The sequence below is a fragment of the Schistocerca piceifrons genome, chromosome 5 (assembly GCF_021461385.2).
Source record: "Schistocerca piceifrons isolate TAMUIC-IGC-003096 chromosome 5, iqSchPice1.1, whole genome shotgun sequence".
Lineage (NCBI taxonomy): Eukaryota > Metazoa > Arthropoda > Insecta > Orthoptera > Acrididae > Schistocerca > Schistocerca piceifrons.
In genome coordinates, this window is record NC_060142.1 from 186424811 (window position 1) to 186713168 (window position 288358).

The 288358-nt window shown below is 41.4% G+C and overlaps 3 protein-coding genes across 3 annotated transcripts; 1 reads left to right on the forward strand and 2 right to left on the reverse strand.

Moving 5' to 3' along the window:
• Positions 1-97698: 97698 nt before the first annotated feature.
• On the reverse strand, positions 97699-168052 carry LOC124798869 (chondroitin proteoglycan-2-like). The gene is made up of 4 exons (XM_047262402.1): positions 167860-168052; positions 151001-151080; positions 148604-149623; positions 97699-98757 (listed from the first exon to the last, which is right to left on the reverse strand). Exons 1-4 carry the CDS (start codon positions 168050-168052, stop codon positions 97699-97701), a joined length of 2352 nt encoding a protein of 783 aa, XP_047118358.1.
• Positions 168053-168110: 58 nt separating this feature from the next.
• LOC124798870 (chondroitin proteoglycan-2-like) lies at positions 168111-209447 on the reverse strand. The gene is made up of 3 exons (XM_047262403.1): positions 209403-209447; positions 206950-207945; positions 168111-168278 (listed from the first exon to the last, which is right to left on the reverse strand). Exons 1-3 carry the CDS (start codon positions 209445-209447, stop codon positions 168111-168113), a joined length of 1209 nt encoding a protein of 402 aa, XP_047118359.1.
• Positions 209448-229025: 19578 nt separating this feature from the next.
• On the forward strand, positions 229026-232571 carry LOC124798871 (chondroitin proteoglycan 2-like). The gene is made up of 3 exons (XM_047262404.1): positions 229026-229032; positions 230080-230159; positions 231537-232571. The coding sequence occupies exons 1-3, from the start codon at positions 229026-229028 to the stop codon at positions 232569-232571; spliced, it is 1122 nt and encodes a 373-aa protein (XP_047118360.1).
• The last annotated feature ends 55787 nt before the right edge of the window (positions 232572-288358 follow it).

Sequence of the window (288358 nt, forward strand, 5' to 3'; positions counted from 1 at the left end):
GTTGAATAGACAGCCTTGAGAATTGTACTATTTATCGAGTAATCGAATTCCAACGGATTTCTTTTGGAACTCATGTGGATCACCTCACACTTTTCGTTATTTAGCGTCAACTGCCACCTGCCACACCATACAGCAAAAACCACGGGAGGAGTTTGTGTTTTTCTGCTAGTTACAGGGTGGCGTTGTCGTAAGCGACGGACGCCGTTCCACGTTATACCGACTGGGGTCTGTTGATTATGGATACATCGATATGAGCATTACTTTTTCCCGTAGAACTATAAGAATTTCTGTCGTTAGTATGGTAGGACTAAAGGAGAATAACTTCGGAGTAAGGTCCCTCGGTGTAGCAAAGCAACTTAAGTCACTAAATCCTCCAGTGCAGACTGTATACCAGTTAGGCTCCTTTCGGAATATGGTGATGAACTATCTCTATATTTAACAACCATAAACAACTGCTCGCTCGAGGAAAGATTCGTATCTAAGCACTGGAAAGTAGCACAGGTCACACTAATAGAGAAGAAGACAATATAAGAAAATATGATGAATTATGGAGCCATATTACTAGCATCAGTTTACAGAAACTATCTGGGAAAAATAGTGTTTTCGGACTGCATGAAACACCTAGAAGAAAACGATCAGTTGTTACATAGTAAGCATGGATTCAGAAAGTATTGTTCTTGTGGTACTCGACTGGCCCTTTATTCAGAAAAAGTAGTGGGAACTGTTGAGGGGAGATCTCAAGTTGATTCCGTATTTCCAGGCTTCCAGAAGGCTATTGATATCGTTGCTCATAAGTGGCTTCTATTCTAATTAGGTGCTTATGGACTATAATATCAGTTATGGGATAGAAATCGTGATTTTCTTCCAGAAAGGACAGAGTTAGTACTATGTAAAGCCATCGACTGAAGCAGAAGTGATATGTAGTGCTCCCGACAGAAGTTTTCTAGGCCATCTGCCGCTTCTAATCTGCCTATGCGATTTGGGAGACCGTTCAAGCAACACCCTTAGATTAGTTGCAGACAATGCCACCCCTCTAGGAAAGCCTTCAGAAGATCAAAATCAATTATGAATTGATTTAGTCAAGGTATTTGTGTGGAGCAAAGTGGCAGTTCAAACTGTAAAATTTCGTTTACACTGTAAGAAATTGACAGGTTATGATTTCAACTTAATACCTAGGGAATAACGTTACAAACAACTTAAATAGGATTCATCACATATTAATCGCTGTGGGAAAAGCAATGTGGGTCAGGCAGCAGCAGCCAGCTGAGACAGTTGCAGACACTGCAACAGGGAAGTAACCAATATTGTAACTTTTACAAGTTGCTAACCAGGAATGAATTTTATAATATCATCTGTGTGCTTTAATAGTTTAGTTTCTCGAGCTTCTGCATGTTAATTTAATATCTAATAGCCACAGTTCTCGCGTTTTCGTTTGCATTGGAGAGTAAACCGATTTTGTGTCACAGTACAAGTTCCTATACAGGGGCGAATTATTTACTTTCACCTGAGTGCCTCGCTAGTTCGGTTTTTGAACCTCTGCGTATTAATCTAATTTATTAGACACTTGCTGCGTTTTCGTAGGGGTCAGCAATAGAGTTCCGCAGCACGTGCCAATAGTCCATTTACTTGGGTAGTTTAGTTAGTATGTGATTGTTATGTGTAGATGTGAGCTGAGTTGGTGACACTTCACTCTCAGCTCCAGGCAGTGATGGCTTCGGTTACACAGCTTCAGGCTGCTGTGAATGGGCACCACTGTTATGGGCCAGCCATGCGGATCCAAGTCCTCCGGTCAGTCCTCACCAGTGGCCAGCCCAGTTACTGCTCACACTGAGGTTGACCCCTCACCCATGGTCGAGTGAGACGTCGCCCCGGGGCGTAGGACGCCGCGAAAGACTTCCCAAGTTGCCGTACCTAAGACCTCTCCAGCTAGTCAGACAAACAAGTTTCAGGTGCTGTCTGTGGTTGACACTGTGGCAGAGCCAGTTGCAGTCGCCTGTCCTGTTTCAGAGGAAACCTCCCACAGAGGGTGTGATTACTGATAGTTGGGAGCTCCAACGTCAGGCACATTATGGGGCCCCTTAGGGATATGGCTGCCAAGAAGAGTATGAAGCCAATGTGCACTCCATGTGCCTACCAGGTGGAGTCATTCCAGATGTGGAACGTGTCCTCCCGAATTCCATGAAAAGCACAGCGTGCAGCCAACTGCAGGTAGTGACTCAGGTCAGTACCAATGATGTGTGTCACTTTGGATCAGAAGAGCATGAAAAGCACAGGGTGCAGCCAACTGCAGGTAGTGACTCAGGTCAGTACCAATGATGTGTGTCACTTTTGATCAGAAGAGATTCTCTCTGGTTTCGAGCGGCTAACAGAAGTGGTAAGGGCTTCCAGTCTTGCTTGCGAGATGAAAGTAGAGCTGACCATTTGCAGCACAGTCAACAGAACCGGTTGCAGACCTCTGGTACAGAGGCGAGTGGAGGGTCTGAATCAGAGGCTCAGACGGTTCTGCGACCGTGTAGGCTGCAGATTCCTTGACTTGCACCAAAAGGTGGTTGGGTTTCGGGTTCCGCTGAATGGGTCAGGAGTCCGCTACACACAGGGAGCGGCTACACGGGTAGCGTAGACTGAGCGGTTTTTTAGGTTAGAAGGTCTCGGGAAAATACAAAAAGGGCTTCAATCAGGTAAGGGTGCAGGCCAAACACAGGAAGAACGTAGATAGAGGAACCATCGGTGTATCAGCTGTCAATTGTCGCAGCTGTGTAGTAAAAGTACAAGAGCTCCAAGCGCTAGCAGAAAGCACTGATTTTCAAATCTTTATAGGCACTGAAAGCATACTACAGCCGGAGGTAAGCGCAGCCGAAATTTTTTGCGAAGAGCCTACGGTGTTCCGAAAGGATAGGCTAAACATGGTTGGCGGTAACGTGTTTGTTGCTGTTAGTAGTTGATCTTGTCATGAAATTGAAGTAGATAGTTATTATCAGTTAGTATGGGCAGATGTCATTGTTGGCAACGGGAATAAAATAATAATTTGATCCTTTTATCCCAATCCAGGTGATACGATAGCTGGAAGGTTCAAAGAACAGTTGGGTTTGATTTCAAACACGTATCCGACTCATACAATTATAGTTGGTGGTCACTATAATCGTATTTACCCTCGATATGTTGGCGAAAATACATATTTAATTCCGGAGGTACGCATAAAACATCATCCGAAATTGTGCTAAACGCATTCTCTGATAATTATTTCGAGCAGTTAGTTCATGCGCCCACGTGAATAGTAAACGGTTGTGGAAACACACTCGACCTTTAGCAACAAATAATCCTGAGTTAATAGCGAGTATCAAAACCGATACTGAGATTAGTGAACACAGGGTAGTCGTAGCGCGATCGAATATTTTATCCCCCGAACCCTCCAAAAATAAACGAGAAATGTACCTATTGAAAAAAGCAGATAAAAATTCGCTTGACGCCTCCTGAGAGACAATCTCCTCTCCTTCCAAATTAAAAATATAAGAGTAGACCAGATGCGTCTTGATCACAAAGAAGTAGTACCGGCAGCAATTGAGAGATTTATACCAAATAAATTAACAAACGACGGAGCTGATCCTCCTTGACACATAAAACGGATCAGTACACTGTTGCAGAAAGAACGAAACAAACATGCTAAATTTAAAAAGACGCAAAATCCCCCAGAGTTAGCGATTTTTTACAGAAGCTCGGTATTTACGGCGGAATTCAATGCGAGATTCTTATAATAGTTTCCACAACGAAACTTCGTCCCGAAACCTGGCAGAAAATACAGAGAGATTCTAAGCGTATGTAAAGTATGATAGCGGCAAGACACAATCAATGCCTTCTCAGCGCGATAGCAATGGACATACCGTTGAAGATAGTACTGTCAAGGCAGAGTTGGTAAGCACAGCCTTCCGAAATGCCTTCACAAAAGAAAACTAAGTAAATATTCCAGAATTAGAATCGAATACAGCTGCCAACATGAGCAACGTAGAAGTAAATATCCTCGGAGTAGTGAAGCAAGTTAATCACTTAAGAGGACAGATGAACTCAGATGTTAAGCCCCATACTGCTCAGAGCCATTTGAACCAAAAGCATGTCTTCTGGTCCAGACTGTATACCAATTAGGTTCCTTTCAGTGTATGCTGACGCAATAGCTCAATGAATAACAATCGTATACAACCGTTCGCACGACGAAAGATCCTTACCCAAAAGCTGGAAAGTAGCACAGGTGACACCAACGCTCAAGAAAGTTAGTAGGAATAATCAACTAAAGTAAAGGCCCGTATCATTAACATCGTTATTCAGCAGGATTTTGGAACATATATTGTGTTCGAATATTATGAATTACCTCGAAGAAAGCGATCTATTGACACACGGTCAGCATGGATATAGAAAACATCATTCTGTAAAACAAAACGAGCTCTTTACTCCCATGAAGTGTTGAGTACTACTGACAAGGGATTTCAAATAGATTCCGTATTTCTGGCTTTCCGAGAGGCTTTTGACACTGTACCACACAAGCGGCTTGTAGTGAAATTGCGTGCTTATGGAATAGTGTCTCAGTTATGTGACTGGATTCGTGATTTCCTCACAGTTCGTGGTAAACGACGGGATGTCATCGAGTAAAACAGAAGTGATTTCTGGAGCTCCCTAGGGTAGTGTTATAGCCTATTTGCTGTATCTTATCTTTATAAATTAGTTAGAAGACAATATGAGCAGCCCTCTTAGGTTCTTTAGAGATGACGCTGTCGTTTATCGACTAATGAAGTCATCAGAAGATCAAAACAAATTGCAAAACGATTTAGAAAAGATATCTTTATGGTGCGAAAAGTGGCAATTGACCCTAAATGACGAAAAGTGTGAGGAGGTCATCCACATGAGTGCCAAAAGGAATCCGATAAACTTGGGTTACACGATAAATCAGTCAACTCTGAAGGCCGTAAATTCAACTAAATACCTGGGAATTTCAATTACGAACAACCTAAAGTGGAAGGAACACGTAGAAAATGTTATGGGGGAGGCTAACTAAAGACTGTGTTTTATTGCCAGAACACTTAAAAAATGTAAAGGTCTACTAAGAAGACTACCTATACTACGCTGGTCTGTCCGCTTTTAGAAAATGCTGCGCGACGTGGAATCCGTACCAGATAGGATTGACGGAGTGCATCGAAAAAGTTCAAAGAAGGGTAGCACGTTTTGTATTATCGGGAAATACGGGAGAGAGTGTCACTGGAATGATACAGGATTTGGGGTGGGCATCATTAAAACAAAGACTTTTTCGTTGCGGAGGAATCATCTCACGAAATTTCAATCACCAACTTTCTCCTCCAAATCCGAAAATATTTTACTGACGCCGACCTGCTTAGTGAGAAAGGATCACCGTCATAAAATAAGGGAAATCAGAGTTCATACGGAAAGATATAGGTGTTCGTTCGTTCTATCCGCGCACTATAAGAGATTGGAATAATAGAGAATTGTGAAGGTGGTTCGATAAACGCTCTACCATGCAGATTTACAGAGTATCCATGTAGATGTAGATGTAGAACCAAACACTGCATTTTATTGGCAGATCGCTTAGAGAATGTGACAAATCCTCTAAAGGGACTGCGTCCTCTGCTGGAATATTGCTTCATGTTATGGGAGTCAGATAGGGAAAGGGATTATTATGCTGATCCTAAGTACATAAGGAAACTGTAGCTCCAGTATGCATTAGATTATTTAATATTTCTCTTAAGTAACACAACAGCAGTAATAACTCCGCAGGTTATTTACGTACTTCATGGCGCCCACTCTCAGACAGGGTCCAAAAGTCACTGTATTTTTAAAGGGTCAACACGCCTAAGCAACCTTTTGTGAACAGGCGAGAAAAGGGGGCCGTAAACTGTTTTCGCTTGGTTTCAGATGAAAGAAAATGTTTACACAAAGTCGGGATGCGCCCCTGCGAAAATCTAACAAGAGGGTGAGAAACTGTTTACTTTGTGGATGATTACAATTTGTCAACTATTGCTTTTCACAGAGACCTATCTAAACAGCACGTAAAATGGGATGTAAGGGGTTATTCATCGAGCTCCTGCAACTGTGTATCTTATTTTGGACGGCTATTCTCATCTTATCTGTACCACGTTGGTCTAAGAAGGGTAATACGAAACGAGTCAGTCATTCTGTTGACAGACTGTAACTGGCCGACTTGTTTCAATAGCATTGATGGCGGCCATCGGAAAGTTCAAAGAAAGACAGCTCATTTTATACTGTCACAAATAGAGGAGAGAGCGTTACGGATATCATAAGCGAGTTGGGATGGCAATAATTAAAACATAGGCGTTTTACGTTGCGTCGAGATCTTTCCACGAAATATCAGACACCATCTTTCTCCCCAGAAGGCGAAAATATTTTGTTGAGTCCCTCCCATATGGGGAGAATTGACCATTGTAATAAACTAAGAGATATCAGTTCTCAGGAAAAGCTTTCGGTGTTCATAATTCCCATGTGCTATTTGAGAGCGGGAAGGTTTTGAAACAGTCTTGAAGTATTTTTGTGAGCCCTCTGCCAAGCATTTAATTGTGAATTGCCGAGTAGTGATTTGTTAGTAGATGGGTATGACCGGCTTTTCGCTCTTCAAAATCCAGCTATTACATTCGGAATAATTACAATATTTAGAACCTAGGATTTATGTGTCTACTACCTTAGTGCTCTGTTATGCGGAAGTTCGTGGGGTTGTATGGAACTCTCACTTCACGATGATGAGGAACAAATAGTCTACTCATATAACCGGAGTACTAGAGAAAAGTTTATTTGGGTAGTTGTGACTGGACTGACGCCCTACCTGGAGGACATGCGGCAGGATGATACACCAGTTAAGCGCAGAAACGATTTCTGCTCTTATTTCTGCCAGAGTCTTGAAACACAGCACAACCTCAAGCCTTTTATTTTTAAAACAGAAAACTGAAGTATAAAGACTGTTTAATAAAGTTTGATTCGTAAAACAAGAAAGTGAAGTATAAAGACTGTTTAATAAAAATGTTGCGGTCATGGATTTTGAATCAAGATATATACTTACATTGCGAAATCATCTCATCAACAGCAGCAAGGAGGATTTCTTAAAAGAATTCCATCATAAATACTTTCGTATAATTACATTTACGTTGTCGTGTTCGAATGCCATCCATCAAGTTTCCGATCGCTGGTGCAAGAACTTTTTTTCAGATTGAAGAGATTCTTTCGATATCGCTGGACATTTTGCAGCATTGGGACATCTTAAATCCACTCTGGTCGTCGGAACTTCTGTGTAGAAACCAGCTTTATGTTGACACCAGACAAACAAATCGAGTGGCATGAAATCAAGCGATCGTGAAGCCCTGCCGATAACGCCTTCGCGTCGTGTCCAGCGACCAAAGGAAAACTAGGTGAGCGCTCTCCTAGACGCAGATGCGTAGTTTATCGGATAACGATTGTGCTCATATCACATACATATATTCACGAGATACTTTAAGAGATCTGGTAACGCTTCGGTAAGAAACTGAAAACATCTCTTACCGTTGACATTTCTTCAGTTAAGTGGGAACTAAGGACATAGTCTTCTATAATCTTGCAGCAAACGCTCAGATTCCACTGCCTCAGACGTATAGCCTGCTTCAGCTGCCAAATAATGCATATTCTTTTACATTACTTCAGTCTCCCATGATTTGTTAAGGTAGCTTCTTCAGTGAAGAGAATTCTTTGGAGAAAGGAAATGTTCTCCTGATGTTGCATCAGAAGCGAGCGATACAGTTTCATATGTGTCTTCCGGAAACCCTCTGGTTAATCTGCTGGGTATGTGACGCATATATAATACGGGTGGAAGTTGTTTGTGCTCAGACTGCAACAACTCTGCACCAACTTATTCCAAATGCACTCGCAGTTTCTCTAAAGCTAACAAGTTGTTTTGAAGCAAAAGCTATCAGAATACCAACTGCTTTCGCTCCGCTCTTTGCGTACTTTCTCCTTACCGTGTGAGTAGTGTTAGGTTGCCCTTTCATAATACTTTATTACACATTCTCTTCACTGTCATTCTTGTTGGACGTCGGTATATCGAGATAACTTCGTGCGTACAGTTCAGCTATTCTCTTCAAGTTCCATCTGCTTTCACAGTAACGAAGTGGCACATGCAGTTTCTATTCGTTTTTTTAAATACAACCATTTTTTTTCAAGCTAACCACTAATCGGCAAACGTGAATAAGAGAGATAGGCGGAAAGCTACGTTTCCTCTACGCCTCTTTTACGTAGGCCTGATTTCATCTTCGAAACAGATAATTGCTAAGTCATAAATATTGTAATTACTCCGAAACTAGTAATCGGAGTGTGAAGAGTAGAACACCGTTGAATTTGTGACTTTTGGAACTGCGATACGAGCAACATAAATTGCTGTATTTCTAATTGTAAAAAACGGAGATGGCACCGACATCTTTACAACTAATACTTTTACGAAAGGAGACTATTAGTCTTTTAGTGACGACTTTTCTCATTGATATGGGTGGAAACTAAATTACAGTATCAGGTAATGTTTGAGGTGAACATCCTGATGCGCTCTGTAGACTGCTGCCCGTCTGATCTGCCTTGCGAAACAAATTTCTGTTCACAGAGATGTAGCTAACGAAAGAATCATCGTAGGGCTATACAGCAGCGTCTGTTATCTAGGATGTGAGCATCTAAGTGAGGCAGATTTAGTAAACTAGGTGTGTTCGGTAGTGAAGGAAATTCATTGTCAAGAACAGCGTACCATAGAAATGTGTTGATCTGTTCAAATAGAGTATGCAGCATTTCCTGTTTTTTTTTACTTTAACTACATTTTCACTGTCTGGAAAATGAGAAGAGCCGTTACGAACAATGTAAATCAAAAACCGGTAAACCAAATAACTGGGCAATTGTTTCCCGAGAGAGAACTGAAAGTCGGTGATATGAAATACAGAGTGTTTAAACTAAAATTTTGTTAAATAATTTGTCAGTTGCCGTTGAGTAATACGGGAGTATTGCAGTGGAATTTCAGGTATGACATATAGCAGTTTCTGGTAACAAACGTGTGTATTTTGTATTATCAACATTTATAGAATATCCGCGCAGTATCTGATGCGCATTAACCAGGGAAATCGGGAGTTTTCTGTAAATACTGTTGCGAATGAGGGTGTAAAACATTCGTTAGCTTTAATGGTATTAGCTCAAAATATTTTCACGCCGTTAGTTTAGAGCGTTAACGCAACACTAAATAATTTAAACCTGTTTCATTCAATAGTCGTTAGTTTCTTTTGTACCTGTTAATTTTTTATCTATGCCTTTCGAGCTGCGGGAGTTTTCCATCAATTTATCCATATATCTAATTCAAGAGCGTATCTGAGGACTGATGTATCTCCAAGAAATGCAACTTTCCACAAAACACAGAATTTAAGTAATGTATTGAGTTACCCCCACGCAAGATAACGGATGTTAAGGAGGGCCGTCCGCTTACCATCGCATTTTAGGGTTCTGTATCTGAGTCGGTGAAATTGAGTGTCTTATAGGATCATTGACGAATGAAATTAAGGAGCTCCTCAATGTGTACAATACAAGGATTGTAGTTGAATATATCAAATTGGGGTTGCATTCAAAAAATATAGATACAATCAATCAATCTTACACTGAATAAGAACCTAATTTTCTACCTATTTTCCCTGATTGTTGATTTATCTTTCTCAGAGTTTTTTCTGTTTTAAATTAAAAATCCCAGGCGGAGAATTGAAAAATCAAAAAAACATAATTTTTAAAAACACATCCCAGGAAGGTGAAAGTCTTCTAAAAAAAAGAAAAAAAACACTGAAATACTGCCCTTTCACTTAAAATCAGAAGGACCTGAACTGGCCGGCCGGGGTGGCTGAAAGGTTCTAGGAGCTGCAGTCTGGAACCGTGCTGCTACTACGGTCGCAGGTTCGAATCCTGCCTCGGGCATGGATGTGTGTGATGTCCTTAGGTTAGTTAGGTTTAAGTAGTTCTAAGTTCTAGGGGACTGATGACCTCAGAAGTTAAGTCCCATAATGATCAGAGCCATTTGAACCATTTCTTTGACCTGAACTGGTTGGGTGGTACTGTCAGAGAGAGAGAGAGCTTATGTGTGGGTGAAAAGGTAAGGATCTGTTAGACAGGTAGAAAAACTATAGAGACGGTAGGCACAGTAGGAGTTCCGGTGGATAGTGGGAAATGCAGTCGGTGGGAAGGTCAGATGGTGAGTAACAGTACATTGTATGGATAGGGTTCTGGTTGCAAGAGGAAAGGTATAGGACCGGCCGGAGTGGCCTAGCGGCTCTAGGCGCTACAGTCTAGAAACGCGCGACCGCTACGGTCGCAGGTTCGAATCCTGTCTCGGGCATGGATGTGTATGATGTCCTTAGGTTAGTTAGGTTTATGTAGTTCTAAGTTCTAGGGACTGATGACCTTAGAAGTTCCATAGTGCTCAGAGCCATTTGAAAGGGATAGGAGTGAATGGAGGGGGAAAAGGAGAGAGGAGTCTTGATGTGGAGTGGGATAGATGCGGAAGAGTTTAATTTTTCGAGGGAGGGATAATTATCGGGGCGGATTTCATTGTCTTTGAGAGGTAGTGGGTTGAAGCTGCGTAGGGATAGGATATGGAGAGTGCACAGATGCAGGGACGGAGGAATATGTTGGTGAAGGAGCGGCAGCATAACAGAGATGATGATCAAAGGGGAGACAATGGGGTTACTGGAATTTAGTTTGCGAAGGTGTTCGATGTGGATGAGGATGGCTTGGAATTTGATGAGATGGTAGAGGATCCATGTGGGGGAAGGTAAACGGATGTGGATTCCGAGACAGAAGGCATGGAGTTCAAGGATTTGGAGGGGCTTACAGAACGTCGGTGAAGCAAAGACCCATGCAACATTTAAATAGCAGAAAACGGGTCGGATCTGTGTTTTTAGGCGTGAAGCATTAAATAGGGTACAATCTGCAGGTCCAGCCTGTTAGTAGTTCCAGTTGTTTTAGTCTATTGCGGGCTTTCTGTTTGGATAGAACGATTGTGAACGATAAGATAGAGGTCATAGAGGCGGAAGGTGGGAATTGTTCATCCTATAGTTATTGTATCGGTATTGGAGGGGGCAATCTTGAGGAGCCATTGGTTATTCCAAAAGATAAAATGACAGAGGTGGATTTGGAAGATCGTTGGGATATCTGGAGCACAGACCAGAGAACAAGGAAAACGATGTCATTAGCATAATGAAAGTGATGGGCCGGTCACTGTGGACAAGCGGTTCTAGGCGCTTCAGTCCGGAACTTCGCTGCTGCTACGGTCGCAGGTTCGAATCCTGCCTCGGGCATAGCTGTGTGTGATGTCCTTAGATTAGTTAGGTTTAAGTAGTTCTAAATTCCAGGGGACTGATAACCGCAGATATTAAGTCCTCTAGTGCTAAGAGCCATTCGAACCATTTTTGAAGATACAGATGAAAGCATTAGCTTTACCAAAATAGAAGCAAAAGTCAATACCAACCACAGGTCAGCAAGTTTAAATTCCTACCAGTTCTGCAGATAACGAAGAGACTACAGATTTATTTGTTATGGGAGACTGGAATTCGGTAGTAGGACAAGGAAGAGAAGCAAAAGTGGTGGCGGAAGATGGCCGGAAGTGAAATGCAGAAGAATGAAACATGTATGACTAAGGGAAAGACAGATACTGCCTGTTAAAGAAACCTTTAGAAAAAGAGTGGAAAACATAAAAATATAAAGAGCTTAAGCAACAAACCAGTGCTAACCTAGGACCAGAGGGCTGAAGACAGAAGGAATATGTAGAAGAGCTATAGAAAGGAGCAACCTTGAAGAAAATTTTGTAGAAAGAGAAGAAGTAGGGGGAGGAGAAACGAAAGATAATACACTAGGAAAAGGATTTGACAGAACATCCGAAGACTTAAAATTCATCATTTTGATTTGCAGCTCCTTGTGTTTACCGTGTTTTTCAGTTAAAATTGTAGGATATAAGGTCCACCGGCTATGCAAAACTTCTGATTAATACTCCATAGATTAAACAAAACACCCATGAACAAACAGAACTCTACACAGGAACTAAGCACGGTAAAACAAATATCAGTAGAAATGGTTATGATACCCATATGATAGACAAGTTAAATCAAAAAATATGTAAAAAGTGGAAAAACTAAAATACCACACACACACAAATCCTCACTCAACACAGAACAACACAAAACACAAACAATGACCACACACAAGACACAGCAGAGGAACAACACACACGCAAAACGAAATAGCTCATACTTACCTACAATAACAAGATTGTTCACTGAATAGGCAACATATTAAAGAAACAGGAACTCCAAATAGGATGTAGTACAGAGAGCACAACACAGAAAAAAATCAAAACACAAGAGAGACCCACAGATAAATTTAACAGATCAGGAATATATGAACTCACATGCAGCACTTGCCTGTCAGAGTATGTAGGACGAACATGCAGAAACTTCAGTACCAGATATTCATAACGTCTCAGTGCTTTAAAAAGCAACAGCTCCCATAGCACATTTGCTGACCACCTTATAGCCCACAATGACCACCACCCCCAAACTACAATAGAAACAGACTTAAGAATACTAAAACCAAGTCACAGCCAATACAGCAAACTGACCCTTTGAGGAAAACTTCCACATACAGAAGGAAATGTCCGGCCGCGGTGGTCTTGCGGTTCTAGGCGCTCAGTCCGGAACTGCGCGACTGCTACGGTCACAGGTTCGAATCCTGCCTTGGGCATGGATGTGTGTGATGTCTTTAGGTTAGTTAGGTTTAAGTAGTTCTAAGTTTTAGGGGACTGATGACCACAGATGTTAAGTCCTAGTGCTCAGAGCCATTTGAACCATTTTGAACAGAATGCAATAGCAGAAGGAAAACAAGTGATAAATGAATACACTACACTCTGCAGGGGCACACTATTTAACACATTAGCGGAACTTTACCAAAAAGACAATACAAATAGATAAAGTCTATCTACACACACAGACACACACACACACACACACACACACACACACACACAGACGGACACACACATGTACACACACACACACACACACACGAAAAATGGATACGCTGCACTCTGCAAAGACTCACCATTTTACATGTAAAAGAAACGCAATGTAAAAGACAAAACAGACAGCTAAGAAGCGTACAGAAAACACACAAAGTTAAAATGTAAACAAAATTAAGATTTGGCGCCGAACTCCCTGGTAAACAAATGAACACTGGCTGGGCTGGGGCACACATCAACCACAATGACACTGTGATTTGGTGAAGTGCAAAGTACTTTGACCACCTTATCTGTAAAAATACTTGTTACATTTTCGTGTGCATCACAACATCTAACCATGATGACATTTCCTGGCAGATTAAAACTGTGTGCCGGACCGAGACTCGAACTCGGGACCTTTGTCTATCGCGGGCAAGTGCTCTACCAACTGAGCTACCCAAGCACGTCTCACGCCCCTTCCTCACAGCTTTCTCCTACTTTCCAAACGTTACAGAAGCTTCTGTAACGTTTGGAAAGTAGAAGACGAGGTACTGGCAGAAGTGAAGCTGTGAGGACGGGGCGTGAGTCGTGCTTGGGTAGCTCAGTTGATAGAGCACTTGCCCGCGAAAGGCAAAGGTCCTGAGTTCAAGTCTCGGTCTGGCACACAGTTTTAATCTGCCAGTAAGTTTCATATCAGCGCACACACCGCTGCAGAGTGAAAATCTCATTCATCTAACCATGATGTTGAGAATAAAATAGCTTGCCACGTAAGTAAAAACGAATACAGGCGTGAAATATCGCGACAAACTAAATTACGTTTAGATGATACGTTAACACTCAACAAAATTTCTCATCAAGATCGTCTGGTTGCAGATGACAAGCTACCTGTAATAAATAATACACAAGTCGTCCCGAAAAATTATGCATTAACAAAATTAACAAAACGAAACGAATTATTGTTTGAACAAAATATCCACATAATTTTGTAATCATTTAGTAAAAATATTCACATTACTGATTAAATAAAACGGAAACCCGCTGATGATGGCACAGGAGTGTTGAAACATATTTGGGAACTTGGAAAAAACCGTGTTTTGCATAACTAATGGATCTTACATCCTATGAAGACTTAAGTTTCCTCCTGGGGTAGATGACATTCCTCCACAATTATTATCGTTTGGAGAATAAACCGCGACAAAAAAATTCCAAACGATATGCAAACTGTATGAGACGGGTGGAATAAGTTTGGACTTGCAGATTTTGGGAAGAATGTAATGATTGCATTTGCAAAGGGCTCCAGCAATTGTGTTTCTTTCCAGTCCATCAGTTTAGTAAGCAATAGTTACAAAGTAATGGCATGAATTAGTTACAAAAGAATGAAAAATGTTGTAGAACCAAATCTGTGGGAAAATCTGTTTGGTTCTGGAGAAGTGTTGAGGCGTTACTGGGCCTACGACTTATTTAGAAGGTAGACTGAAGAAAAGTATAGCACATTCAGGCTAAGAGAAACTTTTTGAAAGTTTGACTTCTGTTTGAAATTCTGATGGTACTAGCAATGAAATTCTGGGCGAAAGGTTATCTAAAGCTCATACAGGGACCTTACACCAATTTTTCAACAGTTAAAGGATTTTAGAGGGAAGGTATAGTTGAGAAGAGAGTGAGGCAAGATTGTAGCTCAGCCCCAATGTCTGAAAATTGAGCAAGCAGTAGAGGAAACCGAAGATAAATTTGGATAAGTAATCATGTTCAGGCAGAAGAAATAAAGAAAAAAAGCTTTCCAGTTTTCTGCCAACACTGAAATTCTCCCAAAGACAGCAAAGGATCTGATAGGTCTACTGAATGGAAAGAAAAGTGTATTGAAAAGTGACTTAACATGTACATGAATAAAAATGAAACGAGGTTAATGGAGAGAGTCAAAGGACGAGGCTGATGTATTATACATGAAAATCGGACACTAAAAGTCGTAGATAAGTTTCTACGTGAGCAATAAAATAACTGATGAGGTCTAAAGTAGAGAGGATAGATAATCGTCATGGACAATATCAAGGAAATCATTTCTGGAAAAGTGATTTTTTTTAAAAATCTAATATATATTTAAACCTCAAGAACCATTTTCTTAAGATATTTTTCGGCAGTGTAGCCTCTCACGGAAATAACATGTGATCGGTAACCAATTCAGGTAAAAAGAGAACAGAAGCTTTCGAAATACGTTTCTACAGAAGAATGCTGAAAACTAGGTGGATAGATCTAATAAATTGGAAGGAAAAACATAGGTACAAGGAAGGTAAAAGCGAAGAAACCATGAATAACAGAAGAAATGGTTCAACTGATAGATGAAAGAGGGAAGTACAAAAAATGATCAGCGATATTCAGGAATGCAGAAATACAAATCACTTATTAACGAAATAAGTAGGAAGTGCCACAGAACTAAGTCAAATAGCTGTATGGAAAATGTGAGGAAATCGGAAATGAAAGACTGACTAAGTTATAGAGAAAACGAAACAGCATTTAATGAAAGTAAAAGCAAGGGTGGTAATATTAAGACTGCAATTATAATTCCACTGTTATGTAGGGGAGAAAGCTTGTAAGGTGTCAAAAAAGTAACACACCTTACATTGAATTCCTGAAACAATTCTAGGTAACTCGATATGTCACACGACATTGTTACATGAAAATGTACGAATTTTATTGATAGGCAACTCGAAGCGAATAAACAAACCAATATTTCGTGAATATAAACCACTAACACTCACGCTAGTAACTGCACGCAAGTAATTTCCCCGATCCTGAGCTACAAGACGCATTTCTGAGGGAAAGGAGAATTTTACGATGGCACGCTGTCTCGTGGGGCTGAAACGCTCGCCACTGAACACCTAGTGGATACAAAGAGACGACGCAGCAACTGCGTAGGCTGCCGGCAAATGCGGCCCTTGTCCCTGCTTTTAACAATGACGTTCGGAAAGCTTTTCTATAGGAACATGGCTGGAGACCGCAGATAAACGTCCGGAGAAACCCTACTCAAAACATTGGTCACTCACTGTAGACATTTGCGTTAAAACTCGCATGAAAGAAAAAGCTGTTTACCTCAGTATTACATAGCAGAAGTTAAACTCTGCCTTAAGAAAGAAAACCTACAAAAGGCTACAAAAACTCTATTGGGTGGAGATATAAGAAGTACGAATGCTCTGATTGGTCAGAAAGAAAAAACGTGGCCATCAGCCTTGATACAGGGAACTTGCAGACAGAGTAATTGGCTTCTTCTCTTGCAGAGAATCGTCGAGTGTTTGAGCAAAGCAACCCGTGCCGTGCTGAGACGACTGCGAGAGTCATCATGTGAATACTCGTTCACAGGCTCATCTTAACTCGTAAAGAGTTAAACTGCAAAGTCTTCTAGTATGGAGAATCGCACCAAGCACTGACAGTTAATGCTTGTGAGTGATTTGAGGGCATCGCAACGTACGTACTTTTCTAGCCAAATAGCTTGTGCCATGCCAATTAAGTTAGCTAGGGAACAACTAAGAGTCTCGACCTCACCAAACGCGTAGGAGATGTATCAGGTTGGTGTTTAACAGTCCAGAAATATTTGGAATAGATTCTCAGATTCACAGCCCGTGCTGACAGCCACCACTGCCACTGCTGACGCAAGGTAATGACACGTTTTCACGGCATGTCAGCAAGTGATATTCAATTGACACTCAGAACTGCGGTCGCCTCCGTCTCTCCTAATTTTCATACATTCAACCATGACCTGCAGCTAGACGTATTCATGATTGTTAAGCTTAATTGAAGCAGAAACACGAGATGCCCAGTCCAACGAAAAGATCAACCACTGTAGAGTTATGAATTGTTTTAATTGTGTACTTATTTTTGATTACACTTTAATGAACATCATTCAAATTTGGTTACTTTCTTTGTCCATATTAGTGCAATTGATACCTCTGTCCCGAATTGTATTCATTTGGTTGTATATTTAGCGATCCCCCGACGTGATCATCAACAGTCTTACCATTAAAGAACTTTATAAGAGTTAGGAATTTTCCTTGACAGTTATGAACACCCAGTATCAATATTTTATCATCCTGTACGTAATTTTGCTAACATCGCTATGTATGAAATAATACTTAGAAAGAAAAAAATAAACCTTAATAACTAAAATCTAAAATTTTCATTTTTTGCTAACATATAGTTATGCCTCAACCTGTATTCTAACTTCTGTTAGCGATAAGGTTTCCTTTCCACGGACTATAGTGGAACCGGTCTCAGAGATCATTGTGTTATTGCATCACTCTCCATACTGCTGCACCCTTCTGAACTCTGCATGCGTGAGATGGTATCTTCCTACCTTGAAAGCTGTAGGTTCAACATAAAATTCGTAAAACATTCACAGAGCATCCTTGCGCAACTGTGGTAGGAAGATAGATCAAAACCAGTCTCACACGAGTTAGAAACTGACAGGTTGAAAGAGCACACTGCAGGCATGAGTGTATGGGAAGATCTATCTCATACCGTGATAGAAGAGGAGATAAGAGTCGATATAGATGAGATAGGGAATTCAATATTAGAATCAAAATTTGAAAGAGCTTTGGAAGATTTAAGATCAAATAAGGCAAGAGACATAGATAACATACCATCAATTTCTAAAATCATTGGGGGAAGTGGCAACAAAACTAATATTCACAGTGGTGTGTAGAATACGTGAGTCTAGAGATACACCAAGGAGAAACATCATCCATAAAGTTTAGGAAATTGCGAGAGCTGACAAGTGCGGGAATCATCGCACAATCTGTTTAACAGCTCATGCATCCAGGTTGCTGACAAGAATAATATGCAGAAGACTGGAGAAGAAAACTGAGGCTCTGTTACATGATTATCACGTTAGGAATGGTAAAGGCACTAGACAGGCAGTTCGTATGTTGCGGTTGATAATAGATGCAAGACCTGTTGATAGGATTGGTAGGCCTGTAAAAAGTGTTCGACAATGTAAAATTGTCCAAGATGTTCGAAATTCTGAGACAGACTGATTAAGCTGTAGGAAAAGGTAGGTAATAGACAATATGCAGAACAGCCAAGCGGCAACAAGAAGAGTGAATGACCAAGAACGAAGTACTCGGATTAAAAACAGTGTATGGCAGGGTTGTAATCTTTCGTCAGTTCTGTTCAGTCTTCGAAGAAGCAATGACGGAAATAGGAGAAGGGTTCAAGAGTGGAATTAAAATTCAGGGTGAACGGATGTCAATGGTACGATTCGCTGCTGACATTGCTATCCTCAGTGACAGTGAAGAAGAATTACAGGATATGCTGAATGGAATGAACAATCTAATGAATAGAGAATATATACTGTGAGTATATCGAAGTATGATTAACGTAATAGGAAGTATGAGAAATAAGAACTGTGAGAAATTTGATATCAAGGCGATCACGAAATAGAGGAAGCTTCGGAATCTTGCTGCCTGGGCAGCAAAATAACACGATGGACGGAGCAAGGATGCCATCAGGAGCGGACTAGCACTGGAAAAAGAGCATTCCTGGCCAAAGAAGTTTACTAGTATCAAACATTGGCTTTAATTTGAGGAAGAAGTTACTGAGAATGTACTTTTAGAGCACAGCATTGTATTGAGTGAAACATGGACTGTAAAAAAAACCAGTAAAGAAGAGGGTCGAAGCATTTGAGATAGGGTGCTACGGAAAAATGTTGACAATTAGGTAGACTGATAAGGAATGAGGAGGTTTTCTGCAGGATCGACCAAGAAAGCGATATGTGGAAATTGCTGACAAGAAGAAGGGGTAGGGCGCTACGACATGTGTTGAGACATCACGGAATAACTTCCATGGTATTAGATGGAGCTCTAGAAGGTAGAAACTCTAGAGAGAGATAGAGATTGGAATACTTCGAGCAAATAACTGAGAACGTAGGTTACAGGTGCTGCTCTGAGACGAAGCGGTTGGCACAGGAGAGGAATTTGTGGCGGACCACACCAAACCACTGAGTAGACTGACGGCTCAAAGCAAAAGAAAAAAAGACCTAATAACGAATGAAACAAAAACAACCGAATTTGGGAGAAATGAAATTTCTGACTAAATGAAGGGATCAGTTGGCAGGACACATCCTGAGCCAACAAAGAGTTGCCAATTTGGTAATGTGTAAAAGACAATTTGGTAATGTGTAAAAGACAAGGGGTAAAGTTTTCGAGGGTGGCCAAAACTTGAGCACAGTAATTACATTCATATGTATATGTATTGCAGTAGTTATGCACAGAAGGACGGCACAAGATAGACTATGTGGAAAACTACGTCAAATCAGAATGAGATTTCACTCTGCAGCGGAGTGTGCGCTGATATGAAACTTACTGGCAGATTAAAACCGTGTGCCGGACCGAGACTCGAACTCGGGACCCTTGCCTTTCGCGGGCAGGTGCTTTACCAACTGACCTACCCAAGCACGACTCACGCCCCGTCCTCACAGCTTTACTTCCGCCAGTACCTCGCTTCCTACCTTCCAAACTTTACAGAAGCTGGCGGATGTAAAGCTGTGAGGACGGGGCGTGAGTCGCGGTTGGGTAGCTCAGTTGGTAGAGCACCTGCCCGCGAAAGGCAAAGGTCCTGAGTTCGAGTCTCGGTCCAGCACACAGTTTTAATCTGCCAGGAAGTTTAATACGTCAGACCAGTCTTCCAACTGAAGATTACAACAGACCAAAGTAGGGGATGCTGTGGACACTATTTCAGTCTGCCAATGGAATTTTTGAAGTTTATTCTCAACTTGCTGTCAAATTAAATTTGAACTAATACAGAAAAAATGAGAAAACTCCACAGATGCTACCTTTCAAATGCCGTTTTCTTGGTGATCAAGTGCAGGTGCATTTGAAACGGCAGAAATGGACATACTTAGAATTTATCTGGTGCCGCAGGTGTCCCTCCGGCCCAGTAGCTGGGTGGTCAGCCTAGATGATTGCCATGTGTAGAACATAGTTGCCAATCCCGGTACTGAGAAAGGATTTTTCCTTGGTGAGAGGACTGGTATGAGGATCATTGAGCCTTGTGATGCCAACTGAGGAGCGTCTTCACCGAATAGTAGTTGCTCCACGGTCTGGAGAGTCTGCAAAACGTCCAGAAGAGAGGTGTTCTTACCAGATGGCCCTCCATACCACACCCACTGACTCCGCAAGGCTGAGGATGATACAGCAGCCGGCAGACATCCCTTGGGCCTTCACAGACCGGACGAGGAGCTCGTAGGTGCCCTTGACCTCCGTGGCGAAGCATGCTCACATGTATCCATAGCTTACCTAAATATTCGGTTTGTTGATCCATTGTCCGCTCGGCACGTGTGAGTCGGCCGCTGACCTCTTATAACACAAACAGAAGGGTTCGCCGCGCTGTGCGCTTCAGTAGTGGTGATGGAAGTCTGGACCCTTCCCACCTGAATCTCATACCAAATTGTTCATCCTGCTGCGTCTTACCGCCTATCCTATTACATTCTTACGTTGAATGTCCTCTTTCTCCTGTGAAGCTTGCTGTGTCCTCCGTTTCGCGAATTTGCACGAATTAGAGGTCCTCATAAGGGCCAAGCTCCTCCTGCCCCCAAGGGACATCGATTGTACGCAGAAAGCCAGCAATCTTAAGCAGACTACAATGATGAGCTAAGACATTATGACCACTGCCCAAAGGTACACTGAATTCTGCCTGGCTAAGCTGTGGCCGAGTGACACCGTTATGGAAACTATGTGAAAGGGGCAGATACGAATGGGGATTCATATGAGGACGATAAGGGCGTAAACGAGGAAATCCCTTGTCATAAGATGATTTGAGAAACGGCAAATTATTATGGGTGGCGCCTGGGAACGTGCATCTCGGAAACAACATAGTTGATAGTCTTTCCAGACACTACCGTCGTGAGCATCTATGGAGAATGGTGGAGTGACGGCGAAACTACGTGTAAGTCACAAGGCGCAGGACGTCTACGGTTGAAGTTCTCTAAGCCCATAGATACAGCAATAAGGAGTAGCTCAGTAGGCAGTACTGTTGAAGAGGAATGGACATCTCTAAAAATGGCAATCACAAAAGCTGCAAAGGAAAACATAGGTACAAAGAAGGTAACTGTGAAGAAACCATGAGTAAGAGAAGTACTTCAGTTAATTCATGAAAGAAGAAAGTACAAAAATGTTCAAGGAAATTCGGGAATACAGAAGTACAAGCTGCTGAAGAATGAACGTGCAGGGAAGCTAAGACGAAATGGCTGCATGAAGAAAGGGAAGAAATCCAAAAAGGAAATGGTTGTCGCAAGACTGACTCAGCGTACAGGGCAGTCAAAATAACTTTCGATGAAATTAAAAGCATGGGTGGTAGCATTAAGAGTGCAAGTGGAATTCCACTGTTAAATTCAGATGAAAGAACGGATAGGGGGAAAAGAGTATATTGAAGTCCTCTGTGTATGGGAAGAATCGTCTGATGTGTTAGAATAAGAAACATGAGTTGATTTAGAAGAGATAGGTGATCCAGTATTAGAATCAAAATTTAAGAGAGCTTCGGAGAACTTAAGATCAAATAAGGCAGAAGAGATATGTAACTTTTCGTCAGAATTTCTAAGACCGTTGGGGAAAGTGGCATCAAAACGACTATTCACTTTCCTGTGTAGAACTTATGAATCTGGCTACATACGATCTGACTTTCGGGAAAATGTTATCTAAATAATTCCGAATACTGCAAGAGGTAACAAGTGTGAGAATTAACGCACAATCACCTAAACAGCTCACGCATCCAAGTTGCTGACAAAATTGACATACGGAAGAATGTAAAAGAAAATTGAGGATGTGTTAAATGACTATCAGTTTGGCTTGAGAAGAGGTAAAGGTGTCACAGAAGCAATTCTGACTTTGCGGCTGATAATGGAAGCAAGACTAAAGAAAAATCAAGACACGTTCATCGTGTCTGTCGACCTAGAAAAGGCGTTCGACAATCTAAAATGGTGCAAGACGTTCGAAGTTCTGAGAAAAGTAGGGGTAAGGTATCGATAGAGACGGGTAATATACAATATGTACAAGAATGGACTACCAAGAACGGAAAGCTCGGATCAAACAAGGGCGTAAGACAGGGATGTAGTCTTTTGCCCCTAATGTTAAATTTGTACATCGTAGAAGGATTGATGGAAATAAAACAAAGGTTCAGGAGTGGAACTAAAATCCAACGTGAAATGGTACCTGTGATATGATTCGCTGGTGACATTGCTGTCCCGACTGAAAGTGAAGAAGATTTATACGAGATTTGGAACTTAAATAGTGGCAACTATTTATTCACAACCGATACAAAACAGTTATATGTTTGCACGTGTTACTGTTCTTCAAAGCAGTCACTAGCGTTGTGTAGAACCCGTTGCCAGCGATGTGGAAGGTGTAGTATACCGTTAGCAGAGCCTGTTCTTTTGATGGTCCTTCTTTGAAGGACAGTAACAGGTGCAAACATGTAACTCTTTTGTATCGGTTGTGAATAAATATTTGCCGCTATTTAAGTTCCAACCCCGTATGATCTGCTGAATGGTATGAACAGTCTAATGAGTACAGAATATGGACTGAGAGTAAATCTAAGGAAGACCAAAGTAATTAGAAGTAGGAGATATGAGAACAGACATCAGGATTGATGGTCACGAAGTAGATTAAGTTAAGGAATTCTACTATCTAGGCGGCGAAATGACAAATGATGGGCGGAGCAAGGACGACATCAAAAGCAGACTAGCAATACCAAAAAAGGCATTCATGGCCAAGAGAAGCCAAGTCGTAGCAAACATAGGCCTTAATTTGAGGAAGAAATTTCTCATAATGTAGGTTTGGAGCACAGGATTGTATGGTAGTGAAACATGAACTGTTGAAAAACCGGAACAGAAGAGAATCAAACCATTTGAGATGTGGTGCTGCAGACGAATGTTGAAAAATCGGTGGACTGATATGGTAAGGAATGAGGAGGATCTGCGCCGAATCGGAGAGGAAAGGAATGTGGGAAACACTGTTCAAGGAGAAGGGAGAGGATGATAGGACATCTCTTAAGACATCAGGCAATGATTTCCATGGTCCTAGAGGGAGCTGTAGAGGGTAAAACCTGTGGAGGAAGATATAAACTGGAATACATCCAGGAAGTGATTGAGAACTTAGGTTGCAAGTGCTATTCTGTGATGATGAGGTTAACACATGAGAGGAATTCGTGGCGGGTCGCATCAAACCAGCCTGACGAATAAAAAAAAAGCGCAAAAATATAGAACACTAATAACAAGACAAACAACACCACATCTACCATTCCTCCAAAATGGTTCAAATGGCTCTGAGCACTATGGGACTAGAACTTAGAACTACTTAAACCTAACTAACCTAAGGACATCACACACATCCATGCCCGAGGCAGGATTCGAACCTGCGACCGTAGCGGTCACGCGGTTCCGGACTGTAGCGCCTAGAACCGCTTGGCCACTCCGGCCGGCCTACCATTCCTCCCTCCTGTTTTTTCATCGTCAGTCCTTCTGCCATTTTTTGTCTTGTTTAAATATTTTATCAGTTTTCTATCCTTCTAGTTCACATCAACATTTCGTGGCCGTCACGAACATTCATCAGTCAGCTCTGTCAAATACCCTTTCCTAATCACCGCAATGGATGTACAGTCGTGGACAAAACGAGCGAGACCCCTCGCCTTTTCGTTATGCTGATCCGCACAGCTTTAAAGTCTGCTACACAGCATAACAAGCAAGGCGACGAAATACTACCAACATACGAAGCACAGGCGTGAAATTGAAAAACTACCCGAACTTTGTCAGACTGTTTTCAGTCATGTCTAAGACTATATTAATGCTGATTAGTGTGTTAAACACAACACGTAATTATAAGATATAAATGAAAGAAGAAACGCTAATTAGTATAAACTGTACTAATAAAAATGAATTTCAGCTTATCGATATAACATAATTGTTTTAGTAAGACAAAGTACCCCAGATCGATACGAATTAGCAAAATATTATGCACATTCGGCCGCGAAACGGTCTGCGTCAATGTTCAGACAAGTCATACTGGATTACCGTTGCTGATCTACCATGAAAGTGTGAAAATTTAGCAATATGTGAAGATTCATAACGAAATTGAATTACTGACAGAAGCGGAAAAAGTAGACAGTAACAAGTATGAAATTCTACAAGAGTTTCATATTGACCTCCACATGGCGCCGGCACAGAATAAAGGTAGCAAAAAAACGTATTGGGGGCGCGAGAAATTCTTAAAATTGCTTAATTGACAGTCTATCTGCCTCTATCGAGATTAGAACTGAAAACAAACCAGACCGCCGTTGCAGTGGCAAACACCTTCCACTACGCTAGCAGACAGCCCAAGCAAACAGCCCTCTTTTATTACCCCAGACATGAATAAGCCGGCAATTTCTCAATGAAAATGGCAAAATGATCTACAGTTTCTGTTGCATGGAGCTTTCTAGACTCAAAAACATGAATTTTGTACCTTTATGTCACCGCTTATATGACAACCATTCGGGATGTTTATCGAAATACCAAATACTGTTATTAGCGAGTAAATTTAGTAGGATAATTCTTCACCACCTCAGGAAATAAACGGCGACATACCTGCCAAACGTATTCTACATTGCTTAGAATTCTCCATTAGACTCGCCAAAGTCAGGAAACATTCATTAAGCGAAGTGTTTCTTAAGCTATGGGAATGCTCGCACTTCTAAAACGCAGTGGCATTGATACTAGGATCTGAATTACCAAGTGTATAGGCAGATGGATTTTATTTGCTTTCCTGTAAACGTGATTTGTATCGAAAGCGTAGCTACGATTAATATGCTGATGTATCGACTGCAACTAGAACATTTCGAATAAAGTTACTGTCACAGCTAGTTTTGTTGTTAGGATTTAGTCACCTAAATCGTTAAAAATGGAACACTACTAGTCTCACTCTCTTGACTGTCTGTCTACCAAACCCTTAAAACACGGTTACCTAGAGTACGGATAGACATAATAAGCCGAAATGTATCGCACTTCCTGAGATATACGGTCCCTTGGTGGCTTTAAAAAGTGAGCTTCTATGTGAACGCAATCTAAAGATACGGCTGTTTATGTCAAGAAAATTTACGCAACGGTAATCCAGTATGACTGGTCTGAACGTTGACACAGACCGTTTCGCGACCGAATGCGCTTAATATTTTGCTAATTCGTAACGATCTGGGGTACTTTGTCTTACTAAAACAGTTATGTTATCTCGGTAAGCTGAAATTCATTTTTATTAGTACAGTTCATACTAATTAGCGTTTCTTTTTTCATTTTATAATTACGTGTTGCGTTTAACACGCTAATCAGCATTAATATAGTCTTAGACATAATCGAAAACAGTCTGACAAAGTTTGGATAGTTTTTCATTTCACGCCTGTGCTTCGTATGTTGGTAGCACTTCGTCGCCTTGCCTGTTATGCTGTGTAGCAGACTTTAAAGCTTTGCGGATCAGCATAACGAAAAGGCGAGGGAGCTAGCTCGTTGTGTCCACGACTGTACATACACACATTAATTTCTAGTATTCGTTATCCTACGGCTCTTAAAGATTCAGTACCATCTCATGATTTTTTTCTTTTTCCTTTCCAGTATACAAAGCGATCCTCCAGCATGTTTTTCTTCAATATTATTTCCAAAATTTTGAGTAGATAGATATACACAGCAGTGCAATGTGGCATATCGAACTAACTGTCCAACACTCTAAGGTATAGGCACTGAAACGGTTATAACTAAATGCTCTGGCGAAGTGACCTCGTCATTTTTCTGTTCATAATTTGGATAAGTCGACAAGGTGATTGGTCTGTACACGTAATGCTTTGGAAAATATAGAACATGAAAATGAATAAATCGTTTTCAGAAATCTTGTAATTTAGGGGTTAACACGAACATATGATTACTTTCTTTGTGTTTTGTATGTGGGTTCCATGTAAAGACAAATGATCGTCGAATGAGATTTGTATATGAAATATATAAGTTCTACGCTTCTAATGTCGGTGTCGTTCTGAATATACTCATTTGAGTGTTAGGCAGTATTATTGTAAAACCAAATTGATGTGTCGACAGAAGTGCCGACACAGTGTTATTTTGAGGGGGCCGATAGGCACGCTATCTAACGCAGACGGGCGTGAATTCTGGAACAGGATAACTATTGAATGGTAGCAAGAAAAGTACGTAGCTGCTTTATACTTAACTTTAATGACTCCTTGTGATACATCTCTCTTGACTATACAAATGCGACTCGTAAGATACATGCACTGTTACAATTGGCGCCTTGCTAGGTCGTAGCCATGGACTTAGCAGAAGGCTATTCTAACTGTCTCTCGGCAAATGAGAGGAAGGCTTCGATTCTAACTGTCTCTCGGCAAATGAGAGGAAGGCTTCGTCCGTATTGTCGCTAGCAATGTCGTCGTACAACTGGGCCGAGTGCTCGTTCGTATATCGAGACCTGCCTTGTGGTGGCGCTAGGTCTGCGATCACACAGTGGCGACACGCGGGTCCGACATGTACTAAATCGACCGCGGCCGATTTAAGCTACCACCTAGCAAGTGTGGTGTCTGGCGGTGACACCACACAAATTACCAACGTTTCGACTCACTTGCTGTCTCCTCAGATCGATTAACTGCCCTGAATGGGACCGGAGAATGTCGGCCGAGACGTTGGCTGTTTAGTTGCTTTAATATTTAACAATGACGCATCCTAATTATTTTACTCACAATGAGATTTTATATTCATTTGCCGATTAATATATTAAATATTCATGTAACTTGAAATTCTTAAGAACTTATTTGTCACTCCTTTGATTTTTATTCAAATCTCTGGATGTGTTGACTTAAGAATAACGGTCTGAAACGTACTGTGCTCGCTTTGATTATATTTAAAGCCGAGGTGGATTAAACTGCCTCCATAAAGTTTTTATTTAAATGAAATTTTCAGTTATCCAAATAAGTTCATGTTGCTAATGAGCTTCAAAACAAATGCGTTCTGAGATGGACGCTTCGAGGCAAACTGTAGGATGTAGAGTGGAAAAACGTTTGCATAGTACAAATTACATAATACCACAATATAAATGGATTCCACATTAAAAACACGTCTGGTTTAAAAAAGGCAAACAAAATAAATGCAATAATTACCGTGATGTAACATTAGTGGACACAGAATATAAGATTTACGCCGAGATAATAAGTCAACGTCTACAAATTACCTCCGAAAATCTGTTATCTGAAGAACAAAATGGTTCTAGAAAAGCGAGAACCTGTGCTGATAATTTTATCAGATTAAACAAGTTATAAACAAACAGATTTCAACAGGGGAACACAGATCGCATTTATAGACTTAGAGAAAGCCTTAGATCACATGGACAGGAAAATTTCAGGAAACATATTACACAAGAAAGGATATTTTCAGAAAATACTAAAGGTGATAGGAAGGCTACAGAGAGGTACAAAAATAAAGATTAACTATGCTGTATCAGAAGACAACTTCAAACCAAGTTGCCTGACAAGGTGTAGCTTATCACCAACTCTTCTTAACACGCATGTTGACTATATGACTGAGACATGGAAACAAGAAATTGGTCCATACTTAATATTATCACGTAACTTATTTTTTAAGGCAATGCTTTTTTCTAGGCGACGTTCCAGTTGTGCACCATAGCGAAACTTCGCTACAGAGAACCATGTATAAACTTAATCAGATTTCTAAGGAATATAATATGAAAATATCTATTCCAAAATCAAAAGTGATGGCTTCGAAAAGGAAAATATCAGGGAGGACTAAGGTCGTAATAGGAAACAAAACCAGTGAACAAGTTATCCGGCCGGTGTAGTCGAGCGGTTCTAGGCGCTACAGTCTGGAACCGCGCAACCGCTACGGTCGCAGATTCGAATCCTGCCTCGGGCATGGATGTAATGATGTCCTTAGGCTAGTTAGGTTTAAGTAGTTCTAAGTTCTAGGGGACTGATGACCTCAGATGTTAAGTCCCATAGTGCTCAGAGCCATTTGAACCAGTGAACAACTTAGTCATATCAGTCACCTGGGAGATATCATAAACACCAGAGTGGACTTGATATTGACGATAAATTGAAGAAATATCAAATGATACGAGGAACAACCAATGGAACATTAGAAATAAATTAAGGAAAGAAGCAAAAATAAAGTTTCATTAGGTAATGACCGCTCCCACATCGCTCTTTGAAAGTGAAACTTGGACGACTACTAAAAAGGAAAAAAGTATAATTCGAACAGGAGAAATGGAATTTCTAAGAGAACTGAAGGGATGTACAAGATTAGATAAATTAGGAAACGAATACATAAGAAAAATTTGGAAATTTGTGGTAAATTCTATGGGACCAAAATGCTGAAGTCATCGGTTCCTAGGCTTATACACTACATAAACTACATCTACATTTACATCTACATCCATACTTCGCAAGCCACCCGACGGTGTGTGGCGGAGGGTACCTCGAGTAACTCTATCTGTTCTCCGTTCTATTCCAGTCTCGTATTGTTAGTGGAAAGAAAGATTGTCGATATGCCTCTGTGTGGGCTCTAATCTTTCTGCTTTTACCCTCATGATCTCTTCGCGAGATATACGTATGAGGGAGTAATATACTGCTTGACTCCTCGGTAAAGGTATGTTCTCGAAACTCCAACAAAAGCCCGTACCGAGCTACTGAGCGTCTCTCTTGCAAAGTGTTCCACTGGAGTTTATCTATCATCTCCGTAACGCTTTCGCGATTACTAAATGATCATGTAACGAAGCGCGCTGCTCTCCGTTGGATCTTCTCCATCTCTTCTATCAACCCTATCTGGTACGGATCCCACACCGGTGAGCAGTATTCAAGCAGTGGGGAATCAAGTGTGCCGTAGCCTACTCTATTGTTTTCCGACTGCATTACCTTAGAATTCTTCCAATGAATCTCAGTCTGGCATCTGTTTTACCGACGATTAATTTCATATGGTCATTCCATTTTAAATCACTCCTAATGCCTACTCCCAGATAATTTATGGAATTAACTGCTTCCAGTTGCTGAGCAGTTGTATTGTTGCTAAATGGTAAAGGACCATTCTTTCTGTGTACTCGCAGCACATTACACTTGTCTACACTGAGATTCAATTGCCATTCCCAGCACCATGCGTCAGTTCATTGCAGATCTTCTGCATTTCAGTACAATTTTCCATTGTTACAACTTCTCGATTTAGTACAGCATCATCCGCAAAAAGCCTCAGTGAACTTCCGATGTTATCCACAAGGTCATTTATATATATTGTGAATAGCAAACTAACTTACGCTAATGACAACTCATACACCCATGCCCAATGGCGGACTCGAACCTCCGACGGGGGGAGCCGCGCCAACCGTGGCAAGGCGCTTCAGACCGCACGGCTAAACCGCGCGGCGAAGACGTAAGAGCAGAACTTGATATACTGGCTATAAACGAGAAGGTGAAGTCTAATCGACAAAGTTGCCTAGAACATCTACAAAGAATGTAGCCGCGCGGGGTACAATTGCGGTCTGAGGCGTCTTATCACGGTCCACGCGGCTCCCTTCGTCGGCGGTTCGAGTCCTCCCTCTGGCATGGGTGTGCATGTTGTCCATAGTGTAACTTAGTTTAAGCTATATTACGTAGTGTGTAAGCGTAGGGACCGATGACCTCAGCAGTTCGGTCCCATAAGACCTTACTACAAATTTCCATTTCTAGAATCTATGTCTTAAATTTCAGACCTTTAGGTACACGATCCGTAGGAAGACCAAGAAAAACATGGCTAGGTGACGGAAAAGGCATATCGCCTAAGCTATGATGATACAAGAAGAAGAAGAAGGTGTAATTCATATGCACCTATAGTGAGTAGCTGCATTAGATCTGTAGTAGGGGGAAGTTTTGTCTTGGTTTATCTTTCGGCGAACTTCCCCTTTAATTATTCCACTGAGGTAATATCTGTCGATACGTAATTTGAAAACAAAGTTACCTTGCGTTTACCCACGCCTGGATGAGATATCTTGCACAGAGGAAAAAACGGGCCTTAGTCTCTTATGAACTCGTTTGTTAAAATATGAAGTAGTGCTAGGTTTTCAGTTGTAAAACGAAATTTGGGAAGACAGTGCTACAGCAGGGAAGTAATGAACACTTGTTAGGACGGCGGTCCTCGACTAGGACGCGCCTGCGCCGACTGCTTCCCCCACTGGCAGCTAGGCAGGATGTTGTGGACGTGTACTCGAGCAGAATCACAGGCGTCGCCCCGTCCGCTTTACACAAGCAGAGGCGGCGCCGGCGTCGCTAAGGAGCGCCTCCCGGAGACAGCTAACAAGGCCGGCGCCGCCTAATAAATTCCGTAAACAATGGCTCTGCCGGCGACGTCATAACGCGCTGAATAATGGCGCGGCGCGCAGGAGGCGCGTGCAGGAAGCTATTCGTGTTTAATTAAGACTGTCCGCGCAGCAGTATTTTAAACAGATAGCGCGCGAATTAGCGCCGAATATCACGTAATACGCGGAACCGATTCATTTTGCGCCTTCCCCCCTCCGTCCCTAGGCGGTCTACAATTAGCCTCGGGCCCGTCCTTCCTTACTCCTGTATCTCTCGGGCCTTCACCGTCCGCCGTCTTAATAAAGGCGCGCCTAACGTTTCGTGGTCTGCTGCTAGAGGGTAATCATAATGCGGCCTCGCCACGAACAGTTACCGTATAATGGTGGTGTAAGAAGTGGGTCAGTATGAATTGGGGTTGCTGGCCCCTGCACAACAACAAGCAAACCCATAGTTACGACACAAGAAGATGTAACATATAGCATATGGCGATAATTTATTAACTTTTAATATGGGGTGTTTGAAGAAGATTTCAAGCACACATGAGAGCTTGGAAATATGGGACAAACCACTCCCCGTTTGCAGAACACCTAAGAGAACACAATCGCTGGCCAACCCCTAGAGAAGAATTCATGAAAATGATTATAATCAACATGGCATTGTTGACCGGGAGGCCCCATTCGGGGTAGTTCGGCCGCCGTACTGCGAGTCCTTTGTAGGTGACGACACATTCGCGGCTTGCGAGTCAATAATGATGAAAGACAAACAACACCCAGTCCCCTGCCGGGAATCGAACCCGGGCACCCTGCGTGGTAGGCGCTAACGCTGCCACTACGCTACCGAGGCGGACTATAATCAGCAATAAGAAACACACAGCAGGAAAATTATCGCACACCAAAAACCAAAGCAGAAAAGAAAACCCTGTTAAATGCTCAAGTAGACATGGCAAACAACAGAATGGTTCAAATGGCTCTGAGCACTATGGGACTTAACTTCAGAGGTCATCAGTCCCCTAGAACTTAGAACTTCTTAAATCTAACTAACCTAAGGACATCTCACACATCCATGCCCGAGGCAGGATTCGAACCTTCGACAGCAGCGGTCGCGCGGTTCCGGACTGTAGTAACTAGAACCGCTCAGCCACTCCGGCCGGCTGGCAAACAACACACTGTTTACATTAACAGATACAATAATAGAGCAACACTCCAACAGAGGATCATTATCCTAATAATATGACCCAACCCTTTTCTACACACTCTTCCATGTATCTCTCCACAAATCATTTAAACCAAAACGCAAGTCATATGAACACCAAAGGTTTAGATCTCCCTCTGATAACTATTACATTCACGTTCAACTTTCTATAAGTCACCCTCACTAACCAGTCCCCCCCCCCCCCCCCCCCCGCCAACACACACTCGTACTTATACACACAGACAAATATAAAGAGAACAGCGATTAGTTTTAGTTTTCAGCGTATACTTCGTTAGGGTGGCAACATGTAAGTAACAAATCAAATAGGAAGGAAGATAAAGTGAGGACACATTAGTTAAGACTTTAAATCACCGTTTTCGGCGAACTATTTGCAACTAGAGACAGAAGAATAATACTGCTACACAGAATTTAGCATAAAACATATGTAAATTGTTGGGAAAAAAGGTTCGTAATGTGAAAATGTGCTTATGTTTCGTAAGTGAAGTTATAGTGAGACCTTAATCAGGTGACCAGATGACAGCCAAAAACTCGACTAACAGTAAGAAAGCGCTTATTTACGTAAAAGACAAGACGTGAACTGTTTTGCAATCCAAAAATATCGAATATCAAAACAAAACTTAGCTATTCTAGATCCCACAGAAGATGACTTACAGTAAACGGAGAGCCGGCCTTTGGTGACCGAGCGGTTCTAGGCGCTTCAGTCCGGAAGCAGGTTCGAATCCTTCCTCGGACATGGATGTGTGTGATGTCCGTAGGTTAGTTAGGTTTAAGTAGTTCTAAGTTCTAGGGGACTGATGACCTCAGAAGTTAAGTGTCATAGTGCTCAGAGCCATTTCAACCATTTAGTAAACGGAGAAAGTGTGGAACAAATAAAATACATTGCAGGTTGGATAATGTGGATTTTATGGAAAAAAACTTCCTAAGATACATTCCGCTTCAGAGGACTATTATATCCATGATATATACCCACTAATTTTAAAAAGTCAACTTGACACCAATTGTGAGTGGCGGTTCATATGGCTAACGCTAGGGGTCTCCATGGCGCAACTAATTGGTCGCTCATTCATTAACCAGTGTGCATTGAGTCGATATGGCGATAACATAGAAGGAAAAGGAGTCGTACGTTCTCTGTTCAGTTACAAGAGGTGTGAGTTTCCTCGAAAGTACGACTCTTCCACACTTACAGCCCAAAGCATGCGATGATGGCAAAGGTAGCAGCAAGACATTCTTCATGTCAGGGGCTATCCACAGATCGCCACTGTGTGCTCGTTAACCGTAGAGCTTTCGATTGACCTTGGGAGATGCTAGTTCACATCCGTTGCAGAATACCACACTTGCATCCGGGACAACGCTGTGTAATTAATTCATATGGTGTACTATGCCCTAAGCGAAATGAATAAATAGCCCACGGAAGTCTTGTCATCATGCCACCCAAGTGTTAGCTATTCCTCATGTGTCTGGCGTGTTTTGCAGAGCTGAAACCATTTCGAACTACACCGAAATTAACTGCTACATACATTTTCCGATTTTAATAAACGACAACGTGTTTTGGGAATTCTTCCTGTGCGTGGAAATGGAGGGCAATTTTCTTTGATGTCTTTATTTTCAATGTTGAGGCTACATTCCATTTATATGGGAAAGTGGATCCCACAACATATTACTACGTGGAACATACTTCCAACGTACCATTCTCAAGCTCTGGGCAGCATTTTTTCTTTTTTCGCTAGACTCTTATTTTGTCATGTCTGTCTGTTAAGGCAGTACAAAGCAGATAATTAACAGTAACAAACCACTTTAAGATGAACTGTCAAAGAACTGATTCTTTGGTAGTTCATGTCAAAGACATGTGCCATTTTATAGCGCATTGTGACTCCAGAACGACAGAACTTTATGGCAGAACACAGGGCTTTTCCAAAATTCTATTCCCCAGAACCTGATGACTGTAAAGCAGATGTTCACCATAGATTACACCTTGCTCCTGGGAGAAAAATAAAATCTCCACAGGCCCCCCGTCCACCAGGCAACGCTGCGTATTCAAGTACTATGACTCACCTTTAACTCACCGCTGCCCACAAAGCAAACAGCCACTTCCAACGGTGTCGCCGCACCGTTAATGGTCAAAACGTCCTCTTCGATACTCCATGTGGACACAACTGTCGAAGCCAGTCGCTTCGGCATTAAAACGAGGTCGTCAGCAAAATGTAGCACATATGTCGCAGTACTGCAGTGGAGTTCAACCGTCCTCTCGCCGGCGCTCGTGCTCGAGGCTTTATCCTAGTGAAGCTCTGTGTTGCTCCCCCCTAGTGAGACGTCCGAACCGCATTTACCACGCAACGTGCCACTAGAAAGGCAATTATCGGTAATGGCTCTCACACAACTCAACCATATTCACACCCAATTTAATAATTACGATTGTCAACTCTATCGTGACCGTTTCCGTTGCCTTTGGGCTATGGTACTAATGTTCACTTGGGCCGACACTGTGAGATTCCCTGAGCAGTGACAATGGCTTTCCTGGCCTCAATTGTTCTGCCAATCATGGGCCTAGATTTTTAATATGCTCATATACGTTTCAGTTACTATCAACCAGCAGATAGCGAGGACATTGTCCACATGTGGGTGACACAATTCCACGTTGCCACACTGGAGGCTCCACATTATAAATACAAATATTCTCCGTCTGTCCGGACTGAAGGTCTTGGGCGGTATTGTAGCACTTATTAAAAACTGTAAACTTAAGTGCTGCCCATCTTTCCCTCTGTTGATTTTCAAAATTGGAAATTCTCGAAAACAACATAAATTTAGAAAATTTTAATGAGCCAATGTAACGTAGCAAGTTATTACGAGATAATATTCATTGCAGTATAGCACGCAGCCGTGCATCCTGGTGGCTTCAGAATTGTGTCTTCGCTACGACTCATAGCGCAGCTGACGCTAGTAGCCATGAGAACGATCTCAGGTAACATCTAGTAGGAAAGTAAATTCATAACCCATACGAATCTAAATAAACTATAGGAATAATCAACCGATTTTGTTCAAACTTGGTATACCAAATTTTGTTATTAAGAAAAGAATCCTGTCAAAATTTCAGATTTTTATCTCATATAGTTTTGGAGATAAAGAAAAGTACTTAAATGTCCGAAAACTGACACTTATGTTCCAAAACTCAGTAAGGAAGAATAGCAGTTTGTCTTTTATTATTATCTAAAGTAATAAAAAATGTTTCAGTATATAAAATCACTTAATTGGAATTATCTTTCCAAAACTTTAATTACAGCTTTGACAAATTGACTGATTTCAATATCAGACATGATACTGGCATAGTCTTTTGTGTAGTACGCCATAATTTCTTTAGTGGGGCAGAACTCTTACGTACGGAAAACTGGGAGACGCCCGAGGAGGATGACACTAGGCTATATTATTGTCAATTTTTCCTCAAAAATTTTAATTTGCAAGGTACACAATTCGTCATGTTCTTTCACTCCAAACTGAACAGTAGGCAGATGGCTTGCAGAGCAGAAACCTTGGTGCATCATAATACATAGAGCCAAAATATTTCTGATTCCTATATAATTTTCGATTCTCACTCTGTATCTGTCCAAACATATAAATTTATTTATAATTGAAAGCCAATCTTTAGGTTATAACAACATATATAAAATGTATGTAGGTTTAATCTTCTCAGTCTTCTCATTACCTTGAAAACATTCCATGTGATACGGTTATGTCCGTGTAAATAAACCACCCAGGATTGTCTCCAGCGACTATATCTAGATGAGTTAATGCAGTAAGACTGCAACACTGTTAACTTGTTAAAGAATAAAACAGGCAGGGCCCACGATGCTCTTCGCACTTTAAAAATATGGGATGGGATGTCATTCAGAAACTCCTCGAAATTGTTGGGCGAGTCTTTTCCCTTTTTTTTTTTTTTTTTTTTTTTTTTTTTTTTTTTTTAAGAAAAGGACCATGTCAGACTTATTTTCTGCTTCCTTCATATTTGCAATCTCAGTTCGCACTAACAATTCAAAGCATGTTCTTCGAACAACGGGCAGCGATTTACTTAATTTCGATGTACCGTAAGAGATCGTTAGAGAATAACTGCATAGCGTAAAAACAATAGTATCCAAAGTACGCGGTTTTTAATTTTTAAGTACCTTTGATTCGTTTAAATGAAAGGATTTTTTTCAGCAGCAAAGCAGAGAAGTTTCAGATTTCTGCCTCCCGTCGATCAAACTAGCAGCTGCGGACACAATTCTTTGCGCGGCGGGGCGAGTAAGCTTACCCAGACAGTCTGCAACAAATAATTGCGGCAATGGCACTGGACGCCGAATCAATGAGTACTAAGGTTTACTAGAGAAGTGCTGTCACAGGTTACCCATCTGCATCAGGCATGTTTCTTTCCGTTACGGTTTGTACTATTTGTGGCCTTCAGACACGAGTCACTCAGCCTACGATACATGGTATATTACAAATTAAAAGGCACATCGAATTACACCACACGCACACACACACGATCCCCATAGAAAATTTAGACTGGTTGTGCACCTGTTAATTAAATGATAACGTCCTCATATCATTGTCACAAGAAGTCACTCTAAACATTCATCAATTCAACTATATGATACTCATGATATCTGTTCTTGGAGTTTTACGCATAGCTTTACACAGTGGCATGTAAACGAATTTAGCGCTACACCGAACAAGTCGACTAGCCGCAGCTACTGAGGTACTCGTGTGAAGCCACGTCGGGTCGCTTGTGTGCTATACTTCTAAAATGTGGTTTGTACAGAGTCACACTGAAGGATTGGCAAGATAGGGCACTTCCTAGGATGCAGGCGCAAAAAAGAACCGAAAGAAAAGAAACAATGGTTTAATACGTAACAGAGAGAGAGAGTTTCCTGACTACTGCTGCCCCTTGTATTCCTCTCTCCTGACCATGAGTATCAACGTTCGTTGTTACCACAGTTTCATTCCGCCCATGTAGGAGCAAGCTGTGAGCAGCAAGGCGCGAGCACGGAGCAGCGCGAGCACGCTACCCCCACTACCGGACCAGAGCGGAGAGTGGGGAGAGTCACGTGGGGCACACAACGGCTGCCGCCAGTCAGTGTAAATCCGCGGCCACCCGTAGGGATATCACTCACGAATTATTACTGCGACAAATGAAACAAATAAAGGAGAATGTACACGTGCCACATAATTTTATTAGCTTAGTGTGTGCATCTACATTCGTATTAATTTGTGAACTGTTACACAATAAAAGGTGTCACTGAAGTGTGGGATTCTCGGTTATCTTGTACTTTTTGCCCTTTACAATTGCGTCTGTGTTCGAAGTAATGTTCTTGCGCATTGTAGGCGCAGCGAGCAGTTTAAATTTCGATCAGACAATGCGTTTCTCAGGCACGTCTTGTTACATTTCATTGCAGAGAACAGTTGTTCACAAACATACGTGGAACCGAACATTGATATTATTGTAGCCGCCAGTTTGTGCAAACGAGGAAATCTATCCAGAGGGAAGTGTCTGTAGAATTCCAAAATGTTTTTCTTGTTCTGAAATTTGTCTCTGTATTCTCTGTCACACTGCAGGTCAATAATTTCTAGTTGCAGCTCAGGACGAATCTCTTCAATATTCGCTGAATATGGAGAGGAGAACAGATCAAAATCACTGTCTAGTGCTATCAGATCTTGAAAGCGTTGATCAAATTCTTCCTTATAGGCAACTAAACTATGTGAATAACGTTCACAGTCTTTGTGAACATCTTGCATGGATGACAATTTAGGAAAATGAGCTAGATTTCCTGTTTCCAGCTGACTCACCCAAAGTGTTAATTTCATTTTAAAAGCTTGTATTCGATCTATGAAATGAGTAATTAGCAGATCTTCACCTTGTAGTGAAATGTTCAAAGCATTCAGATGGCTAGTTAAATCTGCTAAGCACGCGAGATCATAGTTCCATGAAGGCTCTTTCAATTCAGGAACACACATGTTATTTATTTCCATGAACATGTTTATCTCATATATTAGGGAAAAAAATCGATTTAATAATTCGCCACGACTAACTCAGCGGACCTCGCTGTAATAAGGCAGGCTACCATACTGGCTTTCTACATGCTCAAGAAAGCTTTTAAATTGCCTGTGTTGTGGCCCATGCGTCCTTATATAATTGGTTGTACGAACAACACCACTCATCACATTTTTTAGAGTGATACTCTTTGCACATAAGTTTTCCTGGTGGATCACACACTGAACGCCCCTTATTTTATTCGGCGCGGTCAGTTTTTGCATTTTCTCCTTCAACACCGCAACGAAACCTGATTTGTTCCCTGTCATCGCTGGTGCACCGTCTGTAGACACTGAAACTAAAGAATTCCACGACAATCCTATATTTTCAACACTTTCTTCAACACTACTTAAAATATCACCTCTGGTTGTAGTGTTCTTCATGGCTACTACATCGAGGAGCTCCTCCCTCACCTGAAGATCTCTATTAACACCTCTAATAAATATGGCAAGCTGCGCTGTTCCAGTGATATCAACACTTTCGTCCAGAACTAGACAATACGCCATAAAATCTTTACAGGTATTTGCAAGATGGCTATGGACGTCGTCTGCCATGTCCTTTATGCGACGCATAATGGTCATGTTAGATAATGGCACAATCCGAAACTGTTCAACTTGAGATGGACACATATGTTCCGCTGCAACTACGAAACATTCTTTTATTAAATCGCCATCAGTGAAGAGGCGCAGGGATTTTGCTAAAAGCAAAGCAATTTTGTAACTCGCTCTGAGAGCTGCCTCAGTTGATTTTTCTTCGTCGTCCAGATCTTCTTCGGATAGCTTCCTTTTAAGTTTAATAACTTCCTGTGCACGATCTGGTCCATCACATTTTCCACTTCCGTAGTCTTCCGCGTGGTACGACATATAATGTCGCTGCAAATTAAATTCCCTAAAAGAATTCAGCGTTTTGTGACATGCTAAACATTTTGCAGCACCATCTTTTTCTGTAAACAGATACAATTCCTCCCAGTGGGGGTTGAACTGCGAAAACATGGTTGGGGTTACACAACGGCGACTTGACATGATTCTTAACCAGCGAAGTGACTGTTAGAGCTGATCGTAGTCCTTTAAACGTTACACAGTCGGCGCGAATTCAATAGGCACGCTGCGGCCCTATTCAAACGTGCGCGCGCATTTCCCCTCCCTCCCTGCTCCGCGACCTTGCACCTGCTCGCGAGCACGGGCCTGAGCAGACGCGAGTACTCGCGCTCAAAACCAGCTAGTTGTTAAGCCCTGATGTAGGATCATAAAGAATCGACGACTGCAGAACACCTACATCTACATGGATACTCTGCAAATCACGCCTAAGTGCCTTGCACAGGGTTCACCGAACTACCTTCACAATAATTCTCTATTAGTCCAATCTCGAACAAATGGTTCAAATGGATCTGAGCACTATAGGACTTAACGTTTGAGGTCGTAAGTCCCCTAGAACTAAGAACTACTTAAACCGAACTAACCTAAGGACATCGCACACATCCATGCCCGAGGCAGGATTCGAACCAGTGACCGTAGCAGTCGCGCGGATCCACTCTGTAGCGCCTAGAACCGCTCGGCCACCCAGGCCGGCCCAATTTCGAACAGCACGCGGGAAAAACGAATAGCTTTATCTTTCCGTGCGAGCTCTGATTTTCCTTATTTTATTATGATGAACATTTCTCCCTGTGAAGGTCGGCGTCAACAAAATATCTTTGCATTCGGAGGAGAAAGCTGGTGATTGAAATTTCGTGAGAAGATTTCGCCTCAACGAAAAAGGCTATCTTAATTATGTCCACCCCAAATCCTGTATCATGTCAGTGACACACTGTCTCCTATTTCGCGATAATAGAAAACGTGCTGCTCTTCTTTGAAATTTTTCTATGTACTCTGTTAATCCTATTTGGTAAGGATCGCAGACCGCGCAGCAGTATCCAAAAAGAGGACAGACAAACGCAATAAATGTAGTCCCTTTCGTAGATCTCTTATATTTACTAAGGGCACTGTCAATATAACACAGTCTTTGGTTTTCCTTCCCCACAACATTATCTATGTATTCTTTCCAGTTTACGTTGTTCGTAATTGTAATTGGTTGGTTGATTTGGGGGTTAGGGAACCAAACTGCAAGGTCATCGGTTCCATAGAATTAGAGAAGGCTGGGGAAGGAAATCGGCCGTGCCCCTTTAAAGGAACCATTTGCCTGAAGCGATTTAAGGAAATCATGAAAACCAAAATCAGGATGACTGGACGCGGGTATGAACGGTCGTCCTCCCAAATGCGACTCTAGTGTGCTAACCATTGCGCCACCTATCTCGGTAACTGTAATTCCTTGGTACTTAGTTCAATTTACTTCCTTCTGGATTTGATTGATTTATCGTGTAAACGGAGATTCCTCTTAGCATTCTTTTTCTGTCACGTAATCAGACAAATCCTCTCCCTGACAGACGCCTTCAGCGTACTGTTCCCACCTATCAGCTCTCTCTGCTACATTTAATAGTGGAATTCCTGTTACGCCCTTATTTTTAATTGCAGGTCTGAGGTATGTAATCATTGCCTCTTCTTGTTGAGCTGTACAGTTTAAAGCTGCGTTCTCAATAATTTCCTCTCATATACAAACACGACGTCGTTAGTGATCTCTTTTATGTGACGTGAGCTTCGTCTACAGCATAACCATTATTATCTCTTTCAATATTGTGCTTATCGGAGCTAAAATATCGCGTAAACAGAAGTATGACATTCCACTGGTACTTGGTGGAATTGCTGAAGCATCTGGTGTAAGACCTCCTGAAGTATGCCTTGCTTATTTGCTAGGTATTTTGTTGTTATTCTAGCGCGAATTGATATTCAGGCACACGTTAGCGCATTGAAAGTCTGAAGTTTATTTTCTTAACACTGTGGCAAATCTGTGACTGATATAAATCTTCTATCAAATCTCACTTACGGTGTCTTTCGCTGTGCCTGCCTGACGTGCTCATAAGGACCAACGTTCCATAGTTTTCATAATTAATATGATATACATATCATTTTCTTCTATTTTTCTAGAAAATTTACCCAATTTCTAGTTGATATACTACAGTGATCCATGTATCTGCAATGTATTCATAGATATATCAAATATTAAGAGAGGCGATACGGTTTTCGCTACAGACGAAGGTCACACTATGTGAAACTATTAGCAACGACGTCATTTTGGTATATGACAGGAAATGACGGAGAATACAGCATTAAACAGTAAAGCTGAACGAGAAGAGATCAAGATTACATACCTCAAAGATACATTTTGTTTAGAATCATTGGAGTTTGGACGTAGTGGGCGAAGGCAGGCGAGTTTCTCACCCTCTACATTGGTCAATCCTTCGGCAGGGTAGTTCGTGCTACCAAAGTAACTTAATTAATCAGTGTAAATTCAAATCATTCAGAGATGACATTTTGAATTTTTAAACACGATTGTGCGTGACATAATACTCGAGAATCCAAAGCTCACCTGAAACACATCATACATTACTTTTCGACTGCTGTAGACTTAAATTTCTCTATCGTTGTAATCAAAATTTTCTTGTATTCAAAGTTATCAGTGACATAACGCAACAGCTCTTTCTACCAAATTCTATGTTTCTTAGGCGTCTTAGAAATACTAAATATTTTAGACTTACTTATTCACCAGATGTCCAGTGATCCTATTTTTCACTAATGGTTTCCTTTTCAGAAATGATGCCCAGCAGTATTACAAATGATTGGTAGTCAGAACTACCTCTTATTTACAGTGAGAGTATAGTATATCTATGTGGCTTGTGGTCCGCAGAATATAGAATTGTGACATTGCATCCAAGCACAACTATAGTTCGATCTTTGCAATCATTTCTGTACGAGACTCAGTGGGTTGTCATATAGATAGGAAATGAGGGTTTCTATGCTATCAACTACACACTTTAAACCACATATCAAGTTCTCCATCCATAAGACACATGTAGATTATTGTACATACAAGGAAAAGAAAACAGGAAATGAAAGCCATCGCAGCTATAAACGCAAACTGAAGCATTTTGTGAAGATAATTGCCGCGAACGAAGATTATACATTGCAGATGTGGAAGCAAGGCTTACAAATCACTTTTAATGCAGTACTTGGAAAGAGGTGGGTACGTCTGTGGAATTCCTAATATCAGCATTTTACCGTAAATACCACTGGAAAATAGCTGTATGTTTAAGTACTCACAGAATATGAAAGATTCAAGGATGTTTTCTATATTAAAGGATTCACGAAAAATATGTTTATAAACCTCCGTACCATTTGAATTTGCTTAAAAAGGATTGTTGCACTGTATCTAAGTGCTGTGGGCTGCATATTGTGAACGTAGCAACAGGAAAGGTGTTTGCAGAGCTTGAAATCGACAGAATAACTACATTTTCCAGGTATCCGACTGCTAAAGTCGTAATCTTAAAGTTCTACATATAAATTCCGAAAAAATGTCGAGAAATTAACAATGCACACACAAAAACATGTGGAACGCTTTAAAAATAGTGTAATGGAGGGAATAAAAGGCCAATTTAAAATCGATTAATGCTCTCAGTTAGAAAAATTGTATAGGTAATTGCTAAGAGATTGAAAGAGATAGTTTACATGAAAAAATATTTATTTTAGAATTCGAGAACACATCCTCTTTCTATTTATCGAACTTTTGGTTGGAAAAAGAATAAGAAGATGTGAATGTAGACTTAAATTATCAGTTAAGCGTAATGTTGGATACTAGTAAAACTATACTAACCACTAACAAAGCAAGAGTCGTTTTCTGTGTGTGTAATTCACAGAGAATTTTGTATAAGAATAAAGGTTAATCGTTACGCAGCCAAAAATCCTAAAAATCAGCAATTTCTGATAATCGACAAGCGTCTCTTCAATGATGATCATGAAATGTACTTATATTTGAAAGGGGATGGTTCAAAGCACGGTAGTCCTCGTTTGTGCCTATATGAAAAACTTTTGAAAAGTCAGATGATGAAACTTCGTTTATTTAACCCCTAGTGGGATCTAGAGCACTAAAATTCTATATTAGCCAATCAGTAAGGCCAGTTTTATTTTTTAGTGTTTTATTAAGTGTACCAATTGTTTTACTCGTTCGCCAAGTAAGGAAACAACTTTCAAAATTTTAAGAGTATCAGTAGACTACATAAAAGGGCTAAAGAACAAAGCACTTGTGTGGTAGACGCGGAAGCTGTGCATAATATAACTATCTAATTATTGAAACTGAGGCCTCCTGTGAAATTTGGAAGGTAGGAAAGAGGTACTGCAAAAGTGAAGCCGTGTGGGGGAATCATCACTTGTACCTGGATATCTCAGACTATTGAACAGTTACCCCAGAAAGACGAAGGTTCCTGGTTCAAGCCCCGGGCTCGCACGGAGTTTTAATCTGTATTGAATTTTGAAGTCAGAGGACACTCCTCCGCAGAGAGAAAGTTCATTCTGGCGACAGTGGTCTTGTAAGGTTCAAAGGTGAAACAGTTTTTTCAATCACTTTCTTCACAGATAGAGGTGAGGTACCATTAGCTTTCTTGAAGTAGTCACGTAACGCCAAAAACGTTTGTCTCAGCACGATTCATGAGACACAGTTGTGACCAAGAGAAATACCCCAGACATTTTAACCTGTTTTAGTTCTGACAATGCCAATTATCGCACAACTCTTAAAAAGCGCTACAAACAACAAAATTTACTAACTCTCGTGACTGTGAGAAATGTAAAACAAAATCACATTGCGCAGTGGACAGAGCAGAGCAACCAAATAAGTTATGACTAGGACTATGATTTGATTATGACTGAAAGTGAAGCATAGTGCCGTGTTGTCCTAGGGGAGAAGGTTGCGCAATGGTTGACGGTTACTGCGGCTGTATGTCTCTTTAGATTGGCTGAAGGCAAACCATACCTCCTGCGCACGAGACAGTTCCATTCGCAGCTGTCAACACTACAGTAATTTCGAACACGGTACAAATGGCAGCTAGTCGCATCAAATACAAAGAAAGCCTACTACTGTGTTCAGTCCGCAGATAATTTTGATACAGGTCTCCACTATTATCCTGTGCAAATTTCTGCATCTATGCATAGCTGCTACCTACAGTCATTTGAATATGCTTACTATATTTAAAACCGTTGTCTCCCTCTATAATTTTTACCAACCTCCCTGCTTCCAACCCGCTCTCCACACACACGCACACTTCATTCCATTCCCAAACTGAAGATACCTTGATGCCTCATGATTAGCCCTACTAACCGATCCCCTCTTTTAGTTAAGTAGTGGTACAAATTTCTTTTTCCTCAGTTATATGCAGCATCTCTTCAAGAGTTTTTCTATCTACTATACCCATTGTAACGGGACATCCTTCTCTAGTATTATTTTTCCTCAACAGTAGTTGTTGATACCAGTATTATTTTTCTAATTTTGACCGGGTCAGTATCATCTCAGTTGCTTTTCTGAACATCTACATCTACATGGATATTCTGCAAATCACATTTAAGTACCAGGCAGAGGGTTCATCGAACCACCTTTACAATTCTCTATTATTCCAATGTCGTATAGCACGTGGAAAAAACGAGCACCTATATATTTCCGCACGATCTTCATATAATTGTATCAGCAATAAGTTATATTTCAAGCTAAAATTTATGAAAAGTAATTACTTAATATAATATTTTAGTTTCGATCTTATAATGAATAGGAACTATTTCTGAACGTACAATTAAAATTATTTTTTAGAAACATTTGAAATTACGAATTATTTGCACACTTAAAATTTCTATTATTAATTACGCAATCCTGTTCTGTTTACTATGTTTATTTCTGCAATCATTTATGAAGCAGTAATCGAAAGTGATAATGTAACGAAAACTAGTAGGAATACATTTAGTAAGGAAAATTGTAAAACCTTTGGAATATTGTTGTTTCCACAGAGTGTGAGAGGCGTAAGCTAGCCTCTGACGTGATCGGACATATTTGTGTATAATAGATGCGAACTATGTAATTTCGTCTTTGTTAAGGAATTTCAACGAATAATCCTTCTCCAGCGTAAGTGTGGAATAGTGCCTTTCTATCAAATGGCGATGGGCCATCAATACATCCACAGGAGATTAGTTAAAAACGCCCCTTTTGCTGCCTCAGAGCGGAAATATTAGCTTATGACTATGGCCCACCAATGGTAGTCATATGAATTTTAACCAATACTATCACTTCTCCAGCAGGAACTCGTGAACATTCCCCTTTGTAAGAGAACGCGACACTCGTCTCCGACAGTGTTCTAGCAGTAGTGGACACCAGAAGATCCTGAGGAATATCCCAGCAGAGTAGTCGAAATGTCGATCATTTTAGAAGAAACATGAAGCGGCCTGATAACCCAGAAGATTTTAACTTCAGTGACAACGGTCACGAAAGGCTGCAGACTTAGATACTATCGTGATTGTCGCCCACCATTCGGCACTGTAACCATCTTTTCACTTCATGACTCCTTTGGTTGTCATTCGCAGCACCTTCATAGCACAGTGGTACGTTGACGATATCCTACACTCCGTTTTGTTGTCCTTCATGTCAACCCATCCTAGCAGCATAATGCGCGCCCGCATGCACGCTGCGAGAGTTTCTACCGGTTGTCCTCGCAGCATGCCAAATCTAGCGAAGTCACCAGATTTCTTCCAAACAGGCAACATTTGAAAGATTATGGTCAGAGCCGTATAACTGTCTTGGGATTTGGCACGGTATGCCTCAGCAGGACAAAAAATGGCTCTGAGCACTATGGGACTTAACTTCTGAGGTCATAAGTCCCCTAGAACTTTGAACTATTTAAACCTAACTAACCTAAGGACATCACACACATCAACGCCCGAGGCAGGATTCGAACCCGCGACCGTAGCGGTCACGCGGTTCCACAATGTAGCGCCTAGAACCGCTCGGCCACTCCGGCCGGCTCAGCAGGACATCCACCAAGTCTACTCATTAGTACCATGCCTAATAACTGCTTGCGTAAGAGCGAGGTGTTGAGCAATACATTATTGGCTTTCTCAGTTAGTGAAGCTCTATGTCTCGAATAAATCAATCAAATTATTTTTTTCTGAAATTGTAAACATTTATTTGTTGTTACACATGTATCACATCTAATGATTCCCTTCCCATTCGCGCCCGGGTTCCCGGGTTCTATTCCCGGCGGGGTCAGGGATTTTCTCTGCCTCGTGATGGTATTGTGTGATGTCCTTAGGTTAGTTAGGTTTAAGTTGTTCTAAGTTCTAGGAGACTGATGACCATAGTTGTTAAGTCCCATAGCCGGCCGGAGTGGCCGTGCGGTTGAAGGCGCTACAGTCCGGAACCGCGTGACCGCTACGGTCGCAGGTTCGAATCCTGCCTCGGGCATGGATGTGTGTGATGTCCTTAGGTTAGTTAGGTTTAAGTTGTTCTAAGTTCTAGGGGACTGATGACCATAGCAGCTAAGTCTCATAGTGCTCAGAGCCATTTGAACCATTTGTTAAGTCCCATAGTGCTCAGAGCCATTTTGAACCCTTCCCATTGGGATAATTCCTTAGTTATGCGTTTTTTTATTTCCTTTGTTTTTCATCCATTTTTTAGTGCCTGTCCACTCTCGGAAACCTTTCGGAATGGTGCATGTGCCATGTGAAGTTTATGTTTCAAACAAGCGTTCCTGTATTCAACTGACCGTTCCTCCTCAGACACCCTGTCCATATGCAGCCACCTTCTGCGGTGCCGTTATTCTCCTGAGTTTGTGAGTTTCGTGGAGTCGGCGCTGCGAGTGTCGAAGCGCGGTCAGGTCGGGTGAGGTGAGAGAGCGGCTGGCGCGCGCAGTGCTCGCTTCCATTTAGGCTGAGCTCCCGCAGCGGCGGCCGCGAGTGCTGCCGCCCTGGGACTAATGCCCCGCACTTTGCACGCCGGCACTTCCTACTTCCCGCCCCCCACCCCCGCCCCCTAACCCAGCTGCCACTCTCTGGTCCGCGCCACACCACCGCAGCTGCACTTCTTTTCACCGTCGGGCTTTGCCTGCGAAATAGCATCTCGGTAATTAAGAGCTCTTTGAGGCGGCAACGCGGCTCGCTGCGGCCCCGACCGCCGGCCGCCGTCCACGAGCTGTCCGCCCCTCTGCTGCGGCCGCGGGGCTCCCGCCTGTGGCGCGTGGTGGGATGCAAATGACTCACGCACTTTATTCCGCATCAGCACAAGCGCACATTCACACAGACGACTTTTCTCACTCGTGCTGTTGAGAAAAGCACGCTTGCGAGTAGATGACTCTTCTCTGGACGTAGCTCCTTACGCATTCCTTTCAGTCTCCTCATATACTTTTATAATTTCAGCCCATTATGTTGCTTGTTCTTGCTTGGCCAACATACTGGGCTGTTACGTAAGTTCGCAGGTTTTTCTACAAGTTTAATAAACCTAACAGATACACATAACAGAGCCGTTGTAAGTAATATACATTACTGGCCGTTAAAATTGCTACACCACGAAGGTGACGTCCTACAGACGCGAAATTTAACCGACAGGAAGAAGATGCTGTGATATGCAAATGATTAGCTTCTCAGAGCATTCACGCAAGGTTGGCACCGGTGGCGACACCTGCAACGTGCTGACATGAGGAAAGTTTCCAACCGATTTCTCATGCACAAACAGCAGTTGACCGGCGTTGCCTCGTGAAACGTTGTTGCGTTGCCCCGTGTAAGGAGGAGAAATGCGTACCGTCACGTTTCCGACTTTGATAAAGGTCGGATTGTAGCCTATCGCCATTGCGGTTTATCGTATCGCGACATTGCTGCCCGCGTTGCTCGAGATTCAATTAGCAGAATATGGAATCGGTGAGTTCAGGATGCCAATACGGATCCCGTGCTGGATCCCAACGGCCTCGTATCACTAGCAGTCGAGATGACAGGCATCTTATCTGCATGGCTGTAACGGATCGTGCAGCAACGTCTCGATCCCTGAGTCAACAGATGGGGACGTTTCCAAGACAACAACCATCTGCACCAACAGTGCGACGACGTTTGCAGCAGCTTGGACTAGCAGTTTGGAGACCATGGCTGCGGTTACCCTTGACGCTGCATCACAGACAGGAGCGCCTGCGATGGTGTACTCAACGACAAACCTGGGTGCACGAATGGCAAAACGTCATTTTTTCGGATGAATCCAGGTTCTGTTTACAGCATCATGATGGTCGCATCCGTGTTTGGCGACATCGCGGTGAACGCGCATTGGAAGCGTGTATTCGTCATCGCATATACTGGCCTATCACCCGGCGTGATGGTATGGGCTGCCATTGATTACATTTCTCGGTCACCTCTTGTTCGCATTGACGGCACTTTGAGCAGTGGACGTTACATTTCAGATGTGTTACGACCCGTGGCTCTACCTTTCATTCGATTCCTGCGAAACGCTACATTTGAGCAGGATAATGGACGAACGCATGTTGCAGCTCCTGTACGGGTCTTTCTGGATAAAGAAAATATTGAACTGCTGCCCTGGCCAGCACATTCTCCAGATCTCTCACCAATTGAAAAAGTCTGGTCAATGGTGGCCGAGCAATTGGCTCGTCAGAATAAGCCAGTCACTACTCTTGATGAACTGTGATATCGTGTTGAAGCTGCATGTGCAGCTGTACCTTTACACGGCAAGCTGTGTTTGACTCAATGCCCAGGCGGAGTAAGGCTGTTATTACGGCGAGAGGTGGTTCTTCTGCGTGCTGATTTCTCAGGATCTATGCATCCAAATTACATGAAAATGAAATCACATGTCAGTTCTAGTAAAACATATTTGTCCAATGAATATCCGTTTATCATCTGCATTTCTTCTTGGTGTAGCAATTTTAATGGCCAGTAGTGTATTCTCCTTCACCATTTACAACAGTCTGCCAACATTGACCTAACTTTACTATTCCGCGGCCGTGGATATCATGTGGGTTTGAGGCGAAGAACTCGTCGAGCCAAGTTGGGAGCACATTTTAATCCGGGAAGGAAGTTGCTTGAAGGTTGTCCGATAGTGAGAGGAAAAGGTCAAAATCTGAGGGCACGAGATCAGGGACATAAGATGGGTGTGGAACGACTTAGCAGCACTACTCCTGTATAGCGCTTTAAAACAGTCTAGCAGAATGCGGGCGGGAGTTATCGTGGAGTAACGTCACATCACGCAGTCTTCCCTGTCGTTGATGTTGGACTGCGTCTGCAAGAAACCTTGGTGGCAGACAATAAATGTCTGCATTGGCTGGCTACACTTCGAGAAAGCAATTCGTAATACAACAAACCTTCGCTGTTCCACCAGATGCGTAACATCATCTTTTGTGAACACCTGCAGATCTTTCTACGGGGAGTTACTGCCTTGTTTGGGCTCATCTACTCGTTTCTTCAGCAGAAAGAAACCATTTCTCGTCACGAGTAACGATACACGATAGGAATGGTTGGTGCTGCAACTGATGACGAGCAAGTAGAGATGCACGTATGGCAACCAGCTGATTTTCGTGATTTTTCCTTAGAGCATGCTGTGCCTCGATTTTTTAACCTTCCCCATTGCATGCAAATGTTGCACCATGGTTCGGCACACCTACCAGTTTTCGAGTACACAAGCGTGAATCACTGTGGATTAATACCTTCAAACGATCTTCATCAAATCCCGAAGGTATTCCTGAAGTTGGAGCGTCACTAATGTCAAAACGATCCTTCTTAAAACTGGGAAACTGTCTTCTTGCCGTGTTCCGTCCAATAGCATTATCCCCACACACGGCTGAAAAATGTTTCTCGTTGCCTCCGTTGCTGTCACTCTTCTACTGAAACAGAAGAATATGTCGGAAATTTTCCGATTTCTCCACTTGGTACTTCATTTCCTAGCCTCCACAGCTCGACTCACAACCTCCAAATGACAAAATCACAATATGCAAACTCATGTAGCAACAGTGACCTACAAATATAAAATGATAATCGATAAATAAACCCACAGCAACAGACACACCAAAATGCAAAACGAAAACGTTACGAGCTTACGCATCAACCTAATAGATTTGAAACCCTGCAAAGCATTCCAAAAACGCGTATTTTTACCACACGGTTAGGGAGAAAAGGGTCGATTCAACTTAGCTGTTCACCACAGACATTTCCTGAACCGTTTAAGACGTACTGATCTCTGCACACTTCCGAAATGCAATCGAAAGCGCGAATCAGACTCTTTGCCTGTGCTAAGCGGAGGTCTACCTTTCCGTCAGGTGGTACGCACGCATTGTAACGTGTCTAGTTACCGAAGTCCTGAATCAGCTCGACCAACAACAGCACGACGAACATCCAATGGCAGCGGCTGCCGGTTACGTGTGACGTGGACAAAAGCAACTTCCAAACTGTACAGCACTTTGAGCGATCGTCTGTACTGCCTGTCTGTCCGTTCTCATGTTCGAACTGCTGGAAGACGGCTGATGCTGGTTAGCTAAGGAAATTGCAGGCAAAGTGCAATTGCTGAACCATATAGGGCCTCGCAATGTGTGGACTATAGGAGAAACTAGTCCGGTTATCCCCTGTGCCCTAAGGGTCCTTGTGCTGTGTGCGGTTCTTCAGTTGATGTCAATTCTGCTGGGAGGAATTTTCCGTTAGCTACACTAGTCAAGTTTGTATGGCTTCATCTTTATTTCTGTCTGTTGCCTTTGTTCTATGTGGATAATTCACGAATATGGTGAGTTGTGCATATAATGTGTACTCAGCAGAAAGGCAAATTAAATTTTCCTGTCTTTATAGCAGTTGTGTGGGCGTTCTATTTCAAATTGTGTTTATATACTATTATAAGAATTTTTAAAAAGCAAGCTGTTTATATTTCTGAGGGTTCCTGTCCGATCGCGCTACAAATGTACTTTTTATTCGGATTCAGCTCGATTTGTAATTTTGCAGTATTAATTGGGATTGCTTGTGTGCGCAGCGAATATTATCGCTAGTCGGAGCCATCTGCACGTATTTGTTAAATTTATTTGCACATTCAACAGTGGATCATAGCCCGCTCTGAGCTGAAAGCCACACGAAAATTCATCTTAGTTTACCGGAATGCAACACCTGCCAATATAAATGTTTTTCTCCTTGTTTTAGTTAATATTGTCCTCGTTAATGAAGCTAAAATTGTTCCATTTCGAATTTTAAGGTTGTATTGCTTATTTGTTTGGATTTGAGGAATCTCAATAGTTGCTATCTTCAGTGAATTTGTACAGTTCTTAATTTGTACTGCTCATTTGTTTGCGTTCATTCAACTTCCTCCGAATTCCTAAGGACCTGTTAAAGAGAGGCATACGTAAATAAATATTTGTAACACCATTCTTAACTAAACAAGTTCTTTTAAGGGGAAGGCTTGGCACCTTACCACTCCCAGCTCCTCTCTAGCTGCAGCCTTTCATTAACTTTTAAAAAACCCTCACTAAATGGCGTATAGTCTCTTTATACGGGGCGTCCCTGGAAGAACGGTCAGTAGTCAAGGACATGACAGGGACAATCACTCGAAACAAGAAAATTCTAGTAAACCTGGGGTCTAAAAAGCATGCCCTAAGACCTATGAGCATTTCATTAGTCGAACAGATCTGTTACACTTTAGCGGGCTTCTAGCAAGATAAAATTGTGGCAACCATAGCCAGGATTTTCACACATTCTCATCCTTCTTTGATTTCCAAAATTGGTCTATTGTCGAAAACAACTAACAAATTTGTATATGACAAAATATTGTCCCATATTTAAAAAAGTTAAGTTTCCTTCTCTGAGTAGCTCACCTACTCTATCATTCATGAAAATTCTTTAAAAAACTAAGAAACGGTTGTTCCTAAAATATCATTTTTAATTAACCAAAACCATTGATTTACTTATGCAAAGCATATACATTCTCATCTTAATTCTATCAAAAACCCTTAACGAAACACACATTCCACCATAAACTACTTCTTACTACCAAATATCATTTATGATTTTCAGCACATAACTGTTCTTTAAATTTTCTGTAGTCTTGTTATTCAACAGTAAACATCGGCACTTGGGCCATTAAATCTCCTCATGAACACTCACTACACTTATTGATGTTCATATATTACAGGAACTAAACAGTATATGTTGTCAGAGTAGTGCTGTCCATCTTTGCACAACACACTTTGTATCTAATATCTGTGCAGTGCTGTCCACTTTTACCCAATAACATTCACATTTTTTTTCAAATAACATCGACGCAGTGCAGTCCCCTTTCACCTAATAACACATATTCTTTTTTTATTTATGCCAGCACTAGACGTCTTTATATGTTGTTTACTATCACATAATTCACAAATACTCTTAATTATATCAGAATATAAGTGTCCTTACATAAAGTTCATACACAGATGTTACATAGTTTTACAATATACACAATATTGCAGTGGACATAATACAATAATATTTACAAAGTCTTTGTTAATGCTAGGGTGACTACAGGGCTTTCATTAGAATTATCTCCTCGCGCGACTAGTGTTCCTAACCTTGACTCACCAGCCAGTGCACTCTCGCACCAACTGTCAACATTTTGTCGCTACGCATCAGGCGTGACTCATCCCAGTCAGTACTTACTCTCATTCAAGTAAATAACGGCGGTCGCCGCATCGCTGTCTTACGTCTACATGTTGAAAATGGAAGTGAGGTGAGAATAGCTCTCATTTTATGCTTCAAGTTTTATTTTCTCTTCATTCTATAACTCAACTAGGCATTGAAATAAGATTCATAGGTCTTTTCAGAGAACTTAAAATACCCTAGATCGTAATAACAGAGAAACATAGAGAAACTAATCCTGTTGCTTTCATTCGCTTGCAGCTTATTATGGACTTTGCTGCTGAAACATGTAGACACTATGAATATAACAAAAATTTCTCATGTGCTTTATGGATTTGTATCTCAGTACACATTGAAACGTCCCCTTAGAAAAATTAATGAATTACTGTGCTGATAAACCTCTTACATTACCTGATTTTTAAACGACTGAGCAAAACAGAACGTACTTAGACATTTCTCTCTTTACTTATTCTGAACTGACACACAATATTTTTTTTAGCGCAACGCAGTAATTCCTACAAAAGAATGGCACTGACTAACAATAACCTATACCTATCATGAATCACTTACCTCACAAAAATCTTCGTTACTCAAACTACTGCAATACAGCGAGCACCAATACTGCCAACTGAATAAAAGATTCTAAGTACTGAAGGCACTAACTACTGATAGGCATAGTTAGCAAATGAAAGATTTTGATAGAGAACAAACAATTTATTTACTTTAATAATGTTCAAAAGTCATCGTATATATATCAGTCCATGATATCCAATATTACAAATTTACTCTTTCTGATGGACACACGTCCAGATGGTCCGCTCTCAAAATTCCGCCATCTCTCTCCCCACATCCACCACTGCTGGCGGCTCACCTCCAACTGCGCAACGCTACGCGCTGTTCACATCCAACTGCCCAACACTACAATAGCGAATATTCCAACAATGCTAACCAACCACAGACTGCACACAGCACAGTCAGTGATTTTCATGCAGAGCGCTACATGTCGTTACCAACATAAAAACCTAAACAGCCTTCTTACAACATTATTGTCTGTGTCCTATGTGAGATTCATGTTTTGTGTTCATTAGCTGTGTGGGTAACATTTCTGCGTCATGATACAATTAATAATAATGCTTCGGCGGAAATATCTCACCTACTAATCCCTAAAAATGATGCCTACTGTAACGTCACCTATGACCTCTCTATTCCCTATCATCATATACGAGTGGTCGACTTCTGTGGTCGATCCAAAACTCTTTCATCATCATTTTAACTGTGTTTGGACTCATCCTAGCCTAAATATATATGCACTGCAGCGGAGACCTCTTCACTGCTAGCAGTCCCTGTTGACCATCTGACCATCTGCCAAATGTTGTTAATAAAGTTTAACCTAATCGTCTCAGTACCATTGCGTACTGTTTTCTCAAATTGTGTCTACTTACTTGGTTAGCGCTGTCCTCTTCGTCTGCAGCAGCAGCAAACTAGCTAAATAAAGAAATATAGAAGATTGTTTTCTCTGTATATATGCATATGTAATTTCTTTGTGTTTCATAAATTGTATAAAAAGTTTCTGTACGTAGTTTACAGGGTGTTCTGCTGCCTGTATGGATGATGATTTTAGGCTGGCCGCGGTGGCCGAGCGGTTCTAGGCGCTTCAATCGGAAACCGCGCGACTGTTATGGTCGCAGGTTCGAATCCTGCCTCGGGCATGGATGTGTGTAATGTCCTTAGGTTAGTTAGGTTTAAGTAGTTCTACGTTCCAGGGGATTGATAACCTAAGATGTTAAGTCCCATAGTGCTCAGAGCCATTTGAACCATTTTTTTTATGATGATTTTAGGACTTATATCCTAGGTTCTGTACTTGTTTTGCAAAGCTTATGCTGCATGTTATCTTTTGAATAGAGAAGAAGGATAGATGTCAGATTTTAGTTCAGAATGATGACGAGGGAAGCAAGTGTGAAAAGCAAGAAAGTAAACTGTTAGTTAACTCTGGTACCTTGTAGGCGTCAGGTAGGTAGCAATGGAAGTGCTATTGCCCACTGAGATTTCTCAACATGCTGTTACTGTATGAGTCACGGTTGATGCGGCGGTCTATACGCCATCTGTTTTTACGCTAGCCTTCCGGCACTTGTCTGTTGCTCGAAAGCAAGTTCAGCTGTTCCAATGTATACAGGAGGTTGTTAATCTCATCCTTGTTGACATTAATTAGTTTCACCTGTACAGACACTGGAAACTCCTTATAACCATCGCAACCACTGTTTTCAAAGCTCCTAGCTTCAAATGTTTCTGTTAATATACTGTTTTCTGTACTTCTGCACCAGTGTTGGTTTAAGAATACTCTAAAGAATTCTTGGTTTGTTTTACATGTGATACCAGCTCGGGTTTTCCACGATATTGCGTTCCCTTCGAAACGACTGGCTATAAATTTGATTTTCTGCTGTTCTGTCAGCCCTCAAACCGACGAATGTAAGCAACAAGATGTATACTACCTTTGCTAGAAAAGTTATAAAATTTGTAAGCATCGGCATTACTGACTAGTTCATTAATATGAACGACACCCTTACGTTTTTTCCGTCCAATCCACGTTTCGAGTCTCTGTTTTAATGCAACTCCACATCACCTATGTTTTCACTCATCTCACTTAGTTGAGGTATGTATTCTACCTTCTGTTATACGTCTCTCAAACGACCCCGAATCGTATTTCTATTACCATTACAAATAGACTCTATTCGTGATACTTTACGGCTAAGGACTACCTTTTTGTCTAGGTCTACGACCTGTTCGTCTTGCCTTTGATGGGTATCTTTGCAATTTTTGTTTATTTAACACGGATCATTACTTAATTTTATGACTTCAACCCTAAATGACAGTACAAAAGCATCTTGAACTTGCATGAGATAATTTTCGCTACTTCATCGTCAATCTTATGATTAATCTCTTGCTTACATTTAATTTTTTACTCCATTACTTACTCTCATCCTCAATCCGTTTTTTACAAGCTCCTATTCTAGTTTCATGAGAATCAACCCTGGCCTCTAAACGTTTAAACGTACGATTAATTTCTGCTATCTCCAGGTTTGTTGCTTTTGTTTTATCAGCAAGTAATTTTTGCCCATTCTTGAATTCATTTGAACCCTTTATTATTTATTTTTGCGCAGATACTAATTCCATTAACATTTCAACCGCGGTTTTATTGTTATCTTGTGTAGACAATGTATCAGCTGATGCTGCAACATGGCTTAACCTGTTTGTTCTGCATGTTGATTTATTAGTAATGATGGTGTCAGAGCCACACCTCCGACATCACCCTTCACCTTATTTAACGTACTATTAACATTCATTTCATCTACATCAGAATCCTCCTCTCTAATTTCACTATTGCTACTATCTCAAATTGCGTTTTCTTATATTGCTTCGGTTTCTACGTCAGATGATGCTGGTAAATAGCTATCATCCATTTGATTTTGTGCACTTTTCTTTTTACTTGTGTTATTAATTTCAGCTGGCATGGCCTGTAATTGGCTTACCTCTTCAGTTTCATTACTGAGGCTGCACTACCTCTCTGCTTCTAAGATTCTACAGCATTTCGCTTTCCCCCTACATTTTCTTATCAAGGGAAATATTACAAAACAATTTAAAAATATTCTAAAAAATCCTTTTGGTTGTTAATACTAGCTCCCCCTCGCTAGCTATAAAGTGATAAACGTACACGCTATCTTCTTCTCCGACGCAATGCTGCTGCTCACTGCATTGTTTTTGTCGTGTTGAGTGTCTTTCGTTGCCGTAGTCGACCACAGACGCCTATCCCTGCCGTTCGCCGCTCTCTCTGACGTTGCACTGCAGTTGGTGGAATCGACAGGTGTTGCTTCCAACTCATTCGCCTCGCCTGCTGTACGGTGCTCTGGCAACTGCTCCCTGAAGCGTTGTTACTCGTAGTGGGGAAATAAAACGTAATCCGTTTGGACCGCGCACACGCTTATAACTTTACATTTCGCTTCTTCACTTTCAGCTACTCGATGTGGATTAATTTGAGTCATTTATCGTTTCTTTTGCCCAACAGTTCAAAGGAACTTACAAAAGTTCAAACAGGAGTTCACACAGTGTTGCTTTTTATCTTTTTCAATATTCATACACTACTGATTCGGGTGGTTTATGATAATCACTACAGTTCTCTATTGGCATTGTGGTTTTCACATCTCACCCGGTTCACAGTTCTCGTTAATGGATAGTAGCCTCTTCCTTAAATACACGTTCCCCTCCTGGGATGCCATATATATGTATTGACGTGTGGGAGTCAGACCTGCAAGCTGGAGAGATCTTTAGAGATTGAGTAAGAGTCCCTAACCGTTCTTTCCACCAATTTGTCGCCTTCTAAAGTTGTGTCCCCAACACAGAATTCAGCTCGTCGGTCGTGGGATCTTCTCGAACAGAGGCTGCTATGCTGTCATCTCGAACTTGAACCGATATTTGTACTCTTTTTTGTGGGATGCCACTTGCCCAGGTTAGTCTCTGCATCTACAGAGGGCAAGATCTGTAGTACTGACCATGATGGTAGGCGACACCTCACATTGATGAATACTGTTTGTCTATATTTTAAAATATCACTTTTTACACTGTCGTCTACAACACTCGACATAGCTTTCTTAATAGTACGGCAAACTTTTCTGACAACTTCCGTATAGAGTACGACATGTCCGCCCGAAACAGAGATGCACGTTCGGCTCTGAAGGACACCCGGGACAGAGTGACTAGCGCAGCCGAAGTACTTCGTCTCCCAGGCATGCCAAAGCGACCCGAAGGTGTCCAAAACACTTCGGTTGTAATGTCATTACTCTTATGTTTCTCAAAACTAATGAAATTTAATAAACAAACGGTAGACTCGTACGGTAACCATGAGAGATCTTCATAATGAAAACTGAATTAAATACAATGAAAAGTATATAAATAATTAATAGGAGAAGTTAGATATTTTGGCACCTAACACTCGAATGTGCCGAACAATCAGAAGGAAGTTCAGTACAATTAGCAGACTCCCCACGGGACTGGTGCGTACTGTACCATCTGCTGTTTGTACCTCACTCCACTTTTGTACCACATGCTACCCAACTTGTATCAAGCTGCATCAAGGCGAGCTTCCAGCAAGATAAAATACTGGCGGCCACAGCCAGGAATATCAGACTGTGTGGATTAAACTTTTGTGCTTCGGATGATCCTTCCTGTAATATCCCTGGATGATGACCATTCTTCCAGGCAGATGATGTATTTTAATTACACGGATATCGCCATCAATTTTTCTTTTTCAAATGAATCTGTAATAATACCTGGTGCTAGTGTTGTAACGTTAAAAGAGGCAAATTCAATGGCTTTCCACGTCTCAGAATCAGATTAGTACTTTCGGAGAAATAACGGTATTTAGAGCTTTGAATGTATCTGTTTCGAACATGAAACCGACAGCTGGCGTGTACAAAAGATCGCGTAGTGTTGCGAAACAGTCGCATGAGGCTGATGAGGGGTTATAGCTAGATACAGCTAAGATTACTCACTTACAAAAAGTGGAATGCTGGGGAAAAGTTTGATTCAACACACACGAATCACACTTGGCTACTTGAGCTGAAACGACACGGTGACTGGAAGACAAAGAATATGGCATCTAAAGATATCATTTTGCTTGTGATGTTTGATCAACTTTCATCTTTTAATGTTTTCCACGTTTTACAACTCGCGGACACATTGCTAAAACATAATCTGTGCCCATTAGTCTGTGGCTAAAATGGAAGTCTGTTCAGTAGAGACGGGCAGTTTGCTTTCCTTTGATTAGCACTGTTTCATCCAATATAAGCTCAAACCGATCGAAACGTGGGACTTAGGGAAAGAGGGAAAAGGTGTGCACGGGGCCTAATCAGTTATCGTTGGTTGCACAGTAAACACATACACTTTATTTAAGGAAATAATTTTTTAAAAAACAATATTTTTTTAAAAAACAATTGACTGTAACACAAGCTACACTGACAGCTGAAGGCCTTATTAAGACAGAATTTAAAATTATTTATCGGATGAAGGCCACAAGCAATACTTCAGAGCAATTAGAGGCTGAAGGCCTGAATTACAAGTGAGGTAGAAAACTACACGTTGAAAATACCAAAATTATTTTTAAAACAATCATTAAAAATTTACTGTAACACAAGCTACGCTGACAGATGAATACCTTTCAACAAAATTTTTGTTGGCTGAAGGCCAGGAGCAATCCTTCAGAACAATTAGAGGCTGAAGGCCTGAATTACAACTGAGCAGAACAACAACACGTTGAAAATACCAAAATAATTTTTAAAACAATCATTAAAAATGTTGACTGTAACACAAGCCACACTGACAGCTGAAAGACTTATTAAGAAAGAATCCAATTTTTTTGTTGGCGGAAGGCCAGGAGCAATACTTCATAACAATTAACGGCTGAAGGCCTGAATTGCAAGTGAGGAAGATAATTACATGTTAAAAAATACCAAAATAATTTTAAAACAATCATTTAAATTGACTGTAACACAAGCTACACTGGCGGCTGAAGGCCTTATTAAGAAGAATTCAAATCATTTCTCGGCTGAAGGCCACAAGCAATAGGAATAAACAAATATTATTTTTAAACAATTGACACAATAAGACCAAATAAGGGAGTGATCCACATACAGTGCTCCAAGGATCGACCAGAGAAAAGTCCCAACAGCTGCGTAAGTGGTGAGACAGGCAGCCAAGGATTATGCTCACGTTACAGTATGGCAACTCAAACTAGGGACAGTTTAAACGCCTATCAATCCTCTTACCAAATCCATCTAATGTGTGATAACCAGCGCAACGATGGATTAATTCAAGCGAGGGCGAAGTGACAGACAGCACTACATCTTCAAAATCTGATGTTTAAAACATCGAAAGGCAGAAGGAACCACTACAACCAAGGTAGACAAAAGAAACCACAATCCACACCGCAGTCAAGGACGCTGTCAAACTACACGTCATGCCAGCCAACGTCGGCTAGGCGAGGAATTGTACATTGCCGCAAATATACGCTAACCTCCAGGGCAGGTAACTGGGATGTTAGCGGCCACTAGGCAGTAAAATACCGCTGGTTGCACTTCACCAATGATATCACAAATTTCAAAACTAATAACAGGCAACAGAAGAAGGCAAATGGATTCCGCCAACTCGACGTGATCCACTTGTTGCTGTTCGTCTCACGGTGACCCTACGAGCAGCAAACAGCGTGATCACAAATAGTGGAGCTTTCGCTACTGGATTAACGTTCACTCAACTCATTGTCCTAGGTACAGCGGACAACGAGGTTGTGGCCCTCGCAACTACAGCCCCTCGATGGGGCAATGCCTGCATGCCGCCAGCGGTCCCGGCATGTGCTGCTGCTGGACCTCTCTGCTGCTCTGTCCCAACTGAACTACTCACACACCCCAACCGGAAAAACACCTCACGTCCTTCCATAGATAGTACGGGTACTAGATATCGATAATCGCTGCAGCTGCCACTCGCGGACAGACAACGCTAGCAAACGTAGTGGCGCCAGTAAACAGAAGAAGAAAACGAGACGCCACTATCCCTATTCCGCGATGCCAACCTACCGACGGCACCAATGAATGCCACACACGTCTCAACAGTCTGAGCCATTAAGTTATGATTTACGTCCGAAGGCAGCAAAGGATCTAGTTGGAAAAAAAAGAATCTCATTTAGCGGTTGTTGCTTGTATCTGCGTATGCAGCTTTGTTTTTTTTTTTTTTTTTTTTTTTTTTCCTTTATTGAATTTCAATTCCCCCCGAAGGGGGCGGGCTGGCAGCAGCTTAGGACGCCGCTCTGCAGCCTACAGGTTTTCTGACAAAGAGCAGGAGAATAAATAATAATAAAAAACAGGCGATAAAATCGGGGACTCATTGAGTAACAAGGTGAAAAGAAAATGGGGAAATGAAAACAAACAACAGAGGGATGATGAAGCGAATAAAAATACATACGGAGCAGACAGGGGAAACAATAGACAATTAAAAAAAACACGGCGACAGTCTGGATTCTGTTCGCAAAGTATATAAAACGCACACCCAGCGACAGCATGGTTTCTGTTCGCAACACAACACTGAATAGTCACTAGAACACAGCACGAAAAAGTCGGCAAAGGTGACACCACAGTCGAGAGCAGGTGGGGGGAAACTGAACAGGAGATGGGAAAACAAAAAGGGGGGGAAAGGAGAGTAAAAGCGAAGGGGGGGGGGAACCGGGAAAGGAGCTGATGGAGGATGAGGACCCATAAGAGGGGTGGGGGGCAGACGCGACAGGGAGGGGGGTAGGCAGAGGAGGGGAATACAAAAGGACTGGGGGGAGAAGGGAGGTAGGGAGAGGTGTAGTGGGGAGGAAACAGGACGGAAGGGGGGGGAAGAGGGAGCCCAGGGAAAGGACAGAGGAAAGGAGGGGGAGGGAGGATCAGAGTTGATAGGAAGGATAAATGGAGGGAGAGAGGGCATCATCCGGGAGGGGGAGTTGACAGAAGCCACCTTGGGAAAGGAGATGGAGGGTGTAGAGATGGAGGGTAGGGGGGACACAACGGTGAAGACGGGGCAGGGGGCGAGGATGGGAGAGGAGAGGAGCAACCAGGGGGTGAGGGGGTTCAAGACGGCGGGAGGTGTAGAGGATGCGGATATGTTCGAGGAAGAGGAGCAGATGGGGGAAAGGAATGAGATCATAGAGGAGCCGCGTGGGGGACGGGAGGCGGATACGGAAGGCAAGGCGGAGTGCATGACGCTCAAGGATCTGGAGGGACTGATAGAATTTGGGGGGGGGGGCAGATATCCAGGCAGGACTGGCATAACAGAGGATGGGACGGATTAAGGATTTGTAGGTGTGGAGGATGGTAGAGGGGTCCGGCCAGAGAGGAGTTTGAGGAGGCGGAGGCGGTTGTGGGCTTTGGATTGGATGGATCGGAGATGAGGGGTCCAGGTGAGGTGACGGTCAATGGTGAGGCCAAGGTAGGTGAGGGTGGGGGTGAGACGGACAGGACGTGCGCAGACAGTAAGGGAGAAATCCAGGAGCCGGAAGGAGCGAGTGGTACGACCTACGATGATTGCCTGGGTCTTGGAAGGATTGAGTTTCAGGAGCCATTGGTTACACCATGCAGCAAAAAGGTCAAGGTGATTCTGGAGAAGGCGTTGGGACCGTTGGAGGGTAGGAGCGAGGGCGAGGAATGCGGTGTCATCAGCATATTGCAAGAGGTGCACTGGAGGGCGGGGGTTGGGGCATATCTGCTGTGTACAGGAGGTAGAGGAGAGGGGAGAGGTCAGAGCCCTGGGGCACACCGGCAGAGGGGTAGAAGGTGCGGGAATTGGCATGATGGATGGCAACGTAGGAGGGGCGGCGGGAGAGGAAGGAGGCCACCAGACGGATGTAGTTGATAGGAAGGGCGTAGGTTTGGAGTTTAAACAGGAGACCGGGATGCCAGACACGGTCGTAGGCCTTTTCAAGGTCAAGTGAGACAAAAATGGCGGAGCGACGGGAGTTAAGCTGGAGGGAGAGGAGATGAGTGAGGCGGAGGAGTTGGTCATCAGCAGAGAAGGAAGGTCGAAAGCCACATTGGGTGTTTGGGAGGAGGTGGTTTTGGTGGAGGTGGAGATGGATGCGCCGGGAAAGGATGGATTCCAAGAGCTTGCTGAACACCGACGTGAGACAGATAGGACGATAGGAAGAGGCATCAGATGGAGGCTTATTGGGTTTGGAGAACAGCAGGATACGGGAGGTTTTCCACAGGTCGGGATAGAAGCCAGTGGCAAGGATGACATTGTAGAGGGCGGCAAGGAGGGAAAGGAAGGAGGGAGGGCAGTGTTTGAGGTGGCGGTAGGTAACGCAGCCGTGGCCGGGAGCAGTGTTGCGTTTAGTGCGGAGTGTGAGGCTGATGTCCTGTGTAGTGATGGGAGTGTTAAGTGCAGATGGTGGGGTGTGGCTGTCAACCTGGGTGTGAATGGAATCCCGGTAGGCATCCCAGTTGGCACGGGAGTAATCATGGACAAGTTTAGGAGGGACGTCAGGGCGAGGAGCGTGGCGGGGATGGCGACCGTTAGAGATAGTGAGGAGGACAGGAGCATGGTCACTGCCAATGAGGTAAAGGACATCCGCGGTGATGCGCCCAAGGAGGTTGGGAGAGGCAAGGACTACATCAGGAGTGGTGTTGGATTCGGGCCGGGTGTGCTGGGGCAGGGGAACCAGGTCTCCCTGGAGAGTGGTGAGAAACTGATGCCACCGCCGGAGGTCGGCAGGATCGCGGCTGTGGATATTGAGGTCGGCGGCAATCACGTAGGTGGAGAAGGTGCGGTCAATGTGGGCCAGGAAATCATACGGGATGGGGGTGCGAGGGCGGACATAAATGGTGGCACAGGTGATGGTAAGGGCGGGGAAGAAGAGGCTGAGGGTGAGATGCTCGGCAGGATTGTTAAGGAGAGGTTGGGGCCGGACAGGGAGGTGCTTGAGGTGGCCTATAGCAACTCCGCCACGTGCCAGAGGGTACGGGTTATCGGTACGATGTAGGGTGTAAGGGGCAGTGGAGACGGAGATACGGGGCTGAAGGAAGGTTTCATTGAGGACGAAGGCATCCACGCGGTGCTGACGTAGGGTGTGGAGGAAGAGGAGTTTGTGGGTGGGCAGGGAGCGAATGTTGTGGTACAGGATACGGTACGGTTGTTGTACCATGGGAGTGGAGAGTTAGACGAGGGTGGTGAGGGGGGTGAAGGTGAAGTGGGCCTGGTTGTGGGAGTAAGTGGCATAGGTGGTAAGATGGAAGATGGAACGGGCAGCGAGGGCGATTTGGGAAAGAGTGTGGGAGCGCTGGAAGGGGTGGATATTTTGGAGCACAATGGTGGTGAAACGGATGATGTCCTCAGCAGTAGGGGGAGGGCGGAGCGAGTTGTTGGGGTGGATGGGGTCATCAACAGGACGGACAGGGACGGTGAGCTCAGGGGTGACTGGTGGAGGTTTCGCTTTACACTTCGAGGAGTAGGTAGGATGTGGTTCATTACAAGTGTTGCAGGAGGGGGGAGAGGTGAGGTTGAGGCAATGCTTGAGGAAGTGGGAGGCTTTGCAGTGGGGACAAGTAGGGGGGTTCTTGCAGGCTGAGGTAACGTGGTCATTGTAGGTGAGACAGCGTTGGCAGCGGTAGGATTGGACAGGGGAACGGGAGGGGTCCACCTTATGGCGCTGATTGTAGATGAGGGCTCCCTCGGTGAGGAGGCGGTCAATGGAGGTGGAGGATTCAGTGAATATCCGCATGAGAAAAGTCGGCCCGGCATCATTGAAGATGCGACGGGCCGAGCGGATTTCGATGTCGGGCCGGGAGTTGAGTTCCGCCAACACCTCAGCCTCCGTGATCACGGGGCTAAGCTTCGTGATCACAGCGGTGAAGGTCGGCGGACGTCGGGGAGGTTGAGGCTGACGGGGAGAGGACGGGGTGTGGTAGGGGGTGAGGGTTGCACGTTGGCCAAATTGGATACGAGGGATGCGGGAGAGGAGGTCGGTGTGGAAGGAAGCATTGGGGGATTTTATGAGGACCGAGTCCTTGCAAGGAATCAGTTGGGAGATGGGAGCATTGGGGCAGTATTTCCGGATGGCGAGAGTGAGGGAGCGGGCATCAAGGAATTGAGGGTCAGGATTGGAGAGGACAAAGGTGTGGGTGGCAGGCGTGGCGGGGGTGGGGGTCGGGGCCGCGTCCATGGGAGTGGGTGGGTCACGGGGATTGGGGGTTTTTTTGGAGGAGACTTCGGGGGAAGGGTCAGCATTCGGGCGCTTGGAAGGTTTCGTGGACACCACTGGGTGGGGAGGGGGCAGGGGGACGGGTTGCAGGGGGAGATGGCGGGGGGCAGGACCACCCTGAGCAGCGGAAGAAGCAGACGGTGGGGGCGTGGGTGTCACTGAGACTGTGGAATGTCGAGCAGAGATCCGTGCTGGCTTGGAGCCTGTCGGAGGCGGTGCGGGGAGCGGCGGAAAGTCAGTAGCTGTCGATGGGGCGACAGTGATAGGGGAAGCGGAGTTGGGGGTGGGTACAGCCGAAAGTGGCGCAGGGGTGGGGTGGACAGGGAGAGAAGGAAGGACGGGAAGTGGGGTGGAGGATGAGCTCCATGTGATGGTGGTTGGAGCAGCGGAGGGAGAGGTGAAAATGATAGTGGTAGTGGTGGTGGGTTGGGACATGGTGGCGGCGCGCGAGAAGGGCGGCGGCGGCGGCGACCAGACGGCGGCGGCGGCGACCAGACGGCGGCGGCGGTGACCAGGCGGCGGCGGCGGCGGCGGCGGCGGCGGCGGCGGCGGCAGGCGGCGAGCACCGGCAGGCGGCGACCAGGCGGCGGCGGCGACCAAACGGCGGCGGCGGTGAGGACCGGCAGGCGGCAACCAAACGACGGCGGCGGCGGCGACGGCGGCGACGGCGGCGGCGGCGGCGGCGGCGGCAGGCGGCGGCGGCGAGCACCGGCAGGCGGCGACCAGGCGGCGGCGGCGGCGAGCAGTACTGACGACGAGCAGACGGCAAGGCAAGGGTGGGGATCTTCCACGTCGAGGGTGCACCCTGAGAGTAGCCCAGGCAGTGAAACTCTTCGACGAAGAAGTGAGGGAATCCAACCCTCGAATGGCAGCTTTGTGCGCACACGTTACTTATTACGATGACTGATGTGCAAACTTGCCATGAGATTTGCTTCTTGTATTCTCTTGTTACGAGCTATAAGTTACGGTAAGGTAACTTATCGCTTAGCAGCACTGAAAGTACAGGGTGTGTCACAAAAAGAATCATCCGATTCTGAAAAAATTAATAACTATTATGTTACTTGAGATATGTGCATGAACAATGTACTGTTGGAAAGAGCAAACTCTCGAATCTTACATGATTCCCGATAGGTAGCAGCAGTGTGCTTTTCAGTTCTAGTAAAAATGGGAAAACAGAAAATGTTTTGTGCTCCACGTTTTACGCAATGTGGGTCAGTAATTACTGTTCAGCGTGAATGTCGTACAGTGTATGGTGTGGATCATCCTAACGCATAGAGAATTACACGATGGCATGAAAAACAGGTTGTTTGAGTAAAGTCGAGTCCCTGGGCCGTCCCTGTGTCTGACATAGATGTCGAATGCATGCGTCATAGTTTCACGAGTCCTCAGAAACCCCTTCGCCGTGCAGCTCGACAGCTCAACGTACCCCCGATGTCCGTCTGGCGTGTGTTGCGTCGACGTTTACACATGAAATCATACAAAATTCAGCTCTTCGTTAAGGTGACAAACGACAGCGTGCGGAGTTCTGTAATTTCGTTCTTTCCAAGATGGAGGATGAAAGTTTTCTTCCACGCTTCATGTTTTGGACGAGACAACATTCCATTTAGATGGAAAGGTGAACCGTCATAAGGTGAGAATATGTGGTATGTAACAACAACATCAGAGAGACTCTCCAAAACTTAATGCCTTTTGTGCAGTTTCACGGGAAGAGGTGTATGGTCTATTTTTCTTTGCCGAGAACACTGTTACAGGAAGCACATATCTCGATGTGCTTGAGAACTTTCTTTTCTCACTGTTGGAGAGTGATTCGAGCGTTTTCGTTTAGCAATAGGATAGGGCACCATCACACTGGCATCTGGATGTGCGGGAATTTTTAAATCAAAGGATTGCAGAACGATGGATCGGTCGCATTGGACCAAATGATTCAGCCTTCATTTCTGGCCTACAAGGTCACCGGACCTGACTGTATGCGATTATTTCTTGTGGCGGCTTATAAAAGACTGTTTACATGCCTCCGTTATCAACAACAATGAATAAATTGAGAAATCGTATTACAGCAGCCGTGGAAGCTGTACCTCAAGACATGCTCGCTGCAGTGTGGGAACAGTTTGAATACCGAATTGACATATGCCGTGCACTTTGCTATTATGATATGCGATACGACAGTTACGAAAGCATGAAAATGTATTAACAATGTGCGAGGCTTTTTTTTTTTTTTTTTTTTTTTTTTTAACCTAGTGTGAAAGTTTTGCGAAATCTGTGTGAAGCTTAGATGACTGACATTCAGTGAGTGCTATATCTCTTGCTCCTGGTTTATTGGACCAAACTACGCAGCTGCTTTTACACAACGCAGCTGCCTTTACAGAAAAATCGCCTACTTACTGCCAGATGCGTAGTCTGTAAAGGAAACGGCGATCTTCTTATCGTCTGACAGTAGGGACAGTGATACGTTCTAAGGCACAATATGGTTCTTACAAAGCAGAAAGAGATGATAATACTAAGTGCTCATTTTAAACCCAGGACATCAACACTAAGAATACTTTCACCCGCTCTGTCAACAGCTAATAAATAACTCTGAGCCCGTTTTCAAAACACAAGAACGTCGTAAGAAATTTTACAGTATGTTTCGACGTAAATTTGTTTTACGGCATAAAGTATTTTAAATCTCTGTAAATTAGGAGTAGTTAAACTAATAAAGATTCCAGTGAACACTGTTAATCCATATTCTGTCGAAGAGTGGTTGGTATTCATATATTTCGTCAGTTTTTATTTATTTCATTTACTATATTTGCCACATGATAGGTACCGAATAAAATTTCAATGAATCAGTTGAACCCAATTTCCAAGAACTAATACATCCAACGTTAATCATTAGATAGCAGTTGTAATGATTTGCGTGACTCTCATCCCAGACACGTTGAAGCACAATTGAAGTAAGTGCCTGCGCACAGCCGTCACGCTGTTATGAATTTACTTGCAGACCTCACCACTCACGCTACTGTAGTCGCACTGTGACTGACAAACTGCGTTATGCAGCAGTCAGCCAGTCCACTTGACGGGGGGCGGGGCAGCACTTTTGTGACCTTGAGTCCGCCCAATGACGTCAGAGTTTCCAGGAAGACCAGCCGTGATCTCTACTCGGCTGGGGCTGTCTGAAACGAGCAGTACGCTGCAGGTTTACTGCGCCCTTAAATACGTGGGGCCGACTGTGTGTAGCAGATATCACAAGAAACGAAATCGGAAATGTATGTTGTTCATTCGTTGGAGCGCACATTTTTGCCGTCAGCTGGGATCAATTATGAGTAGTAAAATTTTGGCTGAGTAAATAAAGTCCAGTTGCAATGTTTCGTGATCCTAGCGACAGTACAAAGGAGCTAATTTCGATTCCTCGAATTTGAAGATATTTAAATAATACAGATTGACACGAATTGTTTACAATATCTGAAGACGCTACTTCCACATTGCTGAAGTTCGAATTTTTTATTCTTCGAGCTGTGTAGCTAACGGAAACCAGAAATACTGCCTTTCCTGAAATTCATATAACGGCGCGATTTATCATGTCAGAGTGCTAGTCGAAACGGTCATCTGTCTATTGTTACTGGAAAGCCAGTACAGGCGTAGCTTGTTCGGACGTACAAAATATGAGACGGATTTGGACTCTGGAAGTCTACAGCTACTAATAGCATTACGCGATAATGTTTGTTGGCGCCGTTGAAGGCTACCATGGATTTTAGTAAGTGTTGCGGCAATGTTGTCTACCTTGGATTGAAACACTGGGATAGTGGGCCAGCTGTTCTGGATATTTTCTCACAAGACAGATCTTTTTCTCTTTTAGAAGGGAAATGTTTGGTTTATCTATACAGCAGAGCCGTCTCTGACTAAAACTATGTTGTGGCAGAAGCCATGCTGCTGTATAACAACTTGATCCTTCTCATTAAATATTTATCGGTGAAGGATAAAAGTGTACACAGTGCGCTTTGATTTGTGTAAGTAATTCATATGTTAAACGGGTACGTAAAACTAAAAGGAAAACAAGAAGGTATTAAGGAAAACGAGAATTCTCCGGGGAATAACGCCGATAAAATGTTACACACGAAGTAGATGTCATAAAGGAATTTGAGAACGTGTGCTTCCTTTTAAATGTGGATTTCTTTACCATTAACGCACGACCTTTTTCCGTCAGCAATATTAACCGTAGTAATCGGTACATTACACACAGATGTGCGTCTACTCCCACAATATTGCTGTAAATCACATTGCGGCATGTATTTGTGTCACAGCTGCTGAATCTGGTAGCCGGCACGGTAGCCCAGCGTGTTCGGTCAGAGGGCTGGATCTAAACGCCTCAGAGAGATTTAAAATCGGAACTCGTTATAAGATTCTGTTGGCTTCGTGGAAACACGTCAAAGACACAGGACTTTGACGGCAAGAAGAGAAGGGGGGAGCTAGTGGCAGCCCAGATGCGAACTCCGTTTGTCCGCACACTGCTGAGCGCTTTTAACTTGTCACCGTGATGTCGCGGTATTTACAAATCAAAAGACAGAGAGCGAGAAAACAATTTTGTTAACATTAACGTGGCCGCAGTCAAGTTCCTCAAGTTCCAGGATATAGCGTAATGGTGTGGAACGAGTTAGTTTTACGGGAGGACTGTGTAATCCCGGTCCGTGTTTTTACAGCTGGTCACATAATGGAAAACAATGTTTATTAAATTGACACAAGAAGCATATTCGCACTATAGAAACTAAAGTTTATCTCCTTGGAACAGAAACAGTTGCCCAGAAGAAATGTGATCGGCTTATTTTCAAATACACCACAATCAGATTCGGATAACTGCAAGACCTAGGTAAGTTACATCTGACTGAAATATGCTCTGTGCCATAGATTACACACACAAGATTACAGAAATGTACACGGCCCCAGGTCTGAGCATCATTAGAGTGCGCAGTCCTCCAATAATTCTGTAATCAGTTTGTAAACGTCGCACCATGCTGGCCGATTGTCACAATAGGTTCTTGGGAAACCCGCCAGTCGGTGGGTGGCCAGTGCGTCAGCTATGGATGTAGACCGACTGAACATTTACAATGCGTAGTAGGCAGTCGACTACACATTTTGCGTGCTGTATATGTGTGTGAACTGTAAAAAATAAGATGGCCCTGCTCATACCAAGACGTAACGGAATTTTGTCATTACTACTTGAGTCACTTTACTCGTCGGGCCTAATGGCTTTCCCAACAATTCTGTGCTCTTAGATATATGACGTTATTGTCAGTAGTGGAAACAGTAAGAAAGTAGGTACTGAACCGGTATTATGGCAGTCATGCTTATGTATTGAGGTTGAATGAAAGTAACAGCGCCAATAGCGTGTTCTCCATGGATTTGGCTTTTGGTGGTTTTCAGTATGCTTAAAGAGAACGAGAGGGAAGAAGAGAACAGTTCTAACCGGTTATCTCCAAGCATGTGCGGAGGAAACGGAGGAGAAGGAGAAATTTGATACATTGTATAATTACTTTAATTTGACGATAGAATGAATTAAACTGCAAGTGCTCTATTTAATTTCTCATTCGTCTCTAGTGAACCATTTGTTCAATTCGAAGTGACTTCAGGGTTTGCGAAAACTAAGCTGTGTAGCTTATCAGCGCCGTAATTCTTGCAGATTTTCATGCAAAGAAACAGGTCGCCTTTCAGTCATTTCTGAAAGGGCGCAGCGGAGAAGTTCGCCTGCCCCTCCATGATGCAAGAAAAGTAAGAGCTGAGCAGATTTATCCCGCCCCATTTGACACCGTCTGTGTGGAACACGGTGCCGCAGCACCGAACACTATAGAAATGAACCTGAGCAGCTGGTACTTTTTTGTAGTAAGGATGCTGAACTACATCGCAACATGACGTCCTTGGCTTTTCCAGAGGTGGAGTGGATCTGTCCCTGCCTGCTGACAATCAACGCTTCAAGTGGGAATCGAACCGATGCCTTGCACCTATCAAACTACAATTATTCTACTAGACCACTATATTCAACAATTAGCAGCCTCATGAATGTGTTGTTGTGGAAGATGAACTTTGCTTACAAATTAGACACGGTAAAGAAAATCCGACTCTCTGTTGACGGGTTAATTATCATCAAGATTCTGACACGGAAATTAAGTTAGTCTCTTACCAGTGGAATGTAAAGGTGCTTCTAGTTGCCATAGCCCCGATTCGAAGCCATTTTGAAATTTTCACTGTTTCAACAAATTTATTAGTCTGGTAAGCACCACCGCAAATTATGATGTTATCAGATAAGTCGATATTTACTGTCGTTACTGCTATTAAATATCTTCAGTCATTCCTGTTACACTTGTGTATGAAGGCTGTTGCCTCAGAACCAGTAATTTTTTAATTCTTTCAATGTCTAAGTCAATATTTGTCAAGTTAATATTGAGCATCTCCAATTATTCGTTGATTACATTAAAAGAACATTAATTGATTAAAACTTAACTTAATAACATTTCTTCATTTACTTGCGCTTAGCAGCTTGACATGTAAAATGCTAAAACTAGCGCTAAATGTCAGTTCAATAGCCAGACGATTTAATTTATTGGCTTAAACGTCATGGTCATTCTTTTCAAATGGCATGGCCGACGTCACCTACTTCAAGTGGTATGAGGGAGGAAATATTGCACAAGACCAACAGGTTTCGTCGAAATAATCTCAAATATTAGATTTTACGTGGTTCAATTGCGCATTTCCGCTGAATTAGTTCAAATTTAGAATCCACTGAACAGTTGCAAAACTCACATCCGACTCAGCGGCCTTACACTTGGTTGCCTATCAGATAATCTAAATCAGTCTAACACCATAATCAGTAATGTGCTGTGTCTCGCCGTAAAACACGCATTTGACTTATTCTGCTGCGGAAGTACACTGCAACAGCATTTTCGTTTGCGAACAGCGCATACAGTTTGCAATATTTAAGAGTTACGTGGTTTCCACCTCTGTATACAGGGTGTTACAAAAAGGTACGGCCAAACTTTCAGGAAACATTCCTCACACACAAATAAAGAAAAGATGTTATGGGGACATGTCTCCGGAAACGCTTAATTTCCATGTTAGAGCTCATTTTAGTTTCGTCAGTATGTACTGTACTTCCTCGATTCACCGCCAGTTGGCCCAATTGAAGGAAGGTAATGTAAACTTCGGTGTTTGTGTTGACATGCGACTCATTGCTCTACAGTACTAGCATCAAGCACATGAGTACGTAGCATCAACAGGTTAGTGTTCATCACGAACGTGGTTTTGCAGTCAGTGCAATGATTACAAATGCGGAGTTGGCAGATGCCCATTTGATGTATGGATTAGCACGGGGCAATAGCAGTGGCGCGGTACGTTTGTATCGAGACAGATTTCCAGAACGATGGTGTCCCGACAGGAAGACGTTCGAAGCAATTGATCGGCGTCTTAGGGAGCACGGAACATTCCAGCCTATGACTCGCGACTGGGGAAGACCTAGAACGACGAGGACATCTACAATGGACGAGGCAATTCTTCGTGCAGTTGACGATAACCCTAATGTCAGCGCCGGAGAAGTTGCTGCTGTACAAGGTAACGTTAACCACGTCACTGTATGGAGAGTACTACGGGATAACCGGATGTTTCCGTACCATGTACAGCGTGTGCAGGCACTATCAGCAGCTGATTTGCCTCCACGGGTACACTTCTGCGAATGGTTCATCCAACAATGTGTTAATCCTCATTTCAGTGCAAATGTTCTCTTTACGGATGAGGCTTCATTCCAACGTGATCAAATTGTAAATTTTCACAATCAACATGTGTGGGCTGACGAGAATCCGCACGCAATTGTGCAATCACGTCATCAACACAGGTTTTCTGTGAACGTTTGCGCAGGCATTGTCTGTGATGTCTTGATTGGGCCCCATGTTCTTCCACCTACGCTCAATGGAGCACGTTATCATGATTTCATACGAGATACTCTGCGTGTGCTGCTAGAACATGTGTCTTTACAAGTACGACACAACATGTGGTTCATGCACGATGGAGCTCCTGCACATTTCACTCGAAGTGTTCGTACGCTTCTCAACAACAGATTCGGTGACCGATGTATTGGTAGAGGCGGACCAATTCCATGGCCTCCACGCTCTCCTGACCTCAACCTTCTTGAGTTTCATTTATGGGGGCATTTGAAAGCTCTTGTCTACGCAACCCCGGTACCAAATGTAGAGAATCTTCGTGCTCGTATTGTGGACGGCTGTGATACAATACACCATTCTCCAGGGCTGCATCAGCACATCAGGGATTCCATGCGACGAAGGGTGGATGCATGTATCTTCGCTAACGGAGGGCAATTTGAACATTTATTGTAACAAAGTGTTTGAAGTCGCGCTGGTACGTTCTGTTGCTGTTTATTTCCATTCCATGATTAACGTGATATGTAGAGAAGTAATAAAATGAGCTCTAGCATGGAAAGTAAGCGTTTCCGGACACATGTCCACATAACATATTGTCTTTGTTTGTGTGTGAGGAATGTTTCCTGAAAGTTTGGCCGTACCTTTTTGTAACACACTGTATGTCTGACCTGACTTTGTCATGTATCAGTTCAGGCTCCAGGTAGTTCAACATGATACTGACACCAGCAGTTTGCTCGTACTGCCAACTTGACTTTATAATAACTGAGATAAAGTCATGTGACTTCCCAGCATAAATGATTTCATTTCACAATGCAGACGGAATTTAGTTTCCTTTAAAAACATTTTAAGCGACAACGCTCACAAATTTCCCGAATAAGAAAACTTAACTGCCCGTGTAGAAGAAGGTTTACAAAACAAAATACTCTCATTCTGGGCCATTTCGAACTTTTCGTCTGGTAGCACTGGGAAGTATAGTGCCCAAGAGTTTGTGTTCCTGCGGCTGTGAAAATCATTAGTTGAAAGCGAGTTTAATGCCTAAAACTACGATATCGCTAAAGAGACAGAACAATTATCAAGCAAAGGCTGATTTCCCCTCAGACGGAAGTGCATTTATAATACTGAATCTAGTGGAAACTGTCAACGCCTTCCTCCAGCGAGCTTTGAAAGCCATATACACAAACGTATATAATTCTATGAATACTTTGAACGCTAGAAATGACGACGTCGTTCTAAACTAATAAATAATTGTTAACAATGTACCCGAATTTGTAGAACTTACAGGATTCGATCCCTATAGCTACAGAATAAAAATTTCGTGCTTTACTCAACACGCTATCCCTCCACTTGTGTGCAGTGTTGATAACGACTTGTGTCTTGCAATATGTGTATTGGACTAAATACGCTGACATGCGGTCATTATTATGAAGTGTGATATTTAGAGACAAAATACGTTTTCACGATATTTGGAAAATGCTTAAGGGGAATTTAATTATAAAATTTTTTTCAGAGTATATAGTGGGGAATTAAGGTGTCATCAGAGGCGATTTAAGTGGTCTCCACCTCTTATAGCACTTCGTTTCCTCTTGTCTTGTCGATAGGTTGTTACTTATGATACGCCACAGCTTTAGGAATTTGATAAAGATCGCATTGTAGCGCCATATGAAGGTTGGTATTGTATGGGAGTCATTTCCGGTGCCCTAGGATACAACAAATCTGCGATTTATCTGTGGGTAAAGAGGATGCGGGTCGTCTTCGCACTGGATGTCCACGGACTACCAGAAGTAGCAAGACAATAGTATACTCCACTGCAGTGATGAAGACGCTTCCAGCATTAGCAAAGAAATTAGGGACATCCTTCAGCTAAGTGTGAGCTTGTTCACTGTAAGTCGTTGTCTCGAGAAGAAAGGAAAGTTTCGAAGAATGTCGGCTATTAGGAAATTTTGGAAGTGCAACATATGGCTGCCAGATTAAATTTCGCACTAGCTTAAAGGAGGAAAAGCTGTAATACTGGGAGAAAGCTATATTTACGACCAGCAAGGTGTCTTCTACTGCACCGAATAGTTCTGTCCATGTGTATCGTCGCAGTGGAGCGAGACACAACAACAAATATCTCCATCAGAGGCAAAGGTGTTGCCGAATTTCTCTCACAGCCCGGGGATGGATAGACCAAATGGTTGCTGCGTTTCCTCTTGTTAATAATAGTAAGGAAATAAGTGCCCAAGTGAATTTTTGGTTAGGTTTTGATTACGTGCCATACTTTCGTAATGAAACCGAGTTCGAGTGAATGTCTATAAAGCCGTCTTGCTTCACGTATTTCTTTTCCGTATCAGATGTTTGCTTCAACTCAGTTTTTCGCAGGCAGATTGTTTTTAAATAACACACAGCACATATTTGCTATGAGTCAGATATCAACATTGTAGGTTAAGAACTTACCTCTAAGTTGGATCCCGAGTTTCCTATTTCTTTCATTAATATATGTAAAATTAATTTTGGTTTCTTGAGAATTTGTCTAACCGAATGTTTTTTTCCACATTCCCCTCTATGGACCCTAGGTCACATAATAACCGTCTGCTACGAATTACGCTGTAGATCTCTTAAGAAAAAGCAGGAATGCAATTTCTTTCAGCTTACAAGTTAAGTTCGTTGTTGGAAGAGATCATGAGCGTCGGAGAAGAGCAAAGCAGAGTTTCCGTCAAACATGAGAGTGATTTCTAGTCGGACGTAAGGTCCTTACTCTTTTTAATGGAGCTCAAGGAATGCATAGCTTTACAGACTACTTTCCTTGTTTTGGTTCAGCGCTTTAGAAAATAATCTCACTGCATTTCATAGTATTCATTACAGTTCAGAGCAAAAGATGTCAGGCATATGAATCGTGAATTTGAGTTTCAATTGTATTATTCAGGCATTATCAGGATATAACAGTCATTCCTACATTTTGTACAACTACCAACTTCAGTACTGCCCCAAAATTTGACCCAGTCTTTTCTGTAGTATCTTTGTAAGAGAACAAGTGAGAATACCATGAATGCTGGATATAAAGAGTTATGAAACTTAATTCACGTACACTATAAATAGAGAAAAAAGTAACAAATCAGCAGTTTTCAGTTGTTAAGAATAAAGAATATGGGTTCGCCTTTAGCGAAAGTTCTACAGACGAGCCAAGGAGTGGACCCCTGATCAAAAATACTGGCCAGCTGAGACGAGTGTGTTGCGGTTACCGCGTGAAATCAACTTCGATGACGTGATCCCTAACAAAAACCAACTTTTCAGGAGTAGCCATTCATTACTGAGAAGCTGAGAGAATCAAGACTTGGACTGTGTCAGCACATCTTGTGCAGATTTCAAGTAACTAGAAATAGGAATAATAGTAAACAGAGATATTTCTCCTCCGTCAAGTGGCCAAAATTTTGATAAGGACGTCTGAATCGAGAAGATGTTAAGCGTTTATCAAGCTGTAACTTACATGTGTTCTCTGGTAATCACAACCTGTCCAGATAAGATACAGATATTCCAAGAGAGTGCTGTGAACTGTGTAAGCTACATATGTTACTCATATCAGAACGTGCTGACTTCCATACTGCCTTCACTGAAGGGGAAGAATGTACTGAAATTTTCTGGAAGTATGTCTGAGGCATTATGAACGAAATGCAGTCTCAGACACAAGTCAGGTATGAGTCGTGTCGATCGTTTGTCTCTTTAATAAAAGACTTTGCGGATCTGCAAGGAAGGAAGTAGTTGTGGGTAGGACAACAACATAATAAAAATTACACTGTGTTTCGTGATCAGATCCATTACGGAAAAAAGCATACATTTCTACCATATATAAAAAATGAGACCGGAGAGGGATTAGAGTGATACTTTCAGTATCTATACCATTCGGTAGAGTCCTGAAGAAGTGGATAGATGAACACGTGGAACCTGTACTGATGGTCTATTTGCTTTACGAATTTTAATAGAGCAAAGAATGCCTAGAAATCAGAATACCCGTTTGATATTCGTGGACCTACATAATGCCTAAGACATTACCCCATTAAACAAGTTCTCAGGCCGGCCGCGGTGGCCGAGCAGTTGTAGGCGCTTCAGTCCGGAACCGCGTGACTGCTACGGTCGCAGGTTCGGATCCTGCTACGGGCATGGATGTGTGTGATGTCCGTAGGGGACTGATGACCTCAGATGTTAAGTCCCATAGTGCTCAGAGCCATTTGGACCATTTTGAACAAGTTGTCACCGACCTTGTTGGAGAATGGTGTTGCAGGATTTACGTATTAGCTGCGAAGGAGCTATACACTGGATGTACCAGTCGTGTAAAGAAGGGTAAACAGGTGCCGTTGAGTTTGGAATCACAATAGGAATCCTTAAAGGATGTACTTTAGCTCTTGCACAGTTCAATGTCTGTTTAGTGGAAAGTTTACAGGAATTAAATCATAAATGCTGCGGCACTGAAGTTTTAGTTGTATACGAGGTCGTTCAATAAGCAATGCAAAACTTTTTTTTTCTGAAAGCAGTTTGGTTTTATTCAGGGTAACGATACACCATTTTATTCACCACTCTTTCAGATACGAAACTTAATTTTTCAGCTTAGTCTCCATTCAATCTGATGCCACCTTACTGAGAGTGCCCTGTACGTACGCAAAGTACTACTCTACTGGTTGATTTCAGTATCTTCCATATAATCCAGGTATTGGTTCCCGTGGAGTGCACCCTTCAGTCGGCCGAACAGATGGAAGTCGTAAGCGCGAGGTGCGGGCTGTAGAGTGAATCAGAAGAACAGTCCAATAAAGAATTGAGGGCTTAGGCGACGAACGCGGTGGAGTCGTTTCTTCATTTTACTTAAGGTAGTACAGTGCACTTCAAAGTTGATCGTTGCACGACGAGGGAGGACACCAAACAGAATACACCCTTCACAGGTCCTGAAGGCCGTCGCCACGGCTGAGTATGTAACTTCAAACTTTTTCTTCGGAGGAGACGTGGTGTGATACCACTCCACGGATTTCCGTTTTGTTTCGGGTTCGAAGTAATGAACCCATGTTTCATCACCTGTGTCGACGTTCGACGAAAAATTGTCTCGATCAGCCTCGTAATGTGCAAGCAAGTTCCGTACTGTCGTTGCTCTTTAGGTTGTCTGGTAGTCGGAGTGGAACCCAGCCAACACACACCTTTGATTATCCCAAATGGCGGGCGAGTGTGTCAGTACCAAAAGTGACTCCCAGTCGTGTAGCAAGACGTTTGATTCCGATCCATCGATCACTTAGAATGAGAGAGTCCACACGTCCCTACATTGTAGGACAAAGGGCTGTGTGCGGCCGGCCGGCACGCGTGAGATCGGGAAGATTTGCGCGTCCTTCTTGCGATGACGACAGAGCCCTTGTCCAACGACTCAGAAAGCCTTTGTTCACCGCCCAGCCTCCGTAAGCATGCTGCAAGTGTCTATGAATAACTGCGAAGCTCAGGTTTGCGGCAAAAGAAAATCAATGACAAGTCTCTGCTTGATTTTGTCCATTATAAATAGTTTTCTTGAAAGCCTGTGACTGTGAAAACAGTGGGTTTGTTCATAAATAAATTTCTGCTACGAGTCACTATTTAAGTTCTACAAGACGCCCTTCGGAATATGATTCCCATTTTCAAGTGTGTATTTCTTTGCAATATACCATTTTTTCGTAATGTTTTCGATGTGTAAGGTTCTGCTTTGCTTCGAAGACTTTAATGCAACATATAGAAAACGCGTAATTTTTAGTTAGTTTTCGATTTTATATGTAGTTGGAAGAACTTTTAATTACAGTTTTGTTACTGTCCATTTGTGCTTAGTGTATGTTAAACATCTCTCACAACTTTCAGTGCACAGTACACATCGAGAATAACCTACATAAATAAACAGTTAGAAAGATACTTTCAGAAGCAGTTTATCTTAACAATATGGATTTGCTTACATCTATTTTACAATGGTGTTTACGTCCATGTGATACTGCTTTTCTGTAAGTATATTTTCGAAGCATCTGAAGAAATTTACTGTAGTGGACTGGCCCGACAGCCAATCCACTATGACTGGTAGCCGAAAGGCACGCGTTTAAGCTCACGCAGGCTGGCGTGAGGTCTGGAACAGTTATAGGAGTTGAGTCTAATAAAAAAGGTACGTAGCTGGTAGAATACTTAACTTTAATCCATAATTGGTGTACATCGCTCTTGACTGTACTTGCTTCACAAGATAAATATCAAATGCTATGGCGCCTTGCTAGGTCGTAGCAAATGACGTAGCTGAAGGCTATACTAACTATCGTCTCGGCAAATGAGAGCGTAATTTGTCAGTGAACCATTGCTCGCAACGTCGGCTGTACAAGTGGGTCGAGTGCTAGGAAGTCTCTCTAGACCTGCCGTGTGGCGGCGCTCGGTCTGCAATCACTGACAGTGACGACACGCGGGTCCGACGTATACTACCGGACCGCGGCCGATTTAAAGGCTACCACCTAGCACGTGTGGTGTCTGGCGGTGACACCACATTTACCGATTCAATTTCACGTTTCTTTCAGCATTTTGTCTTCGTATTTTCTGTAATGTGTATATATCTCCCGTTCTTGTAACAAATCCATTTCGTTTCCCTTTATTTAGTCGGTGCAGTAACAGGACACCCATTTGGAAAAGTAGAGCAAACTATCAAAGTACTCCACCGACCAAACAAAGGGCGTGAAATGGATTTGTTAGAAGAACTAGAGATATATACACATCACAGGAAACAGGAAGACAAAATGCTAAACGAAAAACTTGAAAATTAATTTTCTTCAGATGTTTCGACAATGCGCTGAAAGTAGTAAGACTTAGAAATAGACATTACTGTTAAATGGTGTGATCAAATCCATACTGTAAAAATAAATATCTTCTGTACAGAAGCATATCTGTGGAGGACGTGTAAATATCTTTCTACACTGCATCTAGAAACATCTTTGTAAGTTTCTTAAAAGACATCATACTCGCCGTTGACTATATGAAATATTTATTATTACGATTGCAATTTCGGCCTTAGGGCTATTTTCAAGTAACACTGCAAAAGTTACCTTTTTATCTCGCTTTGCTGCTGTAGATGCCTAGAACCGCTCGGCCACACCGGCCGGCAATGGAACTTGTCTTATCATTTATTTAACATACGGCATACAGTGCCGGGAGTCTCCGGAGAGGTGCTCAGCTCACCTTCGATGCAGCTCTTTTCATTTAAGCAGAGGAGCTGCCTCTTTAAGGGAACTGCAGTCTGTCACGAAAGGTATTCGGAAAGAACTGTCTGTAGTCAGTAGTAACGGACCAATCCCGGCATTTGCCTTAACTGAAAATAAAAAAATCACAGAAAATCATTTTCAAGGTAGCCAGAAGATGGATTCAAAACACCTCGCCTCCTCAGACCAGGGATTGCTACCTCAGATGCTCAACACTCAGAGCTACCCGAAGTCGTTGGAGAATTTGGGAAAACTGGTTGTTGTACACTGTCCTAAAATAAAATAAAATGCATCACAATAAAAGATTGAATTCTGGAACTGCATCTTTTTCCTTTAATACTGAGTGTTTAGTCATTTGATTGTGCTTACTGGAACGTTATTTCTTTTTGAGCTACAAATTGCTTAACGTTTACTGTAAAGGAACTGGAAGGACTTTACCCATACAGTGACCATCTCATTTCAACATATTTATTTGCATCATAGATAAATCATTAAGAGAATTACAACCATAAATCACATAAATCAGATAATAATTTCTTTAAGAAACGCCACTCAGGCAAATTCTACAAACTACTTGTTATAAAACCACAAATCAATTTATCTCTTTGAAAACATTTAAAAACACGCCACTCAGGCAAATTTTACAAACTGCTTGTTATATGAAACCACAAGTGAGTTAATCTATTTTCAAACTTAAAAAAAAAAACGCCACTCGGGCCAAGTAAATCATTTAAAATAAACTTTACATCAAATAACCAGGCAATCAATAATTATTATATTATTATTTCTACATAGATTGAACCCCCCCCCCCCCCGAGCCAGATATTAGCAAACAACTTTACAAGGCTATAGACACTTTGATCAGTAATAACCCAATTATTTCCCTATCAAAATTGACATACGCCACTAAGGCTGATTTGTAAAGCAATTTTAAAAAACGGTTTCAATTAAGACAAATATTTAACACATTTAACCCGAACCCGGGCAACCTTGCAGAGCCACCACAAGCTTTAAAAAACTGCTGCTTGTACAATAACAGAGGCACGAGATTTTGAGGTCACGGCTTGGCCACCAACGGTGGAGGCGACTGAGTACTAATCTTCGAATTAAAATGTGGACTCCATTTGTACTTCCACCCCGTTCAGAACACCGAAATCTGAACCAAACAGCACACGCGAGCTCAGGCGAAGTCCACCTGCCGGTACGCCCTCTAGTAATTTGAAAGGGGAGGCTCTGCACTTCGGTGGCCCACTGCTTCCGATCTCTGAAACATAAATCAGAAGCGACAACAAGAAACCAAACAAACGTTCCTGCACCTTAATACTCATACTTACACAGAAAACAACTTCGATAAAGTTGACAATACTAAAACTAATTTAATTCCTTTAAACAGAACCACGTACAGTAATGATGCAAACGAAACTGATTCGTTACAAACCCAAGCATCACATGACATGGAGAACCTTATGTGGGCCTGTAACGTACCATACGGCAATCTTTAAGACACAGAATATAGATCGCTCTGTAAGGCTGCGTAGACGTAGCATTTTTTTTTTTTTTGCCACTTGCAAGCTGAAGTAAGAAGAATACTATTAAGGAGCGAAGCGAAATATCACATCACAGTCCTTGCAACACTTCGCTGCCCCAAGAGCAATCATCCTTATATTTCACTAATCGTTGGTAGGACTTGAACTACTTAACTTGATGCTAGCTGCTGGATCGATGTGACGAAGACGCCAGACGTTGCTTAGTCCGATAGTTAACAGCGTGTTCCTTCACGGAAGCGAGCACATGCATAGATTCACGCGGTTGCCAAGAAGCCACAGCGCCGGCCCGCTGTTACTGACGCAAAGTACGATCAAGCGCTTACTGCCCCCCGTACACAGACACAACGTGCTCGCTGTCGTCTATCCAACGCTGATACGCGCACTTCCGCGTGCCGTGCCCAACGTTGTTGTCCCCCTTCCACTAGGTACTACCCCAAATATCCTAAGCCGGCCCAGTCTCCAAAGACAAGCTTATGCCAGAGGGAATCGATAGTCCCTAAGTCAAAGATATCCCTGGCGCCAGACCCACCACGGCTCACTTACATTTTTGAAGATTTAATTGCTCATGGACTTGCTGGCTTCAGTTATTATAGTAATACGAGAGCGTAAACAGAGTTTGGCTGAAAGGGAGAGGGAGGGACGCAGGGCACAGTCGACTCGGTCGAATCCAAGCAGCCAACTGAAAAAATCTTTTAGAAGCGAACGAACCATAGAATGTGCTGTCAGCACATAACCCATCGGCTCTCCACAAACCCCTCTCCATCGTTTCGCCCCGTATTAGAACTGGTTTTCATAAATGAATGCCTCCCGGGGCAGCAGATTAGGCGATACTTTGCCGTTTGGGCTACTAATGGTATAATATTGAGCAATTTTAGTTTTTAGGGAAATGCCACCGTCACCGTTTGGGCCATATTTTTCATGATTGACGCAATTTATGAGCGACAGACAAATTTAAGTGTACTTTGTGTTGTTTAGAATGATAGTTACCGCTACGCTGCCATGCGAAACGCTGAAATATTGCAGCACCAAAGTTCTTCCAGCTTCCAATTAACGAACTCAGTGTTAAAATTAAACTGCTATAGATATGTAATTAGGCAATTATAGTAGTTCGTACATACTCTTCATTTGCCATGAAGCTAGAGGACGAATTAGAATCGGTTTTCCTCTTCTTTCTTGTTACAAACTTACCCATCATTAGAAACTATCACAATATCACATAGCACAAAAACAATAAATGACAGCACTTACATTAAATTCAACTGCATGTAAGATCTGAACTAATTAACAATATAAGTTAGCTCAAGAAAGGCTAACAATTGGTCTTGGCTAAAACATAGATGGGTGATAGCTGATAATGCTATTGGATATGTAGATATTTTAAATCTATCGTTGGCCTTGCTGACTACAGACAGAGCGTAACCAGTTTTCGTCGTGTTTCTGAAAACCTAAACATCCTTCAGTTTCACTACACAGCAGCTAGGTCGTGTGTAACTCTATTTAGATTATAGGGCGGGAGAAGGGGTAGTAAGTGTATAATCCCTAGCAGACTTTGGTGATAAACAGCAATTATTAACATATCCAACAAAATGTATATTCCTAGGAAATTGTCGCTCACAATTAGATTATCTCTGAAGCGAATCTGATGCTGCACTTTCATCTCCTCGTACCTGAATAATGTGTTAACGTAGTATCCCACACTTTGTGAGTCCCAACTCATTCTTAAATAAAGTTGCAGCTGTGAACTGTGGATCTGCAGCCCTCCATTTTACAAAATCATTGCCAGTTCTGTAATCTGACACGGTTGCTTTCTGGCCCTAGAGATAGTTCTGGATAAAGTGAGTGCTCGTGCAGACATACACGTAAGAGCTTGGTTCATGCTTTCAGGAGCTATAATGGATTGTACACTTATTTCAGTATCACCTTCCAGTCGTCACCTTCCAATCTCCGTGGTCCTAGGGCGACCTAAGCGAGATCTGTCGGGACCGCTTGTTCTTGCCGTGAATGATTCCCTGTTGCAGGTCGCTGGAATAGCCTGCTGCACATTTTAACAGATGAAATGAGGCGTCGAGGAGAATGTTGGTGTCGAATGAACTTGTCACTCTGCAGCGGAGTGTGCGCTGATGTGAAACTTCCTGGCAGATTAAAACTGTGTGCAGGACCGAGACTCGAACACTGAAACTTTGTCTTTCGCGGGCAAGTGCTCTACCAACTGAGCTACTCAAGCATGACTCACGGCCCGTCCTCCCAGCTTCACTTCCAACAGTACCTCGTCCCTACCTTCTAAATTTCACAGAAGCTCTCCTGCGAAACTTACAGAACTAGCACTCCTGAAAGAAAGGATATTGCGGAGCCACAGCCTGGGTGATGTTTTCAGAATGAAATTTTCACTTTGCAGCGGAGTGTGCTCCGGTATGAAACTTCCTGGCAGATTAAAACTGTAGGTACTGGGGAAAGTGAAGCTGTGAGAACGGGTCTTGGGTGGCTCAGATGGTAGAGCACTTGACTGCAAAGGTCCCGAGTTCGAGTCTCGGTCCGGCACACAGTTTTAATCTGCCAGGAAGTTTCAATGCTGGTGTACAAGACTACTGTCTATGGATCAACATCTTTGGCTAAATGTTAGCAGGGTACTTGTACCATGTCTGCCGTTTGCCGCAAGGAGTAATAGGACTCCTATTCAGTTCCCTGTTTACGTTATCCATACAAAACGGAATTCATAATTTTATTACTTCAGCAAATCCTCAGAACAATATATACGAAACAGCAGATGTAAGAGACATAACATGCTACATGCGGCCACACTGATACAGTTCACAGTTGCAGTACGTCAGCTAACAAAGCAGTTCGTATCCAACTCAGTTGCCTCCGAATTCGCTTCTTCGTCAGCTGACTTCATCTTCATACACCACCGTAATAATTAGCCACTGCTTACGAGCTTTTAGCAGACTGTTCGGTGACAAGTGTCAAGTTGTTGTCCAGTGACTGTTCTGAATAACAGTCAAATATGGAAGGCGTGCTAAATAATTTTTAGATTATCTTCAGTGTGTTAATCAACGTCTTGGACTTTCAATATGGAGCCATATACACAATGTAATGAAAAGTATACGGACACCTGGCTGAAAATTACTTACAAGTTCGTGGCGCCCTCCATCAGTAATGCTGGAATTCAATATGGTGTTGGCCCAACCTTAACCTTGATGACAGCTTCCACTCTCCAGGTGTACGTTCAGTCAGGTGCTGGATGGTTTTTTGCGGAATGGCAGCTATTTCTTCACGGAGTGCTGCACTGAGGAGAGGTATCGATGTCGGTAGGTGAGATCTGGCACGAAGTCGGCGTTCCAAAACATCCCAAAGGTTTTCTATAAGATTCAGGTCAGGACTCTGTGCAGACCAGGCCATAACATGGGTGTTATTGTCGTGTAATCACTCCGCCACAGGCCGTGCATTATGAACAGGTGCTCCATCATGTTGTGAGATGCAATCGCCATCCCCGATTTGCTCTTCAACAGTGGGAAGCGAGAAGGTGCTTAAAACATTAATGCAGACCGGTGTTGTGATAGTGCCAGCCAAAACAACAAGGGGTTCAAGCCCCTCCATGAAAAACCCGACGACACCATAAATCCACCGCCTCCGAATTTTACTGTTGGGACTACACAAGCTGGCAGACGACGTTCACCGGGCATTCGCCATACCCACACCCTGCCATCGGATCGCCACATTGTGTACCGTGATTCGTCGCTCCACACAACGTTTTTCCACTGTTCAATCCTCCAATGTTTACGCTCCTTACAACAAGCGAGGCGTCGTTTGGCGTTTGCCGGCGTGATGTTGGGCTTATGAGTAGCTGCTCGACCATGAAATCTCTTTTCTCGCCTCCCGCCTAACTGTCATAGTGAATTGCCCTCTCTGTTTATTGATTGGATAGCCACTGAATTGCTATTTATTTTTTTAATGGGATAGTAATAATTATTAAGAGGTGGCAGTTTTATTTAAGCACTGTTTTTACTCTTTCGATTGTTGCCAGTCAGCGATAGTGCAATGCCGTTCGCTTTGGAGAATACACATTTTATAAGAATTATTTGTTCCAGGAAACACTTTTGCGATCACGGTTGCGATTTAGACGGTATTCGCGTAATTGTACTGATTAAAAGTTATCGTTTCCGAAAGACGCGGGTTCGATTAAAGCTGTGTGCACTTTTGCGCGTATAATGAAAATATTCATAACACGTCGCGTAACAAAAAGAAACATGCGAATCACAACCGTGATCAAACGAAGAAAATATATGATAACATAAATGTTCTTCGCTGTTATTCAGGACAGGCTCAGATTAGACCTTGCAATTTTTAGTTATAGGAAATCACAAGACGTTACACTTTAGAGATATTTGTTTTGAATAACTTGTATTTACCTTCTCTCCCTCTCCTTTTTACAGCCTTTATACATTCACATCGATTAAGGAACTTTTCCTTCTCTACCGACCAGTACGAGAACAAAATTCAGACTCAACAAAACGTCTTACATCGAATTATTACATGTTTAACCCTTAACAATCATATATAGTTTCGTAGTACAAACAATGCTAATTTACTCCGTGCACAAGAAAGTCTTCGATACACTGAGCACAAAAATGAAAATAATAAAATTATAATTACATTTTCAATATCATGAATACTTCTTTAAATCGTGAAAATAAGGTTTGACATCGTCGTAATATTAATTTTCATCGTTGTATCACTACATTGCCGCCTTTGGATGTACAGTCACACTTGTTTGACTGGACATCCAAGCAGGCTTATTTTCCTTGTCTGTTCTGTCAAATTCACTGTGTTCTTTCACTTGGAAGCATGTGCTTTGTTTACTTTTAAGTCTCAGGGATTTTGAGTTACGCTCCCCCATTCGGGCAACGGCCAATGGGAAAACCCCCGGAAAAAACCACGGCGGAGCGAGCAAATCTTTCATACCCTCTTTTTTAATTTTCAACATTTGAATATTCACTTCGTATGACATTTAATAATGGTACAATTTCGTGATAGTGCTGCTGGTGACGACGGCTGGCGACTTGGTGTACTGCAACACCGATGTCTCGCCCCATCAGGTAAGTCTGCGATGGACTGCGATGACGTGGCAGGGTGCGGCAAGGGATGACGGATGATGTCGCTGCAGTATGCTGCCCTCACCGACACGTGTGCTCAGCATCCCAGCATACAGTCACATGACATTCAAACAGCAGTATCAGTTCCTTAAATTAACATCTAAATTACATCATATTTCACGCACTCTTTCTCTCAACATGAATAATGTGTGTTTTTTTGTGAGGTGTTCGACTGTTTGTGAGTTTCTTTATCATGATACAAGTCCATTCGTCCTTCCGACGTAACTGACTATTTGCAATTAAAGGTTGATGTAATTACGTTCCAACATTGATACAGTTCTGCAACGGGTTTAATGATATAGTCAGTAGCAGTTCCCAACACTGTTACGGCTCACCACTGTTGCTGACTGATCGATAAAAACACTTGCTCTTTAGTTCTAGTTTGCCTGGAATGTTACGTCCACGCATGTGGTCCCAATAACACTCTGAATACTTGGCATTACTAAACACTCGTAGCACAAAATTTGAAAACGAAATCATGGTAACACAACGCACTTATTGAGCGTCCACTTTTGTGTTAAATTCCACTCTTTCGCCAGTGAAATAAAGTTCGTACGCGCAGAGGATAATGTTCACAGGAAGCCTTTGTTCATAGGTCATCTGTGACATGTTCACTCCACCACGTAGTCACTTGATTACAGTTATCAAGTCTGAAAAAGTAAAGTCCTTGTGCTACCCATAAGAATGTCTTTACACAGTCTAGTTACATAATAATAAATAACTGAATGATTGTACATATCAAATGAAGTACATAATTGTAGTCATTTACAATATAAAAGCAAATCCTAAGTCATATATTTTCTCGAAAAGATGCTCCTGTTCTTACAAGGAATTGTGCAGTGATAAACACAAGTCTGTATATGTTTGTCTGTGTAATGATCTGTTCAGTCATGGAAAACATCTTGTTCGACCAGGTTTAGAGCTCATGCAAGTCCGAGCACTAACTTACGGTGGAAAATTTGTTAAATCTATACGTAACTCGCGTAAACTTTACATGTTGTAAGTGTATCCTGTACACAGTCTGAAAGAAAAAAAAAAGAACATAACCTGCTCACCCTAGTGAGTTCAAAATAGTTAACAATCAACAAAATGAAACGTTTATTTTCTATAGTCACTATATCCTACTGTTGTGTGAAATATGCAGTTCTGTTCACTGTTCGTAGTTTCACACGCGTAAGTTCCTGAAAGTTTACTAAATCTCAATAAGTTTGTATTATGTTTGATTAAGTGTCTTAGGGTGGTATCATCTTGAAGCAATTCCTCTTCTCCTAGCTGCATCTCGGCGTCCTCTTCTTCGTCGAACTGGAGCTGAAATTTTCTTACAACTAATGAGTATTCTGAGAGTCTAGGTCTCAATAATTCCCCATTCCAGCATTCGTCTAATTTCTTTTGTTACTGCTTCACTTTTCACCCTAGGTATTGAGTACGTTTGATGACAGTAAATTTCATGGGGAAACACTTGCATGTCGTACACGTAACCTTTAATTAGTCCAGGTTTTTCCAAAAATACTTTACGATAATTAGTAAGTGTGTCTAATAACTGCTTTTGTTGCAGACTGTCAAGACCAGAGGATTGTTGTACTTTTTCTACTATTTCAGAGAGATGGATATTCTCTTCGTCCTTCACGTCTTCCATGACCGGGAATGTACTGCAACTCAAACTATCTTGAAGCCGCCATAAATGTGCGCCAATCGGTTCTATCTTTAAAATCTGACAATATTTGCCATGCAACTCTTTGGTCTTTACCAAGTCTAACCTGACTCTCGTGTCACCGAAACACATGCTGCATTCACCCTTTGCGAGATCGATTATAGTTTCCGTCTCTCGCAAAATATCTAATCCGAGGAGACAGTTCATGGCTAAATTCTTTACAATAAGGAAGGTGCACTCTTTGGCTCCCATTCCAAAATTAATACAAATCCGTGTCTGTTCCCGAAGTAGTTGGGCTTTCTGACTAATGGCTCCTGTAACTCGACAATTAGTGACTGGAAAAACCGGAATCTTTCTAATCTTCCTTAAGTGAAGAAAGAACGATTCATTCAGCACAGAAACAGATGCTCCAGTATCAAAAATCACCGTTGTTTGAATACCATAAATATCACAAACTATAGCTGCTTGTACAATTTCCCGTTCAAACAAATTACACTTCTTCAGAAAATCTTGACATAATTCCTCTGCTATATCGACTCCGTCATTATATCTTAACATCTGCATAGTTGAACTACGTTGCTGAGCAACATCAACAGAATTATTCCTACACACTGCATCTATTGCGTCGTTCGACTCGATCGCTGCTGATTCTATGCGACACACATTGTCATTGTTACTACAGCTGGTTGTCTGCACGCTTGGTTGCTCGTTATTACTAACATCATTCATGCAAGTGCCCCCTAGACACCCTGCGACTGACACACGGGAGCAGAATGTCGTCGCATCTAGTTTGACTGACCGGTACCGGTTGATGGTTGCGGTTCACTTACCTCAATGATCTTGATATTTTGATTCGGTGGTTGCCATGGCTGCGCATTCATATGCTGCTGCATGTTATTTGACATATTTGTATTGTACGGGGTTGTACATGATTGTTGTTGTGATATTGCGGTGGCCTAGGCTGCTGCCGTTGCTGTTGTGCATAATTCTGTGTTGACCAGTTATGTGGTGGTTGCATGTTTTGCTGATTATTTGAAAAATTACCGTTATTGTAATTGGCGTTAGCTCTAAAATCTCGTTTTCGTTTCTTTGAAAAGTTTCCGTTATTGTTTTGTCCACTATTGTTCTGTGGATGATAATTGTGATTCGGTGCATTACCGTACTGTCCATTTGTTTCCATATTATGGTTCTGCCATCCTGAATAAGTCGGACTATTCCAATGATTTTGATTCCCATAGTAGGTGTTTCTATTACTATTGTTCTTGTGGTTTCGCCTGTTGCCATTACCATTACCATTATTCGACGAATTATTCCCATAATGGTGTCTGTCCTCTTCGATAACCAAATCTAAAGAGTCCAGTACAGATAGAAAATGTTCCACGTTGTCTTCAGGAATGTGAAACAATTTCTCCTTTAGATCACGCGGTAACTTCTCCTTTAATATTTTTAAAACATCACACTCAGGAATAGGTGTGGATAAATATTTCACTTTGTCCAGATACTTTTCGAAATATTTCTGCAAAGTATCACCTTTTCTATTAAATGGTTCAGGACTATAAACTTCTTTTCTTAATCGTTCTTGTACTCCACGCGACCAATACTTGTTTAGAAAAGCTTGTTCAAATTCATCGAAGGAGCTGCACTGTTCAGCTTTCTGTGTCGCGAACAACGCTGGCTCACCTTGAGTATGGGTAATGGTAAAGGCATTTTTCTCCCTTTCGTTCCAACTTCAGTCATTGGATGTCAGATCACTGACAAATCCATCAGCAACCCACTGAAAACTGTCCAAGTCGAATGTTGGTGACGTGATTGTGTTTTGGAAACGCATGGGAAGAGCCAAAGCAATAGTAAGACCTCACGTAGTGCCGAATAGACACAGTCAAAGTTTTGTCAAATGCGTTTGTAAAAATTCGTAGGAAATCAGCACGTTGACTCAGCGCAGGGAGTTAAAAAGAATGCAGTACAATGGTCAACCAGCTGCTCATAAACGACACAATACTTTAGTCAATACTAAGTGCGCTTGAGATGGTGTAAGGAGCGATAGTAGTGGATATCAAAACCTTCTTTGGTTTCAGTTCCTGAGGAAGAAAATGCTGCTATTTCTCAACAGAGATTCGAACACCTCGTTTAAAGCGTCCCAAAAAGTGTTGAAGCCGTCATAAAAGTGACTGGTGGACACACTCCTTACTAATGTTCACTAATAAATGCCCGGACACCTTAGATCAGACAATGTGTGTTACGTAGTTTTTGAAATATCTCTACCCGAAGTATTTTACAGTCATATCTCACGTCGGGAACGCTAAGTCTTCGTTCGAGACCACGTTTTATTTATTAAGGGCTTATCTTTACGCCTGCCAACTCTTCCTTGAACGTTTAACAATTACGTCACTACAGACGGTATCTCTGTCATTAATTCAAATGGCACTTATGTGCTGTAAACCTAGAATACGCCCAAACATAAACCTCACATCTCCACAGCATTACGTTGCTACCCTTATATCGAGCAGCACATTCTTCCTAAATTTTTTTGATTTACCATTCCTTGTCTCCGTGATCCGTTCACTCAACCTCTGATCTGCAGATATCAAACACACATTCATCCACAGATATAACACATAGTCATCATAAAAATCTAAACTAAACTCCGTTCGAACAAGCCATGAAGGCCCAAAGATACCTATCGGTCGCCGTGTCATCCTCAGCGGATACGGAGGGGCATGTGGCAGCACACCGCTCTCCCGTTCTTATATCAGTTTACGAGACCAGAGATGCTACTTCTCAATCAAGTAGCTCCTCAGTTTGCCTCACAAGGGATACTTCTGAACTGCCTTTCGCCACATTGTCCTCAAAAAGGTCAGTTCCTACTTCAAATAAAACAAGGCGATGACATCTCCTTATTGTAATGTGGCTAGCTTATCTGTGGAGGCGAAGAAGTTCCATCGTAATTTCTCTATAGGAATGTGATGCTGCAAACAGTGGTCTGGTGTGCCTAATACCTCCACTCCTTTCCTATCCAGATCACTTCCATGACTAAGAATGGGTTATATGGACATGTACACATAATCACTTTTACTAAAAGAATGGAAAAGAAAATTGTGGATCTGTTAGGTGACGGTCAGTTTGGCGTTAGGAAAGGTAGAGGCACCAGAGAGACAGTTCTGAAGATATGTCGATCAGCAGAGAGCCTCTGACAATGTCAAATGGTGCCACATGTTCGAAATTATGAGGGAAATAGGAATAAGCTAAACGAAAAGAGGGTTAACATACAATATGTACAAGAAGCAAGGGGAACAGTAACAGTTGAAGATCAAGAACCAAGCGCTTGGATTAAAAAGGAATGTAGTCTTCGCCACTGTTGTACAATCTACACATCGAAGAAACAGTGAGGAAAAATAAAAGAAAGGTTCAAGAGAGGAATTAAAAGACAAAGCTAAAGGATATCAGTAATAAGATTCGCTAATAACATTAATATCCTGTGAAAGTAAAGAAGAACTACAGCATTTGCTGAATGGAATGAATGGTGTAATGACTACACAATATGGATTAAAGACAAGTAGTGAGAAGTAACGGAAATGAGAACAGCGAGAAACTTGACATCAGAATTGGTGATCACGAAGTAGATAAAGTTAAGGAATTCTACTCCCTACACAGCAAAATAATAACGAACGGAGCAAGGAGGACATCAAAAGTATACTAGCACTGGCAAAAACGGCATCTGGGCAAGAAAAATATGTTAGTATCAACCACCGGCATTAATCTGAGGAAGATGTTTCTGGGAAGTTAGGAGCACAGCATTGTATTCTAGTGCAATATGGACTGTGGGAAAACTGAGCAGAAGAGAATCGAAGCATTTGAGGTGTGGTGTGGCTGAAGAATGTTGAAAGTTGGATCAGTTGCTAAGAAAAGGAATGAGGAGGTTCTCCGCAGAATTGGCGAGGAAAGTAATGTATCGAAAACACTGAAAAGAAGAAGTGACAGGATGATAGGACATCTGCTACGACATCCCGGAATAACTTCCCTGGTACCAGAGGGCTATCCAGCAAATAACTGAGGACGTAGGTTGCAATTGCTACTCTTGGATTAAGAGGTTGGCACAGGAGAGTATTTGTTGGCGGGCTGCATCAAACTAGTTAGAAGTCTGATGACTCAAAAATAAGAGAGAGAGAGAGAGAGAGAGAGCGAGAGACAGCAGGGAACTTTTAAATAATGTAGAAGGATTATACAGTGTCCGCCGGCCGAAGTGGCCGTGCGGTTAAAGGCGCTGCAGTCTGGAACCGCAAGACCGCTACGGTCGCAGGTTCGAATCCTGCCTCGGGCATGGATGTTTTGTGATGTCCTTAGGTTAATTAGGTTTAACTAGTTCTAAGTTCTAGGGGACTAATGACCTCAGCAGTTGAGTCCCATAGTGCTCAGAGCCATTTGAACCATTTTTTTTATACAGTGTCCTTATTGAAACACATGCGCTATGTTTACCTGAGTCGGAAAGAAGAATGTCTTTTTCTGTCGTGCTTAAAGAAGGACGATTACTGAGCAACTGTATTTTTCGGGTAAAATGTCGTAACAGCAGCGACCTATCCGAGCACCTTACATGTCGCATGGTGTGATTGATTGACGGAAATGCTGTCTCCATTTTGAGGGAACATGTTATCGAGGAGCCAAACCAGCAAGAGGATTCGACAATATGAGTTAGACTTGTGAATTAGAGTGTGTGTGGTACTTTCTAACCAGAAAGAACGGCCATTAGTCGTCTGAAACATACCCTTTTACGTACTGCTCAACTGTCGCCGAACTAACCAAGTCTAAAGGTTCCGAAATTTCATATACTCTACTATCAACTTGAGACATTACCACTGATATCCTCATAAGGCAATTTATCGTGTTTGTCGATAGTATTACCATAAACCAATTAGTTTCCTAGAAATCTGATATAACTTATACAAGCCTTCTTATTTATTTAGAGATACTAGAGGTCTTTCGGTATGACAGTACGGAAAAATCAGTTTCTGAGCACAATTCGTTACCTCGTGACAGTCTGTCTTCCGCCAGTAACTTGTGGAAGTAGTAAACCAGTACACACACTGTCGCTTTATTCGATTAAGAGGATCAATCGTCACACCATTCTTCCAGAAATAGTAGTCTAGATGACGTAAGGAACTGTGTCGCGAATTACAGCGCGTTGAATGCTCATCCACCATGATGGTCGTGTCCAGCTGTTGTTTGTCACTGTTTGCCCAGAGGTCGCCTGAAGCAGAGCGGTCTGATCGGCTGCGCTCTCACAGCTGCGAGGAGTCTTGGCTGAAGATAGTTTGTGAAGATCTACCAGGAAGGACAACATGGTTCAAAATGGTTCAAATGGCTCTGAGCACTATGGGACTTAACATCTATGGTCATCAGTCCCCTAGAACTTAGAACTACTTGAACCTAACTAACCTAAGGACAGCACACAACACCCAGCCATCACGAGCCAGAGAAAATCCCTGACCCCGCTGGGAATCGAACCCGGGAACCCGGGCGTGGGAAGCGAGAACGCTACCGCGCGACTACGAGATGCGGGCAAGGACAACACGAGAGTTACATAGAAGGCTGTCAACAGTACGGACAGAGCTGAAAGCTTACATAGCTCATGCTCAGGCTCTACAAGGCTTCAAACAGCAAGCTTTCGACAGATTCGGAAAAAAATGTTAGAGTAGTTGACGTGACGTGTAAAGTGGGTTAATGATGTCACATTCGTACCAAATTACACCACAATTCTGCCTAACGCTATCGTGAACTTGTCAGACGGTAGGGAGTTCGTGAAAGCTCTTCATACCCTCATTTCTATCCTCCGTTTGGTGCCTTTGCGGTGGAAGTCAGGACCGCGACGCACAACGTCGAAATAGTGCTGTTTTTTATGAGTGGCCTAGAAAAAGTTTTCATACAGAATGGAAACAACAAGGCCTCACGAGGTGGCATAAAGGGCACCAATGCAACGATCCCTTTCCCTGGGTCGGTGATTTCCACACATTTCGCGACCGTAAACGACAGTTCGAAGTGTGATGAGCAAAAGGACGACGTTCTTGACTTCTTTCGACATGGTTAACATCTCCGGGGAAACCCAACCTTTCTCGACGGCCATCATGGGGCTGCAACTCCACTGAATGTGATCTCACCCGTTCAGGGTACTGTGAGACCTCAGTATTCGATCTCGTGTGCTGGGTGAAGCCACTAGGGATCGGCCGAAACCATTCGACGAAATTTGGACGTTATTCGAAGCAGCAAAGTATCCTTGAAAACCTACAAAAATCTGCTAGGCGCATGCTGGTATTCCACTGGCCTTGGAGGTATTTCTAGTGTTTGCCTACCTGCACGCGCCTCGGGCTACTTCGCTGGTTTCTCTGTAAAGGCATGTTTTTAAAATTCTCATTAATTGTAGTCGGGTGCCGCTGAGAGTTTTGCCGAACTGGGAAGGGGTGGGAGATCTTAGAGGGACCCTTTGCGTTTTGTTCCTGCATGTGTCAATATCGCACCTCCACGCTTTACCCCTCCTTGTGATAACGCAACGGGAGTGCGTGAAAAAGGAGCACTGAAGAAGCATAAAGACCCTTCTTCGAATAGTTTAGAACGGTCGCTAGTGTTTCCATCGTACACACGATCACAAAAATTTCGGTAACACTGCACTCCAGAGGAGTGTGATCAAGTTCATTGGGGATGAAGTTCCACAGTATCCACAGAAAAGGGTTGAAACACCCGAGGGTGTCAGCAGTGTCAAAAGTTGCTCATTCCACAGCAAACTGTCGTTTTCGACCATGAAATGTGTGAGAATCAAGATCCTAAGGAAAGAAGTTGGTTCATTTACGCCCTTTATGTGGCCTACTGAGGCTTCCTCGTTTCGTTCTTGAGCGGTGGTTCGCCTGAAACCTTTTCCTCGGCAGTGCATAAGAAAAGCGTGTTGTTTCAACGGAGGACGTCGCGGTCGTTACCTCCGCAGCAGAGGCGACAAAAGAAGTGGTGAAATGTGGGTAGGAGGGGCTGTGTCGGCCTTCCCATTGCGTGACACGTCCACGGTGGAGCTGGGCTGAACTGTGGTGACATTTCGTGCCAATGTGACATCATTAATCCACTTGACAGGTCACATGAACTTCTGAGCTGTGATCACTTTTCCGCATGTGTCTGAAGCGTCGTCCAACTTGGGAGTGACGTCACAGGTCGCCACGCTTTTTCATCATTACAGAAGAAGATTGTAGGCACTTTCGAGCCGAATTTCAGGCTTATGCGTCGCAACTGACACAATTATTGGGTTTCCAAAAAATTATCATGTAATTCCGAAGTGTAGATTCTCTGAGTCGTTAGAAGGTTTTTAATTGTGGTGTCTGTGAGACAAATGGACCTGCTGGCAGACTTTGACGAGAGATCTGTAGTGCACTTACCTGGCTCTGGCCAAGCTGCCATCGGCGTGGAGGAAGGCGCGCTGCAGACGGCTAGGAGCATGTGCGCCTGGGACTGTCGCGGATGCAATAGGAGGTGCGTCTTTCTTTGGCAGCGGCCGACTCTGGGTGTAGGGCGCCGCAGAAGCAGCTGACGCTCAGATGACAACCAGAAAATGTCCGTTCTGCGTCTGGACGAGGTCATACGCTTGATTAGCTACCTCATATTATTCTTCTGGTCAATCAAATGGTTCAAATGGCTCTGAGCACTATGGGACTCAACTTCTGATGTCATTAGTCCCCTAGAACTTAGAACTAGTTAAACCTAACTAACCTAAGGGCATCACACACATCACTGCCCGAGGCAGGATTCGAACCTGCGACCGTAGTGGTCTCGCGGTTCTAGACTGCAGCGCCTAGAACCGCACGACCACTTCGGCCGGCTCTCTGGTCAAACATATTATTGTTCCACAGTCTTGTTAAATATTTTGTACTCACCACGATTCTTACGCAAGGAGAGGAACACCACACACAAACTTTATTGTAGCTGAAATTCCCTTTCTGGGAAAAGTGCATGTGCTGTGCTCTGTCGACTCTTCCCGCTCCCCACCCCCCTCCCTCGCTCCACCCTCTCACCAACCGGCGTCAAATTTCATTCCATATTGATAATGTGTGGCTCGGTCGGAAATAGGTGCCACACTTCTAAGTACAGAGGGCCACACAGATATTCTAAAAGGTATTCATAAGAAGCGTATCTTTACCTGAAAAAACTGCACTCTGAGAACCTCTTTGAATCGACAGCTTCTCCTATACTCCTTAGACAGACCGCTCGCAAAGTACCAAGAATATTTACTCTCCTGGCGTACAATGTGGACTACATGGATGCCTTGAAAGTCTGTTGCTTCTGGGTGGAAAGCTGCGGTGCGGCCGGACGCTTATCTTACTCCAGGCGGTGTCCAGACCTCCGAGTCGGCTAGGCATCTTCCTGACATCCATTGTGTACCGGTAGCGTTACGTCTAAAAGCGAATGTATAGTATGTTCCTTCATCAATCTCCCTTGTTCTTGGAAAGTTAAATTTGTTTCAAGAAACAGGAGTTTTACTGGAATGACATTGATTGTTAGCTATTAAGTTCACGTGTGTTTCCGCATGTTTTTATTATGCTCAACTACTCTGATGTGCTGGATTGTGTTATTAAGTTTAAAAAATTCGTAAATAATATAATCGATCAAATCAGAAAACGTGATGAACCGAGGTGACTGAAATGTTGATCATTTCTGCAGAACGTACTAACGTACGTGTCCTGTGAATATGAACGTCCCATCTGTAGTCGTTCAAGCTGTTCTGTTTTTTCTTAACAAGAGTGTACGGTAAAATATTTGTGGTGCAGCAATCGTTGTGAGTGGTAAGTGCCCGGGGTTGTAAGGGAGTAATTTTTTATGAAGTTTAACAATATTTATTAATGAGTATTTGTCCACCCTCCATCTTTTGAAAAGCTTTAACTCTGTTTTTGACGCATTCAGTGAGGTGCATTTGTGAAGAAAAACAGCAAGGGCGGAAACCACAGAAGGTTGAAAAGTTGGCTTCTTGGGTGTGGAGCGGCGTCGAATTTCGAACTCATCCCAATTGCGTCCGCCCCTTAAGATAGGACTCTGGGCACACCAGGCCGTTTCAGAAATGTTATTTCCTGCAGACTATTGCCTCTTGGAAGCGTTCCTCTAGCGTATGCTGTACACAATGCAGGGAAAAGTGTTCATATATTTACGCATTTAACGTCTTCTTAAGTGCAATAATGGGGCCATAATTTGGTTTTGAAAAACACCCCCATACCTTAACACCAACTAATCCGTACATCATTGTTCGAACGACACCAGGTATACGCCAAGTAAAAACCATTACATCCGATTTCAATAGAGTATAGCGTCCTTCACTATTCCAAATCACTCGTTTCGGCGCAACTCAGCATCAACAAACAAAAAGAATAAATTCATAAGATGATGTATAAGTGGAACAGAACCTGAGATTTTCGGTTATACGAGCACAGTAAGGTGGATGAGAGAGGTGAAATCCAGACTTATTTAAAAATATGGACAGGGGAAAGTAATTAGAGCCGAACTAAGTGTTTTCAGCATCACAACACACTCTAACATATCTGTTTTCTTTGACCAGTGTAAGTATTTAGGATACTGTCACACGAATCGCTCTGACGTATAAATTATTCCTAGCTATGATGTGTGTTGCAACGTCACTTGAAGAAAATCCCCGTACACACGGGCGGAACTTTGAATTACTCCAATAACTTAATTCGTTCATGTTGCAATATGCAGGAATATTTTAATACTTGCAATATCTCCGGCCGAGAATGACCGTATATTAAGGAAATGCCTTATTAAAACTGATTTCAGTTTCCTGTCGAATGGAAAAAACTGCACCTAGTAAAAGTCTTTTGAATTTATAAAATGAAGTAATACAATATTTTTAAAGGCAGTACAGAATAATCAGAACACTGATGTAAACGATTGTTTCCTAAAGTAAATGATCTTTCTCTCATTACAGGTTTCTTCGTAGTTTCAGTTTCTAGGATTAACGTGTAATACGCCCAACTGATGACATGTAATCATCTTACAGGTGTTATTATAACGGTGACAGTAGACACACAGTTTCCGGCATTTAATAAAAGACAAAACAGGGATATACGTAAGATGATATTTATTCTGACATCTCGACGCAACATTTTCATGGTTAAAATTATATAAAAAAGTAATAAATTAATATTATTATTACATGTAGTTTTCGATTAAAACTGGACAACACAGATAAATCAACAATCTCAAATATTCATGTAAACAAGCAAACGGAACAAATATTGCAGATCTAGCAGACATTTTCTTAATGCAGTCCTTGATAAACTTAGACAGAACAACCAGCATGTCCAGCGTAATCACACACCCTCAGCTCGGCGTTGTACTGTAAGCCAGCTGGGCACGGGATCAACCAGGCTACACCGTTCTCGTCGCACTTGTAGAAGCTGTTACAGTCACTGGGGTTAGGCAGCTGGGTGACGTCATTTGGATTCCATGCTGGACAGGTGGGAGCACCTCCGTCTGGTTGCTGTGGGCTTTCACCGTTACTAGAGTCAGCATTTCCGTTGTTCTGATCGCCATCAGAGGATTCGTCTCCAGATGGGTTACTTGGAGAAGCTGATGATGAGCAGCCAGCACTTTCAGGATAATCACAGACTCTCAGCTTGGCATTGTATTCAAGACCAGCTGGGCATGGTATGAGCCAAGCCACACCATTCTCGTCACACTTGTAGAAGGAGTTGCTATCACTGGGATTAGGAAGCTGGGTGACGTCCTCTGGATTCCATGCTGGACAACTGGGAGCATCTCCAGTTGGTGGTTGTGGATTTATGTCACTGCCTCCCTCTGAATTTCCGTCATCCTGCTCTCCCTCGGAAGGAGTATCATCAGAAGGGTTGCTTGGTGAGGACGACGTCGAGCAACCAGCATTTTCTGGGTAGTCACACACCCCTAGCTCTGCATTGTACTCTAGACCGGCTGGGCATGGTATAAGCCAGGCAACGCCGTTCTCGTCACACTTGTAGAAGCTGCTGCAGTCCTTCGGATTGGGAAGCTGAGTGACGTCCTGTGGATTCCATGGTGGGCAAGTGGGGACGTCGTCAGATGGTGGCGCAGGTGAAACTCCACTATCGTTGGAGCCACCACCAGTTTCACTGCCATCGCCTGATCCTCCACCAGTTCCATTGTCGTCATCAGCAGGAGGAGGCGAGGATGAGGAGCAGCCAGCTCGGTCTGGGAAGTCGCACACCCTCAGCTTTGGATTGAACTCGAGGTTTGCTGGGCATGGGATGACGGTTGCAACGCCTGATGGCTCGCACTGCAAGAAACTCCTGCAGTTGTTCGGGTTCGGGAAAGGGCCCGACGCTCCCTGGCATGTTGCACTCACCTGAAAGAAATTTGTTTTCAGCGCGCTCTGCTCATTAAGCAGATAGCAGTGCTTTTAATAATTCTTCTATTTCATTGTTAATTAGGTATGGAAACAGTTTATGTGCACACGGAACGACATTGTGTGTTGCTAAAAAGTAATTGCGAAATTTAATACATTGGATTTTCTTCCGTTTACGACCTATTGTTATTGGTATGCACCTCATATGTAAGCCTATACCTAGATCTTAGTTTTTGCCTGAGACTGAAGTAGTCACATAGAGGATATAATCTAGTGGCTCACATAAAATCTTGTAGTGAACTACCTGCTCGAATTGAGGCATGTCCAGTAGTAAGGCAAATGAATGATTTCCACTGCGTTATCGAGATCGAAGCGATAGATTTAGATAACACACAACTGTGATACTTTCCCGTTTCACGGACTCACCAGCATAGTTACTATGACTATGATTCTTAGTTTCGTATGTAACTGATTCAAAATATGTATAAGGCTTCTAATTTACGACCAAGGACAGGCAGACTAACTGTGTCTCTAACAAGAGACTAAATTTTGGTCTTTCTTTCAGTTAATGGCTGTATGTTTCATTAAAAATGTTGAACGTTTAGGACTCGAAAAGCTTTCCAGCAATGGAGGATGTATAAAGCTTGCGAGGTGGGTGGGGGGGGGGGGGGTGGAGGGGGGCATACGCAGAAACCGTGCTGTCGTTTTCCCAGTGCGGAAACGGAGTGATTTGCTTTATGTCCAGTAGTGTGTGGTCATAGACTAATGTCCAAGAGTGGAAGTATTACAGGAACGGTGAAAGGTGGCTACACTGTGCCACTGCGCCAGAGAGTGCGCCAAAGAGTACTATTAAGCCGCCTCCACAGTGCGTGTTTAGAGTTCGTAGCAGTCAGTGCTTGTTGTGACTTCGGAGAGGACAGTGCGTGTTGAGAACTCATAGAGTCAGTTTTGTCGAGAGCTCGTAGCAGTGTGTGCGTGGGCAGAGCTCGTGGTTGTTGTGAAGTTGGAGCAAGATGTTGTAGTAAAGAGTGTAGTTCCATGTCTTATGCAGTTATTTGATGGGAGAGATAGCAGATGTTATTGTAATGAGTGCATTTCGTCAATATATATGAAGGTAAAAATTACAATGTTTTTTTTTATTTATTGGTTGTGTATCTGAAATAATGTGTCACTACAGGTTCAGTCAACAAAGCATCTGGCTTGTGTTCTTGGATTAGAGTGTAATTGTGATTTTCTTGCGTAATTATAGTTTTTCTAAATTTTTTTTGTCACGCCAGTATAGTTGGTATTTAAAAATTCTTGTCTTGTTGGAAAAGAACCGTGCCAGATGTGGACGTTGAGTCACACTCCCACATACAGAACAGTTACATTTGTGCCAGGATTTGTAGATTTTATAGTTGCTGGGGACTTAATTAATTAACTGTGTTTACGGAAATTTTCTTACATTGTTTGTTGCAGTCAGATAGCGTAATAATTCTAGTCAGGGCCAACCGATTACGAGACTTGCGTAATCGGACAGACAGTTACTAAAACTAAACTATTTTCAATCAAATATAAATTTAATTAAGCCCCCATGCACGTGGCGACCGCTGCTTCGGATCGTCCCTTGGAATTTTTCTGATTGTGAAAATAGTAGACGGTAGTATTGTTGTAGTGATTTGTGGTATAGTAATTGTAGTCTATTTTGCATGTGTAGATTTGGTAATTGGCATTCTTCTAATGGTATTTTTCAGAATTTAATTTTTATTGCCTTGTATACGCGTTTGACAAATTAGTGCAATTATTTCAATTGTTCGATTGATCGTGTCTGAGGGAGACATTTCATGTGAATAGTATTGTTGGAGATAAAGAGTCATTGGGTGTAATTTTCGTACAGTGACGAATCTTTCGTATATTTTTTAAATGATTACGCGATCAATGAAAAAGGCAAAAATGATGAATAGTGAGAATAACGAAATTGTTGACATGGCGAACTCGCCAACACAGGAAAACAGTATGGTGGATAATGGAGTTGAAAACAATGTAATAAGTCGGGAAAATAGTCCAGAACCATTTCAAAATTTTTCTCAATCAGAAAATTTACAGAATATGAGATTAACGATAGAAGATTCTGAAATAGTATCGAACACAGATAGCTTTACAGCTATGACGAAGGAAACTGGTTTTGCGGGAAATGTTAGGCGCGAAAAGAATTGCGAACCGGCTACTATGGAGCAGTTGATGGGTGCAATATTAAATCTGGGATCACAAATGGGAACAATGGTAACACGAATGGAAACAATGGAAACAATTAAAACAGAGATGGGAACTTTGCGATCTGAAATTAAAACTGATATAGGAACAATTAAAACTGATATGGGAACAATGGAAACACGGTTTGGATCTGAATTAAAAACAGAGATTGGAACAATTAAAACAGAGATGGGAACTTTGGAAACACGGTTAGATTCAAGAATAGGGACATGTTTCAAAAATATGAAAGATGAATTAAAGAAAGAAATCAGGGAAGAAGTACAACCGATTCTGAATTCTCACAATAATAGATTAATTGCAGTAGAAATCAGACAAAGGGAACAGGATAGAGAACAGGAAGAAAGAGATCGCGTGATAGTACAGAATTTTTCAGAGTTAAATTTACAACGTGCAAAGGATAAGGAAGAAATATTTGAGAGAATCGAAGGATCCGTACCAAATGACAGATTAAATAACCTAACACAACAATATGAACAGCTAGCTACCAAATGTGACAATACTGAAACCCGAGTCGCGACACTTACGGAAGACGTAAATAAACAGAAAGAACAATTTGGTGACTTATCGGAAAGAGTGGAGGAAATTTCAGATAAACTGACAAATCTTAGTTTACATGGGGACAGAGATTCAGATGATACAGTTCCATTACCATTTGCAGAAACTGAAGAGTATCAGAACATAAATAAGCATGTTGAAAATCAGGGAAAATTTAATGAACGTGTGAAAAGGGAATTTGAGGCATTACGGAAGCAAGTCAAACAAATTGAAGGCGAAATAGTAGGAAAGGACAGTAGAAGGAACTTAGAATCACAGATAGCAGAGGGGTATGAAGAAAGTAATTTATTTCATTTACGGGATGCAGTAAGAGAGCGCGAGGCGCGTGAATTTAACAATAATCGACATTCGGACTGGGACAGACGCGGTAGGTCTTTGTCGCCACGAGGCGAGAACTTTGATTATAAACACTTTTTGACTGTCCGGAAATTTAAGATCTTCCGCAATTCTAAGGATGACATACATCCATGTTCATGGCTGGATCAATTTACGTACGCACTTCCGCCAAATTTACCACAAAGTCACAAACCTGAAATTATGTGCAGCTATTAAAGTCCTCAGGGGATTCACTACTCTAAGTGAATATGTGCCGTAGCGAGCATAGGGCCCCGAGCTGTAGTGGTGCTATTTCTCTTTTAGTTTTCTGTACCGCTACCTACTCTTTCACTATTCTTTGCATCTGTCAAAACGAACTCTTCGACTATCAATCTATCTAGACAGTAGATAAACAATAACCTGATATGACGATTTTACCCAAATGAGATTTCGAAAATTACTGTTTGGACTTATTAAAGTCCTCAGGGGATTCACTACTCTAAGTGAATATGTGCCGTAGCGAGCATAGGGCCCCGAGCTGTAGTGGTGCTATTTCTCTTTTAGTTTTCTGTACCGCTACCTACTCTTTCACTATTCTTTGCATCTGTCAAAACGAACTCTTCGACTATCAATCTATCTAGACAGTAGATAAACAATAACCTGATATGACGATTTTACCCAAATGAGATTTCGAAAATTACTGTTTGGACTTAATAAAGTCCTCAGGGGATTCACTACTCTAAGTGAATATGTGCCGTAGCGAGCATAGGGCCCCGAGCTGTAGTGGTGCTATTTCTCTTTTAGTTTTCTGGACCGCTGCCTACTCTTTTACTATTCTTTGCATCTGTCAAAACAACTCTTCGACTATCAATCTATCTAGTGAGTAAGTGAACAATAACCGGATATGACTGTTTTACCCAAAAGTGACTTTGGAAATTACCGATTGGACTTACTGTACCTATTGCAGCATTCATTGTAGTTTAAACGAAATTTTATCTGTTTATCTTCGTGACAACATTACTTCGTATGTTGACGACATTATTATTGCTAAACATTCTTGGAGTGAGCACAACAAAATTTTGGATTCATTGTTACGTATTTTTGCAAGAGTTGGCATCACAGTGAACTTAGAAAAATTTGAATTTGGTCGTTCTCAGGTGAAATTTCTCGGTCACATTATTTCTACAGAAGGTATTCTTCCTGATCCAGAGAAACTAGATGCTATTCAGTTCGCAATGACATTCTTTTTAAACGAAAATCGGTCGACAACTTTGTTTGGTTAGTTTGTATTCCTGATGAGTGGGTCAATAAATTGATTTGGTATACGCATTTCAGTTATGCACACTTTGGTCCCCGAAAATGCTTTCATAAATTACGAGAAAATTGTTACTTCAGTAATATGGAAAAACGTATTCGATCTGTTCTTGCCAAATGTAAATTATGTCAAATGGCTAAGCCTCCAACGATTTCTCACAGAGCACCGTTGTTTCCTGTCATTCCAGCGAAATTAAAGGAGATGGCTGCAGTTGATTTGTTTGGTCCAGTGGTTCGTTCTACTAATGGTTTTGCTTACATTTTCGTAGCAGTGGAATTGACGTCAAAATATGTGTGTTTTACACCTTTACGCAAAGCAACAGCTCGTTCAATATCTAACGCTTTCATCAAACATTTTCTTAAAGAAGTTGGTCATGTTGACAAGGTTATATCAGATAATGGATCACAGTTTCGTTCTAAAATTTGGCTTCGTACTCTACAGCGTAGTAAAATTAAACCAATTTTCATTTCCCTTTTTCACCCTCAATCTAACGCTTCAGAGAGATGGATGAAGGAAATCAATAAACTGTGTCGTCTTTATTGTCATCAGAATCACAGAACTTGGGATCAGTATCTTCACATTTTTCAAAATATTCTGAATGAACTCCCTAATGACTCAACTTCTTTACCGCCTCTATTGATATTAAAAAATAAAGTACCAACAAATCGCATTTCTGAAATCGTTCCTTTTCCGCCTTCACGGAAACTGCGGCATTCTGAAGTTGTCAACCTGGCTCTACGAAATATTGCATCTGCGGCTGCTAGAAGAGAGAAATCAGCGAAACGTCCTGGTCGTTTAAAAACTTTTTCAGTTGGTCAGAAGGTATTAATTAAGTCCCACGGTTTGTCTCATAAAGGAAAAGGCTTGTGTCGCAAATTTTTTTCTGCTTTATAACGGTCCATATAGGGTTCGCAAAATTATTCATGATAACACTATCGAAGTAGAAACTCTTAAATCTCGACGCTCTAAGGGAATACATCACATATCTAACGTAAAGATTTTTGTGGAATGACATACTTGTGAGAAACTAACAGCTAGATGTAAACATGCGGAGAGTACAAGGATACCGCGCTGTGTTTTGGCGGCGGCACATACTCAAAGCAACAGTGAAGTCTGCGCGCCGCACAAGGCAGTCGTTGACCGCGAACAATAGCTTCCTACGTCACGCGCCCACAGCTGATCGAGCGCTCAGTGCGAATGCACTGACAGCCGTAAACAAATACTCAGTCTAATTTCTCCGACTAAATTCAGTATAAAGCTATAGTGACTTGATGAATTCTGTTATTAACATTCAGTATTTTGCAGGATACGGTTGTATAAAGTATTTAAGACCTTCAGGTAAATTTTGTGCGTGTCCGACGTTAAGACGACTTGCTATCGAGATATTTTCAGGAAGAATGTAATTTCGAAGAAGAAAGTAATAAACTAAAAAAGGGTAACTATTAATTGAGTTTATTTTTCAGGTAACAAATTTCCACTTAGGTACGTACTTTAGACGTAATTTGCTGCTCGCGATTACGTGATTCATACTTTGTGCTAATTTTATGTTCTATGAATTTACGTGTGAAGCGACGCGCTTGCGCACAATTACTGATTTTGACAATTATTGATTAATGAACTGGGTTGTGACTTGTATATATTATGCATCGCTTGGCTGCACTGCTTTTTCACTGATGTCATATTTTTTTTTTTTAATTATGTGTCTGCTGTGCTTATTTATTTAAATTATAATTGTAACCTGATTTATTGTGCTGACTGTGGTTATGTATGTAGGTTATACTTTGTGATTTATCTGCTTGCGCCTTCATGTTTACTTATTAAGATGACATATGAACATTTATTTGCTTAGGCTGATATGATGCTAATGACTTGTTTATTACGTAAGATATATGTTTGCTGCTTTTTGTATGGATTACATATTTACACATTTCTGTTTTGTTGCCATAACTGCTCTTTAATTTGGTGTATAGCAATGCTGATGTACTGTGTATAAACATAGAGTTTAGGTTACACTGTGGTATTAATTATAGATTGTTCGCTTGGCAAAGCCTCGTTGTAAGAATTGTGCTGCATCCACTTGTTGACATTCTGTTCTCTACTGGATATTTAATCGCTATTGCTTGTTTTGCTTACGCTCAGTGCCTTATATTTTTAAGATAAGAAAATTAACTGCTATAATTCGACGAACGACATTAGTACAAGAGAGTCATAGAAGTCACATGAGCTGAGGTTTTATGAAAGCTGTATAAATTTATGCTAATAGGAAGGAAGCTAACGACATGACATACCAATACTAGGTTTAGACCATTAACAGTTATTACACTGCATTTTTCGTGAGCAATTGAAATAGGAAGTGACACTTGACACAAAAAATACTCCACATGTTTGCTTCTGCTATGATTCTTGAAGTGGTGTACACACTGTGAAATATTATGATCATTCACACTCCGTAATCGTACTTAATTACTGAGAGTTATTCAAACTAAGTCTGTTAGAGGTCAGGTATGCATTTCTTTTATTTAATAATGGACAAGGAACCAAAATGTATCTTATAATTTATAATGAGTAGAAAATTTGGGTCAGATGGATTACACAGAGGTTGTGTGTTGGCAATGTGTCTTCGGATTGTATGGGATGCTGAATTGAAGTTGCATTAGGATTTTATCTGTACTTGTTCGAGGAGACTGACGAGAGGAAAGAGTTGTTATGGAAGTGAAATGATATTGGTGCTGAGGTTTATATTTATCGATGTATTATTATAGGTATTGAGAGTATATGAAGTTGTTTGTGGACAAGAGGTAAGGTGATATTGGTGCTGAGGTTTACATTTATCGACGTATTATTGAGGTATTATTGAGATTATGTGATGCTGATAATTATTGGAGTTTTGGTGGATAAGAGGTAAAGTAAGTGAGGAGCATATTTTTTTTGTTGGTCTTATGGAACAAGAGGATGAAGAGAGCAGACTAAAACACTAAAATAGAAGGAAGATAGTCTATACACACACTTTGTTATATCACTAAGCAGTATATACTTTTTTTTGAAGAGAGGAAGTAATTGCATATCGTGGCTCACTGACAGTTGTTCAACAACAGTACATTTTGATCTGGCTTGGCAAACATTCGTCTTGACATGATGACTATGACGTTGACTTAACTATTAGTGACTGTTATACATTGCTGCCAGTACTACTTGATACACATGATGAACATTAAATTTTGACAGAATTGCATTTACACAGTTAACACTATTCAATTACACAGTAATACTTAATGTGGATGAGAGATGAGTGAGTGTGTTCTGTATGTTTTCCTTTACTAATCCTACCCACCTATCTCCTAAATATTATTTTATTTGTGTGTAGTGGCTTGCACTGACACCCATAAATATTATAGGTTTACTGGTATTTGTGTATTGTAATAGTTAATAGGACAATTATCTGATATCATTTGTGTGTTTGTTATGATTTGTATCTTACTGTAAAAGCATTTGTATGTGCATTCAAACTATTGTTCATGCCTGGACTGTCTGATTAGTGAAGATAAATATTCTGAACCGTTACCGGCACTTTTCAACATGATGTGTGACATTTGGTCATGTTTAATTTCTGCTGATGAACTGTGTGATCAGTGTTAGTGAATTTTGTGGAACTGCTTCTGCTGAGAAATGTGACTTTTTGGTGTCTGCACCTGCACTCAACATTGCTGGGTGCAACTGATGGACTGCTTCTACTGAAATGATGTCACTTGTTGGTGTCTGCACCTGCTCTCAACATTGCTGGGTGCAACTGATGAACTGCTTCTACTGAAATGATGTCACTTGCCGGTATCTGCACCTACTCAACATTGCTGGGTGCAACTGATGGACTGCTTCTACTGAAATGATATCACTTGTTGATGTCTGCACCTGCTCAACATTGCTGGGTACCACTGATGGACTGCTTCGACTGAAAAGATGTCCCCTGTTGCTGTGTGCACCTGATCAACATTACTGAGTGCCACTGTTAGAACTGTTTCTACTGAAATGATGTTACTTTTTGCTGTCTGCACCAACTCAACATTGCTGGGCGCAACTGATGAACTGTTTTTACTGAAATGAAGTCACTTGTTGCTGTCTGCACCTACTCAACATTGCTGGGTACCTCTGATGGACTGGTTCTACTGAACTAATGTGACTTGTTGCTGGGTGTACCTGCTAAACTTTACTGGGTGCAACTGATAGACTGCTTTTACTGAAAAGATGTTACCTGTTAGTATCTTTTTTTGTATAAACTAATCATTGAAAGCATTTTATGTGAACATTTGTATAAACTGATTTTTTGTATATTGTGTAAACTATTATGTAAAGTCACATGTATGAAAATAATTTGTATCGCCTTCTGTATTTCATATGTTAGGTTAGTAAAAGGTCAGTGCAAAGCCAAAATTTTTAACTAATTATGTGATATTTAGATATTAATATTATCTTTTATTTTTGTCTGTATTTTTGTGGACGAATTTGGTGGTATTTTCACCACCAATGCTGGCAAAAATACCATCAAATTCTGGCTTGTGGAGGAGGGGCATATGAAAGGTGGCTACACTGTGCCACTGCGCCAGAGAGTGCGCCAAAGAGTACTATTAAGCCGCCTCCACAGTGCGTGTTTAGAGTTCGTAGCAGTCAGTGCTTGTTGTGACTTCGGAGAGGACAGTGCGTGTTGAGAACTCATAGAGTCAGTTTTGTCGAGAGCTCGTAGCAGTGTGTGCGTGGGCAGAGCTCGTGGTTGTTGTGAAGTTGGAGCAAGATGTTGTAGTAAAGAGTGTAGTTCCATGTCTTATGCAGTTATTTGATGGGAGAGATAGCAGATGTTATTGTAATGAGTGCATTTCGTCAATATATATGAAGGTAAAAATTACAATGTTTTTTTTTATTTATTGGTTGTGTATCTGAAATAATGTGTCACTACAGGTTCAGTCAACAAAGCATCTGGCTTGTGTTCTTGGATTAGAGTGTAATTGTGATTTTCTTGCGTAATTATAGTTTTTCTAAATTTTTTGTGTCACGCCAGTATAGTTGGTATTTAAAAATTCTTGTCTTGTTGGAAAAGAACCGTGCCAGATGTGGACGTTGAGTCACACTCCCACATACAGAACAGTTACATTTGTGCCAGGATTTGTAGATTTTATAGTTGCTGGGGACTTAATTAATTAACTGTGTTTACGGAAATTTTCTTACATTGTTTGTTGCAGTCAGATAGCGTAATAATTCTAGTCAGGGCCAACCGATTACGAGACTTGCGTAATCGGACAGACAGTTACTAAAACTAAACTATTTTCAATCAAATATAAATTTAATGAAGCCCCCATGCAACGGGTAAGTTTGTAAACTGTTCCTTTGCCGTCATTGTTACAGTGCATGACAAAACGGCGCTATTCAAAACCGGCGCCGACGCAACAGGCGTAATCGACGGCTGTGGAAATGTGTACTAGCGAGAAGACGGGCGAGCGTTGAGCAACTTCCAACCCAGATGACCATAGGGCTAAGAACACTGTCTCCTCAGCGACCGTTCAGCGAACATTACTGCGTCTGGGGCTCCGCAGCAGGCTCCTAGTCCTTGCAACGACGCTGACTACTGTTCTTCGACGACGAAGAAATTTGAACGCCTGTACGGCAAGTGGATGTCCACTGAGTGGTGACATGTGACCTCAGGGGAATCACTTCTTAAGTTCAATCGGACAGATGGCAGTTCGATCGTCGTAAGTGTCTAATCCGGGGGAGAGAGCGCTATGGTCTTCGGATGTATTCGTCACATTCCCTGGCTGATCACCTCATTCAGGAAGACACGATGGATCAAAGTAAGCATGCATCCACCCTTGGAACCATTTCGTCTCCTACATGCAGCTTGGTTTTCCTCTGCACGATGTTATCTACCAGCAGTCCAGTGCAACGTGATACACTGCTCTTAGTGTACGTGAGTGACTCGAAGAGCACCAGATGAATTTGCCATACTCTTGGCTACCAAACTACCTGGATTTAAACCCTATTGAGATTCTGTGGGACCACATAGACCGGCTATTCACGCTGTGAATCCTCAACCTAGAAACCTTGCGTAGCTGGTCACGGCACTCGAGTCTGCAAGGCTCGGCATCCCTGTTGGTACTTTCCCAAACCTCATTGACTTTCTTCCTGTACGTCACCGAGCCGCCCGGTTTGCAAGAGGTTGTTCATTCAGGCTTTTGACAGGTAGTGACAGAGCTGTATATGTTAAACAATGAGTCTTACTAAGCGACGGTTGTTTTGGTTACTAGATGATATTCAGCTGCTAGAAAAGTAATCCTTACATAACTAATTCCACTATGTACCGTGAGTATTGCTGGTGAACACTTACCACAGTCACTTTGCGGATGGAAGCTCCACTGCCGCTTCCAATCAAAGTCGCCAGTACGGCAGTCACAAGGAGCGTCAGACCTGGAAGAATGGCAAAATTATCGTCGGTTCAGTGTAACGACATACCACAGTACTCGTTGTAAACTATCAATTTGCCCTCTTAGTAGATAGAAACAATTAATAGCGATCCTTGGGCTGTTCACAAGTTTCATTTACTCAAATAGAATAAGATTCATTCCAATTTTGCCACTTGTTGCTCTGAAACTTCATTCTATTATCGCTTTATAGAAAACTGAACAACTGACATCACTCATGGTGGGCCGGCCGAAGTGGCCGTGCGGTTAAAGGCGCTGCAGTCTGGAACCGCAAGACCGCTCCGGTCGCAGGTTCGAATCCTGCCTCGGGCATGGATGTTTGTGATGTCCTTAGGTTAGTTGGGTTTAACTAGTTCTAAGTTCTAGGGGACTAATGACCTCAGCAGTTGAGTCCCATAGTGCTCAGAGCCATTTGAACCATTTTGAACCATCACTCATGGTAAGAAAATTAATACGTAGTAGTATTGATCACAGAGTTTGAGATAGTGGTTTGACATTGTTGCAATTTGGGTACTAGTTGTTATCAACTGGATGTTAAAATATCAAAGGCCTATGCTGAAAAAGGAATTCACTCTAACTTCATGGTCTCAGGTGTAATGTCAGTTTGGATGTCTGTTGTAAAGAATAAAAGTCAAGTATTTTCTACGTAAGTGAGATTTTAGAAAGTACACTCTGCCACCAATCGATGATTTGTTTCAGGTCTGTAAAAATGTAAAATGTCTTCATACAAAAGTACCTCACTATGGAAGTCAAAAATGTCAGGTGCTGAAATATTTGGCCTTGGCTCAAGGGAAATATCAGATAATAGAGCACGTGAGAAGTAAAGTTAATTTTCGTAAAGGAATTCTTCCTTGTGACTGCACATCACATCAGAAGGTTAGCGTTTAGTGTCGGTGATGAAGTTAATAGAGCACATTATCGGGTACAACAACGATCAGGAGGGAAATAGACCTTGTTCGCTAAAAAGGAACTATCCTGACATTCCCATCAGATTTAGGGAAGCAAAAGGAAACAAATCATATCGGCCAGAGAGAGATTTGGATTTCACTTCTCCCATATGAGAGTCCAGTGTATCAACGACTGTGACAGAACTATGTGCGTGACGTAATCGAAGCTTGTCTTCTAGAAAAGAGATTCAAGTGAACGAAAGGTATACGTCCGTACGCAGTAAGAGCTGTAGCACTTACCTGTCATGTTCTTCGCCAGATGCTGCGCACACTTCATGCCCTAGACTTACATTAGTACCTCTTATATACCACATCGCTACTAACGTGTGCGAACGTCAATCAGAACAGTACGAGCCTCAGCAGTACCGATAAAAACAGGATGTGCTGCACGTCACAGTGCTCTCGAGCTGTACATGTCTTATCTGATACCGATAATCACTGTTTGACGACATTCGAACACCTGTAACTCGATTATCACTTGCTACGACCACTGTCAATTTTTATTTGTCGTTCATGGCTACTTAAGGAAGATATAACGTCCTTCCTTTCTTCAGTGGCTGGATAAATCTGCCAATAATTCGACATTGTACGATTCAGTACAGCAGGAGATATTTGGGGGCAAATGCTTTTGACATGGTTCATATGTTGAGGGTGTGCATAATGTGTAGTAAAATGTCTGTATAAAATTTTCAATTATCTAGAACAGTGGTAGTCAAACTGATCCCTAAAGCTCGTTACTGGGCATTAGAGTTTTCATGGTGGGTGGTAGCACGTACAGCTTCTAAAATTTTCAGGAGGTTTTGAGAAATTAGTATTTGGTAACTATTATTATTATTATTGTGTTTTTTAACTTGCTATAACTCTGCTATATAAATTTTTAAAGCAAAGTTACTTCCCTGCTTTATAAATCACCATTTCTTTGGAACTGCTGGGAGGCTAGAAAATTTTACTACTAACGGAGATATAAAAGTGGACGGTGGGTAAAAAAGGTTGACTGCGCATGATGTAGAACATAGTTATATTTGCTACAGTCAAAAAATATGAGTACTATCCATCATATATCATGAAGAAGATAGGGTCTCACTGATAGGTCAAACGCCTTCCTATGCGTCTGGTAACAGTACGAGTGAGGGCTTCGGACCCGGTGACTTCTCCGTATTTATCTTCCAAACCATTTGTTTCCTCTGACCCGAGGAACATAAAATTGTGGTGTTCTACAGTATTAATTTCTACGTTACTACGATTCTACCTTAACCGGTTTCGACTTACAAGGTGAACATCCTTCTTTAACGACAGTCAGTTAAAGTCTGTCGAAAACAGGTTAAAGAAATAAGTCAATAATGTACAACATTCACAGTTTCTGTGGTTTTCCTTGGTCGTTGTTCTACCAAGAAGAGACGTAAGGATCAGTTAAAATTAATGAAATACAATGACAAGACTACGACTATATCTTCTAAATGCCTGAAATTTCATATAACTAACATCATCATTTATAAAAATAATTGAGCAGACCGTGATTCTAAGTATGATTTCCTGCTTTTCGTCTGCGTCAACAAATTGACTCACTCCCAACCGTTGAATATCGTAGTCTTAGAGCCGTTTCTCTGCATCTCAGACTAATATATATATATATATATATATATATATATATATATATATATATATATATATATATGTTTTCTTTTACAAAAAGGTACGGCCAAACTTTCAGGAAACATTCCTCACACACAAAGAAAGAAAATATGTTATATGGAGATGTGTCTGGAAACGCTTACTTTCCATGTTAGAGCTCATTTTATTACTTCTCTTCAAATCACATTAATCATGGAATGGAAACACATAGCAACAGAACGTACCAGCGTGACTTCAAACACTCCGTTAGCGAGGATATATGCATCCACCCTCCGTCGCATGGCATCCCTGATGCGCTGATGCAGCCCTGGAGAATGGCGTATTGTATCACAGCCGTCCACAATACGAGCACGAAGAGTCTCTACATTTGGTACCGGTATTGCGTAGACAAGAGCTTTCAAATGCCCCCATAAATGAAAGTCAAGAGGGTTGAGGTCAGGAGAGCGTGGAGGCCATGGAATTGGTCCGCCTCTACCAATCCATCGGTCACCGAATCTGTTGTTGAGAAGCGTAGCGAACACTTCGACTGAAATGTGCAGGAGCTCCATCACGCATGAACCACATGTTGTGTCGTACTTGTAAAGGCACATGTTCTAGCAGCACAGGTAGAGTATCCCGTATGAAATCATGATAACGTGCTCCATTGAGCATAGGTGGAAGAACATGGGGCTCAATCAAGACATCACCAACAATGCCTGTCCAAACATTCACAGAAATGTCGCATGTCAACACAAGCACCGAAGTCAACATTACCTTCCTTCAATTGGGTCAACTGGCGGTGAATCGAGGAAGTACAGTACATACTGACGAAATTAAAATGAGCTCTAACATGGAAATTAAGCGTTTCCGGACACATGTCCACATAACATCATTTCTTTATTTGTGTGTGAGGAATGTTTCCTGAAAGTTCGGCCGTACCTTTTTGTAACACCCTGTATATATATATATATATATATATATGTGTGTGTGTGGGTGTGTGTGTGTGTGTGTGTGTGTGTGTGTGTGTGTGTGTGTGTGTGTGGGTCCGTGTGTGGCGGGTCACAAAAATTGTAATTACATCATTAATTGATACACGGTTAGCTATTTATAGATTAACACTGCTTTAGTTTTTAGAAGGATCAGGTAACGCATTTATATGGAGCAAAAGTGTTTGCGAGCATAATTGATAGATCTTTGGTGGGCTTACTTGAATTTCTCCTGTCCGGAAACTTTTTTTTTAGTATTTCAGGACTGTCTGCTTAGTCTGTGAAGCCCCATTTAATTAGATTTCTTTTGACTGTTTCTGTCCCGTTTCTGATACGATTCAGTGTTCTACGAATATTCCAGATTGATATATTGGAACCGGACATCTCTTGTGAGGCTACGTAATTCTCCGGGAGGTTGATTCAGATCAATACTACGATATCTCTTGCGGGATTGAAGTCTGTCAGCTCAGCATGAAGTGCCGAGTAGCGGCTGGCGCTCATCGAAAGTCTGTTCAAACTTTTCTCTATGCTCGTATACAGTTCTCGGGATTCCAAATCTGAGAACTCAGCCTCATCGAATAGCTTCCCAAGCATGTAGTCTGCGGTTAGTCTACGTGTGCCATTTAGACTTGAATTGATTTCTTCGGTATTTATGGACCATACTGTACGGGCATGCATATCCCGCTGTGTAAAAGCAAAGATGATTGCCCAGTTGTTCTTAATACAGGTGGTCTAATTCTCCATTTACTATTCGCTAATTTTCTCAAAATATTGTTCTTGGTGGCAACCTTTCGGTGGGTCTTCTCGCAATGATATATGCATGTCAGTGATCCGTCCAGCACGATACCCAGGTATGTTGTTTTGTCTATATATTCCAGTTTACTATCACTCCAGGAGACGCTCAGCTTTCTGTTTACTCCTTTTGAGCGGAGTTTAAAAGGACTGACTTGTTTTTTCAGGGAGATTTATTTGAGATAGTTCTCTTAGTGATGTTTAACGAGTTTTCCAGTTTTCCTTCTAATTCCCCAGAGCTCTTTTCCTGTGCAGTAATAGCCAGATCACAGATGTACAAGAAATGGGTAGTATGAGGTGATGTTGGTTACTTATTTGTTTACAGATAAAATAAAGGGAGGGTCACGATACTACAATGGTTAAGACCAATCTTTGGCCGACACTATCGACTTTTTCTGTATCCAGGGTTACATAAATCTGTTTTGTGACAGACATTTAGTTATTTTTGTGACCATCCTTAAATGTGTTTTAGCGGTTTTTCATGGATATTTGAAGGTTGATGGTATCATATGCAGAATTTACGGCTACCTGAGCTAGACTTTTAATTTTTTGTTTGTTTTCAAATTGTACCTCTATGTGATCTGTAAGGGGCTGGATATTAACCTTTTTCTATTAGTCTCCATTACCATGTTTAGATAGCATTCTTTTGTTTCTTAACGTTTAGACACTAACGTAAATTTAACATCTCGCATTTTACATGGGCGTCAAAGAGTAAGTAGAAATCGTCGACAGATAGAAGCTAGCTGTTACATACAAATAAAACTCTCCATCTTTTAAGTGGTTTACCGAAATCCAGTTCATTATTTTTTTTGTTTATGTAAATCAGAGATTTGTACTTCTAAATACCGTGTTTCACATTTCACATGAATTAGCATGTTAGTAACGTGTCACGAAAAGTTTTCGCGGATTGCGAATACGGTACCACCACAGCTGTACAATTCACTGGAACGAATGAAAATTTGTGCCAGACCGAGCCTCGAAGCCGGATTTCCCGCTTTAAAGGAGGGGTCGTCTTAACCACTTCGGATATCTCAGCAAGCTTAAGGGGCAGGCTCATACTTTGACAGTTCGATGTTACAGTACAAAAGCATGGCAACCGATGGAATGTACGATTTGTTCCGATCAGTGCTTTCTGAGGGCTTGGGTCGATGTGTCTCTAATTCGGGTGTACGTGGCACAATAATATCTTTCAGAATAAACTATATACAAGGCGTGCGAGCAGAAAAATTAGTTAAAAACGTCATTCTAACACCAGAATTTGCCGTATGGAAACAATGGAAGAGCAAGTGTAGCAGAAAGGAAATTACAGTAAGCACTTACCTGCGTATCAATTTTAATTAATTTATTCAATTAATATTTAGTTGTGTATTTCACATTTAAACACCGGACGATTACGAATAGGGAAATGAGTTAATGCAAGAAAATTGCGAACACTGGCCCAGCAAACAAATAATAAGTGATCCTCATATGAACTGAACGTACTCGTATAACTCTGTTTCCAGCTCGCCCGCAAATTCCTGTCACTTGCACCGTTCGCCATGTTACAATTAGGCATAACGCTGGGGCCTGTACTGATTAGGGACCACTTACGTATTTAGGATTATAAACTTCATGTCACTGATTTTACTGGTCTCAGAAGAAGAAGAAGACAATCGGATCTGGACTACGCCGCAATACTTCATTTGGAAACGTCAACATTGCTTTAAAAATTTCTTTCTTCAAATCAGCTACGAATTTTAAAATCTGTCTTGTAATTGGTTCACACAGATGGTAACATATAATTTATTGATCGCAATTTAATTATATTTATTTCTAGATTCCACAAGTGTATCCTGCACGAAGTTATCTAGTAATTTACAACATTATCCTTACAATACTTTGTCTGTCATCATAGTCCTTTAGTCAAAACTGGTGGCATGTGATATTATAGAGTTTACTAATGTCGGTACTTAATGCTTTGTTGGGAGGAATATGATATTCTACTTGTAGTACACTTTAGCATGACATTGAGTAACAACATGGATTTTAGTAGGAATGTGTTGCGACTTGGCAAGACAGCCCAGTCACTATGAGAGGAAGCTGAAAGGCACGCGCTTAAGCTCACGCAGGCTGGCGCGAGGTCTGTAACATTACAAGGAAATGAGAACTTAGACAAACGGACGCAGTTGCTGTAATACTTAACTTTAATCCATAATTGTAGAACATCGCTCTTGTTGATACATTAATATAAGCTCAATATAACTGGTAATGGCGCCTTGCTAGGTCGTAACAAATGACGTAGCTGAAGGCTATGCTAACTATCGTCTCGGCAAATGAGAGCGTATTTGTCAGTGAACCATTGCTATTAACGTCGTCTGTACAACTGGGGCGAGTGCTAGTAAGTCTCTCTAGACTTGCCGTGTGGTGGCGCTCGGTCTGCAGTCACTGACAGTGGCGACACGCGGGTCCGACGTATACTAACGGACCGCGGCCGATTTAAAGGCTACCACCTAGCAAGTGTGGTGTCTGGCGGTGACACCACAGAATGTATCACTTCAGACACCAATTGTGTAAAGTGAGACCTGAGTTTCTACTGGCGTATACAATTTTCTAACAACTTACGGGAATTCAGCCAGGTAATATTTACAGCGACCCCCGATATTTCGGCGGGAGTACACCCCGCCATTTTCAAGGCACAGACTGCAACGGACAGGTGATGTATGGGCAAATTTAAAACCTTGGTTCTTGGAGTAATTCAGGAAAGATAACACACACCCACACTGAACACTAGTGCTACCAAAGATGACCAAAGTCAGAGGTACCGATAGTGAAAGACAACGAACTAGCAAGTGACGTAACATTGACTCTGTCCCACTATTTTTTGACGAGAGAGAGAGCAGGATTCCAAGCAGAGTTTAAACAAAACCCTCCATCCCAGTTTACAAGATTGCTTTCTAATTTAATCTCAACAGCCTCCTTAATAACACTGTCCCAATAGCTCGACGTGCATGCAACTATCTCGGTATTGTTTTATAACATAGGGTGACCAGTATCCAAAAAGTGTTCAGCAATAGCAGATCTACTTGGCTGCTGTAATCGTGTGTGTCGTTTACGTTCAGTACATCGGTCCTCCACGGCTCCGATAGTCTGACCAATATATGCCATGCCCCGGAATGGGATATACACCAACCTTACGCAAACCAAGATCACCCTTAACAGAACCCAAAAGCAATCTAATTTTAGATGGAGGTCGGAAAAAACATTTCACATCGTATTGCCGTAAAATACGACCGATCTTGTTCCCTTTACATCGCCTGTCCGTTGCAGTTTCTGACTTGAAAATGGCCGGGTGGACACCCACCGAAATATCGGCGGTCAGTGTGAATATTACCTAGCTGCATTTCCATAAGTTGTTTGAAAATTTTAGACTCCAAGAGAAACTCAGGTCTCACATTCTTTGCTTCCACGGGGAGGAAATGTATAGGCGTTTACGAAAGTTGGATAAAACTAGTAGCTGTCATGTTAAACTGCAAGGTGCTTCGTCGTTTTAACTGAGGTGTCTTGATGAAAATCATATCCCAACATTTGCCAATGTGGTGCACCATATTAATTCTCTTGCCGCCAATCACATCAAGCAATGTTCTGACTTGGCTCTTGTGCGTGAAAGGATTCGCTTTACTCGTTGACTTTTGGATTCGGTTACCAAAGGATAGTTTCCTTTCCATTGAATGCTTGATTCGAAATTGTCTGACTTCACTTGGGATGGTTGGACGGTACGTCATGTACTCAAGCTGATTGGGAATACAATTCTGTTACTGCTCGGTAATTGGCAAAGTTTGAACTTTTCCATTGCTCGGAGTCTGAATTTATATCTCGACGTTCTGTGATAAATCTCGCAGAGAAATCTTTTGACGACGCAATCTTATCCGTGCTAGAGAAGGGTTTAAATTGTCGCCCACATCGAAGAGTTTTCTGTTAGTTCATTTTATTAGTTCAATTGAACAGGCAGTTCGTAAACTACTTCCTGACGCTGAAGAGGAGGTTAGGAGGGATGCATGCCGTGTGCTGACTAGGGCTCGCCCACCTCAGAATAATGTAACAGCAGCAGAGAGGGCTGCATTTACGCTCTCTCACAATTGATCCTGATACAGTTATTTTTACCTACAGACAAGTGAAATTCCACCGCTGTTTTAAACAAACAGGAATATGTACTAAAGATACAACGTTTATTATCTGACTCAGCTATCGAAGAATCGATACTGATCCCATGAAAAGTGTTGAGAGAAAGACCAACGCCTCCTGAAGAAAAGTGGTTTGTCACAGGACACTATAAAGGGGTATAAGGCCTTCCGAAGGTACACAAGGAAGGGGTACCTTTCCGCCGTATAGTCAGCAATATCGGCCCTCCGACATATTGTGTAGCCAAGCATCTTGCTTCTCTGTTAAGTCCAGAAGTTGGTCCGTGTGAATATTGTGGTGTCACCGCCAGACACCACACTTGCTAGGTGGTAGCCTTTAAATCGGCCGCGGTCCGTTAGTATACGTCGGACCCGCGTGTCGCCAATATCGGTGATTACAGACCGAACGCCGCCACAAGGCAGGTCTAGAGAGACTTCCTAGCACGCGCCCAGTTGTACAACCGACTTTGCTAGCGATGGTTCACTGACAAAATACGCTCTCATTTGCCGAGACGATAGTTAGCATAGCCTTCAGCTACGTCATTTGCTACGACCTAGCAAGGCGCCATTATCACCATTATCAGTTGCTATTGATCTTGTGATGTATGTACCGTCAGACCGACGTTCACCATTAATGGATTAAAGTTAAGTATTCCACCAGCTCCGTCCGTTTTACTAAAGTCTAATTTCCCTGTCCTGTTCCAGACCTCACGCCAGCCTGCGTGAGCTAAAACGCGTGCCTTTCGGCTTCCTCTAGTATTCCTGGGTTGGCTCTCCTGCCAATCCACAACAAATATCATATCAGGAACTCAGCTGATTTCTTACGCCGTTTGGAGGGAATGCGGTTGAATGTCTCTGATATTTAAGTAAATTTCATGTGGTCTCTCTTTTCGCTCGTGTTCCTCTGTCTGATTGGTTGCGGTTAATTGAGGTTAGGTTTGGTGTGGAATCAACTAATCTCTTTCGGCATGTGTTGACATCTATTTACTTTTTATTCAATGAACAGTATTACGAGCAAACGGACGGAGCTGCGATGGGTAGTCCGTTGTCTCTTGTGATTGCAAATTTGTTTATGGAAGACCTTGAGGAACGTGCATTGGCGCCTTTGAAACCCACCTCTTTCTTCAGATATGTTATGATACTTTGGTTATTTGACCTTATGTTAGGGATAATTTGAATGCCTTCTTAGAACATCTGAACTCGATCCACTGGAAAATTTGTGTGACGACGGAGATGGAAGAGGATGGTTGCCATCCCTTTCTTGGCGTTGTAGTTATGAGGAAGGTTGATGGATCATCGGGACATGCAGTTTACCGGAAACGTACTTAGAATGTCTTGTATTTACAGGCTGATAGTTGTCACCATCCGGTTCAGATTGAAGGGGGTCTTCGTACCTTGGTAGACAGGGCACATGTCATTTCCTGCACTGAGACTTTTCCTGGTGAGCTGGCCCATCATGAAGCCACATTTCGTCAAAATAGTTATACTGAAAGACAGACTGAAGGTGCGTTGCGCTATCGACCAACCGTGCATCGGGTGACTGATGACTATACTGAGTCGACAACTAAGTCTTCTGCCTTTTTGCCTTACATAGGAGGCACTTTCAACCTCTGACTTTGGTCATCTTTGGTGGCAGTACTGTTCGATGTGTGTGTTATCTTTCCTGAATTACTCCAAGAGCCGAGATTTTAAATTTGCCTGTACATCGCCTGTCCGTTGCAGTTCGTACCTTGAAAAAGGCAGGGTGTATTCAAGCCGAAATATCAGCGGTCGCTGTAAATATTACCTGGCTGAATTCCCGTAAGTTTTTTAACAATTCGGTAAAATTTATTTTCTTTAAAATTGTGAAATGGACGATCTTGCACATTTTCATTGCAGTATATATTAAAGAGTGCTTAATTAATTCATTCGTAAATGTTATTGTTTATTGTGGCATGGCCCCACGAAATTATTAACTTCCTTCAAGAGGAGCATGAAAAGTTTGCGGCACTTCATTTTTGGGATTGCAGAACCTTAAATGTTTGTATAACACAGTAACCAAATTATAGATTTCTACAACACTGTTTGTACGACAACAAGGCAGTCTGCTGATGCACCCATTCCTATAAAATTCGTTCATTGTTTTTTTAGTTTGCTAAGGTAGTGTTATCCCGCAAATGGTCCATGTTTTTTGGGGGGCATTTCATAAGCATGATAGCAACTTGCACAACAGATTCAGTCGAATTAAGTGAAGGAGTACACAAAACATAAATAATTATTTGAACGACATTATACCATTATAGAGAGTAATTCAATGCATGTACGGAATCACTAAATTCAGACATTCTATGATAGACCTCTGCTCAGATTTAACTTTTCCTGAAGTTCAAGAAAATCCAAGTACTTACAAGATACAAAGATTCTGATAAAACGCAGTCGCAGCTGCATCTATTCATAACATTTATCTGATATATGTACTGAAGCCGTTAACGCATCAAGTAAGTGGTTTCCAGGAACAGTATCAGTGAAAGGCCATGTGAGTATGCAGCGCCAACAACACGAGAAGATCACCTGCAAGTCTACTACGTTAGTGATAGACTCTTGCTGTCGTGTGGTCTGTCTAGAACTTAAGTATAATTAAGGAGTCATTATTTAAAATGTTTCTAGTCATACGGAACTTCAACCCAGAAACGAAATGAACTCTGAAAAGGTTGAAAAATGCTGACGATCAAGCAAAGAAAGACGAAATGTTTTAGAAATGTGATGAAATACATATTTTGAAGACTTCAGGCACTAAATGCAAGTGGATTACAGTATTCATAACATGCCTGTATGCCATCTCAGTCAGAGCAAATTACTGTCACAATAGTCAGATCTAATCTCCTCAATGAAATTACTGGCTTATCGCCGGATTTTCACCTTGTGTATTTCTCTTTTCGTACAGTATCTGATCAAAAGTATCAGGACACATACTAGTGGGCACTAACATGAGATGTGCCCACCCTCCACACTTATGACGAACTCTTCTGGGGACACTCTCAATGAGACGTCCGTATATCTGTGACGAAACAGTAACTCATTCTTCAAAAGACCGGCCACTAGTGAAGGTAATGACGTCGGACGCTAAGGTCTGCAGAAAAGTCAACGTTCAACTGGTACCGAAGTGTTACATCGGGTTCAGGTTGCGACTCTTGGCAGAACAGTCTATTTCAGGAACTTTCCACAAACCATATCCTCACACATGCTGATGTATGTCAGGGCACATTGTCATGCTCGTATAAGCAAATCATTGCCTCCGAATTGCTGCTCTCGCGTACACAGAACACAGTGGTGTGAAGCCTCTTCAAATCCTTCCGCATTTAGTGGTTTCTTAAGAGCAATACTTCACGATTGGCACAATACATGATAATAGGTAAGAGTCTTCAAGCATTAGCCAAATCTAAATGCTTCCATAGTATTGCCACACGTTATATCGTCATTTATCTATCCAAAGCACTCATTTTCATTCATTTGGTGTCCAGTGGAGTCGCTCTTTCACACATGCTGTGTATCTTCGCATGACTACAGAAATGTGTGGAGCTGCTCGATGATTGTACCAAACTCTTTAAAACTCCTTAATTATAGAGCAAACTGAAAAGCTGGTAGCGCCTTTAGACTGTTAGGTGATTCCTTCCAATGATGTCACGTAATATTTTTACAGTCGCCCACCACAAATCTCGACGGTTCCTCTCTATCAAAGCTGCTTGATCTTGGTTTAGGGATGATTATGCCTTCGCGTTTAATCTTCACCTGTCCCATCCTTGTCAAACTACACCTCTAAGTATTTAAATGCTTTCATATATATATATATATATATATATATATATATATATATATATATATATATATATATATATATATAAGTTATGTAATTTTTGTAGTTCTTAAATTGTAATAGCATGATATGTCCAACAGCCTTCATCTACAGATGAATAAATTTACTACCACTGATTACCTAACCGACAGCCGACTTGCGCGACCTTAAAAGGGATTAAACGTATGTGATCGATTTGTTACTCAGGTGAGATCTAATGACTGCTCCACGTTCGCTGACATCCACACTGAACAACCCATAGTCACTCTATAAAACAAATAAATAAATAAAATAAAATAAACTATTAATTATTAATTATGTATGATAGTGATTGGTTTTATTAGTATTTGCTTATCTGGAACGTGGACGTTTAATTATTTGGTATCAGACGCTTGGCAATGGCTTTTTCGTAAATGCAATGTTATTCGTAATTGACCGTGAAATAAGACTCAAATAATCGGACTTCGTATTTAAATCGTTTCCAAAGACTGCTGCGGTAGGTGCGGACTCAAAATCTAAATCTCAGAATAATTTGCCAGCCATGTCAATACGTCGTACAGAGGTGACTGTCTACTAAACATAAAGTTTACACAGTTAGTTAAATCAGATATATTCAACGAATGAGCCTACAGTTAAATAATTCTACTTACTTTCATAAATATAAATTCTTTACAGAATCGAGTGCCTAGTAAGATTGCAACTCGCAGTGTTCTTATATAACATCAAATATGGCAGTGTACCAGTTAATAAAATATACGTGCTTCACGCACCAGTTATTGTACATGACCTCATTCTTGTTAATGAAACATAAGAGTGTCATAATTGTATTTTGTTTTATCAGCGGCATAGCGCTGCAGTTCTGTGCCATAGGCTTTATTTATTTGTCAGAGATTAATTATTTAATTGAGATTTCGCGGTTCCGAGGAAACTCACGCACGGCATGCAAATGTGCCTTTATATTGCCCCCTGAATTGCGAGGCGAAAGGACACACCTGCAGGCGAGCAATTCACCTAAAAGGCACAAGAAAATCTAAGTTATCTACAACTATTTACATGACATACATTATACAGTATATTATATACAAAATTTGAATGACGCGCGTGCGGCGTAAAAGTTCTTATGTTGGCACAATAGAGTGCGCGCATGGGCAGAAGCGTCTATGTGACTCCGGCACTGCCGTTATATCGTAAATCTAGATCACGCGGCACAGTATTACAGTTCATATTGTTCGTGTGCCTTTATGTGCCTTTATAACTTCTGACGACACAATACTCCCCATCTCCTTCTATTCTAGCGGGCCCGCCTTTGATGGCTTATTGTGGGTAATTCCACAGTGGCGACCAGACACTTCTGAACACATAGTATGTACTCAGGGGGAAAGGTAACACAATAGTTATTGTGCTAGTCGTGCTTTCTGTATCAACTGTGTGAAAATCTTCGCAGTATCACTGAAATCCAGGCTCGTCTCAGTTTTACAAAATCGATTAACGCGTTATGGTGCTACTGAAAAGTATATAGCTGATTTCCTTCTTGTTTCTAGTCAGGTTCAACATTGTCTTCGGTGCATAAGTCGCCGATGGGATTTTAACTCTTATTCACCCAACCTTCGTCCGTACTTTGTATTTTGTGATATTTCCTTGATACCTAGTTTAATCTGTAACGTGCTTAAAAAAATATCTTTTGATTACGTTGAATGAATGCCTGAACTGAGAAATGGCTACAAAACTCGACCTATGGTGTAGCGCGTTGTAACTGCAAGTGGTGTGCTTACTCTGTGTTATTGTTAGCAAAGCTTTATACGAACTGATTGGGAAATGCAACTCCCAATACCAATAGGGAAATACAGGAACTGAATTCTGTGTCCCTGTTCAAAACTGATAACTTTGGTTCTTCTGCGCCTAACAAATACATTAAATTGCCTTACTTCTGAAGCAGCAACGGTGGAACGCCATACATTCTTGTCTCTGATAAAAATATATAAATATGCTAGCTACAGGCTCAAATCTTAAAAATTGTAGAAGGGAGATATCTAACTAGTCTTTACATCAAATCAGTTTATGTACATTCTGGGGTTACTCAACAACTGACAATTATCAGCCATCTCATCTATACTAACGCGCTAGCAAAACTGAACTCATAATTATTTAACATCTTTACCTTGCTAGCATGAAGACTTCCGCTTCCATGTTCAACAATATTGACATACCTACATTAATCTAACACTTGCTGGCTTCACACAGCACACCACAAAAACTGCCTACTCGATCGTATTTCGCTCACAGACATCTACCTGGAACTGTGTGCCCAGCGCTCTCTTACTCCAACACTAGTATCTCAGACCAGAAGCAGTATCTTTGGCTCTGCGGTCGTGCACAGTCAATGATCCGCATTATTAAGCCTATTGGACACACATCGTTTATAATATACTAGTTTCATTTTAGTTTACATTAATATTATTGTCATATTCGGGTGCCACATTGAGGTGTACGCCGGTAGACCCCTTTCACAACCCTCCAAAGCGGTTTAACAAATATGGCAAATATTTGGAAGTACCATGTACAAGAGATTTGCAGTACACTTATCTCATTACTGATAAGTAGAAATCTTGAGTAATATACAGCCACAGTGTAGTCCTAAGGACTATTACAAAGTAACATATCATGCCTGTACAAAAAAATCCAACTGTATAACGTCATTAAACTTGAAATAATTGATAGTGATCAGGTGCGCTAGTGTGAATCATATTCTGGTTTATGATGAGTAAATTGTGTTGTAAACAAGGCTGCTGACAAATAAATCATGTAAAACAAAATACGTATACAATGTAATCGTTAAGATAATGGTATAGGATTGGGCAATGGAAAGCAAGATCATGGCTGAATCCTATGAGCATGCTGAAGTGACTGCATCATAAAGTCGGTTTCTTTTTGCTTTGTGCGGATTCGACAACGTAGTAGTGACCAATGTGGATTGGATCCTGTGCACCAAGATATCTGAACTCCTTATTATGTTCCTCAGCCATATGCAGAGATACAGTAGGTACTCGGCAACAAACTACCAACAACCATAATTGGCGATTATTATAATGTCTGTAATGTGACGACCAGCATCATCACTGCTCCTCATAGTAGACATTCTTCTGGGATCCAAAGACACATATAGTCAGTTATGTTGAAGTATGAGAACTTGTAATAAATTGCTTCAATACCATGAACAAAGGTAGGAGGCCAGATAATGGAAAGTATGAAAAAGTAGCAAAGGTAAGTTAGTGGAACATGACCATTTTTACTTATGTCAAAATCAAGCACTCTATCTCATCAGAAAAGGTTCAGTATCCCAATGATATTACAGACTGGTTGATGCAACAATTCTTTACATCAGAATGAGTAGGCGAAATTGAATGTGAACTCTGAATGAGACAAAATCAATGAGCATGGTACTGGGCTGCCAATTAGACATAGAATGACCTAACATGACAGAGAACATCACTACTTCATAACATTATACTGTGGCTCCCAGTGGCCTTGTACATACAATATTGAGACATAAATACTTAAGAGAACCTAACAGTAAAATCAAGAACTGAATGGCTCCAGGTTGCCTTATACTTGGATACATGCAGATCTTAGTATTTAAAACAACTGTATAGAAAATATCAGTTGGAGGCTCCAAGTGTCCTTCCTCGATACATTTATGCTTTTCTTAATGGCTGTAAAGTGATTGAGGATCCAGGTGGCCTAGTACACGCAATAAATGCTGACCTTAATAGCTACAGATGTGACAGAAATCACATTTGTGACTCTTATGTCCTGGTTTTAAGCGATATAAATGCTGACCTTAGTAATTAAAGATGTGACAGAAATCTTCTTTGTGGCTCACAGCGGCCTAGTGTAACACGAAATAAATGCTGACCTTAATAGCTAAAAATGTCGCACAAATCATCTTTATGGCACAATGTTGCTTAGTTTTACATGAAACAAATGCTGACCTTAATAGCTAAAAATGTGACAGAAAACATCTTTCTGGCTCAAAGTGGCCTAGTATTATATAGCATAAGCATCAAAACTTAGAAAGTATCATAAAATATAATTTACCTTTAATTTTATATGGCACTCAGTGGCGTAAGCATAATTCATAATGAGAATATCTAACTTAATATATCTATTACAAAAACAAAGTGCTTAAAGAGGAGTGTTATAACAAAAGTATCGGTCTGTATGGCCTGTATGAGTACATATTAGACAAACAGCATCATAAAATCAAAGTGTGGCATTGTATGAGTACAGACACAATATTTATAGGTTGGATAGCACTCTCGGGACTTCATAAATTTCACTTTACTAAATGATCTACATGTCTAACAATGCACACATCTACAGGGACGGATATGGGAATGACTGATAATACCTTTACCTGTATAGAAAATGATTAACAGTCGATCGTCATTTGTCTTTGGTCAAGATCTGCTATGGCCAAAGCAAAGAAGAAATATAATTATATTACATGCAAGCACAAAGACAGGAATACTAGGGCAATGTAGATTACTGACAAGGTAAATGTATCATACCACTGTAAATCAAGAGATAAATATGCAGAGATGCGAATGAATTGCCGAAATAGTGGAACCTGGAGATGTGATTATTAGCCTAGAAAAAAATCATGCATGCTAACATAAGAAGGCAGTATCATATGCAGTCTCATAAGGAACGTTAAAAAAAATGGTTTTAGGTGCAAAACTTCTGTGACAGTCTCCCACAGACACCTCCAGTCATATGGACAAGGTGGGACAGATTTTCCTAAAAAGTACACAACACAGACGAATACATATTAACATTATACAGTATCATCAATATATTCCTCATTATTGGAGTGCAGCTGAGGGCATAAAGGCCGGCCGCTGTAACCCGAACGGTTCTAGGCACTTCAGTCCGAAAACGCGATGCTGCTACGGTCGCAGGTTCGAATCCTGCCTCGGGAATGGATGTTAGTGATGTCCTTAGGTTAGTTAAGTTTAAGTATTTCTAAGTCTAGAGGACCTCAGATGTTAAGTCCCATAGTGCTTAGAACCATTTGAGGCATTTGAGGGCATGAACACTCATTGAACATCAACGTTCCCTCATTATTGTAAAAAAATGGTGCAGCTCAGGGCATGAAGACTCATTAAATATTCTAACAATACTCCTATACCTAACACAAATTGCAGCTGAAAGAAAATATCATTAATCCTAAGTTACAATTGAAAGAAAACAGCCGTCAGACACTATTCTTAACGAATTAACCGGGTTTCAACACTGCTAGGAGTGTCTTCCTTAGAATTTAAATCAAAGAATGGTCTATAACATGGTCAAAGAATTATGACTAAAAAGGTGTGATACAGAGTATAAATGCAGAATCATCGCGAAAGACTGGCAGTACTTATATGTCCTTTATAAAATAATAAATATGCCAAAAGGGCATTAGTCACAAAGATAAAAAAAATTTGAGTGAAATCTTGTGGGACTTAACTGCTAAGGTCAGCAGTCCCTAAGCTTATACACTACTTAACCTAAATTATCCTAAGGACGAACATACACACCCGTGCCCGAGGGAAGACTCGAACCTCCGCCGGGACCAGCCGCACAGTCCATGACTGCAGGGCATTAGACCGCTCGGCTAATCCCGCGCGGCTTACAAAGATATTTAAGATAAAAATTAGTGATGGCGAGGCCTTAGTGGCTTAAATATCTTTGTGACTCGAAGGATTCTATCCTCAGTTCGGACCTTCAAAGCTGTAGAATAGCATGTGGTTTCTCCAAAGACTAAGGGAAGAAAACCCTGCAGAAAAAGTCAGCTCAGCCCTCTGCCTTGCAGGATTAATGATGCTAGGAGATGCCGGAACTCCAAAATAAACACAGGTGAGGCAGGTAAGGCTTCTAAGCTGTGGCGAAAGAAGCCAGACTTGGGAAAAAGAAATCCTGGAAACAAGCCCTCCGACAGCCATGCGAGCGACCTACTGGAGGTGTGGTTTCACTGCTCAGTACCAGTACTATTCCTCGGGAAGGACGGACTACATATAAGACGACCAAGGCTAGGGACAGATCTGAGAGATGGGAAAATAAAAATATTCTAAAAATTGGAACACGGAATATAAAACACTCAGTACGTAGTATCTAAGAGGTAGAAAAGAATGACAAATGACAGAAGGAATATGACCAGTACCTAGACATTTAGCCTGCCCAGTTGGCCGGTCCCCGGCACGAATCCGTCTGGCGGATTTGTGGCCAGGTCTGGTGAACCGGCCAGTCTGTGGTTGCTTTTTAGGTGGTTTTCCATCTGCCTCGGGCAATGCGGGCTGGTTCCCCTTATTCCGCCTCACTTACACTATGTCGGCGATTGCTGCGCAAACAAGTTCTCCACGTACGAATACACCACCATTACTCTACCACGCAAACATATGGGTTAGTTACACTCGTCTGGTGTGAGACGTTCCCTAGGGGGGGGGGGGGGGGGCTACCGGCGGCCCAACCGCACAATAACCGTGGGCTCGGTGTGGGGTGGCGGAGGGGTGGACTACCGCAGTCGTCGTGGGCTTGTAGACCACTGCGGGTGCGGCGGGGACAGAGCCTCTCCATCGTTTCTAGGTCCCCGGTTAACCTACAATACAATAAAATACCTAGACATTTACATCGGAGTTGAGAAGTAGACGAGAGGTGAAGCAGAAGAATAGTGTTACTAAAACTGAAACTGGCTCATCACAAAGTGAGCATATCTGTGTGTACAGCCCAGGGGACAGTAAACGTAGAACAGAAAGAGAGACCTTCTATGAGCAGCTACAAGAAGTTACAATTCTGATGCCTTCAAATGAACTTGCAGTGATAATGACGGATTTTAATGCTCACATTGGCAATAGTGCCAATCCTGAACAATGATTTAATGAAGGTTCCTGAATGATAGTGGTGAGATTATGATCAATCTATGCTCAAGCAACACACTGAGAGCAAATGATACTTTCTATGAGCACAAAGAGCAATATAAATATACTTTTCAGAAAAAAAGGTTATAAATCTACAATAGAATACATCGTTACAAAAAGGGACTTCCGTCCTCATTCAGCGCAAGATGTTGCACTTAGAAGTTACCAACGTAGGGAGTGATCACAGCCTCTTCATAGCAAAATTCAGATTGCATGTAGGCAGGAACACGATCGCTAAACAACCCATTTTTTGTTGCTAATATTAGTACAGAATAATTATGGAAAGAATCTAAAAAAAGTTTAATACCAGAAACTATTAGCGGAGAAACGGAAATAGAAAGCCACAAATGCACAGGATAACATAGACCAAGCGTGGGAAAGAAGTATTGAAGCAACAGCTCCAGAAGCAATAGATACATGCTTTATAAAGCAAGAGAGGAAAGCACAGGGAACACCACGGTTTCATAATCATTTTAAAGCAATGTGTAAAAAACGATGTTTGCCTATCTGAAATGTAACACACGCAAAACACACGAGTCTTATGAGGATTACAAAAGAAATCTAACGCGACAAGGTAACTGCTGAATCGTTTTAAACAGGAATACTCGGAACATTTTCTAAAAAATCTTGAACATGGCTACCATTGGCCGCAGAAACAAATTTGGAAAATGATAGAACAGCGGAGAAATAATTAAATGAAATTTTGAAAGTGAGCAACATAAATCAGGAATTATGGGTGAAACATTTAACACAGCTATATAAGGTAAAAAAAATCACCGAAAAACGAAGCGTCATCAGAGATCAGTACACATGTAAATGACCCTCTACCTGTTCCACATGCAGAGGTAGAAAAGTTGTAAATCTCTTCAAAAGTAGAATGTCTCAAGTGGGAGATAGGATTCCCAATGAATTATTGAAGTATGGAGGATTTCCACTGGACAATTAGCCAAGTTGGTCAACAATGTTATAACCGGAATTAAAATACCAAATGAATGGAAAACTGGTGTTACAATTCTCATGTACAAATAAAGGGAATAAGTAAGACCCATCCAACTACAAAGAATTAGATCTACTGAGATCAGTTAAACTCATAACAAAAATAATAAGGAATAAAATAAATAGCATTACATTCCTTTCAAAGGACCAGTAGGGGTTTAGATCCGGTAGGTTACGCACAGATGCAGTATTCATTCTGTGGCAAGTTGTAGAGAAGTCAGTTGAATACAACAAACGAATTTACTTCATTTTACTGATTCGCAGAAGCCTTTCGATAGGATTCAGTTAATAAATGTTTTAACCCTGCTCCACATTATGGGGATTTACAGCTTAATAAAAACAATTAAAGACATTTATTCCAACAAGTAAGTCCAGGCGTAAACTGGTTCCTCCTTAACTACTTTCGTTGTATTAATAGCGGTATTAGACAAGGTGACGTTTTGAGCCTCTCACTTTTTAATATAGTAATGGACGAGTTTATAAAGAAGGTATTGGTTGGTAGTGGTTATAGAATGGGCGACGAGGAAATAAAGGTCATATGTTATGACGACGATGCAGTTCTGCTGGCAGACAGTGAAGGTAACCTGAGAAACATTTATACGTGTTTAATGTGGCAGCCAAAATGCCAAATATGGTCTTTCCACTAAAAAAACCAGTTGCAAGTGTACATCTGTGGATACAGTAAAATGAAAACTCGAAGTGGATGGGAAAATTATTCGACAGGTAATAACATTTAAATATTTTGGTATTGAACTGTCCAGCAATGCCAGTACCGAAAATGAAGTTGGAGACCAGGTAGCAAAAAAAAAAAAAAAAAAGAAAACTGTTTGTTTAAGTGATAGTATTTGTAAAATCAGGCAAATAGGAAAAGATGCAAAGCTAAAAATGTACAAAACAGTACTGAGACCTGCTGTGACATACACAGCTGGGGCAAGACTGAAAACATCAAAAACAAGAAGACCTTTGGAAACTACGGAAATGAAAATACTGCGAAGCATTACAGGGAAGACTTCGAGAGACAGAGAGAGAAGTGAAAGCATTAGGAAAATATGTAAGGAGGACTCCATTAATGGGTGTGTACAAGAGAGAAAGCATGAATGGAACCGACACTTAGACAGGTTGGATAAACCCAAGTTACTGAAAATCGGAAGACATAAATCACCAGCTGGTAAAAGAAATATTGGCAGTCTACTCATAACAGCGCTGCATCCAAGCCCATGGTCGAAAGTTGAAGGTCTTTCTGATCACTGTCAACCAAGCTCCACCACCCACCATAGCAATCACTCTCCTATGTCTTTATACATAGGAGAAAGGTGTTTCAGCGAGACAATATGGAAAAATTATGTTTTGAGCATGTTCTTTTTAGTGACAGTCTGTCATTCGCCAGTAATATGTGAAAGCTGTGAAGCACTAAATCTTCTCCCGTTTTGCTGGATGCAGAGAACCAGTTGTCACAAAATTCCCGTTGAAATTGTAATCTTTCTAAGGTAATAGCAGCATCCAATGCCTCCATTAGGCGGAGGATGGCACGGCGTCATGTTTGTACCAATGGGCCTTCCAGGGCCTGTGGATGGAGCTTATTTTAAGTTACAAACGTGTACAGGTTGGGCCATGTCTGAGCTGCCAGAAATGAGTTTGATGCAATAATGCCGGGTGTGCAGCGGTTCACCGAAGTCCAAGGTGGTTAGCACTTATTTAATAACAGTGAAATATGGTAGATGTGGTAATAAATTATTGCAGAAATGATTTACACTGGAAAAAATTACTTGCAATTTTGTCCACCACGTGAAAATCTGGGGTTGTACAGTTTTTCTCCGACGTCTCAGGTGCTCATATTGAACAAACTGTGCATCGGAAGTTAATAAAAAATCAACACAATGCTTTCTCCCTTGTTTGACATTTTATGCCCACTCCCGTTCCTAATCCATGACATATGCAAATGTTTCTATAGGTATTTCTTGCATTTCTTGCAGTCAAAGCACCAAATTTGCACATGGTGGTCAAAATTGGAAACTTTCTTTGTTTCCAGCGTTAATCGATTCCGCATTAACGCGTTAGAATATGTACTAAGTTTCGCTGCCGTACGAAAATTGCAGCCCCCACAATGGACCTGTGTGAGTAGCTGCTCTTTATTTATAATAACCAGGTTCATAACAAATGAAAATAAAAGTTTACTGTCAACTCAGAAATACATGTAGAGTTCAATGCAGCTACAAAAGATGCTCAAAGACTTTTCCATCTTGTTCAAAGCAAACAGTGCATCTTTTCAAAACTGTTTTACAAATTAAGTCGCAAAACTTTTGGGTCTGTTAGTTTTCCAAATTCCATCTGGATTCTTCACTTCAAATGCTGATCACCACCTATCTTGACGGAGAGAACCTCAATGTTACCATAATGACTGACTACCACTGCACTAGGCAAAACAAAGTCTAACGAGCGCTAGTGAAAACATAATTACAGTCCAGCAGTCATCAACTAGTCACTGGTATGCTTTGAAACATTTGTTTGAATCAGATTATCATTTCCTTTGGATTTCTTAGTAATCCATCTTCAGATGGCGCTTACATATTTCATTACTTCCATCTGGGGCTTTTTTTATTGCAATTGTAATTGATTCTGTGCACTAAAATAAAAAGTATTTCGTAAGCTCCAGCTTCCGCAGTCATTGTGACTTAACAAAATTCTTCCGGTTATGTGACCTCGCTGTCAATATATAAAATTATCCGACGTTTCGGCCACTGTTGCAAATGGCTTTCCTCAGAGTGTTTTGCTTATACTAAGCAAAAAACGTTTTCGTCCAAAATTCGATATAATATATGTCTTTTTCCTTTGGTTTATGTCCTTTTTTTTTCTTTATTGTATTTCAATTCCCCATCAGGGCGGGCTGGCAGCAGCATATGCGCTGCTCTTCAGCCGAAAGACATAGAACAAAACAATAGAAGACATATAAAAACAGCAAAGGAGAGAATAAGGTGAACATAGATACAACAAAGGGGGAACATCATGGAAGGCAATAGACAAAAAAAAAAAAAAAACGGGGTGACTGTAAAATGGAGATAAAAAACTGTTTAAAAGTAGCACACACAAAAGGCCACACACTGCGACGATTAAAAGAACACAAGTGGGTTGACATTACGACATGGTCACAAGGAGAATCAATAGTTACGAAAACGTCTGAGCGCCAGAAAGCAAAATCGACTGCTTGCACAGAAATTTCAGACAAGTTTCAGGGAGCCGTAGTGTAATTTATCTCACTACCGTACACCTGAGGAAGGATACAGTGAAGATCCTTGATAAAGGGATAAATACCGCAACCATTCCAATAGCCGATTACATCAGCAACCGTGGACATGGTGAAGCTTCTTTCCCAGTCTAAAGGAGCAGAAGAGGTTGAGTGCGAAACATTTACAGCACTCTCCAAAGCAGAACGAGTGGCATACACAAACCTGAGGAAGGACAAGAAACTGTTATTCCGCCAGCCGACAAGGGCAACGCTGTGGTTCTAACTTCGCGTTTGGCCTGTAATAAGAAGATTTTCAATCTTTTGAATGAGTGTGGACACAGACGAATAGGTGTCGAACCTATAAATATAATGGAGAAGAAAATGATAACTCTTCTCAGTGAATAAGCCTTGCCACGAAACGTCACTAAGGCTCTTAAAACAAGAGCAGTGGTACCACCGGGCCTCTATGGCCTTAGTAAGATACACAGGGAAAGAATTCCTCGAAGAGCCATAGTTTGTAGTATCAGCGCACCTACATACCAGCTGGCGGAATCTCTGAAGCACATTTTCAGAGAATATCTGGGGAAATGCGAACGCCAGGTTCGGAAATCACTGACTTTGTACACTAGTTCATTCAATTGCGGCTCCTGGATACGGATATTACGGTCAGTTTTCAATATTATTATGTCTCACTTTCTGTTTCCTTGGTAGTAGCTGCGGCAAAGATCTATGAATGTTTGTCAGCTTCCTGTTCAATGGGAAATGTTAGGAACAAACCAATGCCGGGATGATGGGTAGCCCATTATCGCATGTCGAGCGAACCTTTACACGGAACACTTTGAAGCAGTGGCTCAAGAATACAAAGATTTGAAACCGATGTTTTTTATCGGTACTTGGGCGACGTGGTTGACGTTTGGCACAAACGGCGAAAATACTTGAATAGTTCCTGAAACATTTGAACTCTGCCCATCGTAAGATAATATTATCGATGGAACTCGGAAAGAGGGTCAGCTACCTTTCATAGTATTGTTAGTTAAGAGAAGAATGGATGTGTCCCTGTGCCGCAGTGTGCATAGAAGACTTAAGTAAACTGACCGACATCTCCACACCTTGCTCCTTGATCATCAGTCCCAAACAAATTTCGTGCTGAAGACTCCGGTTCGTAAAGCTCGAACACTTTCAGAGAAGTAGAGCGTGTCCAAAGACTTACAGCACTTATGATCACCGTTACAAAGGAATACGTACTTCGATCGAGAAATTAAACGGTAACTGCAGTTACAACCAAGAACTCTTCAGAAAAAGATTGAGAATGACCCAATATCTGGAAAGATCGCTGTACTGCCAGGGAAACGTGACATCCAATATATTTCGATCACTTGAACTAAGAATAAAATGTCTTCTTTGTGATCATAAAGGTGATGTATTTTCCAGGAAGCTGAATGTGTACCGCATTCCATGCTAATGTCATTGGCCAGACTATCAGAACACTCGCGAAAAGCAGCAAGGACCACTAGGGATACACCCGACTAAAATAACCAAGCAAATCAGATGTTGCCGAACGCTGCCTCGAACGTAATGACAAAAGCAAGTACGAAAAGGCTATTATTTGGGGTAAACACCAAGTACATCTCAGAAAGCTGATATACGAAGACAGAGGTTCTGTGCAAACAATATTTGGGGGTCATGCAATCAATTTAATTACAGCTCGCCGAGCATCACATCCACCAGAGATGGAAAACGTTGAGAGGACTTGCGTTTCACGGAATATCAGCTGGTGCTGTAAAGACAAAACAGCATAAAAATCCGTATTTGGCGTCGAGAATCAGGCTCAGCTATAAACAGCGGCGCGTGACCAACAAAGTTCACACTGCTGATGTAGTCAGGCATCGGGCTTACGTAACAGGAAAACTCGCACCTGAAGAAGACAGCTGCGTCAGTCGCCGAAATATTTTGCTTAAAATGGAAACAAAAACGAGACAGTACACCCCGGAACATTCAACGTGGGTTATGTCTACTTTCGAAAAGCTAACGCTAATTTTAACTAACGAGGTGATGAGAATGTGAAGGTAACATAACATTTAACAAAATATTCCTGTTACAGAAAGTGATCCCAAATTATGCCAATGTCGACTGGCAAATAAAAGCAGCTAAGTTAGAAAAACAAAATGAGGAACTATTAGGTTAAAAGTGAAATCAAATTACGGTACACGAAAGTATAGGAAAGCTAAAAAAATCAAGGTACGAGGTGCATTTATATTTAGGAACTAGACCCTAATCTCCACAAGTCACAAACATAACCCATATACAGACTGAGCTCTTACAAAACAACAACAGAAAATCGTCTCAAGGCATAAGACGAAGGCTGTATCCCTCGTTAACTTCAAAGTAAATGAGCTTATTCTGACGAATATAACCCTTTAAACAAATCCCTCAAGCATAATATTGCTCTAAAAATCAGCAGCAAGAGCACAAAGACAAATAACAGTTAAAATACTTATAAGTGACACCGTCATACTAGAGCCTAGTAAGAAAAACGTGTTGACAAATAAAGCCTACAAACTGGTTACTAAATCTATGTTTTCAGGAAACACTAAAATTGGCAACGAACACAAAACTTTGAAATACATCAACAATAAATTAAGTGTTCACTATGCTCTGACATTGAAGCCTGCTAAAGGAAATTGTGTATTCATTATGTATAAAACAAAATACATTGAAAAAATTTTAGAGTCTTTTCAGACTAGTAACTTCACACAACTTGAAGCAGATGAAACCCACAGCAAAATTCCAAGCAGCCTTACAGCTGTAAATTCCTCTTAAATAAATGTGAAACTCAGGACTGCATGATGATGAATCCAACTGCATCAAAGCTTCATTCAAAACCTGGGAGTCACAGAGGAAACTGCCTCATATAACCTGCAGTAAGCTCATTAAACCGCGCACCACACAGAATAAGTACAAAATGAGAAGACCTTCTCACTACAATTTTGAAAACATTATACAATCTAAAGTACATCATAAAACGCAGTTGTTATAGAACATTAAAGACAGCCACATACTACCAACAGCATGATTTGCTCATTACATACTGTTCACATTCACTCTAGCTGTTGACATAATAAAAAACAACCTCTTAAAACGGAAAAACATTCATCCTTCCTGAAATATATTGGCTAACGCACTCTCAAACTTGTGGTGTCTGATAATTATTTCACATTCAATAATAAAGTCTACTGACAAAACGGAGCGCATGCATTGGGAAGCAGTATTGTTGAACTGTTAACTGGTATTTAACTATCCGAAGCAAAAATTCTTCTCATCCAGTAATTAAACAAGCAGTAAAATATTTCAGTACTGGTTGATGTTTATAACTGTGAAGATAAAGGTACAAACAATTTACATCAGAGTCACAATCAGATATGAAACACACAATAACATTAAAATTCCAGCCCTTAAAATATCCGACGTTAGTTAGAAATATTTCGGAGCCCAACAACCGAAGATGTTACGATGAGTAACACATCCTTCCACCTGGGCCAGTACAAGATGCATAACTTTAGGTCAGTGCTTCACTGTATACATGAACTCACATGTCGTACCATCATATCTGCTACAATTGTTGCTACAATATTTGCCACCGAAAAGAAAATTATTAGATTTAATCGCACATAATTATACTTCTCTTTCCAATCTTAAATTAATTTCATAACGATAACAGAAGACATAGTTTACTCATCCACATATTCCACAAAGCGTATGGCAACTTCACACTATATCCTCCTTGAAACTATTGTTTTTGTAACATACATGAAGCATCGCCATGTTTTCTAAATGCTGACTATGTGTGCTGCCGTAAAAAATTGAATGGTGTGTGTTCAAACCATGTCCAGTGGCGTTTAATAGCGCTCACATAGAACCTGAGCAAAAATATGTTAACTCAAAATTGCTTCGACAGATGACAAAACAGTTGAAAGTGCCATTTGCACTCCTGCAATTGGCGCAGTCACAGGTAGTGTCTAATTTGTCTACCATTTGATTAATGAATTAGAATGTAACATATTGTGTTTTCTTTCACTATTTTGGCCTTTTTACCGTGTAAGGGAGCGAGCGCCGTGGCGACTGGGGTCCGACTTCAATGTAACACAGACTGGCCGCTGCTGCTTCAAAGATGTCAAACAGGAAGAGCTCCACTGCGCAGCGGAGACGCTGTTTTTCTTTTTGACAATAAATTATTGACACCTATTTTCCTGTACTGAGAAGGTTATCACAAGAGACGGGAATGCTACACATTATAAATCGTTAATAAATGTCGCAATATGAATTAAAAACATCCAAAATAGGCAACAGAGGAGAAACCTTACTTTATGCCTATTTATTTACTAGACTGCACTATTCGTACAATCAAACAGTCAGCACATATCTATTAAAACCGCGTTTTGATAAGTTATCAAAGTAACTTTAAGGTTTAAAACAAAATTCTAATTGTATTTCACAGGAAAATGAAAATGATTCTTGAAAATCTACACATTACAATGAAATATTCGCTTATCGACTGCACATGACTAGTAAATGCTATTGTAAATTTCCTAGAATCAAGTTGAGTCTCCTATCAGATAATCCAATTTTCCTCTCAAAACGTGACCTCTTAACATCTACACTTGTAACTGAGGCTAATTTCAAACACTTAAGAATTGTTGTGTCCAATTACATTACAACAGAATTGTCACCTTGTGGTATTTTGTAAATATTTATAAGTTTGTCATATTCGAGATATTTCGAAAGCACTAGTTTAAACTTTTCGTTAAGTAATATACCTCATTTCCCTGGCACGCTCTCCAATCTTTGCACTGTGTCATTCTCAGTTTTCACAACATCATCAAAGGCTGTCTTGTTTCTTGCATCTACATCTACATGGATACTCTGCAAATCACATTTAAATGCCTGGCACAGGGTTCATCGAACCACCTTCACAATTCTCTGTTATTCCAATCTCGTCAAGCGCGCGGAAAGAACGAACGCCTATATCTTTCCGTACGAACTCTGATTTTCCTTATTTTATCTTGGTGACCGTTTCTCCCTACGTAGGTTGGCGTCAACAAAATATTTTCGAATTCGGAGGAGAAAGTTGACGATTGGAATTTCGTGAGAAGATTCTTCCGCATCGGAAATCGCCTTTGTTTTAATAATGTCCATCCCAAATTTTGCACAATGTAAGTGACACTCTCTTCCTTATTTCGCGATTTATACAAAACGTGCTGCCCTTCTTTGAACTTTTTTGATGTACTCCTTCACCCCTATCTGACGAGAATCCCATACCACGCAGCAGTATTCTAAAAGAGGACAGACTAGCTTAGGGTAGGCAGTCTCCTTAGTAGATCTGCTACATTTTCTAAGTGTCTTACCAATAAAACGCATTCTTTGGTTGCCCTTCTCACAACATTTTCTTTGTGTTCCTCCCGGTTTAACTTGTTCGTAATTGTAATTCCTAAGTATTGAATATAAGGCCTTTAGATAGATAGTGTAACCGAAGTTTAACTGATTCTTTTTAGTACTCATGTGGATGACGTCACGCTATTTAGGGTCAATTGCCAATTTTCGCACAATACAGATACTTTTTCTAAATCTTTTTGCGATTTGTTTTGATATTCTGGTGACTTTAATAGACGGTAAACGTCATCAGCAAACAACCTAAGACGGCTGCTCAGATTGTCTCTCAAATCTTTTATATAGATAAGGAAGAGCAAAAGGCCTATAATACAACCTTGGGGAACGCCAGAAATCACTTCTGTTTTACTCGGTGACTTTCCGCTAATTACTACGAACTGTGACCTCTCTCACAGGAAATCACGAATCCAGTCACATAACTGAGACCACATTCCATAAGCACGCAATTTCAGTAGAAGCCGCTCGTGTGGAACTATGTCAAAAGCCTTCAGGAAGTCCATAAATACGGAATAAATTTGAAATCCCTTGTCTATAACACTTAACACTTCATGTGAGTATAGAGCTAGTTGTGTTTGGCTATGTGTCAATAGACCGTTTTCTTCGAGGTAATTCTAAATGTTGGAACACAGTATATGTTCCAAAATTCTGCTGCACATCGATGATAATAATATGTTCACGTAATTTGTCGGATTACTCTTACAGCCTTTCTTGAATATTGGTGTGACTGTGCTACTCTCCATTCTCTGGGTGCGGATCTTTCGTCGAGCGAACGGTTGTATTTGATTGTTAAGTATGGAGCTATTGCATCAGCATACTCTGAAAGGAGCCTAATTGGTATAGAGTTTGGACCAGAAGACTTGCTTTTATTAAGTGATTTAAATTGCTTCTCTACTCCGAGGATATCTACTTCTATGCTACCCATGTTGACAGCTGTTCTCGATTCGAATTCTGGAATATTTACTTCGTCTTCTTTTGTGAAGCCACCTCGGAAGGCTGCGATTAGTAATTCTGCTTTGGCAGTACTCTCTGTGATAGTACCTCCAATGCTATCACACAGAGAAGGCGTTGATTGTGTCCTGCCGCTATCATACTTCAAATACAACCAGAATCTCCTTGGATTTCCTGACAGGTTTCAAGACAAAATTTCGTTGTGGATACTATCATAAGCTTCTCGCATTGAGGTCCGTGCTAAATTTCAAGCTTCTGTAAAAGATCCCAATTTACGCTTTTGTGTCTGTTTAAATTAGGCATGTTTATCCGTTGTTTCTGCGTGTTCTGACCCGTTTTGTGTACCAAGGAGGATCAGTTTCGTCGTTTCATTAATTTATTTGATATAAATCTCTTAGTTTCTGCTGATACTATTTCTTTGAATTCAAGCCACATCTGGTATACACTTATATTGTTAATCTGGAAGGAGTGGAGATAGTCTCTCAGGAAGGCGTCAAGTGAATTTTTATCTGTTTTTTGAACAGGTATACGGGGTGGTCCATTGATCGTACCTGGCCAAATATCTCACGAAATAAGCGTCAAACGAAAAAACTACAAAGAACGAAACTTGTCTCGCTTGAAGGGGGAACCAGATGGCGCTATTGTTGGCCCGCTAGATGGCGCTGCCATATGTCGAACGGATATTAACTGCGTTTTTTTAAATAAGAACCGCCATTTTTTATTACATGTTAGTGTAGTACGTACAAAAATATGAATGTTTTAGTTGGACCACATTTTTAGCTTTGTGATAGATGGCGCTGTAAGAGTCACAAACATGTGGCTCACAAGTTTAGATGAACAGTTGGTAACAGGAAGGTTTTTTAAATTAAACTACAGAACGTAGGTACGTTTGAAAATTTTATTTCGGTTGTCCCAATGTGCTACATGTACCTTTGTGAACTTACAATTTCTGAGAACGCATGCTGTTACAGCGTGATTACCTGTAAATACCACACTAGTGCAATAAATGCTCAAAATGTCCGCCAATCTCAATGCTTTTGGTAATACGTGAAACGACATTCCTCTCAACAGCGAGTAGTTCGTTTTCCGTAATGTTCGCACATGCATTGACAATGCGCTGACGCATGTTGTCAGGCGTTGTCGGTGGATCACGATAGCAAATATCCTTCAACTTTCCCTATAGAAAGAATTCCGGGGACGTCAGATCCGGTGAACGTGCGGGCCATAGTATGGTGCTTCGGTGACCAATCCACCTGTCATGAAATATGCTATTCAATACCGCTTCAACCGCACGTGAGCTATGTGCCGGATACCCATCATGTTGGAAGTACATCGCCATTCTGTCATGCAGTGAAACATCTTGTAGTAACATCGGTAGAACATTACGTACGAAATCAACATACACTGCACCGTTTAGACTGCCTTCGATAAAATGGGGGCCAATTATTCTTCCTCCGATAATGCCGCACCATACATTAACCCGCCGAGGTCGCCGATGTTCCACTTGTCGCAGCCAACGTGGATTTTTCGTTGCCCAATAGCGCATATTATGCCGATTTACGTTACCGCTGTTGGTGAATGACGCTTCGTCGCTGAACGGAACGCTTGCAAAAAAACTGTCATCATCACGTAATTTCTCTTGTGCCCAGTGGCAGAACCCTACACGACGTTCAACGTCGTCGCCATGCAATTCTTGGTGCATGGAAATATGGTACCGGTGCAATCGATGTTGATGTAGCATTCTCAACATCGACGTTTTTGAGATTCCCGATTCTCCCCCAATTTGTCTGCTACTGATGTGCGAATTAGCCGCGACAGCAGCTAAAACACCTACTTGGGCATCATCCTTTGTTGCAGGTCGTGGTTGGCTTTTCACATGTGGCTGAACGCTTCCTGATTCATTAAATAACATAACTATCCGGCCAACGCTCCGGACACTTGGATGATGTCGTCCAAGATACCGAGCAGCTTACAGAGCACTTGCCCGTTGGGCATTTTGATCACAATAGCCATACATAGACACGATATCGACCTTTTTCGCAATTCCTAAACGGTCCATTTTAACACGCATAAGGTATCACGAAGCAAATACCGTCGGCACTGGCGGAATGTTACATGATACCACGTACTTATACGTTTGTGACTATTACAGCGCCATCTATCACAAAGCGAAAAAAGTGGTCCAACTAAAACATTCATATTTCTTTACGTACTACACAATATTTAATAAAAAAGGGGGTTCCTATTTAAAAAAAAAACGCAGCTGATATCTTTTTGACCTATGGCAGCGCCATCTAGCGGGTCAACCACATCGCCATCTGGTTTCCCCCTTCAAGCTAGACGAGTTTCGTTCTTTGTAGTTTTTTCGTTTGATGCTTATTTTGTGAGATATTTGGCCCGGTCACTATCAATGGACCACCCTGTATATTTCGTTTATTTCTGGAGTATTTGGGGGTTACAATATTCAGTCTCGCTACGATAACCCTGTGTTCGCTAATCCCTGTATCCTTTTTGATGCTCGTTATTAACTCAGAATTATTTGTTGCTAGGAGTTCAAGCGTGTTTTCACAACTAGCATGTCACGTCTGACAGGAAACCGACCTCGGCCGCAATGAATGTTAATTCACTTCCCATTTCTGAAGATTTGGCAAGTTCCTTTGCCGCTACAATAGAAGATGAGACCTTCTCTTGAGTGATGACTACCATGGTTACACTCAGAAAATTTGAAGCGAATTTAACTGCTGCAGAAACATGTGTCCTCCATACTGTTATGATTGTTTGAGTGCAATGCCCTTACAAGTGCAAATCGTTCATGGGGCTTTTACGAAGGTCTTAATACGGGAAAATAGTATATCGATATCCAAAGCAAGCTTCGTATATCTTCCGAGACCTTGTGAAGACGATGCGTCATGCAGGTCGCTTGTAATATGTATGGATATAACAGTTTAAAGTTAACGCAGGCTTTTTCATGTATGGTGCAGCGTCTCAGGTGAAAATATAAGCATTGTCCCCTTTAATATACTCAGGCCACAGTAACTGAAATGAATCGGTCATTAATGGACGATAACCGAATTGATAACTTTCTCCAGACACCCATTTGCAGCCGGCCGGAGTGGCCGAGCGGTTCTAGCGCTACAGTCTGAAACCGCACGACCGCTACGGTCATAGGTTCGAATCCTGCCTCGGGCATGGATGTATATGATGTCCTTAGGTTAGTTAGGTTTAAGTAGTTCTAAGTTCTAGGGGACTGATGACCTTAGCAGTTAAGTCCCATCGTGCTCAGAGCCATTTGAACCATTTTGAACTCATTTGCAAGCAGGAATGCTCTTATTGCTCCATATTCTGAAGGGTTTAACTGTGGCACAGTAACATTGGTGATAAATTGACCCATATGATCACTTGACACATATACTTAAATCCAGTTGTTTCTATTTTTTAATTCGTCTGTAATGTGATGTTGTTGTGTTCTTCAGTCCAGAGACTGGTTTGATGCAGCTGTCCATGCTACTCCATACTGTGCAAGCTTCTTCACCTCCAAGTAACTACTGCACCCTTCCTTCGTCTGAATCTGCATAGTGTATTCATCTCTTGATGTCCCTCTACGATTTTTACTCTCCACGCTTCCCTCCAACATTAAATTGGTGATCTCTTGATGCCTCATAACGTGTCCTAATAACCTATTCCTTCTTCTAGTCAAGCTGTGCCACAAATTCCTCTTCTACTCAATTCCATTCAGTGCCTCCTCATTAGTTACGTGATTTTCAGCATTCTTCTGTAGCACTACATTTCGAAAGCTTCTATTCTCTTCTGGTCTAAACTGTTTATCGTCCATGTTTCACATCTATACATGGCTACACTCCATACAAATACTTTTAGAAAAGACTTCCTGACACCTAAATCTATACTCGATGTTAACAAATTTCTCTTCTTCAGAAACGCTTTTCATGCCATTGCTAGTCTACAATTTATATCCTCTCTACTTCTACCATCATCAGTTATTTTGTTCCCCAAATAGCAGAACTCATCTACTGCTTTAAGTGTCTCATTTCCTGGCAGAGTTTACGTCGAGCATGGCGGTGGTGGCATGGGAAGACACATCGTAGTATTCCATGTGTCCCATGGTTACTCTGTAAAGTCGCATTACTGCAAGAATTATGAGACCGTTTTGGCAGATCGCGTCCATCCCATAATACAAAGGCTTTTCCCCAGTGATGACGCTGTGTGCCAAGACCAAAGGGCCCCCTGTTCACGCAGTCCGAATTATCCATGACTGCTTTTGTAGCACAAGAATGAATTGAGGCATATTCCTTGGCAATCACCAGATACCAGTATTATTATATTATTGAGTCCTTGTGGCCAACTTTGGGTGCTTGATCACTATTTACTTCTAGCATCGTCACCTAAACTTGTCACTATTTTGCAGGATCTCTGTTTATCGATGCCGAAACGACTGGAAGCTAGTTTGAAAGACAACGTTTTTCCTACGCCGTTTTAAGCATTGTAATGTGTTGTGTTCTTGGTGTTTCGACATTTTTCTTCAATCTCTGTAGGTACTGTGGTGTTTCAGTTAAGAATCTTAATTTCTGAAAACAGATGTCTACATAACGACCGCGGGTGAACACCACATAATATTCTCACCGCTCGCTTTTGTGCAGTCAATACTTTCTAAGTCATGAGTTATCGCAGAAAAGTATAGCATAAGATATTACTGAAGCGAAATATACAGTATATCTCAGGAGGTTGACTCGTTTCTCTCCAGGAGAAGCAATTAGACGAAGAGTATAAGTAGTTGACCTTAATTGTTCGTGCAGCTCGCTAATATGATCCTCCCAACCAAGTTTTCATCAGTAAGCGCACCCAGAGAAATAGAGCATTGTGACCTGTTTATTGAATCGTGTTAACGCTGTGCGTTGGTTGTAGGAATACCTCGGTTTGTTATACAGAACTGATTATGATCCGTTTGCTCAAATTTAACAGGAAGTACACTATCATAGAATCTCTAGAATGTGTATTGGACCTTAGAGTAAATGCTGACCAGCCATTGAATAAGCCCTCACCAGATGGGTCAAAGTTCACCGTTACTACAAGAAATTCGTTCGTTCACGCCGTAATAGCCCTAAATACATTTATTGTTGTTGTGGCCTTCAGTCCTGAGACTGGTTTGATGCAGCTCTCCATGCTACTCTATCCTGTACAAGCCTCTTCATCTCCCAGTACCTACCGCAACCTACATCCTTCTGAATCTGCTTAGTGTATTCATCTCTTGGTCTCCCTCTACGATTGTTACCATCCACGCTGCTCCCCAATACTAAATTGGTGAACCCTTGATGCCTCAGAACAAGTCCTACCAACCGATCCCTTCTTCTAGTCACGTTGTGCCACAAACTTCTCTTCTCCCCAATCCTATTCAATACTTCCTCATTAGTTATGTGATCTACCCATCTAATCTTCAGCATTCTTCTGTAGCACCACATTTCGAAAGCTTCTAATTTCTTCTTGTCCAAACCATTTATCGTCCATGTTTCACTTCCATATATGGCTACACTCCATACAAATACTTTCAGAAACGACTTCCTGACATTTAAATCTATACTCGATGTTAACAAATTTCTCTTCTTCAGAAACCCTTTCCTTGCCATTGCCAGTCTACATTTTGTATCCTCTCTACTTCGACGATCATCAGTAATTTTACTCCCCAAATAGCAAAACTCCTGTATTACTTTCAGTGTCTCATTTTCTAATCTAATTCCCTCAGCATCACCCGACTTAATTCGACTACACTCCATTATTCTCGTTTTGCTTTTGTTGATGTTCATCTTATATCATCCTTTCAAGACACTATCCATTCCGTTCAACTGCTCTTCCAAGTCCTTTGCTGTCTCAGATATAATTACAATGTCATCGGCGAACCTCAAAGTTTTTATTTCTTCCCCATGGATTTTAATACCTACTCCGAATTTTTCTTTTGTTTCCTTCACTGCTTGCTCAATATACAGATTGAATAAGATCGGGGATAGGCTACAGCCCTGTCTCACTCCCTTCCCAACCACTGCTTCCCTTTCATGCCCCTCGATTCTTATAACTGCCATCTGCTTTCTGTACAAATTGTAAATGGCCTTTCGCTCCCTGTATTTTACCCCTGCCACCTTCAGAATTTGAAAGAGAGTATTCCAGTCAACATTGTCAAAAGCTTTCTCTAAGTCTACAAATGCTAGAAACGTAGGTCACGCATTCGCCCGGCGGAGTTCAAAATGGTTCAAATGGCTCTGAGCACTATGGGACTTAACGTCTGAGGTCATCAGTCCCCTAGAACTTAGAACTACTTAAACCTAACTAACCTAAGGACATCACACACGTCCATGCCCGAGGCAGGATTCGAACCTAAGATGAGTCGTAGGGTCAGTGTTGGTTCACGTGTTCCAACATTTCTACGGAATCCAAACTGATCTTCCCCTAGGTCGGCTTCTACTAGTTTTTCCATTCTTCTGTAAAGAATTCGCGTTGGTATTTTGCAGCTGTGTCTTATTAAACTGATAGTTCGGTAATTTTCACATCTGTCAACACCTGCTTTCTTTCGGATTGGAATTATTATATTCTTCTTGAAGTATGAGGGTATTTCGCCTGTTTCATACATCTTGCTCACCAGATGGTAGAGTTTTGTCAGGACTGGCTCTCCCAAGGCCGTCAGTAGTTCCAATGGAATGCTGTCTACTCCGGGGGCCTTGTTTCGACTCAGGTCTTTCAGTGCTCTGTCGAACTCTTCACGCAGTATCGTATTTCCCATTTCATCTTCATCTACATCCTCTTTCATTTCCATAATATTGTCCTCAAGTACGTCGTCCTTGTATAGACCTTCTATATACTCCTTCCACCTTATTGCTTTCCCTTCTTTGCTTAGAACTGGGTTTCCCTCTGAGCTCTTAATGTTCATGCAAGTGGTTCTCTTATCTCCAAAGGTGTCTTTAATTTTTCTGTAGGCAGTATCTATCTTACCCCTAGTGAGATAAGCCTCTACGTCCTTACATTTTTCCTCTAGCCATCCCTGCTTAGCCATTTTGCACTTCCTGTCGATCTCATTTTTGAGACGTTTGTATTCCTTTTTGCCTGCTTCATTTACTGCATTTTTACATTTTCTACTTTCATCAATTAAATTCAATATATCTTCTGTTACCCAAGGATTTCTACTAGCCCTCGTCTTTTTACCTACTTGATCCTCTGCTGCCATCACTACTTCATTCCTCAAAGCTACCTATTCTTCTTCTGCTGTATTTCTTCCCCCCAGTCCTGTCAATTGTTATACTCTCCCTGAAACTCTGAACAACCTCTGGTTCTTTCAGTTTATCCAGGTCCCATCTCCTTAAATTCCGACCTTTTTGCACTTTCTTCAGTATTAATCTACAGGTCATTACCAATAGATTGTGGTCAGAGTCCACATCTGCCCCTGGAAATGTCTTACAATTTAAAACCTGGTTCCTAAATCTCTGTCTTACCATTAGATAATCTATCTGAAACGTGTCAGTATCTCCAGGCTTCTTCCATCTATACTGCCTTCTTTAATGATTCTTGAGCCAAGTATTAGCTATGATTAAGTTGTGCTCTGTACAAAATTCTTTCAGGCGGCGTCCTCTTTCATTTCTTAGCCCCAATCCATATTCACCTACTACGTTTCCTTCTCTCCCTTTTCCTACTACCGAATTCCAGTCACCCATGACTATTAAATTTTCGTCACCCTTCACTATCTGAATAATTTCTTATATTTCATCATACATTTCTTCAATTTCTTCGTCATCTGCATAGCTAGTTGGCATATAAACCTGTACTACTGTAGTAGGCGTGGGCTTCGTATCTGTCTTGGCCACAATAATGCGTTCACTATGCTGTTTGTAGTAGTTTACCCGCATTCCTATTTTCCTATTCATTATTCAATCTACTCCTTTATTACCCCTATTTGATTTTGTGTTTATAACCCTGTAGTCACCTGACCAGAAGCCTTGTTCCTTCTGCCACCGAACTTCACTAATTCCCACTATATCTAACTTCAACCTATCCATTTCCCTTTTTAAATTTTCTAACCTACCTGCCCGATTAAGGGGTCTGACATTCCACGCTCCGATCCGTAAAACGCCAGTTTTCTTTCTCCTGATAACTACATCCTCTTGAGTAGTCCCCGCCCGGAGATCCGAATGGTGGACTATTTTACCTCCGGAATATTTTACCCAAGAGGACGCCATTATCATTTAACCATACAGTAAAGCTGCATGCCCTCGGGAAAGTTTACGTCTGTAGTTTCCCCTTGCTTTCAGCCGTTCGCAGTACCAGCACACCAAGGTCGTTTTGGTTAGTGTTACAAGACCAGATCAGTCAATCATCCGGACAGTTGCCCTTGCGACTATTGAAAAGGCTGCTGCCTACATTTATAAGAATGATATTTCCGGGCGTAAAAGACTATATTTTTCAGCAACTATTCTCATGAATACTTCCCTAAAAAAATCTATCAATAAGGAAAATAATGCAGAAAAAAGAACATTGGAATTTATAAAACGAAATTTATTGATAGTGTAGAATAAACAAAAAGATAGGTGACGTAAATTATGAGTTAAAAGAAACTTAAATCATTTTAGACCATAATTTTCGTTGTAGTTAGAGTTCCTAGACTGAATGTTCCAATACGTCAAACAGATGACATGTATTCCTACGAGTGTTACTCTAAATGGCTAGAGTAAACTTACAATAGTTATGTCAGCATTTGTGCCACTGAACCAAAAATAAAACAGAAAGTTACGTGGTGCACATTTTATTCTGAAATATAAAATCCAACAGTCTTTCTGTGCATAAAATTATAATAACTTGATAAATAAATATTATTCTTTTCCAAGACTGCGTCTTGTGACATCACACAATAAATACTTCGGATTAAGGATGGATAGCACAGATATAACATCCATTCTTAAATATTTATGTAAACACTACTTCATTAATGCAGATCTAGCTATCTTCTAAATGTAGTCCTCGATAAACTTAAACAGAACAACCAGCATGTCCAGCGTAATCACACACCCTCAGCTCGGCGTTGTACTGCAGGCCCGCTGGACACGGTATCAACCAAGCAACACCGTTCTCGTCGCACTTGTAGAAGCTGTTACAGTCACTGGGGTTAGGCAGCTGGGTGACGTCATCTGGATTCCAAGGTGGACAGGTGGGAGCATCTTTGGCTGGTTGCTGTGGGCTTTCACCGTTACCAGAGTCAGCATTTCCATTGTTCTGATCACTGTCAGAGGATTCGCTGCCAGATGGGTTACTTGGAGCAGCTGATGACGAACAACCAGCGTTCTGAGGGTAATCACAGACTCTCAGTTTATCGTTGTACTCAAGTCCAGGTGGGCACGGTATGAGCCAAGCCACACCATTCTCGTCGCACTTGTAGAAGGAGCTGCAGTCACTGGGATTTGGAAGCTGGGTGACGTCCTCCGGATTCCATGCTGCACAAGTAGGAACATCTCCAGTTGATGGTTGTGGTTTTGCCTCACTGCCTCCCTCTGAATTTCCGTCATCCTGCTCTCCCTCGGAAGGGGTATCATCAGATGGGTTGCTTGGCGATGACGAAGTCGAGCAACCAGCATTTTCTGGGTAGTCACACACCCTTAGCTCTGCATTGTACTCTAGGCCGGCTGGGCACGGAATAAGCCAGGCAACGCCGTTCTCGTCACACTTGAAGAAGCTGCTGCAGTCCTTTGGATTGGGAAGCTGGGTGACATCTTCCGGATTCCATGATGGGCAAGTGGGGAGGTCGTCGGAAGGTGGCGGAGGTGCAATTCCACCATCGCCCGAACCTCCACCTGTTTCATTGCCATCACCTGATCCCCCACCATTTCCGTTGTTGTCTTCAGCAGGATCAGGCGAGGATGAGGAGCAGCCAGCTCGGTCTGGGAAGTCGCACACCTTCAGCTTTGGATTGAACTCAAGGTTTGCTGGGCACGGGATGACCGTTGCGACACCTGACGGCTCGCACTGCAGGAAACTTCTGCAGCTGTTTGGATTCGGAAATGGACCGGATGCTCCCTGACATGTTGCACTCATCTGGAAGAAATTTAATGGTTATCTGCGCGCTCTGCTCATAATTCTTATGCTATAATTTACAGTACATGCATGTAAATCAATCGTGGAGATGATTTTTCTGATTACTGAACGCCATTGAATATTGATAAAAAATTCTTGAAATATTAAGATCAGTTTTAATCATGTTTTAGTTTTCAGTTGCTGTTTCACACCTCCCGTACAGTAGAACTAGTTTCTATTGGTAGAGGCGGGTAATTTCCTGAACAACCGATGGTGTCCCTATTGGTATTACAATGATTTTTATGTCCAGTTCCGATACAGACATTGTTGCTGACACAATTTCAGAAACCTGAAGATGAGACAGATCGTACTGGATAGTACTGAATAAAAATGAAGAAATTGTATAACTGAGACTGAAAAGTAAACAATTTATTTGGAAAGTTTGTAATATCACTACAGTTTCTGTCGTGACGAAAATGACGGATATAGTGAACTTTAATATACTTAGCATTCTCCGATTTGTAGCATCTGATTATTTGAGAGTTTGATCTAGGGAAATCTGAATGTGAGAAATGAACTAATTTCAATTTACGTGACGATCAAGCTTTATTTTTATGATAAAGTAAAGATAGCTGTGGGTGGTGAAGTCAGTGGCAAATGTCATACCTCCAGTACCTTAAAGGAGCCTACATTAGCTCATCGGTTATTAGATTCCAATGTACTGTCTTCCACCAAAAAGATGTGGATAGGCCGTATAACACAGTATTCTCTTAGTGTGTGTTATCTGATGCCTGATATAAAATTCTAAAGAAGTCTATATTCTCGAAATGACGCATTCACTTTTCCTGAACGTAGGTATCATGCCTTGCAAGAACCATGTGTCAGAGAAAATAGATCGTTCACAGAGAAAGAACGATATGCCCCAGTTTCGAAGGCGAATAACATATTAACACCTGATTATCGATAACACAAGTCCATATGTAATTCACTTTCTAGTGTGATACTTTGCCACTTCACGCATGTAACCGATCACTAGGGTTACTATGATTATGAATCTTATTTCAGTATCTAACAACAATTAAAAAACCCGTGAAGTGTCTGTTATGAAAACGTTAACCAGACAAAGGGCTACATTTTTCCACATTGTTGCCCTAATTAGTGGCTATATGTATCAAAAGATTTTTCGAATGGGTTAGGAATTAATTTCGGAAAACGTTTTCTTTTATTATTTGTGTTGTGTGCACAGAAATTTGAGAGGAACTGAGTGAATGTCAAGCCTTAATAAGAGATGCTTCACTTGGTTACTAGATGAAACGGGTATCTAATCAGGTATTAGACAAGCAGTCACAGTGTGACGGAATACGCTATACACTCTGGTTATTGGTAGTGAACACTTGCCACAATCGCTTTGCGGATGGAAGCTGCACTGCTGCATCCGATCAACGTCACCAGCACAGCTTTCACAAGAAGTGTCGGTCCTGAAAGAGAAACAAATTTCTTATCTCTGCAATAGTACTGATACAACAAGTATACTTAGGATTTTAAACAAAAAGGCATTAGAGACGTTACGGGACTCGATTTTTCCTTATTGCAATGCTCTAACCCTAACTGCTCACTGCTGAATATAAACTGCACATCTGCTTTATCATTACGCGGAAATAATGATATATAATTCAATGCCTCTTCATATTTTTCATTCAGTCTAATTGAATGGGATTCACTCCGATCTCGACTGTCAAACTATATTCCGTAATCACTTCATAGAAAGATCAGCAGTTGACATCACTATGTACGAGTATTAAGAAGTGTATCTCTGAGAGTGAACAGACGGTGTTGTTAGTCTAGTGGCAGCCTTTGTGAGCTGTACGTCAAAACCTCAAAGGTCCATGACACAAAGTCTAGTCCTTCTTGTCCTCATGATGTCAGGTTTAATCTCCGCTTTGATGTCCACTATATACAATAAATGTCACATGTGTTTCAGATAGGTAATATTCTAGAATATACAGCATTCCATTAATGGATCAATTGTTCTTGATCTATTTAAATCATCTGAATAGTATTAATTACACAAGTACACATTTCGTTTGTATGTAGTGTGTCAAGCGGGGTTAAAATCTCTTATCTTGTATAACGGGATATATAAGACAATATTGTACGCGAGAAGTAAAGTTGATTTTCAGATAAAGGATACGTTCTTATGACTGTACATCACAAAATCCAATGCAACACATTTTCGGATAGAGATTCAATGGAGAAGGAACTCCGCAATGTCTAATGTAATGAAAATATCCTGGCATTACTATTAGATACAGGAACGTGGCCTGATGAAGCTTTGAATTTTCTTTCTCCCAAGTGGAAGTGCAGTGTCAGTGACTGTGACACTTACAATTTTCTATATGAAATGTAATTCGTAACAGGGACGTGTCCTCTACAATAGAAATTCTAGTAAAGCGAATGTATAGACATATCTGCAATATGAGCTGTGAAACTTACGCGTCATGTTGCTCTGCAGATGCTTTTCACAAAACTTGCCTTCATCTTACATTCCAACGACTTATATACATGTCACTTGTGACACATCCTAACGTCAATCACAACAGTATGAGCGTCAGCAGCACTGATATCAAACAAATGTACTATTGTTGCATGACAGAATATCTCTTATCATGTCTTACCTGACGCAAGTAATCCCTGTTTGACGACATGCTAACACGTGTAACTTGACAGTAACTTGTTCAGAGCACTTAAGCGCTTGATATGGCGCACGAGGATGTTTGAGCAAGATATTAATGACATCTCTTCATTCAGTAAATGGGAAATACTTGCAATAGATCACCAACGAATTTTGCTGCTCAGTGGGAGATACTTGGCGGAGAAATGGTTGTGTTATAGTCTCGGAATACTTGGCGGACTGTTATGGTCTCAGATGCTGAGGGGGGTTCATTAAGACTAGTAGTAACATATCTGTCTACAGTACTGAAATACCTAGAACAAATTTACAAGTTCAAAAGCTTTAAAATTAGTAAGATATTAGTAATAGGAAAGCGTGAGTTCTTCTACGTGCTACATGACAATTGAAAATTACAAAGAATACGTCTGTATGCCTGGTAAACCGTAAAATATGTTTTCATGTGTACTTATGAAGTCAATACCTCTCGCTTAAAGTAAAGTTTAAAATGATGTCACATTTATTTTTGTTTGCGTCCGATTCAGCTATTTTGTCTTTTACGAAAGACACAAAGCTTTGGGAGTCCGACAGTTTTAATTTATTTTGTCAACGAGTTTTCAGCTTACGGGGCCATCAGCTGTCTTTAACTGTAGGCAGTTAACGAAATATCTTGGTACACCAACCTCATAATAATAAAAGAAAACCACAAGATTCTGCTTGTTTATATTTAATTTATTTCGTTAATTATAAACATGGTCAATCTTGTGGTTTTCTTTTATTATTATGAAGTAGTTGTACCAAGAACCGATATAAAAGTCAGTTAACATGAATGATAGAATAGAGTCAAAATATATCATTTAAATACCCCCACAAATTGTAATTCTGAAGGTTTGTGCCAGCTCGGAATTTGAATCCGGATTTACTGCTTCTTATTCGCAGCAACAACTTGACTTATACCAAACAATGAATACCGGTGGCTTAGAGTCGTTTTTCTGCACCGCAGATACTTTGTTTTATGTGTGTGTATGCGTGTGTGTGTGTGTGTGTCTGTGTGTGTGTGTGTGTGTCGTAGGTCACAAAAATTGAATTTGTATGATAATTCATAGCATAACGTGCTGTTCACAGAATAACCCTACATCAGTTCGCACAATGATTGAAGTCACCCATTTATTAGTTAGCGATAGTGATAGCATTTACAATCGGATCATCTCTGTGGAAAGGTAACAGTGCGGTTGAGTCGTCCTAGAATATGGATGCTTAATTTTAGAAGTTTGTTGTGTGATTTTCATCTTCATTTGGTATCGAACGAGAGTAATAAGAATGAGAAAGAGCAGTCCCTGTGTTCATCTTTCTAGATACAATTCGTTTCGACATATTCCTCATGGACTTTAATACTCATCCCCCTAAAGCTGCTACAGTGAATTTCCAGCAGTTACCGTTTTACATCAAATGAAATGTTCAGGAAAATCCTCGTAACAGAAATCTACGGAGCACGCGTGATTTGAGCAGACGAAGAACATTGCTGCTGTTCAGCTCTCACTAAGAACAGTTCCTCCGCACAGTTCTTTCACAGGAGTAGAACCACCAAAACTGGTATGAGTCGCTGCAGCCCAGAATGTATATACCACCAACAATTTTTTGAAATATCTATTTTCGTTTTCATGTCTTTTCTAAATACTATTCTACCAGCGATATCTCGAAATTGAATTTTACGTTGTTCTATTAGCCCATAATACTTTGTTCAGGCTATCTCCTCTCATGTCTTTACATTTAAAACTAATTTAAGTTTAACATCGTTCTACGTATTGAGGCTTAGATTAGGTAGAAGTAGTCATCGAAAGTACGCTGGCCGCTACCTACAAAAAACTCTCATGAGACTAAATGCTTTAATGAATTACCCTTAATTCTATCTACTTCATTTAAACTAGAACGATGTATTTGGAAATAACAAATTATACGTGTTTGCTTCAAATACTAAGTTCCAAATTTATAATATGTGCTCATTTGGAACAGAACTAATGACGTCCCATCTTTATAAGAAGAAGCGGTACATATGATAACGCCCGTGACTTTGGACACGTTCGACCAGTGTAGTTTATTTCTCTCCACAATCTTCTTCGACCTTGGAACATAGTATGGTAACTTACAAATTCGTCTAATAACTCTTGAGAATGTGCACGATGCCTTATTCACTTTTCCCTTCCTTACGCCGGATCTAGACAGTGTTGGGAAATTAATCTGCATTTATCATTGTTTGTGATTGAGGGCACCCTACCCCCATCCCTTCCTCTGCCGATCGCAATCTGTGTACCCCGTTCATATGCGTCTTTTGTTATAGAATTTGGAAATGTGAGATTGCTTTCAAAATGTTCCGAGTCACCTAGTCGAATGTGGAAACTCTAAAGAAAACGATATCCAGGCTGGCAGGTATATTGCCATTAGACATCCGCCACGCGGATTCGCTCCGAGGCCAGCGCTCATCCCTGAATCATGGATGCGGCATACCGTCTCCGCGTGGCCATCAAGGGCGGAAGGCAAAGCGCTAATACATTTTTCGGTATTATTTAGTGTTCGTCTATCTTCAAATCACTCTCCAAGCTGTCGAGAAGCCCGGAACTTTTTTCGCGATTTTCTGCGCTCTGTTTCGACATTCGCTAATGCGCCAATTTCCCAAAGAACCTGCGACAAATGCAGCAGGGAATTGTCACTACGGAGCGTTGCGGTCGCAAATCATAATGAGGAGCACTTGACGTTCCGTGAACTGTAGCAGTTCAGCTTAGAGCGTGCAGCAACCACAGCGGGCAGAATGTCTGGCGTGCTTCACGATGACAATTACTACAATCACTAACCGTGTGAGGACGGCTGCTGTGTCGTAAAGCTTCTAAAAAAGGGCAGTCCAGCAATGGTGATTCAAAAAAATTCAATTTTTTGGCGAAGAGTTTGAAATCCTGTTAGAAATACTTACCACAGTCGCTGTAAGCGGTTGAAAGAAATGATAACGCAAAAAAAATGTCTAGAACTGTTGACAACAGAAATGCAAAGTTATTTGGGTGGAATTGATCGACGGTGTCGTAACATGGCTAATTTAGATGGTTTGGAATAGAGGAAACAAGCAGAGGATAAGTTTGTGAGAATTTTGATATGAAAACCAAATAAACTTTTGGAGACGCGTATGTTATGGATTTTCTGGCACTGTGATTTTTCTCTTATGCATTAAGGCGGAAAAGGCGAAAAATAAAAAAAAAAAAAATAAGATGTGGAAGTGCAATAAGAAGTAAAGTACTCCTTAATACGCTGCTGAACCTGTGCTGTCCCCCAGACAGCAATGCTCTACACCATCTCTTATTATAATTCGGGTGTCTATGACTTCCCAGTTAGTTGACTTACACAGTCACATATCGCATGATCGGATTCGAGTCTTGATTCACTTCAGAAGGATATCCGTGTAACATTTATCCCTTATGCGGATCCATGTGTTTTATTTCTTACGTAATTAATTATGCCAATGAGTGATTTTTAAGTCTTCTCAACGTATTTTTAAGTCTTCTTGCCCTACGCACAACCACCACTCTCGTTTGACCACCGCAAAGCCCCATGAGAGGTCACACACCCTTGCTTGATCCTCTAGTCCATTGGCTGTAGCTGTGAGGACGCAGAAAGTGTGTCACAGAGAGCAGCTAGCTGCACACGGCACACACTCAACTGACTTTCATTCATTAGACTGATCTGATGCAGCCCTCATCGAATTCCTCTCCCGTGCCTACCTCTTCATCTCAGAGTAGCACTTGCAACCAAAGTCCACAATTATTTCCTGGGTGTATTCCAATCACCATCTCCCGCTGCAGGTTTTACCCATTATAGCTCCCGCAAGTATCATGGAAGTTACTCCCTGATGACTTAACACGTGTCTTATCATCCTATCCCTTCTTTTGTCAGTGTTTTCCACATGCTCCGTTCCTCTTCGTTTCTGCACAGAACCTTGTCATTCCTTATCAGTTCACCTAATTTTCTAAATTCGTCTGTAGCACCACATTTCGAACGCTTCGTTTCTCTTCGGTTCCGTTTTTTCCACAGTACATGTATCACTACCATAGAATGCTGTGCTCCAAACGTACATTCCCATAAATTTCTTCCTCGTATTAAGGCCTATGCTTGATACTAGTAGACTTCTTTTGGCCAGGAATGCACTTTCTGCCTTTGCTAGTCTACTTTCGATGACCTCCTTCCTCTGTCTGTCATTGGTTTATTTACTGCCTAGGTAGCAGAATTCCATAACTTCATCTACTTCGTTACCATCAATCCTGAAGTTATGTTTCGCGCTGTTCTCATTTCTGCTACTTCTCATTACTTTCGTCTTTCTTCGAATTACTCTCGATCCATATTCTATAATCATTATACTGTTCTTCGAGAGATCATGCAATTCTTCTTTACTTTCACTCAGGACTGCAATGTGATCAGCGAATCGTAGCACTGGTATCCTTTCACCATGAATTTTAATTCCACTTCTGAACCAACAGCAACCAAGTCACTAATTTCGGTCACTTCAGGTAACTTCAATAAAATATTCATATTTATTTATGTAAGTCCAACTGAGGTTGATAACCTTACAACAAATAAGTACCAATACGAGTTGGTTCTCACAACTATGCTTTCGTGTTTTGCAGTTCATATTTGCAAAAACATTTTTATATACGTTGTTTAAGTAGTCAAGTACGAGTGGCGAATGTCATGACTTTTAAATTAGGTCCTACTGTTCTTCGAAGATGCTTACAAGGGAAACGCCCCATCACACCCCCTTCCCCGTGATGCGTCGTGGATTAGTGGTTACGATGCTGGACTACCAAACAGGCAAACCGTATTGAAACCTTCCTCGTGCGGTCTTTTTTTCGCTGTTCGCTTTATTCAATCTCTGCTCTGTCGAAAAATATGTTTTTTAACGTTTTTGAAGCAGTGTCCCGTTTTGGAGTCTTAACTCTTGAATGCCTTTGTTGTAACATAGTTCACAACCGTTTGTTTGTTGTTTTCATTTCTGTGAGACGTCTATGTGGTATCTCACCTGCTCTTACTATTCATTACGTTTACTTGTGACGGTATCGTATTGTTACCATATGACTCATCCTCTGCAACCAATGTATAGTATGACCACCGCCAAGACTACAGCGAGAGAACAAACATTTTAGTGACCCGACGGAAAGTGCATAATGTTGTGAAAATACACAAATAAATAAATAAATAGACGGCACTAAGTTGTTTGGAACACAACTCGCCAGATTGGCAGTCCAGTACCATGGCCACTTACATAGGACGCCTTTGCCCAATTGTGTTGCTCTTTACTACACTTCTTGTTCTTGGACCGTTCATTGTTTTTATTTTGCTTTACTTTCACTGTTCAGTACCCCTCCTTCCTGTTTTCATGTTTGATCTGTGTTCAGGTTTTGACAGGCTGTCCACTGGGTCATATCACTACCACTTTTTTTTGAGGGAGGGGGGCATTGGGTGTTTCCGCGCAGCTATCTAGCCAAATGTTTGATTTACATTTCGACTTCACACTTGACTTTTACAGTACAAAACGATAATTGGTAACCGGTGGGGTGTCAAACAACTAATTGCGGTAAATGCTGTATTGTTTGCGGGCTCGATGCATATTTGTTAAAAGGATCTACATGCTACAATATAACCTATCAACGAGGTACATCTGTATCCTAAATTAAAATTTGTTTAAAAACACCCAACTGATATCGGCTGTTGTCATATAAAAATAATGGTCGTTTTGTTTTCGAAGTGAGGGATTTAGAATAAAACATCCGTGGATGTTCCGAGTAAAATCAAGCATATCAGCCAAATGTATATTTTGAGAATTTTGGAAAAACTACTCTTATAACACTGTTGTAATTCTATAATGATGAAGTAAATATATTATGTTTTCTATGAACTTCCTAACGCTAAAATGTGTAAATTTCAAGTAATTCGTAAATACTACGGGCTTTTATTAGTTATTAAGACATGTACATATTCTGTTTTGACTGATTGCAAAGCACATTTTTGTACGAACCTCGATCGGACATGTATCCTCTTGCCTGACATGAAAATGATGCTGGCTAATTCTGTAAAATCCAAAAATATTAATTTCATGATAACTATAAGAAATTATGAGTGAAGAAGGTAGAGTTTATAAAAGTTTTAGATGTCCGGTCAGATGTCTGTTGGACGAAAGTCACTCTCACACTCTGCTTCGTCACTTCAATTTAGACAACATTCATGTGATTCCTCAAGAATTTTCTTACACCAAGCCAAGCTGGTATTGGTTTTCGCGCGGTCACCATACATCACCTCTAGCTGAGATTCAACATCCTTCTTCTTAGTTAGCATGGTCACGTAGAACACGTTGTAAAGCGTTTGAAAAACATTTGACAGATGACCATCCGTAGGAAAATAAACTTTTCAGTATATCTTTGAAATCTAGAGTTATCGGTTGATTTTACTGTAACAACAGGTGTTCTTTCTGCCAGCTGCTGTCCCTCCCTCATCCCACTTTCCTTTTCCTTCCTCATGAAAATTCTCTTCTTGGAATTAATTAGGTCGATGATCCTGACGATTAACTTTTTGTGTCTACTGGGGAACATTCATCTCCCAGTTTTCTCACTTTTCCTGCAGATTGGTAGATAGTGTAGTATTCTTCCTTGGCTGATTTTTCAGTAATTTCCTGTCCCTGCCAAACACCGTCCTGTGCCCTCGGACACGAAATGCAGTGACATTTTCTTTGATTTTTTGACTCACAGTGCGCAAGAAGTACGTCAAGGTGTGTATGAAATAGGTTTTTTCTTTGTTTTGCTCTGTGCGCTCATCACAAAACTGTCTTTATGTGTCAACATTTTCAGGCAAACCATTTGCGTTTGAAATCTGAACATTCAAAAGGCTGAAGATATTTCAATCGCCCCTCGTCGACTTTGGTCCTCACTTCAATATACAATGCTATATCTCTTGCATCTGAACCAACAATACAAAATCAGTATAAAAAATGTCTACTGGATGTGGGTTTTGGGGAAGGGTTGGACCCACTGTACGTCAAACCAGAAGGTTAACGCATCATCTTCATTCTCCGTCTTCAATTTGTGAAACACTTAGCTCTTATTCTGTGAATTCGTTTTTCTAGCATAAGTTTGTTGATGACTGATTGTTCTCTTTTAGGTTCAGCCTATTTTTATTTCATATTAAGATCTAGTTCATAGTAACTGTGGCACACATCAGTAGCGGGGGGATTAATCCCTGTACTGTACTCATTGGTTGCACCAAACGATTTTGTAAATTTTCTAAGTCTCCTATCATACAATCCATTTTATATCTCAAAAACGAGCTCTCAACATCTCCACAGGTAACTGAAACAAATGTGAAACACACAACTACTGTAGTGTCCTTTTACACTGCAATAGAATTGTAGCCTTGTAGTTTTTGAAATGTAGGATTTTTAAGATCTAGGTATTTCGTAAACACTATTTTACACTCTTCCCTAAGTAATATACCACATTTCCTCGGCCTCCTCCCCAGTCATAGCACTGCATCATCCTCAGTTTTCACTGACTTCAACGCTAACCTAGCTGCAAAATCACTTGTGGAAGAAAACCGAATTTGGGCGCAATGAAAGTTAATTCATATCCGACTTCCGAAGATTTAGCAAGTTTCCTTGCAGCTACTACTGAAGATGGTTCATTCTCTAGAGAGATGGCCACTTGCGTTACACACGCAAAACGTGAAGTGTAGTAAACTACTGCTGATTTACGTGTTCACTATCTCGTTTCATTGGTTGAGGGGCAGAGGTTTATCTGGTGCAATGTCTTTAAATGTCTAAATCCTTGATGGGGATTTCACAGAGGTGTTAATACTAGAAAACAATTTGTCGGTATTCGGAGCAAGTTTCGTATCTTTTCTTACATCCAATGAAGATGATGCGCTATGTGGGTCACATGAAGCATATTTAGAAATAGTTTTCAAGTTCATATAGGCTTTTCCAAGTATAGTGCAGTGCGTGAGCTGAAAAGTAATTCATTGCTATATGGAATGTATTTATGTCACAGTAACTGAAATGAATCGATGATTAACTGAGCTGTAGTGGAATTGTTAACATTTTCCAGACAGTGATTTCCAAGCACGAATGCTTTTATTGTTTCACTTTCTGAAGGATCTAATTATCCAGCAAAGACATAGCCAACACACTAACCAATATAATCTGTTTCCAGGTCGATGTAAATCCAAGTATGATTATGTTTTACTTCGTTTCTAATGATTTTCATTAATTCATCGAAACATTCATTAGAGTAATGTTGTCACAGACATGGTTCACTGCACCCAAATTCATCCATATATTTCTCCAAAATTATTTTAATGTAGCTTCCAATAGTTTCCACAAAGACATTCTGGCATCAATAAAAGTTTTAAATAACTGGAATGGAAATTTTGATTTTCAGATCAATGATTCAGTTGGAAGCAAAGAAACATTCTTCCCAGTTCAAATGGCTCTGAGCACTATGGGACTTAACAACTGAGGTCATCAGTCCCCTGGACTTAGAACTACTTAAACCTAACTAACCTAAGGACAGCACACACAACCATGCTTGAGGCAGGATTCGAACATGCGACCGTAGCAGCAGCGCGATTCCGGACTGAAGCGCCTAGAACCGCTCGTCCACAATGGCCATCTCTTCCCAGCAACTATGTAAGGCTCATTTTCGTGTTTGACTGTGTATTGTGTATTAAACCGGGGACCTAGAAACGACGGAGAGGCTTCGTCCCGCCGCAGCTCTCAGTGGTTCACACCCCCACAACAGGAGGCCACACCAGTCCACCCACCCAACCGCCGCCCCACACCGAACCCAGGGTCCCCAGTGGAGCTCGAGGTCACAAACTATATGTACTTGGCACGCCAACGAGCGATGGCTTTCCCGTAGTCATTACGACTGCTGTTCTCCTCTCGTTACCTGCAACGGCCGTTCTCAGTAGCATGCGAATGGAGAATGTGTTCACCTCTTTCTTGTTGAAGCTACTATCGTTTTTGTTCCCTGAACAAGAAATTCCATGTCGGCGAATTTCAATGAGAGTTCGGTGAACAGAGCTTGCTCCGCCCTGAGATGCAGCCATTCCGGTTTTAAGCTGCCCATGCTCGCATATTTGCCACCTCACGTTATCAGCAGAACGGGCAGGCTGCATTACTCTTACCCACGTCAAGCTATATCCATCCCAAGAAGGCCGATGGAACCTTGTTTGCCCGTCTGCCAGTGGTGCTACGCTGCACAGCAATTTATGCCGTACGCTACGATTGTAATGTTATCAGCATGCCTTGACAGTGATGAAAAGTATTTTTATATCCGTGTATCAAAAAACGAGTATCAACAAAATATATATTCATTTTGAGTCATTGTGGAAGAGAAAATGGTGGATTTTATAAGCTCTTTATTCCTTTTCAGCATATTTCAGGATTTTTTTTATTTCTTTCTATATGAACGGTTTTCTTTGCAACTTTGCTCTCTTTGAACTAGTACTTGCTATTCTCAGTTCGAACCATCATCAGGTCACCCCTAATACATGTTTCCTGTTATAAGCAGAGCCATCTCTGAAAGTTGAGCTCCTTTGCACTTCAGGATTTGATGACATAATTTCCATTGCGATACACCTACCGATTCATTTGAAGCTGCCTCACAGATACAAGACAAATTTACCCCGACGGCACTTGGGCACTGTTTCGTGAATGGTATAAATTCCCCAATTATTAAATTCTTCTGAATCTCCCTTCAGTTTGCTTTCTTCACTTTACTGCTCGCACATTTATTACTCATGAGCTGCTGCGAAACTGACTACGCAAAGATATACGTAGTCATGTCGGATTGACTGCGCTACCTGTTATCAGGTGCGGCAACCTGAACGAGCAACCGAGAAACTTGCCAGGCTTCTGAAAACTCAAGTTGGCCTGCTTTAACAAATGCGCTTCGACACACACGTACTGTTGCGTCTCTGTTGCAGCAGGCTGAGCTACTTTAGTGGTTACGGCAGAGATAGTGGCAGGCAGACTGAAAGGAGGATTTGTACATCTCCAGCTCCACCACGACTGGTTTCTCTACCTGTCACAACCTACAGTGCCACTTATATCAGAAAAATTACCAAACAAACAGTGGCCAAAGAACACAAGACAGAAACTAACAGGCGGATTGTCGGCGATAAAGAGCTGTTCGACATTTCTGCAGACAAAATTGACCTTCTGTATATTATGTATACGTGTATAATATGTACATTAAAAGACAATGCTCCCAACATCTGTCCTAAAGTTTATTAGAGTGTTATGGAAAAATTGAAGTAAAGTTATCCAGTACTTCTGGAAGTATTTGCTTTCTTTTCCATGTGTATATAAATCGGAAACATTGACCGATTTACATTAAATTTTTACACAGCAATCTTCTAAACATATACAGAATGGACCATTTCAATCCACAACGGGGAATAAGTCGGGATAGAGATGAGATACAGCAAAATGTTACAAACAAAAGCTACAGGTAGCCAAGAAGGTCACGCATTGCTGCTAATGGGGTGACTTTCAAGGTGTCTTTCAGATTAAAGAGATTTTTTTTAAAAAATGGGAACCCTAATATTTAAGATTTGAAAAGAGTGGCAAATTTTACGTATAAAATAATACTTAAATCAAGGTTATGGCAAGGTACTGTCAAGGCCAATTAAGCAAATATATTTTAACTCTAATAGAAATTGACTCGGAATAGAGGAAGGATACGTTAGAAATAAATTGGAAGGGACATACCAGAGAATTAGAGACGCAAAGACTCACTCAGTGACATGTAAGTCTAGGTATTATTTACATTTCTTCCGTCTTGGAAATGTCAAAGTAACGGTTAAACGCTGTGCTGTATTTATTTTTGCCATGTACACACGTCAGTTAAAAATTAAAGTTCAAATTTCTCTTCAACTTTTCCAAATTATACATCACAAAAAGGGTATTCCATTAAACAAAACTCAGGTTTAGGATAACCTTCGATAATTACCTTTAAGATCACGGTTATTGGTAATGTTACATGATCCCTTACGCCCCATCCAGTTTGTATCTGAAATTGTGTTTTTCTGTATCGCTCTTCTATTCCGAGTTAATCTCTAGTAGAACTAAAAACGTATTTGCTTGTTTTACCTTCATTGAACCTTTCTATGACCTTCAATAATGTATCATTTTATACGCAAAATTTGCCGCTCTTTACCAATTTTAAATCAAATATTAGGGTTTGTATTTTTAAAAAACACTTTAACCTCAAAATCATCTTGAAAACCACGTTCAAGATTACGGCCAGTATTAGCAATGCGTGACCCGCATTGCCATCTACGACTCTTATCTGTAACATTATATTGTATCTCATCTCCATCCCGAGGTATTCCTCATTATGGATTAAATTGGTCCTACCTGCATACTAAAAATATGTAGACTGCGTCCATTACAGCTTTTTGTAGAGTATCATGCAAAAATATGAAGTAAGTCAGTCAAGAACTTATCGAGATTTTTGGAAACAACTTTAAACAACGTCTTGTCTGTACAGCATTTTACAGGTACCAACAAAAAGTACTGGACTACATTTACATCGTAGCAGTGAAAGAGACACGTAATAAAATTATTTTAGAGTTAGCAAACTTCTCTCGTATTGAGCCAGTTTTTCTCATAAGTAATCTCAAGAAAGGAGAAACGTTATAGCATAACACAAAAACGAAGAATTTGACGCACAGAAATATACACTACTTAATTTCTTTCCACCTTTCATTTTTTATATTAGTGCCGTCGTTAAACGTGTAGACCGTAATGTGTGAAACAAATCAATATATCACTCCTCTTATGAATGACGCTTCAGTCGACGAAGATCAGACATCCAAAGAATGAGTTATATAAGACCTTGTGTGTTATCTCCATGGAGCAATGTACACAATAGGCCCAATATCGGCATCAGAATAACATACTGGAAAGTGTGACTCACTGCAGATTCGTTACGCGAACCGCAGCCATTGCACCATTTAGATGGATTTCGCTTATGTTCACTCTAGTTCCATTATCAGTATTTAGGAACAATGAGTACGTCTTTCATCTAGAAATTTCTTCACCAACGCACATTATTTATACAGATTACATTTCGGTACACAGACAAGTAGAAAGGTAAAACCCTCTTCTAATAATTACCTATTCTACTGGTTCCTTATCTACTCCAAAGATCGCTTAAAGTTAAGCTATCTCTGTCACAAAGTCATCGTGAACAGACAAATATATTAATATCACATTCTCAGTACGAATTGAAACAGAAGTTGATATTATTCATTTATATCAGCACTGTAGATGGAAGAAAAGAAGATTTATTTGAAGATGAGCCCAGGCTAAAGAAACAAGAACGAATTCAATCCTTGTTTGTGTAACGATATGCTGTAACAGCTTGACGAGAATATTTGGTATCACCTCTGTTAGATAATAATTTTTGATGCTGTGCCAGTAACCACCTTCACATAATAGTTAATTAGTTAGTTATGTGTAACACAGATAATCTATCGAAACGATGCGGAACGAGTCAGATTACATGATACATAAACGTAATTAGGTTTAACCTAAATGAGTTGATAATGCAACTAGATTTAAAAAACAGTTTTTCTTTTATTTTTTGTTTCTTCTACAGGCTACCGCCTTTAAACTAAAATTTCGTTGATGGATTAGAAGAAGGTATCCATGAGAAGCTCTTTTAGGTTAATGTAGAACTTATTTCGCTAGTTTAGAACTTGTTTTGCTACATGTCAAACATTTTGTGGTATTAGACTAATGATTTGATATTTATGTTGCTCCACATTGACCTCTTTAGGTGAGTCACTGACGGCTGGAATAACAGCTAATAAATTTCATTTTTATCTCTGATCTTGTAGGTGTGGACATCACTATTAATCTCAAATTGTGGTGAATAATTTATGACGAATTTCATTACCAGATATATACAGCTTGGAGAAAAATGTACAAACCGCGAGAAATGAATGCTTAGAGATAATTGCAGATTCTGGTCAAGCCTACAGGTTGCACTGTAGTATATCACCATGAACAACACCTGTGCAATGTGTGATATGCAAATATCGTGAACATTAATTTTGTGGAATAGATATTTAGACTACGTTTTATATTCTTTGATGACAATAATGATGAAAGCGACCAATTTCTCCGGGATCTATATAGATTCAACCAAAACATACAGTTACTGGACATTGCGCTGAAATTAACACTTTACTCCTTTTGGTCCTGGAAGCACCACTAAAACTGGAAATATTGGCTTCAATGTGTAACGAAAGCCAGCCATGACAGATCTTCTTATACACAGAGAGTCATGTCGCCTGATGAAGTATAAATCAACTGCGTTCTGAGCCATGTTACACCATACTTATGAACGGCCCCCTACCACTTAAGCTCAAATGGCTGAATATGAGGTTATATAACATGCATCGTATCAAAACGGTTACGATCCTGAATTTTTTAACTTAGTTAATAGAAGTATATTAAAGAAGAAAAATATTCTTTCCCATAGCAAACAGACGCAGATTTTATAACGCTTAATCCAGCCTAGCAATCAAAGAAACGCTCAATTCTTTCTTGAAAACTGTATCAGGGTGCGGTATCCGGAATAACAGGCGGGTGTATGAGACCTGAAAAAATTATTTCAGCGTATTTTATTTTTCTGATCTAGAAAAAAAACTTAGTCAAAAGGAAAAATGTGTGGCAAATAATTACAATGAAGCTGGAGTACACTGAATTACATGGAATGATTTCCCTAAGAAACGCATAGAGTTCAGCTGTAGTTAATTTCGAATCAGGTTTCTGAAACACTTTCACAATCTCTCATTTGCTCTCAAAGTACACTTGCGCGTAGAGGGACACAGCATCAGAAACCCTTCAGAAAATTTAAAAATACTCCATAAAAAAGAGAAAGTGTCATGTTTGGAATATACTAGAGGAGGTAGAAAATTTTTGATACACAAAAAATTGCACACTTCATGTTGAGTAACCAATTAGAATTAAAGTTTCATAACATTCTGGCTAATTTTGATGGTTTATACGATTAGGTGTTGGTACGTAATAAAATTCTGTATTGTTCTTGCTTGTTAAGGCAGAGACCCAGCGCTCCTAGTCGTTAGTATATGACATCACGCTGTCGACATGGATAGCTTACGTTCCGCCAGCCAGCCAGTCTTAGTCGTTCGTGTGGGCTGCTTTTACTCTGCCCAACACCGGGTTGTCCTGCTGTCGCACCGGAAAGACATTGCCACTTGACTCGTTCCACACAGCATCTGCATAGTGCCAGTACTAATTGTGTTAGCAGTGACAATTTTTATCGTCAGTCTGGCCGGCTTTTCAAAACTGTTCTTACCAACCTCTCACAATAAAACGTTTCTCCTTTATTCTTAGATAAAGGCAAATTTTATATCATGGCTCAGTAGCTGCTACTTTCACCTATCAGCAATTTGCTAAATCACTTTTACTGAATAGAATAATTTGACTTGGAGCGATGGGTATGTCTAGATCTTTAGCTTTGTGAATACATTCTGGACATTCTTTTACTAATTTTCATATCTGTAAAGTGGTTGTACTGAAAATTGCTGATTAACATGTAGGCTGCCCCTGATGATGGGGCCGTAAGTCGCGAAACCGGCTGAGATTAAAAATTTTACCAACTGTTAGCGGAATTCTTTATAACATCACACATTTCAACAGTTCAGTGTGTACAAAATAGTTTTGACATAAATTGTGGGCATGTCTCTGTTTATTGTACAAAACGGAATATAGTGCGTTCGCTCAAGACAGAGGGAGAGTCCATTATCAGAGGACCGATAATATGTGACCGGACCTTCATAGATGCTGAACCTCTTCTGAGTATGTCCTCCACAAATTGGTGCGAAAGTTACCGTTGCTCCATGACAGTCATTCATTCACGCCATAGCAGCCAGAAAGACATCAATGAGAGTGACATTTTATTCGGATATTTCAAACCCAACAGTCTTGTTATGCTTAAAATTATAATAACTTAATAAACAAATATTGTTCTTTTTCACGACTACATCGTGTGACATCAGGCAATAAATATTTCTGATTAAAAATGGACAGCGCAGATAAAACAGCATTCTTAAATATTTGCGTAAGATAGCCAATAGCTCTTTAATGTGGATGTAGCAGATATTTCCTTAATGCCGTCTTCGATCAACATAGACGGAGCCACCAGGATGTCTAGCGTAATTACACATTCTCAGTTCTGCGTTCTACTGCAGGCACGCTGGGCACGAGATCAACCAGGCAACACCATTCTCGATGCTGTTACAGTCACTGGGGTTAGGCAGCTGGGTAACGTCATCTGGATTCCTAGCTGGACACGTAGGAGCATCTCCAGCTGGTTGCTGTGGGCTTCCTCCATTGCCAGAGTAAGTATTCCCATTATTCTGATCAACAATAGAAGATTCGTCGCCTAATGGGTTATTTGGAGCAGCAGATGATGAGCAAGCAGCGCCCTCCGGATAAACACAGACCCTCAGATCTTCATTTTACTCAAGTCCGGCTGGGCACGGTATGGGCCAAGCCACACCATTGTCGTCGCACTTGTAGAAACTGCTGCAGTCCTTCGGATTGGGAAGCTGGGTGACGTCATCCGGATTTCTTGGTGGGCAAGTGGGGACGTCGTCAGAAGGTAGCTCAGGTAAAATTCCACTATCGTTTGAGTCTCCACCAGTTTCATCGCCATCGCTCGATCCTCCACCAGTTCCATTGTAGTCGTCAGGAGGAGAAGACGAGGTTGAGGATCAGCCAGCTCTGTCTGGGAAGTCAGACACCGTCAGCTGCGGATTGAAATCGAGATTTGCTGGGCACGTGATGACTTTTGCCATGGCTGACGGCTCACACTGCAGGAAGCTTCTGCAGCTGTTTGGGTTCCGAAACGGGCCGGACGCTCCCTGAACTGTTGAATTCATCTGAAACAAATGTACTGGTTATCAGCGCGTTCTGCCTACTTGGTCTAATTTACAGAACATGCACGTAGAAGCAGCAATGTAGTTCTTCCGTTTCGGTTCTAGTCGTGGAAACGGCTTATGTGATCACTAAATGACATTGCTCATTGGTAAAAAATTTAAGAAATTTTAGGAACCATTTTTATATAGCTTTTTTTTCAATCTCAGGAGCACATCATCCGTACAACAGAACTAGTTTCAATTCGCCTGGATCATCTGCAGATCCAGGTAGTTTCCTCAACAACCAATCGTCCCTGTATCAGTACTAAGCACAAAATGCAATTCGTCTGATGTGTAGTTTCAATACATGCACGATGCGCTGCTGACAAAGTTTATAGATCTCAAAATGATACACCTCATATCATATTATATAAAAATTGTGGTACTGGAATTAAAAAATAAACGGTATATTAGGAAAGTTAATGATATCAATACAGGTACCGATTCCTCTCGTAACGAAAATGTCGGCTTTAGTGAAAATTTTAATATACTTAGCTATCTCAGACTTATAACATCTAATTATTGATGGTATGCACCAATCTGAGGAGAAGCCTAGGGTAGTGTGAATTCGGTGAAACATTCTAATTTCAGTTTACGCAAGTATTGAGCTTTGCCTTTGTGATAAAGTACAGATAGCTATGGGTGATTAATTCAGCGCCACATGTCGTATCTGCAGTAGCTTACAGGAACCCGCATTACCTGATCTATTGTTAGGCTCCAGTGTACTGTGTTCCCCCGATCAGGTGTAGAAATGTTGGACAAGGCAGTATTCTCTTAATGTGTTTATCTGATGTATAAATAATGTGACTAACCGCTGGAATTTAGGATTTTCCATCTCCTGAGTAAAGTTCTCATAAATTTTAAGTAACAGGTGTCACCGAAAGTATCTCATTCGCAGATAGTGAATAATGTGTCTCAGTTTCGAATACGAATAACATTTTTGCACTGCATTATTGAGAATTAATGCCATATGTAACTAGGATTCTTTGTGTTTCACACATGTAATCGATCCGTATGTTGAGTATGATTATGAATTCAATTTCAGTACGTAACAATGATTCAAAATATCTCTATGTTTGTGTGCTATGACCAACGCCTTACAGACAAAATTTATCTGTCGTAAAAGATTATATATATGACATTGTGGCCCTAATTAATACCTAAATGTGTCGAAGAAGATGTCGAACAGGTTGAAATTAATTTAGGAAAATTTTTTCATATAATTTTTGAAGTGTGCAGAGAAGTTAGAGAGAATTAGAATAAATATCAAGCAACCGATCCTATTAACTGATGGTTCTTTTGATTACTGGGTGAAACGTGTGTCTAATCAGCTATTAAACAAGCTGGCATACAACGACAGAACAATTTATATGCTCTGGTTATTGGTGGTGAACGCTTACCACAGTCACTTTGCCGATGGAAGCGGCACAGCTGCCTCCAATCATAGTCGCCATTACGACACTCACAACAATAACATGTTTGTTACTCTTTCAAGAGTAACAAACATATTATCTCTTCTGTGTGAAAACATGCGACAGTATCAGTATAACAAGTATGCTTGAACAAGAAGGCACAAGAGATGTTACAGGACTCAATAGTTTCTTCCCGCAAAGTTCTAGTCCTCACTGATCAATTCTGTACATAATCTACGTATTTGCTACAGTAATACACAGAACTAATATTGTGTAATCCCGCGGCTCTTCATGCCTCTCATTCACTCAGATGGAATCGTTATCATTCCGATTTCGGTTGTCAGACTATACTCTACGATTACTTCATAGATATATCAGCACTTTGCACAATTCACTATATGTTGAGTATGATTATGAATTCAATTTCAGTACGTAACAATGATTCAAAATATCTCTATGTTTGTGTGCTATGACCAACGCCTTACAGACAAAATTTATCTGTCGTAAAAGATTATATTTATGACATTGTGGCCCTAATTAATACCTAAATGTGTCGAAGAAGATGTCGAACAGGTTGAAATTAATTTAGGAAAATTTTTTCATATAATTTTTGATGTGTGCAGAGAAGTTAGAGAGAATTAGAATAAATATCAAGCAACCGATCTTATTAACTGATGGTTCTTTTGATTACTGGGTGAAACGTGTGTCTAATCAGCTATTAAACAAGCTGGCATACAACGACAGAACAATTAATATGCTCTGGTTATTGGTGGTGAACGCTTACCACAGTCATTTTGCCGATGGAAGCGGCACAGCTGCCTCCGATCATAGTCGCCATTACGACACTCACAACAATAACATGTTTGTTACTCTTTCAAGAGTAACAAACATATTATCTCTTCTGTGTGAAAACATGCGACAGTATCGGTATAACAAGTATGCTTGAACAAGAAGGCACAAGAGATGTTACAGGACTCAATAGTTCCTTCCCGCAAAGTTCTAGTCCTCATTGATCAATTCTGTACATAATCTACGTATTTGCTACAGTAATACACAGAACTAATATTGTGTAATCCCGCGGCTCTTCATGCCTCTCATTCACTCAGATGGAATCGTTATCATTCCGATTTTGGTTGTCAGACTATACTCTACGATTACTTCATAGATATATCAGCACTTTGCACAATTCACTATATGTTGAGTATGATTATGAATTCAATTTCAGTACGTAACAATGATTCAAAATATCTCTATGTTTGTGTGCTATGACCAACGCCTTACAGACAAAATTTATCTGTCGTAAAAGATTATATTTATGACATTGTGGCCCTAATTAATACCTAAATGTGTCGAAGAAGATGTCGAACAGGTTGAAATTAATTTAGGAAAATTTTTTCATATAATTTTTGATGTGTGCAGAGAAGTTAGAGAGAATTAGAATAAATATCAAGCAACCGATCTTATTAACTGATGGTTCTTTTGATTACTGGGTGAAACGTGTGTCTAATCAGCTATTAAACAAGCTGGCATACAACGACAGAACAATTAATATGCTCTGGTTATTGGTGGTGAACGCTTACCACAGTCATTTTGCCGATGGAAGCGGCGCAGCTGCCTCCGATCATAGTCGCCATTACGACACTCACAACAATAACATGTTTGTTACTCTTTCAAGAGTAACAAACATATTATCTCTTCTGTGTGAAAACATGCGACAGTATCGGTATAACAAGTATGCTTGAACAAGAAGGCACAAGAGATGTTACAGGACTCAATAGTTCCTTCCCGCAAAGTTCTAGTCCTCACTGATCAATTCTGTACATAATCTACGTATTTGCTACAGTAATACACAGAACTAATATTGTGTAATCCCGCGGCTCTTCATGCCTCTCATTCACTCAGATGGAATCGTTATCATTCCGATTTTGGTTGTCAGACTATACTCTACGATTACTTCATAGATATATCAGCACTTTGCACAATTCACTATACGGTAAATAATATGTACGAGTATGAAGAAGGTCTAGGGGTAGCGTCTTCCATTAGTAATTAAAAGCCCCGGGTTCGAATCCCGCCACTCCTTGATTTTCATTAATAAACAGCATTGGCTGTCGAAGACTTCCGGCATAAGAAGTCTTCAAACGGCCTTGTCAAAAGGGCAGAGGTTCAGGGCACTCTCTTGTCCAAGGGGTGGGAAACTGCCACTAAAGTCATAAAAATCAGCAATGGTCAACAGCATGAAATTGCAGAGGACAATGGAAACCACTGCATTCAAGACACGTAACGTCTATCCACAGGACATGTGGCCTGTAATTGAAAAGTGTCATAATGATCTCTCCATTGGCAAAAGATTCCGGAATAGTCCCCCATTCGGATCTCCGGGAGGGGACTGCCAAGGGGGAGCTGACCATGACAAAAAGATTGAATAATCAAAGAAAGGAAACGTTCTACAGATCGGAGAGTGGAGTGTCAGAAGCCTGAACGAAGTAGAGAAACCAGAAAAGCTGAAAAGAGAAACGCAAAGGCTCAATCTTTATATAGCTGGGGTTAGTGAAGTGAAATGGAAAGAAGGATTTCTGGTCGGATGAGTATAGGGTAATATCAGCAGCAGAAAAAATGGTATAACGGGAGTAGAATCCGATATGAATGTGAAGGTAGAGCAGAGAGTGTGCTGTTGTGAACAGTTCAGTGATAGGGCTGTTCTTATCAGAATCGAGAGCAAACCAACACCGATAACGATGTAGTCTTTCCCCCCTACTGTTCAATCTGTACATCGAAGAAGAAGTGACGGAAAGAGAAGAAAGTTTCAGGAGTGGAATTACAATTCAAGGTGAGAAGATATTAATGATAAGATTCACCCATGACATTGCTATCCTGAGAGAAAGTGAAGAAGAATTACGTGATCAGCTGAACCGAATGAAAAATATAATGAGTACAGAATGTGAATGAGAGTAAATCGAAGAAGAACGAAAGTAATGAGATGTAACAGAAATGACCTCAGCGAGAAACTTAACATCAGGATTGATGATCACGAAGGAATACTGCTACCTACGCAGTAAAATAATCAATGATGGACAGAGCAAGGAGGACATCAAAATCTGACTAAAAATGGCAAAAAGGGCATTCCTGGCCAAGAGAAGTCTACTAATATCAAATATCGGCCTTAATTTGAGGAGGAAATTACTGAGAATGTAAGCCTGAAGTACACCATTGTATGTTTGTGAAACATGGACTGTGGGAAAACCGGAACAGAAGAGAATCGAAGCATTTGAGATGTGGTGCTACAGACGAATGTTGAAAATTAGGTGGACTGATAAGCTAAGGAATGATGACGTTCCGCTCAGAACTGGAGAGGAAAGGAACATGTGGAAACACTTATAAGGCAGGATGATATGACATCTGTTAAGGCATGGTACTAGAGGGGACTGTAGAGGCCAAAAACTGTAGAGGAAGACTGGAATACATTCAGCAAATAATTGTGGACGTAGGTTACAAACGTCAATCTGAACCGTACGAGCGTCGCCGGCACTGATAAGAACCTTATGTTCAATTACTGCATGTCAAAACATCTCTGACGTGCTCAGGTCGCATCTGACGTAAGCAGTCCCTGTTTGACAACACTCGAACCCATGCAACTCGACAGTAACGTGTTTAGAGGACTTTAGTGCTTGATTTGACGCATGAGGGTGCTTAAGCAAGGTGCAAGGTTCTCTCTTCGTTCAGTAGAAGTGAAATACTTGTAATAGGGCGCCAATAAATTTCGCAATTCGACAGAAGATATTTTGGGGGACAAATGGTTGTCATGGTCTGAGATGCTGAGGGCGTTCGTTAAGACGTGTAGTAACATATTTATCTGAAGTACTTAAAGATATAGACCAAATTTAAGAGTGTGAATCTCTGAAAATCACGCAAGATGTTAGTAAAAGAAAATAATAAGTGAATATTCATCATTTCAGAATGATGTCAAATTTATGTATATTTACCTCAGATTCAGCTGCTTTCTCTGATATGAAAAACACATAGTTTTTGGATGTTCTATAGTTTTCATTTATTTTGTAAACTAGTTTTCGTCTTACAAGGCCCTCAGCTGTCTATAACTTAAATTAGTTACATTCTGACGAACACCAGTTAAAGAGATAAATTAATACTATAAACATGCATAATCTTGTGTTTTTTATAATTATGAAATTATTGTAATAGTAAACGACATAAAGAGGAAGTTAATATGAATAAAATACAATAACGTGAAACTATATCAGTTAAGTACTGTCATATGTTGAAATATTAGTATAAGTAATGTCATGACTTCCGAAAAGTTGTGACAGATTGGAATTCGAATCCGGACTTCCTGCATTTTGGCTGCGTCAACAATTTTACTTATCGCAAACACAGAATACCGGAGGCTTCGAGCCGTTGATGATTCATAGCACAATCTGCTGTCTACAGAACAACCCTAAATCAGTTCGCCCAATGATTTAATTCACCCATTTATTAGTAACCGACAGTGATAGCATGTATAATCGGATTATATTTGTCGAAAACCGTTGAGTCGTCCTCGTATGGAGAGGCATAACATTAGGATTTTGTAGGGTGTTTCCATTCTCATTTAGCGTCTGGTGTGAGGAATAATGATGAGACAACTCAGTCCCTATGATAACCATTCTAGATATCATTCGTTTCGGCTTTTTTCTCACGTATGTCCGCACCCATCCACATAAAAGTTTGTACAGCGAATTTCTAGCATTTGCAGATGTTCATTAAATGAAATTTTTAACAAGGTTCCCTCTTCATAAATCCACAGAGCAAATGTGATATGGGCAAAGGAAGATTATTGCTGCTGTTCACCTCTCATAAGGAACAAGAACTCCGCAAACTTCTCTCACATTGGTGAACCACCGAAGCGCGTATGAATCGTTGCAGCCAAGAATTTATATGGTGTATTTCAGTGTCTGAAATGTCAGTTTTCATTTTCATAGCTTTTCTAGTTTCAAGTCTATCTCAGAAGTCTCGTAACTGCATTTTACCTCGTTGTATTAGCTTTCAGTATCTTGTTCAAACAATTCTCTGTCATATGTTTATATTCAATACTAATTTAATCATAACATCGTTCCAGCTTGTAATTGGACACCCTCCTCTACCATTACCTTTTTTTTATAGAAGTAGCCGATACCACCATTACTCCCGAATCTGTTACAGGTGGACATTGTCTTCTGTTTCGTTGAACGAATTTCATTTGATTTTGTATGCGATGTATTATATTTCAGACTAAAATGTATAAAAAAGAAATTAATTTGGTATACTCTGTATGTACGGTTAAAATTACTCTTTTTTAAAAAATGTTTTAAATTACGAAATATCTGACATCATTTAAAAGTCATGTTATTAACTGCACAGTTTAGCGCGAATTATTAATTTTATTTCGGAATTCATGTATAAGATAATGATATAATGTGGTAAATATTCTTCTTTTGTCAAGAAAGTTTGTAATCTCATCTGCTTTGTAAACTCTTTGGCATATTGTGAGTACCGCAGAATGTTTGAAGTAGTGGATATGCCTCTGTTGGAGACAGACGTATTTATATGATCGACACTAACGATGTGATTTGAAATGTTAAGTGGAAATTGTAGAAACGGCGTGATTTTTAATAATACGACAAAGAATAAAATACAGGAAATATACAGGCAAATCTTCAGCAACTATTTAGTCATCAAGAACCCACAACGTTAAATCAAAAGTTCAGCCGCAAGAATGTACCCCCAGATGCAAGACTTGGAGCCAACAACAAGAGGAAATGAAGATAAGCAAAAAGTTTTTCTTTTTTATATCTTACGCCTCACGAAGCTTTCAAAGCATGTGCAGAGACAGAGAATTTTAATAGTGATATGTGGGAGGAGAAGATTACAAGCTACAGAGCCTCCGCTAAGCAGAAGACTTCGATGGAAGAATGAGAGCGGTTACATAAGAAGAAAGTCTCATTAGGTTTATGATTTGACGAATTCCATTTCATTCTATCGCTTTCTGTAAACGAGAATGTCAATTTCGTAATAACGTCGCAAAAATAAATTTTACACGTGTTTGTTTCGAAGACTGAGTAAGCAGATTAGTAATATGTATTCATTGGGAACAAAACATATCAATCTAGCTTTATAATAGGAAGTGATACAGATGATAACGGCGCAACATTAACGCCCGCCGCCATGGCCCCGATCGATCAGCTTTGATGTTTGTGTAACCAGTGACAACATTCAAATTACTATACTAACGCACGAGCAGACAGTGGAGGAATCGAGTAGAGGGGTCAGAACCGAGTACCGCAGCTCGACTAAATGACGCCTGTCGGAATATGGAAGTTTTATCCTCTTATTTTCGAGTCCTATGCCATCATACATTTGAATTAAGTCTGAGAGGCAGTTCCAACTTCTGCTCAGACATGGTGATCTTGAAAGGATTCTGAGAAACTTGGTTGAAACTAACCCATTCGTTTTACAGGACCTGAGAGAGTGAAGAGTCTGATGAAATCGACTCTAATATTCTTGAATTAGGGTAATAAATTTACTCACGGAAACAACAACGACGCAATTACCAGATCTTTTGTAGTTAACTGGCTGCATTACGAAGAAAAGGATGTACCTATAGCTGCAGTTTAGAACTCGTTAAGAAGAGCGAATATTTTTCTTGGAGAAATGTATGGGTGACCCTGGTATCTACCATCAGAAGCCGTTGAAGTACCTTATCATGAATTACTGTTCTTAGGTATACTGAGAGTTTATGAGAATATTAATATGATAATCAAATAATATTTCCAAGCTCCTGTGATATTTGTTTCCTGAAAATGTGAATCTTCCCTTATTTACTGAAACCTATGCTCCCAGCTGGAAAGGGGAAAGAGAAAAAAAAAGGTGTGAAAGTGCAAACAAAAAGAAAAGAAAGGATGTTCTTCCACGCAGGCTGCTGAATCTGTGTTGTCCCTCAGACACCAATGTTGTAGACTGCTCCTATTACAATCCAGTTGTCTCTGATTTGTCAGTTAGTTGACTTGTACATTCGTATATAGGCTACTACCAACTGAGCTATCCAAGCACAGCTTACCTTCTGGTAGTACCTGCCAATTTTAAACTGGCAGGATGTTTCAAGTAAATGTAGCTGTTGGCTGAAATATGACTGATGAATAAACCGTGGAAAACGGTATACAGTGACTGGATACTACTGTACAACCGAAATGGGAACATACTGCGCTCATCGGCTACCAGCGGCTGGTCAAGTACTCTTCCATGTATTCTCACAGATTTGGCTGTAAGATGGTGTCGCCACTACACAGCTGTCGTCTTATAATCGGTCGGAAGATGGATGTACGGAGAATGAAATTTTTAGGTTCCACAAGGGGCTCTTTCCGGCATCTGGATAGTTCTGGCCTGAGAATGAGAGTGATTGATCGACTACAGAGCTCATTAAGAGCAAGGAAAGGTAGACAGGTATATCACATCCCTCAGTTTCTGTGTTTTTCAGGTTAAAGATTATTATTCGATTTAATAATCATGCCAAAGTCGTTTCTTCGCTGATAGCAATTAAAACTCAAACCCATGAAGAAGGTGTGTAGTAAATATTAAAGTGGCATGAACTGTACAACATATTTGGGTATGCAAATGATTAGCATTTTGACGCAACCAACAAAATAAGCAGTAGTAGCGCCATCTGCATTTTGTACACAATGATATATTACACAGAGTTCTGCTCTTTCAGAAATTACATTTGAATGGTGTTAGTTCGTGTTAAGTTCGTGTCATATCTCGTGTAACATGCAGAAACCAGCGACTATCAGAATCCTACAGCGACAGCGTCAGGATCTATTGTCCCTCTATATTGTTGTTTGCATTGGATGGGATCACACAACTGTAATGCGAATTTGAGGTTGGTTCAGGAAAGCCAAACTCAACACCGGTATGATTCTCAATGCTCCACGCAATGAGGACATAGAACAGCAGTGGCAGATATCCGAATTATTGCTAGTGGATGTGTGCACCTTGTAGCCATCCCACTTCGAGGTCTTCACTACGCAATCTTCCAACAAGACGACGTAAGACCACAGGATGCCTCAAGTTCCTCCATGTACCGGATGTCCGGCCACTGGTTGGCACTTGCTTCAAATATCTCGACCACTGAAGGTCTCTGGTCTTGAGTTGCTAAGAAAATGGCGTGACCCTGCTTGCCTACCACTGTGTTTTCTGAACACGTGCAGAAGTGGTGAAGACGCATCGGTCACCAGATCACACATTCACTGGGTACCCTTCCGTCATTGCTAGCTTTGTATACCACACCCTAAACCCTCATTTCACCTACTGATTTGTCACGTACTCCTCCTAATACACCGTATTTTCGTAATAAGGAAAATGTGGTTATTTCTTGTCCTTTCTTGCGTTGCAGTTGTAATGGCCAGCAGCGAAATTAGACTCTGGGATTGTCGTGTGTCAGATATGCTGTGATTAGTCTTTTATTTCGTAACAGTCCCGTATCATGTTAACAAAATACGCTCTCACAATGTCATTGTGATTTTCATAGGGACCCTGCAACACAGTCGTTTGACATCGATTCTCTAACATAAAACTTTACTTTGATGTTGTACTGTCACGCAGATTTTGGGTGTCAGCGTGTAAGTAGGCTGTTTGATAGAAACAAACAATGTATTTACCTTAATAGTTCTCAAAAGTCATTATATATATATATATATATATATATATATATATATATATATATATATATATCAGTTCATGACATCCAGTCTCACAAATTTACTCTTTTTGATGGACACACGTCCAAATCTTCCGCTCTCAAAATTCTGCCATCTCTCTCCCCACATCCACCACTGCTGGCGGCTCACCTCCAACTGCGCAACGCTATGCGCTGTTCACATCCAACTGCCCAACACTACAATATTCCAACAATGCAAACCAGCCACAGACTGCACACAGCACAGTCAGTGATTTTCATATAGAGCGCTACGTGGCGTTACCAACATAAAGACCTAAACAGCCTACTTACATAGCCCCCATGCTCCCCACAAAAATTTTACAAATGGTTTTGGGCAGTGGCCAATACAGATTTGAAATTTTTTTTCATTATTACAATAACAAAGAAATCAAATGCTCACACTTATTGATATACTGTTGGAAAAAAGCAAAGAATTTCTCACAGTCCATAAAGACAGTCCTGATCGTTCATCACAGTAAAATTGCAGAGTGTTTTTCTCAAAGTCTGAACAGTAAGAGAAAATACACAAAAAAATAGTGGATTTCCATGCAGTCTTGAAGAAATAGTATAGTCCTTCCAACAGAAAGGCAGTGCTAACTGGTGACATGCAGACAGGTAATGGGCCACAACAGAGCAAACCCACAGCAGAGTCAGTCGAAGTTAAAGAACATTGGTAGGTAGGTCATCACAGAGCAGACCCACTATAGTCCTGAGAGAGATTATGGTATTGGTGGGCCATCAAAGGTACAGACCCACTGCAGTCCTTGTAGAGACGGCCAGCAGCCATCTGTTGCGACTGTGCAGTTGCACAATCACCATCCAAGAGTCTTGCGGATGATATAGCAAGTCCATAAACCACCACTTGTGCACTCACAAAGTTTTTGGAATTGTCCTTAGAACCAGCAATGCTGTTAACCAGTCCCTTGCTGAATTAATAACACACGTGCAAACACTAACAGTCCCAACTTCTCACATATTGTGCATATACTATGACCAACAGAAACATGTGCAGTGAAATGAAACCTAATTTGAAGAACTGGTGTCTATACAATTATAAATTTGCAATATAAGAATACAATTACAAAGGTACAAAATACATCATTAAAGAACATAACAATACAGATAACATTTGTAGTAACGGGGGACTTACAAAAGAATCTAAATAACATATACATCAGTGTTACAGGAATTATGACATAAGTACATACATAAAAGATGAGAATAACTTTCAAAACTAATGTCTAAACATCTTTACAAAGCAAATGACATATTATTAATGCAAATTATATTTGAGGATAACAGTTTTCCACATCATAGTGAATGTAGCTTAGTATTAGAAAAATTCTACAACATAAATCTCATTAGCTAAGCACATAAAGACAGGAAAAACACAAATACACAAGGTTACACAAACACATAGCAGAATAACACAAAAGGAAAGGACAGAGTTCGTTTTGAGTGTAACATTTGGTACTGCAGTTCAACCGAAAACTTCATTCCATAGATCTTTCGTCTTATTTCAACATTTGTACCCACAAAAAAAACCTATACACTACTTTTTTGCCAAACCATTTTATTATAACTTCTCAATGCATTTCTTACAATTCATCACAACTTATTCTCTTATATAGCCTACCTCCTCTTAAGCTAACTTAAATCTACTGAGTCCAGATGCATAAACTAAGGGGCGAGGCAATGCAGCAGCACAAAACAATTAACATAAACAGCAATGACAATAATTCCAAATTGGCAAAGCAAGCAGCAATATATCTAAATTAGCAAAGAAAATGCAATATTACAACTAATATAAGGTAATGTGCAGCTAACAAGAAAAATTAATGAGTAGTAAAACTGGCTTAACACAAGGTAAAACTCAGTAGGACGATGCCTGACAAACAGCAGCAGCAAATGCAATAACTTATACCTAAACATCACAAATCTCAAACAGAAAAAATATCACAGTAAAGGTAGGAAATGTCTAATACCTAGGTCACATCTTAACACTAGAGTGATGCATCACGATAACTTACTCGAGTAGACAAGTTACCAAATCATAAAAAATTATATATGCAATTCCAGTGAAGGGAAATTCCCTCTTGTGCTCCCTCGTTTTTTTGGAAGTAGATGATAAAATTATTATTTACTGGATCTGTAGGCATAACGTACCTATATTAGTACAGCTATTAAATTTTATTTTAACCAATGCTGCAGTGCAGCTAAAAACTAGATATTAAACGAAATGAGCAAATACATATATAAAGCAAGGCATGAAACGTCATTGCCGGCCGGAGTGGCCGTGCGGTTCTAGGCGCTACAGTCTGGAACAGCATGACCATTACGGTGGCGGGTTCGTCACAGGGTTATTTGGTAACCGTGATAGCGTTACGGAGATGTTTAGCAAACTCAAGTGGCAGACTCTGCAAGAGAGGTACTCTGCATCGCGGTGTAGCTTGCTCGCCAGGTTTCGAGAGGGTGCGTTTCAGGATGAGGTATCGAATATATTGCTTCCCCCTACTTATGGCTCCCAAGGAGATCACGAATGTAAAATTAGAGAGATTCGAGCGCGCACGGAGGCTTTCAGACAGTCGTTCTTCCCGCGAACCTTACGCGACTGGAACAGGAAAGGGAGGTAATGGCAGTGGCACGTAAAGTGCCCTCCGCCACACACCGTTGGGTGGCTTGCGGAGTATAAATGTAGATGTAGATGTAGATGTACGGTACCGATGTGTAAAGTAGTATAAACAAATACCATATTAGCTAGGGCTCCTTGTGCTTGCCAAACACATGGTACACAAAGTAAGCGTGTACCCTCCTGAGGATTAATGTAACTATACCGTCAGGTGTTACAGATTACAGCAATCGAATGAAATGTATCACCAAAAACTTTCTTTGTGATTCAAAAATCTTTAAAAATAAATGTTTTAAGTACAAAATTAATCACTCAAATATGTGTACTGCAGCGCTAAACTGTCCGTCTTTTAAGATAATCTCTGTCAATACTTAAGGCCAAAAAATGTGCCAAGTGTCGTAATTATGTTCGTCCATAAGCAAAGTTCTGTAGAAGTCTATGTACTTACGTCGTAATAAGCAAAAGTGAAATGCTATATGTATAGATATCGTAGTTACTACGTACCTTACCGTGATCAAGAAAGTACTATACTGTAACGTATTGTTGTGCTACGGAAAGGACTGTCTCATTGTAACTATACCACAAAAGTTAGATCCAAAAGCCTGTTTCACTTTCCAGAAGAGTTCAGAAAACCTGTGCAGATATAAAACAGATACACCGCAAAAGCAACAATGTAAATTGTGTGAGACATTAGTAGCATCTTGATATAATCGTGTAGCTGTCAAATAAACTAACCACTTTGTCATCTGGTATCTCTCAGAAAGCACTTTAAATCCATAATGTATTTTCAAGTAAACCATAATGTTGCATTACAATGTCATTAGCAGTACCAGCATATGTTCTAAGCATGTAACCTTATAGTCGTTTCAAAATCGTGCAACTAACAAGCAAGAATAAACACACGCAAAAACACTGCATCGTCTGTTCACTATAGCAATGCATTCGTAATTACTGTCTAAACGTGTTCCCTAGGTTGTAAGATGGCAAAAACTATGCCCCTTACATGAAGTCATTAAAGATCACCTAACTGACGTTGAGCGAACAGTAGGGCTGAACAAAAATGACTGACAAGGCACAATGCATCTTGTAGAGGGTATAGTATGGACGTATTGGAATAATTAATGTCGGGTGATGGTTTTAAAATAATTCACACGACATGAAAACTATGTGGAAACACGTCCATTTACTGGAGGCTAGTTTACCCCAGGGAAGTACTCATAATTGACCGTGGCCGCCGGGGGAGCAGCTAAGGGAAGCGACAATAGGCAGCTTAGGGCGGCTCAAGCTCTGAGAAAGCGGTAACGGTGTGCGGCCTCCAGCTGCCTTAAGATGAGTGACAGTGAGTGGGTGGTTTACCCTGACTCCATGCTGGTGTAACGGGACACAGATGGAGAACTTTACGCCTGTTGATAAATGTCCGTCGTCCCGTTTTCTGTGAAACATGCGAGAAAGCCGCGCAAAGCTACGGTGGAGTGGTCAACGTAGGACCAAGGAATTTGAAGTACTCTCCAGGGAGTCAGAATTCCGGAAAATTTGGTTTTTGTGCAGACACTAACCTTGATGGGTGGCCTGGGAGGAGCGAAATAGCAGAAGTTGAGAGGAAGGGAAATTCTGTGGGAATTTGTTCACTTCCCAGAGCAGGCATTGGTCGGTGCTGGGAAGTGACGCATAATTAACGCGACTTGTGCTGTAATTGGCGTAAGTGATTTTGCTGGAGGGGAAACCGAGGCGAAGAGCGGACTGTGAGAAGTCTCCGTAGAGGTCTTCCATTCCCAGCTTGCCTAGATTGCGGATGTGGCGTTCTTAGCTTGCCTGAGAATGAGTGGGCATCTCTGCAGTTTAGGACTTAGCAAAGGGAACGATTGAGCTTGGAGATAGGAACTTTTGGTTCAGCTATGTCCTGAGCAAGATAGCTAGGAGTGAAAAGACGAGCGCAGCCTTGCAGCACCACGAGGTTGGCCGATGTCCACACGACGATGACGCTCCGCCACAGTGTATTCGGTGTTATGCGCCCACTCCGGCCACTGATTAATTTGTTGGATTACGTCGGCAAAGTTCCCACGAGGGTTTCAAGGGCCGTGTATTGTAGAATTCTTCTCGCTCTTCGCATTACGCCTCGGTCAGTCGACAGGAACTACTTTTGAGTATCGCGCTTTACTCCACGCAAACGCAATTTATTACCACTGCCTGATAGGAGAGTCTTGTAATGTCATGATTGTAGGTATTGAGTTAAAATAAATTTGTGCTAATCAACTGAATCTGTTATCAATCAAGTAGTTGAAATCCCACATCACTCTCTTAATTAATTTTATGTTCAACATTTGCATCTGGTGTTCAATAGCTGAATATAACATCAATGAGCACCCCTTTTTAATTAAAAGTGATCAATTCTGAATAAATTAATGTCAACACTGCCAACACAGTTCAATCAGGAGTCACAGGGCCATGTTACTTTTTATGCGTTATCCAATATTGCGGCACTCTCTGTTGATCTGTTAGTCAATTAGCTGGGGTGAACACACGCCAAAACCAGATAAGTGATGGGTGGGGTGTTACATATGGCTGACCCATGCCAGGATACTGCACTTCTGGATTTGCTAGGAAGTAGTCTTAAAAAAGGGAATTTATCCACGTGATCCATTGCTTAGCCATTTTTAATTGAAAAACGGGTAGCATTAGTTACAATAAGTTACATTGTCTTCTTCATGTGCTGTATTTTCAAATTGACATTTATAGGTGCCTCTGCATTGTATTTGTGAGTTGTTGGAGTCATTATGATGTGCAGTGCCGTAATCAGCCGATGCTGAGCACACAGAACACAATCATTGGTACTAGCCTTTTTGGGGGAATTGCTCACACCCAGTGTATCAATTTGTTTTCTGATATATGTTTTGTGTTATCTAATTATTGAGTGTAAGGGGTACCTGGGTTTTGAGTTTTCGTGTAACATAAAAGTGCAAATGATAACGAGGGGAAAAGCCAAGAAAACGGCAGAGTATAATCAGACTATTACTCGGCAGAACATCGGTGATAGTAGGGAAAGCTCTACCGATGAGCGTGACGAACGCGAGTTGCAACTTCCTGAAACTGCGTCTCATGACTGGTTTAGTCCGCTGAATAGCAAGGACGTTGATTCGGGCAGTGATACTGAGGTCTCGGGGGACGCAGGGAGTACTGGATTAATCCATAAGTATGGAAGATCCAGCCTAAGAAGCCAGAGTGTGTTGGAACAAAACGGTGTCCGACGATTATCAAACGATTCATTCACAAGTGTTCCGACGGTGACGCGGAGACGGTACTTGTCTAGATATCGAAGGGTTCCTCAGAACAGAGGAGAAGAGTCGCATTTTCAACTACTAAAGGACGAGGATCAAAATGCGGCTACTCTCAAAAAAATTACGGACCTGTTGTAACAGATTCAAACGGTGAACTTAGAGCAGAGCGCCAACCTTAATGGCAAAAATTAACAAGGCGAATTCGGAGCTGAAAGAGAACCTTTATGCCGAAATTAAAAAGGCGAATTCGGAGTTGAAAGGGCAAGTAAAAGAGGAGGTAAAGAATCTCGGCGTCATATAGAGAAAGAGATTACCATCATCAAACGAACGGCAATTGAAGCCAAATAAATTGCGAAAGGTGCAAGGAAAATAGCGAGAGAAACTCTCGACTCCACGCAAAGCACGGCAAAATTAGGAAAGGTCATGTTATCAAGGCTACAAAGCCGGATAAACGTGTTGAAGAAAAGCAACAAGAGCAACCGGACATAGGGCCTAACGAGATGTTGAAAGAGGAGGTGGCGAAATTAAAAAGAAATTTAGAGGACGAGGCAAAACGCCTCATCACAGAGACATCAGGAAAGGAGAAGGGTGTAATTACTGCGTCAGCTGAACCGTCACTTGGCGGAACACAGATAACCGCTTCACGGTGTGATAAAGTTGACACTATAAGCAACGGGAGCCACGCCTTCAATCACAGCTCTGAGGCAACGACCGAGGTAAACACGGACAGCGTGCAGCAGTCCAGTGAGCACAATTGCTGTCGGCTGATTAGATGTACCGAACTACTGTCGAACGTACAGAGGGGGCGAAATGACGATAGCGTGTCGGAACGAATTAGTCCACGTCCCGAAGTTCATACGAATCGTAAGAACGGTCGAAATGATAAATGGAATGATGACCGGTTTGACTACAAGCATTTTGTATAGTCCGAAAATTCCATCACTACAAGGACGAAGGTGATAGATTGCATCCAAAAACTTTTATGGGACAATTCGCCGGCCGGAGTGGCCGAGCGGTTAAAGGCGCTACAGTCTGGAACCGCACGACCGCTACGTTCGCAGGTTCGAATCCTGCCTCGGGCATGGATGTGTGTGATGTCTTTAGGTTAGTTAGGTTTAAGTAGTTCTAAGTTCTAGGGGACTTATGACCACAGCAGTTGAGTCCCATAGTGCTCAGAGCCATTTGGGACAATTCGAGTTATCTTTGCCTCCACACTGGCCATTGATGTACCAGCTGGATTTTGTGTGCTCCCATATGGAGGGCGCGACCGCTGAGTACATGAGAAAAGTAGCGAAGACGAGCGTCTCGTTCGAAGAATTCAAAAATGCATTCTTGGGGAAGTATTGGTCTAAAGCAACCCAAGAAAGGATCAAAAAAGAAATTATGATGTCCAGAGATATGGAAGGGGCAGGGTACCGGAGTCCGGTAAATTTTTTTGAAAATATGACAAAAAGGAACCAGTACCTAGACAATCCATTTAGCGGTGCGGAAATCATCAGATTATGCTGCATGAAACTTCCCATCTCGTATCAACGATCACTTCGCGGTCGTTGTGGTAGCGATACTGAGGTATTTAACGGCATTTTGCATGAACTGGAATTCGCATTTGAAGAAAAACAGGTGCGGGAGACACGCCGACAGCGTGAACAAAATAACAACCGTCGCAATAATGGACCCCAGTGGGATAGTAGGCCAGCACCGAACTACAACGGCCACAATCAAAATAAGAGTAATGACAACTCGAAAAGAAGGTACACTGAAGAAGAGCGACACTCTCCGGTGCAACATAGTAAATCACAAAGGACCTGGGGCGGTAATCAGCAATCGGGAAGGAACAGGAATTATTGTTACCAAAATAACAACCAGGAAGAGGTCGAAGTCCGCCCTCCGAAGCCTGGTACATCCCACCTTAACGGGCAGGATTACGAATGACTAGACCAGAGCGCGGACAGGAGTTGGAAAACGTCCGTAACCTCGGAACTAGTCAGTAACATAAACGTTATCGAATACGAGGATGTCACCGAGTTACTCCTCGAAGAAAAGGAAGGGCAACAAAATAAAGAAATATACCCAGTAGTCAAAATCGAAATAGGTGACTTAACGGTGGCCGCTATAATTGATAGTCGAAGCCAGCTTTCAGCGATCTCAGAAGAGGTATTTAAGACATGTAAGAATGTGCTGAACCCACCGACTCTTGCCACACAAAAGACGAAGGTCAGAGTATAGAAATATCTCAACAGACACGTTTAGAATTCTAATGTCAGAGACGCCAGTTGACTGCTAATCATTTTGTCATTCCTAAACTGTCCACCGATATTATCATTGGTATGGATTTCCTATCAACGCACAAAGCCATAATCGATTTGGGTCGAGGAGAAGTCACATTAGGAGAGGGTGACAAAATCTATCTTCGTTTCGATGAACAGGCAATCCCAGGGCAGGTACAAAAGAGCTGTCTCAGACTACAGTTTCAAAACCAGGAGGAGTCAACAGGTGAAGCCGACGGCGGATAGGACAATCGAGATAGTACATCGAGACAAGCACAGTTAGTAGAAATACATAAGGAAATAAGTGAGAAATTGCAGGGCATAAAGCTCATAAGAGACGCAGACAAAGAAGGGTTAGACAATGTCCTATGAAGGAATATTGAAGTTTTTCTCCCGAAGACGGGCTCCATAAAGGGCTATCAATATAAATTTGACGTAAAGAGGCACAAACCGTTTCGAGTACCGCCGTACCCGATTCCGTGGTCGTACCGAGATTGTGTTTTGATCGAACTCCAGCGGATGCAGAGGGAGGATGTGATAGAGCCAGCAAAGTCACCATACAACAGCCCCCTCAGGATCGTAGACAAAAGGAACGGGGAATTTCGACTTGTGTTAGATTCCCGGCAGATCAATACGATCATAGTTCCGGAAACCGACAGACCCGAGAGGCTCGATGAGTTGCTGCAGAAATCCTGTGGAGTTTCGGTGTTTTCCTCTCTGGATTTGAAATCCAGCTTCTGGCAAATCGAGTTGGATCCAGAATGTATAAGATACACGGCGTTCATCGCATTTGGAAGGTGCTATCAATTTAAGAGACTCCCCTTTGGCCTGAATATTTCGTCTGCAGCATTTATAAGAGGATTAGGAACAATTTTGGATGAGGGGTTAAGGGAGAGAATAACATGTTACGTTAATGATTTCCTCATTGAGGAAAAGACATGGGAATCTCACAACAATCTTCTAGGAGAAGTGATCTCCCAGTTAAGAAAACGTGGGGTGACGGTAAATATAAAAAAGTCCTGTTTGGGAGGAAGACATTTTTTGGGTCATGTTATCCCAGGGGAAGGCATTATGCCAGACCCAGAGCAGATGAGGGCAATCGCAGAATTTGCAACGCCTACCACAAGGAAACAGTTGAGAGGCTTTCTCGGTGTCGTGAATTTTTACAAAAAATTCATATATATAGAGGCATTGGCGACACCACGAGTGTGTCAATTAACCGGAAAGAATGCGGCGTGGGTATGGGACAAGGATGCAGAAAGCGAATTCAGTATGCTAAAATCAGCTCTGGTAAAGGCTCCGATTCTGTCACATCTTGATCTGGCGCATGACTTCTGTATGGCCACGGATAGCGCGAAAACCGGGCTAGGCGTAATGGTCTTCCAAGAATATGAAGAAGATGGAGTAAAGATACACAAAACGATCGCGTTCGGGAGTCGGGTGCTGAGTAAAAGCGAAAGGAACTACTCAGAAACTGAACTGGAGGCCCTCGCGATAGGGTGGGGGTTCCAGAAGTTCAAGTACTTTTTATTCGGACGTATGACACATCTCTATACCGATCATAGAGCTCTGGAGTTCTTACTTACTGCCAAATTAACGCATGGGAGGCTTGCGAGATGGGTTGCTGTCCTCCAGGAATTCAATTTCACAATAGTCTACGCACCGGAACCCACAAATGTAATAGCGGATGCACTATCCCGTTCCCCTCTGGGGATAAGCGATTATCAGGCTGAAGAACTGGAACAGGAACATTTCTCCTTGTTCTATCTACGAAAAGAGGCATTTGAAAATTATATCACAGTTACAATGCGAGATATTGAGCAAGAACAAGACAAAGATCTTGTGCTGAGAGGAATAAAAGAAAAGTGGAAAGATAGAACGCAAGCCAGGCTTAGGCAGGATTATCTGTTAAGAAAGGGGGTCCTGTTTTACAGAAGAAATGCGGGTGAGACGTTGTGGGTTGCGTGTGTGCCAGATGAAGTTATAAACAAACTCATCTGGTATACACATCTCAGTTACGCTCACTTCGGACCCATGAAGTGCTTCTTGAAACTAAAAAGCGTCTGTCACTTCAAAAACATGGAGAGACGAATACGTGAGGTTCTCGCGGTATGTAAGAAGTGTCAGAAGGCGAAAACAAGTACTGTAGCCATGCAGCCGCCTCTGTACCCCATTATTCCGGAGAAATTAAGACAAACAGCGGCGACGGACTTGATGGGTCCGTTACCAACCACACAAAGGGGTTATAGATACATCAAGGTGGTCTTAGAATTAACGTCTAGGTATGTCACCTTGACACCATTGAAAAGAGCAACCGGGACAACGGTGAGCGGGGCGCTACGTAAAGATTTCCTGGCACAGGTAGGACCAGTAGAGTAAATTTTGTCAGACAGTGGGCCACAGTACAGGTCGGAGGTATGGAAGAGAACACTTGAAAGTCATGGAATTAAACCAGTTTTCATATCCCGCTTACACCCCAGTTCTAATCCCTCTGAAAGAACAATGAAGGATTTACGAAACCTTTGCAGATTGTACTGCAGTAAGTAGCACGCCACGTGGGACATCTTCATCAAAGATTTCCAGGAAGTAATTAATGAGATACTCCACAGCACCACACTGTTAGCTCCAATTACGGTACTAAAGGACCAGGACCCGCCGGACAGGCTCCGTCAGTTAGTGGAGTTTCCTCCAAGAAGACGTCAGCGACATGGGACCGTCATGGAGGAAGCCCTACAAAATATCCGACGTGCAGGCGAGAAGCGCAAAGCACGAGCGGATAAAAGGGCGCGAGTACGACAATTTGTGGTTGGTTAAAAGGTACTCATTAAGACACACCGGCTGTCAAACAAGCAAAGGAAGTTGTGCCACAAATTCTTCGACGCGTATAGTGGGCCTGTGCGCGTGCGGAGAATAGCGCATGCCCACGCATTGGAAGTAGAACCCATAAAAACAGGAAAATCACTCGGAGTGCATCCGATAGCACATGTAAAGGCATTTGTGGAATGATGAACTCCAGACTTTGTACATGGAATTGTAATAAACATAGGCTTAGAATAAGGATTTTCATTAAAGTGTCTTGTTTGTTTGTGTATATACTGATCTTACTGGTAGAATGTCTCGTTTATACGTGCCGACATTTTGCGTTGTTATTATTAATAATGATATCTCGCCTCTCGATGTTGTGAAAGTAAAGTGCACTAGAGTATTTTGTAAAGACACATGTTTAAAGAATGGAAAACAAGTATTTCTGGGCGTACCCCTAGAAAAAGATTGATTAGGAACTCTGTAAATTACAGAAAAGTTCCCCGTAATTGTATTTCCGTCATTGGAGAACATATTTAAGGTGGCCAGTCCCGTGGGTAGTTACGAGGACGCACCGACGCATCTCGTATGCCCCTGAATACGTAAGAGGTGGATAGCTATGCGCAGTTGCGTGAATTAGCGCACCCAGTGTATGTTAAAATGAACCGGATGTAATCATCTAGAGGGCGAACAGCACCATTGATACGCCAGAAATACTTGTTGCTACGAAGATAGTTAACAGCTGCGAGTGTGAGCAGTGAACTATATTTGTGTTGTGCCATTATGACATTGCTAATCCGAAACATGTTCACAGGCCTTATAAAATCAATTGTGACAAAAGGAGAAAATGGGGAGAAAATAGAGGAGAGAAGAAGTGTCGCAATAGAACACGATAAATGACGCTATCCAAACTTCCAACAAAAATCTTGGTAAGACTGACACATGTCTAAGTTTGTTGTGTTTTATGCATGTTCGCAGGCACAATAAGAGGTACGTCTGCCACATAGGGAGTTCAGGAGAAAAAACAAGATTAGAGATAAAAAGAAGTAAATAGTAGATATGTAGTCCGGTTGGCCAACACCGTGTTAGTCGTAGGGATCAGTAGTTATAAATGGTGATGGGATCCTGTCCACATAATCCTGATTCCATATCCCTTGATTGTGTGTGTGTGTGAATGACTGAGAGCAAGTTTTTTTGTACATTTTTATGTTTATGTATAAAAAAAATGTTCTGTTTCATTTCAATTTTAATTGATCCTGAAGTTGATTTACAAACAAGAAAATCATACTTTTTGTAATCAGACAATTTCATTGTCTTCAGAAAAACTAAATGTATGGTACTGATGGTTAAACATCAGCACTTTCCATGTACTAAAATTAGTTTTGTTAGTGTGTTAAGGTGGCGTAACTGATCAAGAGGGAGTTGAAGCAACGACACCTGGAACACCACACACGAGCTGACAAGTAACGAGGACGACAGCAATGAGGGGAGAACACAGCTGACGTTGGTGATGGCATGCAGACCACGCCCTGAATCGACGGGGACGGTGGTCAACTCAGCAGCCAAGGAGAGGTGCCATCCAGCACCTCTTTGTACGACAAAGAGGTCGGTCCTGGTCTCTGTACACGGTACGGATCGGGGTCAGCAATGAAGAGGTCCAAGAAGGTTTCTATATTTGTTGCTCGCCACGTCAGGTGGAGCGACAGCCCAGATGACCTTTTGTGCCTAATCACACTAACTTTGAAGGCCTGAGCAAAAAAAAAAGCTCTTTTCTGATCACGGTCCCTACCTTGCCCTAAAACGTCTATAGAACGAGCAATGACCTGTAGCTGAGCCGCGAGTGGTCACCGATCATTGATGCACCGATAGTGTCTTGTGCATGTCGGACGAGATGTCAACAACGAGTTCTTAGGTGATAGCTATCCTGCCTCAAGAAGATGCGGGCGCCTGTGGCGCCATCTCCTTAATCGACGTTGCTCTCTTCTCAGCCGTTAGACATCCCTCAACTTGCTAGTCAGAACTAATGTCACTTCCGTTCCTGCAAGAAACTTGTGCCGTGTGTGTGAGTGTGTCAGTGTAGATTCAAATGAATGACATGCGCCACAACGAACGTACTCATTTGTTCTGTTTATGAATTATGTTATAAGAAGGTTATGATTTTATAAATGTGCCATTTGTTAAAACGTCATATATTTTGTAACAACTATTACGGCTTCTGACATCAAATGTAACAGTTGTGTTACTAAATGTGACACTTCGGTCACTCAATGTAACTGGGTTTTCTCTTTGGATGCTGTCAATTGTCAGGATGAGCATTCTAAAGCATTCTGTCAGGGTGAAAATATTAAATAAATTAACTTTTCTCTCTTAACAACATGTGGGCAGGGTGGGTTCTTCCTTGGCTCGGGTATGAGGTCGAATGAAACATCATTTTTACATAAGATAACTTTTATTGAAAGTTTCGTACAACTGTATCTTACTGGGACGTTCTGGTTCGGAGAGCGGCAGCCGTGTCGTTTGCGTAGCCTTCTGCTGCGACAGCGGCGGCGGCGGCGACGGCGGCGGCGTCTGATTACGCGTAGCGGTGTGTATCTCGTGTCGCCGTCTCGCCCAGCTGACCGGAGACGCGCAGCGCGAGGTGGCCCGTTTAATTATTGCGAGCGACGTCGTGCATCGGATGGTGATACCTTGGATGTGACGTCCCAGGGTTTCTCTTCTCTAAGCGGCCGCGTGTGTTGTGCGTCGACCAGCGGAGCGGCGCGGCGGGGGAAGGCCAGTGTCCCGAACGCGAACCACGGACTCCCGCTTGCCAGTCTTCGGCTGTCAGGTCTTCATCCCAGCTCACAGGTAACTACTGATGTGAGGCCGTCTCCTTCCCGTCCTCACGAGTCACCCGGGTACGTAAAAATCAGACTTCCAATACCTTTTAACTTCTGTCTTCTGGCGCTGCGGCTGCTGCTTGCTATTCCCTTACAGCGGCGGACTTGGTGCGACTGTGCATGGTGTAGTCTCTTCTTGCATGACGGTCTTCAGCACCGAAACTGACTGAAAACTACTGCTACTCTTCTTTTCTTCCTTCGTCTCTCGTCTTCGTCTCCGTTCCCGTCTCCGTCTTCGTCTTCGTCCCCATCTTCATCTGTCTTCCTCTGTCTTCATCTGTCTTCAACTGTCTTCCTCTGTCTTCATCTGTCTTCAACTGTCGGACCCACCGCGTCTCGTGTATTTATTCACTTCAGTTCACTTAAGTACCACTCAACAATTTGTCATGCCACGTCTGTTTGTGTTAGAATAAGATTTCATACTTATACCTTGTTACAAATACACAACAGTGGTTGCTCAATACACAATGATTCTTGTCATTTTGCTTGTGTTTTATAGATATATATATATAAAAGGTACATGTGTGTACACAATCCAGACACTGGACTCGGCCATACCTTGTTGAATTGTGTAAAGATGACACTTACACCATGCACAATGTAAACGTCCAGAGACAGTGAGACAAAAAAAAGACTTTATTAGAAAATGTCAAACAGGCGTTCACATATAACTGAATGAGAGCAACCACTATCAACTTCACAAAATGTTACACGAATATTGTTCATGTATGTTTTTAGTAATTTAAGTCGAGTAGGGATGGATAACTGAGAGTGAATGGACCTTAAGTTATAATTGCAGGTCTTGCCATTCAAATGACAAGCACAGAAGTGCTGAAACCTGTGTGTTTGCCCTTTGCAACGTGTGTCCTTGTAATATAATTGTAGTTTTCTTTTGAATACTATGACCAATAATTGTCTCAGGAATTGGCAGAGATTAAAGTAAAGTTAGACTAAATAATGACCATGTCTTTAACAATAAATCCAGTCATTGAAGGCAAGTACCCTAGGAAAGAGTGGGAGTTTGCATCAGAGACGAGGCAGTGGTAATCAATCGCCCGTAACTAACCACGCAAATGGAGTAAAATAACAGTTATGGAGATATTAAATTTTGTACCACAGGGGGTAACACCATAGGAGTCATCACCTGTACTACAAAATTGATTTGAAGAGAGGGGCTATGTAAGATGGCAAGAACTATGCCCCTTACATGAAGTCATTAAAGATCACCTAACTCACGTTGAGCGAACAGTAGGGCTGAACAAAAATGACTGACAAGGCACAATGCATCTTGTAGAGGGTATAGTATGGACGTATTGGAATAATTAATGTCGGATGATGGTTTTAAAATAATTCACAAGACATGAAAACTTTGTGGAAATGCGTCCATTTACTAGAGGCTAGTTTACCCCAGGCCAGTACTCAGAATTGACCGTGGCCGCCAGGGGAGCGGCTAAGGGAAGCAACAATAGGCAGCTTAGGGCGGCTCAAGCTCTGAGAAAGCGGTAACGGTGTGCGGCCTCCAGCCACCTTGAGTGACAATGAGTGGGTGGTTGACCCCGACTCCATGCTGGTGTACCAGGAAACAGACGGAGAACTTTACGCCTGTTGATAAATGTCCGTCGTCTCGTTTTCTGTGAAACATGTGAGACAGTCGTGCAAAGCTATGGTGGAGCGGTCAACAGAGGTCAAAATTTGCATGTTCATGACTATAGCAACCTCATGGTGAATTCACAGTCCGCAGAGCCTGAAGTAAATCAGGTGAAGAGCGACAGCATGAGATACGGGGCTCTCCAATGAGAATGTAGGACCAAGGAATTTGAAGTACTCTCCTGGGAGTCAGAATTCGTGAAATATTGGTGTTTGTGCAGATGCTAACCTTGATGGGTGGCCTGGGAGGAGCGAAATAGCAGAAGTTGAGAGGAAGGGAAATTTTGTGGGAATTTCTTCACTTCCCAGAGCAGGCATTGGTTGGTGTTGGGAAGCGATGCATAATTAAAGCGACTTGCGCTGCAATTGGCTGCTGTTGCTGAAAGCAGACGGCGAGCAGCAGATCCCATGCGACGAGAGAGGCGCATCTGATTGAGATGCCATCGCACCTCACCAGAGGCCCCCAAAACCAGATTCATAGCACGGCCGAGGCAGTGAAGAATGTGCCCTTCCATCCAACGCCGTGAACCTCGATAGTGGTGGTAGTAGACAACAACGCCTGCGGCAAAAGCAGGTGTCTGCCGCTGCACAGGAACCTGATGCGGCGGATGTAGGAAATACATCAAGGTTCGATGATGGCGACTGTGGAGCAACTCAGCTGGCGAGCGACCATCTCGGGGCTGAGAGCAATACGAGGACAAAAAGAACAATAATGTGTTCTCCCGAGAATGCGACTCTTTCAACTTCAACATCTGGGACTTGAATGTCCTGACCTATCGTTCAGTGGCACCGTCTGACTGTGGCGAAAACAGCGCAGACGTCAGATGTTGAATACCATTGGCCTTGCAGAAGGACTGAAAGTCTGCAAACATGAATTGTGGGCCATTATCGGAAACAATTTCTGTGGAAGACTTGCAATGAAAAAGATAGCAGATAACGCTTGGATGGTGGCAGATGATGTCATGGAAGACATCTGGACAACAAATGGAAAATTACTGAAGGAATCTATCACAACCAACCATCGAGCATTCCAGAATGGACCAGCAAAATCGATGTGTAAGTGTTGCCAAGGGAAATTGGCTTTTGACCATGCAAAGAATTTCCGCGGCGGTGATGATTGTTGTTTGGCGCACACCATGCAAGAAGAGCACATAGTCGTAATCGCGGCATCGATTCCGAATCAAGTACAGTGCTGACGAGCAAGTTGTTTCGTTCTCACTATACCCCAATGTCCTTGGTGGAGAAGCTTTAAGACAGAGGACTGTAACGAACGTGGTACCACGACCCTGTACTGATCACTATCAGTACGCAACAGCAAAACACCACGTCGAACAAAATGTCTCTCCTTGTGAGCAAAAAATCGGCGAACAGACGGGTCCCCGATCCTTGCCTTTGACAAGGGCCATTGCATAGCAACAAAACTCAGAACGGTAGCAAGGACAGAGTCGGCAGTTGTGGCTGTAGTGACACGACGAAAATCAATCGGAAACGATTCGACCACGTCATCGGTTTCCGAATCAATGAACATGTGAGCAGGTTCGGAGGAATCGAATGCCCTATCCTCAGCAACAGGCAAATGGGACAACGCATCAGCGTTTCCGTGCTTAGCAGTGGACTGATACAAGATATCGCAGCGGTACTGCGAGAGGAAAATAGACCAGCGAATGAATTTCTGCGCTGTACGTGGAGGTACAGGCTTGTTTGGATGAAAAAGCGACTTCAAAGGTTTGTGGTCTATGATTATGGTAAACAGACGACCATACAGGAAGTCATGAAACTTTCTAACAACAAATGCAAGAGCCAATGCTCGTTTCTCGATATGTGAATAATTTCTTTGGGCAGATGAGAGCAATTTGGACGCAAAGGCAATAGGGTGACCGTGCGATCCATCTTTGTGCACAAGCACAGCACCGATCCCGAAATCCGATGCATCCACCATCAACAAAAGGGGCTTCTGGGGATCGAATGGCGTAAGGCAAGTATTGGAAAGCAACGCCGATTTCAATCAGAGAAACGCGCGTTCGCATTCCGTCGTCCAGACAAATGGAACACATTTACGGCGTAAGCGATGAAGCGCAGCTGAAATGGAAGAGGCATGCGGCACATATCTGTGTTAATAGTTGATTTTTCCCAACACACTCTGTAGCTGCTTCAAATTCTGCGGCGAAGGCAAGTCTTGTATGGCACAAAGGTGCGTGGGGCTGGGATGTATGGCTTGGGCATTGAGGACATGTCCCACGTATGGCAAGTCACGAGCTAAAAACACACATTTGTTCTTCCGTAAGCCAAGACCATTTTGTCGCAAGACCTGTAATAAGGGTCTGAGATTAGCTAAATGTTCTTATTCCGTCTTTCCAGAGGTCACAATATCGTCCAGATAGTTTGCTGCAGTAGGGACCAATGCACAAACAGTTTGTAGATATTGCTAAAACAATACAGGGGCAGATGCACACCCGAATGGCAGTCGCTTGAATTGATACAAATCAAGATGTGTGTTAACCACCAAAACGCGCTGGGATTCTTCGTCCACCGGTATTTGCAAGTACGCATGTGCTAGGAACAACTTCGAAAAATATTTGCCCTGGCACAGTTTGCCAAAAAGATCTTCGGGCACGGTAAAGGAAAAATTGCAATCACTGGTTGTGGATTCACTGTTGCCTTGAAGTCCACACAAAGTCTCAATTTTCCCGAAGGTTTTGGCAAAATTACTAAGGGTGTGTGGATTCTGACCACAATCTATTGGTTATGAACTGCAGATTGAAACTGAAGAAACTGCAAAAAGGCGGGAATTTAAGGAGGTGGGACCTGGATAAACTGAAAGAACCAGAGGTTGTACAGAGTTTCAGGGAGAGCATAAGGGAACAATTGACAGGAATGGGGGAAAGAAATACAGTAGAAGAAGAATGGGTAGCTCTGAGGGATGAAGTAGTGAAGGCAGCAGAGGATCAAGTATAGAGTAGCATGGAGAGCTGCATCAAACCAGTCTCAGGACTGAAGACCACAACAACAACAACAACTAAGGGTGATGCCCAGAGAGAAGCCTGCACACGTTCAATTACACCTTGTGACTCCAAATCGTGTAATGTTTTGCGACTTTATCACGCAATGCGTGGGGAACTTGCGGGCTACGAAAAATTTCGGTTTCGCGTTTACTTTCAGTTCCAAATGTGCTTCATAGTTCTTAGTGCAACCGAGGTCTGGTGCAAAAAGGTCTGCAAATTCTTCACATAGACGAGAAACACTGTCCGAAGGCACAGTCTGGTTCACTGACAGGACCTGATTTACTACAGACAAGTTAAACAACAGAAAAGAATAGAAACCATACAAGTTCCCCGCAGAAGAAGAACGAAGGACGTAAAATGACACAAGTTTTGTTTGTTCTTTGTATGTTGCAAGAAGGCTGCACTGTCCTAACGCAGGGATCCCTAGACCTGAATAGCTAGTTATCGTCACATTTGCGGCACGCAACGGAGGTGCGTCCAGCTGTTTGTACGTGTCGTGATTGATCAGAAACTACAGCTCCGGTATCGGGCTGCAATGGTATCATTTTGCCGTTAATGTCCAAGCCGACAAGAAGTTTATTGTCCTGCTGACGACAAGAGTGACTGTCTCGTGCAACGTGAACTGACACTGGTACAAAATCACTTGCGACTTGACGAGAGTTCCGGCGATTTCGACGCACACTGTTTGTGGGACGAACACAGTCACTGTTACAGATAGTGGCACTGGGCGGAGTGGAATGAACGACATGAATTTCCATGGGCGAAGTTTCGCAAGCCTGAGTATCCATGGTTCGATTCCGATTCTGGCGCGAAGCAAACGGCCTGGAATGGTTTTGAGTTTCTGATCTGAGCTTTTTCTGCCAAACACTCTGAACATGTCCTTCTTTATTACAGTAAAAGCAAGTAGATTGACGTGACGGGCAATTCTCTCGCGAATGTTTAGTAGCGCACCACAGGCATGATTTGAGCACTGCATTTGCTTGCCGGCGCGGCACACGTGTCTGAGATCCTGGCGGCAGCGGCGCGGTTTACTGCTCCGTGCAGCTCGCCGGGCGGGCCAGTTAACTTGACACACGGCTGTCGAAGTTTCAAATGATTCCTGAGCAAAGTCATGTGTGTCCTGCGAATCCAATATGCCCATCACTTGATGAAGGGAGGGACTGACTAGTTTCAAAATCTGTTCCCTTATACGAACATCAGAAACGTTCTGTGCAGTTGCATCACGTACCATAGTATCTGAATAACGGAGTCCTCATTGACACTCAAAAGCACAATCCCTAGTATGGCCTTGCAAGGTTGCAACCCACTCCCGATTAGTTTGACGTGCCGTACATTTTGTATAAAAGAAGGTATACCGTTTCGCAACTACATTGACTGATTGTTTGAAATATGCGTCTAATGCAGACAAAATTCCTTTGTAGGACAGAGTTTCTACGTCGGGGAAATAATTTGACTATGACACGGTAGGTTTGCACACCGAAGGATGACAAAAGAAATGGCTGCCGATCGTTACCTTGAATTCTGTAGGCGGCGAGATGAAATCCAGATTGGCGTGACCACTCTGTCCAGCTTTCCAGTGCAGCATCAAAAGGCCGAAAGGGTGGTGCAACTGCGTGTTGTGGCTACGTTAGCGGTGCACTGCACGTTGACCCTGGACGAGCTGTCCAAGGGCATCCAGTAATGCCTACATCTGCTGATTCTGTAATCGATAAAATTCGGACAGTACATCTGGAGATTGTGGCGAAGCCATGACACAATTAAATCAGGGCAGTATAAATAAGAACACCGTTCTTACTGCTCGTCGCCAATGTTGTGTTGGCAGAAGAACCAACACCGTGTTACTAGAGGAGGCCGAAATGCACGCGTTTTAGCTCACGCAGGCTGGCGTGAGAAGGGAAGGACTATACTGACGTGAGGTCTGGAACATGACAAGGAATTAGAATTCAGAAAGCGGACATAATTAGTTTGATACTTAACTTTAATCCATTAATGATGAACGTCGCTCTTGACAATACCTGATTCACAATATTATCTGTTCAGGATACATAGTAACTGAATATGGCGCCTTGCTAGGTCGTAACAAATGACGTAGTTGAAGGCTATGCTAAACTGTCGTCTCGGCAAATGAGAGCGTATGGACAGTGAACCATCGCTAGCAAAGTCGGCTCTACAACTGGGGCGAGAGCTAGGGAGTCTCTCTTGACCAGACCTCCCGTGTGGCGGCGCTCGGTCTGCAATCACTGATAGTGGCGACACGCGGGTCCGACTTATACTAACGGACCGCGGCCGATTTACAGGCTACCACCTAGCAAGTGTGGTGTCTGGCGGTGACACCACAATTATCTCTCAAGAAACGGTTTTACATGTGAAATGTGGTGCAATCCTCTACCCTTTCTAGTGCGCAGAGTTTCAATTTCAAAATAATTATCATGTTGTATACGTCGGTAAGGAATGGTAAAATTTTTCTCAAGGTTAGCGTCTATGTTATTTGTGACGGATGTGTCCTGTAACTGTTGTGTTCCTGTTTTCGCATCCCGCTATTGTCATTGTCAATTTCCAATTCTTGTAACAGCCCCTGAAAAGTTTCAATGTCGTCAATGCAACGTCCTGCCAAAATAATATGTCGTTAATGTTCAGGCAATTTGATTAAGCAAATGCGGATGAGTTCTGAGGGGCTGTATGGGTTTGACAGGTACAGATTCTTGTGCAACATGTCTTCAAAATATTTCACAATACTGGAAAATTCAGATTGTTAGAAATATTTCATTATTATGATGCTATGTTTTACTCGGTTTTGTGTAGCTTGAGACCAATATACTGATAGGAAGGCATGATAAAATTCTCCATCACTGTGACAATCGTGAATGTCCGGTCCCATTCTTACATCTGGTTCATTCTCTAAATGGCCAAACATAAATTCTAATCTGTGCTCTAATGTCCAGTTGGGAGGAAAACAATGAGAGAATTGATGAAGCCACGCTTGTGGATGATTGTCGTTGCCGGAATTCTTAAGTGTTTTGAATTTACGCGTAGTAATAAACAGCTTATAGTCAAAATCATCATGTCGACAAGTCGCATATCGGTCATTGTTGCTTCTTTTTGGCAGTTCCATCACAAAATTCGGTGCACCTTGCCTATTTATTTCATAATTTCCGAAGTTCCCTGTGTTAATATTTTGTGGCTGTTCCGTATTTCTACGTCCCTCTTCCTGTTTTGGAGCGCGAGTGTCCTCTGAAATATGTAATTCTTGTATTACTTCTGCTAACTGATCTTGTACTTCCCGGATTTATCTTTTGTACTGTGTATTGATTTGATTTTGATTTTGTTTGAATTTTCTAATTTGTTCATACTCTTCTGTGTCGGTGAAGGCTATGGGTCTTGTGTCATTCATATCATCATCTACATTTGTAGATAAGTTGGTGAAATGATCCGAAAGTTCGGCTGCTTTCTCCAATAGAGAACTTATTTCCTCAGTGTGTTTTTCTGAACCAACTTTCAGAATGTCCATTTGTGTTGAAAGCGTATCTACCATGTCCTTTAAGTTTCCTTGAGTTTTTGCAAGTTGCGTAACCGAATATGTACATGCAACTGAGTCAATTTTATCTTGCAAGGTGTCAAGATTTTCATGAACAATAATTTGCAGTTCTTATACGGTTGCTTCGTGATTCTGCAATCCATTTTCATGAGAAAACAGGTTGGAAATGCAAACAAATTTGTGTTTTTATGTCATTACAGACTTTTTGATATTTCGATTCGATTTTAAGTAACTCAGCAGTTAAACCTTCACGTGTTTGGTCAAGCGTGGTGTTTAACATTTGAAAGTGTTGCTGTGACTGGTTTTAATTTTGTTCCATTGCGTCTAACTGTTGCTGTGTTTGTATCTGGTGTTGTTCCATTGTGTCTAACTTTTGAAGATTTTGTTCCATTGTGTCTAACCGTTGCTGTGCTTGTCTCTGATTTTTTTGCATTTGTTGTATTAATTGCAATAATAATGTATTAGTGTCTGGAATCTGTTTCTCTATGCTTTTCGGCAGTGCATTTGCATCGGCAACATTCACATTTTGACAAGCAGAAAATGTGTCTTGACTTATTTGAGAAAACGGTGAGGACCGAAAACCTAAATGTACAGTATTTGCAAGATTGCGTCATGTCAATTCGGATTCCGGAGGCGAGCTGTTTCCGACCGATCGATTGATAATGTTTCCGTGTTCACTATTTGTTTCACTGTCTACACCATTCTTTGCCGCCCGCTCCATTTCCCTATGCACAATTACCAAATTACTACGTAGAATGTCTGTTAATTCATTACACAGTGGTGCTGATAAGCTACAATCGTTCTCACTATCATTTCTCAATTTACTTTGGAGCCTAGTGTTACGTTTTTCACACGCCTTAATTATCACATATTTCACACGATGACAAGAAAAGCACAATTTGAAGAACAAAAACAAGAAAACACATTAGCATAGCACTCAAAATAATATCTGGTTAATTGCAAGCGCAGCTGCGAAATACTTGGTGCAAATCTACATGCATGCCACAACCGTTTTACTGTACAACAATGAAAAACTACAACTACAAAGGAAATTCTCTCTATAATTACGCGCTAGCAATAAACAATGGCTACACTAATTACACAAACTACAAGGAAAAATCAGAAGATTCTAGTGAGGTATCCTCGGCTAAGGGTTGACATATGAACAGCCCCCTTTGAAAAATTAATGAATGACTGTGCTGATAAACCCCTACGTTATTTGATCTTCAAACGGCTGAGCAAGACTGAACGTACTCAGACATTCACTAAACTGATACAGAAGATTTTTAGCGCAACGCAATCTGACTTTCAGTAACCCCAGAAAAGAATGGCCCTGACTAACAATAACCTATACCTTTCATGAATCACTTACCTCACAAAAGTCTTCGTTACTCTAACTACTGCAAAACAGCGAGCGCCAATACTGCCAGCTAAATAAAAGATTCTAACTACTGAAGGCACTAACTACTGATGGGCATAGTTACCAAATGAAAGATTTTGATAGAGAACAAAAAATGTATTTACCTTAATAGTGTTCAAAAGTCATGATATATATATATCAGTTCATGACATCCAGTCTTACAAATTTACTCTTTCTGGTGGACACACGTCCAGATCTTCCGCTCTCAAAATTCTGCCATCTCTCTCCCCACATCCACCACTGCTGGCGGCTCACCTCCAATTGCGCAACGCTATGCGCTGTTAACATCCAACTGCTCAACACTACAATATTCCAACAATGCAAACCAGCCACAGACTGCACACAGCACAGTCAGTGATTTTCATACAGAGCGCTACGTGGCGTCACCAACAAGATTTTCATACATAGCGCTACGTGGCGTTACCAACATAAACACCTAAACAGCCTACTTACAAGTGTTAGTTTCATACCAACATCAAGTTACGGCATATTTGTTGGCCGATTTCTGTTTGTACAAGTATAAATGTGGAAATGTGTCAGAGTAATTTCGTAAACATTACATTTAAAATACATTTTACGTAATTGTAGTGCTGATATTATGAGGCACAGTTCTACTTAAGTTAATAATAAGCCTCCTGAACCAATCCGTTCATTTATTGTGGTCACCTATATAAGTCCTTCCCGTTTCCCACATGACCTACAAATTATCATAAATGAGTGAACGTGTTCTACATGTGATTCAAATATTTCAGTGGGCAACAACTGTTAGCCATTGCCAACCTAACCTTGTTGCTAGATTTAGCAAAGGACTCAGGCAGTGGGCACGTTAGAGGTGGCTCTAGGGCATAATGGTATATCTCTTCTTCACCTGTTAAGTAACTGGAGCAGCCTCAGTCAAAAATAATGTTCATCACACTGACGGCCAATGGATAAGTGAAGAGATACGCAGTAAGCCGTCTTGCCTGGTTGTGCATAAAAGTGCTTGAATGTGATAGTATACCTTTAGGAACTACCTACTGCATTATATTTCAGTTCATTATGTGACGAAAATGGTCCATCATCCCACATTTTGATTTTTTTCATTAACTTCATGGCAATATGGTAATTTCGAGGTGAATTCTTTGTTCTGACGTCAGCTAGCACCAATTGTGTCCTTAGTGCAATGCACTTGGCTTTCTGAGGTTCCCTTTCTGCTAATGTGATTGTTTACTAACCTATGTATTATGTGGAGAATATTGTGCCAAATTTAGTGCTACACTCATGCAAAAAATCACAATACCAAGAAGAAATTGTGCGTCAATAAACGAGAGCATGTAGGCATGTTTCTCCATCTGAAAGAGGTCTATTCAAATATCCTGCCTATCGCATAAGTGTGGCACAAGTAGCGGCACTATGAGCATAAAAATCAGATTTGCTTGAAATACACGCTGCTACGTTCGTGAGCGTTAGTTATCTTTAAGATTGGACATGGTGTTTTTATTCATCAAGAATGCCTTTAAGGCAACAAATACGCCATTTTCAACACCTCACAGAGTTTGAACGAGGTGGTGTAATAGTGCTATGAGAAGGTGAAATCCACTGACCCCAACCACCGCCATTTCCGACTTCATTGGTGTCAAGCTAGAGCTCATTAGACAGCTGGGTAGAAGTCTGCTGTTTTTTGTGATGAAGTCTAGTGTGATATTCCTGGCAGTGGCCGCCAGTATTTTATTTTGCTAGAAGCTCACCTTGATGCAGCTTGATACACGTGAAGTAGCATATGGTACAAACGTGGAGTGAGGTACAAGCGACAAATGGCACAGTACATACAATTTCCGTGGTAGAGTCCGCAAATTGTAGTGAACTTGCTTCTGATTGGTCGGCACATTCAGGTGTTTGGTGCCGAAACGCCTAACTTATCTTATTGCTTGTTTACACACTGTTCATAGTATTTAATCCATTTTTCACTATGACAGTCTGTCACGGTTACCCTACGAGTCTTCCGTTTTTGTTTATTATATTTCACTAGTTTTGAGAAACATAAGAGTAACGATATTGCAACCAAAGTGCTTCGGGCGCCTTCGGGTCGCTTTGGCGCGCCTCGGAGAGGAAGTACTTCAGCTGCACTAGTCAGACTATTTCAGGCGTCCTGAAGATCCGGTCACGCAACTCTGTTTCGGTCGTTTAGAGAGCTGGACGTGTGAGGCTGTTTCGGGCGCTTTTCAGAGCCGGACATGTATCTCTGTTTCGGGGTGGACATCTACTCTGTGTCGAAGGTTGTCAGAAAAGTTACCGTACAAATATATGGAGTGTTGTAAAAGGCAGTGTAAAAAGTGTGATTGTTTAAATATAATAAAACAGGATACAGTAATGAGAACTGTCGCCTGCCATCATTCTCCGTACTACAGATCTTGCCCTCTGTAGGTAAGGACACTAACCGGGGTAAGTGGCATCCCATGAAAAGCGCACTCACAGGTTCCAGATGACGGCATGGAAGCCTCCGCCGAAGAAGATCCCACGACCGATGAACTGTCTTCTGCACTGGGGACACAACTTTGGAAGATGTAAGGTTGGTGGAAAGAATGGTTAGGGACTGTTATTCAATCTCTCCAGTTTCCAGATCTGACTTCCAAAGGACAGGCATAATTTATACATGGCACCTCCTTCCAAGGGAACCTGCATTTAAAGAAGAGGCTGCCATACATGGTGGTCCATTGATCGTGACTGGGCCAAATATTTCACGAAATAAGCGTCAAACGAAAAAACTACTAAAAACGAAACTTGTCTAGCTTGAAGGGAGGAAACCAGATGGCGCTATGGTTGGCCCAGTAGATAGCGCTGCCATAGATCAAACGGATATCAACTGCGTTTTTTAAATAGGAACCCCCATTTTTATTACATATTCGTGTAGAACGTAAAGAAATATGAATGTTTTAGTTGGACCACTTTTTACGCTTTGTATTAGATGGCGCTGTAATAGTCACAAACATATGGCTCACAATTTTATACGAACAGTTGGTAACAGGTAGGTCTTTTAAATTAAAATACAGAACGTATGTACGTTTGAGCATTTTATTTCGGTTGTTCCAATGTGATAGATGTACCTTGTGAACTGATCATTTCTGAGAACGGATGCTGTTGCAGCGTGATTACCTGTAAATACCACATTAATGAAATAAATGCTGAAAATGATGTGCGTCAACATCAATGCATTTGGCAATACGTGTAACGACATTTCTCTCAACAGTGAGTAGTTCGCCTTCCGTAATGTTCATACATGCATTGACAATGCGCTGACGCACATTGTCGGGCGTTGTCGGTGGATCACGATAGCAAATATCCTTCAACTTTCCCCCCAGAAAGAAATCCGGGTACGTCAGGCCCGGCGAACGTGCGGGCCAATGGTATGGTGCTTCGACGACCAATCCACCTGTCATGAAATATGCTATTCAATACCGCTTCATCCGCACGCGAGCTATGTGCCGGACATCCATCATGTTGGAAATACATCTCGCATTATCCAGAAGTGTTTTGTGGCAGGCGGCTGAATGGTCTCACCTTCCCTGGCTATCAAGATCGACATATCTCAATGTTGTGAGCCTTTGTGGTACACTTTGGAGAGAAAGGTGCTCGATGGTCATCCACCTCCATCATCAAATGGATGATGGAGAACCACTTAAACATAACTAACTTAAGGACATCACACACATCCATGCCCGAGGCATTATTCGAACCTGCTACCGTAGCAGCAGCGCGGTTCCGGACTGAAGCGCCTAGAACCGCTCGGTCACAGCGGCCGGCTCCTCCATCATCGTCACCTGAAATAGTCACTATTTTACAGTCAGAGCGCTGTAAGATTCCCTCCAAAACCATACCGGACCTGCACTCATTGATACAGAGACGACTTAGAGACGTTATGAATGCCTTAATATACCTAGTAATGTGTGTGTAATTGGTGTTTCCTCAGTTTCGTTGCACCCCTGTATGTGCTGTGATAGTGCAGTTAAGATGCCCGACTCTTTGAACAGACGTCCACATAAAGGGTATGGATGAACACAACGTATTATCCTTACTGCTCGCTTTTGTGCAAAAAGTACTTTATAAATGATGAGTTACCCCAGTAAGTTATTCCATAAGATTTTGTTTAGTGGAAATGCACAGCATATGAGAGGAGGTTGATTTGTTTCTTTCCAAGACTAGCAATTGTAGGAATAAAATGTAGCTCAACTTAACTGTCGTGGAGCTCAGTACCTCCCAGTCCAAGTCTTCGTCAATAAGTACACCTAAAAATTTGAGGCACTGCGTCGATTGTTGTCATGTCTCCGTTTGTTGTACAAAAGTATGGATGGGGTCGAAATTTATGATTACCTCCAACAAGTTCATTCATTCACGTCGTAATAGTATGGCATTTATTAATAAATGTGACAATTCTGTTCATGAAGGATCGTACGCTACAACTGAAACGTATATACAGATATGGAAAAATTGCAGGGAAAGAAGCTTGGGATATATGAAATGGACGTGTGTTTAATGACGGCGTAAACAATCGCAAAGGTGATGCAAATTATGAATTCTAAACGACATAAAATCCTCTATGTACGACTATGCGCTTCCTTGTAATTACAGATCACAGGATTAATGTTCCAATGTGCCAATCCGAGACATGTAATTTTCTCATAGCCATTCCTCGAAATGGCTAGAGTACACTTACATTAGGTACGGCAACGTTTGTGTTACTGAACGGAATATAAAACAGTTATGTGGTATATATTTTATTGTTTCATCTCATACCAAACAGTCTTGTTATGCTTATAATTACAACAGCTTAATACATAAATCTTATTCTTTTCCAGAACTGCGTCGTGAGACATCAGGCAATAAATAATACAAATTAATCACGAACAGCACAGATCAAATAGCATTCTTAAATACTTATCTAAAGTATCCAGTACCACAATAATGCAGATCTAGCAGGTATCATCTTACGGCAGTCCTCAAAAAAGTTAGACGGAACAACCAGCATGTCCAGGGTAATCACACACCCTCAGCTCGGCGTTGTACTGCAGGCCAGCTGGGCACGGGATCAACCACGCCACACCGTTCTCGTCGCACTTGTAGAAGCTGTTACAGTCACTGGGGTTAGGCAGTTGGGTGACGTCATTTGGATTCCATGCTGGACAGGTGGGAGCATCTCCAGGTGGTCGCTGTGGGCTTTCTCCGTTACCAGAGTCAGCATTTCCGTTGTTCTGATCGCCATCAGAGGATTCGTCACCAGATGGGTTACTTGGAACAGCTGATGATGAGCAGCCAGCACTTTGAGGATAATCACAGACTCGCAGCTTGGCATTGTATTCAAGACCAGCTGGGCATGGTATGAGCCAAGCCACACCATTCTCGTCACACTTGTAGAAGGAGCTGCAATCACTGGGATTAGGATGCTGGGTGACATCCTCTGGATTCCATGCTGGACAACTGGGAACATCTCCAGTTGGTGCTTGTGGATTTATGTCACTGCCTCCCTCTGAATTTCCGTCATCCTGCTCTCCCTCGGAAGGAGTATCATCAGGCGGGTTGCTTGGTGAGGACGAAGTCGAGCAACCAGCATTTTCTGGGTAGTCACACACCCTTAGCTCTGCATTGTACTCTAGGCCGGCTGGGCATGGAATAAGCCAGGCAACGCCGTTCTCGTCACACTTGTAGAAGCTGCTGCAGTCCTTTGGATTGGGAAGCTGGGTGACGTCATCTGGATTCCATGCTGGACAAGTGGGGACGTCGTCAGATGGTGGCGCAGGTGAAACTCCACTATCGTTTGAGCCACCACCAGTTTCATTGCCATTGTCGTCGTCAGCAGGAGCAGACGAGGATGAAGAACAGCCAGCTCTCTCTGGGTAGTCGCACACCCTCAGCTTTGGACTGAACTCGAGGTTTGCTGGGCACGGGATGACCGTGGCTGCGCCTGATGGCTCACACTGTAGGAAGCTCCTGCAGCTGTTGGGGTTGGGAAATGGACCGGACGCTCCCTGGCATGTTGCGCTCATCTGAAAGAAATTTACTCCTTATCAGCTCTAACTGCTTATATAATCGATTGTTCTAATTTACAGAACGTTCACGTAAAAGTAGAAATGTAATTCTTCCGTTTCAGTCTTAATCACTCACGGAAATGGCTTTTCTGATCCCTAGACCCCTAGATGATATTGCTCATCGCTAATAATTCCATGAAATTTCAAGAACAATTGTATTATATTGTTTATTTTTCAAACCTAGTTGGAAATTTTCCGTACACTCGGACTAGTTTCGATATTCCTGGATCATCTGTGAATGCAAGTAGTTTCCTCAACATCCCGTCGTCAGTCAGTACTACACATCAGAATACCATGTTTGTGATATGTATTTTCGATATATGCATGACGTTTTACTGACACAGTTACATTTATTGGAAGATGATACATTCACACTGTTTTACATAATACTAAAATTGCCAAACTGGAATTTTAAAATAAACGATGTATTAGGAAATCAGTATCAACACAATAGCCGTTTTGTTTCGTTAGGTAAATACCGACAATAGTGAAAATGTAACTAGTGTTGTTCATTTTGTTACGTCTATTCATTTTTGGCATGCACCTATCTGAGAAGTAGGTGTAGGACAACGCGAATTTGATGAAATCGGTGAATATACATTTTCGTAGCTGATGAGCTTTACCATGTGGTAAAGTGTAGATAGTAAAAGGTGATTAATTCAGTGGCGGCAAATATCGTATCTGGAAAAGCTCACAGGAACCTATATTTTTCCATCGATTATTAGGCTCCAGTGTATTGTCTACCACCGGTAAGATGTACGAAATAGAAATATTGAACAATATTCTCTCTGTGTATTTATCTAATGAATGCTATAAATAAAGTGGTAGCCTGTCTGCTAGAATGTAGAAATTCCCGTCTCCTGAATAAAGTTTTCATGCGTTGTGAGAAAAAAGTATCAGAGAAAATATCTCATTTGCAGGGAATGAACAATATGCCTTAGTTTGGATGACGTATAACAGATTTCCGTTACACGATATTTAACCTCATATATAACTGTGATACTTGGCATTTCACACAAGTAACCCATCTGTATGTTTACTACTGTTATGATCCTAACTTCAGTGTTTAACTTTGAGGCAAAATACCAGTAAGATATCTATGTTGTGTCCAGTGTCACGCAGACAAAATGAATCAATCTTAAATTACTATGTTTATTGCATTGTTACCTTGATTAATAGATAACGTATCGAAGTAGCTGTTGAAAGGGTAAAAATTAAATTAGGAGAATCTTATATTATCTGTGTTCTGTGCTTGGAAGTTAGAGAGAATTTGAATAAACACGAAGCATCGATTGTTATTAAATGATGGCTCTTTTTGTTACTGGATGAAAAGTGTATATAATCGGCTACTAAACAAGCAGTCATACTACGTTGGGATATATTATATACTCTGGCTATTCTTTGTGAACACTTACCACAGTCACTTTGCGGATGGAAGCGGCACTGCTGCCTCCGATCATAGCCACCAATACGGCACACACAAGTGATAGTCCTGAAAGAGTAATAAAATTTCAACACACTAGTGTAACACCATACCATAATACAGCTCTTAATGAATGGATTTAGAACAAAACCCACCAGACATGTAATGCGACACGATAATCCGTTCCCTTAGAGATCCGGTGTTCATTGTTAAAAACCAAACAGAAATCATACATTGCAGTAACATTACACACTAATAGTGAAATACAATCATAGGCCAGTTCTTTATTTTCTTTCACTTCAGTATGACAGGTTCAATCCCATTCTGCAACATGGTGTCGTTGACTAACTATATTCGCATATCACTTCATAGGAAGATTAGTAGTTAACATCACTCGTGATTAGATGATTGAAGACTACGAGTGTGAAGAAGTAAATCTCAGACTGTGGATTTATGAAGTCATTAATCGAATGTAGCTGCTGTCAGATGCACGTGAAAACCTGAGAGCTCAATGACTCCAGGGCTAGTCGTAACTACTTTCATGGATTCAGGTTTAATTTCATCTTTGGTCTCTACTATATAGAATAAAGTTCACATATGTTTTAAATAAGTAGAAAATACACTCTGACATTAATGAATGAATTGTTCGTGAAGCGTCTAAATCGTCAATTTTCCTCTATGTCTAGTATGTGAATCACTGCTAAAATCTCTCGCCTTGAATAAAGACAAATACCAGAAAATATTGCACGCAAGAAGTGAAGTTAACTTCAGATTAGTGTTACTTTTTCATGACTGTACATCACTACATAAGATTAGTGTTTAGCGTCCCGTCGGTGATGATTTCAATAGAGCATATTCTCGTACAGAGCGAAGACGGAGAAGGAAATTATCTATGTTTCAAACAAAGAAACCACCTCATCAGTCATATTAGGTTCAAGAACACAAAGGAAAACCTGGATCACTTTGGCCAGATGAGCTTTGCATTTCGCTTTTCACAAGCGAGGGCCCAGCGTACCAATGACTGCGACGCCTAACATTTTCTGGAGGTAACAGTATTTGTTCTATAACAGAAATTGTGTTAAAGGGAACGTATAGATCTATCTGCAATAAGAGCTGAGAGACCTACCCTTCATGTTGCTCTCCAAACGTTTTCCACACAAGGTGCCTTAGGCTGACTTTCTTACCGCTTATATAGATAACTGGTAACAAATGCAGACGTCAATCAGAACAATACGAGCGTCAGCAGACTGATAATAACGAAATGGACCATTGCATGTGAAACTTCTATGACGTGCTTTTTTCTTATCTGACACATGTAATCTGCGTTTGACGACATGCGAACTTGTGCAATTTGACATGTGAGATTTGAAACACGAGGAGACTTGAGCAAGATATAGTGGCTTGTTTTGTTCAGTTGATGGGATAGGCAATCAATGTGTTTTGCTCCTCGGCGGGTGATATTTAGAGGCAAATGGTCATGTTACGACCTCTAATACTTTCATTAAGTGTAGTAAAATTTTTGTTTGAAATATTAAAAGAACTGGAACGAATTCACAAGTGCCATAGCCCGAAAATTAGCTAGAAGTTAGAGAAAGAAAGGAGACCGTTGTTCTACGGTCTAATTGATATCTGAAGGTTTCTGAAAGCGCAACTGTATACCAGCATATACGATGTACGTTATGTTTTCAGGGTTTTTACGAAAACAGTATTGCTCGATACCATTAATGTCTCATCTTCTCACAATGGCGTCACATTTATTTATGTGTACGTCCAATTCAGGTATTTTTTCTGATACAATAAACACAAAGTTTCGGAGTGCAGAATATCCCAAATGCTGTGGTTTTCTTGTATAATTAATTAGCTGTTGTACCAAGAAGCGACGTAGAATGTGACTGAAACACAGTAATATGAAACTGTATCAGTTACGTAAGCCCATAAAATCCTGAAATAGGGTATAACTAGTATCATGACTTCTGAAAGCTTGTGCCAGACCGGAATCCGATTCCGGATTTCCTGCTTTCCATCGGATACTTATTTACAGAGATTATTTGTTATAACCACCACCGGTTTCGAGATTTTAAAATCCTTAACTGACAGCACCCTGAGCTGTTTACAGATTAACCCAGCTTAGTTTGCACAATGATTAAAAAATTTGAAAATTTGTGGTAAGTTCTAAGGGAAAAACTGCTGAGGTCATCGGTTCCTAAGCTTACACAATACTTAATCTAACTTATACCAACATACGCTAAGGACAACACACAGCCATGCCCGAGAGAGGACTCGAACCTCCGACGATGGGAGCCACACCAACCGTTACAAGACACCCCAGACCTCGGGGCTACCCCGCGCGGGTCGCGTTTATTCACGTCATCCATTCATTACTAACCGCAAGGGATAGCATTTACAAACAGATGATCTTCGTGGAAAGGGTATAGTGTCGTTGAGGCTTCTCCATGTATGAGGATGCATAAATTTAGATGTGTGCTGGGTGCTTCTCATATTCAGTGGCTGTCTGACGAGAGGAATAAGGATGAGACTGTGTGGTCCGTATGATGATCATTTCTAGATCCATTTAGTTTCGACTTACGCCTAATAGGTGTAAAATACGTCCGTATAGAGCTGCTGAAGTAAAATTATAGCAGTTCTCGAAGTTCATTAAATGAAATGTTCACAAGTTACACGGATTAGAATTCTACGGAGTATGTGTCATTGTGTGATATGAGCAGAGGAAGAATGCTGCCACTTCTCGGATCTCACCAAGAACCGTTCCACCACACAATTCTTTCTCAGGCATAGAAATATCAAAACGATCCTTTATCATTACTGCCCAGAACACATATGACAGATTCTAATTTTTAAAAGTCAGTTTTCATTCTCATGACTATTATAGTTACTATTTTATCCCAAAGGTATGTTAACTATTATTTTGCGCTGTTAGGCACCAATACCTTGTCTATATTCATTCATTTCCTTACTTTTAACACCAATGTAATATTAGCATTGTTCTATATGTAGTAGCTTAGAGTAAGTACAACAGAAGTCGTCACCGGGGTTAATTATTTAACGAATTCCACTTTAATATATTCTGTTCATTTAAAGAAGAATAGTGTATTTCGAAATACTTGTTAGTTTCCATAACTGAGTCATGAAATTGGTAAAATTTGCTCATTCGGTGCACAACTAATGAGTCATAGGTTTATAAGAACAGTAGTACATATGACAAACGAGAAAAATTAACGCCAGACGTTTTGGTTGCAAACGTTCAGTGTAATTTCTTTCTCCTCGCAGTCCTTTTCGATTTACAACATTTGGTAACATGCATATTGGTACAGTAACTCTGAAGCCTTAGTTTTTCAGAGTGCCATATATCTTCACGACAGACTATGCAACATGTTACCCATTTTCCTTGGTCTTATGACGTGCCTAGACGGTGTCGGCAAGTTAATCAATGTAGATTTAGTATCGCTTGTGACTGAGGGTGGCCTGTCGCCATCCCTTCCACCGTGGGATGCAGACAGTGTACTCCATCCTCCTATGACCAGCATTACCCCATGAGAAAAGGTGAGAATGTTTTCGAAGTGTTCCGAATCATCTAGTACCGTCTGGGAAAGCGTTTAAAAACGATATCCAGGCTTTCCGGCATGCCGGCTTTTCGTGTTATATGCTTCCCGGATTCGATATGAGGCTATTTGCTACATGCGGCTTGATAACTAACGCAACTATCCGGGCAGGTAGATAATTCATCAAATATACTATTCGGAATTATGTAGTTTACGTGTAACAGCAATTCTCAGCTCAAGTCATCGAAAAGACCAAAATATTTTTCTCGATTTTCTTCTCTCCACTTTGACAATCGCTAACAGAGTGAACGGAGCTATTTTAAGCGTGTCGATTTTCGTAAAGAAACTGTGTGGCTTACGCGACAGATGCAGCCGAGAAGTGATACTGGGGAGCGCTGCACTCGCAGATTACGATGAGGAGCACTTTATGTTCCCTGAGCCGTGTCAGGTCGTTTCAGCATCAAAGTGGTGAAACAACTCCAGCAAGTCGTGACGCTTTAGACTTTTTCACGCTCGGTATCTCTGAAATTTTTAATAGGTGCAACATAGTGACCAAAACGGGGTTCACGTATTAATGGGCGCCGCAGGATTTTTCAGACTGAACTAAAACTTCAGTGACAGTGTCTTTACAAAGGCAAAGAAAAACATTTTTTGAGAGCGGAACATACAGAAATGAGGCACAGACGTTAACTACTACCAAGACATAATGTTCTTCTTAAATGGGAAATGGTTCAAACGGCTCTGAGCACTATGCGACTTAACTTCTGAGGTCATCAGTCGTCTACAATTTAGAACTAATTAAACTTAACTAACCTAAGGACATCACACACATCCATGCCGGAGGTAGGATTCGAACCTCCGACCGTAGCGGTCGCTCGGCTCCTGACTGTAGCGCCTAGAACCGCAAGGCCACTCCGGCCGGCTACTTAAATGAGAAGCTGCTTCCAGCACTCGAACGTGATCTGAAGAATCGGATACTGGCAGTAACAACAAGCAGCAATTTCTGAGAGTCTCTGATACCACAATGTCTTTAGAGGAGTGAGATATGCCTATCATCCACACGGTGAACGAAAGGAGTACTATTGCCAAAACTGTGATACGCAGGAAAGCAACACAGCTCGACTACGTGGTGTCTGTCCAATTTTGGAAATTTTTTAGTTTTCTTATCGAGTCGTATGTCATCATACCTCTCATTAAGGTTGAGAAGCTGTTTCACCTCACGACAGTGCAAATTCTGGTCCAGACATGACGATGTTGATATGATATCGAGAAACTGGGAAGAATCTAAACAGTGGGGTTTATAAGACTTGTGACAAAGAAGCCCCTAATGTTTTCTACTCTCCTCTCCTTGGATTTGTTGAAAGTCACCTTCAAGCGCGGATACAGCGACGAGGTGATTACCGATATCCTTTGCCTTTAAGTGGCTGCATTACGGAGATAAGACTGTACCTGGCACCGTAGTTTAGTACTTGTCAAGAGAAATGTATAGTTTTCTTGTTCGAAAGTATATACGACTCAGGCAACTATCATTAGAAGCAGTGGAAGTACATTATCGTCAGTTAGTGTTCAACGTTGTACTGAGATTTTATGAGAATGTTAATACGAAAATCAAACAAATATTTTGAATCTTCTTGTTCCGTATTTCCTCTGCCCTTATCTACTGCGACTATGCAGCAAGCCGAAGAAGTGAAAAAGAAGAAGAAATAATACGTGAAAATGCACGAAGAGCGGAAGTACGTCCAGATTGTCTGTTGAACCTATGCTGTATCTCAGACGTATACAGTCATATTTCGCATCATCAGATCCGTGTCTTGATTCACTTCGGGATGGTCTCAGTGTAGCATTTATCCTTTATGCGGATAGAAGTGGTATGTATTTCTTATACTACTAATGCTGCCTATGTACAATTTTTCAATCTCCATGAGAAAACCTCCAGGCTTCGTTGAGAAACGCTAAGCCCTGGGACACGTCACTCACCCTTGCCTGAGCCGACATTGCACTGGCTGTGAGGAGGTGCGTCACAGAACAGCAGCCAGCTGTACACGGCAACTACTCATCTGGTTCAACGACTCGTAATGCCACAACTACCTCACTAACCTTCGATCACAGCAGATGATGTCAACAATGTTCAAATTTATTTATGTAAATTCGATGTCAAAAGATAACCTAGCAACTGACTAAGTACTAATAACAATTGTTTCTTACATCTATGCTTTTGCATTAACCAGTTAACACTATCAGAAGTATTTTCATATACGTTGTTTAGATACTCAGATACGAATAAAGAACGTCAGGACATTAAAAGAATATGTGGCACCAGTTCTTTTACACATGTCCGAAAGAGAACTGCAGGCACTATGAACCATGACAAAAAGTAATTGAAACATTAGTAGCCAGTGGGATTTGATTTATATCAACAGGGCAAGTTGAAACTTTGTGCCAGTCTAGGATTCGAAATTAGGCCTTCTGCTTACAAGGCAGATGCAGTGACCACTACACCGTCCAGACAATATATTCACAGATGCCGTGACTGCTCTTGCACAACTACCGCCAGACCCAAATTCCGAACTTATACCAGACATTACATGTCCGAGAGGACAAACCTCACATATGTAATTAATGCGTTGATGGCCACTGATCGGTTCAGTGAAGATGCATAGTGAACTCGAACTCTTATGGGAATCGACGAGATGCCGTGATTAATGAGCCTAATGAGTAAGGGTACTATATAAGTTGAGAATTTGGGTCTGGATAGCGTAGTGGTCAGCGCGTCTGCGTAGTAAGCAGGAGACCCGTGTTTATATTCCAGTAGGGTAAAAATTTTCAAGTGCAACATTGATATAAATCAATGCCTACTTGGAGCTAAAGGCTTTAATTACTTTGTGCTCTGATGTTAAAAGCAGCATATTAACTTATTATGTCTTGAGTTTATATTGAAAGGCTACAATTTGTCCTTTATCGTTTTCAGTAGCACATTTGAGGTACAGATTGGTACAGAATCACTTCCATTGCTCGTCGCTGAAGTCGCAAAATTTCGGCGAAGTATGAGATCTCATAGCATTTGATTACTCTCTCACTATAGGTTGGTCGGAAATCCTCGATATGCTATGAAAGCTTATTTAATGAAAAATGGATGGTAGGTCCATAAGTAAGATTTGGTAATACTTTTGGAAAGAGAAATAATCTTCTTCCAAATAACTTTGACTGTGTGTGCAAGTTCGTGCCACGAGTATAGTTTACATCAATCCGGGAGACCTACAGAACATCGTAGTACTTCGTAATATTAACTCTTGGTTTCACCCAGATTATCTCGACCACGTGCATAATTCAGCGTATGTTTTCCAGACAATACAGTTCCTACTAAAATTAAGAAAAATTGTAGTAATATATGAACTAATTAAACTTCCATGGCATCAAAGTAACCTCAAAGAAACTGATATTCGACCACTGGCTGGTACATGTACTGTGACCGCCTGCCCTGTCTACCGAGTGAAATTATTAAGTTGGTCTTTCGTTTCATACGAGTTAATATTTTACTGTCCTTTGCTGTTAATGACGGTATTATACTATCGTAATTAGACCCTCCTCAACCGCGCAATAGCACCGAATTTAATTAACCTAGTTTCACGTAGTAGAACAGTTTCTAATTTCCGATACGGATGTAGCTGAGGATATTTAATCAGCTCTTCCTCGTTATCATTTTTGTTAGAACTGCACATTCAGAATTCGTTACGATTTAGTACTCATTGGAATTGTCCCTGGAGAAATAAACGTATCCCTGTTAGACGAACAGTTTTAAATTCTCAAAAATGACGTCAACTCAACTAATCATTACTCCAAATAAAATCACAGTAGCTACTAACAGTCACTATTAATTCATTGATAAACCAACTTCAGAATTCATGCAAAAAAGTTAAGATAAATGTACCTTATTAGCTTATATTCAGATTACTTGCTCGAATTTGGGTGACCACTTCGCAAGTTATGAATCTCTGTTGTTAACAAACAAATGATTTGAAATTACTTTCCAGTAAGCTCCATACCTTGTTAGAACCTACGTCTTCATGTAGTAAACTGATTACATTTCGTATGCAGCGTTAAGTAGCTTGAATGATTCATAGAAATGCTCATCTTCTGTCAATGTAGATTATCCATTTGCCTTTCGTTTCTATCGACGATGTTAGCAGTACATTTCGCTACTTCAGTTTATTTAAACCAATACTATCTATGAACGCTGAGTACCTATTATAAATAATTAGAAAATTCAATTTATTCACGTATTCAGGATTGGTTATCGTAAAAAATATTCTTGTGACATCTCTCAATTCCCGATGTGCATAACGTTTCTGGCTTCATGACAATGTTGTAAGATGTTCTCCGTGTGAGTCTGTTAGTCGTAATTAAACAAATTGTACAAACTTCTTTGTCACTTTACGACAAACACGCTTGAAATATACCACTGTCAATTCCTTTGCACTTGTAGGCAGAAATAAGAATACTGATTTACAGTTTTTTACTTTTATAGTGTCTTTTTTGTGTTTGTTCCTTATTTTGTCAATTAAGCTTGGTATTTCACACCTCTTACAAAACGTAGCAAAAATAAATCGTAAGTGTCACCTCCATTTCACACCAACCTCAGGCAAACTCGCGTCTAGTCTGCTAACCACAACCTTCATACGCATGGCTTGACTTACCACTAGTGAATGTTGTTAGGTTTTTGACTCAAGTCCACTCCGCGAGACATCCTGCAGTGTATAATGGTCAATAAATAGCTATCTCTTTATGTCGATTACGTTAGAAAACATAGAAAAACATGTGTCGATAATGCAGTTTTACAATAATCACTTCTTTGTAGTGGATAGCTCTGGGTCCACTGTGTAGCGACCAGATAGCAGCGCCAGTAGATGATCTCAGGCTCCACAGTTGCCGTCCCACACGCTCTCTGCCTTGCTCCGTCGGTTTTTGAGAGACAGCCATCCTCGTACTGGATTTTTATAACAGATTTTAGTGCAAATGTATAAACAATTATCTTCATACAATTTTGAAGTACTTTCCTTCGTAATGTAAGATTGTTTATGTAATTTCTCAAACATGTGGAGGCGACAAGTAGACCAAGAACACATGTCAAACATTTTGACATGTTAGATACATTGTGCAAGTATCCCAACCACTCTCGGTCTGCAAGGAGACTGGCATGCCACCACTTCCTTGACACTGTGTTTGATGAACTCATCCATATTGATAAGAAGCGTGTAGAGATGTAGCTGTCATCCGACTTCACTTCGACTCTATGCTCGACCGCGCTAGAGCCGTTGCTGGCTGCTCTCAAAACTATCCGCTATAACCTCATGTCACTTACAAATTTGATCACTAATTTAAAATTCTTCATAATACACGGTACTTTGACAATAAGGAAGATGTGGTTATTTTCCGTCGTTTCTAGCGTTGTGATTGTAATGGTCAGCAGCGAAATTAGACTCTGGTGATTGTTGTGTGTCAAAGTGCTGTGATTAGTCTTTTATTTCGTAACAGTCTTGTATTATGTTAAGAAAACATGATTTCACATTGTCGTTATGATTTTCATATGGACACTATCACACTGTCGTCTGACATCGATTATGTAATACAAAATTTTGTTTAGGGGTTGTATTGTGACGGAAATATTGGATACCTCCCAATTCAAGATATTAGTTTGGTAATAATATGAAGTTACGGCATATTTGTTTGCCGGTTTATACAACTGTACATGCTTAAACTTATGAATCAGAGTTGTTTCATAAACCACATATTGATGACCCATCTGACGTACTTGCAGTGCTGATATTATGACGCACAGTCCTCTTTAAGTTAATAAAAAGCCTCCTGAGAATGTATGAGGCAATCTGCTCATTTACTGTGCTTTACTATAGGAGTTCTTCCCGTTCCCCGTGTACCCTACAAATTGTCATAAATGAGTGAATGTGTGTATGTTAGTCCAAATACTTCAATGGGCAACCAATTTTGCCTTTGCCAACCTAATCTTGTTGCAAGATTTGGCAGAAACCTATGGCAGAGGCATGGTTAGAGATGAAGTAAGGTTAAGAAGTTATCGGGGCGTGGTTGGTAAGAATTAGTGAGATCTCTCTCATCCACCTGTTAGGAACTGCCTCAGTCAAGAACAATGTTCATCACACTGAAGGTTCTCTTCATCCCCTAGTTCGGTTGTGGATACAAGAGTTTGAATGTGATAGTCCACTTTGCAGAAGTACTTAATCCATTCTATTCCAGCTTCATCGTGGTAGGAAACCGTTTCATCATCTCATATTTTGAATCTTTTTATTAGTTTCGTGCCATGAGGGTGATTTGATGACGAATTCTACCATTGTGTGTGTCCTTAGTGCAATGCACTAGGCCCTTTTTGCTAATTTGATTGAATACCAACATATGCTTTGTGTGGAGAATCTTGTGCAAAATTTAGTAGTATACTGACGAAAAAAAATCACAACACGAAGAAGGAACTGTGTGACGATAAACCGAAGTTGGTAGGTGTGTTTCTACATCTGAAACACGATGTCTATTGAAATTTCGCCCCACTTACGTAAGAACATTAGGATGCAAATCAGGTTTGCTTTAAAAACACGATGTAACGGTCGTGAGCGTTAGTTACCTTTGAGACTGGAAATGATGAGTTGAAGTTTGTGAAGAATGCGTTTAAGGTTACAATCATGCGATTACCAACACCTCAGTTTGATCTAAGTCGTGTAATAGGGTTAAGAGAAGCTGAATGTTAATTCTGGGATAACGGTATTCGTCGCTTTGAAGGCGTTCTTGACTAACATTAACTCATCACGTCAAAACTCATAGGTAACTAACTCTCACGACCGTTGCAGCGTTTATTTAAAGCTGTATCTACATCCTTATACAATTATGTGAGTGGCGCCAAATTTGAATAGACATCCTCCAGATGTAGAAAGATCCCTATGAACTTTGGTTTATTGTCACACAGTTCCTTCTTCGTGTAGTGAGTTTTTTCTGCCTGCTTAGCTGGGTGATAATGTGATTGCCTCCCATGCACTGGGCCCGGCTTCGATTCCTGGCCGGGTCGGAGATTTTCTCCGCTCGTGGACTGGGCGTTGTGTTGTCCTCATCACCGTTTCATCGTCATTACCGGCTGCAAGTCGCCCAATGAGGCGCGGAATGAGATAAAACTTGCACTTGGAAGTCGAGCCCGAATGGGACATCCCGGCCAACACTGTCATACGATCATTTCATTTCATTTTTTCCATCAATGTACTACTAAATTCAGCACAAGATTGTCCACATAATGCATAGGTTGGTAAATAAATTAGCAAAAAGGGGAACTCACAACACTTAATGCATTGCACTAAGGTCACACATGATGGTAGCTCAAGTCCGAACAAAGAATTCGTCATATAATTACCCTCATCGCACGAAACTGTCAAAAAGAATCAAAATGTGGGATAACGAAATGTGTCCCTAACACAATGAAGCTGAAATAGAATGGATTAAGTACTTCTGCAAACTAGACAATTTACATTCAAGCACTTGCATCCACAAGCGAAGAAGACGGATGAAGAGAGCGTGTCTCTTAATTTATCCATCTTCTGTCAGTGTGACGAACGTTGTGCTTGCCTGAGACAGTTCCGGTTTCTAGCAGGTGGAGGGGGGAGATCAGATTATTTCTTACCAACCATGCCCCGATAACTTCCTGACCTTCCTTCACGTCTAACCCCGCCCAGTGCCTTAGTTTCCTGTTAGATGTCGCAACGAGGTTAGGTTGGCCACGGCTAACTCTGGTTTACCATTGAAATGACTGAACATACATACACATTCACTCATTGTGATAAATTGTAGGATACGTGGGAAACAGGAAGGACTTATATAGCTAAGCACAATAAATGAGCTGATTGTCTAATCCATTCCCAGGAGGCTTATTATTAACTTATAAGGACCTGTGTGCCGCAATATAAGCACTGCGAGTACATAAAATGTGTCAAAACGAAACAACTCTGACTGATACGTTTCAACATTTACACTTGTATAATTAAAAATCGGTAAACAAATATGCCTTAACTTGATATTACTAGCAAACTAATATCTTGAATTTACAGGCACACAAACTCTCCGCCATAGTACAACACGAAAGTAAAATTTTGTATTAGAGGATCTATGTCAAACGACCGTGTGAAAGTGTCCATATGAAATTCGTAACGGCAATGTGAGATCATAGGTTCTGAAAACGATACAGGGTTGTTACAAAATAGAAAAGTAACCACAGCACATTTGACACACGACAGTCCCCAGTGTCTGATTTCGCTACCATGCCCGAAACGACAGAAAATAACCAAATTTTCCTTAGTATCAATGTACTGTGTATTAGGAAGAATACATAATGAAATTCATGGGTGGCATGAGGGTATAGGGTGCCGAATTCAGAGGAGCCAGCAACGACTCTAGCGCGACCGGGCATCGAGTCAAAGTAAGGTCGGATGTCAGAAACGCCGCTCCATGCTAGTTACCACTATGAAAGAGTTAATCAAACTCAGTGGCAAGGATGTGGTGGAATGATAGTCTCGTAGCAAACCCAGAGCAGATATCTTTAGCGGATGAGAAACTTGGAGAATGCATGTATTGCCTCAAAATGTTTCACATGTGATTTGATCTATTCGTCGCATCCACATTTTTGCGAAAATACGTAAATAATCATAAATTACGAAGTAAATTAATTCAAAATTGTACGTGGATAACTGTTTATACATTTGCACTGAAATTTCTTGTAGAAATCCAATATGAGAATGGCTGTTTCTAAGAAACCAATGCAGCAAGAGAGAGAGCTTGTGGGACGGGAACTGGGAACCAGAGATCGTCTACTGGTGCTGCGATCTGGCCGCTACACAGTGGCCCCACAGCCATCCAATACAATGAAGTGATCGTTCTGAAACTGCAGTGTCGACACATGTTTGTCTAAGACTGGTTCCTAACGTAATCGACAGAAAGAGACAGATAGCTCTTTCTTGACCATTACACATTGGATATCGTCCTGGGAGAGGACTTGGATCAAGAAGACTATGTTCTTTAGCGGTTAAGTCTAACTACGCTTATAAAGCCTGCGGTCAGCACGCTTCGCCCGAATTTACCTATTGAAAATCTAGGATGATTCCCATACAACAGGTTCCTTTAGCTATAATCAGAACCGTTGGTACCTGGTAGCTTGTGGTAGAGCTGGGAAGATCTTTTTAAGCGGTGGCGTGAATAAGCTGATTAATTAAATTAATTAAAAAAAGGTTAACTTCTCAAGTTCTTATTATAATTCGATGTTTTTGGAATTTTGATTGGTGTTGTGGATTTGTTTCCTTTAAAGTAAAGTTAGTAGATCTGTTGGTGAACTTAAAGGATATTGAGTGTGAATTTTATTTTGATTTGAAGGCTGCTGGTGGTTTGGAAATACTCGAGCAATGTGTCGTCTCTAGGTGTGTAAGTGGTTATTGAACTTGATATTACAGTCCCTATCGATGAGTACATCAGGGAACCTTATGATGGAAGACTGCAGAAAGCTTTGAATGGTGGTATAGTGGTGATCTGCCATAGCTGTGACAGTAAATTTCCCTTGAAACTGGTAATCATATTAAGAAACTGTATGTGTCCATTCTTTAATCTGCTGATAATTGAAACGACGAGTGACCGTTTTCAGATGGTGGGATTCGCGATCTGTCAACGCCTGAAGAGGCTTAGCTTTGTCTATGAACTGTCTTGAGGTTGGTGTAAAGTGGCGGTGAGACACAGGATTTATGTTTTACTTTTATTGTTCTTTCGATTCCGTAAGAGAAGATTAAATTGATTTATTTGCACTCAGTACTATCTCCCGTAAAAAGTGAGTAATACTGAGCTTAACTGACAAAAAAAAAATGACACTATAAAAGTCAAAAACCCTAAATCAGTATTCATATTTTACGTATAATTAAGTATTAAGGAATTTTAAGTTATGTATACCAAGTGCGTTCGCCGTAAAGTGATACATTACAAAGAAATTTCTACGACCTCATTAATTACGACTAACGGACCTACATAGAGAAAATCGAATATTTTGAGAGATATCAGAACCTGATCAATCCTGAATAAGGAAATAAATTGAATTTTCTAACTTTTTCGTAATACGCACTCAGCGTTCATAGATTGTATTGGTTTAAATAATCTGAGGTAACGATATATACTGTTAACATATTCGATATAAATGAAAGGCATTGACAGAAGATGAGTATTTCTACGAAACATTCAAGCTACTTAATATGGTATTATGGAATTTAATCAATTTGCTGCAAGAAGACTTACGTTCTAACAAGGTATACAGAATATACTAAAGTAATTTCATTTTCTTTGCTTGTTAACAACAGAGATTAAGAACTTACGAAGAGGTCACCCAAATTCGTTCAAGTACTCTGAATATAGGCTAAAAAGGTACATTCATCTTAAAGTTGTTGTGTGAATTCTGAAGTACGTTTTGAAGTGAATTAATAGTGACCGTTAGTTGCTACTGTGATTTTATCTGGTGTAATCATTAGTTGATGAGTTAAAACTGTTCGTCTAACAGGGATATCTTTAATTCTCCAGCGACAGTTCCAGTTAGTATTAATAAGCGTAACGAATACTGAATGTACAGTTCTAACAAAAAGAAAAACGAGAAAGAGTAGATTAAAAATCCTTAGCTTCATCGTATCATATATTAGAAACTGTTGTACTACGTAGAAATATGGTAAGTAAACCAGGTGCTATTGCGCGCATTTCCTTATTATAGTTTGGTGGAGACTAATTATTATTCAGTAATATCATTATTAACAGTGAAGTACGGTAAAACATTAACTCGTATTAAATGAAAGACCAACTTAAAAATATCACTCAGGAGACAGAGCAGTCAGTCACATTACATGTGCCAACCAGTAGTTGAATTTCCGCTCCTTTGAGGAAATTTTAATGGCATGGAAATTTAATTCATTCATACTCAGTAAATAATTTTTCATTATCATAGCATATCGAGTGATTCTGGCCGATCTGTAGTGAGACAGTGATCAAATGCAATGAGACCTCATACTTTCCCGAGATTTTGCAGCTCCAACCATGAGTAGTCGAACAGATTCTGTAGCGAGCTGTACCAAACTGTGTTACTGAAATGGATAAAAGACGATTTTTCGCCTTTTAATACAGGCTAAAGAAAGAATAAGTTACTATGCTACATTTAATAGCAAGACACAGAGTTATTAAAGACATTAGCTGCCAGTGGGCACTGATTTATGTAAATGTAGCAATTGAAAATTTGTGTTAGACTGGGATATGAATGCGGGTCTCCTGCTTAGTACCTACACTCGCTGACCGCTGTGCTATCCGGAGACAGTGGTCATTGCAGCTACACGCACTGCCGCAGCTTCCCTCCCATCAGACCAAAATTCTCAACTTACAGCGTACATTACTGATGTAGTGCCCCTGCTCATTATCCTCATTAAGGGTAGTTGGAAAAGCTCTATCCCGACAATATTAAATTTAGTGAAGAAGCTTCCCTGTATTTCGGGAATCTCGATCTTTTTCCAAGTTCCTTTTTTCTTTTCTTCTTTCTGGACTCCTTAGTTGCCAACTGAGCTGCATACTCTGCTTTATCAATCGAAACTTGTCCATCTGTTCAAGTTCTCTCATGCAGTTTGCTCCAGGATTAATTCCCAAATGCTGTAGCACATTCATCCTACCAGTGTTGCCATCATTAAAAGCAATAACAGCATCACTGACCCTTCACTTTAGTGTCTTCAGTCCAACAAAAACATTTTTTGGTGAGCAAGTCCATATAATATTACTGAACGACTCATTGAGATTTTGAGTCTCACCATGCAGGCACTTCTTCCGTAATTCAGGATCTCTGTGTATAGGTTTTATGATATCCAAGACCGCTGCTGGGATGGAATGTTTATGGCTGTATGAAATGTTTGAGTACTGGGCATTGCAGTAATTGCCCCATGAATGAGGTCCAGGAGGGCAAAGGTGGTGTACAGGCATTTCATCAGTTGACAGTCTGTGGAAGAAGGTAGCTATACAGCCTGCTTCATTGTCAACAAATCCTCAGCACTATTTCTAACGGCCATCCCATTATACTGCTATAATCCATCAATCATTTTGTCTGTCAGCCTGCCTCTCATGCTTTTACCATCAGAAAATTTCCTGTCTCTCAAACTTTGTATGAACTTCCTCAACCTGGTGCCCATCCTCTTGTGTACATAACCTTTATAACACAGCAATTCACAGCCTTATATATAAAAAATTACCGATTTTATTAGATCTTGAAGTAATGCACGTAAAAATTTTAACATTTTCAACTGGTGTAGATTATGTTTAAAAAATAAAATAAAATATACTTCCCATGAGAGTTTATAAGTGATTTATATGTATATATAATTGCAAATTTTATAATGAGATATACATCCAGAAGTGTGAAAAAACGTTATTTTCCGTTCTAACTCCCCTTAATAGTGGCATTTCGCCGATTCCCGTTAGAGTTCGAGCTCGGTATGCATCTGCACTAAACGGATCGTTGGTCATTATCGCATTAATTATACATGTGAGGACTGTTCCTTCCAATTTGAGTCTGACGGGAGCTGTTCTAGGATAGTCAGTGCATGAATGGTACATACTGTGTCTGGATGGTGTATTGGTCTGCGCATCTGCCTTGTAAGCAGGAGAGCTAAGTTCGAAGCCCGATCTGCCAAAATTTTTCAACTTGTTTTGTTGATGTAAATCAGTATCCACTGGCAACGAATGTTTCAGTTGGGTTTGTGTCTTGGTTGATAGTGCCTGCATAATCAAAAATGTGTATCCTCTTTCGAACAAGTGGAAAAGAACACATGCCAAATATACTTTAAGTGTTGCGATATTCGCTGTTCGTATTTGAGTACTTATACAATGCATATGAAAATATTTTTAATAGGGGAAACTGCTTAAAAAAGCATAGACATGAGAAACAATTTGTTAGTAGCAGTTATTCAGGTGCAAGGTTATCATTCACCACGGAATTTACATAAATAAATTTCAATATTTGACTGAGGTTATCTGATGTGTCTGAAAATTGGTGAGGTAGTTGTGAAATTACGAGTCACTGAATCAGTTGAGTGGATACTGTGTGCAGCTGGAAGCTGTTATGTGACACACCTCCTCATAGCCAGTGCAGTGTCGGCTCAAGCAAGGACGAGTGACGTGTTCCAGTGCTTCGCGTTTCTCAACGGAGCGCGGAGGTTTTGCAGCACATATGCCACGAAGGTTGGAAAGTTGCTCATAGGCAGCCTTAATAGTACAAGAAATGCAAACCACATCGATCAGCATCAGAGGTAAATGCTACACTGAGATCAAGATACGAATCTGATGAAGCGAAATATGACTGTACAAGTCAACTAATTGAGAAATCAGAGCCACCTTGATTATGTTAAGAGCAGTCACCGAGTATTGGCATCTGAGAGACAGCATAGGTTCAACAGACAAATTGGAAGTAAAAGTACTTTCAGCTGGTCTATGTTTCTTGCACTTTCACGTCATTTTTTTCTTCGTTTTTTACCTTTTCTGGTTGCTGGATAGCTTGCAGTAGATAAGGGAAGAGTCACAGTATCAGGAAATACGTAACAAGGCGATACAAAAAAATTTATTTGATTTTCGTATCAGTATTCTGATAAATTCTCAGTACACCCATGAACAGTAACTCACGATAACCTACTTCCACTGCTTCTGATGACTGTTGCCAGGTTCGTACAGACTTCCCGACAGGGAAATGTACTCTCTTTCCGTACTGCAGGCAATTAACGGCAAAAGATCTTGGTAATCATCTTGTAGATTTCTCTGCTCTTAACGGTCGAAAACATCAGGTGCTTCAGCTTTGTAAACTTAATTTCTTCCAAGTTTCTCGAAATAATATCAACATCAATATGTTTGGACCAGAATTTGCACTGTCAGTGAGTTAAAACAGCTTCTCAAACTTAATTCAAAATTACGATGACACACGATAAGAAGACTAAGAAATTTCCATATTTGTACAGACACTACGTAGTCGAGGTGTGTTGCTTTCCCGCGTATCACAGTTTTGACAGTTGTACTCCACCGTGTGTGCGATAGACAAGTCTCACTCTTCTGAAGACTTTTTGGTATCAGAGACTCTCACAAACTGCTGCTTGTCATTACTGCCAGTATACGATTCTTCTGAACACTCAGCTTCGCACTTAGTAAGAACATTAAATCTTGGTAGTACTTAACATCTCTGGCTGGTTTCTGTGCGTTCCGCCTCTTAAAAAATGTTTTTCTTTGTCTTTGTAAAGACGTTGCCAATAAAGTAGTAGTTCAGTCTGAAAATTGCTGCGGCAACCAGTAATACGTGAACCCACTTTCCGTCACTATGGTACTCCTACAACAACTTCAGACATACCGAGGTTGAAGAAATGTAAAGCATCACGAGTTCCTGGAGTTGTTTCACAGCTATGATGCTGTTACTGTACATGTACTGATATGGTCTTTGCTGAATGATCGTAAACGACCTACTACTATCATAAACAGCATCACGGCTTTCCCAGGATCATGCTGATTGCTTATGTTTTCGTTGCATTTAATTTGTGGTTGACAAAAACTTCCATTGCTTCAGAAGTCTCTTTTCTCCTGACAGTTTTCATTGGGCATGGCATACTGATCGTTCTTTCTGTCAGTTACGTACTTGAAAATTCTTCTCCTCTTCTTGTTTCGTTTGTTACGAAGAATCTGTATAAGGCGTCAACCATTTCCGTGGAAATTATTTTTTTCTGTTGTCGACATTTTGAGGCAAATTTTTCCGTAACAATTTCTTTGAATCACCTATTACTACGGTCGTCAGTACCTTCAGCAGGAATTCATGCTCTCTGCAAAAAAATATAATTTCTATGAATCACTAGCACTGGAACCTTTAGGATACTTCAGCTCTCCTCACAAGATTCGTTTTTGTCATCCCATAGCACCCCAGATGTCGTCTCCGCTGTGGATGCTGCTCAATCTGAAACGACCTGCTACTGCTCACGACACATAAAAGTGCTCCTAAACGTAATTTGCGATCGCAGCGCTCCCCAGGGGCAGTTAGAGGCTACATCTGCCGTGTAAGTCACACAGTTTCTTTACGAAAATCGACGCGCGTAAAGTATCTGGGTTAACTCTGTTAGCGATTGTGGAAGTGGAGCGGAGAATATCGCAAAGAATATTTTGGGCTTCTCGATGGTTTGAGCTCCGAATTTCTGTTACACGTACGCTACACAATACCGAACACTGTATTTGACGAATTATCTGTCGGCCTGCATCTTGTTACCACGCAGAAATTAGCCTTAGATCGAATCCGCCCCACAGATAACACCGAAGGTTAGCAAGCCGGCGAGACGGGATATCGTTTTTAAACGGTTTCTCAGATCCGACTGAGTGATTAGGAACATTTCGAAAACATATCACCTTTTCACATGGGATAACGCTGGACACGACGGATGGAGTACACAGATTGCATACCGTAGTGGAAGGAATGACGTCAAGCCACCCTGTATCACAAACAGTACTAAATCTATACAGATTACCGTCTAGATACGGCATAAGGTCCGAAAAAAGGATAGATATTTTTCATCGTCTGTCGTGATATTTCAAACAAATATTTTACAACACTTAATGAAAGTATTAGAGGCCGTAACATGACCATTTGCCTCGAAATATCACCAATCGACGAGCAAAATACACTGATTGCCAATGACATGCGTTTCCCATCAACTGAACAAAACAAGCCATTATATCTTGCTCAAGTCTCTACATGCTTCAAATCGCACATGTCAAATTACACATGTCGTCAAACGCAGATTACATGTGTCAGATAAGAACAGAGTACGTCATAGAAGTTTCATATGGAACGGTCCATTTCTTTCTCATCAGTCTGCTGACGCTCGAATTGTTCTGATTGACGTCTGCATTTGTTACCAGTTATGTATATAAGTGGTATGAGAGTCACCCTAAGGCACCTGTGTGTAAAACGTTTGGAGAGCAACATGAAGGGTAAGTCTCTCAGCTCTTATTGCAGATAGATCTATACGTTCTCAATAATACAATTTCTGTTATGGAACATAGAACCCAACTGCAAATACTGTTAGCTCCAGAAAATGTTAGGCGTCTCAGTCATTGGTACGCAGGGCACTCACTTGAGAAAAGTGAAATTCAAAACTGTATCTGGCCAAAGTGATTTAGGTTTTCCTTTGTGTACTTGAATCTAATGTGAATGATAAGTTGGTTTCTTTGTTTTAAACAGCCAATTTCCTTCTCCGTCTTAGCTCTGTACGGAAGTATGCTCTATTGAATTCATCACCGACGGGACACTAAACACTAACCTTATTTAGTGATATACAGTCATAAAAAATAACACTAATTCAAAATTAACTTCACCTCCTACGTGCAATAGTTTTTGGTATTACTCTTTATACAAGGTGGGAGATTTAAGTATTATTGCCGTACTAGACCCAGAGGATAATTTGTATCTACGAATTTAATACTATTATCACGATTTTGACGCTTCAAGAACAATTCATTCATTATAGGAAGAGTATATTTTCTAGAATCCTACCTATTTAAAACACATGTGAACTTTATTCTATATGGTAGAGATGAAAGATGGGATTCAACATGAATCCATGAAACCAAGAACGACTAGCACACGATTAGTGACTTCGTAAATCCACAGTCTGAGATTTTGTTCTTCACACTTGTATACATCAATCATCTAATCATGAGTGATGTCAACTACTAATCTTACGATGAAGTGATCAACGAATAGAGAAGGACAACATGTTGCAGAATCGGATTGAACCAGTTATTTTGAAGTGAAAGAAAATTAAGAACAGGCCTAGGATTGTATATCACTATTAGTGTAAAATGACAGCGCAATGTGTGGTTTGTATTTCGCTTTAAACAATGAGCTCTGGATCTCTAAGGGGAGGGATTATCGTGTTGTGTAACACCTCTGGTGCGTTTTGTTCTATATCCATTCCATTAGCGCCATATTATGGTATGGTGTTACACTAGAGTGTTAAAATTTTGTTACTCTTTCAGGGTTGTCGCTTGTTGTGTGTGCCGTATTGGCGGCTGTGATCGGAGGCAGCAGTGCCGCTTCCATCGGCAAAGTGGCTGTGGTAAGTGTTCACCACGAACAGCCAGAATATATAATTTATCACATCGTAGTATGACCGCTTGTTTGATTGCTGAATACACACATGTTTCATCCAGTAACAAAAAGAGACATCTTTTAGTTACAAACGTTGCTTAGTGTTTATTCATATTCTCTCTAACTTCCAAGCACACAACACAAATAATATAAGACAAGATTCTCCTAAATTAGTTTCTAGCCTTTCGATAACTCCTTCGATACATTATCGATTTATTAAGGTATCAATGCCCTAAACATAGTAATTTAAGATTGATTCATTTTGTCTGCCTGACACTGGACACAACGTAGAAATCTTACAGATATTTTGCCTCATAGTTACATTCTGAAATTAGAATCATAATCGTACTAAACACAAAGATCAATTACATGTATGAAATTCCAAGTATCATAGTTATGAAATGAGGTATATCCTCTGATACTTGTTTCTCACCACGCCATAGAACTTTATTGAGGAGACGGGATTTCTAATTTATAGCAGACAGACTGCCACATTATTTATATCATTCATTAGATAAATACACTGAGAGACTATTGCGTTGTTCAATATTTCTACATCTTATCGGTGGTAGACAATACACTGGAGTCTAATAATCGATGGACAAATGTAAGCCCCTATGAGCTTTTCCAAATACTATATTTGCCACTGAGTTAATCACCTTTTGCTATCTATACTTTACCACGTGGTAAAGCCCATTAGTCACGAAAATGTAAATTCGGTGATATCAACCAATTCGCGTTGTCCTACGCCTGCTTCTCAGGTACGCGCAAGTAAAAAATGAATAGACGTTACAAAAGGAAGAACACTAGTTACATTTTCATTATTGTCGTTATTTTCATAACGAAACAAAACGGATATTGTGTTGATATTCATTTCCTAATACATTGTTTATTTTTAAATTCCAGTTTGGGAACTTTAGTATAATGTGAAACAGTGTAAAATGTATCATCTTCAAATCTATGTAACAGTGTCAGTAATACGGCATGCATATATCGGAAATACACATCACAAACATAGTATTCTGATACGTAGAACTGACTGACGACGGGTTGTTGAGGAAGCTACTTGGATCTACAGACGACCCACGGAGATCGAAACTAATCCGACTCTATGTAAGATGTGAAACTGGGTTTCAAAAATAAACGATATAATACAATTGTTCTTGAAATTTCATGAAATTATTAGCAAGGAGCAATGTCTTTTATAGTTCAGATAAGGCATTTACATGAGTGATTAAGACTGAAACGGAAAACTTACATTTCTACTTCTACGTGAACATTCTAAAAAATTTGAACAATCGATTTTATAAGCAGTGAGAACTAACAAGGAGATAATTTCTTTCAGATGAGTGCCACATGCCAGGGAGCGTCCGGTCCATTTCCGAACCCCAACAGCTGCAGAAGCTTCCTACAGTGTGAGCCATCAGGGGTTGCAACGGTCATCCCGTGCCCAGCAAACCTCGAGTTCAATCCAAAGCTGAGGGTGTGCGACTTCCCAGAGCGAGCTGGCTGTTCTTCATCCTCGTCTGCTCCTGCTGACGACGAAAATGGCAATGAAACTGGTGGTGGCTCCAACGATAGTGGAATTTCACCTGCACCCCCATCTGACGACGTCCCCACTTGTCCAGCATGGAATCCGGATGACGTTACCCAGCTTCCCAATCCAAAGGAGTGCAACAGCTTCTACAAGTGTGACGAGAACGGCGTTGCCTGGCTTATTCCATGCCCAGCCGGTCTAGAGTACAATGCAGAGCTGAGGGTGTGTGACTACCCAGAAAATGCTGGTTGCTCGACGTCGTCCTCACCAAGCAACCCTTCTGATGATACTCCTTCTGAGGGAGAGCAGGATGACGGAAATTCAGAGGGAGGCAGTGACATAAATCCTCAACCACCCACTGGAGATGCTCCCAGTTGCCCAGCATGGAATCCAGATGATGTCACCCAGCTTCCTAACCCCAGTGGTTGCAGCTCCTTCTACAAGTGTGACGAGAATGGTGTAGCTTGGCTCACACCGTGCCCAGCTGGTCTTGAGTACAATGCCAACCTGAGAGTCTGTGATTATCCTGAAAGTGCTGGCTGCTCATCATCAGCTGCTCAAAGTAACCCATCTGGCGACGAATCCCCTGATGGCGATCAGAACAACGGAAATGCTGACTCTGGTAACGGTGATAGCCCACAGCAACCACCTGGAGATGCTCCCACCTGTCCACCTTGGAATCCAGATGACGTCACCCAGCTGCCTAATCCCAGTGACTGTAACAGCTTCTACAAGTGCGACGAAAACGGTGTAGCATGGTTGATCCCGTGCCCAGCTGGTCTGCAGTACAACGCCGAGCTGAGGGTGTGTGATTACGCTGGACACGCTGGGTGTTCTGTCTAAGTTTATCGAGGACCGCCTTAAGAAGATATCTGCTAGATCTGCGCTATTGTTCAACTGATTACTTTATATAAGTATTTAAGAGTGCTGTTTTATCTGTGATGTTTGTCTTTAATTTCAATTATTTATTGCCTGATGTCTCACGACGTAGTTGTGGAGAAGGATAAGATTTATTTATTAAGCTGCTATAATTCTAAACATAACAAGACACCTTTTATGAGATGAAACGATAAAATACATACCATATAAATGTTTTATTATCTGTTCAATTACATAAACGTTGCCCTACCTAATGTAAGTGTACTGCAGCCATTTATGGTAATGTCCATGAGAAAGGTAAATGTCATCGGTTTGGCACATTGGAACATTGATCCTGGGATCTGTAATTACAAGGAAGCGTATAGTTGTAAAAAGACGAATTTATATCGTTTATAATTCATAATTTGCATCAGCTTTGCGATTGTTTACTCTATCCCATGATTAAACACATGTTCGTTTCATATATCCCAACGCTTCTCTTGCTGTAATTTTTTACACAACTGTGATAAATATTGTTTCATGTACAGATTTGTCACATTTTTTAATATATGAGAGGCCATAACGACTTAAATGAACTTGTAGTTGTAAGCGTAAATTTCGTCACTATCCACACTTTAGTACAACAAACGGAGACATGCCAACATTCGACGTAGTGCATGAAATTATTAGGTGTACTTATTGATGAAGACTTGGACTGGGAGGACCATAGTGCTGAGCTGCACGACAGTAAAGTTGAGCTACATTTGATCTCCTGTAACTGCTAGACTTGGAAAGAAACGAATCAACCTCCTCATATATGATGTGCATTTCTACTAAACAAAATCTTATGGAATAATTTACTGGAGTAGCTCATCATTTATAAAGTATTTAGTGCACAAAAGCGAGCAGTAAGAATAACGCGTGGTGTTCACCGATACTCTTTATGTGAACAACTGTTCAAAAAGTCAGGTATCTTAACCGTGCTATCGCAGCACATACAGGGGTTGGACGAAACTGTGGGAGGTATAGGAAAACCGCTGGCATACAAAATATCTTCAAGTCATCTCTGTATCGATAAATACAGGGTTTGTAGGGAATCTTACAGCGCCCTGCTTGTAAAATATTTCCTATTTCAGGTGACGATGACGAAGGTCGATGGCCATCGATCGCCCTTCTCTCAAATGTGTAACACAAGGACTCACAACATTAAGATCTGTCGATCATGATAGGCCAAGAAAGTGCGACTGATCAACCTCGTGCTACAAAACAGTTCTGGATAATGCGAGATATATGGACAGGGGCTCTGTTGTCTTGAAACGGCTTAAGAATGCATGTCTGTCAACTTATCAATTCGTCGTCTAGTAATGCTTGGCCGAGACGGTTCTTGATTCGAACAGTGGAGCATTGACGTCCCGTTATGTCTTACCAACCACACGCCAATAACATCCGAATTTACTTCCACCTCGGACTCAGCCCGTTACTTTCGTAGTCTGTCAAACCTCCCCACAAAGGCTACTAGCTATGTTTGCTAACTATACTTGTCGACGGAAACATTTCAATACCGCATACACACATATTCACTCATTTGCGATTATGCATAGAATACGTGGGAAACAGGAATGACTTACATAGCTAAGTACAATAAATAAACAGACTGGTTCATCGCTTTTCAGGAGGCTTAATATTAACATAAAGAGAACTGTGCATCATAAAATCAGCACTGTAAGTACGTGAGATGTGCCGAAAAAATGAGGTTGATGAAACGACTGCGACAAATTTTTTCAACATTTACACGTGCATAAATAACAATCTAAAAACAAATATGTGATAACTTGATGTTCCTATCAAACTAATGCCTTGAATTTACATACACCCAAAATATCCGTCACAATATTACATCAAAGTACAATTTTTTATAAGAGAATCTAGGTCAAACGACTGTGTCCTAGTGTGCATATGAAACTCATAATGAGAAGTATGAAAGCTTTTTCTTTACACGATACAGGACTGTTACGAAATAGAAAAGTAACCACAGCAGGTTTGGCACGCGACAGTCCCCAGTTTCTGTTTTGCCACAATGCCAGAAACGATAGAATGTAATAAAATTTTTCTTATTATGAATGTATTGTGTATTAGCAAGTATACTTTATCAAATTCATAGGTGAACTGAGGGTATAGTGGTGGTATTCAAAGCAGCCAGCAACGGCTCTATCGCGACCGGGCATCGAGCGAAAGTGTGGGCTGGTGACAACAACGCCTTTCCATACTTCTTACCATTATGCATGAGTATCAAGGAAGTGGTGGCATGCCAGTCTGTTAGCAAATCAAGAGCAGATGTGTTTAGCGGATGAGATACTTGGGGAATTGGAGAATGCGTTTATCGTGATGTACAGGTGCCGCATGTCCGTTTGTGTGATGGAGCTGCACGACGGTTGCACTTGGTCGGTCAGTAATGAAACGGTTATTGCTGGTTGTGAATGGTAAGCTGACATTCTGTAGAACATATTGGTTTACAACAGCGAGTTGGGACCGTGCGTTATGCTGTTGGAAAAACCCTGTGGTATGACGCTCATGAATGAAAGCACAACAGATCGAATCATGTAATTGACGTACAAATTTGCAGTCAGGATCCTTGGTAGTAATGCGGCTTTGTCGAGGGCACTAGGGGCCCATGGAATATTCCGATTTAGCTGCCCATATCATCACCGTATGCTCGCCATGTTTCACACTTGGGAAGTAAACTCAGCCTGATATTTGAACAGTGTGCAACAAGACTTATCCGACCAAATACTTTCTTCCAGTGCTACATCGTCCAGGCCTGATGGCTTCTGCACTACGTATTCCGGTTACGGGCATTTGCATCATATAGTATGTCAATGCATTCCTTATGCATACTGAAATGACACCAGACATGGTCAGTTAAACCGGTTTATAGTTTTAAAGCACATTTCGCTCTGCGAATAGAAAGAATATAATTTGTTTGAAGAACCAATAAATTCATTATAATTAAGGAAACAGAGTAAAACGCCGACAAGTAATCTTGATATTCTTAGACTCGCAAGTGTTCAAGATTAATTTTGGTGAAACACGGACTTAGTTGTACGAACTACTATGGCGTGCTATGGATCGCTATCATTAATACAAACGGGACTGGTGGTACGAACCTGCACACACGCTCGACACATTTGTAAGAAAACTATTTAGTGAGTCCTACTTATGGATCTGCAATCCATTTTCCACTGAGTATGTTGCCGTAGCTCATCGACCGATTCCGACTGATCTAAAGTGAGACAGTAATAAAAAGGAGTAAGATCTCAGATCTCGCCGAGAATTTGCAGCTTCCTTAATGAGCAGCCAACGAGATTCTGCAGCATACGGTACCTCAACTGCATTACTCAATTGATAAAACATGAATTTTCGCCGTTTAATATAGCTACTAATTTCGAGACAAAATAAATTATTATGCTAGCCACTAATGCTAAAACCCCTTTCAGGACTTATGTCTTCGAATGTAATTGAACTTCTCCATATACAGATCTTTAAGTAAGACCCTGGAGCCTAAAGTCAATCAGTACCAATTTCATTGCAGTTATCGTTACATAGAGAGATTCTATTGTTTATCTTCGTGCTTGCTAACCCTGCTGTTACCAGGGTTACCGGATGTCTCCCCAATCGAGCATGTTTGGAGCATCATGAGAAGGGCTCTTCAATTGGATAGAATTTATTATTAGAATTCTTGTTGAAACACTCAGTTGTCATTTATTTTGCACAATTCTCTGTTAGTTACGGTCAATGACCAATATTAAGCTTAGCCTAAAACGAATAAATCAAACCATTAAAAATTGCAGAGTTTATAGGGAAGTGTGAAGTTAAAGAGTATTTCATTTACTGGCATAAACGGCTGGAAAGTTACACCATAATTTAAACACAAAAGAATAGCTCTTTTAAGCCCACCATAGTACGTAAAAAATTATCATTGTGTACTATAATTTCGACAAGAACCAAGTCCAAATCGACAGCTACGAACGCACTGACAGATGTAACTAGGCCAAACAGTAAAGGATACGGTCGATGACAATGCAATGTCAGAGTCAAAGCTATAGTACATGCTAGCAATTTCAGTATCAGTTTACTAAGAGGTATAACCTTTGGTTCAAAGTAAACACTAGACATTAGTGAGCTAGATAGTGAAATTGCTTATATACAAACGTAATGCATCAGGAAAGCCCACACTGGTAACCTTTGTAGTCTACTACCGATAATAAATCAGCTTATATAATAGAAACCCATATAATAACATCTATACAGCAGGTAAAGCTACGTTGGTGAAATTTTGTACATGAAAAAACATCGTAATTGCTTAAAAATTAGACAGTTAAGACATATTACAGGGCTAGGATGTTGTGATGTTAACAGATAAAAACCAAAATAGCATTTACTAGAAAATAAACATCAGCTCAGAAAATGATGCATTGTAAAATTTAATGTAAAATGTGAACAACAAGAAAGTCAACCTAATAAAGTATGCTGTACAACAATATATAAACAGGAGCATACATTCCTCTTGAATGTAGAGATTATATCTTTATTACACTTTAAGTTCCACATATCCAATGGTAGTTGTGAGGGGAGGGGCCAGGCTGGTTATGTGGAGAGTGGGGGACTTTTATGAACAGTAGAAATTTTTTGATGGAGAATGTAGACAAAGAGATTAAAACTTTATTACACTATTAATTCCACATATCGAATGAAATATCCAGTCGGGGGGTGGGGATAGGTGGGAGAGGGGGTGACCTTCCCAACAGCAGAAATTTTTTGATAAATGTTAGGTTAAGACACTCTACAAATTAAGCAGGAGGGAACAGTATAATTTTTTCCCCTCTGAAGAGGGGTTGGAAGTAAGGGGGACGATATACTCATGGAATAATGCGGATAAACAGTGGATTACACCTACAGCTTAAATATTAGCATAATGCACTTAATTTTATTGAGATACTTCACATGTGGGAACAGACATGGGAGTGGGACAGGCCATTTTTATCGAAATTACAGGCCCTCTCTAGGATCTGCTGGCCAAGACCAAATCAAATAAAACCATACAAGATATAGGAATCCACGGGTGTGTACTGGGTCGGAAATTGATCTGATGACTGATGAATAATGAAAAGAAAAACTGAATGTGAAGTGGAAAACAAAAACTTACAAAAGAACCTATGCTACTCAGTCAGATGAGGGCCATGTGGTGTCACATATACAATCCTGAAAATACGTAACTTAACACATCTTTTGAAACAAGTGCTATAACCCGTACCTCTGTTATCTTTAAGGAATAAATAATGAAATATTACTGAAAGGAATTCATCAAAATGTTACATGTCAGAGTTAAATATTTATTACTAGGAAATATTAATTTTAAAAAAGAAGATAACCAACTTACACTAGAAAACACATTTTATATACAAAAAAGTTAAAACACAGTTTTGCTCGAAGAGTGTAAACCAAGGATAATATGATCTACATATATATACTTAAAAATTATGGACAGAATTAGGCACGACCGGGAGGAAGTACAACAACTACCTGAATTAAATGAACGTATCGTCAAGGGAGAATTGGAACAACGGATATGGAGGTCAAATCAGAGTATACAGAGGAAGTCAAAACAATGGAGGAAACCAAATTAAAAATAACCACGAAAACAAGAACACATATCTGAGGCAAAACTGTGTAACTGCCAACCTTGATAACTTATAGTTAGAAAATAAATTTTAGGTAGTTCCTAAATTAAATGTAAATATTGTACTTAAAATAAACCTCCTGAGAAAATCTGAAGCAAAATGTTCTGTGGACAAGAGTTGGTGTAATTCTTTATAACTAGTAATTAGGATGCAGTAGTCTTTTGTGGAAACCTTGCTGGTGCTACGGCCTGAATGTGTTGCTTAAAACTGAGAGAGTTTCAACGGCATATCTGTATATAATGCGGAACATGGGGTGACTATTGACTAAAAATCAACAAGGTAAGAATCTGACATAAGATCGTAGAGAAACGAAACAATATGATAAACATTATTGCAGAATGGAACGGGTGTTGAACGGAACTACTAATCAAATACAACCATTTTTTATCAAATCAACCTGAAGTAATATGCAGTTACGAATAAAGACTCAAAGGTGAAACCACGTCAACCATTTGCCATAATACTGAATCCTGTATCACTGTCCTCTGATATTAAGGCAAATTGCAGCAGTAGAACAAGAACGGAGGAGAACCGAATAGTGGGCCGTGATTGAGAGACCCATTTGCGCTTACAGCAATCAGTCAGTGGTTGTAAGCAAAAACAATGGAGGTGTGCAATCCGTTTGTATGCCTGAGGCCTTAACAGAATTATGCAGAGACGAAAAAACTTAAAAACATATCGGAAATTATGTAAAGTTTTAACAGAAGTTGCTTGCCTCTTTCTGATCTGACCTATGGGCACCAGTAAGTGCTGTTAACGAAAGAAAACTGGAGATACACAGCATTTCTATTCACTGCAAAGCATTATCAGTACGAAGTAGTACCAATAGGAATTGTAAATCAATGACTGCATTTATAGCAGAATTAAAATAAGTTTTGCGAACTGAGTTAAATTTAGAGTTAACTGTATAAGTAGATCATCTGTTGTTAGCTTCTAGCCAATTGAAGAAACACTGACAGCTACTGGAATAATTCTTCTACACACGTATTTGTGCAGGACTGACCAAAAAATAGGAAATCCAACTTAGATGGACCTCCGTCAAAAATAAGAAACAACTAACATCTCTATGTGGAATACGAGAATTCTACAGAAAACACAGCATCTCTATTTGGAATTCGGGAATTCTGCAGAAGGTTCATCTCGAAACAATGATGATGTCGCTGTTCGTCTACGTCGGACACCAGGCCCACCTTGAATAATTAGATGGTTACTCATCTTAGACAGATGCGTCTATGTTCAGGAAGGTTGCATTGCATCATTCTGGTACTCAACGGGTGCGCAGTAACAAATAATTGTAAATGTATTACATGTTAGCTCTTTTGTTTTTTATATACCTTATCTAAGAAACGCAGGAGGGAAAAACTGGTAATAACAAACAGAAACGTTTCAGCATTTCATTCGATAAAGAAGCCCATCTTCTGTATATAAGTTTTTTCTTTAATACTCTTTGGACGTAGTAATGTTTGTATCGATGATCTGCGATACGGAAATGGCCTTTTGCTGATACAGAATAGAGTAGCGAAAAAGAATTCTTTTATTTTTGAAAAGGAGGGCGGGTCAGTTTCTCTGTCTTAGCAGGCAGACATACTTTGTAAGTTGTGTTAAAATTATTATTCTTTGATGGTTTTAAGTAATTAAATGTTGTATGTGGTAAGAACGTCTGTATTTATTTTAAATTGACTTCGTCGCATTTCGATAATTAACGTGATTTTCTTTGGCATAGAAATCAGCGGAGCCGGAAGATCGTTGTGAAGAGATACAATGACCGAACGTGTATTGTGTCTAGTCATTAATTTTTACTTCCTATAGCAAATCCTGAGGGTCGACCGTTTTAATGTGTCTTTCAACTATTCCATATAGAGATGTTACAGATAATTCGGTCAGTCATCTCCAAACAATGATGATGTCGCTGTTCGTCTACGTCGGACACCAGGCCCACCTTGAATAATTAGATGGTTACTCGTCTGAGACAGATGCGTCTATGTTCAGGAAGGTTGCAGTGCATCATTCTGGTACTCAACGGGTGCGCAGTAACAGATAATTGTAAATGTATTACATGTTAGCTCTTTTGTTTTTTATATACCTTATCTAAGAAACGCAGGATGGAAAAACTGGTAATAACAAACAGAAACGTTTCATATCAATGTAAGAATTATTAAAATAGGTACTATATTTTTTGCACGAGAACATCGAATTCTTACGATTTGGGGTTGAAAGAGTCGACCTCCGAAGTGGAACTTAACTAACGCATATTGGGAGGAAAGAAGTATCATTACAATTAATTCACATGCGTCCACATTTGAGGCAGATTCTGCCAGAATATTAAGTGAAAAAAGTAGCCAATAAGGTGCTGTGGACCGACCTTGTTGACTACGCATGTCACAGAACCTGTACCAGCAAAAGCAGAATGTGATTTGCCTGATACTAGTAAGATTTACGCCAAGGAGTTAGAATTTGGGTGCCTTAGCGAACGTGAACGGGCTGACCCGGTGGAGATAGTACTGTCATTTGTTGATGTTTTTTCAAAAAAAAAAATTGGAGGGGTGAGAAGTTACGTGTATCATACGAATGTCGTTACCCATGACACAAGTTAAAACTACTTTTTTTTTTTTTTTTTTTTTGCTAAGGCGATAGAACGCGTTTTGCAAAATGCTTTGCTACAATCCAGTGTTTGTAAATATATATTTGTCTATATAAACCCAAGTATGTTTTCTACAAAATATTTTTGCTTTTACCCGCCCACCTAAATTTTTTTTTCAGGAATTTTATCGATATTGTTCCTTTATAAGTTACGTTCTGAGTTATTAGGAGCAAAACGTACACTGGCAGTTTATTGAAGTATTTTTTTTAAACATGCAATACGTAGTTTCACAATCCAGCAGTTTCAGCGCCGCTAGTATTGAGGCGGGGATATGGCCGCTGCCTGTACTTCCATTCGTCTTTATTTGAAGCTGAAACTAAATAAATACGCACGGCACTTCTTAATAAAAGTTCCGAGTCTACACACAATCTTAACTTGCGTGTACACATTGTTAAGACAGAATTTGAATGATACGTAAACATCTCATCTAACCCCATCCTGAAATATTACCTGAGCGATTTCTGGAACAGCGACTGGGTCAAAATAATTCTGAGGTTGTTGTTGTTGTTGTTGTTGTGGTCTTCACTCCTGAGACTGGTTTGATGCAGCTCTCCATGCTACTCTATCGTGTGCAAGCTTCTTCATCTCCCAGTACTTCCTGCAACCTACATCCTTCTGAATCTGCTTAATGTATTCATCTCTTGGCCTCCCTCTACGGTTTTTACCCTCCACGCATCCCTCCAATGGTAAATTTGTGATCCCCTGATGCCTCAGAACATGTCCTACCAACCAGTCCCTTCTTCTTGTCAAGTTGTGCCACAAACTCCTCTTCTCCCCAATTATATTCAATACCTCCTCATTAGTTATGTGATCTACCCATCTAATTTTCAGCGTTCTGCTGTAGCACCACATTTCGAATGCCTCTATTCCCTTCTTGTCCAAACTATTTATCGTCCACGCTTCACTTCCATACATGGCTACACTCCATACATATACATTCAGAAACGACTTCCTGACACTTAAATCTATACTCGATGTTAACAAATTTCTCTTCTTCAGAAAAGCTTTCCTTGCCATTGCCAGTCTACATTTTATATCCTCTCTACTTTGACCATCATCAGTTATTTTACTCCCCAAATAAGCAAACTCGTTTAATACTTTATGTCTCTCATTTCCTAATCTAATTCCCTCAGCGTCACCCGACTTAACTCGACTCCATTCCATTATCCTCGTTTTGCTTTTGTTGATCTTCATCTTATATCCGCCTTTCAAGACACTGTCCATTCCGTTCAACTGCACTTCCAAGTCCTTTGCTGTCTCTGACAGAATTACAATGTCATCGGCGAACCTCAAAGTTTTTATTTCTTCTCCATGGATTTTATTACGTACTCCAAATTTTTCTTTTGTTTCCTTTACTGCTTGCTCAATATACAGATTCAGTAAATTAAATTAGGGACTCCGCCATTTGTCACAGTCATTAATACCAACCCGCTCAGAGTGCTCCAGCAGCATGTTAAGCAGAAGCCAGATGTGACATCTTTGAAAATACTTATCTGAAAGAGGCGCAAAATAACACCGTGTTTAGTAAATACTGACACAATATTCACATCGAGTAAGTTCATCATATAAATAATAAAAAAACTTCGGAGGTCATAAGAATAACCGAATAAAGTACAGGAACTTTCCAGAGAGGTGAGAGTGTGAAATAGCGAACAGTTTATCATTAAGTAATATTTTCATGTATTAGAGTATAAACATGACGTTATTTCGCTTGCAGATTAATTATATCTTTACTGTATAAAATGCACTGTAAACAATTAAACTAAATGTGAGAAATTTTGAATTTACTAGTAGTTTAAATTTTCCTGATAAGTTGATTTTATATTAGAGGCCAAGTAGTAACGGTAACATTTTGTGCTTATATTTTGAATTTATGTTAACTTAAACAGGCCTCAGAGTATGCTAAATTAACCACACAGATGTCGATAGCCGTAATTTTTATTGAACGCTTACAACATTCAGTACAGAAACTGGACGTTATTTATATTCTTTTCAGTATGTAATTAAATTCTATTGTTGCAATTCATTCCTGTTTATTTTAGGTTCCCTGCACCTTAAATTTAGAGTTCACGAGCTTGTGTGGAAGTGTTTATGTTGTTGATGATAGCTGGAATGCGTGGAACCGCAAAAAGTTGTTGGTATATGATGGTCACTTAGCTTGACGGGAGCAAACGGATAACTGTATTCGTTGACAGCAATATCGTTGAACAAAATAAGCATCGAAATACTAGAAATGTTGGAGTACAGAGGTAATAGCCCAATTACGCGTATCCTAAAATGGGCGAAGTATTAGCTCACTATAGAGACAGAATCACACTTTTAATTATTTGATATAGCGGGATATTAATAGTAAGAGTCAACATAGAAAGCTTACATTTGAAACGTCTCCTTTAAACAATTATACCTGACTGTGCTTAACCTGACACACAATATTTTTAGCGCAACGCAATCTGACTTTCAAAAATCCCTACAAAAGAATGGCCCTGACTAACATTAACCTATACATTTCACAAATCACTTACCTCACCAAAAATCTTCGTTACTCTAACTACCGCAAAACAGCGAGCGCCACTACTGCCAGCTAAATAAAAGATTCAAACTACTGAAGGCACTAACTACTGATAGGCATAGTTAGGAAATGAAAGATTTTGACAGAGAACAAACAATGTATTTACCTTAATAGTCATCAAAAGTCATAATATATACAGCAGTTCATGACATCCATTTTTACAAATTTCAAAACTCCGCCATTTCTCTCCCCACATCCACCACTGCTGGCGGCTCACCTCCAACTGCGCAACGCTACGCGCTGTTCACATCCAGCTGCCGCTGCCCAACACTACAATGGCAGACAACAATGCAAACTAGCCACAGACTGCACACAGCACAGCCAGTCATTTTTCATACTGAGCGCTACGTGGCGTTACCAATAAGAAAACCTAAACAGCCTACTTACACAGCCAGTTATTTTTCATAAGAGCGCTACGTGGCGTTACCAATAAGAAAACCTAAACAGCCTATTTACACAGCCAGTTATTTTTCATACAGAGCGCTACGTGGCGTTACCAATAAGAAAACCTAAACAGCCTACTTACACATTGTTTTAAACGTCTCAAGTTCAATTCATTTTCAGGTGTATTGGGAGAATCGGAAAAGTGTTTGTTTCTGAAATACGAGTACATCTCATGGTCGCCTCTTGGACAGAGTTATCGGTTAGAATTTTCTGTTCATGTAAAATGTTGAGTTAAACTAAATTTGACTTGATTTTTAGGTTAGAAACTCATTTTAGAGAATAATTTTATTTCAGACTATTTTGATAGATTTCATGTGAAAAAGATTAGGCAATAATTTAAAACAGAACCTTGTTGATATGCAAGTGAAAATAAAACTGTGTATTTCGAAGTCGGTGCTGTTCTAGGAATAGAGTAAATAAAGTATCTGTTGTTCAGACAAAACAGAAATTTCTAAATATTTCAAATTTTTCAAATGCGGTTATAATTACCTCGCACAGAACTGGTAATACCAATTGTCATAAAAAAGAATGTTGGAATGCAGTTGTACTGAAACATGCTTTACAGCATCAGAAAATTCGAGAATGATTATGTCTAAAATCAATGATTTACATCTTTAGGAGCTTGTCTAGGGGAGATTTCTTATTTTTACATCGTCACAATAATGGTTCACGTTTTAATTTCAAAACTGAAAACCAATCTTCCTCTTGGTTGTAAATACCATTGGAAAATAACTCCTGCACGTTCTACATTGAAATTAGGTTCCATTCCGTTATTAGCAACAGTTAAAGCTCCCATTTTTCCTCAGAAAAGGATGTTTAGAAAGACTGATGCTAACAGGACTCTATCTTAACCACAATTGTTCATAACGTTCATTTCACATGGCACCAAACGACCAAAGACATATATATTCCACAGATAAATGTCAAAGTAATTACTATGATATAAAAATATAATCTTTTACGAGAATCATGTGTAATATAAAATACATACATTCATGTGATACCGTGAAATACAATACGTAGTTTCCTTTATTCTTGTATTTTTAATTACTCATATATGTTCCAGGATGAATAATTATTCATAGAATACGTGTTCTTGCAGTCTGAGTATAATGAATGTTCTCATGTTTAAAAGAAACTATGAACAAACAGTAAGGACGAATAAATGCCATAATAAACTAAGATCTCTTGCAAAATCAGGCGATTCGATTTGGAAAGGAGAATATCGTTGTTAGATTATTACACGGTCCCCACAGCTCATTACATTTTGGTGCGGTTTTTGGAAACTGTTCAACTTTTCATTTGAAATGCAGACAGCTTCATCTTCACTTAAATGGAATAAAATCATGCAATTTTCAACAGGTAAAATAACGACCTTGAATTTGCAGTTAATGGTAAATACGTTATGATGAGCTATGCTCAGAGTCCAATTGACACGATCAGAGTCAAAGTATTCAAATTAATTGAGATAATTTCATTACAGTGACAAATTACAATTCATAATGTGGCTGACACGAACATTAGCTACTATCAGCTCATCAGATCCCTCGAGCTGTCAAACCGGTAATGAGATAGATTACGTATCAGTGTGATTACACCTCTGTACAATGCTAGCAGCACTATTTGGATTTTCTGTCACATGTCGTAAAAACTAAACAAGTCATTTGTGTGACTCAGTAATTAAGTGTATTCTACAGATATCTCACGTTCCTGAGAAAACATGCTGCTTACATGAATCACGTGACTGTCACCAACCTCTCGATCGCTAGCGACCATTACTGGGTATTGGACCATTCTCCGTCTTCTCTCAGAATGCAGGGACATAACTGTTTACTCGCCGGTCACTGAACGAGGACGTATTCGAATCACGGTTCTCATTTTACAGCATACGGAAGCAAATTCTGTTTTGTATGCACAATACCACAGATTACATAAATGTTTTCTGGTAAGTTTTGCTGGTAAATGAGACAGTTTCAGACCCAAAGACACGAATCTGTTTCTTTTCGGTACTATATCATAAACAAGCATATTTGTAAAGTCTTGTTAGAGGAAATGATACAATCACTAACGTCATCTGTTACACTTAAGAATTTCAAGGATGATACCAGTGTTGAGAAAATACAAAAATTAAAAAAAATCGCATGTAACCGACACATTTAGCAGTACTTATCGATTAGAAAATGAATATTTATAGATAAAAGCATTGATCTATGCTATAATTTTCCTTCCTGCTGTTTCAGATACGCCTCCACGTATGATTGACGCGTCATTTCATTACATCAGCGGGCAGCGTCCTACATCCACAGGAAATTTGAATTAGGACATATTCTCAACTATTTGTCTATGACCAAAAAAAAAATCTAGAACGATGAGTTTCAATCCTTTCACCATAGTGGCGGCCACAATTACATTTCTACAGAGATCAAAACGCATCTGTGGATCATAAAAAAGGTACAACCATAACCAATAAATGTTAATTATCATGCTAGGAAAATAACTATAGCGTATATTACGGAGCAAGTGTTACCGACATGCGACATCGCGTTGTGTCACAATAAGCCAAGACTACATGCTGCGTACTTGAAGGTTCAGAAAATGCTGCCGAAGAGGCGTCTAAATGGTTCAAAAGTTTCAAATGGCTCCAAGCAGTATGGGACTTAACATCTGAGGTCATCAGTCCCCTGAAATTAGTATTTAAACCTAACTAACCTAAGGACATCACACACATCCATGTCCGAGGCAGGATACGAACCTGCGATCGTAGCAGCAGTGCGGTTCTGGACTCAAGCGCCTAGAACCGCTCGACCACAGTGGCCAGGGCGTCCTAACCAAAACCGGAACCGTTTCCTTGAAATGAACTAGGCCGATTTTTTCTATATGGGCGTCCAATGCGGGCTTGAGCTCCGTCACTAACAAGCTCTTCCAGAACAGAAAGGTAAATCTTTACATTTCTCCCTTCCTTCTAAAGATTAGCTCCAAGAATGGAAAGAAAGCCACAAAACTCTCTCAGTGGTTACCTAGTGCTACTACTTGTTTGCACGGTTGATGATTCATCCACATGGAAAGCACTTTGAGTGGATTGATTATATGTCAAATCTAGTTCAGTAATAATCCTCCAAACCCCTATGATTAATGGCTATACTGTTATCCACTGCTGGGTGTTCCACTGCACATGTCCTCTTATTAAGATATCCACTTACGAAGAAAATACAAACAAGTGAATCAGTTGAAACGATTGTCAAGTAATCTCTTAATCAGGAAATCGTGACAACTGCCTCTCATTCCGATGTGTCGAACACGTACTATGATAACAATTTCTCCTGTGGTTCGGATCGCATCGATATGTGGAAATAATATTTGTTGCCCGGCAGTCGTTCTGTTTCGCTCTAAGCTGAATTCTTGTCTGTTTTGGTTTTAACAAAATGCTCCACTGCAACGAATCACTCATTTGAAAAAAAAGAACAAAAACAATAAATAAATAATTGTCTCTTCCGTCCGCCTCCTAATACAACTTTAGTTAATGAAGGGTGGTGGAACTTTGTCTTCTGTGTGTTTTGACAGTACTTTGTGCAACCAAACAGAAGTAAGTTGTTATCGGAAGTAATGCACCGTAGATGCTTCTACAAAATTCACCAATGAATATTGGCATCAGTCGGTAGTAAACTTAAACCTTAATAACACTGATGTCGTAGGGCTTTAGTGACATAATGCCTAATATTTTGTATATATGCTGGTTTAAGCATCCATAATAACGCTAGCTTTATTTTTATCACACACAAATGAAATAACTACGACATTGGTCAGAACTACATGCAATTTATAGTGAATGACAGCGTATTTCGGTCACGAAAGCTTAAAATTAAACAGTTCTAAAATATAGAAAAAATAAACTAAAAGTAACATTGAATCAAATTTCTTTGCAGATGGCGGGCTTCACACTTCGAAAGAAACTAAAGGTATACTGAATCAGACTTAATGCTGATGGTAGACTTAACACTTCCATACCTCACCATCCAAAGTTCCTCATTAATATTAGCTTCAAGCGGTAAGGCACAGATCGGTGAGTAACTTGGACACACAGAATTTTAAAACAATTTTAAGAAAAGTTAGTTGCCATTTTGGCTCACGAATGAACCGTCATTACTGTCTTAATAAGTTTTAGGCTAGTAATGGGACTTTAAAAAAAGAAGGATGTTAGCGCTGTCACTGGTACCACCAGCAATGTGATAAACTTGTTTCTGATTAGTGCTCATTAACCATAACTGTGGTGCAGTGGTTATTCTCAATTTGTGTTCAAAAATGCTGCGAATCATATGTCTTTACGGACACTGGATTTAAGTTTTCTGTAGTTTGTTTTTATCACTTAAGGCTCATACCGGATAGTGTCATGAAGTGGGACGGCCATCCCGATACTCTCCCCATCCGAACTTGCTTACTGTTTTCTATTACCTTATCATCGTCTTGATGTTAAACCCTAACCCCTCCTTCATTGATTCCTGATAATGGCATTGTGGGTAACAATTATATACTAAGTAAAGTGTCATCAGAAGAAAAGAGGATTTTTTTAAGGTATGCAAAGATTTCTGAGCACTGCAAGTGTAAATATAATAAAAACATGTTCTTTCGTTCTTCAGGACCAAGGATTACAGGTTTTTGTTGTACCATAGATGTGCATATGCGAAGTGCAACACTGAAGTTGTTATGATGATACAAATATTCCTGACAACGTTAGACACATATTTGTGACATCATATGAAATACAAATTCACAAAAATGAACTTTCCATCAGTAAAAAAAAATAAGCCCAGGTCAAAATGTTAACTAGAAAGATGTTATCATCATCAAACAGAAAACATCTCAACTAAAATGACCAAGTCATTTGTGCAGATGTACATATCACTTAATCACTTAAGAAAAGACTGTGCGCTAGACATTTTCGCGTCTTACACCGAACAACCAGCATTTTCGGGGTACTCACACATCCTCAACTGAACGTTTTATTTCCACGGCATCAATCACTTTCTATTGTACAAGCTGTTATGGGGGTTAGGTAACTGAGCGACGTTAACTGAATTCTAAGGTGAAGAGGTGAGAGTGTCTTCAGCCTGTTACTAAGGACTGTGATCGATTCCCATTACTCTGATCGCCATCGGAGGATTCGCTGCTGGACGTCTTACTTGATTAAGCGGACGATAGGCAGCTAGCGCTCTCAGGATGACAACATAGTCTCGGCGTGGCTTTGTACTCGAGTCCGCCTGGTGATGGCATTAGCCAAGCCACACCATTAACGACATCCTTGTGGAGGCTGTGACTGGTGTTGTGTCGCTGGGAAATCTCCTCTGGATTCCAAGATGGACAATCTGGAGCATCTCCAGCTGGTGGTTGTGAATTTGGACCACTGCTTCCCTCTGAATTTCTACATCTACATCTACATTTATACTCCACAAGCCACCCAACGGTGTGTGGCGGAGGGCACTTTACGTGCCACTGTCATTACCTTCCTTTCCTGTTCCAGTCGCGTATGGTTAGCGGGAAGAACGACTGCCGGAAAGCCTCCGTGAGCGCTCGAATCTCTCTAATTTTACTTTCGTGATCTCCTCGGGAGGTATAAGTAGGGGCAAGCAATATATTCGATACCTCATCCAGAAACGCACCCTCTCGAAACCTGGACAGCAAGCTACACCGCGATGCAGAGCGCCTCTCTTGCAGAATCAGCCACTTGAGTTTGCTAAACATCTCCGTAACGCTATCACGCTTACCAAATAACCCTGTGACGAATCGAGCCGCACTTCTTTCGATCATCTCTATCTCCTCTGTCAACCCGAACTGGTACGGATCCCACACTAATGAGCAATACTCAAGTATAGGTCAAACGAGTGTTTTGGAAGCCACCTCCTTTGCTGATGGATTACATTTTCTAAGCACTCTCCCAATGAATCTCAACCTGGCACCCGCCTTACCAACAATTAATGTTATATGATCATTCCACTTCAGATCGTTCCGTACGCATACTCCTAGATATTTTACAGAAGTAACTGCTACCAGTGTTTGTTCCGCTATCATATAATCATACAATAAAGGATCCTTCTTTCTATGTATTCGCAATACATTACATTTGTCTATGTTACGTGTTAGTTGCCACTCCCTGCACCAAGTGCCTATCCGCTGCAGATCTTCTTGCATTTCGCTGCAATTTTCTAATGCTGCAACTTCTCTGTATACTACAGCATCATCCGCGAAAAGCCGCATGGAACTTCCGACACTATCTACTAGGTCATTTATATTTATTGTGAAAAGCAATGGTCCCATAACACTCCCCTGTGGCACGCCAGAGGTTACTTTAACGTCTGTAGACGTCTCTCCATTGAGAACAACATGCAGTGTTCTGTGTGCTAAAAACTCTTCAATCCAGCCACACAGCTAGTCTGATATTCCGTAGGCTCTTACTTTGTTTATCAGGCGACAGTGCGGAACTGTATCGAACGCCTTCCGGAAGTCAAGGAAAACGGCATCTACCTGGGAGCCTGTATCTAATATTTTCTGGGTCTCATGAACAAATAAAGCGACTTGGGTCTCACACGATCGCTGTTTCCGGAATCCATGTTGATTCCTACAGAGTAGATTCTGGGTTTCCAGAAATGACATGATACTCGAGCAAAAAACATGTTCTAAAATTCCACAACAGATCGATGTCAGAGATATAGGCCTATAGTTTTGAGCATCTGCTCGACGACCCTTCTTGAAAACCGGAACTACCTGTGCTCTTTTCAAATCATTTGGAACCTTCCGTTCCTCTAGAGACTTGCTCTACACGGGTGTTAGAAGGGGGGCGAGTTCTTTCGCGTTCTCTGTGTAGAATCGAATTGGTATCCCGTCAGGTCCAGTGGACTTTCCTCTGTTGAGTGAATTCACTTGCTTTCCTATTCATTGTACATTTATTTCGATCTCAGCGATTTTTCTTTCGTGCGAGGACTTTGAGAAGGAACTGCAGTGCGGTCTTCTATCATCGTATCCCTTATCAGACAGATTTGCTTGGTGAAGATAAGTCGTGCCACTATTATTTTCTGGATAATCACACACCCTCAATTTTGCACTATAATACAGACCGGCTGGGCTTGATATAAACCAGGAAACGCCATTTTCGTCCCATTACTAAAAGCTGTTGTAGTTCTTGGGATTGGGAGGCTGAATGACGTTCTCTGGACTCCACGCAGGACAAGTCGTGGTGCCGTCAGAAGGGGGATCAAGAGGAACCCCACCACCTTCCGAGCCCCCAACACTTCCGTTACCGTCTTCAGAAGGAGGAGGCAAGAATGAAGAGCAGTCGGCTTGCTCTGGATAGTAGCACACCCTCACCTTCGGATTGAAGTCGAGGTATGCTCGACACGGGATGATCGTTTCACTTCATGACAGCTCGTAATGCAGGAAGCCTCTGCAGCTGCTTGGGTTCTGAAAGGAATCGGAAGCTTCCTTCATGTTGCACTCATCTGAAAGAAAATCAGTGATTGGCAGCATAGCACTTTCAGCTCTGTTAACTAGCGAAGTTCAAGTTTTAGTGTCGATGAATAATTTGATTTCTTTATAATGGGCTATCAGTGCTTATTCACTCGTTAACCGTGAGATGCAAGCATTTTTCATACTGAAAATCACTACAATTTCGGCCTAGCCCGCAATATGTTAATATATAATGATGTCGTAGGTACAGTCATTTGCTCAGAAACGATGGATGCATGTTATGTATCATATACTCGTATAATCACCGGTAAAGAGATGTTCGGTTTTCGTTCATTTCCAGTGGCTATTGTTCATACACTGTATTTTACTCAGACGCTATACAGCTTCACAAATGGATGTAGATGACCCTTCTTAAACAGAATATATATTTTACGCGACTGTGTCATAATTGTTATCTGCCAGTACAGTTTATCTAATAGATGTAGACATAACTTCTTAAACACAGTACAGTTGAAGAGGAATGGACATCTCTAAAAAGGGCCATCACAGAATTTGGGAAGGAAAACATAGGTACAAAGAAGGTAGCTGCGAAGAAACCATGGGTAACAGAAGAAATACTTCAGTTGATTGATGAAAGGAGGAATTACAAACACGTTCCGGGAAAATCAGGAATACAGAAATACAAGTCGCTGAGGAATGAAATAAATAGGAAGTGCAGGGAAGCTAAGACGAAAAGGCTGCAGGAAAAATGTGAAGACATCGAAAAAGATATGATTGTCGGAAGGACCGACTCAGCATACAGGAAAGTCAAAACAACCTTTGATGACATTAAAAGCAACGGTGGTAATAACGGGAATTCCACTGTTAAATGCAGAGGAGGGAGCAGATAGGTGGAAAGAATACACTGAAAGCCTCTATGAGGGTGAAGATTTGTCTGATGTGATAGAAGAAGAAACTGGAGTCGATTTAGAAGAGATAGGGGATCCAGTATTAGAATCGGAATTTAAAAGAGTCTTGGAGGACTTACGGTCAAATAAGGCAGAAGGGATAGATAACATTCCATCAGAATTTCTAAAATCATTGGGGGAAGTGGCAACAAAACGACTATTCACGTTGGTGTGTAGAATATATGAGTCTGGCGACATACCATCTGACTTTCGGAAAAGCATCATCCACACAATTCCGAAGACGGCAAGAGCTGACAAGTGCGAGAATTATCGCACAATCAGCTTAACAGCTCATGCATCGAAGCTGCTTACAAGAATAATATACAGAAGAATGGAAAAGAAAATTGAGAATGCGCTAGGTGACGATCAGTTTGGCTTTAGGAAAAGTAAAGGGACGAGAGAGGCAATTCTGACGTTACGGCTAATAATGGAATCAAGGCTAAAGAAAAATCAAGACACTTTCATAGTATTTATCGATCTGGAATAAGCGTTCGACAATATAAAATGGTGCAAGCTGTTCGAGATTCTAAAAAATGTAGGGGTAAGCTATAGGGAGAGACGGGTCATATACAATATGTACAACAACCAAGAGGGAATAATAAGAGTGGACGATCAAGAACTAAGTGCTCGTATTAAGAAGGGTGTAAGACAAGGCTGTAGCCTTTAACCTCTACTCTTCAATCTGTACATCGACGAAGCAATGATGGAAATAAAAGAAAGGTTCAGGAGTGGAATTAAAATACAAGGTGAAAGGATATCAATGATACGATTCGCTGATGACATTGCTATCCTGAGTGAAAGTGAAGAAGAATTGAATGATCTGCTGAACGGAATGAACAGTCTAATGAGTACACAGTATGGTTTGAGAGTAAGTTGGAGAAAGACGAAGGTAATGAGAAGTAGTAGAAATGAGAACAGCGAGAAACTTAACATCAGGATTGATGGTCACGAAGTCAATGAAGTTAAGGAATTCTGCTACCTAGGCAGTAAAATAACCAATGCCGGACGGAGCAAGGAGGACACCAGAAGCAGCCATGGCAAAAAAGGCATTTCTGGCCAAGAGAAGTCTACTAATATCAAATACCGGCCTTAATTTGAGGAAGAAATTTCTGCGGATGTACGTCTGGAGTACAGCATTGTATGGTAGTGAAACATAGACTGTGGGAAAACCGGAACGGAAGAGAATCGAAGCATTTGAGATGTGGTGCTATAGACGAATGTTGAAAATTAGGTGGACTGATAAGGTAAGGAATGAGGAGGTTCTACGCAGAATCGGAGAGGAAAGGAATGTGGAAAACACTGATAAGGAGAAGGGACAGGATGATAGGACATCTGCTAAGACATGAGGGAATGACTTCCATGGTACTAGAGGGAGCTGTAGAGGGCAAAAACTGTAGAGGAAGACAGAGATTGGAATTTGTCAAGCAAATAATTGAGGACGTAGGTTGCAAGTGCTACTCTGAGATGAAGAGGTTATTACAGGAAAGGAATTCGTGGCGGACCGCATCAAACCAGTCAGCAGACTGATGCCCAAAAAAAAAAAAAAAAAAAGGAACACAGTATATATTTTATCTGAAGAAAAATGAATTAGAAGATTTCGAGTAACCTAGAAGCTATTGGCACCTAAATTGTAAACCAGACAGTTCTACTGTGAGTCTATTCGGAAACAGTATATTAAGAAAAAGGAAAGCTAGAAGTTTTAATTCGTTGCCTTCTGAATGTTGCCTTCTGAAAGAGACACGATACGTTCAGAATTGTCCTTGTCAGTAACAATACATTCTTTTAATAAATCAGTTATTTGTATCGCCTCTCGTTCAGCTAAATAAACTGTAAACAGCTGATGTAGACTTGTCAGAATCACTTTGTGTATTTATGCAGCAGCGCAGCTTCCGACGAACGTTGCCAGTATGGCAGTCATGGACAATGACAAGACTTAAAATATAATGCATTTTCAAATTTTTCATATGAAATGTATACAATATGCATACAAGAAGACCGAAACGAAGTTTTAAGCTCCTCCCCTAATGGGTACTTCCCGACCGTTTGTAAGTATTTGAATGAAGTCCTCTCTAATTTTTTTGTTTGGGTCACAGGAAATAAAATTCTTGTAATTCCTTAAAACATATCGATGAAGAACAATTACCCTAAAACACATTCGTTCGCGGATGAGGAATTGATATACAGAAGTTTTTTTTGAAGAAAACTTGAATTAACCTTAAACTAACAACAATATTACAAACTCACATGCATTAGAACGCTCAGGGGTTGATATTACAATGACAGTATACAGGTTGTGTAGTGTTAGATTCTATAATGTTTTATGCATTATAAAACTGATAATTTTTCGGAAGTTAATTGGAGTTTTCTTTGATAATTTGTAAATTCGAGCAAGCGTGTTTACAAAATTCTTCGACTCCTTCATATGGTTTGCTCATTATATGTTACTAGATTGATTGCAATAGCAGTGATTTAAACTGTAGAACAGAACATATACAGAATTATTATTAAATCGCAAAACGGCAAAAGGAGAACACATTTAGCATTACTAGTTGCCTGCTGTAAATTTTACCAAATAACACAATAAGCGAAACAAAAACAGTAAGCCTACCGAAATTCAGATAAGTGCCTCTTAACTGTCATAATTCAGTCCATATGTTGTCCACACACGGTCCAAGAAAATTACTGTCCAGTTCTATTGGTCATGACGCTAAGCAGAGCAGTACATACCTCACCACTATTGATAAGGAACATACGTACCAAAATTGCACATCTAGTTTTCATTTGAACTGTGTTTTGTCCAAAACTGTTACTAGCTTTTATGATGACGTAAGAAAACGTGTAATTTCTAGATGGCGGAGATAACACTTTATTCTGAGCAAATAGGAAACATCATGACGGCTACAGTGAAGTAACGACAAGGTTGTTTTAGCGAGATTGAAATCTTAACATCCAAATCCACTCATAAGAAAACGCAAAAGTATCGATTTAAAACAGCAGATAAAAATTTGGCTGATGCGCTCCTAGAGGAAAGTCTCGATTCCTTGCAAACTAAGTATGTAAGCGAGGAACAGATGTGGCTTACATTCAAATGAATACTACTGTCAGTAATTAAGAGGTTTGTAGGAAATAAATTAATAAGAACCAAACTGACCCCGCACGGTACACAAAAACTCAGAACGCTATTGCGGAAGTGATGAAAAAGTATGCCAGATTGAAAATAACTGAAAATCCCTGTGATATGATACGTTTCTGGCATAAAATCGGAAGGTATTCTTGTCGTGTATAATGCATACAATCGACAGGACCCTGTCAATATATGTACTGCACGATAGCGATGGCAATTTCACCGACGACAGTAGCACTAAAGCTGAGTTACTAAATACGACTTCCCGAAAGTTCTTCACCAAGGAATACGATGTAAATGTCCCCAAATTCGAAGCACGAACTGCTACCAACATGAGTAACTTAGAGGCAGATATCCTCTCTGCAGCGAAGAAACTCCAATCACTTAGTAAAGGCATGACTTACAACCCAACTTGTATATCAGTTCGATTTCTTCCAGTGTGTGCCATTATAACAGCTCCATACTTAGAAATCATATACCACCGCTCGCTCGACGAAAGATCAGCATCTGAAGACAGGAAAGTTGTAAAGGTCACACCAGTACTCAAGAAAGGAAACAGGATCGATCCGCTGAATTACAGACCCATATCACTGACGGAGACTTGCAGCAGGATTTTGGAACATATACTGTGTTCGAACATTAAAATTACCTCTAAGAAAACGGTCTGTTGTCACGCAGCATGGATTCAGAAAATATCTTCTTTCGACACTGCAACTAGCTCTTTATACTCACAAAGTAATGAGCGTTACCTACACGCTATGTCGAATTGATTCCAAATTTTTAGATTTCCAGAAGGTTTTGACTGCGTTCCTCACAAGCTGTTTCTAACCACATATAGTACGCGAGCGGTTGTGTTCCATTGTTTGTAGACTGTATTGTCATTTTCGGTCTCGTAAAGTAATCAGAAGATCAAGACCAATTGCAAAATGGTTTAGACAAACGTACGGTGCGAAAACGGACACTAACTAATGAAAAGTGTGAGGTCATTCACCTGAGTACGAATAGGAATAACTCAAATTTCCGTTACGTGATCAATGACGCAAATCGAAAGGCTGTCAGTTCAACCAAATACCTAGGGATAACAGTTACCAGTAAATTTAAGTGGAACAATTACACGGATAATCTGAGGGAATAGCTAACCGATGACTGCTTTTTATTGGCGGAACACTTAGAAGGTGCAACAGATCTACTAAAGAGATTGCCTGCGCTACGTTCGTCCGACATCTGCAAGTGTACAGCTGTGATGTACTCTATAGGGTTGTCGGAGGACACGGAAAAAGTTCGAAGAAGGGTAATTCGTTTATTATGATCGAGAAATAGGGTTGAGAGTGTCACTAATAAGATACTCCAGTTGGGTTGGCAATCATTAAAACATAGGCGTTTCTCGTTGCGATGAAATATTTCTACGAAGTTTCAGTCTCCAACTTTTTCTTCCGAATGCGAGAATATTTTCTTGACGCATACCTATAGAAGGTGATAAAAAAAGTTTCCCTTTGAGTGCGTTGCTGCAGTGTACATGCATTCCGGCGAAACTCCGATGAGGGTATATAAGCATCATCATGTAAGTAACGCATTCGTATGGCCTTCGAACAGAAAGTTTTTGATTGCTGTAATAAAATATAAGAAATCGGAGCTCGCATGGATAAATTTAAGTGTTCGTTTTTCAGGGGTGGATTTTGAGTGTAGAACGGTAGGGAAAGAGTGTGAAAGTGGTTGGATGAAACCTCTGCCAGCCGGTTCAGTATGAATTTCAGAGTATTCATGAAGATGTTTATGTAGACGTTGACCGGTAACTTCTTAATGTTCAGTGAACATGTTCATCCCACGTTTACACACCATTACGTCCTTGGTTTCCTGTCAGGAAAACGCTATCTATATTTTAACGGTACCATTTACTCTCAAATGCGTGTTTGCCTTTCCTTTGTTTTTGTCTACAATACCGTACCGTTTCACTGTCTCTGTGGAAGACTTTTTCAGGTTTGTATAGATTTCACTAAGAAGCTGTGAGATGTTCTGCAATATGTATTTAATTCTATACGTTGAAGGACTATTTTGACTCAGAGACGTCATCTCACGAATATTAAGGCAACACTAAAACATTAGTTTTTGCAGTATTACTGGAAATTCTATTTAATGTGGGAATATTAAATAAGTTATAGTCACTGACAAGCAGTAAATTAATTCCTTTCCAGAAAACAGTAAAAAATAGCAGGGAGGACGGACTCTAAGGATTAATTTAAAAGTTCTGTACGTGTTAATTCGAGCGCAATTAAAACGCACAGGCAGTTTTTGACTTCACATCAAAGTTGGAACGCCGTGGGACAGTGACGCAAATAAGGATTAACACACCACCACGCACTAAGCACTTGCTTACTTTTAATTTAGCGAATTGCGTAGATGTAAGAGCTGTTCATAGTCCAACATTCCTTTGTCATGGCGTTTTTAAGTTGTTCATTTTTAATGATCCCTTGAGACTCAGAATATGGTTTTGACAGGGAGAACGTATGACTTCTGTTGGTAATATTTTTATTTTATTTTATTTTTACAGAATAATATTCAAATAATTTCATCTTCATCTACAATACCCTGTGAGAAAAGATATAGCACCATTATCCTACTTTATGTAAAAGTTATGATACTATGTATAATGTTTAACCATTTGGTGGGCATAATTCTGAGATAAAAGTAGTAAATAAAATGTAGTGAACCGATCCAAAAGCAGCACCGACGGGCAGTATCTGTGGTTCCAGAGGTTAATAACAAAAAGGAAATGTAATTAACTGGTATGTAATGCGACTCAGATGGAAGAAGACAAGAAACAGATATGGCGTTTATCACTGAAGTTTCTAATTTCTGTTTTTTTAAATTTTTGACAAATAGTTAATGTAAACGTAAATACAAACGCCAATATAACTGTATAGTTGTCGATGAAAGGAAAAATTACACCATAATGAATCATGTACTACGTACACTCTGTGGCTTAATGACAAATGAGTCTCTTTTGTGGTATGAGGGACTATTATTAGCCACTATCTGCAGGTGCAGGTGGAAGAGGTACACAGCTTCAAGGTGTATTACTTGTCAGTACATTCACTTGGGACAAGCGCACCATGCAACTGCAACTACAGCTAACAGCTGTTAATTTAGAGAATTATTTTTCCAGTCTGAAGAGGTATGCACGCTGGTACTTTACAGCTGTATGACTGACACGGACATAACATTGCACTTCGAGCACAGTGTTCTTACCAACAGTTCTATGCAGTCAGAAATGACTTCGCATGTGTACAAGCCTCAAACGGCTGATGTAAAATTGAACTGTCTGAATATTTAACGTTCCATGGTTCCCTACTATAATATCATACAGTCTTTTGGGTTTACTGATGAAGGCAGACTGAAGCATGTAATACCAGTTACGCTGATGTATAAAACTTAGGGGTGGAAGTAACTTTCGCTTGATGTATAATTGCCAAATAACATAGCTCGATGGAACTTGGACCATACATGGAAAAACTGCTACAGTATAGTACATGAAGTAACTGAGAGAAGTAGGGAGTGAGACGATTACACATGACATTTATTCAAAGGCAATAATGTCAGTAAAGTCACCTTGATCTCTGATGGTGCCCTTACAAAAGACGGGACTTGGTTCTTTCTTGGATGTGTGATCACTGACGGCTGTTTGCAACCTGCTGCCACGCTGGCCACGAGATTCGTAAGGAGTTCCTCTGGTGGGGTGTTCCAGTCCTCCAGTAGCGCGGTTGATGCCTGCTGGCTGGTCGTTGGTGCACGTGGACCTGCTGCAGTGTGACTCCCCAATGTATCCCACACTGCCCGATGGGATTTAAGTCGGGGGAACGGGCATTCACAGAATATACTCTTGTTCTAAAAGCTCCTCTAACTCCGCTGAACCATGACATCGCGTATTGAGACCCATAAAAGTGAACTCAGGGCCAAATTAACCCTACAAAAGATGCAATGGAGGGAAGTGTACAGGGTCACAATAACCTTTAGGGGTGAGTGTACCGTGTCCAGAGTTTTGCAGGTCGGTACTCTCATGCAATATTATTCCTCCTCACACCAGCAAAACGGGCATATTCAGCAGTGTTCCTGGATGCATTACGTGTTCCCAAGTCTCCCCGTACAAGGTATCGTTCAGAATCACTATTAGTCACAGGCAATCTGGTCTCATACGAGAAGGGGACGCGGCCCAATCCCCGTTGGTCCAGTCCCGGTGCTCTTGGCACCGGTACCGCACACATGTGGATGTCAACCGAACACAACGTACTCGTCATGAGGCTAAGCGACAATCGCTGTGCCACTGTGGAGTGTGAGGTTACATGCCTTGCATTACTATTAAACGCGATGGCGATTGCACCAGCTGTTTGTCCTGCGTCCCTTTTTGTGGGCTGCACTAAGCAGCGATCATCGGCTGCTCTAGTTGAATGTGGTCTTCTCCTTCGGACGGTAGTGCCTGTGGTTCAGAACGCTCCCAATGCGCATGAAACAGTGCTGTGAGCTATGACAGACTCCTCGGTTACACTGTATACACTTCGTCCTTCTATCAGTTGCCCATGAGAAGCCATCCAAATATTGTCTCCGGGATATGTTATAATGAAAAACGACATCATGGTGCACCATACCTACCTACTGATGGACATAAATTGTTTTTTCACTTCTGTTCAACAGCCTTCTGCTGTTGGGCTACCTTCATTTCCCTCTACACACACTGACGTTAAGCGACGTATCGTCGAACTTTCATTGCATGACTCAGAGACCCCATGCAACATGTTTCGGCGCTTCCATTCACTTTCATCAAGGCGTTAGTATATTGCGTTATTTTATCTGCCTCGTCCTTAAGTTTTGTAGGGATTTGTGGTATGTATTAAAGCGAATACTACAGTAGACAATTTCACACTATGATGTATAGCAACTAATGGTGACCGTATACCTACTATAAACTTTTTGAAACCAAAGTGAGTAGTCGGTTTCAAAAAGTGTAACGATGGTCACTATATATCATATATTATATGGTACTTAGAAGTGTAGAGTTGAGATTATTTTACAAATGGAGAAAACAACTATTTAGAAAACACAACCTAATTTTTCACAATAGCAGAAACATAGGAAAATTTTGGAAATTGCTTATGGCAGTCTCTAGTGTGCATTATTTTATGTGATTCTGTGTTTGGTCACTGGACTAATACACCAACACAAAACATTATCTTTTCCTTGCCACGCTATCTTCAAGGTTCAATTCTCTAACCAGTAATAGCTGCGACTGTTTAAGTCAACACTATACATTTTTATCAATGGATACTGTCTGCCTAAATAACCTAGGAGTACATTGTTTATTACGTATTCAGATACACATTAATTTTTCAGCAAAAATATATCTCAGACTTTTTATTTCTTCTACATCATTCCAGATGATTTCACTTTGATTATATGACAGAAGAACGTCGTTGATATCACTTTACACATTTGTTGAATAGACATTCGCCACGTCAAATGCTTTCAATGTACCCATCAACATCTCTCTCATGGTGCATATGATTGAAAAAAAAAAATAAATAAATAAATAAATTAAAAAAAATTTAAAAAATGGAACTTTGTGGTAAGTTATATGGGAGCAAACCGCTGAGGTCATCGGTCCCTAAGCATACACAATGCTTAAACCAACGTACCCTAAGGACAACAAACACACCCATGCCCGAGGGAGGAGTCGAACCTCCGACGGGGGAAGCCACACGAACCATGAGAAGGCGCCCTAGACCGCGTGGCTACCCTGAGCGGCGTATGTGGCTGAAGATCAAGAACAAAGTAGTAGATGGTTGACGATCTACACAGCATCAAACTTGCGAAAAACCGACTCCACAGGACAGTCCCACCTCTGCTGGTTGGCCTTGCTCCTCGTAACACTAGTGCGTAGTCTGTTGAGAGCAATGACAACACAGTCTTTGGTTCGCATTCCCCACAACAATTTCCTTGTGCTGGGTCTAATTTTGTCTGTTCGTATTTCTAATTCAGATGTAACCAGGTGTACCTACGACCTTTAAATTACTGTGATTTATCGTCTAAGCGAAAGTTAATGCAATTGTTTAGTGGTCATGTGGAGTACCTACATTTTTCACGGTCATTTGCCAAAATCATTTTGTAGTTCGTATTGATAATCTGACGACTATACAAGAGAGTAAGCGACAACATAACCTGCAAACACTCTAAGAGGGCAGCTCACATCGTCTCCTAAAGCATTTGTATAGTTTAAGAGCTGCAGGGGGCCTATAACATATGCTTGGGGAGTCTCAGATATCCCTTCCGTTCCATTTGATGGATTACCGGCAGTTATTATGAACTGTGGCCTTTCTGACAGCAAATCACTAATCCATTCGACAACTGAGACGATTTGGTTGAAAGACGCTTGTGAGAAACGGAGCCTTTTCGAAATCTAAAAATGTGGAATCAAGTTGAGAGCCCTTCTCGATGGCACTCATTACTTCATGCGAGTAAAAAACCAGGCTTGTAAAACAAAAAATGGTCACAAAATTTTTAATGGATAGATTAAGTGCGTGGATTCCACGAGGATGGCACTACCTTTTATCCATGTTTAGTGCCAGGTATACTAGAATACGTGGTAGGGATCACAATGTGTTGCGCAGCAGCAAGCCGACCATCTGTAACCAGAGAGAATCCTACCAGAGTTCAGGAGCCAGTACTTGGTGGCACTGATTATGTTGTAATTGCGTTTACCAGCGAAAAACAGGTTGTTTACGAAAGTGATAATTTTTATTCGTGACGGTAGTTTCAGTACAGCGTTACAGCGTCATTATCAGTGTGTTCAGGGGTTATTTGGAGTAAGCTTTTAGGTGAAAAATAATGGTTAGCTGCGCAGTCGTCAGTTGTACGAGTACTAGCCACAGCACACAAGTAACAAAGCTACGAACTAAATTTCCTTAGTTTCCTAATAAGAATGAGACGAAACGAAACTGGGTATATGCTTGTAAATGTACAGATCCATTTTCAGTTGAAAATACTTGTGTCTGTTCCGTACATTTTACTGGTTTGGATTATGAACGGGATTTCAAAAGTTAACTGCTGAATATTTCTTTGGAACGCAAATTGAAGACTAATGCTGTTCCAACTCTAAATCTACCATCCCCTGCTGCTGGTTTATGGCGTAGTAATGACCCTGATAATGAGAGAAGTATTTGGGCACAAAAACGAAGCTACCGCAAACCTTCTGCCAGGTAAATATGTGATAAACTAATGAAGAAATGACTAATGGCTAAAAAAAAACCTTGAAAACAAATACTGCTGTGAATGCGACAGTGCGTCCTTACGGCAACATTTGGGAAGTATGGAAACAGAAATAAAAGATCTTCAGCAAAACAATACACATTATCAGGATCGTCTCTCTTGACGTTGCGTTGACTTACTGAAATTAAGATACGTTCAAAAAGTGATTCATCGCCATTTCTGTGACTGTAAATACAAGAGGTTATGAAGGGATGACACATTAACTGGTCTATTTGGTCTACGCCTTTGTGGATTTTCCCACACACAAAAAAAGTGAGCTTGACGTTCTCCAGAGGCTGTACTCTAGCATTTCACCGACCATAGAGAAAAAGAATAATATAAAGCTTAATAATAATAACACTAGTGATAATACATTGAAAATTGGAAATTCTTGATTACATTCATACCTGAGCGTGAGTGAAACCTGTGTCCGACATCAAGTGCCTAAAAGCTTCAATGCAGTGCGGCGTGGCGAGAGGGTTCACAGTGACGTCAGAGCTCACAGCACGTTGGCGCGTGGCTCCTACCGCACATCCTGGCATCCGTGGTTGGTACTATGGAACTGGAAAGAGCAAATTGCGGAGAACTGATTTAGAGCGTACAGCAAAAGAACTGACAGCAGCAGTCCATCATGATGAGCCAAAGATGATAAGCCATAATGAGACTGAAGGCAGTCTGGGTGCGATGTGGGTGCTTCACCTGGTGAGGTGGGTACATGGTGTCATAATTAAGGTTCCAGTTTCAAAACGCCGTAGAAAGAGAATTACTTTTCAGAATGACGTCAAATTTGAAGGGCAAATCATTGACACAGAGGGAAACGTCATGGATCACACAAAAAACGTAACGAAAATTTTACCAGTAGATTGCGCTCTAAGCGTCTTAAAATAAATGGGGACGGCTAAAATAATAGATGAATCGCAATATGACAGCTATGGCTTGAGTTGTACCTTACACCGTCACTACCGCTCAATGTACGGTACATAATTGCACAAGTTCGAAAGTCAACAGTTTTCACACTCCTAGTTAGGTAAGCTTATCCACTGCTGCAAGGCCATCGCCATCGGCTAGGAAAAATCAGATTTTAATTGTCCTGAGGGTGAAAACCGTATGAAAAGCAAAATTACATCGGTTTTTAATTGTTCTAGTGCCAAAAACCGCTTAAAATATGAAATGACACCGGTTTTATGATGCGAGACTGACGTAAGGCATGTTCAATATGCTGTCCACCGTTTTCTGCAACAAACTGAAGTCGAGAAACAGCATATTCCTCAGCAGGCCGGATTCTCTCGGGAATCATGTTCAGAATGTGTTGCGCAATGCGTCCCTTCAATTCAGTTACGCTCATAAAAGGAGAACTGAACACAATTTATTTCAGATTATCCCACAGTCAGAAGTCACACGGATTAAGGTCAGGTGATCTGGACTGCCAGGCTGTAAGGACTTGTAACCTGCCTCTTACTAATCGGTCTATCCTGCTTGCGATATAAAGTATGACCGTGGATCACGTGTACGCCTAATGGATTTTTTCTAATTCGATAAGGCTACCTTACCCGAAGAAGTGATACCGACAAGTAGGAGAAAAGTGTACAACCGACCCTTATGATGGAAAGTCTACTAAAAATTAAAACTAATTAAACCGAACAGGGCTATAATTTGGAAAATGAAAGTTATCTTGTGCAATCACTCACGAACAACACTGGACAGAAAAGGGGTACCACTGATCATGAATTCAAAAGTTACACTAATGAACGAAAAGGAAATAATTAACGGTCGCCATCCCACTAGGGCAATTTACATCCTGAAATCCTGTACAAGATGGTGGGAAAGAAAAACATGTATTATTAAACACTGACGTGGCAACTGAAGGTTGTCACGTTTTTTGACATTAAACTTATGTGAGTATGTAATGTTAAAGAAAACTGAGAGACCACATCGAAACTCACTAAAATATGGTCTCTCTCTTCAATCGTGCTCCTCTGTCTGATTCGTTGCGGTTAATTGAGGCCGGGTTTGGTGCTGAATTAACTAAACTCTTTTGGCATGTGTTGACATCCACTTACTTTTTATTTAATGACCAGTATTACGAGCAGACAGATGGAGTTGCGATGGGTAGTCCATGGCTCCTGTGATCGCAAATTTGTTTATGGAAGATTTCCAGGAACCTGCATTGGAGTCGGCGCCTTTGAAACCCGCCTGTTTCTTTTGATACGTTGACGATACCTTCGTTGTTTGGCCTCATGCTAGGGAGAATTTGAATGTCTTTTTAAAATATCTGAACTCGATCCACCCGAACATTCGTTTTACGATGGAGGTAGAAGAGGATGGCTGCCTTCCCTTTCTTGACGTGTTGGTTAGGAGGAAGGATGATGGATCATTGGGACATGCAGTCTACAGGAAACGTACTCACACCGACTTGTACTTACAGGCTAATAGTTGTCACCATCCGGCTCAGCGTGAAGGGGTACTTCGTACCTTGGTACACAGGGCACATGTCATTTCTGACACTGAGACTTTGCCAGCGAAGTGGCCGTGCGGTTCTGGGCGCTACAGTCTGGAGCCGAGCGACAGCTACGGCCGCAGGTTCGAATTCTGCCTCGGGCATGGATGTGTGTGATGTCCTTAGGTTAGTTAGGTTTAATTAGTTCTAAGTTCTAGGCAACTGATGACCTCAAAAGTTAAGTCGCATAGTGCTCAGAGTCATTTGAACCATTTTAACTTGGCCAGCTGACCTGTCCCATCTTGAAGTTACATTTCGTCAAAATGGTTATAGTGATAGACAGATTGAACGTGCGTTGCGCTATCGACCAACGGTACATAGGGTGATTGATGATAATTCTGAGTCAACACCTAAGTCTACTGCCTTTTTGCCTTACGTAGGAAACACGTCTAACAAGATCGGTCGTATTTTACGGAATTGCGATGTGAAATGTGTTTCCCGACCTCCACTAAAATTAGAGCACTGTTGAGTTCCGTTAAGGATGATCTTGGACTGCGTAAGCCGGGTGTATATCGTATTCCTTGTAGCTGCGTCATGGCATAAATTGGTCAAACTATCAGAACCGTGGAGGACCGATGTACTGAGAATAAACGGCACACACGATTACAGCAGCCAAGTAGATCTGTTATTGCAGAACATTGCTTGGATACTGGTCACCCCATGTTATATAATAACACTGACATATTGGCATGCACGTCCAGCTACTGGGACAGTGTTATTAGGGAGGCAGTTGAGATTAAATTAGCGAGCAACCTCGTTAACGGGGATGGAGGTTTCAGTTTAAACTCTGTTTGAAATCCGGCTCTCTCCCTTGTCAAAAAACAGAGGGACAGAGTCAATGCTACCTCATCTGCGAATTCATAGTCTCACTATCGATAGCTCTAACTTTGGTCATCTCTGGTGGCACTAGTGTTCAGTGTGTGTGTATGTTGTCTTTCCTGCATCAGTCCGAGAACTGAGGTTTTAAATTTGCATGTACGCCGCCTGTCCGTTGCAATTTGCCGTGAAAATGGCGGGCTGTTCTCCCGCCGAAATATCCGCTGTCACTGAAAGTGTTACCTGGCTGAATTCCCGGAAGTTATTTGAAAGAATGAAGCCTCTGTTGTACAATAGTTAATTGAAAGTAGACTCAGCTTAAAATTCTTAAAAGTGTGATTATTCATTAATAAACTGTCCGTAACTATTTAGTTTGTTTCTTATGGCACTTGGTAATCATATTGGGAAAAAAGGAACAAGGACCGTGCTTGTAACAATGTCTGAGGGCAATGAGGATACAGTCGAACTGAATTTAATTAATTATTACTTATATAAATTTTATCAATCAAATGACATTTAGTTGAGCTGCTGGGTTAGCCGTTAATACTTTATAGCAATGAACAGTCCTACTTCAGTGCTGTGCATGCGACAAAACTAGGAGCCGATGACGAAACTGTGTTGCTGGAACTGCTGCTGTTGTTAAACACGGTAGCACTTTGTGGAGCCAGGGCTATTTGCAGGAATGGACAATCGTAATTAATACAGCCTCTTACGCCAGTCGACTGTCTGTACTCCTGCTACTAGACGTCTGGATGGCGTGCGTACATGATGCCGCCGTAAATGGTACTCTCAACTGCGAGAGCGTTAATACCACACATCCGCACACTACAAGTGCTGGGATCCGTCTCCTCTCTCCTAGCGCTCCGCGCAATAACTCCATACCCAAAGATTTTACATCGCACAAGCACTGCTCTTATCGTTGTTAGTCGATGGAAATAACAATTCCTTTGGCTTTTTTCCAGAGCTTATCAATTTCACAGTAAAACACAGATAAATACAATGAAATGTCAACAGACTTCTACCTAAATTTACATATACAGTGAAACAATGTCCTTCGTTATAAAAGAAAGCATTTAAATTACAAATATTTTCATAAAATTCCGCAAAAAAATTATATATCGGTAGCAGGTGACACGCATCTTGCATTTGCGGTGTTACAGACTGACGTCTAATAATTCTAGCATATCCGAAATGCGTTTACAGCAGCGGCTTACTGGCTGTGCGGTGAGCGGAGGAGCGCCATTTTGTGTAAAAATGATCCCACGCTGTCGATGTGTTGGAAGGACACTGGTGCGCAGAAGTCTCTCATAGTTTTTACCAGTGAAGGTATAGTTAACAGGATCCGCAGGACTCATCTCCCCGAAGAAATACAATACTACGATAAACGACATCGTCGTCCTGCACCATGCAGCCACCAATGCAAAATGGAGTGGTACTAATTAATGCGCATATGGATTTTCCGTTCCCCATATTCTGCTGTTCGGCGTGTAGACATGTCCTTGGAAATTGGCTTAATCTGCCCCTAGGATGTTCAACGGTCATTCCTTGTCATGTTCAATGGTCATTCCTAGTCCACTTCCATGCGAGTAAGAAATTACAGAGCGGAAGTTTGTCTTGCTGGCAGATCAGCAGGGAGGAACTTCTGAACTTGGGCGACTTTAATCGGAGTCGAATGCAAAATATTTCGTAGGATTTTATGCACCATGCTCGAAGGTATGTCGAATGTTCAGGCATCCCTCGTGCTCGTCGTGTTTACATACCATCGCTCAACCTCTCTTGCAATGCTGTGTCCACATCTTCGGCAGACGTCAGATCAACTGTTTTCGTCCCTCTGCCACAATGCTCTTCAAAAGAACCTGCCTTTTCGAATTCCGTAATCATTTTCTACAGACTCTTAGACATCGGACCAATACCTTGTTTCATACCCTTAACTGTGCGAAACTTCTGCAGAGTTACTGATGTACAGCCCAACAACGCGGTATCCTTCATGGAGCCGGCTGGAGTGGCCGAGCGGTTCTAGGCGCTTCAGTCTGGAACCGCGCTACCGCTACGGTCGCAGGTTCGAATCGTGCCTCGGGCATGGATGTGTGTGATGTCCTTAGGTTAGTTAGGGGACTGATGACCTCAGAAGTTAAGTCCCATAGTGCTCAGAGCCATTTTTTTGAACGTTCATGGAGACGTCATATTGCACGTCTCTGACGCAAACTGAGAAACAACGATGTGCCAGTTGTTCTGTTGGTGTGTGTATTCTGATGTTTACAGCTCTTCGTTACGTTTTTTCCGTTCATAAATAATATGCTGTTCAAATTTGTAGTCGTTCTGAGCGGGCTTGCGTTTCTCCAGCGTTCCGAAACTGGAACTTTAATTACGAAGACCCTGTATATAAGCGGAGCGAACGAATCAGGAGTCATTCTGGCGGCGATACAGCCCGCAAATGGGAAAATCCACCAACATACGCTGCTTCGACAAACGGCAGATTGTCATGTTCCTGTTTCTGGGAACGATGATCTGGGAAAGGGGAAAGCTGGTGGGCTCTTCCCTTACTGCTGCCGAGAAAATCTATGGAACGTGGTTTAAGTACAGTGGAACTACGAGTAGACAAGCTGTTGGACGTCGACGCCTCATCATACAACGCCGAAGTCCGAGACTTTCCCGCCGTGTAAAGCAGGGAAGGCGCCAATCTGTGGCAGAGTACAATGTCAGCGCAGGCACTAGCGTTTCGGAGCACGTTGTACAGGCCTATGGGACTGTACCTTGTATCAGTGGAAACGTGTTACGAATCGCGTTTTCTGTTACACATAGTGGAGGTTTCGGCCCGGAAGCGGTGTTATCCAGGCGAACGGCTACCATAAACATGAACCTCAGTGTGAACACAGGACGGTGGAGTCACTATTGTGGCACGGTCTGTGACAAACAATCATAAAATCCCACAGGAAAAAAATGTGCAGCTTTTAGGCAGCTGAAGAGATGCTAGTGCTCCAACCGGCTAGTATGTTGTAAATAATAACTTGATACAAACTGAAAATTTGCTATTAATAATGCTGTAATCTCCATATTTACACTCATTAAAAGTGACCCGAATTTTTCCAATACGAATAGGAAAATGTAATTAAAATAATATCTTGTCTGTTGCTAATGTCAATATTTAATAATAAAATCTCAATACAATTTATTACTGGTACATACAGTTCGTCCGCAGATCGTGGTCTCGCGGTAACGTTCTGGTTTCCCGAGCACGGGGTCCCGGGTTCGGTTCCCGGCGGGGTCAGGGATTTTCACCTGCCCCGAGGTGACTGGGTGTTGTTGTGTCCTCTTCATCATCACCATTACGATCGGAGGAAGGCAATGGCAAACCACCTCCACTAGGACCTTGGTTAGTACGGCAGTGCGGGTCTCCTGCATCGTTCCCCTACGATCTGTCAAAAAGTATGGGACTTCATCATCATCACGTACAGATCAAGGTAGGAGAATCGTAATCGTATTATAGAAATTTCGTTAAGTCGAAAATACTTATTTTAATCTGATCTGTGATGCGATCAAAAGGACTCATAACGGGTACATCCGCGTCCTTGGCATATTCTGTCTGTTGCTTTACTCCTATTCTCGTTTGTTTCGCGAGTTTCTTCGCAGATTTCAGACTCGTTTTAACACAATCGAAACTAGGCACGATTATTACATTCTGGTGTGGGCCTTCCTCCTTTGCTTTGCGCCGCCTATCATATTCATGTAGTCTGCCTCACAGGTAGCAAAATCTATATGTTCAAGCTTCTTTATCTCGGCTGTAACATTTAGTCATCCAACATGTTCACTTGTGAAGCTTTCTTCTTTCTTATGTTTATATCTAACACATGTTCCAATACATCGAACACAAAATACCTCTCCATTTCCTCCTAGCCTGCCGGTGTGGCCGTGCGGTTCCAAGCGCGTCAGTTTGGAACTGCGTGACCGCTACGGTCGCAGGTTCGAATCCTGCCTCGGGCATGGATGTTTGTGATGTCCTTAGGTTAGTTAGGTTTAAGTAGTTCTAAGTTCTAGGGGACTGATGACCTCAGTAGTTAAGTCCCATAGTGCTCAGAGCCATTTGAACCATTTTTGAACCTCCTACCACTGCTGCATTAGAAATCAATAACTTTGTGCTATCTGTCCTTGATAAACAGTAGCAGTCCTTCAGGTATGCCAAATCCAAATGAAATCTGATTGATTGTATACCGCCATAATAAACTCTGCAATATGACCTCGTTTGCATTTTTAATGTGCTTCTCCACTCCGTACACAGAGTACAGAATAGTTCCGGAGTGTGTTTACACGTGCTAGCGTCCTGGCAAATCTGCAGTAGCGAAGTTAAAAATGGCTCGGAGCACAATGGGACTTATCATCTGAGGTCAGAACTAAGAAGTATTTAAACCTAAATAACCTAAGGACATCACACACATCCATGCCCGAGGCAGGATTCGAACCTGCGGCCGTAGCAGTGGCGCTGTTCCGGACTCAAGCGCCTAGAACCGCTCGACCCCTGCGGCCGGCTAGTAGCGAAGTTACAGAGGAGTTTAGCGAGTCATTATCTTGGACTCTGATTATGATAAATGCCGGCCGGTGTGGTCGAGCGGTTTTAGGCGCTTCAGTATGTAACCGCGCGATCGCTACGGTCGCAGCTGCGAATCCTGCCTCGGGCATGGATATGTGAGATATCCTTAGGTTAGTTAGTGTGGTGTCACCGCGAGATACCATACTTGCTAGGTGGTAGCCTTTAAATCGGCCGCAGTCCGTTAGTATACGTCGGACCCACCTGTCACCACTGTCAGTGATTGCAGACCAAGCGCCACCACATGGCAGGTCTAGAGAGACTTACTAGCACTCGCCCCAGTTGTACAGCCGACTTTTCCAGAGATGGATCACTGACAACTACGCTCTCATTTGCCGAGACGATAGTTAGCATAGCCTTCAGCTACGTCATTTGCTACGACCTAGCAAGGCGCCATAGCATTTGATATTGAGATTATAACATGTACCGTCAAGAGCGATGTACAGCAATTGTGGATTAAAGTTAAGTATTATATCAGCTACGTACTTTATTTGCTACTATTAATTCCCTTAACTGTTCCAGACCTCACGCCAGTCAGCGTGTAATTAAACGCGTGCATTTCGGCCTCCTCCAGCAACACAGTGTTGGCTCTTCTGCCAACACTACACATGGCAACGAGTCTGAAAAGAGTCTAAAAAGGGTCTTCTTCCTTATACTTGTTTAATTTACTTCTCATGGCTTCGCCACAATCTCCAGATGTACTGTCCGAATTTTATCGCTTGCAGAATCAGCAGACGCAGGCCTTATTGGATGCCCTTGGACAGCTCGTCCAGGGTCAACGTGCAATGCAAAACGATGCGGCAGCCGCCGCTCCACCGCTACTGCAGCCACAACATGCAGTTGCACCACCTTTTCGTCATTTTGATGCGGCACTGGAAAGCTGGACGGAGTGGTCACGCCAATTTGAATTCCATCTCGCCGCCTACAGAATCAAGGTAATGAGCGGCAGCCTCACTTATTGTCGTGTGTCGGCGTCCAGACGTACCGAGTGATAGTGAAATTATTTTCCTGACGCGACGTAGCAACTCTGTCCTACGACGAAATTTTGTCTGCATTAGATGCATATTTCAAGGAATCAGTCAATGTCGTTGCAAAAAAGGTATACGTTCTTTCGTACAAAACGTACGGCCACTCAAACTAATCGGGAGTGGGTTGCAACTTTGCAAGGCCTTACTAGGGATTGTGCTTTTGAGTGTGAATGTGGCCTCCCTTATTAGATACTATGGTACATGATGCAATTGCACAGAACGTTTCTGATGTTCGTATAAGGGAACAGATTTTGAAACTACTCAATCACTCTCTTCAACAAGTGGTGGACATATGGGATAGGCAAGACACACTTGACTTTGCTCAGGAATCATTTGAACCTTCACCTGCTGTGTGTCACGTTAACCGGCCCGCCAGGCGAGCTGCATGGAACAGTAAACAGCCCTCGCGCCCGTCCGATCAGCTGCAGCCAAGCTCTCCACTACGTGTGCCATGCAAGCATGCAAACGAAATGCTAAAATCATGTCCGCAGTGTGCAACTAGACATTCACGTGAGAATTGCCCGTCACGCCAAGCTATTTGCTTTTCCTGTAATAAAAAAGGACGTGTTCAGAGTGTTTGCCAGAAAAAGCTCCGATCGGACACTCACAACCATTCCAGGCCCTTTGCTTCGCGCCGGAATCAGAATCGAACCAAGAATACTCTGGCTCGTGTAACTTCGCCCATGGCCGTTCATGTCGTTCATTCCACTCCGCCCAGTGCAGCTCTCTCTAACAGTGACTGTGGTCATCCCATAAATAGTGTGCGTCGACGTTGCAGGATATCACGTCAAGTAGCAAGTGCTTCTGTACCAGTGTCTGTTCACGTTGCACGAGACAGTCGCTCTTGCCGTCAGCAGGACAATAAACTTTTTGTACACTTGGACATTATTGGCAACGTGTTCCCATTCCAGCTCGATACCGGAGCTGCAGTTTCATTGAGCAATAAAGATATGTACAAACAACTGGGCACACCTCCCTTGCGTGCCGCAAATGTTATGTTAAATAGTTATTCCGGTCAGAATATCCCTGTGTTAGGACAGTGCAACCTTCTTGCAACATACCAGGGACTAACGAAACTTGTGTCATTTTACGTACTTCGTTCTTCTTCTGCAGTGAACTTGTTTGGTTTAGATTTATTTCAGTTGTTTAACTTGTCTATAGTCAATCAGGTCCTATGAGTGAACCAGACTGTGCCTTCAGACAGTGTTTCTCGACTATGTAAAGAATTTGCAGACATTTTTGCACCGGGCCTTGGTTGCGCTAAGAACTATGAACCACATTTGGAACTGAAAGTCAATGCGCAACCGAAATTTTTCAGAGCGCGCAATGTCCCCCACGCATTGCGTGATGAGGTCACAAGAACGTTAAACGATTTAGAATCACAAGGTGTAATTGAACGTGTGCAGGCTTCTCTCTGGGCATCACCTTTAGTAATTTTGCCAAAACCTTCCGGAAAATTGAGACTTTGTGTGTACTTCAAAGCTACAGTGAATCCACAACTAGTGATTGCAACTTTTCCTTTACCCCACCCGGAAGATCTTTTTGACAAACTGTGCCCGGGTAAATATTTTTCGACGTTGGACCTGGCCGATGCGTACTTGCAAATACCAGTGGACGACGAATCCCAGCGCGTTTTGGTGGTTAACACGCATCTTGGTTTGTATCGATTGAAAAGCTGCCATTCGGGTGTGCATCCGCCCCTGCATTGTTTCAGCAATATCTGCAAACTGTAGCAAACTATCTGGACGATATTATGATCTCTGGAAAAAACAGAAGCAGAACATTTAGCCAATCTCAGAACATTATTTCAGGTCTTGCGTCAAAATGGTCTTCGCTTGCGGAAGGACAAATGTGTGTTTTTTGCTCGTGACTTACCATATTTGGGACATGTAATCAATGCCCAAGGCATACATCCCAGTCCAGAGCACCTCCGTGCCATTCAAGACTTGCCTTCGCCGCAGAATTTGAAACAGCTACAGAGTGTGTTGGGAAAAATTAATTATTATAAGAAATTTGTGCCGCACGCCTCTTCCCTTTCAGCTCCGCTTCATCGCTTACGCCGTAAAGGTGTTCCGTTCGTCTGGACGACGGAATGCGAACGCGCCTTTCGCCAGTTGACACCGGCGTGGCTTTCTAAAACTTGCCTTACGCCATTCGATTCCCAGAAACCCCTTTTGTTGATCGTAGATGCATCGGATTTCGGGATCGGTGCTGTGCTTGCGCACAAAGATGGTTCGCATGATCGCCCTATTGCCTTTGCGTCCAAATTGCTCTCGTCTGGGCAAAGAAATTATTCACAGATCGAGAAAGAAGCTTTGGCTCTCGTATTTGGTGTTACAAAGTTTCATGATTTCTTGTATGGTCGTCACTTTACCATCATCACCGACCACAACCCCTTGACGTCGCATTTCATCCGAACAAGCCTGTACCTCCACGTACAGCGCAGGAATTCATTCGCTGATCTATTTTCCTCTCGCAGTATCGCTCCGATATCTTGTATCGGTCCACTGCTATGCACGGAAACGCTGATGCGTTGTCCCGTTTGCCTGTTGCTGAGGTTAGAGCATTCGATTTTTCCGAACTTGCTTGAATGTTCATTGATGCGGAAACCGAAGACGTGGTCGAATTGTTCCAGATTGATTTTCGTCGTGTAGCTACAACCACAGCTGCTGACCCTGTCCTTGCTACCGTTTTGCGTTTTGTTGCTACGCAATGGCCCTTGTCAAAGTCACGGATCGAGGATCCGTTGGTTCGCCGATTTTTTGCTCACAAGGATAGACTTTTTGTTCGACGTGGTGTTTTGCTGTTGCGTTCTGATAATGATCAGTCCAGGGTCGTGGTCCCACGTTCGTTACGGTCCTCTGTCTTACGGCTTCTCCACCAAGGACATTGGGGTATAGTGGGCACGAAACAACTTGCTCGTCAGCACTGTACTTGGTTCGGAATCGATGCTGCGACTACGCATATGTGCTCTTCTTGCATAGCGTGTGCCGAAAAACAATCCGCACCGCCGCGGAAATTCTTTGCATGGCCAAAAGCCACTTCCCCTTGGCAACGCTTACACATCGATTTTGCTTGTCCATTCTGGAATGCTCGATGGTTGGTTGTTTTCGATTCTTTCAGTAATTTTCCATTTGTTGTCAGGATGTCTTCCACGACGTCATCTGCCACCATCCAAGCGTTATCCGCTATCTTTTGCATTGAAGGTCTTCCACAGACTATTGTTTCCGACAATGGCCCACAATTCATGTCCGCAGAATTTCAGTCATTCTGCAAGGCCAATGATATTCAACATCTGATATCCGCGCCGTTTTCGCCTGAGTCAAATGGTGCCGCTGAACTATTGGTTCGGACTTTCAAGTCACCGATGTTGAAGTTGAAAGAGTCGCATTCTCGGGAGGACGCGTTGTTGCTCTTTTTGTCTTCGTATCGCTCTCAGCCACGAGATGGTCGCTCGCCGGCTGAGTTGCTCCACGGTCGTCCACATCGCACCTTCATGTCTTTGCTGCATCCACCGCATCAGGTTCCTGTGCAGCGGCAGCCACCTGCTTTTGCTCCAGGCGATGTTGTATACTATCGCAACTATGGAGGTTCACAGCGTTGGCTAGCAAGGCGCATTCTTCGCTGCCTCGGCCGCGCTATGTATCTGGTTTTGGGGGCCTCTGGTGAGGTGCGTCGGCATCTCAATCAGCTGCGCCTCTGTCGTCGCACGGGTTCTGCCGCTCCCCGTCTGCTTTCAGCGACGGTGCCGTCCGGTCAGCGCCCTGGGGACCCATCTACTGGCTCGCCTCAGCCCCAGGTGTTACCGACGCTGCCTTCCATTTTGCCCCATGGCGACGCGCCGCCGCCGCCGCCGCCGCCGCCGCTGCCGCCTGTTCTCCCACCGGCGACGCCCGCTGTGGACGCGTCGCTGCAGCCGCCAGGGGCCTCCCTGGGTCACGCGCCGCCGATCGCTTCCCGTGACCAGCTGTCCTCCGACATGGACCTCTTGCCCGCTCCGGACCAGATGGCGTTTTCACCCGTCGGGTACCCCAACGCGGTGGAGGTCGACCCTTCGGCTCCTCCTGTCTCTCTACGGGCGCATACACCGCTTGTTGGCGTGCACCCTGGACTAGGTTTTCAGGCGTTTCCTAGCTCCCATCGGACCGAATGGCCGGGTGCGTGTGGCACAGCCTCGCCTGTTGTTAGGCTCCCCACCTCGTCGCATGCGTCAACATGGGGTCCTCCCCACGGCGGGCGGAAGCCTTATAACACAACCGTTCGCCGATTTGCGGGGGAGGAATGTGGTGTCACCGCCAGACACCACACTTGCTAGGTGGTAGCCTTTAAATCGGCCGCGGTCCGTTAGTATACGTCGGACCCACCTGTCGCCACTCTCAGTGATTGCAGACCGAGCGCCACCACACGGCAGGTCTAGAGAGACTTACTAGCACTCGCCCCAGTTGTACAGCCGACTTTGCCAGAGATGGATCACTGACAACTACGCTCTCATTTGCCGAGACGATAGTTAGCATAGCCTTCAGCTACGTCATTTGCTACGACCTAGCAAGGCGCCATAGCATTGATATTGAGATTATAACATGTACCGTCAAGAGCGATGTACACCAATTGTGGATTAAAGTTAAGTATTATATCAACTACGTAATTTATTTGCTACTATTAATTGCCTTAACTGTTCCAGACCTCACGCCAGTCAGCGTGTAATTAAACGCGTGGATTCCGGCCTTCTCTAGCAACACAGTGTTGGCTCTACTGCCAACACTACAATTAGGTTTAAGTAGTTCTAAGTTCTAGGGGACTGATGACCTCAGATATTAAGTCCCATAGTGCTCAGAGCCTTTTGAACCATTATGGTGAGTCGGACTTTCACGTGGATTTCTATGCGAACTGCTGTTGCGATTGAAGGCGCTATGACAACTGTGAATTACCCGAATATTTGCTTGCATCCCTTAATACTTGATGTTTCCCCGATGGCGACGGCTTGTTTCAGCTAGATGACTGTTTGCGACACAAGGTCAGAGTCGTGTTACGGTGACATGAGGAGTGTAATAATTCGTGTAAATGACTTGGTCACAAAATCCACTCTGTGTCAACACGAGGAAACACATCTGGGACGGTATCGGGCGCCAACTCGCGCTCACGAACCATCGAGAGTAACTTAAGAAATCTTTGTGGCCCATGCGTAGGAATGTTTGACTAACACACAGCAAATTAGGTAGCTCAACATTGTCAGTTGATACCACTTATTTTACATTCTACCAACAAAAACTAAGAAACTGAATAGAACTTTAGGAAAACAACAATGTTACAGATTTGGAAAAGTTATTTCAAATTTGTAATACCAATTTTTTACCTAATCTTCGTTAATCTATTTTAGCTCAATAAGTCTTCAATAATTTCAAATACTGAAAAAGTTAAAAATCTTTTTTATAGTAAATAAAAATCTTTGTCCTGTTAATAACCTAACTACTTTAAGGAGCACTATTTGTAAAATACAGGGTGGCATAAAAGTTCTTTAACAACTGAAAAGGCAGTAATTCACGGCGTAATGTAGGTAGAGAGGTAAAACCTGACGCACAAACCTGAGGTGAGATAGTGCTTTGCTGAAACCACAAAAGTTTGCGAAAACCGGCCAACTGGTGTCACTTGCTTCTAGGAAATGCGAAATGCGGGCTGCTGCTTTTCAAACTGTCAGCGTGATGGGTGCGAGAAACGCCGGTTTGGTACAGAATCGCATCATCCTAAACCTCTTCACCTCACAGTAGCACTTTCAATCTATATTCTCAATTATTTGATGGATGTATTCCAATCTTCTCTACAGTTTTTACCCTCTTGATGTCTTAACAGACATCGTATCGACCTGAGGCTTCTTCTTCTCAGTGTTTTCCATACAGAGCGAATCAGAAAGAGCTTTACAACTTAGGAAGAATATACACTCCTGGAAATTGAAATAAGAACACCGTGAATTCATTGTCCCAGGAAGGGGAAACTTTATTGACACATTCCTGGGGTCAGATACATCACATGATCACACTGACAGAACCACAGGCACATAGACACAGGCAACAGAGCATGCACAATGTCGGCACTAGTACAGTGTATATCCACCTTTCGCAGCAATGCAGGCTGCTATTCTCCCATGGAGACGATCGTAGAGATGCTGGATGTAGTCCTGTGGAACGGCTTGCCATGCCATTTCCACCTGGCGCCTCAGTTGGACCAGCGTTCGTGCTGGACGTGCAGACCGCGTGAGACGACGCTTCATCCAGTCCCAAACATGCTCAATGGGGGACAGATCCGGAGATCTTGCTGGCCAGGGTAGTTGACTTACACCTTCTAGAGCACGTTGGGTGGCACGGGATACATGCGGACGTGCATTGTCCTGTTGGAACAGCAAGTTCCCTTGCCGGTCTAGGAATGGTAGAACGATGGGTTCGATGACGGTTTGGATGTACCGTGCACTATTCAGTGTCCCCTCGACGATCATCAGTGGTGTACAGCCAGTGTAGGAGATCGCTCCCCACACCATGATGCCGGGTGTTGGCCCTGTGTGCCTCGGTCGTATGCAGTCCTGATTGTGGCGCTCACCTGCACGGCGCCAAACACGCATACGACCATCATTGGCACCAAGGCAGAAGCGACTCTCATCGCTGAAGACGACACGTCTCCATTCGTCCCTCCATTCACGCCTGTCGCGACACCACTGGAGGCGGGCTGCACGATGTTGGGGCGTGAGCGGAAGACGGCCTAACGGTGTGCGGGACCGTAGCCCAGCTTCATGGAGACGGTTGCGAATGGTCCTCGCCGATACCCCAGGAGCAACAGTGTCCCTAATTTGCTGGGAAGCGGCGGTGCGGTCCCCTACGGCACTGCGTAGGATCCTACGGTCTTGGCGTGCATCCGTGCGTCGCTGTGGTCCGGTCCCAGGTCGACGGGTACGTGCACCTTCCGCCGACCACTGGCGACAACATCGATGTACTGTGGAGACCTCACGCCCCACGTGTTGAGCAATTCGGCGGTACGTCCACCCGGCTTCCCGCATGCCCACTATACGCCCTCGCTCAAAGTCCGTCAACTGCACATACGGTTCACGTCCACGCTGTCGCGGCATGCTACCAGTGTTAAAGACTGCGATGGAGCTCCGTATGCCACGGCAAACTGGCTGACACTGACGGCGGCGGTGCACAAATGCTGCGCAGCTAGCGCCATTCGACGGCCAACGCCGCAGTTCCTGGTGTGTCTACTGTGCCGTGCGTGTGATCATTGCTTGTACAGCCCTCTCGCAGTGTCCGGAGCAAGTATGGTGGGTCTGACACACCGGTGTCAATGTGTTCTTTTTTCCATTTCCAGGAGTGTATAATTTATTGAGATAACTTACAGAATCGGAAATGTGTCATCTTATAACAAACAACCTCAAGTTTCACAAGAAAGTCAAGTGTCATATTGGTGTTTTGACGTGACTATGATCTGTGATGTGCCAAACATCCCAACGGTAATCAATTTTTTTCTCACAAGCGTTGCAGCCAATCGGGCGTATCTTGCGCTACGATAGCGTAGATTATATTTTTCAGCTTGGAGAAGTTATTTGGAAGTGGAGCAACATGCAAGGTCTTTATTGAAAACCCAGAGAAAGAACTGCATCGGCGTCAAGTCTGGGAGAGAGGTGGCCATGCGATCGGCCCTTCGAGGCCAATCCATCGATCTGTGAAGCGATAATCGAGGAAACCTTGAACTTCCACGGGAAAATAAGGTGGTGCAGCGTCTTGCTGGTAGCAAGCCATCCAATTTTGGCAATCTTCATCGATTTCTGGAATTCAAAAGTTTTCAGCCACAATAGCAGAATCATCAACACGAGGGTGATCTGGTGATTTATCTCGTCGCAATGAGAAACCCATCTCAACAAAATTCTTGTGCCAAGAGGAAATGGTATGCCTGCTAGGAGGTTCTTTAACTAATTCGGTTCGAAATTTACGCTGATGGTTGACGCAGTGTTCGTTTCATGAAACCAAAACACATAGCGAGCGTTCTCCGCACCAGTGAAAGAAGCCATTTTAACCATACACTAAGCTGACGTTCCTGGTGGAGGACTGGGATACTGACCCGCTACGTGACAACTTGAAGTTGTTTGCTACAAAAATATCACATCTGCCGAGTCTGTGAGTTATCTCAATATCATTCCAAAGTTGTTCAGTCCGTTTCGACTCACTCTGTATATTCCTTTCTTCGCCAATTCTCCGGAGAAACTCCCATTCCTATACATTACCAGTCCACTTAATTTTCAACATTCTTCTATAGCACTTCATCTCAGATGCATCGATTCTCTTCTTTTCTGTTTCTCTCACTGTTCATGTTTCACTGCCATACAATGCTGTGCTCTAAATGTACACTCTCAGAAATTTCTCCTTCAAATTAAGGTCTATGACTGAGACTAGTAGACTTTTCTTTTCCAGGAATTCCCTTTTTGGCAGTGCTAGTCTGCTTTTTTGTCTTCCGTCTTCCTCCCTTCGATTACCAGGGGTATTATGCCACCTTGGTAGCAGAATTTCTTAACTTCACCTGCTTTGTGATCACCAGTTCGTAAGTTAGGTACCTTGCCGTTCTAATTTCTGCTAATTCCCGTTACTGATGTCTTTCTTCAATTTAATCTCAATTCACATCCTGTACACACTAGACTTAATTCCTTTCAGCAGATCTTATATTTCTTCTTCACTTTCACTGAGGACAGGAATTTCAGCAGCGAACCTTATCACTAATATACTTTCACCTTGAATTTTAATTCAATTTGTAATTGTTTCTTCGATGTAGAGACTGAACAGGACGGACGAAAGAATATATCCCCTTCTTACATCCTTTTTAATCCAGTCCCATTGTTCCCCCTTGGCTCTTGAGCATATTGTACATTACTTGTCTTTCCTATAGCTTACCCCAATTTTTCTCAGAATTTCGAATATCTTGTACCATTTAACACTATCGGACGGTTTTTCCAGGTCGACAAATCTTATGAACATGTCTTAATTTCTCTTTAGTCTTGCTTCCATTATCCGACGGCATTTCTCTATTGATATCTTGCACAATATCGATAAGACTATATATCGATAAGACGATATACCGATACTACGATACATCGATAAGGCGATATATCGATAGTTCAGAAAATTTAACTACGACTGAACGGGATGCATCATTTTATTTTATTTTATTTTTTTTACAAGCGAACTTCATTTTGTATTTACGCGAAATTTCAGTGCTTATGACCTGAAGGGAATTACTGATTTTGAGACAAATTAGATAGAGCGGTCTAAGGCACTGTAGTCATGGCCTATGCGGCTGGTCCCGGCGGAGGTTCGAGTCCTCCCGCGGGCATGGGTGTGTGTGTTTGTCCTTAGGATAACTTAGGTTATGTTGTGTGTAAGCTTAGGGACTGATGACCTTAGCAGTTAAGTCCCATAAGATTTCACACACATCTGAACATTTTTGATTCGGTAGAGGTGAGTAAATGAGGAGACGCTGTACAGTCAGTCACTATATCAGTGGTAAAAGAAATCTTAGAGAATAACGAGAGCAGATCCGTCAAATTCCGTGATGCTCAAAGATGGAAATTGAGCCGAGAGTACAAACCAGGTGGGAATCTATCATCTACATCTATATCCATACTCCGCAAGCCACCTGACGGTGTGTGGTGGAGGGTACCTTGGGTACCTCTATCGGTTCTCCCTTCTATTCCAGTCTCGTATTGTTCGTGGAAATAAGGATTGTCGATATGCCTCTGTGTGGCCTCCAATCACTCTGATTTTATCCTCATGGTCTTTTTGCGAGATATACGTAGGCGGGAGCAATATACTGCTTGACTCCTCGGTGAAGGTATGTTCTCGAAACAGTAGTCTATATTATGCGACAGTACTACCGACTTACGAAAAAATGTTTTCCTAGGGACGTTATTAAATTGTATTCTACATGTTTAGGTCACCTTTAAAAAAATAGGAACAGGAGATACAATTTGTCCAATATAAACCCAGGAGCAGATACAGACTCAGATCACAATATAGTAGTGATGAAGAGTAGGCTGAAGTTCAAGACATTAGTCAGGAAGAATCAATACGCAAAGAAGTGGGATACGGAAGTACTAAGGAATTACGAGATACGTTTGAAGTTCTCTAACGCTATAGATACAGCAATAAGGAATAGCGCAGTAGGCAGTACAGTTGAAGGGGAATGGACATCTCTAAGAAGGACCATCACAGAAATTGGGAAGGAAAACATAAGTACAAAGAAGTTAGCTGCGAAGAAACCATGGGTAACAGAAGAAATACTTCAGTTGATTGATGAAAGGAGGAAGTACAAACATCTTCCGGGAAAATCAGGAATACAGAAATACAAGTCGCCGAGGAATGAAATAAATAGGAAGTGCAGGGAAGCTAAGACGAAATGGCTGCAGGAAGAATGTCAAGACACCGAAAAAGATATGATTGTCGGAAGGACAGACTCAGCATACAGGAAAGTCGAAACAACCTTTGGTGACATTAAAAGCAACGGTGGTAACATTAAGAGTGCAACGGGAATTCCACTGTTAAATGCAGCGGAGAGAGCAGATAGGTGGAAAGAATACATTGAAAGCCTCTATGAGGGTGAATATTTGTCTGATGTGATAGAAGAAGAAAAAGCAGTCGATTTAGAAGAGATAGGGGATCCAGTATTAGAATCGGAATTTAAAAGAGCTTTGGAGGACTTACGGTCAAACAAGGCAGGAGGGAGAGATAAAATTCCATCAGAATTTCTAAAATCATTGGGGGAACTGGCAACAAAACGGCTATTCACGTTGGTGTGCAGAATATATGACTCTGGCGACATACCATCTGACTTTCGGAAAAGCATCATCCACACTATTCCGAAGACGGCAAGAGCTGACAAGAGCGAGAATTATCGCACAATCAGCTTAACAGCTCATGCATCGAGGCTGCTTACAAGAATAATATACTGAAGAAAGGAAAAGAAAATTGAGAATGCTCTAGGTGACGATCAGTTTGGCTTTAGGAAAAGTAAAGGGACGAGAGAGGCAGTTCTGATGTTACGGCTAAAAAGGGAAGCAAGGCTATAGAAAAATCAAGACACTTTCATAGTATTTGTCGACCTGGAAAAAGCATTCGACAGTATAAAATGGTGCAAGCTGTTCGAGATTCTGAAAAAGTAGGGGTAAGCTATAGGGAGAGACGGGTCATATACAATATGTACAAGAGGGAATAATAGGAGTAGACGATCAAGAACGAAGTGCTCGTATTAAGAAGGGTGTAAGACAAGCTGTAGCCTTTCGCCCCTACTCTTCAATCTGTACATCGATGAAGCAATGATGGAAATATAAGAAAGGTTCAGGAGTGGAATTAAAATACAAGGTGAAAGGATATCAATGATGCGATTCGCTGATGACATTGCTATCCTGAGTGAAAGTGAAGAAGAATTAAATGATCTGCTGAACGGAATGAACAGTCTAAAGAGTACACCGTATGCTTGAGAGTAAATCGGTGAAAGACGAAGGTAATGAGAAGTAGTAGAAATGAGAACAGCGAGGAACTTAACATCAGGATTGATGGTCACGAAGTCAATGAAGTTAAGGAATTCTGCTACCTAGGCAGTAAAATAACCGATGACGGACGGAGCAAGGAGGACATCAAAAGCAGACTCGGTATGGCAAAAAAGGCATTTCTGGCCAAGAGAAGTCTATTAATATCAAATACCGGCCATAATTTGAGGGAGAAATTTCTGAGGATGTACGTCCGGAGTACAGCATTGTATGGTAATGAAACATGGACTGTGGGAAACCGGAACAGAAGAGAATCGAAACATTTGAGATGTGGTGCTATAGACGAATGTTGAAAATTAGGTGGACTGAAAGGTAAGGAATGAGGAGGTTCTATGCAGAATCGGAGAGGAAAGGAATATGTGGAAAACGCTGATGAGCAGAAGGGAAAGGATGATAGGACATCTGCTAATACATGAGGGAACGACTTCCATGGTACTAGAGGGAGCTGTAGAGGGCAAAAACTGTAGAGGCAGACAGAGATTGGAATACGTCAAGCAAATAATTGAGGACGTAGGTTGCAAGTGCTACTCTGAGATGAAGAGGTTAGCATAGGAAAGGAATTCGTGGCGGGCCGCATCAAACCAGTCAGTAGACTGATGACCAAAATAAATAAATAAATAAATAAATAAAAATAAAAATAAACCAGCTTTCCTGTCTTTCCGCTGCGTACTTATCTACTTGTCGGAGAATATCGTTTAATCCAGTGGACTTATGTACTATACCCAACTGTAATTTAAACTGTAGATTTATTTGGATGGAATATGTGATAAGTAGGTTTTTTGTATTTTGATACTACTGTACAGTTAACTAGTTTTCACTGAATTCAGGCTCATCATCATACGGGTGACTTACAGAAACATGATCTGGACTAGCAACACGATCATGGTGTCCAGCTGTACACGTTCGAGATAATGTGCCTCTAACTCATCCGTCTGATATTGGCATGCAGTGGCTTAAAGTAGTTGATGGTGCAATATATCGTACCAGAATGCAAAAAAAGAAGACTGGTTACATAATATACCTACATAAATTGACAGTGAGCTTATCCTTTATTAATTTACTGTACTGGTCTTCAGTAAGGTAGTGTACTATTCCAACTACTTTTCGTTACTCATGGGTGACGCAGTAAAGAACACGAAAAATGGTTTGTTGAACTTAATTGTATTCACATTTGCTGATAATTTCGTGGTCTGTGGTAAAACGGAGGAAGTAGTTCAGACCAGACGCTACGTGCGGAAATCCCAGTTCCAGGAATACAAACTCACAACATCGAGATCATGTTAATAGTTATGGCAGGCAGTAGAAATAGTCATCCCACAACTGTAAAACGAGAAGACCACCATCTAGAGAACATGTACAGTTTACCCCACCTCAGAAATACTATCTCAAAAGGTAATTAAATCAGACAGGAGATTACCAACAGTGTGTATAAGATTATTGAAGTCTACCATCAAATGAAAAGACTTTAATGAGACCACACGATTCCAGAAAAAGCAAAATCAGTTTTCAATAGCAGATCCGCACCAAGATAGACCTATGGTAGCGAAGAATGCACCATCAAAAAGAGAGGGTCATGGAGAGTCAGGGCATCAAAAATGAAATTACTTACATCCAACATACAGAAGATGAAGATGAATGAGTTAAGGAATAAGAAGGTGGTAAAGAAAGCCGGAATCAGTACATTCTTTTCAGACCCCATCAGCACATCCTGATCATGGCGGTACGGGCATGTAACGAGGCTAGAGCTTACAACAACAGCCTGAATAAACTTGGACATAGAGGTAAAAGAAAAATTTTCTGTGGAAAGACGTTGAAACTTTTGGACGGACATGAATAAAGATTACTTCGCTGCTAAAGGAAGGACAATCGATGATGTTCTCCATAACGGCTTGTACAACGGCGGAATATGTTGTGATAACTTCGTACACAGTGGTAAGTAGAGATAGTACCATTTTCTGGAAAGCCCTCTAAAAACAATAGTAAAATATTACGAAAACTTCAAGTGAATTCTGTCAATAACGAATAAAAACTGTGCTTGTTTCTGTATGTAAATGTGCTTTCAGTGATAAAATATTATTTTGGAACGAGAAAACTCTCTACCTTTACGTGTTTTGAACATAAAAATAATAATGCTAAATGTACTTCTGTGCAACAGATACTAAGAATAGCAAAGGCTATGAGTTTACCATGTCGTGGAATTTTTATATAAATGTGGGATAAAGATTTGGAGGAATAACATGATTACACTGGTGTGAGCTCTCGAATCTATTAGACGTATCTGTAAGAGGATGCTTCTGAATGCGCGATTTTGTTAATTGTACGTACGTTCTTTCAAAATGTATTCGTAATTTTAATCTCATTTCATACCTCTCTCTCCACGTGAGTATAATTAAGTGGAGATAATTAACTGTCGCTAGAATTCAAGTTTCATCATTGGCCACCTGCCATTACGAGAAATATAATTAGTTACATAATTTTCGGGCTTCACGCACAACATAATGAGGAAGAATACTTTAAATATTTTTGCTGTCAGGTAAAGAAAATAATTTTTGCAGAGAAGTTTTCATTAAATATACACGACGAACGTAAATACTAGTTGAGGCTCCGTCTAGCTTATGATTTGAGTAACGACTGGTAAAGTTCTTGGTTCCACTGCCGTAAATATTATTCAAATCCTAATTAGCAGTATAAAAGATCAGTGCTTAACAAAAGCTTTACATATCATTGAGGATAATAGTGCAGCTACGTATGGAATTATATCGTGTCTCTCTCTGCAACAATATTTATCGGGCATTAATTACTACAGCTTTGAAAAATCCACCCTTATTTTTGAGGCAGTCATATGTATTGACAACACTAATTGTTACAACCCAGCCCAGAATTATTTGCTACGTATCAACATTGATGATTGTTAGCGTATATTTTAGCGACTACTAGCAGTGTGTGTAATGTAAGTGTTGTCACGAGATAGAAATATTTTCATACACGGCTCCAAAGCAAAAGGAGAGAGAGAGGGGGAGAGAGAGAGAGAGAGAGAGAGAGAGGATATAAAGTGGCGCCCAATGCTTGGCCAGATTTACACGGGAATAGAAAGAATAGAAAAGAAAATATAATGATTAATTTTGCTGTATTGTACTTGAAATTAATTTGTGCATATTTTTCCACATTTCCATTGGCTTATGCTTGAATGGAAAACTAATGATAATCTTTCCTTGCACTGACGAGAGAAACAGTACCGCAAGGGAGTACATACTGTATCACCAGGTAAGACTAAATTCCCAAACGACCTGCTGCACTTAGGGAAGGCACTACTGAGTGTCTCTTCACTTTTTGTGATGATAGGGCAGGAAGTTACTGGGAGAGTGCATGATATATTTATTGTGTGTTATATCTTCTACTGTGTGTAGCTTGAGTGTATAACAGCAATAGGTTGTAACCGTGTGAAGCGCGATTTATATTTTCGTTGTGATTAATAGCAAGTCTCGCTCGCAGCCAAGTAACAGCTGTAAAGGTTGTTTTAAATTATTGCTACCAGTCACATATTTCGTCAACTATTATATTACTTATTCATTTAGCGACATGTTTCGAGGTAAGAATCGTCTTCAGGCTAAATGGCGTTACAAAAACAACTTTAGAATAAGGCCATACAGATGTTACATAGTCATTTCGAGAATGCTGTGGTCATCTTTTTGCTTCTGGTGTGGCAATTTCGTAGTGACGCTCTCGGGCGCCTCCATTTCCGTGCCTCTCCTGGTCACTGTTCACAAATAGTCACAGCAGTAACCTGGAAACACGATCACAAACGGTTTTTCCAATATCGTGCTGAGAATGTTCAAAAGAGTAACTGGTCTGTAGGATTTGGATCCTTATCTTGCCCTTTACGAATTACTACCACTTCAGCGTTCGTCCACGGTGCAGAAACCCTTCCTTGCAAGAGACACTCGTTGAAGAGATCGCATGAGTGACTATCTAATTGGTAACATAAGGCTTGTATTACTGCGGCAGGGATCCCATCCAGCCCTCGAGAATTTATCTTTCTCACTCTTTAAATTATTTAACTACTTTCTTGTTGTGCAAATGGGTACAAAAGTTATTTGTTTCTATGTTCTTCCCATAACATCTCCCGTAACCTAAGTTGATCATTTGTCTCGCCTTCCTCTCCATCGTCAGGAAGTATTGTTTCCATTAGCAGGGCAAGTGACTGTTCCCAACTTTCTGTTACCGTCCCATCAATCCTTCCGGGCGTGAATAAACTGTAGGTGATCGTATTTTCCCGCAGATAACTTTGTATGGTACACCCAGGGGTCGGTTTCTAACTTAGCCTCCACGAATCGCTTCCATCGTTCCATTTTTTCCTCACAACCTACAAAGACCGAAACATGTCTAGCTTGAAGGGGAAAACAGATGGCGCTATGGTTGACGCGCTAGATGGCGCTGCCATAGGTCAAATGCGTATCAACTGCGTCTTTTGAAATAGGAACCCCAATTCTTTATTACATATTCGTGTAGTACGTAAAGAAATATGAATGTTTTAGTTGGACCACTTTTTTCGCTTTTTGATAGACGGCACTTTAATAGTCGCAAGCGTATAAGTACGTGGTACCACGTAACATTCCGCCAGTGCGGAGGGTATTTGCTTCATGATGCATTACCCGTGTTTAAAAGGACCGTTTACCAATTGCGGAAAGGTCGATATAGTGTTGATGTATGGCTATTGTGATCAAAATGCCCAACCGGCGTGTTCTACGTATGCTGCTTGGTATCCAGGACGACATCATCCAAATGTCCGGACCGTTCGTCGGATAGTTACGTCATTTAAGGAAACAGGAAGTGTTCAGCCACATGTGAAACGTCAACCACGACCTGCAAGATATGATAATCCCCAAATAGGTGTTTCAGTTGCTGTCACGGCTAATACGCATATCAGTAGCAGACAATTTGCGCGAGAATCGGGAATCTCAAAATCGTCGGTGTTGAGAATGCTACATCAACATCGATTGCACCCGTACGATATTTCTATGCACCAGGAATTGCATGGCGACGACTCTGAACGTCGTGTACAG

What these genes read in the sequence shown, in the direction of transcription:
- LOC124798869 (XM_047262402.1), bottom strand. Translation starts at nt 168,052, where the DNA reads ATGGCGATGAAACTGGTGGAGACTCAAACGATAGTGGAATTTTACCTG. An exon ending in CCATCCGCAAAGCGATTGTG is followed by an intron (nt 149,624 to 151,000) that starts GCAAGTGTTCAC and finishes AATTTCTTCCAG; the next exon opens with ATGAGTGCAACATGTCAGGG. An exon ending in AGTACAACGCCGAGCTGAGG is followed by an intron (nt 98,758 to 148,603) that starts GTGTGTGATTAC and finishes AATTTCTTTCAG; the next exon opens with GTGAGTGCAACATGCCAGGG.
- LOC124798871 (XM_047262404.1), top strand. An exon ending in CCATCGGCAAAGTGGCTGTG is followed by an intron (nt 230,160 to 231,536) that starts GTAAGTGTTCAC and finishes AATTTCTTTCAG; the next exon opens with ATGAGTGCCACATGCCAGGG.
- LOC124798870 (XM_047262403.1), bottom strand. Translation starts at nt 209,447, where the DNA reads ATGATCGGAGGCAGCAGTGCCGCTTCCATCCGCAAAGTGACTGTG. An exon ending in CCATCCGCAAAGTGACTGTG is followed by an intron (nt 207,946 to 209,402) that starts GTAAGTGTTCAC and finishes AATTTCTTTCAG; the next exon opens with ATGAGCGCAACATGCCAGGG. An exon ending in AGTACAACGCCGAGCTGAGG is followed by an intron (nt 168,279 to 206,949) that starts GTGTGTGATTAC and finishes CATTTGTTTCAG; the next exon opens with ATGAATTCAACAGTTCAGGG.